The sequence below is a fragment of the Sphaerodactylus townsendi genome, linkage group LG01, assembly GCF_021028975.2.
Source record: "Sphaerodactylus townsendi isolate TG3544 linkage group LG01, MPM_Stown_v2.3, whole genome shotgun sequence".
Lineage (NCBI taxonomy): Eukaryota > Metazoa > Chordata > Lepidosauria > Squamata > Sphaerodactylidae > Sphaerodactylus > Sphaerodactylus townsendi.
In genome coordinates, this window is record NC_059425.1 from 94,853,468 (window position 1) to 95,134,094 (window position 280,627).

Consider the following 280,627-nt stretch of genomic DNA (forward strand, 5'->3'; position numbering starts at 1 on the left):
GGCCGGCCGCCAGGCAACTGATGCGCCCGCCCTGCTCCTTGCAGGGCGGGTTGAAGAAAGGCCCGGCGGCTCGGCCTGGCCGGCCGCGGGTGAGTGATGCGCCCGCCCTGCTCCTTGCAGGGTGGGTTGAAGAAAGGCACGGTGGCTCGGGGATGGGGAGGGCAGAGTTTGGCCAGTGTTTGCTTTCTGTGGGCAAATCTTTCTACCCTGGTGGCATGGGGATGGGGAGGGCAGAATTTGGCCAGTGTTTGCTTTCTGTGGGCAAATCTTTCTACCCTGGTGGCATGGGGATGGGGAGGGCAGAATTTGGCCAGTGTTTGCTTTCTGTGGGCAAATCTTTCTACCACCTGAAGGTGGCATTGGGATGGGGAGGGCAGAATTTGGCTTTGGCCAGTGCTTGGTTTCTGTGGGCAAATCTTTCTACCCTGGTGGGATGGGGATGGGGAGAGGCGATTTTGCTTAGTGCTTGGCTCCGTTTTGCAAAACTGTCTACCCAGGTGGCATTGGGGTGGAGTGGGGAGATTTTGCCCAGTGCCCCTGCTGCAGTACCGCCCACCCTGCTCTGGAAATTCCTTCACCCTGAACGCCCAGACCACGCCCTCGCCATGTTGTGCCCCACCCTGCTCCGTTTGGCACTACGCGACTGTTTGAATCCCACCACCATCGGAACCTGTTGTTAAAATTTTTGAATCCCACCACTGATACAAGGTCATTATAATATTAGCCATTGCATTTTCAGTTTGCCTTTTTCACTGCTGCAGAACACTGAGCTGACACTTCTGTTGAACTGTAACCCCACTGAACATCTTCACTGGTACTGCTGGCCTTTTGCTGTTCTAGTGGGGTAAAGTGGGTGCAGAAGCACATCATAGGACTTGCAGACAGACATGGGCAGGTGGCAGGAGCACATCAAGGGTTTGCTAATGAACATGTTGGCTGTGCTCTGCAGGGCTGAGCCAGTTCTTGCCCCTGAGGCAGTGATGTAGGTATAGATTTTTTATGAGGTGGGTTCGGGGGCGTGGCGACGCCTCCCCAAGCTCCGCCCTGGCCACAGTGCTTATAAAAGCAGCTCCCTGAGGACATGGACTGCAGACTTCCTTGCCGCCGCCCCCCACCCCCCACCGGCTGGGCTCCCAGCCGGCAGCCAGCAGTCCCTTCTTCCCTCCCCTCCAGGAAGAGGCATAGCTAAGGAAAATGGAGCCTGGTGCAAAATATGAGTGTTGTGTCCTGTACCTCCCCCCCTCCATGGGCAGCCACTGTGAAGCTGGAATCCACCCCCAAACAGCATCACTTTTAATGGTGTTTGAACTAGGGAGCCCAGATTCTCCTTTTAAATCCACCTTAAAGGGAGAATCTGGGGTCCCCAGTTTAAACAACATTGATGCTGTTTTGGGGTGGATTATCCCCCACCCTGAAACAGCATCACTGGGTTCTGGGAGGCCCTTTGCTGCTAATTGCCAAACCCCTGTGGCTGGACCTGTGTTCCTGGGAGCATGGTTGGTGAACTGATAACCATGTGAGCCTGTAGGGGTGGGTGTGCATTGGGGGATGGGTGTACCCATCATAGAGGAGGGGTAATAGCATCACCAAGAGTGGCTCACCATGGCTGCTTTTGCACGGCACAATAACACCGGGGTTGAGCTGTGATTATATATACCTGGGCTATTTTATCCTGGTTTCTGTGTACACACGGTTCCTCGCTTTTGCTCAGGAGCAGAGTTAATAATGCTCCAATTTGCTCCGCATGACCCGGGCTTCTCTATTTGCTTCAGAAGCATTTCTGAGCATGCCCAGTGTCTCGCATTCTAATTGGCTGTTGCTTTTGAATGGCAGCTTGAATGGACCTCAGGCAGGGAGGTCAGCCAACTGGGTAGAAACAATACACTTGGTCTGCCCCCGATTAGTGTTTTTGTGTATGTGCTGTGAGAATGGAAGAAATTGATCTGCATTTTTAATGGTTTAAAATAAGATTTTGCTGTCAGAGGGAGAAAACTAGTGAATAGGTCTGTTAATTGATTTAAAATAAAGCTTCTACTGAGTAAAATAGACCAAGTGATTGTTCTGATTGACTGTTACTTTTGACTGGCAGCTGCAAGCACCTGTGAGCTTGCCCGGTATCCCATGTTCTGATTGGCTGCTGTTTTTGAGTGGCAGCTTGAATGAACATCAGATGGGGAGATCAGCTGGCTGGGTGGTAAAAATAAACTGGTCCTGCTCCTGGTTGGTTTTTGCATGGCACAGGTACAAACAGCATCACACTGGGATTTTAAAAAAGAATCTCCAGACTGGTGATTTTTAAAAATCCCGAGCTAAGGTAAATATTTCAGGGGGACACCGGGGCAAACCCTGTGCAGCTTCGAGAGCCATGCAAAATTCCTGGCTGCATAAGGGATATTTTCCATGCTCACCCCGGGATATTTTGACTGTGTACAAACGTGTCCATGTCTGCCATCATGTGGTTGGTTGGTTCTCTCCTGTCCATCATAGTTGCACCATTGCACACTTTGTGAAGTTTTATGGATGTGCTGGCATGATTGCTGTCATCAACAGTGCAACCGTGGTCTGTGCTGCCCAGCTATGGGACAGTCTGCCCAGTCCTTGGGCTGTGTGGTTTACCTTTAGCTAACTCTATAATGGCCCTTTTGTTGCTGAGGTGTCCCAGCCTGTTCGCTCCATCATGGTGGTCCTCAGGATTTACTAACAGTAGCTTTTTATAAGCATCTTCTCTGTGTTTGAGCTGAACATCTCAGATATCTTTCACTGCTCTCATTACAGCTCATAATATCCTTTTCTTTTCCCTTCAGAGACTCTCACCATTGTCCCTTGTTGTCTAATCCTTCCAAGAGCCCTTTCCCTCTATTTTTCTATCTTTAGCTAAATTTTCATTTGCTTTTGTTTCCACTTCTTTGAAATCTAGAGGAGATAATACTCCAACTACAGGAAATAATCTCTCCAGCAACTCCTGAGATTTGTGTTAATAATTCTAAGTAGTAGATCACAGAAGGTGCGTAGAAAATCTACATAATGTCACAAAAACATAAAAAAGAAAAAGAACAGTAATACATGAGACTTAACTACCGGTAGTTCCTATCTCTTATATACAGAGGTGTAGCACCAAGGGTAAGGGAGGGACACACGCCCCTGCTGAGGTGTGGCGGGGCGTTCCAGGGCAGGGCAGAGGACGCACCAGTGCACCGGGCGCTTTTCCCCCTTACTACGTCTCTGCTTATATATATAAAGATATGGGATACTGGGACCTTTTTGCTAAATATCATACAAATAAAATAATTCACATCCAAATTAAATACCATTGGAATTTTGGATAACCCCTTAGTTACCAGTTGTCCAGGTTTCCTAGATAATCTGAATTGTTTGACTGTTGGCCATTCTAGTTGTCTAAAGCATCTGGATTAATTCTGGGTACTTGAATAGCGAGATCATGAATGCTTCCTTGGTGAAGGGCCTGTCCCTGTAGCACATAAGGATGAGGTGGAGCTCCTGAAAAGATGCCTCTGCTTTTAACAATTTCAGTTTGTTTTCCAGTATTCCATACTTCAGCAAGATGATCATAGATTCAACTCCAGGTTTTCTGAGGTGATTCAGATGATATTTCTAGACTCATCTCAATCTGGATTCTGACTTCTTTTCACAACTAAAAAGGTCTTGGTCACTTTAGCGAGCTGACTTTGCCAAGAGAGGGACTGGAAGAATAATTCCCTGTTGATTCTTCTGGACTTCTCAGCATCTTTTGATACCATCAACCATGGTATCCTTTTTAACCATCTAATGAGAGTAGAACTAGGAAATTCTGTTCTGCAGTAGTTTCAACCATTCCTAGAAGGCAGACTCCAGAAGTGGTGCTAGCAGACTGCTACTTGTCTCCAAGATCTTTGTCTTGTGTGTTTCTGCAAGGTAGAAAATCTAAATAAATTCCCTGGAGAAGTCATCTGGGTGTGAATTGTATGCACATAATGTAAGAAGCTGGCACAGTATGCAAATAATATCCACCTCTATCTCTCTGTGTCAAAAGATCTAAAGGAGGCTGTAATTATGCTGAGTAAGTACCTGCAGGCACTGATGGGTTGATAGAGAGTAGAGAAGTTCGGATCCAGGCTAATGTTGTTGACTGGCAGGATATGCATCCTGTGTTTGATGGACATGTGTTGTTCTTTTGGATCTGGTGTTGACAATGGCCAAAAGTGACTTTTCACACCTGATGCTGAGGTGACCAGTGTTGTTACCCACTGCCAGGGCAACTAGAAAATGATTTCAGAGTGATTTCAGCTTTGGCAGCAGTGAGAGAATGCAGAGGCAGGCTGCCTTTAGAGCAGAGATTCTTTATTGTGATTTCAAGCTATTTCCAGGCCAGACTGCACTCTACAGAGTGAAACGCAGCCCTTTTTATACACTTCTTCACCAATCAGAGGGGAAAGGGGCAGTCCCCATCCCCATAGTATAAACAACTGTAGTTGTGCCCGCGGAGTCACCGTAAAGACGAGACGAGATGCGGAGATATCATCTGGTGGAGAGAGCCAGCAGCGGGAGCGCGGGGTCCGTGATCCTGGCAACTCTGCCGCGTGCTAGTTCCTGGCACCTTTTATTAGGGTTTCTCTGGGGGCGGGCAAAGGGGTGGATCGGCGGGAGAGCGGGAGATCATCAGGTGATGCATGATCTCATCGGGCTGGTACGTGCAGGAGGAAGCGTCCGTGTCTGGGCCTAATCCACACCTGGGGGCAAGGGCCCCATTATCCCTTTGTCTGGGACACCTGGTGGCTGTGAGCCAGGTAGTTCATGACCTGTGACTCACCGGGGGGGGGGGATGGGGGAGCGGGTGCGACCAGAAGGCCGTAGTTGGGCCGGCATGCCAAGCACTCTGCCTACGGTTCTGCTGGGTCAGCAGCTCATCCCTACAACAACCTTCCACATAATACAGAAACAATCTAAAACAAAGAAAAGGAAGACAGTCCTTTGCTTCTGCTGATGGGATTAAGTCACAGAAGAAAGGCTGCACCTTCTCTTGCCTGAGGCTTGCGCCTTGAGATTCTGTCAAAGGAAGATTCAAATAATCCAATGAATCTTGAGATCCTAGAAGTGGAAAATTCAATAGTCCAATGGTCTTGAGATCCTCTTCAGTAAAAGTTCGAATAATCCAATAGGAAAAGTAGGATGCTGTCTCCAACAGCCATGGCACACCTTAATCCTATCACTTGGAAGTACAAAAAGTCGTTTGCTTATGTTGATGGGTTCACTTGATTGTAGAAGGGTGTTGCCTTGTTTTGCATTTTCTAGCTTACTTCCTGGAAACTTAATATCAGCTAAAATAGAAACTAATGTAACCCTAAGGAACTTTTTCTATTAATACAGCAAAAAGAATTTTTTAAATTGATTCTCTCTCTTTCTTTCTCCAAAGAATTTCTTACTCTTGTAACAAAATACTCAGCTCCTATATGGGGAGATAGTAACACTAGTAATACATTTAATACACAGAGAGAGAGAGAGATTATATATGAATATGGATTTTTGGGGTTCATACATGTTAATATAAGAATCTCATACATCAGGGGTCCCCAAACTACGGCCCAGGGGCCAAATGTGGCCCCCTGAAGGCATTTATCCGGCCCGCCAGGCATGGCGGCAATGGCTCCATTCATGTGCAGTGGGGGCTCGAGGGAGAGGAGGAACTGGCCCCAACAGCCATTGATATGGGGCGCGGGTCTGGCGGCACAGGAGGGTTTCCCACTGGGTTGTTGTGCTTGCAGTCGCTTGTCTGCCTTCAGGCCCCCCACAACCCGAGAATGGGGCTACCTGCTCCCCACTTTGCCAACAAGGCCAGCTGAAAAGCGAAACGCGGGGTGATCCCCACCCCACCCTGTGGCGGACCGGGCTGGTAGGCGGCGAACGGGTCTGCGTGGCTTTGACTGTTGGGTCTGCTGGAGGGAAAACAGAGCTCTGGATATACCCGTGGCCTTCGGGGTCTGCCAGATCGGCTCCCTTGGGCTCCTGGGCTCCTTTCTCCCCCACCAGCCTATCAACAAGGCAATCCCCACAGGTCTGCTCTTTTTCTGCAATGACCTGGAGTTGCTAAGCTTTCTAAACATTGCTTTGATCACAGAGCAGGAGACATATTTGTGGATACCCTACCTCTATGTAAGAGAGTAGCCAACCTCTAGGGGAGGAAGCCTGGAGATGTCCCAGAATCTCGCAGCTGACCTCCAGGTGACAGAGATCAATTCCTGGAGAAAAATGACTACTTTGGACGGGTGTTAAGGCTCCCCACCCCTGTAAAACCCCTGCCCTTTCTCAGTGATTGCACCCCAAAATCTCCATGAATTTCTTTCTGGACCCAGAGTTAGAAACCTTACATGTGGCAACGCTTCTGCTCCACCCTTCCACTCTCGGCTACTCCATGTTTAAATATTGCTTCCCCAGGGCTTTCTTGTTCCGGCCACTCACTCCCATTGGCATCAGCCAGGCTTGAAGCCAGCGAAATCAGCTTGCTGGCTGCTAGGGAGGAAAGAACCCAGGAAGATACCTGATCCTGGGTTAGATGGAATGCTTCATTGGGAAAGTTCTGCTTTTTTTTACAGGGGAAGGTATTCCACAGCCTCCCCAACAATATTTTGAGCCCACCCTGTACTTGACATACTTTGGTCACTGTTCTAAAAATAGACCATGACAGAAAGGCTGAAAGGTGAAATCAAACATTTTACAATCATTTGTGCATAGGAATTTGTTCATAGTTTTTTTTTAGTCTGGCCCTCCAACAGTCTGAGGGACAGTAAACTGGCCCCCTGTTTAAAAAGTTTGGGGACCCCTGTCATACATTCTTCTATGTGTTAAAGAGAACATATAGCTTTACTAACAATCTAAACATAGCAGAAAAATCTAATTCTTCCAATTTTCATGGGTAACAGTGTGACATGTTCTTATAAATCAGCCAAGAGGGACCTATGCAACCTTTTAAATTATTGGGGAACAGGACTGTTTTATATTAAAAATTTCTTCTCAGTTGTTCCCTCAGTTACAAGGTACAGCTGAGTTAGTTGGCGCACTGTCTTGGGGTAAGCTTTTTGGTGACCAGGAAGAACATGGAGCTCACTGAAGCAAGAGTTCTACAAAAACAACACAAAATTTTAGTTTGTCATATTTGTTTATTTAGAATGGTTTACCCCACTCTCCTGCCAGTAGGGATTCATGGGACATAAGCTTTTTACTGTTGCACTAAGATTACAGAATGTTATCCCTTCCCCATGAGGCATATTTGGCAGTGACCCTGTTAATTTTGCATAGCCTGGTGAAAACCCTGGGGTCATGTCCATTCTGCTGAACAGTGATTGTTTCTACCAGAGGAAGCAGCCTCTTGCATCCGGGGAAGGTCTATGCACTGGGGAAAACAGTTCACTATTAGTTGACAAATGCATAGGATCTAATGCATTTTATTTAGGACAGTTTTTAATTTGATTTGCTAAGTTTTATCCTCACACTCCTAACTCTGCTGCTGTGCATGATTCTGCTGTTTTAATGGGCTGTTTTGTTGGTTTGTTTTAAAACATAGAACATAAGAACAAGCCAGCTGGATCAGACCAGAGTCCATCTAGTCCAGCTCTCTGCTACTCGCAGTGGCCCACCAGGTGCCTTTGGGAGCTCACGTGCAGGATGTGAAAGCAATGGCCTTCTGGGGCTGTTGCTCCTGAGCACCTGGACTGTTAAGGCATTTGCAATCTCAGATCAAAGAGGATCAAGATTGGTAGCCATAGATCGACTTCTCCTCCATAAATATGTCCAAGCCCCTTTTAAAGCTATCCAGGTTGATGGCAGCATATTCCAAACACCAATCACACATTGCGTGAAGAAGTGTTTCCTTTTATTAGTCCTAATTCTTCCCCCCAGCATTTTCAATGTATGCCCCCTGGTTCTAGTATTGTGAGAAAGAGAGAAAAATTTCTCTCTGTCAACATTTTCTACCCCATGCATAATTTTATAGACTTCAATCATATCGCCCCTCAGACGTCTCCTCTCCAAACTAAAGAGTCCCAAACGCTGCAGCCTCTCCTCATAAGGAAGGTGCTCCAGTCCCTCAATCATCCTCGTTGCCCTTCTCTGCACTTTTTCTATCTCTTCAATATCCTTTTTGAGATGTGGCGACCAGAACTGAACGCAGTACTCCAAGTGCGGTCGCACCACTGCTTTATATAAGGGCATGACAATCTTTGCAGTTTTATTCTCAATTCCTTTCCTAATTATCCCCAGCATAGAGTTTGCCTTTTTCCCAGCTGCCATGCATTGAGTTGACATTCCCATGGAACTATCAACTAAGACGCCCAAATCCCTTTCCTGGTCTGTGACTGATAGCACTGACCCCTGTAGCGTGTATGTGAAGTTTGGATTTTTTGCCCCTATGTGCATCACTTTACATTTTGCTACATTGAACTGCATTTGCCATTTCTTAGCTCACTCACCTAATTTATCAAGGTCCGCTTGGAGCTCTTCGCAATCCTTTGCGGTTTTCACCACACTACATAATTTGGTATCATCTGCAAACTTGGCCACCATGCTACCCACCCCTACTTCCAGTTTTCGTTACTACCAAGCTGCATTTTAACATTACTCTTCAGGTTGAAGCTGCTGTGTTCTGAGTCAGAACTTTAGTCTACCAAGATGAGTATTGTCTACTATAGCTGCCACAGGCTTTCTGGAGTCTAGTGACCTGACATCATGCAAAGCAGATGCTCTACCACTGAATAGTGGCCCCACCCTTTATTGTTATTCTGTTGAGTTGTAACATTTTTAATATCAATTGGGATTTTTTTAAAAAAAATGTCTGACTTATATTCTAAATGGATACTATGGCAAAAGTTCTGTGTAAGTAAAACTGAAGACCATGTCTGCATGGAGGGTTTTACTGGAATTCACATGTATGTCTGACCCCACCATTGCCCTGGTTCAGGGGCATATCTGCCATGGGGACATAGGAAGTCAAATGTTTCCGGCCGCCCCCATTTGGTCACATGAGGGGGTGCAAAAATTTCAGGTTTGTTTGTGTGTTTTTGGATTTTTAGTGTTTTTTTTTCACTTTGTGGCCTGCAGGGGGAGCTGTTTTTAGGCTAGCAACACCAACATTTCAGGGATTTTTCCGGGAGACTCTCCAGATGATACCACCCAGGTTTGGTGAGGTTTGGTTCAGGGGTTCAAAGTTATGGGCTCCCAAAGGGGTTGCACCATCCCCCATTGTTTCCAATGGGAGTTGAAAGGAGATGTGGGCTACACCTTTGAGGGTCCATAACTTTGGACCCCCTGAAACAAACTTCACCAAACTTGGAAGTTATCATCAGGACATTATCCTAAAGATACCCTGACATTTTGGTGCCATTAGCTTAACAATTGCACCCTGACAGCAGGCACCCCCCAAATTTCTCCAGATTCTCCTGTTAAATCAACCCCCTTCGGCATGGATTTAAAGGGAGAATGTGAGGTCCACAGTTTAAACATTGCAAGTGATGCTGTTTCAGGGTGAGGGAGAATGTTGTTTTAACTAAGGACCCCAGATTATCCCTTTAAGGTGGATTTAAAAGAAGAATCTGGACTCCCTAGTTTAAACACCATTGAAAGTGCTGCTGCTTGGGGGTGGATTTTACTGGAGGTGTTTTGTGGGAGATGATGCTGACATTTGTTTTGTAAATGTTTTGCTGGGGTTGATTTGTGAGAGATTTACATGCTTAATACCCACTTGCACTGGCTTGGAGCTGTTTCTCAGGCTAACAACCTACCTCATAGGGTTGGTGTGAGGACAAAATTAGGAAAGAGAGTTGGTGGGGAGAGAGCAATGTATGTTTTGCTGGGGGTGGGAGGTGTTTTGTGAGCTGGTGCAAAAAATCATTGTTTAATTGTGGTGGGGGAGGGTGGCCGCCCATGGGGGGATGCACCAAACTCAGGTTTTGTCCCCAGGCTCCAGTTTGCCTGGATGCGTCTCTGCCACGACTGGCCAAACTAAATTTCCTCTCATCCTGCACTGGAGACAAAAATAGTAATGACTGTTTGCCAAGTACTTGCTGCTTTTGCAAGGCAGATTATCAATATATGGTCAGCTTGTTTAGCTGTGGCATAAAGCCACACAAAGAGATAATCTTTACCAGTAGCAGGGGCATGGGGGCTAGTTGTTGCTGTTGAAAATGAGACCCCCCAGCTACCTTTACATTGTATCTAATTATAGGTGATAACAGTCTCAATAACCTGGCACAGTTTACGAAGAATAATGTGGTAAAGATCACAGCTACTGTGCATCATCCCTTCTGTATCCTTGCTGTCTCTTGCTGTATGGCATAATGAACTTGAGTCAAGGAATAGATCAAGCACATCCTAAATCTCACTGATTTCCTCTCATAGGTAATTTTTCCCCTTTAGAACTCTCTGTTGATAAAGCACAAATATTGTTCTATGCTATTGCCACATGGAGGCAACATTGGGCTTTCTTAAACTATGGATGATATGTATTTTAATTTTTTATGATGTTCTTAGATATTGTGATTGGCTTCCCAAAGGTAAAGATTTGCCAAGTCCACATATGGAAGGATTGGTAGGCATATAGAAAATACTTTATTGTGGACTCAACTCATGTGGCACCTAGATTCTGGAAGCCCCTCCCTCAGAGATTTACTGTGTAATCCTAAATACACTTACTGAGAATAAGATCAACTGAATATACCTGAATAGATCAGTTTAGAATTGCTTTTTTAGGGCTGTCCATTCCAAGTTGAGAAATTCCTAAAGATTTGATGGTGGTGAATTTGTTGGACTCCTTAGGTGTGCTCTACTAAGAAGAACTTCTCATGTATTCAGTGATGGCACCTGAACTGGTAAGTGGCTGCTAGTCTTCTTAGAAGCTTACCTCCTGCTGCAGGGTTTCTCCCAGCTTTTACAGAAGTGAGTGCTCTCTCTCTCCCAGCTGTATTCAACAAACTGTCCCTACTGTCATATCGCTAGATTTCTGCTATCTTTCATTGGCTCCTCCTGCATCTTGAGTATCCTTCTTTCCAGATAGGGTTACCAACAGGCCTAAAGAAAAATGCCCTGTCTCTTTAATTGAAACTTAATGTGTGGCAATGGGTAGTTGAAACTTTTCATCACATGATTAATAGTATCACCTGGTAAATAAGACCCCATTAAGCTAATCAATATTTCTATCCTCTAAGGGTGGAGCTGAGATTTTTGCTGCAGTGGTAAAAATAAACTCTCAAGCCAGCTTTGTTCAATCATCGACTATTAGGGTCTGCTACAAGGGAAGTCAGTCCACCTTTTGAAGCTGCCATTCCCACTAGGTCAGGGGTCTGCAACCTGTGGCTTTCCACATGTTCATGGACTACAAATCCCATCAGCCCCTGCCAGCATGGCCAATTGGGACGCCATTTATAATGTATGTACTGGGTATCTGTTCAATCGGTGCTGTACTTGATAAAAACTTGCATTTGTGTATTTATAATGCTATGCATAAGATAAGACATTCTACATATTTGTGAACATAGAAGTTTTGTGACACTTAATACAAATCTAAAAAGTGGTTCTCTTATAGTTATATAATTGTATAAGATAGACAGTTTTGTGTGTGTATGTGTGAGTGTATATATACATATTAATTTATGCATAGATGTTTATGTTTCATTTGCTTTAAAATTGTTACACTATTTATAGTTTTAATAACTTTGATTATCTATGAGGTTACATATTACCAAAACAAACACAAACAATTTGATGTAATTTAAGTTGTTTATTGCATCCATGTGGAGCAGAATGATTGTATGTACAGACTTTTAATATACCGTACCTTTGAATAACAGAAGATAGATATTTACATTGTTATTATTGCCAACTTATATACGATTTATGTTGTTATGGTAGCTTGGAGTTCAGTTGTAATTCCAAGATCTATTTGGAGGCGATATTCCTAAAAGGAAAGTATTCTTCCCATATGGAAATTTCCCTGTGAGGCTGGAGTTGGGCTGAAAGATGTAGATTTGCTGTTCCCTTTTCCAGCCTCATAAAGGCAGCTTTCCTATGAAGTCAATGAACTGTGCTGTTTCTAGCCTTCAAAACCCTAAGCATGGCTGTTTAATCCTCATAGCTCTGAAATTCACGTGAGCAGTTCTGTGGGGCTGATTGCCTGTAGCACTCCTATCAAGGAAGCATGAAGGGCAATATATTTATTTATTTATTTATTTATATTCGTTCCACTTTTATACCGCCCTCCCCCAAGGGGCTCAGGGCGGTTTACATCATAATATAAACAAGCGGATGAACAGAATAAAATATTAAAATTCATATCAGTTAAAATGCAGCGTTCCAAATCCAAATGCATCAATGAATGGGTGTGGGTGGGGTAAAGAAATTGCTGCTCACTAGCCCCCAATGCCATGTCTGTTTAATATGGCTAAAGCAGGGACTGGCATTTCTGAAAGTTCCCATAGTCAAAAGTTTGACAGTTTTAAAGAGACACTGTGTTTTGATGGGTTGGTTGGGGAAGGATGAAGAACTGCCTACAAAAACTTGATCCTTAGCTCAGCACCTGTAAAAGGAAATCTCCTCAAAGTACTGTTGTATGTGGGATGGGTAGAAAGAGGTTGATTCCCCACGGTCAATTAATTGCATGATACTCATGTGAAATATCAAGGTTTCAGCAAGAACTCCCCACTGCTTGAGAGCCGAACAGGGATTCATCCCGTTTCTGGTGCACGTTCTCCCCCTTTTCCCACGTGCTGACAGAATCTGCTTGCAAGTACAACTTTTCCTCTTAGCATGCTTTTGATTCAGTTTCGAAGGGAGGAACAGGGTCCAATCTGTCTTTAAAATTCCCACCGTGGAGAATGACGCAAGTTTAGCAACCAGTCAGCTCTTGGTGTGCGCTGAGCAATATGTACACAGCCTCTTCTGGGTTTAGATTTTGCTGTTGGTCTCGGCGAGAGACATTAGCATAGGAGAATGAAAAACGGCTTAAATGATTAACCATTCACCCTTCCAAACAAGCAAAAATCTGCTTAAGCGCCTAAACGCTTAAAAGTTCATCCTTGCAAACAGGCAAACCTCAGGTTGCAAAGAGCAGGGAAAAATTTCCTGTGCCAAAAAGGTCCCGCCCCAACACGGCATGCCAGCCAATCAGGAGAGACCCGCAAAGGAGATCGTGTGGTAGTGGGGATTGCTACATTTCTGGAATCCGAGATAGGCCTTCATGTCTTTGCTGAATACATGCTGTGGTGGGGAGGTGGAAACCCTGATGAAAAGGCGTGGTTTCTTTACAAACTTGGTTTGATCTAGATAGAATTTCCCTGTGGGGAATAGACCAGAGACAGCTCCTCATCCTTGAAATGTCCCAATTTGGCACTTTGCAGACTATTTTGAAATTTGCTCCAAGCACTCCTGAGGAACAGTGTGTGAGGAAGCTTTCTATGTATGTACAGCAATCCATGATGCTTAAAGCAGTTTTGGATACAGGAGCAGATATGCGAGGAGGTTTTCCATGCACTGGGTTTAAAGCCAGATGGGAAGATAAAAATCAAAGCATATGACATGCAGTTAAAAGAACAATTAGTTACCCATGTGGAAGTTACCATAGGGGACTGGACTGCAACTATACCTGTGCTAGTACATCAGGGGAATAACCTAGCATTTCTGGTAGGAACGGATGTTTGGTTTAAGATGAAAGAGGCACAGGGTCATGTTTGCCAGCTCCCAGTAGTTACCAGAAGCAAAAGTAGAGAGATTGGAAAGTAACAGTTGTTTACTGAGAAGAAGAAAATCCCCCTACAACACCATCAGAAAGAACAGAGAGGGAGTGTAGAAGAAAAAGGCTTGCACTTGACAGCTGCAGATCGGTCTGTCAGGGAAATAAACCAGATAGAGAGATCTGCAATAGACTCGGGAGCCTTAGGAATGTATTAAAAACATCTTCAGACCTGCAAGGATGCCGTGAGGCTGTAATGCCAGAATTGCTCAACTTAAATTAGGAGATAGTACAATCCATTGGTCAAATTATTTGTTATACAGGAAATTTATTCCAAAAAAGAGGACTGAGTCAGAGTCAGTGAAGCAATTAATAGCTCCCAAACCTCTTAGAAGGGAGGTTTCAAAACTAGCACATCAGGCCAGTGATGGGATTCAAATAATTTAACAACTGGTTGTTTACAAGCACTATTTTAACAACCGGTTCTGCCGAAGTGGTGCGAACCTGCTGAATCCCACCACTGCATCAGGCCCTTTCAGAAGCCAGGACTAGGCAACTCTATTTGGGGTGTTCCCAGCTTAGAGTGGCTGAGGCCGTTTCCGCATGAATGTGGAAACGGCCGGGTCGGCGTTTCCCCCTGCTCCAGCGGCGCAGGGCAGGGGGGCGTGTCCCCAGGCCTCAGCGACGCGCTGGAGACCTGGGGACAAGGTAAGTGCAGGGTGGGGGAGGCGTCCCGAAGCCGCTGCTGTTCGCTTGGCAGCGGCTTCGAGGCGGCGTTTCCCCAATAAGAGCGCTTCCAAGCGCTCTGGGGAAACGCCGGCTTTGCGGCGGTCGGGCGGCGCGAGGGCGGCGCAGCTGCGATACAGCTGCGCCCCCTGTGCGAATGGCGGCCTGGAGACAGCGTTTTTGCCGTCTCCAGGCCGCCATTAAATGCCCGTGCGGAAACGGCCTTAGGGAGCTGACTAACCCCCGTTATGTCCCTGGGAAGACCTTTTCCTGTGTTTGTATAATAGGTGCACTGCTGTATCTCTGGAGGCCGCACACAGCAGCAGCTCACCAATGACTGAATGTTGTGTTGCTGTGCATTTGGGTTGTCTCAACGTAGCTCCAAGATACGCCCACATTACACCTAGTCTACATGCTCAGCACTTGCATTATCCCCACCAGCAGGATAGCACTGGCCCAAGTCAAGGAAGACACAAAAGGAATAAAACACCCTTCTTGAAAAAAGGAAGTTTACAAGGATGTGGTGAACAGAAAAGAGTAAAAGTTTTGGCAAACAAATAATGTAAACGGAATGAGAATTTGAGGATCAGATTGCTAAAAACGTAAATAGAAACAGTAACCATTTCTTCAAATGTATCAGGAGCAGGAAGCAACCTAAGGAGAGGGTTCAGCTGGTTGCTGGATCACGAAAGAGGACTGCTGAAGGAAGAGGGGAAGAGGGGTGGCAAAGAAACGTCAAGAATTATGTGTGTGTGTTTTCCCCATGGAAAATTCATTTTATTTATTTAGTACATTTTTATCTCACCTTCTACCCAAAATGCTCAGGGTAACATATATCCCTCTTCTTTCCTCTGTAGTCACACAAATCCATCCAGAGTTTTCTTTCTTCTAGGGGCTCTCTTGATTCCCACTTTTGATTCTCACTCCATTTTCTTTTTACATTGTCCATCTGACAGCCTATCTCCATGGACAATCTCTTTCACCTTCTACCAGGTCTTTCTTTGCTGTGGCAAATATTGGCTCACAAAGCATATAACAAATCAGAATCTGTCAGCAACGGCCCAGTTGCTGCTCTTCCCACTGCAAAGATATTTGCACAGTTAATTTCCCCTTCCCTTGCTCACCAGCTTCCTCTCTGCCTTCCCTTGTAACATCTTAATTCTTGACCTCAAGGAAACACAGGAATGACAGAACAATAAAATCAGCAATCTATTATATGAATTTATTCTGACACCGTGATTTGTAATCAGTACTCTTTAAATTCTTTTCCATTTGGCTTCCAGAGCTCTGGAAACCCTCAGACTTGCTCTTGGTCTGGCTGCGTTCTCAGCTCGTCCTTTCTTTCATCCTTCAAAGCTCGCTCAAGAAACATAAAGAAAGGCTCCTGGCCCTTCTCCCTCTTCCAGCTACCAACAAGGAGATAAATAAAAGGATTGATAGAGCTAGCCATGCAATAGAATATCAAAAAAATAGAATAAAATTGGACATGATACATCAATGTCATAGAAAAAACAATCCAACCAATAATATCTGTAGCTGGCCGCATTATAAGATACAGAACAACAATAGCAAAAATGGTAACGTCAAGCCTCGCTGGAAGGTTTTCCTCCGGGTGTCTTTTCATTCTGATAAAAATGGCCAAAGTGGAAAAGGCCATGGTGGGAGTAAATATTATAAAGACCACAATGTTGTAGAATATTTCTGCACTTTCACAAGGAACACCGGCAGTGTCTGAAGCGAAAAGGTATCTGTATTCACAAAAAAAGTGCTCTATTACTGATAGCAAAACAGACATGGTCCAAAGAAAGGCACATATAACTGGTGTTGGACACTTTTGTCGATGAGTTTGATACCAAACTGGGGAAAAGACAATCAGACACCTTTCAGAACTCATAGTGGTTAAAAAGTAGAGATTGGTTTCATGTCCAAATAAAAACATCATTACCATTACTTGTCTCATACGACTACTGATTAAAAAGGGGAAGAAGTATTCAAGACAACTAAAAAATAAATGTAGCATTTCAATAAAATCAGCAACTGCTAAATTTGCAGCGTACGCAATGAACTTTGTCTTCTTGATGGTGCAGCAGAGAAGCCAGAAGATAATTCCATTTCCAATAACTCCCAAAAGGCTGACTAGGAAACATATGGCTGAAACAGTTGAAAAATCCCCATTGAAAGTTTTCATCGATGTCAACTTCAGTTCTTCATTGTAGTTCTTGTCTGCATCAGCAGTGTGTAAAAACAAGAGGCTTGTCGGCAGCATAGTGACAGTAGCAAAGTGTTGCTTTAATTATTCTCCTCCTGCTAAAGTCAAATACAGTTGGTTAGTGGTTGAAGTGTCAGACTAGGATCTGGGAAACCCTGGTTCAAATCCCCACTCTGCCATGGACACTTGCTGGGTGATCTTGAGCCAGAGGTGTATCTGGAGCCAAGGGACAAAACCTGAGTCTGGCGCCCTCCCCCCCCCCCCATATGGGCTGCCACCCTCCACCACCATGACTAAACAATGATTTTTTGCACCAGCTCACAAAACACCTCCCACCCCCAGCATAACATACATGGCTCTCTCCCCACCAACTCTATTTCCTAATTTTGTCCTCGTACCAACCCTACGAGGTAGGTTGTTAGCCTGAGAAACAGCTCCAAGCCAGTGCAAGTGGGTGTTAAGCATGTAAATCTCTCACAAATCAACCCAAGCATAACATTTACCAAACAAATGTCAGCATCATCTCTCACAAAACACCTCCAGTGGAAACCACCCCAAAGCAGCAGCACTTTCAATGGTGTTTAAACTAGGGAGTCCAGATTCTTTTTTAAAATCCACCTTAAAGGGAGAATCTGGGGTCCCCAGTTAAAACAACATTGAAAATGATGCTGTTTGGCGGTGGATTCTCCCCCACCCTGAAACAGCATTACTTGCAATGTTTAAACTGTGGACCTCACATTCTCCCTTTATGCTGAAGGGGGTGGATTTAAAAGGAGAATCAGGGGAAATTTGGAATGTGCCTGCTATTAGAGGTGCCATTGTTAATCTAGCAGCACTAAAATTTCAGGGTATCTTTAGGAGACTCTCCTGATGATACCACCCAGGTTTGGTGAAATTTAGATCAGGGGGTCCAAAGTTATGGACCCTCAAAGGTGGAGCCCCCATCTCCTATTAGCTCCCATTGGAAACAATGGGGGATGGGGCACACCTTTTGGGAGTCCATAACTTTGGACCCCCTGAACCAAACCTTACCTAACTTGGGTGGTATCATCAGGAGAGTCTCCTGAAAAATCCCTGAAATTGTGGTGCTGCTAACCTAAAAACTGCCCCCCCCCCCCGCAGGCCGAAAACTTAAAAACACTAAAAAATACAAAACACACATAAACGAACCTGAAATTTTTGCACCCTCCACTAAGGGGCACCTTGAGACATGGGGTACCCCATGTCCCCTAGGCAAATATGCCACTGTCTTGAGCCAGTCACATACACGCAACTCTGACCATGGCTAGTATTTGGATGGGAGACCTCCAAGGAATACCAAGGGTGTAATGAAGAGGCAGGCAATGGCAACCTACCTCAGAACATCTGTTACATTGAAAACCCTATGGGGATACCATCAATCAGCTGTGATTTGACTGTCGCTCTCCCCACCCACCCCTCGCAAAAAAGGAGCTGAAATCTATCGAATACAGTTGAGAAAATTTTAAATGTCTGTTAAACATCTACCTGAAGGCATTGGGAGAGGTTGTCCGAGGATTTGTACCCTCTAAGGCCCAGGTCAAATGAGTCTAAGCTGGTCAAATGAGTCTAAGCTGGTCAAATGAGTCTGTGAGAGTCTTGAATAGGTGGCTAGAGAAGGCAATAGGATGGATGAAGACCAATAAACTAAAGCTCAAACTAAACAAGACTGAGTTGCTGTTGGCCAATCAAGAAACTGCGATCCACACATGTTCTAATCCCATCAAAGTGGAAGCATGCAGGAAGCAGAACACTGATTCAGAACTCAGGCAATTAGTTTGATTTTTGACTCTTTTTTAACCTAGAAGCTATTTTTCTGCTACCTAAAGACTTGTAGCTGTTAGTCAGTGTTAATGCTACTATTTTTTTATTTCTAGTATTAGCATTAGCTGTTAGCAAGCTGTTAGCAAGTTATAAGCAAGCGGAAATATGGGAGGAAAGGAGCCCCTTTGGCATGGACTTAAAGGAAACTAGTCTGCTACTAGTTTGTTTTTTTTACCTGATGAGTGATGAAGCTCCTGTGAGCAGAGGAGAGAACAGCAGAATTTGCTTGGGCCACAAGACGTCTCTTCGACTCCTGAGCAGCCCTGGCATAGGGGGTTGATGGCAGCAGCCCCCAACAGCAACCGGCTGAGGCACTCGGGCAGCAATTCCAGGGTTTTCCCAAGCTGTGAGATGCCCCTTCAACTCAACTCCTGAGGAGCCCTGGAATGGGGTGGGGGTCGGTGGCAGCACCCCCTCAACAGCAACAGCATTTGACTGAGGCACCCAGGCAGGGCCCGGCTGGGCGAGACTGCATGTGGCAAATTTCCATGTGACAGCATTCGGGCCCATGGGGGCGGCGACAGCTATGACTCACCAGCAGTGTGAGTGCTGGGGGGGGGGCATCTATCTGTCACTGGCAGCCCCCAGATGGGAATGGGGGCCAGAAGCAGGGGCTACCACAAAATGCAAAGGACCATCATGCTTGGAACTATTGTGCTGGAACTATCATGCACAGAACTGTCTTGCCTGACAGCTGCGGCAAGAACATGGCAGCAGACAACCACACCCCAAGGAGAACAGAGTTCAGCGTTACTATGTTGACTGTGGGGGAGGGTTGGGGTTGGTGCTTACAGCTGTTACACACTTTGATTGCATTAGCATGTTTAATTGTTTGTATTGTTAGATAGTAATGCTGTTATATTCTTAGTCGTTTTAGTGTTAGGGTAGTATGTTTATGTATTAAGTAAGTTTATTGTAAAGCACAGGGGTTGCCTTTGAAAATGGTCCAGAAACTTAAATTGGTCCAAAACATAACAGCTAGGTGGACAAGGATCATACCATCCAATTGCTGAAAATCTTCACTAGCTGCCTTTCAAAGTGCTGGTTCTCATCAACAGATTGGGGCCATGGCGTTTGAAAGGCTATCTCCTCTTGAACTGTCCATCTTTCCAGTTCTGCCTCCCAAGTCCTGCTTCCTGCACTGCTGCCTTCAGAAGTGAGGTGCATGGTGACAACAGGCAGGGCATTTTATGGGATTGCACAGAACATCCTCTCTCATGGCGTTCACTGAGTCCTACTTTACTATGAGGAGTCAAGCCAAAACATATCTTTTTACCCAGGGTTTTATTTAGCAACTTTATTTTTCCAAATGTTATGTGGTCTCCATCTGGTTTTGGTCTATTTTATATTATTGGTAAGTCCCTGGACAGTTTTTAATGACTTGTTTTAATACTTGCATTTAATGGCTTATGTGGTTGTAGTTTTTAAATTTACTATATGTTTATTTGTAAGCCACCTCAAGGAGCCCATGGAGAGGTGGAGAAAAACTGCCAGGAACAAGCTTAAAAAACACACTAAGAGGGATGCCATATTCTGATTCTGGACTTTGGTACCAATAGAAGTGTTCTGTGTGACCAAGTCCTCGTTCCCCACATTAGTATGCATAGCAGCCAGCTAACCTTTCCTGCAGCCTTGAGAATCCTTATTTGAATCACAGTAGCCACAGCCCTAGAAAACAGTCACACCCCTGGAAACAGCACATCTGTCCTCTAGCTCACAAAAGATATGCTAACTCCAACCAGCCCTAACACAATCAGTTTCCTGTATTCTATTCTTACCTTGCCTACCACTCCCTTCCCTGTTACCAGGAACCATTCAACTTTAATCTGAATTGGAATTCCCCCGAGTTGTAATCTCATAAATTCCAACCTAAATCTTGTCAAAAGCTGGATGCTGTCTGGCTTTGACTCATCAAGCCTTTGTTCATCATATTGTTTTCTCCTGAGAATTGAAACTTTCCACTTTTCTGGACTGCCTTTGGTTCAGTTGCACTGTTTCCAGACATCTCTCCCTTCTTCTCTCCATCCAGACTAGCAGAGGTGTACTTTACTGCCCATGGGGACATGGGACATCCCATGTCCCTGGACGCACACCATTTCATCATGTAATGCACCATTCACTAGCTGAGTTGTTTGCTGCAGCTGCAGGCCAGCTCCCTCCCCCCCCCCAGAGGTGGGAGAGGGCAGGGGCAAGCCTGCAGGGAGGTGGACGGTGGGGTTTGGCAGTGGGTGGCCCAGGTGGGCACTGGGCCGGCAGGCCGGTCCAAGAGACCAGGAGCTGGCCTGCCACCACAGCGCCAGTCTAAGTTACCCCCAAGACTTTCCCTCCAATCCCTGCCCCTGATCCCTGCCCTTCCTGCTGTCTCCCCTAAATGGAGTGGGGGGAGAAGGGTCGGGGGCACGGAGAGCCGGTCATGCCCGCAGGTGCCCTTTTGGTCTGGTACGCCACTGCAGAATAGGCATTGGGGTCTTCATTCCTGGACCTTTCTCCTCTAGACCAAGTAAATACCATCCTTCCCGCAACAAACCTCCACTATTCCAAATCTATCCCCCTCTTTCTAAATGTTAGGCTTCTTCAAAATTCCTTCTTCTGTGTGTATTTTGCAACTTGTGTGTGTAAGTTCATTATTTTACTTTTCCAATAAAATTGTTAACAACTTCTAAATTCTGGCCTCCTGCAGTTTCCTAAGGAGAAAGACTGCCATAAACTCTGGTGGAAGGGCTCACAGCCTATGCCTCTCACATTCAGAAGTCTGTCCCTAGCTAATTCCTCATCTAAATGGGACAGATAATCCCTCTAATTCAAGTAACAGCAGGACCTGTATCCAATCAGGAGGCCAAAATAAGTCCATTCTGTTGGAATCTACAGGGAAATATCCAGTGTAGTTACAAAGTAGTCATCTGACTGTGGTGAGAAGTCCAAAGGTTCCTGAAATTGGATGTCAAGGCATTTAGGATGTGGTCTCTGAGTTGCTGAAATCCCATTTTCAGACTTAGAAAACCTTCATATAAGCAGTGGAGAGTGAAACATGAAAACTTGCCTTACCATGTTAGAATTGAGTTTCTGACAGATATATGCTGTTCTCTATATTTGTCTATTTCTTCCCCTCCCCACGTCCACCATGCTTATGTAACACATGGAATGGAGAATCTCATTACCTCACAGCAATTGTGTGGTGAAGCTCACTGTGATATCATTTGGTGTCCATTTCAATGCAGCTGCTGTCTAGAATTTGGGTTGGAAACCAGCAGTGGGATTCAAATAATTTGACAACTGTTTGTTTACAAGCACCATTTTAACAACCGGTTCTGCCGAAGCGGTGCAAACCTGCTGAATCCCACCATTATTGGAAACTCCCTTGAATGCTGTCTACTAGTGGAAAGAGGGCTTCACATGAAGCCATTGTATCCACGGGCAGGCCATTTTTTGACAGTACTTGGAATGAATTGCCAAGTCTCACGGGCCGTGGTTCTTCAGGATCAAAGAATATCTTGATGTAAGAGAGATCCGAAGCACTGCTGAGTAATGGTTACAGTGCCAGACTAGCAACTGTTTCAAAGGATGATTGGTGACCTTTTTCTAAACTGTGGAGGGCTGCAATGAGAATTCAAATGGAATAATGCCAAGTACTACACTGTCGTCTTTGGATAATTTCAAAACACATAATAACAGATAATTTCATAACACACACACACATATATATTATACAGCCTGTTGTCTTTCGATAATTAAATAACACAATATGCTTATTTCACACAGAAATTAATATTGGCTAACTAAGCACATTGATATATCAGAATCTGTCTACAGTGGCCCAGTTGCTGCTCTTCCCACTGCAAAGATATTTGCACAGTAAATTTCCCCTTCCTTTGCTCACCAGCTTCCTCTCTGCCTTCCCTTCTAACATCTGAATTCTTGACCTCAAGGTAACACAGGAATGACAGAACAATAAAATCAGCTATCTATCATATGAATTTATTCTGACACCGTGATTTGTAATCAGTACTCTTTAAATTCTTTTCCATTTGGCTTCCAGAGCTCTGGAAACCCTCAGGCTTGCTCTTGGTCTGGCTGTGTTCTCAGCTCGTCCTTTCTTTCATCCCTCAAAGCTCTCTCAAGAAACATACAGAAAGGCTCCTGGCCCTTCTTCCTCTTCCAGCTACCACCAACAAGGAGATAAATAAAAGGATCGATAGAGCTAGCCATGCAATAGAATATCAAAGAAAGAAAATAAACTTGGACATGATAATTGAATTGCATGGAAAAAACAATCCAACCAATAATATCTGTAGCTGGCCGCATTATAAGATACAGAACAACCATAGCAAAAATGGTGACGTCAAGCCTCGCTGGAAGGTTTTCCTCCGGGTGTCTTTTCATTCTGATAAAAATGGCCAAAGTGGAAAAGGCCATGGTGGGAGTAAATATTATAAAGACCACAATGTTGTGGAATATTGTTGCAGCTTTACAAGGAAAAGTGCCAAGGTTCAAAGCTAAAATGTATCTGTAGGTGCACAAAAAGTGGTCTAATACTGATAGCAAAACAGACACGGTCCAGAGAAGGGCACATATAACTGCTGTTGGACACTTTCGTCGATGAGTTTGATACCAGACTGGGGAATAGACAGTCAGACACCTTTCAGTACTCATAGCGGTTAAAAAGTAGAGATTGGTTTCATGTCCAAATAAAAACATTATTGCCATTACTTGTCTCCTATGAATATTGATTAAAAAAGGGTAGAAGTATTCAACAAAACTAATAAATAAACGTAGCATTGCAAAAAGATCAGCAATTGCTAAATTCGTAACATATATGTTAAATTTCGTCTTTTTGATGATGCAGCAGAGAAGCCAGAAGACAATTCCGTTTCCAATAACTCCCAAAAGGCTGGTTAGGAGACATATGGCTGAAACAGTTGAAAAATCCAGGTTGATAGCTCTGATTGACTTGAACTTCAGTTCTTCATTGTAGTTCTTGTCTGCATCAGCAGTGTGTAAAAACAAGAGGCTTGTCGGCAGCATAGTGACAGTAGCAAAGTGTTGCTTTAATTATTCTCCTCCTGCTAAAGTCAAATACAGTTGGTTAGTGGTTGAAGTGTCAGACTAGGATCTGGGAAACCCTGGTTCAAATCCCCACTCTGCCATGGACACTTGCTGGGTAATCCTGAGCCAGTCACATACACGCAGCTCTTACCATGGCTAGTATTTGGCTGAGAGACCTCCAAGGAATACCAAGGGTGTAATGCAGGGGCAGGCAATGGAAACCCACCTCAGAACATCTCTTACATTGAAACTCCTATGAAAATACCATCAATCAGCTGTGATTTGTCAGTCTCTCTCCCCATCCCCACCCCACAAAAAAGGTGTTGAAATATATCAAATACAGTTAAGGAAGTTTTCACTGTCAGTTAAACATCTACATGAAGGCATTGGGAGACATTGTCCAAGGATTTGGACCAGAGGTGGGATTCAACTGGTCACACCGATTCTACCGAACTGATAGCTAACCGGTTGAATCCCACCCTGGCACCACCCTGGCAGGCCTTGTTCTGAGGGTTCCTCATGGCCCAGATAACTCCTCAACTGTGGGTCTCCTACATGAATTGCATTCTGCTGGCAGGCAAGCTGAGGAGTCTAGAGAAACTACAAAGCCAGCAGCTCTTCCAGCCTGTTTAGTGGGAAGGCCGCATCTGGCTGGGAGCAGGGGGCAGAGGTGTGCATTGCCGCCGAGGCCAGGTGAACTGGGACCCGCCTGAGCCTTCAGCACTCTGAGGGGAGCACTGTGCTTGGCAAGTCCTCCTGGAGGGTGGTGAGAAAGCGCTTCTGAGAACAAAGGCCAACTTGGCTGGGGGCAGCTTCCCCGATGGGTGGGCCCGGTGTGGCTGGGGCAAGCAGCTGGAGAGCCTGCTTGCCTGCCTACCAGAACTGACAGAAGGGCTCTGCATGGCCCCAGGCAGAGCAAAAGCGTGGCCAATGTACCTGGTCCAGGACAGGTCTGGCAGGAGTTGAAGGGGCCACTGAGGCTCTGCTCCTGTTCCACTGCACCAGGTGCAGCCCCTGGTTTAAGGCTTGTAGAGGGCTTCGGGCCGGGAATGGCTATTGCCTTGCAGGAGTGGCTACTGAGAGCAAACCTGTCACCTGCTGGGGGCTCTCTTGCCCCACCCGCCCAGAAAGGGAAGGTGGTGACTTTGGGAGGGCTGCTGGGAGGGGGCTGATCAGCCACAGATCAGGCCACATGTGTGGCGCAGCCTGCCGAGATGGGCAGGCCTCCCCCAAAGACCGCACTGCCGGCCCAGAGGCACGCAGAGAGGCCTGATCGGCTGCCGGCTGGCCCTTTTTGGCCCTCCCCAAAGCCACCGCCTTCCCTCACCTCCCCCTGCCCAACATCGGAAAGGGAGGCCGGGGGCACAGCAGTCAGGTACATGGGCAGTGGGGGGTGCACAGCGGAGGGCCCTGAACCAGTTGTTGCTCTGTCTTACTACTGATTTGTAGTAGGCCCTAAATAGCTGGGTCAAAAGGGTTTGTGGGAGTCTTGAATGTGTGTCTGGAGAAGGTAAAAGGTGGATGAAGACCAATAAACTGAAGCTCAACCCAAACAAGACAGAGTTGCTGTTGGTCAATCAAGAAACTGCTCAGGAGCTGTTGAGTCAGCCTGTACTGGAGGGGTTTTTACTTGAGGGGCTACTTGATTCCAGCTTATCTTTTAGTTACTATACCAGCCGTTGCCATTCCTTGAAAAACAAAAAAAATCTAAGGTGATCTATGCATGTTCTAATCTCATCCAAGTAAGATTATTGTAAAGGGGGTTGCCTTTGAAAAGTGTCCAGAAACTTCAGTTGGTCCAAAATATAACAGCTAGGTGGACAAGGATCATATCACTCCATTACTGAAAATCTTCACTAGCTGCTTTTCCAAATTCAAAGTGCTGATTCTTATCAACAGATTGGAGCTAGATTGGTTCAACAGATTGGGGCCATGGCATTTGGAAGGTTTTCTCCTCCTGAATTGTCCATCTTTCCAGTTCTGCCTCCCAAGTCCTTATCCCTGCACTGCTGCCTTCCAGGAGCATACTGCCTATAGGGACGTGGGATAACCATGTCCCCAGACATATGCCTTTCAGTCATCGAGTGCCGGCCAGGTCCGCAAGCCCAGCCAGGTCCCCATGCTGAGCACTGGCCAGCTCCCTGTGCCCGGCCTCTCCCACAGTTCGGCGACCCAGCCAGTGCCCGGCAGCTCCCCTTTTTCTGGGCCACTCCTCGTCAGCGCTCAAGGCCAGGCCCAGCCTCATGACCAGGAGGCCTCTCCCCCCGCCCCCCCAGGAGTCTGATTGGTGTGCAAGGTCGGGCCCTGCCACATAGCCGGAAGTCCCCTGCAGAGGGGGTGCTCTGGGCTACTTCTGTCCCCAGCTAGCCACCAGAGCCACTGCAGTAAGAGGAGCGGGGGCAGAGGGTGCTTGACCAGGAGTTTCCTCCCGGAAGCTGTTTTCCCTCAATACACCTCTGCTGCCTTCCGAAGTAAGGTGGGTGACAACAGGCAGAGCATTTTATGTGGTTGCACAGAGCATCCTCTCTTATGATGTTCACTGGGTTCCTGCTTTACTATGAGGATTTGAGCCAAAACATATCTTTTAACTCAGGGTTTTACTTAGTGGCCTAATTTTTCTAAATGTTATATGATCTGCATATAGTTTTGGTCTATTTTATATTATTTGTAAGTCCCTAATCCTATCACACGCTTCCTGCCCTGCTACTGGGAACCATTCAACCTTACTCTGAATTGGAATTCCCAAGAGTTGTAATCTCAAAAATTGCAACCTAAATCTAGTCGAAAGCTGGATGCTATCTGGCTTTGACTCATCAAGCTCTCATCCATTGCATTGTTTTCTCCTGAGAATCCTTTGGCCCTTTCTGCAAAAACGCCATCCCCAGGGAGCCATTCGCACAGGCGGCACTGCCAAAACGCAGCAGCGCTGACCTGGCTCCCCTCCCCCTCCCCCAGGGCGGCTTGAGGCCGCCTCCAAAAACCTCCCTCCTGGAGGGAGGTTTTTGGAACAACAGCGCATTCCCGGCGGCGCGGTGCAAACGGCACTGCCGGGAATGCACTGTTTTCCCCGTCCCTCTCCCACTCACCTCGTCACCTTTGTCACCCTGCTGGCCTCCGAAGACCCTCCCTCGCTGTCCTCCGACCCCTGGAGGTCGGAGGGCAGCGTGGGCGGGTCTATGGAGGCCAGCAGGGCGACGAAGGCGACGAGGTGAGTGGGAGAGGGACAGGGAAGAGGCGGCTCCGTGCGGAGCCGCCTCTCCTGCACCGGCCTCTGTGGGGGCCGCTCACACGCTTCTGTGCAAACGGCCCCCACCCCTGCACCGGCAGAATTCCTGCCGGTGCAAGGGCATCCGCATGGCCGGTGCGGAAAGGGCCCTTTGTGTATGAAGAATAGCTCTCTTAGGATCATTGGATGGTCAAAATTTCCTATATCTACCCTGCCCAAACAGCAGTGCTTTGCCCAGAGTTTTCTGGACTGCCTTTGGTTCAGTTACGCTGTTTGTCAGACATCTTGGAGTCTGCATCCCTGGACCTTCTCCTCTAGACCAAGTAAATATCATCCTTCCCGCAACAAACCTCCACTATTCCAAATCTATCCCCCTCTTTCTAAATGTTAGGCTTCTTCAAAATTCTTTCTTCTGTGTGTATTTTGCCACTTGTGTGTGTAAGTTCATTATTTTACTTTTCCAATAAAATTGTTAACAACTTCTAAAATTCTGGCCTCCTGCAGTTTCCTAAGGAGAAAGACTGCCATAAACTCTGGTGGAAGGGCTCACAGCCTATGCCTCTCACATTCAGAAGTCTGTCCCTAGCTAATTCCTCATCTAAATGGGGACAGATGATCCCTCTAATTCAAGTAACAGCAGGACCTGTATCCAATCAGGAAGCCAAAATAAGTCCATTCTGTTGGAATCCACAGGGAAATATCCAGTGTAGTTACAAAGTGGAAGTCATCTGACTGTTGGTGAGAAGTCCAAAGGTGCTTCACCGAAAGAAGTGATGATGGATGTCATACATTTCAGGATGTGGCCTCACCGTTGAGTTGCTGAAATCCCATTTTCCAGACTTAGAAAACCTTCATATAAGCAGTGGAGAGTATAGAAACAGGAAACTTGCCTACCATGTTAGGAGTTGAGTTTCCTGACAGATATATGCTGCTTCTCTATGATTTCTGTACTATTTCTTTCCTCTCCCCACGTCCACTATGCTTATGAAACACATGGAATGGAGAATTTCATTACCTCACAGCAATTGTGTGGTGACGCTCATTGTGATATCATTCGATATCCATTTCAGTGCACCTGCTGTCTAGGATTTGGGTTGGAAACTCCCTTGAATGCTGTCTACTTGTGGAAAGAGGGCTTCACATGAAGCCGTTGTATCCACGGGCAGGCCATTTTTTGACAGTACTTGGAATGAATTGCCAAGTCTCACGGGCAGTGGTTCTTCAGGATCAAAGAATATCTTGATGTAAGAGAGATCCGAAGCACTGCTGAGTAATGGTTACCGTGCCAGACTAGCAACTGTTTCAAAGGACGATTGGTGACCTTTTTCTAAACTGTGGAGGGCTGCAATGAGAATTAAAATGGAATAATGCCCAGTACTACACTGTCGTCTTTGGATAATTTCATAACACATAATAACAGATAATTTCATAACACACACACATATATATATTATACAGCCTTTGGGTACCATGCTTGACTGATGGATCATCAACAAAAGAGTAATCACACTTCTGCAGATTCCCAAGTTCCAGGATTTGTGCTTGAAACCTGTCTGGAAGCCTTTAACATTGTTGGAGGTGGCTGATTAGCACTTGTGTGAGTGTAAAGTGCTGTCAAGTCACTGCAGACTTATGGTGACCCCAGCAAGGGGCTTTGGAGGCAAGTTAGAAGTAGAAGTGATTTGCCATTGCCTTTGTCTGCAGAATCTTCCTTGGTGGTCTCCCTTCTGAGATCTGGCCAGATCAGACTATACAGTGCCACCTTCCCTCCCGCAAAGCATTTAGGGAAGCAGAAAATTAATGGGAAAATTAGATTGTGTATATTTATTGATTTATAAAGTTTGTTTTTTAAAAAATAACTTTGCGGGTAGACATGTGGCCCCGTCTCGCTCAGGTTACGTAACCCCAGTAATTGATATAAAACACCAGACAACATTTTGTGTGGATAAGAAAATTGGCCATAGCCGAAGCATTTATTGACTAAAAGCATTAGGAAAGCTAATGGCACAGCATGGAGAGATGATCCAAACCTCTGGGCTGCCCCCCAGAGTCATCCGATTCCTCCAGCCCGCCTGCTGGAGGAATATGCCGCAGCGGAAAGATGAGAGTGAGGTATTCCAGACTGGCGAAGTGCCCATGACATTCAAAAGTGTAGTCCCCATCTTCTATTAGCTCCCATTGGAAACAATTGGGGATGGGGCACCCCCTTTGGGAGTCCATAACTTTGGAATCCCTGAACCAAACCTTACCAAACCTGGATGATAGCATCAGGAGAGTCTCCCGAAACATCCCTGAAATTTTGGTGCTGCTAGCCTAAAAACTGTGCCCCCTGCAGGCCAACAACGGAAAACCCACTAAAATACCAAAAAACCCACAAATGAACCGTGCATTTTTGGTGCCCACCACAAGGGGGTGCCCTGGGCAACTGCCCACTTTGCCCAGTGGGCTTTATGCCCCTGCACTTAGGCCACTGCCAGTTGCTCCCCCTGTGTTTTTTTGCAGGTGGGGGGACGTGCTCCTCGTGCTCCATGGACCAGCCCCGATGGTGGCCTCCCCAATCCTTGATGCCTAACCCCAGCAACCACACACATACCAAGTAGCCCCAAATCACAAGGTCCAGGAAGGCTTGACGAGGCTGCCAAGCCCAGGTCTCTCCCCCCACCGTACCAACAATGCGCCGATGAGAAGCTCCAACGATGCTCTCCTGTCCTGCACACATGCCATCTGGAAGCAAAGTGGGCCCGGACCATGAGGCAGGGCCTTAAATAGGTCCTGCCTGGCCCACTCTGATGACATGCCCTCCCGCATGTTGCAAGAGCACATCCGCCAATCGGGGGACTGGGACTTGAAGCCTCCCGACCCTCACACATGCGCAAGCCAGGTCCAAAGCTGCCCCATTTGCCCACAACCGGGCAGATGGCCTTCACTGGTGCCTCACTCCCCCCCCCCCAATAGTGGCCGCGTCTCAGATGCAGCCGCACTTTTTATTAATTTCACAGTATATTTAACAGATATAAAAAAAGATACTTTGCTTGTTCTGTTTCTGCTTCAGTTTTCAGCAGAATCTTATATATTCTTCCAATCAAATGTTTTTTTCTGTGCTGTAATCTCTTTCTCAAAATCTGATGATTCCCGTTGTGTTCCTCAGTGCGGTATTAGTTATCTTTTGAGTCTGGATGTTATCTGATAATACATCATTGTATTTTTCTACACTCCTCATCATTTAATTTCCCCTTGCTTATTGATAATTTCCTTAAAAAGTATAATGTCATTCTTTTTCAAAAATTCTGTATCATAATAAACTTCTACAGGAGATTTTAATTGTGAGGTCAGGAGCTAAGTCTTAAATATTTTTTTTCCAGATTTCAAATAATCCTTTTTTAAAATTATACTAGCGGGTCCCGGCCACGTGTTGCTGTGGCAATTGTCCTTCTCATCACAGTCCGCAACCCACACAGATGTCCATGCAGGTTCAGTGTTCCCCAGCATAGCCTTTTGGGAGCAGCAGTGGCGTAGTGGCTAAGAGCAGGTGCACTCTGATCTGGAGGAACCAGGTTTGATTCCCAGCTCTTCAGCTTGAGTTGTGGAGGCTTATCTGGGGAATTCAGATTAGCCCACAGGTGTAGCTACCATGGGGACATCCGGGGACAAGCGCCCCGGGCGCCACCTTGTGGTGGGCACAAAAAATGCAGGTTCGTTTGTGGCTTTCTGTATTTTTTACTGTATTTTTTCAATTTTGGCCTGCAGGGGGCGCTGCTTTTAGGCTAGTGGCACCAAAATTTCAGGCTATCGTCAGGTGACTCTCCTGATGAAACCAGCCAAGTTTGGTGAAGGTTGGTTCAGGGTGTCCAAAGTTATAGACCCAAAGGGGGTGACCCATCCTCCATTGTTTCCAATGGGAGCTAATAGTAGATGGAGCTATCATTTTGAGGGTCCATAACTTTGGACCCTCTGAATCAAACTTCACTAAACCTAGGTGGTATCATAAGGATAGTCTCCTGCTGATACCACCCAGGTTTGGTGAAGGTTGGTTCAGGGGGTCCAAAGTTATGGACCCCCAAAGGGGGTGCTCCATTTCCCATTGTTTCCAATGGGAGGTAAATGGTAGATGGGGCTACCCTTTTGAATGGTAGCAAAACTCAGATTTTGTCCCGGGCTCCATTTTCCCTAGCTACGCCATCATTAGCCTGTCCACTCCCACACACACCAGCTGTGTGACCTTGGGCTAGTCACAGCTTTTCGGAGCTCTCTCAGCCCCACCCACCTCACAGGGTGTTTGTTGTGAGGGGGGAAGGGCAAGGAGATTGTAAGCCCCTTTGAGTCTCCTACAGGAGAGAAAGGGGGGATATAAATCCAAACTTCTTCTTCTTCTTCTACTACTGCTGCTGCTGCTGCTACTACTACTACTACTACTACTACTACTACTACTACTACTTTTGGCGTGGTCAAATGGAATCCCTCTTTCCCTTTTCAATTCACATTATTACCGTGTTTCCCTGAATATAAGACAGTGTCTTATATTAATTTTTGCTCCCAAAGATGCGCTATGTCTTATTTTCAGGGGATGTCTTATTTTTCTGTGTTCTGTTCGTCGGGCATGCTTCCAAACAAAAACTTTGCTATGTCTTACTTTCGGGGGATGCCTTATATTTCGCACTTCAGCAAAACCTCTACTATGTCTTATTTTTCGGGGATGTCTTATATTCAGGGAAACAGGGTATATGGTGCTGTCTTGGTTTTTAGTATAAGGTAACCCTTTCCATTCCACAACGGAACTGTCCAGAGTGCGAATCCCGCTGTCCATGAGGCTGGTTGACATGTACAATCCTGGCTTGGGTAAGGCAGAACTGGGGCAAGGAGGCTATCCCAGTCAGGCAGCAGAGGCAGGGTAGTGAGGCGCTCAGATTGAGGCCAGCTCCCTGGGTTTTTAAAGGGCCATGTGCAAAAAAAGCGGAGCCAGTAGTGTTGGTTCACCCCCACCCCGCGGATTTTCTTAGAAGAAAAAGGCAAACTCCAGCTTGCTTTTAGTAAAAGAGAGCTGTGGCTAATATGGGTGAGGAAGTGGGCAAGTGGTGGTTGGATGTGAGGGAGGGCAGAGTGAGGTGTGTGAGGATGAAGTGGATGTGTATGAGAGTATGTGTGTTGTGTGGTAGTATTGGGTGAGGCACAGTGAAAGTTACCTGCATGTGTGTTTAGGGGGGAACCCCTCCTGATGTCTTACAGGGCAAAGTGTGTATGTGTTTCACTTCCACTCATATTACCTAACAGTGTTACCTATTTACTGTTTTCACTGCTCATCTCTGCCCATCTACACGAACATTCTAAGCCCTCATCCCACGCCCTCAGGCCACAGACAGGCTGCACGAACATTCTAAGGGGGACAGTTAAACAGAGCCAGCTTCATGGCCTGGTGCACCAGGAAAAAGACATTTTACCTGGCTCAGGTATGGACTTTTGGCAATTTGAAGGTCTGATTACCTGCCCGCAACAGGGAGGGATGTCATGTGAAAATTTGGGGGCGATCTGTCCAGCTGTTTAGGGCAAGACCAACAAACAAATGGTTAGCTTTTTATATATATAGATGAGGGTCTTTTTTATTGGCACTTTCTTTTGGTCGGGTTTTTCCTGCCATAGCTATCTATGTATGCCTGATGTTAGGTCTGCAGTTTCTAATTTTACAAGAGGCAACTTTGGGTCATTTTGTTGGCATTTCAGTGCTTTCTTCTTTTCTCTGTGTTCTACCTGCTGTTCCCAAATACAAAGCACACATGTTGAGGTTTGCCTGCATAGTGTTTCCAGCGTTTCCCAAGAGAATGCCAAAAACATTAGATGGGCACAGCCAATAATAAACAAAATAAGCATCTGTCCAGATATGTTGTTGGCCTGGATTTGGGAAAATATCTCATTCCATTTCCTCTTATGCTTGGATGCTTTATGCGTGTTCGTTTGGCAGCCAAAGACACTCTGCAAATCATTGATAACAGAATATAAATCCAACAGTGAACACTGGTGAAGTAAAGGCAGATGAAGCGGAAGCATGGAGGAAATTGTTTTCCCTAGATGTCTTTTTCAGCTTTCAATGGACCTACAATTTAAAGGGGATCATTTCCTTCATTATTGAATTTGCCTAAAAGAAAATGTGTTAAAACTGTGCTGGTGGCAAACTGGTAAGTAGTACCAGATCTATTCCTTCAATTTATTTATTTCTCCTCTAGGAATGCTGTCTCCTGCCCTCCCCCCATCCCTTCTTTTTCTTTTCCCTTATCTGTTTCTGTATCCTCTTCTTTGCATGTGTACCATTCTTACTCATTCTCTTTGTGTGTCCTTAAATACAAGTTCTTTTTGTGAAGTCTGTGAGAACAGTGCACATAGTTCTTCCAAGCAGGAGTAGGAAAGGGAATTATACAATCAGGATACTTGCATTAAAACTTTCAGATTCTTCCACTTTGGCATCTGTGGCTGGGGTATAAACTTGAATGATGGTCATGTTGAATGATGGTCATGTTGCTTTTGATGAAGTCTGACTGGTATTATTCAGTCAGACTTCACATTGCATCTCCTGATTACTTGTGCTACATCTTGCCTCTTTATTAGAGCAACTCTTCTGTGTTTGTCATTTCCAGGGTAAGTTTCTGTCTGAAAATACCTTAATCCAGACCACTTTAGTTCACTCATTTCAAGGACTGCAATATTTAAACATCCCATTTCTCATTTCCAGTTTCAAATTTACCTTGATTCATACTTTCCACATCCAGTGTTCCAGTATGATGAACAGTTGTGGACTTTCCTTTTGCATCAATTGAATCCAGCCATGAAAGCCTCCGACAATACAAATACTCTTTCCTCTTAATAATGGTTTCCAATACATCTTTATTCCCCAGACTAGTTTAACCAGATCCTTTTCTGCCAAATGCATATAAACAGTTACAAACTGCATATATTTACATATATGTCACCCACACTACTGCAAGAAACACTAGTGTAACCTAACAGCAGCTGTTGAAGTGACCTTCAGATGATGAATGCTCATGCTGGATAAAATGTTGTTAGTCTTTCAAGTGTCAGTGGATGTCGGGGCTGTAGTGATTAAAATGTCAGACTAGACTGCCTTCTGCCATGGAGGCTATCTGGGTGACCTTGAGGCAGTCTTGCTCAGCTAATCAACCTCACAGGGTTATTGTGAAGGTAAAATGGAAGAAAGGACAACAACGTAAGCCACTCTGGGTCACTACTAGGGAGAAAGGTGAGGTGTACATGAAGTAAAAATAAATTATATAGCAGCTGTATCTGCCATCTAACATGTACAACTGCCCATAATGCTCACATTACAGGCACATTCCTATTCCTTTCTTGGTTTCCCACTGAGTGTGTTAGGCTGAAATGTTTTCTTATTTGGCTGAATTACTCCTCCAGGGAAAAGGAGGGAAACTATATTGACATATTCTTCCTTTTTAGGGACCAATGAGGGTCCCTGTGCAGTGCTGCTTGTACTCCCTGCCATATCATCTTTTCTTTTTCTTCCGTATTATTCCATTTGTTTCCGTCTTCAGAAGATATTGCCAACAGATTAGATCTAGTTCTGCAAGTGGAGGATTGCTTGGGGTATTATCCCAAAGGATGCAATGGACACAGTGAGAGCCAGAAGTGGGAGGAGAATTTTATCACTGTGAAGCATTTTTTTTACAAGGGAAGAGATTTTTTTTTAAGTATTCATAGGTTGCAGAATTTGTGTGCTTTTTTACAATAAGCCAGTAAAACGTTGTTAGTAAAACCCTGAATATTTAAAAAACACAGTCTGAAGTCAACCATAGAAAGGATAATGTGGTTCCTTTGGTCACTACTACCATTCCTTGAATAACTAATAATTCTAGAGGTAATACATGATGAGCAGCACCATATAGAGATACATACATTTATCAGATGTCTGGACTTGCTCTGGATGCAGTGGTGGGATTCAAATAATTTAACAACCGGTTCCAGTGGTGGAGTTCAAATAATTTAACAACAATAACAACAACAATAATTTACAAGCACCATTTTAACAACCGGTTCTGCAGAAGTGGTGCGAACCTGCTGAATCCTGCCACTGCCTGGATGTTTTGTTATGCTACTCTCAAGGGGACTTGAAGATGGATAAAACAGTGCAAATAGGGGGCATATCAGTATTGGCAGCTTTCAAATGACTAGAGTGGGCTATGCTTATTTCTTTAAATATTCAGACACCTCTCTGTATGCTGGCTATTCAGAGTTAATAAACACTAGCAGGGACTGAAAGAAAAACAAAAACAGTTCAAAACAAAAAAATTCCACAGTTTGTTGTCCACAATGGAAAGGAGAATGAGTTTTCTGCAAATAATTCAGGATGATGTTTAGGTATCAACTACGAACCATTCTTGAAAAACCTTCACATCTAAATGGGGCACAAAGCACATTGTTCAAAACTCACAATTGCTGAATTGAACAAGAATTTTCCCTGTGGTAGTATAAACTTTTGAAATCAGAACTCCTACGTACCCAAAGTTCTGACTTTCAAATATATTTGGAATGTCCCTCAGCCATTCAAATATACAAGGGACAATGCACACATCTGGGAGTAATGGTTTCTAGGCAGGGGATGGAAATAGAGTGTGGTATATGTGAGACTAGTTCTGTCCAAGACCTTTAGGTCAGTGGACTGTTAAAGAAAAATCAGCTAATGCAAACATGTATGATGTTCATCACCTCAAAGACTACAGCAACACGAAATGTTTATTTGCTTTTGTGAATGGACCATGATATCTTAAAGAGCACATATATAGCAATGAAAGTAAAACAGTGTGTGATAACAGTACATTCAAAATGCTAAGGAGCACCACACTATATGTACTATTATTACTGTGAATTAGCTGCAATAAGTACTGACTTTCTTTTGCATTAAGGATTATGTAGTTTTTCAAAAGTTACATTTTGTGAGATTGAGCAAGAATTCAGCAGCTGTTTTGATTATAATCAGAGATGAGACCTAGCTACAACATTTCATCTTCAACTTTGCACTCTTCTAGTGAAGCGCTTTTGAGTCAGGATACAATACTGGATTCCTGTCACGCCTGATTCATATATTTTACACGATATGCAGTAAGTTCTTTGTATATAGTGTAACTGTTATGTGCTCTGTTCTGCTATGGTTTTGTAATGAATGAATATAGATCACATTTTACAGCATGTATTGTATATGTTCTAATATTTAAATATATATCACTTCTATTGTGCATGTATTATTGTGGGGCGAGAATTTCTTTCTAGCCCAGCTCAGTTACGGTTTAAAAGATGGGTGAAAAAAGAATACCCAAGACTCAGGTTTTAAGAGAAAATTTTTTTTACTGTGTATATCCAATATCTATCACAGGGTGCGCTCTCTCTCGTTCTCTGTCTCTGTCTCTGTCTCTGTCTCTCTCTCTCTCTCTGAAAGAGTCACACCCAACCAGACAAAAGACCGTCTCTTCTTATACCGTCAAAAATGCACACGTCATGATTTCCTTACATACATACCCTTCACCTTAAAAATCAAATTTGCTAGTTTGACCTTTTTAACACAAAGCTGGAATTTTCCTCTGCTCTTTGGCTTGTTTGTCCCTTCAATAGATAAGGCAATAAAACTAATTAAGAACATAAGAACTAGCCTGCTGGATCAGACCAGAGTCCATCAAGTCCAGCACTCTGCTACTCGCAGTGGCCCACCAGGTGCCTTTGGGAGCTCACGTGCAGGTTGTGAAAGCAATGGCCTTCTGATTTCAATCAAGACAACCTGTTTCCAACATTCCTGAAGGGGACTATGTCCAAAGAGAAACTTCTCCAGGATAACATGATTTCACATACATCTTATTTACTGAAAAGATTAAAATGATTGTAACAATTATTTATGATATGTGGTTTCCCTAGAATACATTCTAAGCATACCTTTCATATATTTCACTATCATTTCAGAGTTCATTAAAATATAGAAAAACACATTTTAATTATCTCATCAGATTTATCTCTCTTCTAACTTTTGACATCTTCATTTCTGTGTTAATTAACTTAGTCCCTCTTATCTAGCTGAGGATGCCTTTAGGTCTATAAGACACGCTCTATCTCACGTCTTTAGTCCTGTACCGGGATGTTATAAATTCCTTAGTGATATGATAAGATCTTCCCTGCTTTGTAACCTGCTGACCAGTTACTTTTACTACTGAGAGAGAGACTCCTTGATTTTCAGTTTATATAGATCCCTTATTCTTTTATATCAAATATAATATTCATGCCTGTTTTCCTGTTCCAATGTTATCATATGAAGCTGTTTGTAATAGCATGTACAGTGTGGTGCTCATTAGACACCACAGGCAGAACTTTTATATGCAATCGTTTGTAAGGCTGTCTTAACATGCAGCAGAACATGGAGGAAGGGTTCTGGGGTGAGAGAATGGAGTGCATCACTTTTGAAGGCAGGTGGAAGATGATCACATTTGTTATTGTTCCCAGAGATGTTTAGAACATTCCTTGCAATATAAAACTATCATCAATGGTACAAGGGTTCTAACCACACTTCTGCCACTGTTCTTTACTTTTTGGAAGCTTTTAGAGGGCTTCCTAAAATCAGGGAACACACAAAAATAGTATCTTCAGTCTCAAGTGCTATAGTTAATTCTATCAGCTCAGAACCTTTGACCTCATTTTGTGGGTATATGTTGACCAAACTTCAGTGGAGTAGAGTCACTCAAGCAGCTCTAAATCATCCTTTATTGAGGATGTAAGTGCATGTGAAGCACCCCTTAACTACCCTGAGTGTGTGTGTGTGTGTGTGTGTGTGTGTGTGTGTGTGTGTGTGTGTGTGTGTGTGTGTGTGTGTGTGTGTGTGTGTGTGTGTGTGTGTGTGTGTGTGTGTGTGTGTGTGTGTGTGTGTGTGTGTGTGTGTGTGTGTGTGTGTGTGTGTGTGTGTGTGTGTGTGTGTGTGTGTGTGTGTGTATTCCAGTCTATTACAGAAATAGGAAAGCTTTGTATTCTGGTGTGTAATGTATGTTGCCACTGTTTGGAAGTAAGGAAGGGCTTAATGAGCTGTGGCTTCCTAAATATAATGATCAGACCATCACTGGTACTGGGGGAACTTGGGTATGCTCACAGGAGCTCTTTCCCTGGATTCTGTTCCTTTTACAAATTCCCAATGGCACTCCAAATTTAGAGACCAGGCTTCTACTAGCAGTATCTTCCAGACAAATTGAGATAATCCCTATGGAATCATGGCATGCATACTGCGGTCTTAAATTTCTTACATTGAAAAGCTCACAAAGTACAGAAATTATTCAACTGGAAACTGAACAAACTGTCCTTTTTTGGCCTGAACAGTCAGGATATATTTGTCAACCATTGGAACTTGAGGAGTTTTGTCCACACCCTAAAAGACCATGAGGGGAAAAAGATCAAAACTATTTGCATGATAGAGCTCTTCACATGTTCTTCATTTCTACAGCACATATTGTCTCAATAAATTAGATGATGTTTGCTATAATACTCAAATGTTTAGTAAACATAAGATACATGAAAATATATTTCATTGGTATATTTTATGGGATGAACTGGTCACTGCACCACACCTGCCTATGTCTCACACTGTCTCCCCATAGTGAGCAGGAACATTATACAAGAGTGTACAGTGTTGACATTCCTAAGCATAATTGGACATAATAGTATGGCAATACGGAAAATATTAACTGTTTTATATATAGAAAGAGGGAACACTAGGACCTTTTCCTCACATGGTATGTCAAGTCCTTTAAAACTTCAGACTTTCTCAGTTCTCCACACATGCCTTGGCTGCTTTTGCTACAGGCTTTGGTTTATTGTAGTGTTACTTCCACCACACACCCCTTTTTTTGCTTTTGGCTGCACTTTTCTGTTGAAGTTTTTTCTCAGCAGAGTTCATGCTGCTGCATTGTTAGTGGGGAATTTCTCAATTTGCAGCTTTTTTGTGCCTCCAATTTCCAAGCAACACCTTACATCACAATTTTCACCAGCAAATCCCTCCACCTCTTTCCTGTCCTCTTCCTTGGATGGTATGTTTTTGAAGGACACACATTGTCCACTATTATAAATCTCCTTTCTTTAACTTCCAGGTTTTAAAATCACTCTTCAATATGTTGTCCAATTTTGCAGGGGAGAAGGTTCTTGGGTTTCTCCGAGAAACTGCAAAAAGCAGTTTGCTTGTTGGAGGGGGGAGTGAGACTGTAAATAATGTACTATAAGGAATGACAGGATTGTCCAGGATTGAAGGTCCATTGAAAATAATGGGATCCATGAGTGCCAACTGACTTGCACTGGCTCGACTGAAATATATAACACGAAAAACGTTTCAACAAAAATGTTGATTTTCACTAAAGGTCTCTAGGGCCAGAGACCTTGCTCCGTGTTAGGGGAATAGTATCTGTGGTGATTGAGATTCATTCTTAATGCAATGTAACTGCTTAAAAAGACAAATCAATGCTGCTAAAAGATATATGTAACCAGCCAGCTATATGTAACCACTGCCATCTGGGGCATTATTTCCTTGATCTTTACTTTATGGCTTCATATGCTTTCTATATAACTAGGCTTCCCTTGACACTCTGGTCCTATAAGAAAAAGGGTTACATCCATTATCTTGTGGGGCAGGAAGTCAGGTGGCTCTATCTTACTATCTGCTGCTGACCTTGGGGTGTCTCAGCTCCAGGAACTGTTTTTCACAACTTCTTGGGAAAGCAAGAGGGACAACTTGCAATGCGGATAAAGGGGATGGCAAAGGCCAGGTTTGTCAAAACTGGCTTTGCCAACCTTTGGTGCTTCAATGCTTCATCAATAAATGCTACTGATTAATAGAGTCTGTTTATTGACATAAGGTTCTGAGGCCTAACATTCTGGGACTGAAGTGACGATTGCTAAGCACAGAGTCAGTGCTCTGGGACTGGAATGACAGGTTACGGAGTAGAATGACAGTCTTTGGGAATGGCAGTAATGCTCTGGGACTGAAATGACAGCACGCACACACACACACACAAAGTGGAATGATGACCTCTGAGAGCAGTAGAAGTGTTCTGGAACTGGAATGACATCCCCAAGAACTCTCATGTGACTCATAAGGGCCATCATTCCACTCAGGACACTGTCGATTCTGTCCTAGACAATTTCTGCTATCCCCATGGCTGTCATTCCACTTGGGGGGCTGTCATTGCAACCCCAGAGAACTGATTCTATTCCTAAGAGCCATAATTCACCCCTTGGGTTTTTTATTTCTGTTCTTTAATATTTCTGCTAATCCAAGTGGCTGTTGTTTTACTCTGCAACCTGAATAGGTGGTTTGCCATTGCCGCCCTCTGTATCACAACCCCGGTATCCTTGGCGATCTCCCATCCAAATACTGGCTAGGGTCAGGGCTGAAGTATGTGACTGGTGCGACATCACTCAGCAAGCTTCCATGGCATGAATGGAGGTTTGAACCTGGTTTTCCTAGGTCCTAGTTCTACACTTTAACCACTACACTTTACTGGCTCTTATAAGTTCCTGAAAAGGCACTGTTTCCCTTCAGTCGTACCTGTGGTTTATCAATTCCCTCCTTTCAATGGTGCTCTTAGACCAACGTTGCTTCTAGAGATTTTGCTCCAATTTGGTATCTAAATCCACAAAATAATATCCCCTAATAGTCCACTTTCTGAATTTTTCCTGCTTTCATGCAGTTGTTTCCAAATATTACTTAATGTGATTTTTTAAAGATCATGGTGAAAACATCTTTGCACACTATATGCATGAGAGGAGTACATTTTTTGCCAGTCCCACCCACACCAGCTCCATTTGACTTGCCTTAGTTCTCATGGCAGCTATCTCCCATCTCTCATAATGGAAAAGGCTAAAAACATTTTTTAAATTAAAACTGAGGATTCAGATGAGCTAATAGATCATAGGAATGGGTTCCTATGACATCATTGCATTATAGTAATCAAGCAACTTTCAAATTGCTTTAAAAAAGCCCCATGATGGTGGGGGAAAAGGTGGCTGCTGTTTCAGGTAGGGGAGAGCAGCAGGGAGAGCACCTGAGAGCACCTGTTTCAGGTGGGGGAGAGCAGCAGGGAGAGCACCTGAGAGCAGCAGTGACGTAGGAAGTTAAAAGCTTGTGTATCTAATCTGGAGGAACCGGGTTTGATTCCCAGCTCTGTCACCTGAGCTGTGGAGGCTTATCTGGGGAATTCAGATTAGCCTGTACACTCCCACACATGCCAGCTGGGTGACCTTGGGCTAGTCACAGCTTCTCGGAGCTCTCTCAGCCCCACCTACCTCACAGGGTGTTTGTTGTGAGGGGGGAGGGCAAGGTGATTGTAAGCCCCTTTGAGTCTCCTGCAGGAGAGAAAGGGGGGATATAAATCCAAACTCCTCCTCCTCCTCCTCCTCCTCTTCTTTTTCTTTTTCTTCTTCTTCTTCTTCGTCACCAGGGTGGAGGCATTTTTCCTGCATTCCTCTTGGAAGGAAGAAGGGACACACTAGATCAGTGATGGCAAACCTTTTCAAGACCGAGTGCCCAAATTGCAACCTGAAACCCACTTATTTATTGTAAAGTGCCAACATGGTAATTTAACCTGAATACTGAGGTTTTAGTTTAGAAAAAACAGTTGGCTCCAAGTCGTGTGTTACTCAGAAGTAAGCTTGGTGAAACAGGGACATAGGTATAAATTTTTTATGGGTGGGGGGGTTCGGGGGAGAGGCCACACCCACACCCACTCTGGGGGCATGGCCCCTCCTTCCCAAGCCCCACCCCCACATCAGTGCTTAAAAAATCAGCTCTCCGAGGCCAGGGACAGCAGACTCCCCTGCCCCGCCACCCCCTCTGGCTGGGCTCCCAGCCAGCAGCTGGCAGTCCCTTCTGCCCTCCCTCCGGGCAGAGGCGTAGCTAGGGAAAATGGAGCCCAGTGCAAAATCTGAGTTTTGCACGCACCCCCAATGGGCAGCCGCTGTGATGCTGGAATCTACCCCCAAACAGCATCATTTTCAATGGTGTTTAAACTAGGGAGCCCAGATTCTCCTTTTAAATCCACCTTAAATCCCCCACCTGAAACAGCATCACTTTCAATGTTTAAACTGGGGACCTCACATTCTCCCTTTAAATCCATGCCAAAGGGGGTGGATTTAAAAGGAGAATCTGGGGAAATTTGGGGGGGGGTGCCTGCTATCAAACGTCCAATTGTTAAGCTAGCAGCACCAAACTTTCAGGGTATCTTTAGAAGACTCTCCTGATGATACCACCCAGGTTTGGTGAAATTTGGTTCAGGGGGTCCAAAGTTATGAACCCTCAAAGGTGTAGCCCCCATCTCCTATTAGCTCCCATTGGAAATTATGTGGGATGGGGCACACCCTTTGGGAGTCCATAACTTCGGACCACCTGAAATTGGGGGGGGGGGTGTGCCTGCTATCAGAGGTCCAATTGTTAAGCTAGCAGCACCAAACTTTCAGGGTATCTTTAGAAGACTCTCCTGATGATATCACCCAGGGTTAGTGAAGTTTGGTTCAGGGGGTCCAAAGTTATGAACCCTCAAAGGTGTAGCCCCCATCTCCTATTAGCTCCCATTGGAAACTATGTGGGATGGGGCACACCCTTTGGGAGTCCATAACTTCGGACCACCTGAACCAAACCTCACCAAACCAAGATGGTTTCATCAGGACAGTCTCCCAACAAATGCCTGAATTTGTGGTGCTGCTAGCCTAAAAACTGTGACCCCTGAAAAAACACTTTAAAATACCAAAAAAATCACAAACGGCGGGCAGCGCTTCTGACACGTAATAGTGGGGGATTAAACCTGGCAACCCCCCCTTACTTACGTCATTGTGGTGAAGCAACCATGCAATGCTTCAAACAGGTGAATCACGACCCTAGAAGGGTTTACTCAGAAGCAAGCCCCATTGCCAGCAACTGAGCTTACTCCCAGGTAAAGGATCGTGCTTTAGTTCTTCTCGTGAAAATCAGTGGGGAATGGAACTTGTATGCTAAATCACCTGCAAACTATAACTCACTTGGCAGCTGGTTAAGGAATATAATTTCCAAATATGAAAAAAAGTTTTGTCCATCATAATCTTATTCAGTTTATTCCACAGAAGATTATTGGAGATCGAATCAAAAGCTCCTTTAAATCAAGTAAGGCAGAGAATTGTTTCTTCCCACTGACATTGCTGTATTTCCATTCCAAATATGCAAGAATAATAAAATGGTCAAGTGGAAATCTCTCAGGACAAAGATCAATCCACTTTGGGCCCAAAATGATTTGACCATTTAACCAGGAAGAGAGCTTATCAAGTAGGCATCTCACATGCAGTTTACATGCAATAGACAGGAGACTTACTGGATGATAGTTCTCAGGTTTCTTGAAGTAAAATTTTATCAAAACAACTAGAAAGCTCAGGAAATCTCAATTCCTAGCTTTTTTTCTTCCATGAAGCTATATTCTAGGACAGAATTTTTAAAGCTAGAGACCTATTGCTTTTTGTTAGTAAATCAGCCTTTATTAGCTTATCCATGGATCCATCATGATGAAAGAAATACTATTGTTTGTGTTATATTTAGGAGAGCAAGCTGAGGATAACACTTGAGGAGTCATGCTTTTTAAAAATCATTTTAGCTTTCTTCTGACAAAGATTTGTTGATTATATTTATGTAAATCACAAACATGAGAGATTTGATGTTGATATATTTTATGATTGTTGAGGCAGGATTTTTAAATTTATTTTTTGCTGTCAAATCACATTTGATGTATGGGGACCTCTTGTGGAGTTTTCAAGGCAAGATATGTTCAGAAGTGGTTTGTCATTGCCTGCCTTTGCAGAATTAATCTCATAACTGGTTTAGAGAATGCTCTACACACAAATCCATTGTGAATTTATGTATTTCATGTGTACAATATCACATTGTTACTAGCTTCAATCTTATGCTTTTTCCAGATTTATTATTCTTTTTACACAGCAGGGAGAATTGTTATAGACACAAGTATCCTGACGACAGAAAGAAGTTCCAGAATGTCCAGTAACACTGGGAATACATCAAGGACAATTGTGGCACAAATACAGAATGGGACTGACAGAGATGAGTACATCCCCACAATCTTGACATATGTTTCCATTCCAGTTGTGATTTTGGGGCTAATTGGCAATGGGGCTGTTTTCCAGATACTCTGCTGCAGGGTAAAAAGGACAAATTATACTGTATATGTACTGAACTTGGCCATTGCTGATTTTATTGTACTCTTCTGTAACATTTCATTTTCTGCTTTCAGTTTAATAATTTGGAAAACCTTTGATTTTGAAAGGTTCCTCTTTGTTGTACTTGATATCCTGTGGTTTTTTGGATACAACTACAGTTTTTTTCTGTTGACAGCCATTAGTGTTGAGAGGTGTCTTGGTGTTTTCTACCCCTTCTGGTATCATTCTAATCGTCCAGAGCATCTCTCAGCCATACTCTGTACTGTTCTATGGGTTATCTCCTGTTTGGTGACTGTAGTAGAATATTTCACCTGTTGGTCAGAATTTGAAAGGTACCAAAACCAATGTTATACAAAGTATATTGCTGCTAGTATATTCCTTGTTACCATTTTCCTGATCTTTACTCCAGTCATGGTCCTTTGTAGTTTGATCATGTTTGTTAAAGTACAGAGACGTTCACAGCCATCATCAGCACGCTTGTACCTCACCATTGCTGTCACCATTGTAATATTCCTAATCTTTGCTTTGCCTGGAAGGTTTGCCTACCTGGTAGGGTACTGGCATCCAGAAGTGAAATTGATATGGAATGTTGTTCAGGTTTCTTTTTTCCTCAACATAGTTAACAGCACTCTCAATCCTTTTGTTTACTTTTTTGTTGGAAGGCAGAAAAAACCAAGATTCCATGAGCCCCTCTCTGTAGTGTTTCAGAGATCCTGGAATGATCACATGAACACCACGGAGGAAGCCTGAAAATATCTGGGAAGTCCTCGTGTTTCACTGAGGGAAGGCTTATAGATAAATGTCTGATGGAAAGATACTTTAAATTGTTCAGCTATGAGCTTCAGAATTCCATTTTTGGGACAAGTTGCTAGTGTTCTTTCAAAATTTTGTCCACTGGGTTCCATTTATCATGTTTTAATTTTTTTTGTTTCGTTAATCTTTTTTTTGTTTAAAAAGAGGATGGGGGTACCAAACACTTACATAACTACAAACTCTAGAAGTCTGCACCAAACTCTATTACTACCATCCTCACACACACAATACTCTAGAAACTAGCAAGTCTTGATCTTTTGGAAATCATCTTAAATAAACATCAAAACAACAACTGTTGGTACTGAAAAATCACCACTAAATTCCCCCCGAGGGGGATGGGGGCTTTCCAGTGTTTTGCACTGAGTGTCGCATGTATGACTATCTGCCACTAGGGCAGAAGTCGTGGGTGTGCCCTCGCTGCAATGAGTTCCTGGCACTCAAGGAACATGTGCGTTCTCTTGAAGCCAAGGTGGCAGACCTGGAGAAGCTGAGAGAGGCAGAGAGGGCAACACACGAGGCTTTCGGGGACCTAGCAGCCAGGTCCCACTCCCAAGGTGACATCTCTTCAGATGTCATGGAGAATGAGAGTCTGGGTGACGGAGGGTGCCAGTCTGAGGTGGTGGAAGATGCTCCCTTAGATGGGACCCCTTCCTTAGCTGGTGGTCAGATATCCTCTCGCACTGAGGATACCCCTCGGGGAGGTGGGGGGCTCCTTGTAGTGGGTGATTCGATCATTAGGAATATAGAGAGTTGGGTTTCAGTGACAGGCGCGATGACACCCAAGATGGTGACTTCTGCCTGCCTGGTGCGAAGGTTAGCGGATGTCACTTCGCCTAGATAGGCTGTTAGACAAAGTGCTGGGGTGGGAGTCAGCAGTTGTGGTCCACCTTGGTACCAATGACATTGTTAAATGTAGCCGGCAGGTTCTGGAAGCCAAATTTAGGCTGCTAGGAAAAACGTTCAACTCCAGGACCCCCCAAGGTGGCATTCAGTCCGAAATGCGTACCCGTTCCACGCCGCAGGGAGAGCTAGGCAAGCGGAGATACAGTGGTCTCAAATGCGTGGGATGAGAAGGTGGTGTAAGGCAGAGGGTTTCAGCTTTGTCAGGAACTGGGGGAACCTTTGGGATAAGGCAGGCTCTGTGCAAATAAAAGGGACGGGCTTCATCTTTAACCAAAGAGGGAACCAGGCTTGCTGGCCAACGCTAAAAAAAGGTGGGGCAGAACAAAGCTTTTAAACTGGATCCTGTGGGGAAAGCTTCGACATGGTGAGCTGAGGTGACTTCGGGTTCGGAATACAGAGTCCATGGGGATGCAGACACAGAGAGAGGTTTTTTTCTAAATCAACCACATACAAGCCGTAGTGGAGCATAGCAATGTGATAAGTGATAAAGTGTTCACAAAAGCGCTAGGAGGGCAAAAACACATAAAATCCCAGGTAATAAGGACAGAGACAGAGTATACAAGTGTCTCTATGCTAATAGTAGAAGCTATTCGACCTAAAAATGCGGGAGAGCTAGAGTACCAGAGTTTTGAAGGAGGACATTGATATAGTGGGCATCACAGAGACATGGTGGAATGAGGAGAACCAGTGGGATGCTGTTATCCCAGGTTACCAGGTCTTCCTTACAGGAAGGATAGTTAGACAGGGCGTATTGGGGTGGGTGGCTCCCTACATCAAAGAGAGCATAGTGTCACATAAAATAGACAATGCAGGGGGGGAGCTGATCTCCTTCACAGAAGCACTGTGGATATCAAATTGGCCACCAGGGGTGAAGCAAAGTTTAACATTAGGAATATATTATCGTCCCCCCTGACCAAAGTGCACAAGAGGACTTCTGAGATGGAAACAGAAATTAGAGAGGCCAACAAAAGCAAAATGTCGTGGGTAATGGGCGCATTTTAACTATCCCTCAACATAAACTGGAAAAATGCATGTTCAGTAATCAGTAGTAAGGAGAGAACATTCCCTGGATATGCTAAATGACTGTGGCTTAGGAGCAGATGGTTGTAGAACCAACCAGGGGAGATGCGGATCCTAGATCTAATTCTATGTGGGGACCCAGGACCTGGTGCGGGAAGTCAGTGTTGTTGAGCCAATAGGGAACAGCTGCACCACCAATGCTAAGTCATCAGATTCAGTATCTCTGCATGCTAACAAGTGACAGGCACTACTAATGTAGTTAAGCATTTGCCTTCAGAAAGGGAAATTTCTCAAAGATGAGGGGGATAGTGCGCAGGAAGCTGAAAGGGAAAATCAAGAGCGTCAACACTGGCCAAGGTGCGTGGAGGTTATTAAAACGCACAGTCTGAAAAGATCAGCTGGAATAAAGTTCCTCAGGTTAGAAAGGCAGCCCAGTCCAAAAGAAAGCCACCATGGTTAACAAGGGAGGTTGAGGTAATTATTAGGAAAAAAAAAGGATGTCTTTTAGGAAAATGGAAGTCCAACTTTAACTGATGTAGAATACCAGAGAGTCAACAAATGGTGGCAAAAGAGAAGCAAGTTAGCTGTAAGGGAGGCAAAAAAGGATTATGAGGAACGCAGATGGCTGCGTAAACATCAAGACTAGCAACAAACAGTTCTTCAAGTACATCAAAAGCTTAGGGAAGCCAGCTAGGGAAGCCGGTAGGTCCGTTAGGATTCTCATGAAGGGAACAAAAGGTGCGCTAAAAGGTGACAGGGAGATTGCAGGAGAAGCTGAATGAATTCTCCTTTTTGCATCTGTCTTCACCCAAGAGGAGGTGAGGAACATTCCCGTGCACCTGGAACCAAAGCTTCTTAGGGAGGTGAATCCGAGAACTAGCTAAGTTAGTGGTAGACAAGGAAGAAAGTTCTGGCAGCCATTGATAAACTAAATGCTACCAAATCCCCTGGCTCCAGATTGCATCTCATCCAAGAGTTCTTAAAGAGCCCAAGCACATGAAATTGCTGATGTTCTCACATTAATCATGCAACTTATCCCTGAAATCAGGCTCCATCCCTGAAGACTGGAAGATGGCCAATGTCACACCAATCTTTAAGAAAGGGTCTAGGGGGGGACCCGAAATTACAGGCCAGTCAGTTTGACATCTGTTCCTGGTAAATTAGTAGTAATCTATCATTAAAGATAAAAATTATTAAACATGTAGAAAAGCAAGACCTGCTGAGGAAGAGTCAGCATGGCTTTTGTAGAGGCAAGTCCCTGTCTTCACAAACTTACTAGAGTTCTTTGAGGGTGTAAACAGACATGATGGATAAGGGGGAACCAGTGGACATTTACCCACTTGGATTTCCAAAAGAGCTTTTTTGACAAAGTTCCTCACCAGAGACTGTTGAGAAAACTCAGCAATGAAGGAATAAGAGGGGAAGTCCCTCCCATGGATTAAAACTGGTTGAGGAACAGGAAACAAAGGGTGGGTATAAATGGGAAGTTCTCACAATGGAGAGATGTAGGGAGTGGTGTCCCCAAGGCGATCCCCGCTTTGGGACCAGTGCTCTTTAACTTATTCATAAAATGACCTGGAAGTAGGGGTGGGTAGTGTGGTGGCCAAGTTTGCAGATGATACCACTATGTAGGGTGGTAAGAACCACAAAGGATCATAAGAGCTCCAAGCGACCTTGATAAATTAGGTGAGTGGGCTAAGAAAATGGCAAATGCAGTTCAATGTAGCGAAATGTAAAAGTGATGCACCGAGGGGCAAAAAAATCCAAACTTCACATAACATCGCTTGCACAGGGGTCAGTGCTATCAGCTCACAGACCAGGAAAGGGATTTGGGCTGCCTTAGTTGATAGTTCCATGGGAATGTCAACTCAATGCAATACGGCAGCTGTGAAAGCAAAAGGCAAACTCTATGCTGGGGATAATTAGAAAGGAATTGGAGAATAAAACTGCAAAGATTGTCATGCCCTTATATAAAGACATGCAAGCGACCAAGCACTTGAGTACTGTGTTCAGTTCTGGTCAGCCACATCTCAAAAAAAAGGATATCAAGAGATAGAAAAAAGTGCAGAGAAGGGCAACGCAGGGATGATTGAGCTGGATTGGGAGCACCTTCCTTATGAGGAGAGGCTGCAGCGCTTTGGGACCTCTTTAGTTTGGAGAGGGAGACGCCTGAGGGGGGATATGATTGAAGTCTACAAAATTATGCATGGGGTAGAAAATGTTGACAGAGAGAAATTTTTCTCTCTTTCTCACAATACTACCACCCGCGGGCATTCATTGAAAATGCTGCGGGAAGAATTAGGACTAATAAAAGGAAACACTTCTTCAATGCCAACGTGTGATTGGTGTTTGGAATATGCTGCCACAGGAGGTGGTGATGGCCACTAACCTGGATAGCTTTAAAAAGGGCTTGGACAGATTTATGGAGGAGAAGTCAATCTATGGCTACCAATCTTGATCCTCCTTGATCTCAGATTGCTAATGCCTTAGCAGACCAGGTGCTCAGGAGCAGCAGCAGCAGAAGGCCATTGCTTTCACATCCTGCATGTGAGCTCCCAAAGGCACCTGGTGGGCCACTGCGAGTAGCAGAATGCTGGACTAGATGGACTCTGGTCTGATCCAGCAGGCTAGTTCTTATGTTCTTATGTTCTTGGGCAGAGTAAAATAATATTTGCCAAATAAGAAAAAAAGGATTAAATACTGGCAGCTAGCCAGCTGGGCAATACTACAGAAACAAGGTGAAGATGCTAGTTGTGTGTGAAAGTAACTTTAAAGCAAGAAACCCTGAACAGCTCATTATTGTTGACCACTTTGACCTCCCACTCACTCCCCCATCCAGATGTGGTTTTGCAGAACAGAACATTCCCTGGAAAACTTTCCAATGGGCATCTGTTACTATAACATGGTGTAGAGGGGCGAAATGGAAGGTTTCAGCTGTGAGTGAGAAACAAAAGAAATCTCACATTCAGTTATCAGCAAGCAGGCCGTCTGAAAGTGGGGTTTCTTTGTTCTTAACATTATGGAGCTGATCTTGTTAGCTGATTAAAATTAATCTAATGAAGGTTGGAGTTCTCCACACTGCTCTGTGGATTCTTCCCATGAGGCCCTGATATGGACAGCTTCATGATCTCAGGTAGTTTTTCTGGGTTACCAAGATCTTAGTTTGAACTGATAATTCCTTCTGGCATAACCTCTGAGTGCCTAAGAATCTCTGCACCTGATAGACAAGCATTATTACTATAATGTCTTTGTTGTACAATTCTCCCTTGGCTTCTCACCTTTTAATCTCTGCACCAGTCATATTAGACAAGAAATCTGTTTTTTTAATGTAAAGAATTAAATTATTCCCCTGATTTAGTATTTATTTGTTTTAAGAATGTATATCCTGCTTTCAATCAAACAGTTCTTGAGGCAATGTATTGTTGAAGGCTTCCACAGAATCACAAGGGTGTTGTGGGTTTTCTGGGTTTTCTGAGGATCCTCTGAAGATGCCAGCCACAGATGCAGGAGAAACATCAGGAGAAAATGCTACTGGAACACAGCCATACAGCCTGGAAAACCCACAACGTCCTAGTTCTTGGGGCAGCTTGCAATTAAAATGAAATCCAAACCACAATAAAAATAAGCATTATCATCAAAATCTTGAAAAATCTACAACAGCAGGAAACTCTATTAAAAATTAGAAAGCCAGCAATGCAAGAAACAAGAGGGATTATATTAATAGCTCTAGACATACAATCAAAAGCAAATATAGAACCAAATTGTACATGGCTCAACATCTGATAAATAACTGAGAGGAAATTTTCCACACGGAGGATGCCACAACTGAGAAGGTCCTGTTCCTAATATTGACCTGTCTATACTCTTTTCCACAAAAAGATGACAGTGAATGTGTATATTAATACGCCAAGCACTAGGACCCCCACAGAGCATTCTAGTACAAAGTTCGAGGAAATGGCGGATTAATATACACATTTACTGACATCTTTTTGTGGAAAAGTGTATACAGCAATATCTTGGAACCTTATTTGATAAGTGGGCACATATAAGAACAGGTAGTTCTTCAGATATCCTGAAAGCACTCATACCTTTATGTTGCTTATAACCTTCTGAATATATATCTCTGGAGGTGAGCACTTCATGGATCTGATGAAGTAAGCTCTAACCCACAAAACTGTCTGCTGGAATAAATTTTGATAGAGTTCAAAGTGCCACTGGTCTTTGGTTTAATTTGTTGTCTCTTTTTATGCTGGGGTGAGTTTTTAATACTGTCTTTTAGTTAATATCTTTTGTCGTTTTGCTTTTATTATTTTTATTTTGTAAACTGCCTTACACAAATGCCTTACACAAATACCTGAAGAGGTAGTATTAAAATTTATAAATAGTTTCTGAGTAACAATGTACAGATCGTGAAACTGTAATTTTGAAGTGAGATTATTTCAAAATAAATAAGTATATACTGGTAATCATAATTTTGATTAATTTTTATTTAGTTGATTTTGATTTCAGATATTTTCAATATGATAAGTAGCCTCTTCAGATAATTCTGGATATCTTTGAGGTGTTCACCATTAGATAATGGGCGGCCCAGTCGGGGGGAGGGGGGGGACTTGGAAAATTGGTTCAGATGTGTGCTGATATGGTTGCCCCCATCACCAAGGCAAGTGGCAAAGGGGGCAAAGAGGGTGGTGAGCAAGCAGTGCACAGCTTGGAAGCAACCAACCCATAAGTGTGCTGAGGCCTCAAAGCTGCACCAATCAAAACCTGATCATTGGGAAAAGGTAGGGGCATTCCTGGGGTGCGGAACCAACCATAGTTAGCTTCCACTGGGCTTTCAGCTTGGGAAAGCCCTCGGCATAGCCCAAGTCTGTTTTGGGCTATAGTGTGCTGTCAAGGAGCCAGGGTTTTTCTTTTTTTACATGCCACCTGGAAGAAAGCCCTCTGGAGGTGGTGTGGTTGCAGTGCTGTCTCCAGCTGCTGGAGCCTTCAGATTGGGCTGTAAATCACTGAGCATTCCAGTTACATTATCATCAAGTCTGATTCACCAGTTTTCATGAACTAGAAGAAAGCTTGGAAGATTAGCCTGGTCACAGGAAAACTTCATAGCTAAACAGGTTTAAACAATAACAACAAAACCAAGCAGGACAACGAATATTCTAAATTCTGGAAGATACCCTGGACAAAGGTATGTATAGAATAGGGCCGTGATGGCGAACCTATGGCACGGGTGCCCAAGGCGGCACTCAGAGCCATCTCTGTTGGCACTCATGCCATCATCTCCCCCTCCCCCTTCCTCCCTCGCCCAGCCAGAGGCAGCTGCCAGCAGATGCGTTAGGAGTCACGCTGCACAGGTTGGCCATGCACAAGGCTCTCTGCCGGTTGGCGCTGAGCTTCAGAGAGGTCCTCTTGAGTCGACCTGATTTGCTGTAAGTACCATCTACCGCCCCACAAGTACCCCCCTCCCCCACAAAGCTTGAGAGACTGGAGGCTGGCACGCTTTTCTTGGCGTGTAACTTTTGGGACCAAACTAAAACTTTGGGGGTAGGATTAAAAAGCAGCAGTCCGGGTGAGGGGCTTCCATTGGGAGGAGTGAGTCTGCTAAGAGCAGGGCAGGCGCAGTGGTGGGTTTCAGGCAGTCGCCCCAATTGGAGTGAATTGTTTGTTAAGGGCCTCCCCTCCCCTGGGAGAGAGAATGATGGGGCTTTTAGTGCCTGGGAGCCCAGGGTGGGGAGGAGAGAACTTGCAAGGTCCCTAAACTCACAACGCCAATCCAGTTCCCACAGGATCTAAGCAAAAGTACAAAAGACAAAAGGCACTTCACACCAGTAAGTTAATTGAGCCAGGCTCCCCTGACCTAATCCTGGCAGGAAAGGGAGAGGAGCATCCCTTACCACCCCTGAGCATCTCATCCCCACCCCCCCTTGTCAGATTAGGGCCATTCTGACAGAGGCAAATGTGGGACAGAGAGGTCCATTTCACAATATTCTCCATGCTTTTACTACTACTGTTCCTAAGTTCCATTTTTTGTGGGAAGTCAAGTGCTGTGATGACATGGGAAAGAAAAACCGCAGACCAGATGGCTGCGCCACAAACTTAGCGTTCCTGAAGTTATCACACCCCCCTCAAGCATCAAACATTCTTGCTTAGGATTGCCTTCCTTGATTGCCTTCCTTTTTTACTTTTATTTTGTGGTGGTGGGGTTATTGGGTTTCAGAAAGCGAAAGTTTTACTTCCCTCTCCCCCCCCACCCCCCCCCCTTCCTCTGCCAGGCCCCCAGTGTGATGACAGTGTAATTATTTCAGGGAGATTATTAGCATTAAACTTCAGACTTAGTTTTGGGGAAGCAGTGTAGGTAACCATGTTAAGCGCTGTTAAACCCCACTGATTTTCGTGGCAAGAACTGGGAGTAAGCTTGGTTGCTGGCAATGGGGCTTGCTTCTGAGTAAACCTCCTAGGGTTGTGATTCACCCATTTGAAGCGTTGCACGGTTGCTTCAAAGCAAAGCCACTGACTACCACCAAGCTTACTCCCAAGTAACACACACCTTGGAGCCAACCTTTTTTCCAAACTAAAACCTCAGTATTCAGGTTAAATTGCCGTGTTGGCACTTCGCAATAAATAAGTGAGTTTTGGGTTGCAGTTTGGGCACTCAGTCTCGAAAAGGTTTGCCATCACTGGAATAGGGTCTGGAATCAGGAAGAAAAATGGTAATGAAATTGGCTGATTATGAACAGAAGAACGATTTCTAGTATTTGCGAGGATGGAAGTCAAACAAAGGTTCAGCAAGGGGAACAACCTAGGTCTGGAGGATGTGAATGTTGGCTGCACAACTTGATGGTGGAGCGTGGTGGGGTGTCTCTTTGCCTCCACCTGTTCTCTACATGTACATTTGTTGTAAATATATGTACCTACCTCCGTTTCTCCAAGTGGTGAAAAATCCCAGAGGCAGTTTTGTTTCATTTAGGAGTTCCTGAACAAAAACATCAGCCCTCCCAAGACAATCATCCATATGAGCAACCATCCTTGCAAAGTTCTTAGTTCTGACATAGCAAAAGCTGAAACATGAAGTTACTCTTGGCATGTCTGAAGAGTATTCATGCTCCTCCCTTCCAGAAGCTTTAAGGGTTCTGTTGAATATTCCCCTTCCCTTTAAAAATGCATTTAAATTTCCAGTTTTAAAGGCACAATTCCTTTGGGAAGTAGGAAGTACAGGGATGGGGAATAGGTGGTCAAATACTCTGGGGTAAAAAATAGGAACAGACATCAATGTCTGAGCCCTTTGGGGATAGGGCGGTATACTAAATTTAATAAATAATAATAATAATAATAATAATAATAATAATAATAATAATAATAATAATAATAATAATAATAATAATAAAATAATAAAATAATAATAATAATGTAAGGAAGACAATAAACATTGGGAAACCAAATGGATGAGATATACTCATATTTACCCCTGAGCAGAATTGTATCACAGACTTCTGGTAAGGAGCACCTAGTATGGATGGTTTCCTCATCCAAAAGAAACCATGGGAAACACTTAGGAAACAAACACTGCCTCTGGGATTTTTCACCACTTGGGGAAATGGAGGCAGGTACATATATTTACAACAAATGTACATGTAGAGAACAGGTGGAGGCAAAGAGACACTCCTAAAAGACTGCAGAGCTGCTACTACAGAGTACATCCTTAGAGAGATCCTTGACCCCTCTGTTCAGTTCACAGCTCTTTAACTTTCACTTATCTGCCAAATTTGGGAAGATGGCTTAATTGGGCAATAGATCCCATTCCTGAGAATTTAATCCCTAGCAGGCTAGGGAAAATGGAAGTTTGGATTGTATTTACAATGAATCCAATGGATATCGTTATGAAATTATATAAAAGCTCTGAGAATACAATGTAGCAAAAAGCTGACCAGATTTGCCTCCAAAAAGGGCAAGTACTACTGTAGCAGCTCAAGCTAGTTAAAAGTACTACCAGCCATAGCTAATACCTGGATATTCAATGGTAACTTGAGAAGCCAATTTTCACTCTCAAACAATGAACCACTTCCATAAAAGGGAGTGTGACCCTATCAAAGACAAACACACCTCCCAGAACTGGAGTCACAGGATTTTCAAAAGAGGCTATCATACCTCAAGCAGAAGAAAACAATAGGTTTTCATTCAGAATGGGGGCAGAGGCTTTGCTGAGGGAAATTCTGGTAGGCTATTGCCCTAAGCTCCACTCACTCCTGGAATGGAACATAGGATGAAACTAGGAGCCCCTGTGCCTCCCCACGGACACTGAAGCACTTGCTTGGTCCTATGGCAGCAGAACTAATTCTCCTCCTTGCTGGCCTCATTACACTTAGGCTACTGAGGAGGAACATGGATACTATGATGTACCTTTACTGAAACTTTTGCCCTCATTAAAGAGAAGCTGTTAGCAATGGACTATCAACAACTGCAGAGCTTGGCAAATAAATCTTGTTCACCAACAAATATGTCAATTCCTTTCACGCAGGGATACCCAGCCTATTATATTACAGCGCTCACAAATCCCATACACAGGAGAGCCTATATGCTGGCGAGATTTAACATCATGCCATCTCTGCTACATAGAGGAAGACTTAAAGGTCTTCCAAGCGATAAGAGGTTCTGTACCTATAGCATAGGACAACTGGATTCCATCCCACACATTCTCCTGAACTGCTTATTATACCAAGAACTCCGATCCAGCCTGTTATCCCAAGCTATAGACCCTATGATTGATTATACCGAATCAGATAAAGTAGTTATGCTTTTAAATTGTCAGGATTTCCCACTGTTGCCTTATAGTGCCAAAGTTTTTGTCAGAAGTTTGTAAACTGAATGTATGACAAACGCGAAGTTTTTTACTATTCACTTTTTAACTGGAACTGTATTTTTATACTATTGTGTATATGCCAATAAAGGCTTATTGAATTGGATTCTATGATGTTCAGTTTTGCCCTGTGCTGGCCCAGGCATGGTGCCGCTAATAAGGAGGATGGGTACAACACTCGCTGGCTTTGTCCTTCCCAGCATGGCTGTGATGTTGCCAGAGAGGAGGAGCATGGCATTACATTTATTCCTTTTTGCCCACCTCAAGGTGGCCCATTTGGTCAGTAGCAGGATGGGCACAGAGCATCTTCTTTCACTCTGTGCCAGCTTAGGTGTGTTGTGTCTTGAGACCACAAGCTTGGCAATGCCTGCATTTGACCCACTGGCTTGCCCAAGGTGCAGCGAGTAAGGAGGAACATTGTGGCACTTCCTTTTCCCTATCTGGCTCTGTGGCACTTCATGAGCTAAGGGAGGTATGGTTGAAGGAAGGGATGTGGACCTTTTCCAGGCTTATTTTTGGCCTCTGCCCTGACATCTACCAGGATGCTCAACAGCACCTGCATCCCACATCCCAGGGAAAAGAGTGAAATCAATGCATAATGATGTCACAGTGAGGTTAACCACACCTCATTACTGTGATGTAATGAGGTTCTCATATTCCGTTTGTTACATAAGACAATATTAGCACAATATTACATCTTTTCAGGATTCATCTTATGTGAAGAGCAGAAGCAAGGACAGAAGCATAGTAATGGTAGGATTGATTTCTCTAAAATATTCAGATGGTCATATTCATTTGGTTAAATATACTTGGCTGGATCCATAATTGATGGCTGGATCCATAAGAAATAAGTTTCTTTCAGTTCCCTCTTCCCACCTCCCCATGACATTCTTTGGGGTTCCCTATCCACTAGGAGCAGCATTTAGTAGGCTGCAGCAGGACTGGGAAAGCAGGGAAGTTCCTGTCTGCTATTGAAAATTTAAGTCTGCATTCCAACTATTAAGATTATAAAAGCCACAACATGATTTGTGTATATAACAGACATTGTGTGTACTTGCCCTAGCAGATATTTCTGGCTATAAGTGTTCTTCCTATCAGTCACTTCCCTTCAACATGGTAAGGCTGGCATGCTGGTTTTTTGCTGTATTTTTGTGTATTTCAGTTCTATAAAGCAGTGATCAGTATCTCAGTATCACAATTCACTGCTATGCAACAGCAGCCATTGCATGACTCGCCTTGGGCACACACTACCATGCAATTTGCACAATGCACTCAATGGTTACCAGATGACTTAATGTCATGCAACTTGCCCAGGCCCAATGACTAAGCTTTCTCACAACTTGTGTAACTTGTTCACCACACAACTCACCTCAGCAATGAGCTGCCACACAACTTTTGCAACTTGACTGGACTTTTCCCAGGGACCAGCTGGCAGAGTGAGGAAAAGAGGGAAAATGGGAGCCAGTATGGTGGTGTGGTCAGACTGGGATCTAGGAGGCCCAGTTCAAATTCCTACTCTGCTATGGAAGCTTGTTGGGTGACCTGGGATTAATCACTCTCTCTTCCTCAGCCTGATTTACTTTACAGGGTTTCTTATAAGCAGAGGCATAGCTAGGGAAAATGGATCCCAAGGCAAAATCTGAGTTTTCCACCCCACCCCTCCATACAGGTGGCCTCCTCCTCCCCGATGATGGTGGGAGAAATGGGGTGGTTAGGGGTTAGGGAGGGTAGGGATTGGAGAAAGTGGCAAGGAATTGCTAGGGATGGGGGAGATGAGAAGGGATGGCTAGGGAGGGGTTGGAGAGGGGGTCAAGGGGTGGGGGAAATGGGAAGGGGTGGGGAGGGGTGGCTAGGGGTTGGAGAGGGTGTCAAGGGGTGGCTAGGGGTGGGGGAAAATGTCATGGGGTGGATAGGGGTGGGGGGAAATGGCAAGGGTTGGGGGTGGCTCTTGCCAGGCCCTCTGCGCCCCAGGGAGATTGAAGGGGGGTGGGAAGGGGCTAGCTCCCACCAGGGTCAGAGAGAGCTTCCCCACCTCCACTCACCCCGAAGCTCCCTGTGCCACGAGGCAGGGAAGCTCTCGCCAGGCTCTCAGCAGCCCAGTGAGCTTTGGGGTGAGCAGAAATGGGGAAGCTCTCGCCAAGCCCAGTGGGAGCTGCCCCACCCCACCCCCCTTCAAGCTTCCCAGGCCGCAGGAGGCCTGGAGAAAGTGCCCCCCATTGCAACTCAAGCCAGGCTGCGGAGAATCCGGTGAGAGCTTCCCCACCTCGCCCCCCTTCAAACTCCTCAGACCGCAGAATGCCCAGAGAAAGCGCCCCCCCATCCCAACTCAAGCTGGGCTGCCGAGAATCTGGCTCAAGCTTCTCTGCCCCACAGCACCCCCACCCTGCGCCCCACTTACCTTAGGTGGCGGCGGTCCTGGGCAGCCTACTGAGGCCTGGCAGGGCAGGACCAAGGGGAGCCAGCCGGTGGCCCCGCCAGGCTGCTCCTTCACACTGCGGACGCTCCACCCTGTGAAGGAGCAGCCTGGAGGGCCAGGCCAGGCCGAAGGGGGAAGGAGGAGGGGTGTGGGGGCAAATAAGAAAAAAAGATTACTGAACGTGACTGAATGTCGGCCCACCCAGGGCAAAAGTCCCCATATATCCCTGTGGAAGCTCCTTCTCTGTTTATAAAGTGGAGAGACCCCAGTGGAGAAAACAGCAGAGTATAAATGAAGTAAATAAATAAAGCAGAAGATAGGGGAGCAGATAAAAGTCAAGTTGGGGGGTGGTGGGAAGGAGAAAAAGAAGCAGGGAAAGCTGAGAGAATATGGAGGTTCCCTGGAAGAGGGAAAGAGGAAATAATGTAAGGAAGAATGTATGTGGGAAGGTGAGGTGACCCCCCACAAGTCCATGTGGGTTTCCCGCTTGCCATTCTAAATTTCATGCTGGCTAACAAAGTTTCCTCATCTACTTCTCAAAGCAGGTAGACTGTTTTGATACCCAATAGCTGCAGATAGGAGGACATTGGTATACGATGCAGAATCAGCATGAAAACTATCTGTATTTAAGGAACTTGTATGTTTTAAAATGTTTTCCTGCATGTAGCTACATTTGGTGCCTACCGTTTCCCTGAAAGATGAACTGTAGAGCCGAAAAACGTCGTCTGGGACTCTTTTCTGTAAGTCTTTGTTAGTTTTTTGCAGACATTTGGTGTACAACCACAGCTTATTTCCATAGTGAGAAAATGGGTACTACTATATTCTTTAATCAAGATGCCTCTGGAACTGAGCACAGTGCACCAGAATTTACTGTAGAGACTATGAAAGTCTACATCAGAGTTTTCCAGTGCCAGCCTTCCTTTTCTCCACTGAGCAAAGCCTGCCCACCTGGTTACAGAGAACTTTTAGGCAACTTGTCAGGCACAGAAGTTAATTCACAGCCATCTCATCCAAAGCTTATGAAATTCTGTTATCATTGTCATCCCTGGCAGTTAACCCTTTGAAAGCTTTCCTAAATATATTAGAACATTCCAACACCACAATGACAACTATGTTTGATTTTGATAGGAAAAGAAGAACTAAAGAATCCACTGATAGCCTCATCATGGGACAGTTTTTCCACACTCTTCACAGGATTAAGAAAAATGATACCGAACTGGAGTTGTGGTCAATCAACAAATCTGATTTCTACAGGGAATTTCGGACAGTTGCCAACATAGGCATGCCATTCTGCATTTTAGGATTAATTGGGAATGGAATTCTCTTCTGGCTTATCTGCTGCACCATCAAGAAGTCAAGATTCACTGTATATTTTGCAAACGTAGCAGCTGGTGATTTTATTATACTCCTCCACTATTTTGTTGCCTACCTTCTAATTTTTTTGCCAGCTCGCTCTCATTTTTACAGGCATCTAGTAAAACTCATATCATTACTATTTGGATCTGATGGCAATGTCTATTTTTTAACTGTGATCAGTGCTGAAAGGTATATCATGGTCATTTCCCCAGCCTGGCCTCAACCTCACCGGCCGAAGCATCTCACAGCCATTCTAGTTGTCAGCCTTTGGACCTTGTCCTGCCTACTGACAACAATAGAATATTTTCTTTGCCATCCAAAATACTTGCCATCCCACATCATTGGATTTTTATACTGTCATACTGCAATAGTACTCCAATATATCATCGACAACATAGTATTTCTTCCTGTATTGCTCTTTTGCATCCTGGGTCTTTTCATCAAAATACAAAAAAGGCCACCACAAAACGTTATAGCAAGGCTTGATATCAGCATTATGGCCGTAGTTTTTCTGCATTTTACACTCTGTACAATTCTTAATTTAACTGTTTTTGCTAATTATTTGGTTGCATTTATGCCTAGCTCAAAATACCGTAGAGCTTCTCTGATACTTGACTGTGTGGACAGCGTTGTCAATCCTTTTGTATTCCTTTTTGTTGGCTACTGGAAGAAGAAGGGCCAGGTGGCCTTTCATGTGCTTATTGAGAGAAGTTTTGAGGAAGAATCTAACAGTAGCCTGGAAACACAACCAGACCAAGAGCAGGCCTGAATGTGTCTGGACACCCAGATGCCAATTAGAAAGGCAACACTAAAAAAAGAAAAAAAGAATCAACTACAAATTGTAGCTTCAGAATAAATGTATATTACCGGTTACTTCATTTCACTGTTCATTCCTGTGTTGCCCTTGGGGGAAGAATTAAGGTGTTGGTAAGATGAACTGAGGCACAGCTGATAGAAGAGGTGTGAACATGTGAGGTTTGCATAGATCTTTGCATGTGGGGACAGCAGTGATTGGACCACTGCAGATAGAGGCTGACAAGTTGATGTATTTAATAAGGAAGGACCTACAAGTGGGATGAAGGGAACCTCCAGGAAAAAACAAATCTCCCTCTTAGGAGGAGGGCACCTCATGGCCAGGCAGCATTTGTGCCCTGAGGCAGACCAAAGGGAATTCTCCTCCCACCTCCACCTTTGGGGATGATGAGGACCCTCCGGGAGTTACCTCGTACATAGATTATGGAGGCAGATTCTTGATGAGCACCTGTCAACCTGTTCTCCCTTCCAAGACCAGAGGAAGATGAGGGTAGCAGAATCATTGTTCAAAGAGGGAGAAAAGGAAAAAGAAGTGGTCACCAACCAGATATTCAGCAGTTGGTTGGCAGGATACACAGTATTTATGGAGGTGATTCAGTTAGCTTACCCTAACTGCAGTTGGCACCTCACCAACCACTTGGCTTCATACTTGCACCCTAGGAGGAGACATGTCAGCCACTGAATATGAGGCATTTTGTAAGCATGCATGTCATCAGTGGAACCTCATCAGTGATAAGCTTTGGTTGGTGTTGCTGGGCCTCACATCAGAGGAAAGTTTGAACCAGCCAGGGTAGCCTGTTGGGGGTCCACGATGGACTTGTCCCACAGAATCTGCTGAAAGTTTAACAACGTAAAAGGCAGACATTAAATATAAGTTCAAACAAATTGCGAGTTCTTTGGCCCTTACCCCGGATAGTCCCACCTGCCCAATCTCAATAGTTAGCTGCCCTTTTGAAACAACCTGTCTCTAACGCAGCAGGGGGCCCCCTCACGTGATCTAGTGGGGGGCACTCGGGGTCAATTGACAGACCACTAATTTGGGTAACAACACCACAAGAGTCAAAGAACTAATGGACAATGGGACTCTGAAGCAATTTAATCAGGACTGTTCTTTCTCGAGGAATTTTGTATGGAGAATAGAATCCAAAAAAGTCTAGCTTTCACACCAAAAGAAAACTATTTCAGACATCATGAGTACAGAGAGGCATCAACATGTTTAATTCTCAACATGGCCCCATCTGTGGATATTTTTATCTGGACAGTGGAGTCATGGACAGGGTTATAGAAGGTTCCTCATGTTCTTTCTACAAACCTGAGAAAGCCATAGGTTTGCAGAAAAAATTGAAATCTAAAAATAAACACTGGAGGATTAACCCCCCTAAAAATAATAAGTGCATTTAGCTTTAAGAAATGAATGCCTCAGTTTGCTTTACCAGAACAGTTTGTACCATCTACAGGGACGGAGATGTGTGTTAAATGACCCCAGCTGCAATGGCGGGGGGAGGGTGCAAAATTGCCCCCCTCCTCCCCCACGCTGACCTGGAAGAGCTGGGTCGGCATGAGGGAGGCCCCTAAAGACAGAGCCAGCCTGCTGCCACAGCGTCTGTCCGAGCCGACTCCTTCCCTCCCCAGGACCTCAGAGGCGGGGCTCGGGGGTGGCTCAGATGGGCACACGGCAGCAGGCCAGCTTCTGGGCCACCCGCCCACCGCTGTTGCCCTGCTCCTCACCTCCCTGCAGAGCCTGGGGAGGGCAGGAGGTGGCCTGAAGGGTGGTGATGGGGGCGCCTGGAGCAGGTGTTGTCCCCGGATACCATTTCCCCCCAATATGCCTCTGATTCCAGCCTTGATTTTTGTCAGTAACAGCCAGAACGAGAGGGCAGGGCCCTTTCCATCGCTGCTTTGCCATTTGAGAGCAGATTCATTGGGATCATCAGCCCGACCAGCAACCACCAGATGACTTCTTCAATGCAATCTGTATGACTCATTCATGCCCTTCTGCTTGCTGCTATTCAGTAGAAGTGATCCCCCTCCCAAACACCAGTATGAGTAGTGGTTTGACTAGGATATGGAAGATTCAGATTCTGATATGGGAGCTCCCTAGATAACCTTGGGCCAGACACCCACTCTGCCTAACCAGCTTCACAGGGTTGTAAAATACAATGTAGGAGAAATATATAAACTACTTTGGGTCCCCATTAAGAAGAAACATGGGGTATAAATGAAGTAAATATATAATAAATATAGCTAAAGAATAAGGAAGCAGATAAATGAAATGTTAGTTGGCTGGGAAAAGAAGGAAGAAAGGAGAGGAGAGGAAATATTGACGCTACCAGGAAAACAGAAAAAGGAAATAGTATGGGGTAGGGGATACAAGGTCCCCCCCCCCCCAAAAAAAAAACCTTGCACGTTCCACTACGCAACTGGACAAATGGATGACACTGTACAGTGGCTGGAGGAAAAGCTGAAGTCACAAGACACAAGATAAAGAGACAAGATAAAGAGAGAAGGAGGGAAGGACAGGGGTGATGCTATGGGGAGTTTCAGGGAAGGAAAAGAGGAAACAGTAGAGAAGGAGAAGACAAGATGTCCCCATGCACATTCTTCTGGATGCCCCATTTGCCTTTTACTAAACTTATGATCCTCAGAACTAGACCAGGCACAAGTGATTGGGGGAAAGCTTGTGTGGCCAACATAATTTCATGTAGCACTGATTTATTTACAAGCATGGGAAAACATGGCTACACCAGCCCTTACACAATGCTTGAAAAGCAGGGGAGAAATAGGAAGGAATAAGGATACCCACTGCTAGAAAATCAGCATAAGAAGCAAGCACACTGTTTCCTGTTACCACACCGCTCCAGTATAGAGATCTACTTGGTATTGTATGTCAATTCGCAGTATTCTATCAAATTCTTTGCTACAGAGAGGCCCACAGCCCCCTCCTTGGCAACTGCTCCCTCCTGATTTACCCCTGCCTGACTTACCTTCAACAGAAAGAACTGTAGGGTAAAAAGGAACTATTTGTTTACTGATTTATTCAATTTCTAAGCCACCCTTCCCCAAGGGTACAGGGCAGCTTACAGCGATTAATAAAACATATCCAATAAAATCAAAAAACTAATTCCAATAAAACCTTGGCACCTCTTAAAATTTGAGGGAACCATCCCCCACACTGCTCAATCATGCTGAGGTGGGTAAAGGAAGGAACAGCTCTGTCTTACGGGCCTTGCAAAATTGAAATAAATCTCACAGGGCCCTGATCTCACTCAGCAGAGCATTCCACCAGGCAGGGGATAGGACTGAGTAAGCCCCGGTCAAGGACAGCCAGACAAATTGGGGACTAGGGACCACCAGTAAGTTGTTTGCTGAGTGCAAGGCTCTTGTGGGAATGCTTGGGAAGAGGCAGTCTCATAGGTATGACGGTCCCAGAGCACGAAGGAATGTGAAGTTTAGTACCAGTACCTTGAACCTGGCAGAACACTGGTTGGATATGTTCTCGCCAAGGAGTCCCTATGAAATAGAAATACAAGAATATTTTAATTTTCTTTGAGTATTGTTTATTAGGGGAAGGGAGGGAGAATACAGCAGGAACATTTTCAGGTGTGGTTTTCAGCAGTTCTTTTATAATGCACAACTTGAAGAGCCTCCTAGTAGAAAAGCCAGGAAAGACCAGGAGGCTACAATGCCGCAAATTCTGAAAGGAGAAAAAAACCCCATTACAAATGCATCAGCCTCAAGAGCCAACATTCTTAGTCCTCTCCTATCTTGGCTCTTGGAATAATATAAAAATGTTACACTCCTCCTTTCCTCATTTTTCCTTTTGAATAAACCACAGGCAATTATTTTACCCCACCATGATTACAATTTGACAGGTGGAAAGAGACAAGTCCAGCCTTCCTGCTGGCCACCCCCAGCTCAGTCACCTTCTCTATGCCTTGAATTTTATGCACCAGCTGCCCTCTTATCTAAGCAGCGACTGTTCTCCCACACTGAGGTAACATTTTACAGCACTAAGAGCCTGGCAGCAGGAAAAACCAAATATTTTGATAACAAAAGAGAGGACATCGGCACAAAAGCACATTTATATAGTTGTTTGTGTGTATGCTTCTGTGTATAAATGCCACTAGAACAGACAAAATGAAGAGGAAGAAGAAGAAAGTTGAATTTATATCCCCCCTTTCTCTCCTGTAGGAGACTCAAAGGGGCTTACAATCTCCTTGCCCTCCCCCCCTCACAACAAACACCCTGTGAAGTGGGTGGGGATGAGAGAGCTCCGTAGAGCTGTGACTAGCCCAAGGTCACCCAGCTGGCGTGTGTGGGAGTGTACAGGCTAATCTGAATTCCCCAGATAAGCCTCCACAGCTCAAGCAGCAGAGCTGGGAATCAAACCCGGTTCCTCCAGATTAGAGTACATCTGCTCTTAACCACTACGCCACTGCTGCTCCCTGAAGACCCCTAAAGATGATTGGTCATCCTTCAATTTGACTTTAAAAGCTGGCATAAACTTGAAAGTTCGCCTTTCAGGTCCACAGCACGCACTTGTACAGCAATGCTGCTTCAACATTGTGGGAATGTGCAGCTGGGCATTTCTCACTGAAATTATAACAGTGCATATTCTGGCCCTCTCCCATGAAAGAAACGACACTAGAGAACAACCATTTCTGATCCAAGAAAAGCTACTCCTATGTTAATACAACATATCCTTAGAATTCAGCAGCAATTAAAAGCAGTAAATTGACACAAAAGATACTACAATGATGTGTTTGGGAAGAGGACGCTGCAGTGCTGTTAACAGGCATCTAGTGGAAGGCTTGAGGTCAAACCATTTTGCAGATGATCAACACTGAGTTGAGAATATGCAAAGCCCTCCCCCTTTCATTTACATGATATATAAAGCTGGCTGATATATGGTAGTTAGTGTTAACTTTGTTAATACAAACAATGACTGCAGGCAACCAATGGTTAAAAGAAAATCTGGAAGAGGAGGGCAGAAACTTTAGTGTGTGCACTCACTGCATGTTCCCAATTGTCCAAACTATGGTTTGGAAGTTCAAAACGTGTTACCTGGACAGGGATTAAGTCAGGGAAGGGCAGGAACCCTAACTTTTCAAAACTCTTGTTAATAAAACTGTAATATAAAGTCATCTTCACTTACTGAAGGATGCAGTTTACTTGTGCTGAATGCCTCCAGTGGTGATAAAGAGAAATCTCCAGGTTGGGATGAGTTTTATACTGCTTCAGAACCAACCTGACACTGTAATAATAAGTGATTATATTTTTTAAGAATGCAGACCACATTCAGCCAAATATAGTTTCAGACAGTCAATAAGCAGGGAAGCTGGAATCCCATAAAGTGATGGTGCTTAATTTCTGCCCATGCCAATGGTCCTCTCAACAGACCAGGCCCCTCGTCTACATGGCTAATATGGATTACCAGCTTCATTCATAGTTGATGGGTTGGTGGGAAAAAAATTGCTGTTACGGCAGAAATCAGTGGATATAAGAAGCAGGACAAGAGCAACATGCACATTCTTAGCATGGTGTAATGATTAAGAGCGCTGGACTTTCCTCTGGAGAACCAGGGTTGATTCCCTGTTCCTCCACATGAATGGTAGACTCTTATCTGGTGAACTAGATTGGTTTCCCTGCTCCTACACATGAAGCCTGCTGGCTAGTTACACACAAAGACCTTGGGCTAGTCACAGTTCTCTCAGAACTCTCTCAGCCCCACCTGTCACAAAGGTGTCTGTTGTGGGAAGAGGAAGTGAAGGAGTTTATAAACATCTTTGAGACTCCTTACAGGAGAGAAAGGCAGAATATAAATCCCAATTCTTCTTCAAACCAACAGCCATCCCTTCTCCACAACAGGAAGTCTCTTCCAAACTCCCAGTCAACCCTGGGCTATGGATGGTACTTACTCAGGCACCAGTTCTCAGGTCCTTTGAGTAGAGACAAGCTGGTCTAAAGCAACAACTTCTTATTTGCAAGAAGAGCAACTCTTACAACCATCAACTTTTGCTAATAAGCAAGAACTAGAAACTGAAACCTAGGGTTCCACCCAGTAGGACCAAACCCCCAGATATAATCTGAATCACACACAAATCCTGCTGTCACAGGTCTCAGTCAAAACACAAGGAACAGTTGCGTGGTGCCTTCTCCTCATGCTGTTCTGCCCATACTGCATTCTCACCAACCAAGGCAGCAAAGAAAAAAAAAAAGAGGAGAGCGGGCAGTTTATGTTTTCTGCTTCCAAGGTGCTTCCATACCCCTTGATTTCAAGAGGGAAAAGTTTGCTGTTCCCCAACTGGTTGAGAATTAAGAAAGCCTTCCAGCCATTTCCAAATCCAACCCTGTCCATAAATCAAGAGTAAAAAAACTGTACTGTTAGTCTTTTCTCCCGTAACCAAGGAAAACAGAAGCCCTGAGAATGGGGAGGGGCAGATTCTGCATGTTTTCCACACAGTCTTATGATAGTCTCCCTAGCTTCTACGCTTTACAGCAACAGCCTCAGAGATCAACCAGACAGACCACCAAGAATTCCAGAATTCACCCCACCCCCACCCACATTTTAGGTAGTATGTACATGACACCACAGTTTGGACTGAGACCACAGTGTGGGAAAAGGTGTTAATTCCTCCCACCCAAGCCATTTTCCCAATCAGAAATGGCCTTGCACATCAGATATTGGTGCAACTAGCAATTCCATGGAAGCTATTTTAAGTTGGCTATCTTGGCATCATCCCAAGAAGGACTTTTATCCAAACAGGGTCCCACACACAGTGACCACTGTAAAGGGGAATGAATGCTCTGGAGCTGCCAGCATCACATCTCTCAGCTGCAGTGAACTGTTTGTTCTAATCCTTCTCAAAATCCCCTGGGTGTGCATTTTGACAGGGAAAGACAGACATAAACTGAGAGAGCTTTGGTATTCCCTTCTCACAGGGAGTGCCCACAAATCAAGAAAAAAATGACGCCATCAGACACGAAGCGCTGGTCATTTATAATTCCACCAGGAAACATCTGCACAGACTCTGCAAAACGTCCACAAGATCCATGGCTACGATGCAGCCCCATTTGTTGATTTGCATGGAATGCCTCAATACCAGATATATAACCTGTTGAAAGCAGAAAAACTGCGAGCAAGGTGCAAGAATTAGGAGAGGGATTACATACTCTTTAAATGTATTGGAGAACAAGAGAAACTGGTTCTTTCTCAGCTGCTGCACATCAAATCTGCAGTAGATTCTTAACTCCTGATAGATCTGCTCTGTAGTCACGCCAGGCCACTCCCGAACATTAGCTATCAGCAGTGGGGGGCGGTTTGTACAGTCATCCATGCCAGACAAGGTCTGAGGAAAAAGTTAAGCAAAGCCTTCAGTTACTAAGCATGGTGTGCGTGTGTGTGTGCGTGTGCATAACAGGGTGGAACTGATTTAAATTACAATTTAAATCACTAGTCAGAAAGACTTGGTTTAAATCACGATTTTTCACTAGCATAACCTTAGCATTTACAACCAGATGAAGGTTTCATTTTTTGAAAAATAATTTTTCAGATTAGTTTTACAGTTTTACATCAAAATTACTAATTTGGTTTTATTATTAGAAATACATAGATAAATATGAAATTTCTGCAAGGTGAACTAACTCCAGCTTAAGTTTATTCATTCATATTTGGACAACTTTTCTACTGTACTTTATTGAAAGGAGAAAAATAATCATTACTTTAATAACAATTCAAATATTTTTATTTAACCAAAAGAAAGAATATGTATTCTTGAATTTGCTTAAACACTCATGTTTGTTAACTAATGAGTTTAAACAAAATATCTTTTTAAAAACTTGGACTATGAGCCAGGTCTACACATGAAAAACTTAAAATACTGTCCTCTGTATCTTAATCATCTTCATTTCCTTGTTTGCTCATAATCTGGGAAAGAAAAACAAGCTATCTTGCTTTATCAGTTCCCAAATGATTTCTCAGTTTGGAATGAGTCCAAAGGAAGAGAATATTCTTTCTATGCCAGCAAAAGAAGCTACTGCTGTTAAAAGTGAAATCATTACTTTAACAATCTCTAAATCCCAATGCTTAATAAGTTACCTCTACCAGCTCACCGGTGTAACTTTCTTTAAGACATCATCAACAAACATATATTTCTTGAATGGTTGTCCTTCACCTTTATTATAGTTGGCATCACAGATGGATGATTCCTGGATACCCATTCATAGCTAACTCCACTTCTTCAACACTAATGTTTGACCCTGGTACTGGATATTGACAATATTTGCAAAAAAATGAGCTGGAGATCGTGCTTATCCCATTCTTTTTTTTTTAATGCTTGTAATTTAATTCTGCCATTGAGGAGTTCTGTTTTAAGTTTTTACTCAGTTGCTTCCAAATTTCAAAAGCATCAGCAATAAACCAGCTATTTTTTTCTGTATTTTGTTTAAAGCTTCAAAAATGGGTTTCAGGATTCTTGGCATATCTCTTTTCTCTTTTCTTGGCATATCAACATTTCTCTTAAGTCCAATGTTGAATATCTTGGTCATAAGTTATCAGTGGCATCTATTTTCTCTCAATTTTGTTCACAAACTGACATCAGAATAGGTCAATTCTTGATATACTGCTCAAAACAGTCCACTATGGAATTCCATTTATCATCTTGTGGGAGCATTAGCTTGGTTCTACCCATTTCCTTCAGAGCTGCTGCTGCTGCAAAATGATTGTTATGGAAGTATTTAGCCATTTCAACAACATTTTTCTTTAATTCTGGGACACTGAAGTCTTTGGCTAGGAGGTGCAGCAAATGACCACTGCAACTCTTATGTTATTAGCTTCGTATTTTCTTCATGCTCTTCTAAATTTCTTCTCACCTTTGTAGCATTGTCTGTGATTAAACTGCATACTAGATATTTGAATTTTTGTTCACATTTTATTATAGTTTTTGCTGCTACTTCTTGTAGGCATTCTGCTGTATGTGAATTTTTTACTTATCAATTGTTTCTGCAAGACAGACATTCTCTTCTACTATTGTTATACAAGTATATACAACAGGATCATTGTGGACATTACTTCAGCCATTAGGACGTAAGTTAACAATTTAACCCTCTAGATCTGTTGCATTTTGCTCCATTTTTCTGTCATACACTTTATTCAGCAGGTTTCCTGCAACATCTGCTCTGGTGGATTGTATCCTGGTCTCAAATCACTGAACCATATTAATAAAGTGTGGATTTTCCATCAGAAGGAAAGAAGAGTTTGTCACACAAAGACACTGGGCAATTTTTCATCATTTACCTTTTTGTCTAATCTATTGGTTTTTATCACAAACTTATCAAAGGCGGTTATGGTCAGATTTTTTCTTTCTTTTAGGTGATATACTGTGGCTGTGATGTATTTGATGTGACTGAAACATATCCTGCACATATAAGTCTGAAACTGTAGAACAGTAGGATGGTGATCTTGCGGGAGGATAGTCTGAAGACCCCTTAAGGTTGATTCCCCTAAACAAAAAAGTGAATGCTGTTATTTTATTATTGATACCATTTCAGCTTCTTTAGTGTGACACTATATTCACTGCCACTCTGTACTGTCCCAAAAAGGAATATTTGCTTGTTCCAGCTCTTTATTTATTCCTAACAACTGTATAAATGACAGTAACTTGCAATAATAACAAATGTATTTTTGCTCCAATGTGACAATTTCTCAAGGTAGCCTCTAAGAAATATGATGAAATCAAAACGTTTACCAACCTGAAAATCCCGTCTCTTCAAACATATTCATTTTTTTATCTTCATCAAAGCACTTCTCATGATGTCGTTTGGCTAAGAGGCCTTGCATTTCTTTGTTGCAGTGTTTGTACTTTGCCTGCATGGCTGCCTTCCCCATAGCTAGAGGGACTTCATCATAATATGCCCAAACTGGGCCTTTTTCATGGCCTGCTGACACTTTGGGGTTTCTGCTCCAAGGAGGCAATAATATGATAACCCTTCGGCTACACACACAAAGACCCCAGACTAGTGGAGTATTTGGCTCAAAAGGATTCACTTTCATTTTTACTGCTTCTCCCTCCCTCCACGCTCTGAGCTCCTTGTGCAGATCTATAAACTTTGCACTTAAGAGGTAAGGAGTTGATTCTGTGTACATAGATTTGCAAAGGAACAATGAAGTTAATGTCCTTCTCCCAAGTCTGCATGTTTATTTTATTTTTGCTGTGAAGCAGCATGTTATCTCTGCAGTCACAAATTCAGTTTTGAGAACGGCAGAACCAAACATCTGGGATAATATCTTCCAGACAGAAAAACTGCCCAAAACAATCTTATAGAAACCGCTGGAAGAGCATGACATTGTGAATGGATTAATGGAATTCATTTACCAAAAAAATTAAACATTGCACAAATATACAACCTCATGCTACATACATAATCTTTATTTCATGATGAATAACTTTTGGTCTATAATGTATCTTAAATAGAAAACTATATTTAAATAGGTTTTTCTAAAAAAATTCATTTAAAAATCCCATTTGAATAAAAAATAGTCAATTTAAATTTTAAGCATTCATTTTAATTTTTTTCTAAAAAAGAAATTATTGATTTTTATCTAGCCTGGTGCATAACTCCTCGTTGAACCATGCTGGTATTAAGAGAGCATTTAAAAATAAGTTGTTACAAACAATTTTTGCTTATTAATTACCCACCCACCCTTCCTGGACAAGTCAGGCTCAGAGAGGCTTATGTCATAAAATCACAATTAAACACATGCTTTAGAATTTAAAACCCTGTAGTAATATTTTAATAGCACAATAGAATACCAATTTGGGGGCCTGTCATATGGGATAAGATTGAAAAATGGATAACTGGATTCTAATTACAGGAAATAACTTCAAAGCTGGTTATAGGAAAGGGAGGGGAAAGGGGGAGGGAGAGGGAGAGGGAAGATGACAGCTGTTACTGTCCTCAGCCGCAGGCCTGGTAGAACAACTCAGTCTTGCAGGTTCTGCAACAGCAGTAAGTTCCGTGAGGCCTCGGTCTCCCTTGAAAAAGAGCTCTGCCAGGCCGGAATGCCAAGACTGTCTAAAGGATGATATGCCCTTACAAGTTGATGGGCCAGTTGTTGTCACTCTTAAAGACTTGGCTGTCTGCTGATTCTTCTTTATTTGAGACAATGCCTCATTTATCTTTTTGAGAAAGATGTTGGTCCTCCAAAAGGTACATCCTCTACTTTTTGACATGTGTCAATAGGTAATGCTGTACAGCGTAGCCATAAGTGTAAAACAATGTAAAACAATAGAAGTAGCCATAATCCTGGAAGAGGTATCAGCTGCATGTCGAGTGGCACTTATTTGCTGTTTTGATAGTCTTGTCACTTCCATTTGGAGTAGACATGTTATCCTCTGGAAGGGCTTCTATAGTAAGGCCTTAATTTTTCCCACAGAAACCATTCTGGCTTAAGTAGCCAATGAATACACCTTTCTCCCTTCCATGTCGACTGGGAAGCATGACAGCTTTATCTGCCCCTAGAGTGCCTCTCTTCTCCTATCAGAGATGATTGTCATGTTTTACTTTATAAAAGTTCTCCAAGCGATGAGAAGTCACAGTTTACTCCAGAGTTTTGCAGTCATATCTAAAAATCCTTCCAGGATAGGATAATCTGAATAAAGATCTTGTCCTTAGGACAATGTGATATGCTAGACATGTCAATTTCCAACAATCTGGCCATACACAACTGTTGTTCAGCGTACAATTTGAGATAGTCAGACAAAGAAGTAGAAGGTATGTAGAAGCTACGTAGGTTCAACACCCCGGGTTTAATATTTTTGGGAAGCAGGGTTTTTTCCTTGCTTTCCCACAGTATTGTGGTCCATGTGTGTTCCCCTCTGGATTTCTCCAGCTTTTTCCCAATCTTTATCAAACTCACTTTGAAAAGTTTGGGGAAAGACTGAAGTAAAACTTGGATGGCAGCTGTGTAGGTGGAGAAGTTCAGATTTTTTCACCTGCATGGCAGCCACCTTCCCTGTTCCCATAGTGACCATTTCCTACTCCAACCAAGGAGGCTTTTTTTCCTAAAAATCTTAACTTTCATATTGCTTTAATGATATTGTTATAATAGTATATCAAGAGCCAACTGATTCTGTGAATTGTCAGCTTTTTAAAAGGTAAATATCTACATCTAATGCAGACATTTAAGGGAACGGACATACTTCTATACAATAGCAGGAGCTGGGGACTTTAAAAAATGAAAGCTGGGAATGGGCAGAACCAATTACAATTATTGTTATTAATAGTATATTGATCTAATGATATGAACTGAAAAAATTGAAAAAAAACCAGAGGGTGGGGCTGACCAGTACTGAGAACTAGGGCAGGGAAACTCTACAGAAATCTGCCACATGGAAGCACTGTTACCACAGCACTATATCACCACCCACACTGGCAGCAGGGAACCACACAAGACGGTTCCTGAGTAAGTCAGCGGGAAAAGTATGATTTAAACCATTTTGTCTTAGGCACATGCTACTGCTGCCTTGCTGAAGATGAGGTATGGATCTGGGTACTGCCAAGATAGAAAGCATCTTAGGAACCTATCTATATACACCACTGAATAAATAAATAACATTGGAATAAAGGCGGGATATAAATGTAGTAATGCAATGAATGAAAATGTAAAAGTTAAAATCAAGAATAATGTTAGTTGTTTCTAGTGGCTACTGATTGCAGTCCAAGTGCCCTGGAAATCTAAATTTATGAAACAAGAAGCTCTGGACTGCAAAAAGCATATTGCGTCACCTTCACTCTTAAGATTCAGGAGAAAACTACTAAGGTTTCTGTGCTCCAAGATCTAAGCTATCCTGGTACTACTAGCATAGCTTTAAGGAAGCTATACTGAACACCAAGATACTATTGCATCTTTTATCAGGCACAAAATTCCACAAAAAGGTGGTGGGGGGAGGGGGTTGAATCCAAAATAGGAATGCATCTTTAATTGTAGAAAGCATTTCTAGCTATTAAGCTGACAGACACCAAACAGTGTAGTGACATGAAGAGAAACTTTTCAATGCTGTTGCCTTGGCCCTGATTAATCCAAGCCAAAGCCCCACAGTGCAACTCATAAAACTACTGTTGCATTCCTTTATCCTTCTCGCCCTTTGGAGAAAAGTCCATAGTCTCGTGCAAGGGACTAAGCCCTACCATTGTTAATCTGTGAAAATATGCTCATCAAACTCTCAACTCACAATTTTCTGAATACGAGCTCGGATAAGGTTCACTTGGTTCACATATGGAGCCAATACATCAAGGTACTGAGAAAAAGAGGAGGAAGTCCTTGCTGGATCACTACATTGAGAAAAATAAAAAGAGGTCTGAAGGGAATCATATAACAAGAACATTCCTGAGTTTCCCATTCAGTTAAATAGACGGGGAGAAGATTAAACACACATCAGTTTCTTTTTTCTGTAGTTTTATATTATTACTTCCTTTTAAATCCTTTACATCCTGACTTCCACCATCCTGAAGTGAAGGACAGACCCAGCTCTGCCAAGGACAGACCCAGCTCTGCCTGTAATTTTAAACTCCTGGAACCTTTGCTTTAAATTATTGCTGTGTAGGATTCTTGACCTTAGGATGCTTTAAACTGCTTTTTTCACATATATTCTTTTTGAGTTGCAGAGCACTTTTCAGGAGAGATATTCATCATGGAGCCCTAACATAGACCTTATGTCTATGTTATGCATCATATGCAAAGGCATGTTTGTGCATTCTTGTCTGTTTCCGTGTTTCCCCGAAAATAAGACCTACCCCGAAAATAAGACCTATCATGATTTTTCAGGATTTTTGGAGGAGGTTTAAAATATAAGCCCGACTCCAAAAATAAGCCCTACCGGTAGTTACAGATCAGGATGGTGTGATCCAGCAGAGTGCTCCCTGCCAATGAGCATGCAGCTTGCATCACACGTGACAGGGAAGCAACGGGGCTGTAGAGAGCCCGCCTAAATGTGAAGGTACCATATTTCCCCTAAAATAAGCCCTACCCTGAAAATAAGCCCTAATGCATCTTTTGTTGCAAAAATTAATATAAAACCCTGTCTTACTTTCGAAGAAACAAGGTTTTACCTAACTGTATTTTTAAAGTTGTTAGTATTTTGTCATATACTCTAGCAGTCTAGAGAACTGTTAGTGGGCCAACCCCTCCTGCCTTTCCTTCCCCCCTGGCCCCATGTCACTTTGTCCCTCCTCCTCCTGTTCCTGGGTGCCTGTTCCTCTTCCCAGACACATGCATTGCCACACAACAGTTAATAGTGCAGCCAGTGGTGGGATCCAAAAATTTTAGTAACAGGTTCCCATGGTGGTGGGATTCAAACTGTGGCGTAGCGCCAATGGGACTGGGTGGGGCGCCACTCCATGGGGGCTGATGGCTATTGGCATTCCGGGAGCACGGCATTTCTTGCCGGAGACTGTAGCTTGGTAACGACGCAGCAGCTGCGCCATACCGGGGATCCTTGGAAAGGAAATCGAATGCGCGCGAGGCGCAGCGCCGCCTATACGCACGCGCGTGCACCTAAACGTGCTGGAGCTGCTTCAGAAGGTTCCTGCGCGCTACTGCTGAGAGGAGGGGCGTAACTAAGGCAAAAATCACGTGGCAAAATCACCAATTAGTAACCCCCTCTCGGCACACACAAATAATTAGTAACCTACTCTCGAGAACCTGCTGGATCCCACCTCTGGGTGCAGCTGTCGCTGCCAGCAGTCATGACCCTCCCACAGGGGGCAGATGACACCTGCATATGCTCCTTCGCAGACAGCTGCGGACAGTACAGTGACTGTAATTATTCAGCAGTTGGGGAGAAGGGCGAGTGTGTAAGAGAGTAAGTGCCACATTCTGCTGTTTTGTTTTGAGGTTTTTTAAACCTGTTCTATGTAAGCCCTGCCCCCAAGCCGTGTGCATGACAATTGCCTGGAAATGAGTTGTTGCCACCATGGCTAGCCTTTTATATAATAGGATAGCAAAAGCACGAATTGTTAAAATTCTAAATAGCTTAAACTTTGACCAAAACTTAGTTTTCCCCCTTGAATGTCATATGTGTTTTTGGCATAAGGGTGACAATATTTTCACCTAGCACTACATAGGTACTGAACTGAATGACAACAGTATTGACTGCAAGGTATTTTTAAGCATTTGGCCATGTTAAGCATCATACACAGTTCCCACAGCCACACAAATTCACAATTTTGAGATCACATCACATTTATTCCAATCTCTTTGCAGACCACTTGGAGATGCTTCGCCGAGTAGAAGTGTTCCATGGAACACTGTTTGAGAAACGCTGCTTTAACTTGTAATTCAAAACATCTTTTTTCAATATTCTCATCTATTTTTAAAAAGTTGAAATTTTCAACCATTACTTACCAAGATATTCTACAAAGCAGTAAATGAGCTGTTTTCAGAAGAACTAAAAAAGAAATAAAACTTTAAGCATCATGCCTTCAGCAGTTTGACAGAAAGAAAAGAACCCCCCCACAAACAAATAATTGTGAAAATAGTGGAGGGGGGGGGGGGAAATCTCACAAAGGTTGCCTCTTTTTTACTGGATGTTCAGAAATTATGAGTTATTCTTAATCTTTCTGCTCCCAAAGCAACATAATTTATCTTTCATTCTTTCAAAAAAATTCTGAGTAACTATAAAGTGATATTGATATCTTTGCTGCCCAGATAGGTACTAGCTAGCTTAATAAACACTAAAGTGGTAAGAACTGTCAACTGAGCCCCATGACCAGTCTTCACATTCAAAAGATTTCTCATCTGCCATTCCATCTTTCCTTCTACAGTGGGAAGAACTGTTAATTTTCTAGTCTGCTTAAAACTGTTGAAATAAAAAACATCGCAGAGCACTTTTTAAATTCAGCCTTACAAGATGGAAACATACGTAGAGTGTCCCCCACACAGCAGAAAATGGACAGGGGATACAGGCTGTAAATGTATTATGTTTTAAGTATATATATTTTTCCTGAACGCATTAATCACGGATACTTATTTTTTTCTAACATCACTAAAAGATGCATGTCATATAAACATTTTCTGCAGGTTTCATGCTTAACAATAGAGAAAGACAGTAGTTCATGAATGTTACAGGCATGCAGAACTGAGGGGAAAAAATCCAGTTAACAGAATGAGCCACCTGTAGAATTCACAAACTTAATTAACAAAAGGCCTAAGAAAGGGGATGCGCCGGACTTCAGGAACCAGAAAATCACAGCAATACCTGATCCACAGAGAAAGGCATCATAGGCAGCCTCATGGGGAAACTTCTTGGTTGCTGAAAGCGTATCAACAAAATAGAAAAGGTAAAAATCTCTTGGGACAACCTATGGAAACCCTTTTTGATCAGCGACAGTTTGACAGCAGCTTGCCTCCCGTTCCTTTCTTTACAGCTGCCCATTTGGCATAATCTGACATAATGAGGGAATGGTTGTCAGGGCACCATTTTGGTTAGTTTGAATTTTAAGTATGCACACACCATACACACACGTGTGTGTGTCCGTGTGGTATGACTGTTTTAATCTATACAGTATGGTATTGTGGTTGTTAGCCACCCTGAACCCAGGCAGGGTAGAAACCTAATAATGGTAATATGATAAGAAGCCTAGAGATTGAGCACAGCCTGTACAAGGAAGATTTTTAAGGTAAAACCATTTGATATTCAGCTCCCAAATGTGAGATCATGTCCACCTGGCAGAATTGGTTCTGCAGTTTATGGGTAACAGCAGCAGCCAATGCACAAGTAGATACATTCCACACCCCAACTGGAGCTTCCCTATATTGATATCATTACTTTGAATTTGCAGATATCATACCCATGTTGTGGTTTGCTTATAACTTGCACAGGAACTATACCTTGTCTCAATAAAAGATAGAAACTCAAAGCTGAATTAATCTGCAGCCACTTCCTGATTTTCTGTGCAATTGAATGCTTTGCTGTGGTCCTAGTGCCTGCCCAGTTCAGTTCTCCCCCCAGTCCTGATTCTCTGGTAGCATTTAAAATGCTATTTTTAGCACCACTTATGTCAAAACCTGTATTCTGTGCACTATTAAGCTTGCTACTTTGATAAAAGAGCATTTTAGTGCTCTTGTCCTTTCACCTTTGATGCCCCCATCCAAAGACCATCTCCATCCAAAGACCATCTGCAGTACTTGCCTTTTTTAAATAACTGAGCCTGTCATTTTGTGCAGCTTGTCAGTTTCAAGCTGAAACAAAATGATGGTTGCAGTTACAAGGAAAAGGCAAGTACTGCAGATAGTCTTTGGATGCATTAAATGCTCTTTTATCAAAGTAGCAAGCTTAATAGTGTACAGAATAAAGGTTTTGACATAAGCAGTGCTTAAAATAGCTTTCTAAATGATACCAAGAATCGGGACACTTGAAACTGTGGGAGGATGCGATGTTCACTTCACACCACACATGACTGCATTTTTATCTTTCGTTGAGACAAGGTATAGTGGAGGGCAAGTGATTTAGCACATATGCACTAAAGGTGTGCAGTAAAGGCATCTACATGTATACATACTCTCTTCCAAAAGCTCAACATGGCTTAACCCACCATGAAATCAGCAAAGGAACAGTAATCATAAAACATACTCAGACAATTGGTCTGATCTTTATTTCTAAATCACTTTTGTGATAAGACAGTTACAGTTTGTTTTTCTGGGTACTATACCTCTTCACTGTACCAGTTTATGTGGCTACCCTCCTGTAACTAGACTTACCATATCTGAGGCAGTCACTTGCATGAAAAACCTCTGGACAAGAAGCATTTGTGGGATTCAAGTCACTGTGAAGAAAGGTATCCACTGTGAAATTCCTGTTCTTTACTGTCCATTTCTGTGACAAATCTATTTAATAGCAAAATGCTCCCCTGAAGATAATAATCTCAGTAAGTGACTTGCTGCTCTTTGTTCATACTCTTAAGTCTGTTCAGTAGTCTGAATAGCCCAGACTATGCAGAACTAAACAGGACTGGCCATAGTTAGTACTTGGATGGGTACCCAGGAAGATCAGGATTGCTATGCAAGGAGGGGCAATGGCAATTCACTTCTGAACATGCCTTGCCTTGAAAACCTCATGAGGAGTTTCCATAAGTAAGTTGCAACTTGGTGGCACTTTTTCTCTTTTTCTTTTTCTGGGAGGGTTTTATTGTGAGTTTTAAATGCTGGAAGCCCGATATTTTTGTACTGAATGATGCTTTTAATGGGTTTTAATATTTTGGTCATTGGAGCCTAAATTGTTTATTTTATAATTTGTATTTGTTTATGTGTCCTATTTGTTTCATTGTCATATATTATGTTGTACACAGCCCAGAGCCCTTTTGGGGGGTAGGACAGTAAATAAAATTAATAATAAATATAAGTAAGTAAGTAAGTGAGTAAGTAAGTAAGTCTATTCAGGTGAAGGGACCAGAGGGAGGGGATTGCTTCACTTTGCTTATTCTGCCTATGCACACAACTCTAAAAACTGGACAGAACATACATACGCATTCAGATGACAGGAATTATTTAAGTTTGTCTTTTGGAAGCTTTACCTTCCAATTAATGTAGAAAGCAATGATGCTTCTATTAAGGATGGGGAACTAGCTTTCTTTTTAAAAGGAAAGCCTATACAGAAATAAAACAAAACATTTGTAGGTCTCACCTGCACAGCAATTCAAACACCTCTAAGAGATTAGAAGCATGAGGAAACTCACATTCCTGTTTAAAAAGAAAACATACTAGGAGGTTCATGGATTTCCAAAAAGCTGAAGAACTAATAAATGAAGAAGAAAAAGCTAGACATAAATCACATCTGTTTAAAGCTTCCAATACCAATACAAATTTACTCATTTGTCCTTTCACCTTTGATGCCCCCATCCTTATTCTTCTAAAGAAGAAGCAGAATTACTACATACTATTTTTTTACAGTTTCAGAGGGCATCCATATTGGTCTGCGGTGGAACAGTTGGATTCAAGTCCAGGAGCACCTTGGAGTTATAAAGTTATAAGCTTTTCAGAGTCAAGAAGAGTTTTCTTCTGGATTACTCGCCTCTGAAAATGCCTGAATATCATCTTCTGAGTTTTGAAAATACTGTGAAGTCTGCATAAGAAGCCCAGTTTTCCTACACCTCAGCTGGTACCATATGGGGTGTGGTAACATACAAAGCAACCCTCACAAATAGGTCAAGGCTGTCATTTGTGAGTGAAGCCTCAAAAGTCTTCCTTGTTGACTCTGATCTGAAGAACAAGGGTGCCTGGCTTATACAGTACACCAAGTGGAATTCAAGCAGCTTCAACAATAAGTCCTGAAGCATAAAGGGAGTACACTAGTACAAGAATGCCAAGCCAATTGTAGAGAACTTCGTCAATTTTGTGGTATATTTTCTACTACCTTAAAACTCCTGCTGTGAACTTGACAGCATCACAATCAGAATTCCAACTCTGTTATAACTTCCTGACCAGCAGTTTGCTGAAGAAGCCTTACCTACACATGGCAAAACCCCAGTCTGGCAGAGTCATAAAACCAACTATAAAGAAGGTAATGGAAAAATCACTAATCTGTAAGGCATTTATCCTCTTCTGAGAAGATGAATGACAGAAAAGAGAACAAAGTAATTAATTGTTGCTGATTGAATTAATGGGGGGAAGTGTTACTTGGTTTTTGACAACTTAAGCAGTGGCTCTCAAGTCACTAGACAGAGGTCTTTCCTAGCCCTAATCCATGAGATTTCAGAAAGTGAATTTAGGACTTTATGCAGATGATCAATAGTCTCTCTAACTGTGGTAGAGAACTGCGTGGAAGTTCCCTATCTCTGTGTGGAATTGAGCTGCCTGCGGGAGCTCCCCCTTTCTGCGGCTGCCCAAACTGCATGGCACCAATACAGTGTCTGTTTGGCTGCCCAGCTTACAGGTAATATTGCAGATGATTAATCTATTCTCCCATTTAGTTGTGAGCTTTTCTCTTGACATGAAAAGGGAGTGATAGCTTTGTGGACTAAATGAAAGTAGAAAATGAGAGTTACCTTCCAGATGGCTTTTGCTACATTCTTGGTATCTATTACAATAGGAAACAGGATGTGTATGTTCTTTTTAAACTCCTCATAGTCTTCTGAAAATATAAGGAAGGGGAGGGGAGTCAATGCTTGCTTGCCACTGGGCAGGCACTGGAAATATAACAGATCTTTAAGGAGAGATAATGAGCAATTATCACCACACCAACATTAAGTCATTTTTACTTGGTTTCTACTACTCAGCATCTGTGCAGAGAACTCTGCTTAGAATATTACAATGGGAAGAGCCAGTCAAGAGATAGGGCAGTGGTGGCGAACCTATGGCATGGGTGCCAGAGGTGGTACTCAGAGCCCTCTCTGTGGGCATGCACAAATAGAGTCCCCCCCCCACACACACACACACACATCTAGGCTGGCCTGGGCCACTGGGCTCGATTATTGGCATTACACCTAAGACCTGGTTTTGGGGAAGCAGTGTAGGTAACCCTGTTAAGCCCCACTGATTTTCATGCGAAGAACTAAAGCACAATCCTTTACCTGGGAGTAAGCTCAGTTGCTGGCAATGGGGCTTGCTTCTGAGTAAACCCTCCTAGGGTCGTGATTCACCCGTCGGAAGAGTTGCATGGTTGCTTCAGAGCAAAGCCACCGACTACCACCAAGCTTACTCCCAAGTAACGCACGCCTCGGAGCCAACTGTTTTTTCTGAACTAAAACCTCAGTATTCAGGTTAAATTGCCGGGTTGGCACTTTGCGATAAATAAGTGGGTTTTGGGTTGCAGTTTGGGCACTCGGTCTCGAAAAGGTTCGCCATCACTGAGATAGGGGAAGTAACAGCATATCCGGTGACTAGGGCTGAAAGGCATTACCAGGAAGAGGATTGTAAAATTTGTCATGTAGATGCAGAAGATCCATCAGCATATTGTGTCCCACCAATGGCTAAAAAGAGAAACAAAGAACACTGTCAAGCACATCACAGTAGAACAATGGTAAATAAAAGTAGGCTCCTTTAAGAGAAGGAACAACTCATTTTGCAGTCATGACAAAACATGGGCCTTCCAGTGATCAGGGTTGTTCCTGGGCTGAAAGCAGCAAGATACTTTGACAAAGCGGGTTCTTCTCCCAAAGCACACAGCATAGCACAACCTCCCCTTGTAAAAGCACAGCAACAGGAACTATAAAATAGTTCAAATGTGTAAGGAAGCAAAAAGTATAGAATTCACAGGCCTGTGCTAGTTCTGGATGCTTGAGGGGGATTGCTTATCTTCAAGAAAACCAAACCAAGCCAAACAGCATGCGCACAAAAAGCTTCTGAACTGGAGGAGGCGCACTGCTTAGTTTCTCATGTGTCAGTTTCCTAAACGCAGAACACAATCCATCATAAAATCCTTAGTGCATTCCACTGCAGTGACATGAACACATAAATCATTAGATTATAAGACATTTGCATTAATTCTGCATCACAGTGAGAAAAGTCCTGGCAGAGAGTCAGAAATTCATTAATCCCCCCCCCCCAAGGGTGCGGCTCCATGAATTTTCTTTCCCGGGGAAAATGGGTCCAAATGGCTCTTTGAGTGTAAAAGGTTCCCGACCCCTGTTCTAGGCAGTCTTTCAAGTATGTTGGTCCCAAACAGTGTATGGTTCTGAAGGTTAAGACCAGCACCTTAAATTGTGCACAGAAATAAATTGGAAGCCAGTGTACGTGGCTCAAGACTGGAGTGATACGACCATTTAGATCTTGCATGTGGAGAGTCACAATGCTATTTAAAGAACCAGTTTGAGAAACTCATGCTGCTAATTACTAGCATTCATTTTAACCCCTCTCTTGGAAAGCCTAAGACAAAAAAAATATTATTACAGATGATTCCAGGCTCTGGGGTTTACCTTTTTTGCCTCCACAAGTGTCTGGAAAAGGTTGGTAAAACCCCTTGCAGAGAGAAGAATTCGCTCTTTTTGGCAAGCGTCATAAAAAGTGTTTTCTAGCAACCAGCGACCTCGAGGACTTATCTTCTTCACCATTATCTGAAACAAATCAGTATTAAAATTCAAACAGGTGGGAGGAAGAGGTTTGCGCCCCATGTATATAAATTTATTTTAAAAATAAAAATGGATAAAAGATTTGGCAGTAGCTGCAAATGTTAACATTATCAATTAAAATAATTAGAAAAACAAACTAATGCATAAAAACAGGTCTATTTAGATACGTTGACACTGATATATGCTAAGAGGCAGGCTAGTAACATTCGTGTTCTTATCAGGCTAAAATAGTCAATTTTACTCTACCACCAGTGGCCCAAAGGTTTTGATTTTAGCCTCTAGGGAAATATGAATATAAATTCCTTTCATTCACTCCTGCCAAAGGTTTAGCACAAGTCACAAAGATCCAAATATGGAAACCTGCATTGTGGAATAGGCAAGAAGTATGTGCACTAATTTCTCTCCCAGTTCTCAGACCCCTGGTACCACCTCTAGATGCCACAGCTTTAACTCACTTCTTGATTTCCCAAAGGGACTGTCCAAATATCTTGGAGAGCTTTTCTTAAAACCAGCTGTATCTCAAACATCTGGAAACCTACCAGGAAAAAATAAGACTGTGAAAAAGCTGTGCAAGATACAGTTACACAGTACTTCAGCAAATGTGACTTTTTTCGGAGCAGAAGGAGTTTTCACTCAGGCGTTTTTGGCTGTCAAGTCCCAGCTGACTTATGGAAACCTGTTTATGGGTTGTTCATTCAAGGAATTAGGGGATGTGAAATGGAGGGGTGGAAAAGGAATACATTTCCTACCATATATGTCATGCAGAACCATAGACTCTCCCTCTTCTGCAGATGAAACCCAGAATGTTACTTTATCAATAACTTCTTTCAGTCTGTCTTTATCCGTGACACTAGTGAGAATACAGTAAGAAAAAAGCAGAGAACATCATTCCAAGTGAATCCCAGTCCAACCCACAAGACCACTGCTCCTCTTTATGAGACCCTGCTTAGGAAATCATTGGCATCATATGGGAAGGTTTCTCATGAATATATTTCAGCTACTGCCCTCAATTTGCAGCAACTGGGCTGATACCTTCCATCTTTCAGAAACTGCTAGAATTCATAAGTACTAACTGCAAGCACCTTTGCCAATAACCAAAGCCACCCGCACTAGTATCTGCAACAGAATCTCTTCATGGTGTTCCTTCCTGACCTTTGCATTTTTCTGGACTTTGTTAGCAGAAATGGGAGACACCAGAGCAGCAACCTAGCCAAGGAGGAGGGAAACACGCAAAAAGACTGAACAATGATTGTCTCTTGCATTTCTTCCGGGGCAGAATTGCTTCTCTTTAGAAACTCTGTAAGACATTTTTTTAAAAGTCACTTGCCCTAGTTCTTGCTCTTTTAAGCCTTCTATCGCCACTATGCTTTGGGTACAACACAAAAGTGGGCCACAAAATCTGTGGAAATGGGTCCCAGGCTTCTGCAGTTGTATTGATTTGCGTGTGCTCTTTCGTTTTTCATGGATCACCATACCAAGTAAACTTGAACTTGTGGGTCACCATAATAAAAATGGAAGTCACTGTTCCAGAGAATTCAAAGTGGTGTGAAGAGGGACCCAGCATAAAAGAGGAAGTGAAAGACTGAGAGGATCTTTAAGCTGTTTGTTCATTCCTGACTAGGTTGGGTCTGGGCAAAAAGATATTCTCAGAAGTCTCCCAATTGTTTCCATAACACACACAACCCAGGGAAAAAAGCTGATGTTAATACAAAAAATAGCAATATATAGAAATAGTTTTACCTACGGACAGCCCAATCACCAGAAAGAAGATCTTGTTGAAGTTTATTTTCTTGTGCTTCATTTACGTATGGGATCCCAGCCTTAAGAAACTGAAAAGAGGGTACAATTACACAGAATAGGGCCTCTATGCCAACTCTTATGAAAACCAGAGTCACCTTTGCTGTATTTTTTCCATTAGACCACAGCAATGTTTACTCTGTAAGGACAGTACTTCATTTCAGTCAGCCAGAACTTCAAAAGATTCTCCAATAGCTGCTATTGCTCAGCAGAGCAACAGAAAAACAATCATATACGGGAACAATTTTCAGTTATTTCATAACTCACACACAAATCTTTTAAACATAGAGAAATGCCTCAACTTTTGAGACGCTTCCTTTTGGGAACTCTGTAAGACATTACTAAAAGTTCACTTGCCCCACTATCTGCTCTTTAAGCCTGCTATCACCACAGTTCCACAATTCATATCTCAAAGATGCTCCTGCTTTGAGGGAACCACTTCTTGGGCTTGTCAGCAAAACAAGTAAACCCTATGTTGGAAATGAAGAGGACAACCCAATATCTTTTTTCTTTTAAGAACAGTGGGACAATAAATAGCTAGATCCAAAATTGCAGGCTCAGTGGCTATAAGTAGAAAATTTTGACTGGAAGTTAAAAACCATCAGCAATCAAACTATTAGAGTGACAGGAGGCCTGTACAACAACAGAGTTTCTACTCCACATCTCTTGGCCATGGTCCAAAGCCTCTTTTCCTCCACATCAGGGTAAAGCTCTCTAGGAGTACTTAGCTGGAGAGGCTTTGCTTCCTCACCTGGGCTACGTCTACTCTCTTCCTTGTTCTCTCCACCTGATACCCAGCAAATAGGTTCTCTCCTTTCTACTTCCATGTGCTATTCAACGCCCTCCTCCCCAAATACCTCAGAAATCAACAACAGATTAGTGCTGCTCACACTATCCTGGCCATGCTTTCTAGTACAGTGGTACCTCAGTTATTGTTGACTTCGGTTTTCATCGGTTTCAGTTTTCGTCGACTTTTTCTGGGCAAAATTTGTCTTGGTTTTCATCGATTGCCTCGGTTTTCGTCCTTAAACCCAGAAAAAGTTTGCCCAGAAAAAGTCCACAAACACCAAAACCGATGAAAAGTCCACAAAAACCGAAACTGCCTTATTTGGGCAGTGACACCCCCTGATGTCACTGCCCAAATAAGGAGCTCCCTCTGCCTCCCAGCTGGGCTTCCTCAAACCCCAGTCAGTGGAGAGGCAGAGGGAGCTCCTTATTTGGGCAGTAACTCCCCCTGATGTCACTGCCCAAATAAGGAGCTCCCTCTGCCTCCCTGCTGGGGTTTGAGGAAGCCAATTAATCCCTTCCTGGCAATTTTTGGAGTGCCTCGAATGGATTGATTGAATTTACATTGATTCCTATGGGAAATGGTGCCTCAGTTTTCGTCGATTTTGGTTTTCGTCGATTTCTTTCGGATGAATTATCGACGAAAACCGAGGTACCACTGTAATTTGTTGTTTCCAGTGAGATTGAAATGCTCTTTTAAAAAGAGACATCCTGAAGTATCTAGTAACTGTTGTTTCAGGGAGGGACTCCTTCAGAAGGGTTTATATGCAAACCAGCATTGTTAATGCACAGCCATACTTTAATTAAAAACAAAAGACAAGAGAGTCAGGTTTTATCACTGAACATACCTTGCTATTAGTGTAACTAAGGAATATTATGGGATTCCATCCATGTCTAGTCACAGGACAGTAGGACCAGCAGCTAGGAAAATTCCCAGGTGATAACTAACATATTTCAATTACCTTTCCACACATTTTAATTTGTAAATACATTTTCAGATACCCTTGAACATATATCATTTTAGGAGCACGTACCAGCAAAAAATAATGGATCTTGTGTCCAAGTTCTCCCCTACTTAACTAAAAACAAAATTTACTTATAACAAGAGATATACCTTGTTGAAGTCAAAACCATAGTGAGCCAGGAACTTAATACTAAATGCTTGGAAAGAGAATTCAGAATCCATTTGCCCAAATGTTGCAGGGAAGAGGAAAAAGTTATATGAATGTGCCATATACCTGCAACAAAAGACAGAAAACCTAAGGTCACATTGCATCCAGTGTGCATAATGTAAATATAAGCATTGCTAAGAAAAAATACTTTACTTACTTGTTTGAATTTTCACTAGAAAATATTGACAATCCTGAAAGAAATGTTTTCAAAATATCAGGCTTACACATATACACACAATATTCTTGGGTACTTATTCATTTCTAGTCTCCACATGCATTTATTCTAAAGTTATTTGAGCAGACTGTTAAAGATGCCACATATCTCTCTACCTATTTGCTGAAACTTTTTAGGGGCAAATCATTTGCTCTGAGGGCCAGATATGACACAGATGTGACTTGGATGGGCCAGGGCAGGGTCGGGGGGCTGCCTTGGTTGTCGAGCCCACAGCAGGCTTACCAGCCCAGATTGAAATTAGGGTGGGGGTGGCTACCTTGCCTGTCAAGCCTGCAGTGGGCTCACAAGCCAAAAATTGCAGGAGGTGGTGGTGGTGATTGGAACTGAGGTGGTGATTGCCTCAGCACACTCACAGCAGGCTCGCCAGTCCAGATCAGCGTGGGGGCTGGTAGTCGGCATGGGGGGCGGGGTGGCTGCCTTAGATGGCGAGCTCACAGTGGACTCGCCTGTCCACCATGGCACTGGGGGGGGGGGGATGTTGTCTGACCAGTGAGTCTGCAACAGCCTTTCCAGCACAGATTTGCACTGGGCGAGGTGGTTGCCTCAGCTGGTGCACCCACAGTAGGCTCGCTAGCTCAGATCAGCACTGGGGAGGTGTAGCTGCCTCAGCTGATGAGCTCACAGCAGGCTCAGAATTGCACTGAGGAAGGTGGTCGGCACTGGGAAGGAGTAGCTGCCTCTGTTTGCAAGCCCACAGCAGCCTTGCCAGACCACATCAGAACTGGGGGATATGGTGAGCGGGGGATGGCTGACTCAGCTGATGAGCTTGCAGCAGTTTCACTAGCCCAGATCAGCAAGGGGCAGAGAGTGGCTCACCAGTGGGCTCACCAGGCCAGATCGGGAGCACGGGGGCAGGGGTACATGCCAGACCCAATCATGAGTGAGATGGCTTCCTGAACTGATACCTGTGCAGGAGGCTTGCCAGGTCAGATCAGGAGAGGAGTTTTGTGGGTGTTTGTGTAACCCCTAAGTTAAGAATGGGATGACCCAGAAAGGGGTGAAGTCTGAAAGAAGCAGAAGGCTGCAGAACTCATGAGGTTGGAGGAAACAAGGCTACCAGGCTGGGACCTGGATATATTATTATAAGCTCTTAACACCTTGTTTAAGGTAACTGCAATGTTGTTAGGAACTAGTGGAAAGGGAGTTTTTATTTTTGCTATATTGTAAATGTTAGAATTTATTGTTTCAGCATTTTTGTGTATGTAATTGGTGAGAGTTCTTTTGGGGACCTTCATCATCTTGAATCCAGTTCACCAAGCCTCTGGAGTCTTCATGAGCCACCCACTTGCAGGAAGAAATGGACTTGGCATTATCAGACTGTAATTAGAAGGACTTGGAATGAAACTTGAACAGGACCTTGAAGTGTTATGTTAAATGTTAATGTTTCATAAGTGTTATATGTTAAGGAAAAGTAAACCATTTTGTTTAAAATTTAGTTGTTGCAAACTCCTTCCAAGTTCTGCCCTACAGAACTCACAAGCTGAGGTTACACTTGGACTGGTGTGCCTCAGTGAGGTGGCTTGCTGGATTGATGAGCTCGCCAGATCAGGAACGTGGTGGGTGAGGGCCTAGTCTGAGGAGCCCACAGAGGGCTCACCAGGCCAGTTGGGGAGTGGTGGAAGGGTTGTGCCAGATGGTTTGTGAACCTGATAAGCCTTCTCAAGGGGCTGGATCTGGCCCCTGGGCTGTATGTTTAACCCCCTTGCTTTAAATACATTTTACTTAGAGTTTAAAAGTGTTTCTAGATTAGAGTTTAAAAGTGTTTCTAGAAAAATGTTTCTCCTAGTACAACACACTATGCTACCCCCATAAAGCTGAGGGAGCAGGTGAATAGTTGTTTTCGTGTTTTTCATGTTGACCATTTCCACTCCCACCTCCCAAAATCAGTGAGGCATATCTGTTCCCAAGTATGGAAACAGTCTCTCTCTCATGAATGCCAGAAAAGTGCTGGGAAAAAAGAATAGCCTTAAAACAGAAGCGCTGTTATGAAAAAAAAAAATCTGGATGCCACACAACAATTCAGTGCATTTATTTTGTTTGTTACCACCAACCTGGACCTTCAGCTCTTGCACTGAATTAGAGGACATAGCAACAGGAGTTCACTCTGTTCCTTTCCTGTCATGTACCTGTCCTCATCTTATACCTGTGCCCCAGGATTTCAGCTTGTCTGATAACAGCAACAAAAATTGCTCACCAAGCTGACACACTGTAAATTGCTGCACGCTCCGTCTGGCTTTCTGATACCACTTGCCAGGATAATCATAGAGACTAAAGGGGAGAAAGACAATAATCCATATTGTTCTGGGTGTGGTATATTTCTCCATACTAGTCCTTTGACTAAATAAACTGACAATTTATTAGGTATACCTGTGCTGTCCACCTGGTAGAAGTGCTGAGTGCAAACCTGTGAATTCCATATCAAAGCCTGCAAAACATAAGCGACAAGGGAAAAAAATCTTCTCTGCATTTTTACCACCACAGCTATGAAACCAGTGTCATCAAACAGACTGCACATTCTGTTGGTTTTGTTCTAGTGCAGGGGTCTGCAACCCGTGGCTCCGGAGCCGCATGCGGCTCTTTCGTCGTTGTACTGCAGCTCCGCAGACTTGGGACCTGAATAGCCCATGAAAGGGCGAAGCAAAATAAAATGGGAGAAGGGAATAAAAGGCATTGGAGACAAAGAGCCTCCAAGCCTAGTCCCATTTTGTTTCTGTTTTATACGCGATGCTTTCCCTCTTTCCTTCGGCCCCGCATAATGGTGTCTATGGGAACCCGAAGTGCGCACTTGCGTGGAACTCTTGTTATTCAATGTCATTGCACAGAGAGGGTTTGGGTGGGTGGAAGTGATGTTTTTGCCGCCTTCCCTCCTGGCAGGGATGAAGCTGGTGAGCTGGAACGTGAACGGGCTCTGGGCCGGACCGGGGCCTACGGTGGCTCTTGGAGGCATTGGACGCAGGTGTGGTCTGCTTGCAGGAGACCAAAATCACCCGTGAGTCCTGGCGGGTGAGCATGCAGGGGAGAAGCCATAGGAGGCAGGGTCAAGCGTTCACACGTGCAAGAGAGCAGGGGATAGGAGAGGAGGATGGCCTGCACCTAGGGTTGCCAAGTCCAGCTGGGAAATTCCTGGAGATTTAAGAGTGGAGTCTAGGGAGGAGAAGAGCATCAACGGGGTATAACAGCATAGAGTCCACTCTTCAAATCAGACCTTTATTTTCCTGGATCCTGATCTTCAGGGGAATGGGTTCTATAGTCTGATGAGTTGCAATTCCATGTGGTCCCCAGGCCCTACCTGGAGGTTGCCAACCACAGCATGTCAGGTTGCATGTTGTGGGTTTTTCCATTGTGAGTGCCCCTTTTAGGGTTACCAACCACCTGGAGGAACAAAACTCTCCTGCCTGCTTAATAGCACTTCATAGATTTCATAAGCAACACACTATAACTGTTTATACAAAGCGTAAAGCTTAAAAAAACAATATATACAGTGTTATCTTCATTTTAAATGTCAAAAAGTATTTGCAGCTCCAAGTGTTTTCTTTTCTGTGGTAAACGGGTCCAAATGGCTCCTTGGGTGTTAAAGGTTGCCGACCCCTGTGCTAGTGTAACTATGTGATTCCATTTGCAACTTTTCCCCCTTCTCCCAAGGTGTTCAGGGTGGCACACGCGGTTTTCCTGCCTTCCATAAATTCCATTTTATTCTCAGAACAAGCCTGCGAGGTAGGCAAGAATGAAATCAAGCATGACTGGTGACAGTGAGCTATACAGTTCCATGGGAACAGCCTGACAGTTCAACCACGTTACCAGAAGGAAAAAATCCAGAAACTTTAGTTTGGTGACTGTGTGAGACAACTGCAAGCACTGCGGTCTCCCACGTTTCCCGGACCAACTAAACGTCCATTAAATTGTGCAGTGAAGCCAAACTACCAAGGGCGGAAGCTGAAATAAGTGAAGCTCACTTATGGGTAAATGTTCACAGGACTGAGCTGTACGACCTGTGGTGTAGTTATTCGGTCCCCCCTTCTGCTCTTTCCTCCCTGCCCTTGTCGCTAAAACGAGGCCCGCCCGGCCTAGCTCTTCAATCCTTTCCGCCTGGCTCTGAGAGGAGTCGCTTCCATGGCTGATCTTCCCTCCCAACCCTCTGGGCCTGCCTCACCGACAAAATCGCAGCCACAAATGAGCTTTCGCAACGTCGGCAGCATCTCCTCAAACTCGGCAGCACCGACATCCATCCTTTCTGCCCCTCTCTTAACCCTGCAACACGCGCTGTTATTCCCGCCCCATTTTTTTTAAAGACACAGGCGGTCTTGCAACTGAGGGAGGACCCAACACGGCAGTGAAACTCCTCTCGCCTCCCCTCAGCCTTTAAAGGGATTATCTCAATTTGTGTCTCGTTCACCCTGACGGAATTGTAATACTGTCTGGTTACATTTTATTATTACGACTTCAGTACCGTTTAAATAGCTTCAGGGCAGGGCATACAAACGTTCAGTCAGTTATTAGAACAGCATGGCAAGAAAAGCTTCACCTGTTGAATTTCCAACATGCAGTTGGTGCACAGATGGGGATCGTGCCAAAAATGGGGGGGGGGGGAACAACTGTACAAAACAATTGTATTCATTTGCTAATGTTCTAATACCTCAGAACGTGGAACCAAATTCAGATAACTTCAGTGGAACTTATTTGATGCCCCTTCTGCTTTTACCCTGTTCCAAAAAGAACACATGTGTTCCAGCCATGGGGCTGGCTTAGTTAAGTATTCTAGTCTAATGGATCTATTGCCAGCAATCATAAAAATGCAGGACAAAGCAAACAAGAAGAGATCAGAAAGGAGTATGGGAAAGGGGAATCTTATTTCCCTTGCTTATTTCCTCTTTCCCTTTCCTGAAAATCCCCATAGCCCTTTTCTGCTTCCTCTCTTTTTTACCAGTCGACATACTTTTATTTCCCACCCCCACCTTCAAATTTTCCTCCTTCCTGCCCCCTGGCAGCCTCTCTCCAGAATGTCTGGCCCAGCTGGAGAGAGTGTGTGATGCTGGCTAGATTGGGTCCAATTGTAGCAGAGAACATGTAAATAGTTGCAAGGGCATCTTATTTTCCCTCCATATGCAATTTCCTTGCTCTCGTCCTGGCAATCCCCTCCCTTCTCATTCATCAGCAAACCAAGCTTTTACCTGCCCCTGCCCATTTTCAAGTGTATTTTCACTTACTGCATATATATCCCATCTTTCTCCAGAATGGAGAACCAAAACATCATTCTTCCCTATCCTCATAACCCTGAGAGGTAGGTTAGATCGAGACTGTGTGACTGGCCCAAAGTCACCCCAGAGAGCACAGTGAGAATTCAAACCTGGTTCTTACAGATCCTAATCTGATACTCTAGTCACAAGCAAGCAAGCAAGCCTTGTGTAGTAGTTAAGAGCAATGGACTCTAATCTGAAGAACCAGGTTCAATTCTCCACTCCTTCATATGAAGCCTGCTGGCTGTTCTTGGGCCAGTCACAGTTCTCTCAGTCCACACAGAAGAGGGCAATGGCAAACCACCTCTGAATGTCTCTTGACTTGAAAACCCTATAGGGTTGTCATAAATCAGCTGTGACATAATGGCACTTTCTACCACACAGCCACTGCACCTCACTGGCTTTTGTGGGATGGCGGCTGTTTAACAGTAGGAAGCAGCTATGCTTAGTAAATCATAAAAGGCCTTCAGTAGCAAGTTGCATATGAACTGCTGCTTGCGCACAGTCAAAATGGCCTTGGAGAGGGCCTTGTCCCTTCCCCACCTTTGACTGACAGAAATCAAGACTGAAGGCAGCAATAGTGTTGTGGCTGCAAGCAATGGTATTCATTTTTTAAAGCTAAAGGTGCTATTTAAATAATGGGGGTTAACTCCAATACCCCCCCCCCCCCAAAAAAAAAAACCCTGGGCCTTTTCTCAACACATAAGCCTCTCTAATTTACCATATCTACCGGGATAGAATCCAATAGCAGTAACCAGAAGTGACTCAAACAAGCAGTACAGGTCTGAGTTCCAACTTCAGCCTCCAAGACTAAATGCAGCACAAGTAATTTTGATGACCTTATGATTGTACACTAATACAACCCAGCTTAGTCCTGACCATCATCTTGCAAAATTTCGTATTGTTCTGGATAGTACTTTGCAAACACAGTAGCAGCAAAGAACACTGCTTGCTAAAGCATAAGTGATCGACTATATAACAGTTGTGAAATAATCACCTAGAGTCATTTTCCCTTATACTTCATCTGCTCCATGACTGCTTGGTACACCAAGGGAACTTGGAGTAACAAAATGGTAAGCTATGATAGCTGGAAGCTTAAAAGCTCACAGATCGAGGCTATTGCCTGAGAAGATACCAAAGTCAGCAGGAATATCCACCATGTTGTTCTGAAATCCAACTAGCCCCATGATGAGGCTTCAGGTGCAGGCAGACTTGAAGAAAATTTCTGTTTTTAAAAAACTATCAACATCAGATTGTCTATTAGATTTTTATTTAACCAGGAATGCTTCAATAGTCTGTTTCTCAACATGTTCTCACAAGTTTTAAACTTATTTATAAATTCTTCGCAGCTCTTCCAGTACAACGCCACCTTCACTCACAGCATTTTGAAAGCTCTGGACCTGTTTTGTTTAGAAAAACAGAAAGGAATGAAGCCATTGGTTATTATCATTTATACCAACATTAACACCATACAGAATATTTCAAACTCTCCCATTTATTGTCTCAATCCTTTGACAGATTTTCCCCTGCCCTTTTAAAATAACGTTGTTATGTCTCATATCAAAAGCTTGTGCTGACATTTTGTATCACACAGACATCATTTTGAGACAATTCACTGAGCAGGACTGCATGTTGGCAGCTGAAGCATTTAACACTACAACCCTACTACTGCTCAGTGTTTGCAAGTAAACAGTTATCCAGTCAGATCAGTTATGAGAGTTTTATTTACAGGAAAAAACAACAACAGCAACTAGAGTTTGGTTTACTAAAACTTCTAAAATGATCCACTTGCCGAATCACTATGTTTTTCCCACGGAATTACAGCTCGGAAGTCCACAAAGTTGATTCCTGCTTCAAGACAACGTTGAGCTAGCACGCGCCCAACATTCGTACATGCTGTTACACCTGTTGTACGATGAAGGTGCTTCTTGATGGCCCACTCTCGGGTGGAAGCAGAGACTACAATTTGACCACTGCAATGCTCAACATAGGCCTCCACATGGTTCTGTGTTTGTTCAAGTCTCAACCTAGATTCCAAAGCAAGAAAATGTCATGATTTTATTTTACTAATTAGTGACGTTTTTCTAATTACCAGTAACCTTACATTTCCACAGTGAAGCAAGTGCTCAGCACTGAGTCCTTCCCTCTTACAGCTGAGATGGCCCATTTCACATTTTCTCATATCTGGAGAGGCAATGTAGCGTAATGAATAAGGTGTTCTAGGATTGAGGTTCCAATCTCTGATCAACCACGAAGCTCAATGGGTGACCTTAGGAGAATTATAATCCCTGTGTCTAACCTATGTCACAAAATCATTGTAAAGATAAAATGGAGGGAGCGGAAATCCATGAACCTAGCCCTGAGCTCCTTGGAGGAAGAGCAAGATGAAAATAAAGTCACCTCCAGCCTTTACTACAGAAACAACTGCCATGCTTCATCCAGTGGTACTCACCAAGGAAATCATAAAACCTCTAACCACACAGCTCAATGCACGGCTGTTGTGCTAAGTACACGGTACCTTGGCAGGCTCCTGCTTCTAAACAGAGGCACTTCTGCACCTTTCTTCAGGGGATCAAACAACTCCCTCTCTCCCTACTCCCCTGCCTGATGTAGGAGGAGCACTGCACATGAACGCTCCTGTAAGAGCTAGCAGCTGCATGCCTGAAAGCTAATGCAGAACTGAAGTCTGTGGCACTTGCATGCAAAGTAACTATGGAGAAGCTCATAATACTGGGGCTTCGTCAACAGGAGCAAAGCATGTACATGAAAAAGACCAGATTATTGGTGCAGTTTTATGCAGGCAGTCAACACAAAGACAGCAAAAGGGAAATGATGGTGAAGCAGAATGAGAACATCAGTATTAAATATAAGCCTGGAAATAAGAGGATTTTTTAAACATGACTATATGCTGCAGATCAGGAGACAAAAGTAGTTTTGTGCTTTATGACAAGAGGTTTTTATGATAATGTTACAAGATTTTTTTAGACTGCTATCCTTTTTTGTTAAAAAAACCCACCTGTGCCAATAGTTGTGTGTTGGCCATGTTGTTTTCCAGCCTCTCTCCTTCCTTGCTAGAGCCAACTGCTCCAAGTTACGAGGATTTCGGTTAGTAAAATCAGGAGCAACAATTTCATTTTCTGTTGTATTCACTTCATCCTTAACAGAAGGTATGGAACTGGGAACTGCAGAACTGAACTGGGTACCTACAGAAGAAAAATAGAAAAACTACTTTATTTAAGAGATGTTGAAAATAACTTCGTTCACAGGCAACTTAAAGCATTTCAGAATATAATACCATTCTAGTATACAGCTTAAATTACAGACACAATTCGGCAAAAATGTAGCTCTCTCTACTAACAAATGCAGATATAAAATAATTGATAGTCTACTGCTGAATGTGGAGCAGACAGACAATTGCAAGTGTTTTCCACAGGAACACTGCCACCGAAAACTTATATGAGAAAATGCATCATGTTTATCCTATTGAACTCAAATGGACTGTGTCTGAGTAGCATGTTTTAAGATTGTCTGCTAATACAATCATACTTATAGTCTTTAACTACAGTATTCTTTATTGCTGAGACATATACAATGTGTCCCTATTTACCACAAAAAAGTACTATTTTTATTACACATTGTAATGTGTCCTTATTTACATTACCAGAAAAAAAGTAAGTAAGCACATTGGTCCACAGCACAACCCAAAACAAAAGCCATTTTAACACTTTTTATTAAGACCACCTTAGGTAAATCATTTTTTGTCTTCTGGAGAAATTTTTAAAATGGCATTTCAAGTTCTAGTGCTATGTAGAGATTAAAGTGTGGAAGCAGAATTTGGAATACACAGGTTTAAATCCCTACTTGCCAGAAAACTAGCTGAGTGACCGAAGTTTTCAACATATAATTTACCTCTGAGGTTTATTGTATGATGGAAGAGGAAACAACCATGTACAGCTGGTTTATTCATATTTGTGAGATGAAGGATATGCTACCCCTGGGTAGGTATGCAGTTCAGCCCTCTGCATGCTTACTCAGAAGCAAGCCCCTCTGAGTTTAATGGGATTTACTCTCAAGGGTACACAGAACAGCATTATTAATGGGAAAACAAATTTTACAAGAAGATATGTACAGATGGGCCCAAGGGTCACAAGAACAGTAATTATAAACCGTTTCATCAGCCAAACAATTCACTACTCGACCATTCCAGTCATTTTCAGAAGCCCTGCTGTCTAAAATGGGATTTTCTTAAGTGTGACACCAGAACTTTGGAAGACTTGTCTCTCTCTTGTTGTCTTTCACCAGTGGGTGAAGATTCTTTTTGTTTTGTTTAGCATATCCCAATATTTATTATTGACCCTTCTCCCTAGTTTTGGTTTTATGTCTGTTTATATATTCAGTTATTTTGAACATACTTTATTTTAATGTATTGTCAAAGGCTTTCATGGCTGGAATCACTGGGGTGCTGTGTGGTTTCTGGGCTGTATGACCGTGTTCTAGCAGCATTCTCTCCTGACGTTTTGCCTGCATCTGTGGCTGGCATCTTCAGAGGATCCTCTAGCCCAATACTTCATTTTAGCTGTTGTTTTAGAAAACAAAGAAGAGTTTGGATTTTTACCCCCCTTTTCTCAACCCAACTAAAGACGAAAGGCAGCTTACATAATGTGGTTAAAAGCCCCGTTAAAACATACAATCCTAAAAACATAAACATTAAAAAACACTATAAAAATATCCTTTAAAAACAGTCAATAAAAACATCATTAAAAATCCCCATCCCACCCTTCAGCTGGGATCGATGCAGGGGGTCCTGGAGGTCACACATTGAAGACCTGGGTAAAGAGGAAGGTTTTAAACAGCGCTGAAATCCATAAAGTGTAGGCGTCTGACGAATTTCTGCAGGGAGGCTGTTCCACAGCTTGGGCCTACCACAGAAAAAGCCCTCCCGCCACACCTCGGCAGCAGAAGGGATCACCACTTGATCTCTGTGCATGGGCTGGCTCATATGGGCGTAGGCACTCCTTTAGGTAGGTGGGACCCAAGCAGTGGTGGGATTCAGCAGGTTTGCACCACTTCAGCAGAACCAGTTGTTAAAATGATGCTTGTAAACAACTAGTTGTTAAATTATTTGAATCCCACCACTGGACCCAAGCCATTTAGGGCTTTAAATATTATTGTCAAATATGATTGGGCTGTGCCGTTTATGTAAAAGAGAAAGGAATCAAACCTGGTTCTCCAGATGAGAGTCCACCTGCTCTTAGCCGCTACACCACTCTAGCTGTCAATCATGGTAGATAAAAAATCAATGATTTTTAAAATTTATATTGGTTTTTTAAATAAAATGCCTTTTGAGGAAAATCTATGTAAATATATCTTCTGTTTAAGCCACTTTATAGTGCAAAGGTGGCTCATGATGACATAAAAATTAGGGTTTTTTATTATGTAGCATGAGGGTGTAAATTCATGAAATGTTTAAATTTTGTGGTTAATGGATTATGTTAATCCATTCACAATGTCATGCTCTTCTGGAGGTTTCTGTAAGATTATTTTGGGCAATTTTTCTATCTTAGAAGATACTATCACAGATGCTTGGTTTTGCAGTTGTTGAAACTGAATTTGTATCTGCAGAGATAACATGTCTCTTCTTCATGGAAAAGATGTTAAAAAATAAACAGAGTCCTGAAAAAGACCTAATCCCCATTGTTCCTTTGCAAATCTATGTACATAGAATCAACCCCTTAACTCTTGGGCACTACACTTAGTTGCACAAAAGTGTCCCTGATCTTCCCAACCCAATAAGGAAAACCAAAGCACAGCTTCTGTTAATTATATGTCTAGGTTGTATTGGGTTTTCCAGGCTGTGTGGCCGTGGTCTGGTGTATCTTGTTCCTAACGTTGCGCCTGCATCTGTGGCTGGCATTTTCAGAGGTGTATCACAGAGGGAAGTCTGTTACACACTGTGTCCAGTGAGAAGGGAATGTTTTAGTGGGATATAAATTTTCATGTCCCGGGGGGTGGGGGGGGAACCAATCAGTAAATGTTTAGGTGGAACTTGCTATGCAGATGTGTGGTTGATAGTATAGTATTGCAGGTGGGGGTTTTCAGTCCAGGGAGTGATTCACATTAGCATTATTCACATTATGCCTTCAAAAATACATAGTACGGCTTATGTTTGCAGAAACATACTTAAAATCAGTGTGGTAGAACCAAAGTAAGTCAGTTAGGCAGTGAGAAGCTTGAGATGGTCTAACAGATAGCAATATTTCAAACTGCAGGCGGAGAATCACATTTTGGAATGCTCACTAATGTTAACATAATGCTGCAAACAGAATACACACTTCACACGCACAGAGAACAGATAGACGTTGGCACCGTGCTACACGATCTATAGATTTAAAAAAAAAATACAAAAAACATTCAGTTGAAATACAAACGACAGTCTGAAGCAGTTCCATCCAATTTATCACAAAGTCCATGCACCTCGTTCTCCTGCATGTGTGGACCAAGGCTTGCTTTAAAATGAATTCCTCATAAGTGAATCACGAGCCTGCTAAATCCCACCACTGCTCATAAGTGAATCAAGCTAGTTCTCAAGGCAAAGTGTTCAGGAGGACACAGCTATAAGAAGCAGAACCTCCCAATTTCTTGTACGGGATTCACTTCCCCAGTTTCCTCTGAGTTTCTTATAAACTTTGAGCGCTTCTACGGGCAACTCACACTCCCAGGGGTCTGTACCTTGACCAGCTTTCCGGAATCCCCAAGGTATAATTCGCAGTTGCAAAGCCGATCTTCTCAGTGCCATCCTACCAGGATGGTGATGGCCAACAAACGCACCGCAACTAAGAGACGCTAAGTAGAACCATCTTTACGAAGGGAACAAAATTATTTGATGTCGTCACCATTTAAGTTTCTACGCCGATCACAAAAGAAAGAAAATAGAATTTTAGCCCTGAACAAAAATGGCGCCACCTAAATTGGCAGCGTGTATACCGCTATTTCTGATTGGTCACTTCAAGTAGGTCCGTCTTCTTTCATTTTAGCAACGTCCTATCCAGCCAACAGCGACTCCGGAATAATGTGAGGCTCGCTGAGATTTCAGTCATATCCGGCGCAGTCTTTTATTGTCACAGCTCCCCCTATTTTGTTGGGTGGGTCACTGGTATCCTCCAGCCCCAGAGCGGGAGAAAAACCACGCTCCGCTTATTTCTTTTTTTAGGAGTTGAAGTCCACAACGATCTAACGTGCAGTAAAAAGCTGAAAAGCGCACAAACCACTTCTTTTCAAGAAGCCACAAGTTGTTTGGGTTGCTGATGCCCCCCCCGCCCCCCGGGGGAAGCTGTTCAAAGGTCACGCAATAGCAACTGAGGCGAGAAAACGAAAATGTGGGTGTCACTTTAGAACACTGGAGGGGGCGGAGAAGAAATTGCTGAGATTTATCAGATTCCGGCGGTTCCCCTCACTCTGGAGAAGCCACGCCCCCTCACTGTCAATCGTTTTCTAGAATCGCCGAGAACGCATGTAACTGTCACTTCCAGCTTCTGGCTGGCCTCGCTTGTTGCCGTGCAACGGGGACGACGTTCTCATTTGTTTAACGCACGACCTATCAGCGTCCAAAACTGAACCGACCGAGTTGTTACGAGTCTCGGAATTGGTTGCTTTCCTTCTACCACAGCTACTTCCATTGGCTGTTTCCATTCTTCTGTTTCCTCCTTGAGCCAGACGCCATTTTGACAGCCGGGATTACCCAGAAAGCATCGCGTGGTGAGAGAGCTGAGCGGAGGACGCACGTTGCTCCTTCGGTCTCTTTGTAGGAAAAGATGGCGGCGCTGGAGGGGCCCTTGGCGGTCCTCGGAGACCGGGGCACCGGGGAGACCGTTCGCTCCCAGAACGGTAAAGAAAAGGACTCTTCTTGTGTTTTCATTCATCTATCCCGTTTTCTGGAGATTTAACGGTCGCGCTGTTGCCTCTTATTCGTCCCTCGTGTGAGGCCAGTTGGGGCGCGCACACGTGACAAAGCGGGGCGGCTTTTCTGGTCATGCCTGACTCCGGAGTAGGCGGGCGTGTGAAGGGCGGGGTGCCGAGTGGCAGAGTGATGCCCCCCCCCTTGGTTCAGCAGGGTAAAAGCTGCAGTTTCGTCAGGCGAAACGGTGACCCAACCTTACCAGATCCTATGTGATCCTACTGCTCTCCTGTAACACAGCTAGATTTTATCTACGTGCAGCAGGAGATAGTCTTGTAATGGGCTTATCAGGGTGTTCGCCTGTTCACTATCCTTCAAATAACTAATCGTTCACCGTAACTCGTTTGCTGCGTTCACATATGAACACACATAGTCACGTAGGAGACTAAGGATTTCTTAGTCTCCTGATCTAGCAGGGTCATATTTTGCAGTCTGTGAGTACTAGTTATAATCCACGTGACAAAGAAGTTCATGCTTTCAAGATTTTGCTTATACTGTATACGTATATTAAGTTTCTTTGTCCTCATGTTCACACCTTTGCAGTACTTGGTAATCCACGACCATAAACAGAATAAACACACAGCACTCCTGGTGAGCTTTAATAAAAAGTGTTTGCTGAGTGACTGAGGTGGTGAAGTTGTTGCAACTGTTAATCTGGATCTGTTTTTTTTTTGTAGCTTGAAAGATTGTTATTTCATTAGCAACTTTAAGAATAATTTCATAAGCGTTTATATATACATTATGTGGACTAGTGTGAGCAAAACATCAATAACTTCCATTTATTATGCTTATTGAAATTGTAAAATTGGTTTTTATATAGTGGTTTTTACTGGTAATAGTTATTTAAAATAATTTATTTTTACTTATTTTGTTTACAACAGGCAATTTTCATCCCAGTCAGGGCCATAAACAATTAGAATAATAAAAAATACTTCCTAATTGTGTTAAAATAGTTAAAATATGTATATAAAACCAAAATATATAAGACAACAAAAGCCTAAAGCAGGAATGAAGGATCACTGAGGGAGCACCTTTTGGTAGAAGACAATGATAGACGAAGAGGAGTAATAATTCTATTAACAAATTGTTTAATTAATGCGTTGTATCGGTGTACATAGATAGTGCCTCTGACCTCAAAGATTATTTAGAATCTGTGTCCAAACACGAGATGCATCATTCCCATTCTACTACCATTTATATATGTTACACATTAAGTGGTTATGCTTATGGGATACAGGAAAGCTTGTCAGAGTCTGAAGGGGAAGATTGGTGATATCTTCTTCCTATATGAACTGGCAGTACAATCTTACATTTCACACATGTCACTGACTTGGGTTCACATAGTTCTTCACTGTAGCCACTGTATATCTGACAAAGAATGATTTGATTGAACTTGTATGCCTATGAGATGCCTTAGTTATGAAATTGAGTGTGAACCATAAAATAGCTATATGTGTAGATTCAGCTCATGTGATCTACCCATTGTGAAAAAAGGATGGATGGACTGCATGAAGGGCCTGGCGCATAGGTTTACAATACAGATAGTGCATAACCTAAAAACTTGTTCGTTTTCACTTGTGTGATACAACCTACATGTTGAGAACAAGATCATGGTAAACAAAGCACTTTCAGTCTTGAATTTGGGGATCTTCCCAGAACTGTTTTGCTTTCTTTAACTGTTTTGAATTACTGTATTGTGAAGAAATTGTATTTTTCCTTAACTGAAACAGTTATGGCTGCTGCTTCCATTGCCAACATTGTAAAGAGTTCCCTTGGTCCAGTCGGTTTGGATAAAATGTTGGTGGATGACATTGGTGTAAGTAAACATTATTTCCTATGAGAAGGGATTAGAGGAACAAATGCTGTGCAGTCAGTTGATAAATATTCCAAATGAAAATTTATTGATTTTTTTTCTATAAAGATGTGTAACCTTTGCACGACACCTCACACCATTTGACTGTGAGATATATAGTAACTTTATCATCTTTAGTATTCTTAAGGTTTTAATATATTGGTTTTTTATATGGTACACATTTTTGTAAACAGAAGCCAATGGCTTTCTTGCATCTACATGAAGAATTCTGATGTATTAAATAAATTCTGTTTATTGTAAGCAAATAATTTGCATAAAAATTATTGTCAACAGAATAAAAGCATTCATTAACAGCAGTGTTGATGTTTGCAGTAGGCATGTCAAGCTGAGAAACCATCCTCAGCGGACTTGCAAATACAAACATTATCTACATGTCCAGAAGAAAGAATTACTGGCCTGGTCACATCAAATTTGTGAATAAGAAAGAAACAATGACAAGGCTATAGCAGCAAATCCCTTCCTATGCTCCTCATAAATTGTCTTCATTCTGTTTAATGAGGTTTACTCCTATTAAGGTGTGTAGGATAGCTGTATTAGCTATTCAAATGGTTCAGGGATGTGAATGGACAAATAAAACACAGTAAAATGAATATCTATGAATTATTACAGAAGTTTATTAAGAAAAGCAATGCATCCTTACCCAAAAAGCACTTGTCATGCAGCCATCTAACTAATAGTGTTTGCATAACTCTTTGTCAGTGTTTTTTTTTATTCAGATTATTATATTTCATGACCAAAGTTAAGTGAGCATAAATAATTCTTATACCATGTTTGGATAACTAGGATGTGACCATTACAAATGATGGTGCAACCATTCTGAAGTTGCTGGAGGTAGAGCATCCTGCTGCAAAAGTTTTGTGTGAACTAGCAGATCTACAAGACAAAGAAGTCGGCGATGGGACCACCTCTGTGGTATGTATGGATATTCAACTCAAAGATTTTGACAGAAAGTCATTCTTCCATACTGTTGACATTTTGTAAGTTTGAAATCTATTCTGCATTCAGGTTTTTCCATAGTATTTTTTTAAAAAACCAAAATTGGCTTTTACTGGCTTGAAGGTTTTAATACGCAGTAATTCTAATATCACAGCCAAAAACATAAGGGAATCTGTATCATGGAATTTATAATTTTTTGTGTGAAATCATTGACACAAACTAATGATAATTAAAATAGCCATCAAATGACTTCTTGTGATTGAGTATTTATGTTAGTGAACTGTGTGCTTTTAATTACGATTACTTGGATGTAAGCCCCATAGACCACAATCTGAATGGCCCAGGCTAGCTTGATCTCATCAGATCTCAGAAGCTAAGCAGGGTCAGCTGTAGTTAATACTTGGATGGGAGATCCCTAAGGAATACCAGGGTTGTTATGCAGAGGAAGGCAATGACAAACCACTTCTGTTACTCTCTTGCTTTGTAATAATTACTGGGTTGCCATTAAGTTGGCTGTGACTTAATGGCACTTTATAGACACAGTTCCCACACATTTCAATATATCTTTCTTCCAATTGACTTGTTAAGGACAGCAATTTTGGACATGAATGGGAATTCAATGGCACCAGTTTGTGCATGGGTACTTTCAGCAGGGAGTTTCTAACAGTCTGTGCATGGAAATTGTTCTACCGCCCAGTCTGTTTCTGGAGTACCTACATTCCTGGAAAGATAATTTCTGAAACTGCAAGCATAGGAACAGCCTTAGTAAGATTGAACTTGCCCCTTCCCCTCAGTGAAAATGAGCTTTTGGAAGGAGGAGTGGTTCACACCCCCTTCTTCATCCAAGCCCCCCAATTCACATGTCTATTTTATGGGTCCCATGTCCCTGGGAATGATCTTTCAACAGTTGGAATGGACTGTAGGATCAAAGAAGCATGCAGGAAAACTTACAGAGATAGGACAAAGGTCAAGATATTGTCACTAACAATTACATAGATGAGAACTCAGTATTTTTGGTGGAGTGTGACCTTGTTGCCATTTAGAATATTATTTTCATGATTAAAACTACAAGCAAACCCTTCCCGTTTGACTACCATCTGTTTGCACAACAAAATGGGTGGCTATGCTTATGGGATAAAAAAAAAGCCTGCCAAAGTCTGTAGAGGAAGAATGATACTGTCTTCTTCTTATGTGCAGTGGCAGAACATGTTCTTGGGAAACAATTCAGACTGAAAGAGAATGTGCAGCTACAGTGTGCTTTGTAGTGATATCGTGCAATTAATTCTTGCAAACTGTTGTAGAGTAAACTGATGGGTGGAGCCATTTCAGAGGATAGGTATGTTGGTCTGCAGTAAAGTAGCTAGATTCAAGTCCAGTTAGCTCCTTATAGACTAACTAGAATTTCAGGGTTTAAGCTTTCAAGAGTCAGAGCTCCCTGTGCCAGGTACTTGTGACAGGATATATCAGATTGAGGTTGAGAAAGAACACTTCTGTTTTTTATTATCATAATGCATATGTGCATAACAAATGTGTATACTATCCCAATTATGAATCATTCATAAAACTGTTTTTGTCTTGAGTAAACAATGACTTACAGTCCAGTCGCAGGGAGGGGGCTGAAGAGGGTTGTGAAGACAGCAGGGCCTTATGCCAGTGGAAATGCTCTCCCTGGGCACCTACATTGGTGGAGGGGCAAATCCATTAGTGGGTGGGCACTGTGGCCTTCCAGGACACCCTGATGTGGTGTTGTGCCACATCAGCACCCCCGCTGGTGTAGCTGGAGGTGGAGCCAATGTTAGTTGGGTTCCATCCTGGCATTGCCTCCAGGAACACAGTGGAAAGGTGGTGTAAACCCACTGTGCCCAGTGGAGGACTTTTCAGTGACTGGGAGGGTTTTTTGTTTTTTGCCTCCCAGCTCTGCTAAAAAGCCCTCTGGAGGTGGAAGAGTGGTATGGCAGCAGCCCTGGACTCTGGATTGGGCTGCCTGAGAGCCAGCTTGGTGTAGTGGTTAAAGTGTCAGATTAGAGTCTGGGAAGCCCAGGTTCAAATCTGCCATGGAAACTTGCAGTGTGACCTTGGGCCAGTCACACACATTCAGCCTTAATCCTGGCAACTGTTTCAGTTGGAGACCTCCAGGGAATACCAGGGTTGTGGTAAAGAGGCAGCCAATGGCAAACCATCTCTAAAGTGTGTTGCCTTTAAAAACCTACAGGGTCACCATGATTCAGTTGTAACCTGATGGCAAAAAAGGAGGAAAAAAGCATCTACAGAGGTGCACCTGTACATTAACACAGGAATAATGTGTTAATGGCCACTCTTCCCTGTCAGCTTCAGCAGTAAACAACAAAGTATAACATGTGAGAAGCCTATGTTCCTCTCCAACAAGTGCATGAAAACAAAATGGGAAGAAGGGCCAACACTCCTTCCATTTATCCAGAAGCAGCAGCAGCAGCATTTTTTAAAGTACTTGCTTGAGAACCTGGTGGCTGCACCAGCTGTCAAAGCAATAAAACATCTCTAGGATCCACCCCTCACCTTCTGTCGACTTCTGCCTTCCTCAGTTTTCTATCTGGAAGATTTTCTCTCTGAGAGCATTCTATCTGAAAAGCTCTTTGAGCCAGTCTTTGTTCCTTCGAAATCCCAGTGCTGGACCTGTGATTTACTGTAGGAACTGGACCAAATAGAGGACAGGGACTGTGGTTAGAAGACCTAGTTTGACCTAAGGATTCTCACATCTCTCTAGTAAGTTATAAATACTAAAATTGTATGCAAATTAACTGGTATTAACACTTTATTTCCCCTTAACTGAAATGGCCATCTGATTCTCATTGGTGATTTGACTTGTGCTTTGCTTGACCGTGCATCTTTTATGACAGGTAATTATTGCTGCAGAACTGTTGAAAAACGCAGATGAATTGGTGAAGCAAAAAATTCATCCCACTTCCGTCATTAGTGGGTATCGTCTTGCTTGCAAGTAAGAAATGCTTGTATGTACTGGAGTGTAATTTTAGCCTTACCTGAGAATTTAAAATGGAGAGCAATACAACTTTTTCCATTGATAATATGGTGGTAAAATACTAATGATAGTCCACTTAATTATTTTTTCAGCCCTTGCATCATTTACAAAAGTGTGAAATGCTGTCTTTAATAATAATATTTGAATAACTTCTATAAATGGGCAAATTGTTGTCTTTGTTGCACTATTAGAATGAAATTTTAACTATTCTGAGAAGTTATTTTTCTGTTAAATAGGGAAGCAGTTCGTTACATCAATGAAAACCTTGTTATTAACTCAGATGAGCTGGGAAGGGAGTGTCTAATTAATGCAGCTAAAACTTCTATGTCTTCCAAAATCATTGGAGTGTATCCTTTCAGTTCACAATGTAAAGCTGGAATGTGGTATGTATGGAACCTAAAATCCAGACAGAAAAAGATGGCCCTTGGCAGCATGCAAGGATGGCAATGAATGAAGTGAAGGTTTATAGGGCTTGTGCCTTCATGCTGTTTCATATGGCCTGATTTTTTTAGCTGTTTGGCTGTGTACATGGGGAGTCTGGAAATTATTTTGCATTTTGTCTTCCCAGTATGGGGTCCAGAGAGAGATCATCCCTTTTTTGTGTCCGCAAGCTTTTTCTCGGTATGCGTAGTCTCCTGTTCCTTTTCTAGGTATGCGTAGTCTCCTGTTCCTTTGTTTCTGGCTGCTTTTGTGACCCATTCAAGGTATAGGCAAGTCACTACTGGGGGTACAAGGTGGGAGCTTTGATTATGGAGGCAGAAGGATCTTCTGAAAATTTCCCCCTTAAGGGCTTCAGCAGACTGATTTTCCTTCACCTCTTCGTAAATGGATGGTAATTAACTCTCATCATTTTGTCCCCTTCGGAGAATTTTCAGGGCATTTTCAGTGTTTTCCCCTTTGTTTTTCAAGTCATATCTTTCTGTATGCCTATGAAGTCTTCTGAGTTTACAGAAAACCCTACCTTTGTCTATCATTATCCTCCCTAGCTTTTCAATTTGTTGTAGATGTGATATTTGAATTAATGGAGAATGACTTTTTAGAGAACTTGCATCTGTAAAATGGCATAAGCCTTTTTTTGTCAAAAGGTTGTTTAACTGATTTATTAACCTACTTTAATAAGGTATGCTGTAAAATTTCATGAACTCTTGATACAACTGTCCATATTTGCCTTAATAGCCTTCTTACAGTGACAGTGATTTCTTTGCCAACATGGTAGTGGATGCTGCTCTAGCAGTTAAATATACAGATCAAAAGGGGCAAGCACATTATCCCATCAACTCCATCAATGTTTTGAAGGCACATGGCCGCAGCCAGAAAGAGAGCATTCTTGTAAATGGCTATGCATTGAACTGTGTTGTGGGATCCCAAGGTAAGGCTAAAATCTTCCGGTTTTGGGGGGGTAGGATGTGGCTGGAACTCACTTTCTGAAATTTGTCATGTTTTGTACAATATCATGTAACTACAGTATAAATCATCCTGTAAATTCTAGTTGAAATTTGTCACATAAAGGATTTTGGGTGTGTTTCTTTTTTAGGCATGACCAAAAGAGTAGTTAATGCAAAGATTGCATGTCTTGACTTCAGCCTGCAAAAGACTAAAATGAAGCTTGGTGTTCAGGTGGTTATTACAGACCCTGAGAAACTGGACCAGATCAGACAGAGGTATGCTGTGTAGATTTTAAAAAAACTTGTAGAATATGTAGTTCTACAAGTAGTTCAGGATATGTAGTAGAATATGTATGTCATATATACCATATATACTCATGTATAAGTTGAGTTTTTCAGCACATTTTTTGTGCTGAAAAAGCCCCCCTCAACTTATACATGAGTCAGGTGTATTTTAAAAAATATTTTGGGGTTTTTATTTTGTCGGCTGCCAGGGAAGCTAGCGGCACCAAAATTTCACGGCATCATCAGGTGACACTCCTGATGATACCAGCCAAATTTGGTAAAGTTTGGTTCAGGGGGTCCAAAGTTATGGACCCCCAAAGGGGGTGCCCCATCCCCCATTGTTTCCAATGGTAGCTAATTGTAGATGGGGCTACATTTTGAGGCTCCATAACTTTGGACCCCTTGAACCAAACTTCATTAAACCTGGGTGGTATCATCAGGATAATCTCTTGCTGATACCAGCCAGATTTGGTGATGTTTGGATCCCCAAAGTTATGGATCCCCAAAATGGAAGCTAATCGTAGATGGGGCTACCCTTTTGAGGGTCCATAACTTTGGACCCCCTGAACCAAACGTCACCAAACCTGGGTGGTATCATCAGGAGGGTCTCCTAAAGATACTCTGAAATGTTGGTACTGCTAACATAAACATTCCTCCCCTGACAGGTGTGAATGTTCCTTCTGAAATGACACCTGCCATGTGCAATTTTAAAAAATATGTACGCTAAAAATAAACTATTCTTTTAAAAAGCAGGGTAGTTTTGAGTCACAGTGAACAGGCATGTTCATTCTAGTTTTTATTGTAAAATCCATTGTTTAAAACCCTTTTTTACAAAAAAGCTAAAGTTTTTGTACTTTTAAAGTTATTGTTGGTACCATATTGTTCTTGTTGACCCTCTTTTCCACTTACAGAGCTAGTTTACTGTTTCTCTTTGAAATAAATATTCAAAAACGTTTAGCCTATTGATGCCTCAATTAATGTAATTTTATTGGTATCTATTTTTATTTTTGAAATTTATCAGTAGCTGCTGCATTTCCCACCCTCGACTTATACACAAGTCAGTAAGTTTTCCCACTTTTTTGTGGAAAAATTAGGTGCCTCGACTTATATGTGGGTCAACTTATACACCAGTATATACGGTAATTACAAATTAGGCATTTATAATCTTAGTCTGATTTTTTTCATTAAATGGTAAAGTTATTGCAGTAAAAATAATCACTCAAGGCCCAGCAATGTTTTGTGGCCAAAAGTTGAGGACTATTTGCAGCATCAGTTTCTCCTGGGTTCTTAAAGTTCAAGAATTTCTGAGTATCTGCACTTGGTAGTGCAGCCCCATCCATTCTCTGTTCTCCACAATCTGTAAGGACATATTGCTATACCTTGGGAGTGGGTTCCTGAGCCTCCTTTCCTACAGGGGAGTTGACAGCAGTATATATCGTATGTACAGAAACAAGATGGGTTTGGTGCCAGATTTGTACTTTATTGAACAAGTGTACGTGTATAGAAATGGCTGGGAAGTGGAACATAGCTGAAGATCTGGACCAGTATTTAGAGCTGGTCATATAAGACAGTGGTTATGGTGTGCAAAGCTGTCTTTTGGAGAAGTTTGTGTTACCATTACTGATCTTCTCATTCAGGTGCCTTTATAATCTTCCAAGAAATTCCCTAGAGCAGAGTTTGAGGTATCCCTCTGAATTCTTCACAGGTTTGAGATGCAACTTTTATGTCTTTGAGTACAATGGGAGTATAACATCTCAGAAGGTTGACTAGTGTGCCCCAATCTGCTAATTTCTCAGCATCTTTTCTTTATAACTTTACCGCTGATCTGGATTCAAATTTAGTTGGTCTTAACTAACTCATACATGTTATCTCACGCAGAGAGGCTGACATCACTAAAGAGAGAATTCAGAAAATTCTGGCTACAGGCGTCAATGTTGTCCTGACCACTGGTGGCATTGATGACATGTGTCTGAAGTACTTTGTGGATGCTGGTGCCATGGCAGTGCGCAGAGTTCTGAAAAGAGATCTTAAACGCATTGCTAAGGCTGCTGGAGGTAAGTGCAGTTCAGGATATGGAAATTTGCATTTTAAATCTAATCCATAGTTAATAGAAAATTAAAATATGTAGAATAGTCCTACTAGTCACAGTTGGGTTGTGAATCCAAGTATTAGTTTGGGGCCTCTTGGTGTAATTAGAGGAAGCCCTTTTCTATAGTAAAAGCCTTGTTTTTGTCTTTACAAGCCACAATATGTTCTACTCTGGCAAACCTGGAAGGTGAAGAAACATTTGAAGCATCAATGCTGGGGCAGGCAGAAGAGGTGGTTCAAGAGAGAATTTGTGATGATGAATTGATCTTAATCAAGAAGTAAGAACTTTTAAACTTTCCACATAAAATTTAATTTTGCTTAACTTTGTGAAGTAGTTTCCCATTTAATTGCTGCCACATTGTTTTAGTAGTGTGAGCAGTTATACGCGTGGGGTAAATTATCCTCAGTCATCCATAAGTGATAAGTTGAGACAGGGAATGTCTCATCTTTACTGATGGCCCTGGACATTTACATCAAGTTTTTACTAGCTTCATGAATATTTGGTAGCTCAAGTAAATATAACTAGTAATGCAAGATAAATGTTTATTAAAATGCATGCAGAGAACAGTTTGTTATACTTTTCTTACAGTACTAAGGCACGAACATCAGCCTCCATTATATTACGAGGAGCAAATGACTTCATGTGTGATGAGATGGAGCGATCTCTGCATGATGCTCTCTGTGTTGTCAAAAGAGTATTAGAGTCAAAGTCCGTGGTACCAGGAGGTGGAGCTGTTGAAGCAGCACTTTCTATTTATCTAGAAAATTATGCAACCAGCATGGTAAGTGATTTGATTAAAGTTAATACAGAAAAACTTTTGCATGTCACCTTGGTTTTGCCAGTTCTTGAGAACCAGCTGTATTGCTAAATGCAATTGACATCATATATAGAAAGGAATCACACGAGACAGTAGAATGTTAGTGTACTCAACACCAAAAAACCCCCAATCATTTGGTTGGATCCATCACAAGGATCATGGATCTTCCCCACTTTCTGCTTCCCTCACCAGTCTTTTCTGGCGGTACCTTTTTTTATTCCTGGGCTTCTCAAGACTCTTTCATGAAGGACATTTCATTCCCATTACCTTCTCCACTGCATTTTGTTGGTCCTGCAACCTGATAATAAACTTTCCCCCGGTTGGAAAGGACTACTGCAAATGATAGGAATTTCTGCAACCCTTAGTGCTTTCTGCTGACAAATGACTGGAATCCAGATTGGTGTTCGTAAAACAGTTCTTGTACTCTACAAATACAGGTTTAAAGCACTAAAATGTTAAAATGAGTTTTTCTTTTTTAATTTAGGGATCACGTGAACAGCTTGCTATTGCAGAATTTGCAAGATCTCTCCTAGTAATTCCAAATACTTTAGCAGTCAATGCTGCCCAAGATGCTATAGATCTTGTTGCAAAACTCAGGGCATTTCATAATGAAGCTCAAGTTAATCCTGAACGGAAAAATCTGAAATGGTAGGTACCTCTGAAAAAAGCAATGACCCATGAAAGGGGTTGATGGCAGAATCAATGGCAGATAGCTATTAAACACTCACTTGAGTTTTAATGCTACAGGCATTTTGCTTTTATCTACTGTGGAAACTTTCAAAGTAGGTCTTATATGAATTAGGCATAAGGTCATTTTGAAATTGATATATCAACTTCACAATTGTTCATGTTTTAATAGGATTGGCCTTGATTTAATCAATGGGAAGCCACGTGATAATAAACAAGCTGGTGTATTTGAGCCTACTGTGGTCAAAACAAAGAGTTTGAAGTTTGCAACAGAAGCAGCAATTACTATTCTGCGAATTGACGACCTTATTAAGTTGTACCCTGAAAGTAAAAATGATAAAGGTGGCTGTTATGAAGATGCTGTTCACTCTGGAGCAATTGAAGATTAAGTGGATTTTTTTGTTTAACTGTGTACCTGTAAAATTCCTTCTAGTCTGGTATGTTAATAAAACAAGCTGTTAAAGTCCTGTCTGCTCACAGAAAATGAGTAACTAATTAATAAACGAATTATACTGCATTTGTCAGTGTCGTCCTATATCATGAAGCCTAAGACTGGGGGAATGAGCACATAGCGAAACCACACACACATACACACCGGTTTTCTGTGTGTACAGCAGGGATCTGAAGGAAGAAGGCAAGTTCATGCAGCTCTTAGTGCATATAGATGGGGACTACTCATCTCTTATGTTCTGTGCAGCAGTAAAGGCGATAAGTAGTAATTGAAGACACGGTTGCTATACTAAATTAATGTTTGTAGGCACTTCCATAGCAATTCCATGAATCCCGTCATGAAGATTTGTGTACCTTGCTGTGGGAAGGAGGGACTGAGGGAATAGCCTGTAGTAGGGGACCAGGCAATAATTTTGATGTTCAAATATGTTAAATAAAACTTGGTGAAGTCCAGAGTTTTGAGTAAAATACAGGTTGTGATATTCACATTACTACAAAAATGAGGAAAGGTTCCCATTATCTTTCTACACACATAGCTATACCCATCCCTCCTCCTATGCACAAAGCAGCAACTCCACGCTTTTTGCCTGTTCGTTCCAGAACATGCACCAGAGTAACAAGGATGCGACATCCAGATGCTCCCAGAGGATGACCAAGGGCAACAGCCCCACCTTCGATGTTAACCTGCCAAAAACAGAGAGAAATGGGCAATTACAAAAGAAAGCACGTAGCTTTTTTATTTGCCTCTGTTATTGTGCTTATAGCTATTGTGTATGACAGACATAAGTATATACAGTTCTGCTCATCTTTCTTCCCAGATAGCTTCTTTTAACTCCACTTAAAAGATTTTGTCTGGTATTCTAAGTACTGTTCATTTTTATAGAGCAGCCCTGTTGTAGTTTTTTCCCAGTAAAGTCAGCAGACTTATGGTGACCTCTTGGTATTTTCAAGGCAGGAGACATTTACAGTTTTTTGGCCTCTACAGCACAGCCCTGGCATTTCTTGGAGGATTGACCAGTGCCGATTCTGCTTAGCTTCCAAGATATGATGAGATCAGGCTGGGCTGGGCTGTCAAGACATACTGTAATAGGGATTTAAAAATACAGTCTTGACCACAGTGCTTGATTACCTAGTACTTGCTGAAAGGAGGCAGAGGCTCAATAATGCAGGTGGCCTATGCTTAGTTCAGCATTTTCCTGAAAGCAATCTACATAAGATTCTGTCCAGTTATCCCATCTCTATTTAAAAACAAATAAGGCTTGCTTTCACTAAGCAAATACTGAACCTCAGCTGGGATTTTCATATCGGGCACTGAGTAGTTTGTACTTCTACCCTTCCTGCCCACTTTTCATTTTCAGCCTGAAATATTTGGGTTAGCAGTTATCAGGACACTGTTCTTAGTGAGGTTACTTTAAGGACTTTGGACATTAATCTCCAGGCCTTTTACTAATGTACAAACTTATTTGAACTCCTTCCTGGCTACTGGACAAACATCAAACATATAATCCATTAACTTTAGTTGATTCTGGTATTTCTGACTCTGATCTTTCATTACCGTGGTGACATACCTTCTCCGGGTTCAGTTTTAGCTCTCTTGTAATTGCTACAGCTAGTGAAGCAAAGGCTTCATTAATTTCAAATGCGTCTACTTGGTCCATTGTCCAACCTGCTTTTTCAACCTGGAAGACAAAATAAAGAGACTCAAACTTGGACTAGAAAGATTACACATGCTATTCAAATTATGTGGTAGCATAGATTGCGGGTGTGTAAATTAAGTCTAAAGACCAAACACAACAGAATACTACATTTTGTTTGGCCCACAAGGAGATAAAAGAGCTCACTGGGGGACCATGGCACTGGGGGAAGTGTGCATGGCAGAAGAGTTGTGTTGGTTCACTTTCCCTCCTCAGGATGTATGTGTGTTTAAGCTACAACTGTGGGAAAGGCATTTCATTCTTTGCAACAGCTTGAGGCACAAACTGCTGAGGCTAATTTTATGAGTTCACAGGATAAGGGGAATAACCCCTTTTACCCAACACAGTGGCCTTAGTCCATCTGTTTTCAGGTCCAAGATCACCCTGGACGTTCCACTTCTGTAACTTCAGCATCCTATGTCCCTTAGACATGAAGTTGCAAAATACTGACGTAGAAGCAATCGTCATTGAATTCAGTGGGAGTTACATCTAGTAAGCATTCACAGGACTGCACTGTAAACATATCTATTTAAGGGCCATGATTTCGTGTTGATGGGAGTATTCTGCATCATGACTATCTCAAAATGTTGATCAAACAGATTTCTTGCCTTTCGGTATGGGGCTGTGGGTATTTTCTCACACATTGCTTAAACAGTCTTTGAGCCTTTCACAGAAGCTGTTCATGCTCGTGCCCCAATTAATGCAGACTAGAAAAACAAACATTTGTAAGGCAAACAAGAGAGCTCTGGAGCTTAGGTTTTATGTTTGCACTGACTCAAGCAAAAGCCAACCTTCCAATAATCCTTTTCTCTTTTACCTATTAACATGTTTTAATTATGTAAATAACAATGACTGAATAGAGTGTCCTGGTTCCTACTAGTCAAGATGTTTATGAACTATAGGACCAGCAGTTCAAAGACCTTTATTGGGCATTAAAACATAGCAGAACTAAGTAATCCAAATACAGTTTTACAAGATAAAACAGGTACTCCTGTTTCAAAAATGCATACATCAGAGCGAAAGAGGAGACCAGGAAATCATTTCGTAATAGTGAGCAAGAATTTGGCCACTATGTCCAGTTGCTTGGGATTCTCTGTATTCAGAAGATAGTTCAATTTAAGATTAAAAAGGCTTGGATGGACCAGTAAGGGATCCCCTAAAAACAGGTTTGGTCTAAAATCGTTAAATTTTGGACAAACTAATAAAATGTGCTCCAAAGACTCCTCAGAGGTTTGACAGTATTCACAGGTACGCTTTTGCTGTGAAGGTACCGTGAATCTCTCTGGGGAAAAGGTTAGTGGAAATGTGTTGGTTCTCGCTCTGGTCAATAGCCACCTCAGCTTAGGGTCAGACAAGATGTTTAAATATGCAGCTGTCTTGCATTTCCCGGGCATGATGTTAAAATGGAGGGGAGAGAACAAGCTCCTTGCTTTACTAACTAGATGTTGGTTTTCCTGATCGAATAGCCGTACCTTGATACAACGTTGTATCTCGCTAGGAGAAAGCATAAGGAGCTGGTCCCAAGAAAGACCCAGGGAGGAAATCTTTGATTTGATATGAGCCCACCAGGTAGAAGATTGAAGTTCGTGGAGGGTGCAATAAATGAGACTATTAGGGTTGTTAAGGAAACATAACCGGATCCAAAATTTAAGGACCAGCAGTTATTTTTATAGAATAAGCAAATATGAGCAGTGCTTGATTTCCATTATTCCTAGAATTCAAATTTTCTTAGTTTAGTTTTCGTTTGCATTAATATACACTACCCACTACCCTGTTTATTTCCATCTAAATCAGTAGAGTTCAAGCGGGACTCATCTATAGCTGTGGAATATGCTCAGGCAAACATGAATGTAAGTTTAATTAAGTCCCACACTTTCCAGGCTTATTGATAAAATTGACACACTAGACCCTCTTCAATTTCTTTCACAAATTAGAAGACTTGCAAGCAATTATATTCATATTTCATGGATATCCAGTCAAACCAGGGGATGGTATAGCATCAAGTTCCATTAGCAAACAGTACATACTGCCTATTTTTAATAAAAGTTTTGTTTTCTAGGTTAACTACTCTAAAAAGACAAACACTTTGTTCCAACTATGTTACTTACAGCTTTCTTTATGGCTGGGGCAGGTGCCATCCCCATTACAGAAGGGTCTATGCCAACTTGAGCCCAAGACACAATCTGTGCCAAAGGTATGAGGCCGCGTCTAAGTGCTTCGGCTTTTTTCATTAGAATTACAGCTGCAGCACCATCATTAACACCTGAAGACAGAAATAATTTTTCCATTAGAAAAACACGTTAGAAAACAGTATTCATACTGGGTTGGACCCCATGGAACTTTTCTGCTGGGCAAATTCATCAAAAGCAGCCTTGATGTTAAGTCAACTTGACTGTATCCCATATTACATCTCTACTTAAACAAAAAATAGCACAGGAGATGTTTCAGCAACACCTCCCCTTGACCTTCAATCAAATATCACATCTCTAATTTGAACAGTAATTACATGATCAAATACTTCTGATTGTTGTAGACAACACTGAGCAGAAATGAATGATCAGCATTTGATCTTACAGTAACCGTTGTGCAATATCTTACACAAAAGGCACTTTGTTAAGTAAAGCTGTGGCTAATTAAATGGCGGGGTCCAATACACCATAAATAATGCCTGTCCTTTCTCTTCTGCAATGCTTCCTTTGGCAGGAGAAGACTATTCTGAGAAAGATGGTTCAGAGAAATTTCTCTGGGAAATGCAGACTTTGAGCAGGGATTTGGAGGGAAAATAGGGAGATGCAAAATTGTTTTAACTCTTCAATTGTTGCTAATCTATACTTCATTTCTCAATCCAACTCTTTACCTTTGTCCTGTCTGTGTTACATAAAAATATTTCTGAAAACAAATCTATCAGGGAAGTTCTAGCAATGCTCGCCTAAACTCATTGACTTCTGTGGTCTTAGAAGGGTATAACTGATTGGGATTGCTCTGTGAGAGGTTTTGCAAAAGGTAACTTTGAAATAGACCTGTAGTTTTAGGCAGGTCCTGGGATCAGAACATTCTTCCTAATGCAGAAGATCTGTAGTGTCTATCAGACAGATTTTTGAAACAAGATATGATGGATAGTATTTACAAAACCATATTCAAAACCAGCTATTCTGAATTTTTTTTGTGCGACACCTTGTACAACAATTTGTGAAGTGATTAGTTGACCCTGTTTCCACTTTTGGAAACAGAATTTGGATTTACTGGCTGTTCTGGGTTTTCCAGATCTGGTGGTTTTAGTTCCTAATGGTTTGCCTGCATCTATGGCTAGTCTCTTCAGAGACATCTCCCCATTAGAGGTGTTTTTCTTTGGCATAGTTTCTCTCTGCTCTACACTGTGCCACAGAGAGAAACACAGCACCAAGAAGGCCCAATACAGTGAATAGACAGTACCTTACGTCACCAAAATTCATGAATTCTCATATGAGGCTAATCTGCTCTTTAACTTTTCCCCCTCTTAGTAACAATATTAAAAATAATATATATCAGTATTGTTCCTTGATAGAGGATCTGCCAGGTTGCGATCAGGCTCCAATGGTGGGACTGAAAGGTTCCAAAAAATGTGGGTAATATGTTAGTTCATTCCGACGTTCTCGAAAAAAACCAACATGTCAGTCAGATCAGAGGACATTTTTGATGTGGACACTGCGTTGCTCACCCTTTAACGAGTGCAAGGAGTTCAGCCTTTCATCTGTGAATTCTAAAATGTTTCGTCATCTTTCAAACTATAATACAAACATGCCATATATGTTCTTGTATGCCCATGCATTCTTCGTTATGTGGGAAGTACAACATGCAGGATCAAGACACTCATGATGGAGCATGTCTCACGGGTACACCACCAGATCAGGGAAACACCAATGGTTTACCACTTCATCAATTATCAACACCCATCAGAGTCCCTGTGGTTCTTTGTATTAGCAGTGGTGACTACCTCAATGAAACAGTGCTTTGATATTCACAAAAGATTGTTGTAAATTGAATTGTTTTTTTATTAATCATTTGAATTCAGCAGATCCTTTTAGGCTGAACCAAAACTTGGACCTATCCCCTTTATAGATGCAGACTCAGAGTATAGAGAGTTCATCAGTCATTACTCAACCCAAGCTTACTTAAATTAACAGAGCAACACTTGTTACAAGAACTAGAGCAGGCAAACACTGTGCTCCTGTGATAATTATAATATGTGATTTATCTATTATGTTTCATGTTCATGGGTCAGAATTATGTTACTTAATAAACTGAGATAGTTCTCATGTCTGTTTTGTAGAAAGTCTAAGAAATTCACATTGAGCATTTTGTCACGGTTTATGAAGAAAGTTTAAAATCTGTAAGTGTACTTAAACATGTTTATGAGTCAGAATTACTTACTGAACTGAGACTGTTCTCATGCTGCTTTTTGAAGAAAGCCTATGAAATACACAGTGAGCATTTTGCCATTCTTTAAGAAGCCTATAATTTATAAATGTATTGAAACAGTATTTTATAATACTTTTAGGATTTTTCAAGGTTTATTTACTTATATTTTATATAATTTGTTTTAGCATTCAATATACTTCCAAGTTCTTGAAGAGTATGACAGCCAAATTTATATTGGTAACTTGGCAGCTTGAGGGACATTTGGAAGTGTTTTATTCTTTACATTGTTATTACATGAAAGAGGTTTGTTACACTTCTAAGTGATGTTTAGCTGCAGCTATTTTCTTTGCTGAATTGTAGCCAGTGTGAGATGTTTGCATTTTTCCCACTCAGATTGTCAGTCAGCACCAAGGTGTCTTAAAGCATGTGGGAATCTTTTGGTACTGTTTCTTTAAATGTTTAGTGCCAGAGACAAGAATATGTTTGCCCAGAACTCCATTCATTCTGAATATTGTTTATAATATATCTCACACTAGTGTGGGCTGAATAACTGTTTATTTCGTATACTAACTATGGTTTGTATTTGTTTCATATATACAGTCGATTGACTGGGACTACTATTGATCTGTACCTCCCCCACAGTGGTTGTGATCACTTCAGAAAGAAACACATCTTACCATGACATGCCTCTGAAATTGAAATGTTAGGAGCTAAAACCACCAGACCACTGGCCACACAGCCTGGAAAACCCACAACAGTCAGTTGATTTCAGCTGTGAAGTCTTCAATAAAACAATTTAGATTCACTTCTAGTGCAGCACTGCAGCATGAAGTGTAAAACAGCTCTTCCTTGAGGTAGAGATGCTTCTACACCCAAAAGGATGTTTCTGCATCCAACCCAGTAGAGATTTTTGAATGTGAGGAATATAGGAAACTGGTTATTTTCAACATTATCTAAACATTATTTAAAGGTCATTATATTATGACTGGTCTAAAGGTCTGTGTACAGGTTACTCTGAAAACTCTCATACTTTCCAATAATCTGTATTAGTGTCAGGGGGATGCTATCTAGTTGATTGAGAGGCATTCCCAGAACCATGAGCCAGCTTAAAATAACACATTGCTGTTGTTATTGAGATATATGTAACTAGCCTGCTATATGTAACCACTGCCATCTGCGCATGCTTCCTTTGATCTTTGCTGTATGGCTTCACGTGCTGGTAGATAACTAGGCTTCCCCTGGTCCTCTCGTCCCTTGGGAGCAATGTTGCTTTTGTTATCTCATGGAGCGGGAATTCAGGTGGCTTTCTCTCATTATCTGCTTGTGACCTTGGAGCACCTTAGCTCCAAAGATTATTTTTCACAAATTCTTGGAAAACTGGGAGGGGAGCTTGCTTCGGGGATAAAGGGGACTGTGAATGCCAGCTTCAGCAGAACTGGCTTTCCAAGTGTGGTGCTTCGATACCTGCTCAATAAATGCTACGGATCATACTCCAGAGTCTGTTTGTTGGTTTAAGGGTCTGAGATCTAACAATTAGCCAGGGACAATCCCTATTTTCTAGTCAAGTCACAGGCAAGTCGCATACTTCATATATTTCACATTTCTCACTTTTTCTGTTTAAAGCCAACAAAACATAAACTCTTGAAAACGATGCCTTCATGCATCCTTTTTTTCAAAACTGTTCACAAACAAACCTGAAGCATTTCCTGCAGTCACAGTTCCTGTTCCATCCGTCACAAAGTAAGGCTTTAGCTTTGCCATCGATTCAATATTACTACCATGGCGGGGGTGCTCGTCTGCCTTAACTTCAACAGGACCTGCAAGATAAGGCAGTGAGTTATATTACAGTAGTCACTACATTTAAATGAAGAATAAAGATATACATGTGTAAAAGGTTTTTTTTAAGCAGGGAAAGGTTTATCAGCTCTATTTACTGGTGTTTTGAGTCTTTAGCTTATTCCTCAGTCCCAGAACATACAGGGCTTTTAGGGAGGAATGAAAGAAGTGCCAGTATGATGCAAGAGATACAGTCCTGGAATTGGACAGAACCTACCTGACCTTTAATCCCTGCAAAGCTCACATTTTGAAACTTTCTCTGCCATGTCAAGAAATACAGTTTTTCTCTGCCAACTCTTGAAATACAGTTAGCCAAGGTGGATGAGATTAAAACTCCCATGTCCACATGAAGGGCACACATTTGAGGATTTCCCTACTCATTTTAATGAAATATTTACAAAAGTAAAACCACTTCACTGATATAAAAACGTAAGAAGAGCCCTCCTAGATCAGATGAGTAGTCCATCTTGTCTTACACATCAGACAACCAGTTTATTTGGAAATTCAGCAACATATCAGAGGCCAAGGCCTTCCTCTGATGTCGCCTCCTGGTACTAGTAGTCTGGGGTTTGCTGCCTTTGAATGTGGAGGCTTCCTTTTGTTACCATTTCGAGTAGTTATTGATAGACCTGTCATTCATGAATCTTTCTAATCCCCTTTTATTGCTGGGTCTATGGCCATCACAACATTCTCTGGCAGTGAATTTCATATTTTAATCATTTGCTGTGTAAAGAAGTATTTCCTTTTGTCTGACCCAAGTTTTATTTTCAGTCGCTTTCCTAATAATTAGCAACCCAGAGTGCACCTTTGTTACAGCTGCAGCACACCTGGGTTACACTTCCATGGAGGTATCCGCTATGACCCCAGGTGCCCTTTCCCTTTGAGTCTCAGCAAGTTCAGACAATATCAGCATTTAGTTAAAGCTGGTGGATTTTTTGTTCTCGTGTGTATCGCCTTACATTAAGCTCATGCAGGGATTGTGTGTGTCTACAAGAGCATACTAGGGGTCTGATCTATGGCCAATATATTTGGATTCCGCAATATTCTTTTCCACCAAAAGATCTAAGTAGAATTCTAAATCCATCCAAAACTGCTGCCTAGACCTTATATTTAGTTCAATGCTCTGCAGTGGTCCTAGTGCCTGCCTTGTTCTGACTCTCCCCACCCCTGCTAGGAAGGGGAGGGAGGTAGGACGATCTTGTGTGTCAGACTGAGGAGCAGCAGTGGTGTAGGAGGTTAAGAGCTCGTGTATCTAATCTGGAGGAACCGGGTTTGATTCTCTGCTCTGTCGCCTGAGCTGTGGAGGCTTATCTGGGGAATTTAGATTAGCCTGTACACTCCCACACACACCACCTGGGTGACCTTGGGCTAGTCACAGCTTCTCGGAGCTCTCTCAGCCCCACCTATCTCACAGGGTGTTTGTTGTGAGGGGGGAAGGGCAAGGAGGTTGTAAGCCCCTTTGAGTCTCCTACAGGAGAGAAGAGGGGGATATAAATCCAAACTCTTCTTAACTCAGCCCAACACGCAGGATTGCCACCCCTCCCTTGCTTCCTCAGCACAGCTGGTCCAAACACCAAGCTGGGCACACCAGGACAGCAGCAGCAAGCCACTCACTCAACAGACGTGGCAACAAACTCCCCGTTCCCCTTTCACCTCCGCAAACAACAAGCTGAGCCCCCCCCCCCGCCAATTCACTGCTCGCTCGTCCATCTTCTCATAGTCCTTAAGTATTATTTTCTACTGCAGAAGCATAAGCTTCCATTGCATCACTACTGACCGCTCACCTATTTTTGTGGAAAAGGGTGTAACTGTGCTGGAACAAGAACTTCTTAAAGTTAACCCATGAATCCTTCTGAAGCATAACATTAACCTTTCCCCCACTTTTTATCTGAACTATTTAAAAACATTTTTGAGACACAGAAAAATCATTTATTTTTTCTCCAGCTCACTGCTAACCAACTTGTTATGCCTTTTTATCAAGTCCCAATACAGAATGAGAAAATGAAGCAAAGAACCATGTGCATACACACAACACACACCTTTCCTGGAAGGAACAAGAACAGAGACAATCTCTTTCTCAAAATAGCCAGCCTTCTGGGCATTTTCAGCCTTGTTCTGTGAAATTACAGCCTGCTGGTCTTGCTCTTCTCGACTGACTTTCCATTGCTTGGCCACGTTTTCAGCTGAAACAGAAAATAAAGGAAGCTCTCATATGCTTGTCAGGGTTTGGTTGGAATTGTGATACCAGCAAATTTTGCATTAAATGTTCAAAATCTCAGAAAAGCATTATAAAGCATTGTGATACCTGCAAAATATGCATTAAATGAACCAAAATCTCAATAAAGGACTATAGGGTTGTATTTCTAATATTTAGTTATTACTCCCTCTGATTTTGTTGCTTACATGTATGTTTAGTCACGGGTAAGTACAAACAAATCTACTTCTCTTAAGGTAGTTGAACACAAATCAATGTAATACACTTTCCACCTATTTTTCTTGCCATTTTGAAGACTCCTGTGGCTTACCAGTTACACCCATGTGGTAGCGGTAAAAAGCATCTGTCAAACCATCTAGGATAATACTGTCCTGCAAAGCGGTATCTCCCATCTTCACACCATTGCGCATATGAACTATGTGGGGTGTCTGAAAATGAGGAACGTTGACACATTTAGAAATTTAAAATGAAAAGGTTTGAGACTGGGTGGGAATAAAAACCATGCTTGCCCAGCCCTTCATCACAACGTCAATCTTCTATTAATGAGGTGTACAAGAAAGAAACTCTGCTATACCAGAATCACCCACTCCCTGACATGAACTAGTTCTAGGCCAATAGCAGTGGTTTTAACAAGCAGAGAGGGGTCTAATATTTTAAACTACGGCTGGAACTAGACAAAAGTGCCGCCAAGAGCTGAAAGGGGCCTTGTTCCCTATGAGGTGTCCACTCATCCACTATAATCTTTTTCACAATTTTGTGTTTCAAAAACTCACAAAACTTGTTTCACACAGATGACAGCGGGGCATTACAATAAAGCCTGTATCAGCACCTGCACTCATCTACATAACCAAATCCTAGCAATGACAACTGAACAGCTACCGTGGTACTTTTTCCTTTTATGGATTATATTTAGCAGGCATCTCATCAGAATGAAACTTCTCCTTTTTTTCTTCTTCTTCTTCAAAGGACTGTTGGAATGGGGCAAGTTGCCAACCATTAATGTAAATATACTTTTAGAAATTAAATAAAATATTAATTGAAAAAAATTATGCCACTCTGCATAATAGTCACTTGCAAGAGTTTGGTTTGATTTGCTTTTTTAAAGTAAGCGTTAGTGGAAAAAAATGAAAACAAAATAACAATGCAAATGGAGTAGCAGTGCAGTCCTAAACAGAGTTACACTCTTCTAAGCCCACTGACTTCAACTGACTTAGAAAGGTTTAACTCTGCTTAGGATGGTAGCGCAGGTAGTACACAGTCTCCTGATAGAAGAGCACATTTCCAGGAGCAACACTGAAATATTACCGAGCTATTTTTGGCTCTTTACAGCATGTAACATCTGCTTCACAGTTGCTCGGTAAAGCACTATGTGCTTCTGAGTCTGAGCCCCCAAAACAATTTTAGAATGCTAAGCGACTAAAACTGTCGTATCTTCATTTGAAGATGGTGCATCTGCCATGAAATGCTTCATAAAAGGCTGCAGTTACTACACTTCTCCTGCCTGCCTGCACTACTCCCCACACCCTTCTCCCTTAGCCTGCTGTAATCACTTGCTGGGAAACTGGGTCAAGGGTGAAATCTAAATATGATAAATAAATAGATAGATATGTAAAACGTGCAGAGGCTGGGTCCTACCCAAGCATCTTGGAGCATTTCAGGACACCCTCTAGATAAGGATCTGTCAAACTCTGACTGAAACATGTGAAGCAAGGAGGAGTCCCTCTGCATTCCTCATTACTTGCTTAACTTCTCCCACACATTAAAAGTATACGATCTATTGTCTACTCAGATTGGCAGCAGCTCTCCAGGCTCTAACGCAGAGGCCTTTCACATCAGTAACTACTTGATCCTTTTAACTGGAGAGATCAGGGAATGGATCTGGGACCTACTCTGCATACAAAGCAGATGCTCTCACTGAACCACAGGCCCTCCTGCAGTGCCTGTGTAGAGTTGGCTCAAATCTTTCACACTCAATCTCTTATTAAAGAATTGAAGTCTGAGGTCTGATTGACTGTCATGAGTAACACTGTTGTCTTACCTTGCTCATGCTTTCCATGCCTCCAGCCACCACAATACTGGACTCTCCTGTCATAATGGACTGAGCTCCCAGGCATACAGCTTTCAGACCTGAACCACATATCATTTGGCAGCTCCAAGCTGGTACCTCATATGGAATCCCCGCCCCAACACTGGCTTGTCGAGCAGGATTCTGACCAGCACCTGCAGAGAAACGCAGAACTCAAAATATGAAGATGCTCTACTGATATCTGTTTAACTTTCCCCCCTGCACCACCCCAAACAAAGACAAAGATACTATTTCGTTACAACGTAATCAACTATCCAGTTTTGCTGTTACATTAATAACCAATTAATAACCAGTTTTGCTTTTAAGTTAATAATCAATCAATACCCAGCTACCAGTTAATAACCTGTTATTAGTTAATAACCAATAATCATAGATTTGTAAAGTTTATGCTTATTATGTTGCTTAATGCCACACTTCTATATCTTCATGTTTGGGTTGCTTAAATTATCTTTACTTTGGGGTGTTGTGTGGTTTCCAGGCTGTATGGCCATGTTCTAGTAGCATTTTCTCCTGACATTTTGCCTGCATCTGTGGCTGGCATCTTCAGAGGATCTTTACTTTTTTGTCTTGGGTTGAACCTCCTGAACTGGCATATTCTCGCCATCACCTCATCTGTGGATAACTTTTCTATTACATTCAATTAGTGAGATAATCGGCATCTACTATGAGTCAAAGCAAAAAATTACATTGCTTTCTGCCATTCCTTTCCCCAGGAATTACATGTCAGAAATTACATTTCTGCCATTCCTTTCCCCAGGAATTACATTTCCCCAGGAATTACATGTTAGAACATTCGTATATTCTTTTCCATGATATTTTATAGCCAGTTAAATGAAAAGCCTTTGTTCAAATTTAGTCTGGAGGCAGCTTTCATTATGGCATTACACTTGGCCATCTCAGGACTTCCCAAAGCAGGTAAATGTTTACTGAAGGTACCGGTAGGTGGATAGTTTGGGTGGGACAATGTTGTAGGAATGAAGGGATAAACTGATTGAATCTGGGAGCAGCAAAGTATATAAGGGAAGAAATATGCAGCTGGTGGCATGGCAGGAAACACTGTTATGAAATGCACAGGCATAAAGTTAGGCTTGAGGGAATAGGAGGAAAGGGTAATTTTCTGCTCTGTTGAGACAGAACAAAAAAGTAGATATAAAAACATTGAGAAGTGGGTAATTTAGGTTTAAATTTTTCCAGGTAAGAAAGTCACTTCTGACAAAGCAGTTATAATTAAGAGTTTTTCTTTCATAAATACCATAATGAGATGACGACATTTCCATGGATACCACAATCTAAAAGTTTCCTACGTAGGTTATTTTTAGGGTCACACCTTGCTTATTAAATTATCACCCTATAATTAAATTTGATAAATTAAAAGATAGATCTTCTAGCATATTCTCAACATGTATTCAGAAAATATTTCCCAATAAATTAATTAAATTTATAAATAGGGTTGACTCCTATCAGGCTGTAACCTGGAATTCTTCAATGAAACAGGACCACCGTCGCATCTTTCTCCTGGTCCTGTCATCTGTCTCTTTCCTATTTGTTGTACCATATTTGAAATCCTAATTTTTACAGAAGAACATGGATAACAGGACTTTACAAAAACCCAACATGAGGAGCCAGAGTTGCTTCATCTGCTGCTATGTTAAAGATGTTAAAATTTGCAGTTCAAGTTACTAGCTTGTAGTATACATTTTTAGATGGGCTAAGAAAAGATTGAACTGCACAATGACAGAACCTCAATGGCTGTGACTGATGACATAAATGTATGTTCTATCAATTACAACTATTTCTAGAGAACAGATTTAAAGAGGGTCCAGAATAAAACCTGGGATTGGATGTAAAGATATACCTGCAGTCAAGACTTGTCCAAATATAACCTCAGATACCTCTTCAGGCTTGATGTTTGCCCTCTTCAAAGTTTCCTTAACAGCTATGGAACCAAGCTCATGGGCATGAAAGGTAGACAATGCACCATTGAAGGATCCTAAATAAAACATTTTAAATTAGAGACAGACACATACCCATTTGACTATTTTCTCGAGAAGCATTTTCTGAAAGTATAGAAGAACTAGATCTTGAAACACATACATAAAGTAAATCCTGAATAGATACTATAAATTCAAGTGACATAGTTTGAATTCTTTTGTAATAAAATCTTTCCTGAGACAACCAACGCTGAGAGGCCTCCGATGGTTTCACTTGAGCCAGCCCAATCGGAGCAAGAATGCCTCGTTAGTAATGCCCACTAGGCAATCATAGCGCAGCTCCACACAGTGGTTCTACAGTCTCAGTCCAATCACCGCAGGAACAACATAGGGGAGGGAGGAGCCCCCTATCATCCCATTGATAATGGGGAGGCGGGGAGAGGAGAACATACAGTGCAATTCTGGGCCGGGGAATCGGGAAAATGGAATAATCTCACAGAAGTTCATGGGATTGTTCTTGAGTAAGGCACTTCAAGACTGAAGCATTTAACTCTGCTGAAAGCGTAAGAGCCTTTACAGCTGGACTTAGATCTTGGGGGTCTCAAGTAATTGCTTTTGTAAAGCTTCCACACTTTGTAGACGAAAGACATGTTACTTGGAAACATATACCGCAAGAAATCAAGCAAACGACCAAAAGTTATTTTTCTTAGATTGCTTTTTTTTTTGTTTAATGGTTTCAACCATTAAAGGCGAATATATCTGTGCAATGGTTTTTAATTCTTCTATCATAAAAAACGTCATTATTATTCTTCAGGCAGTTGTGGCTTCAGGCATTAGCAGCAGCATCTCCAGGCATGCCTTAGTGCGGTGCTGAAGTCGAGACACTGGCCCTAGGCGGTAACGCTCCTCCAACACTCCCAACTTGCCCTCTTTTCCCCTCTCCTTTTTCAGCCATGATCAGAATAAGCATTAATATAACCCCAGATTTATAAGCTGGTAAAGGGACGGGTGGCGAATTCAGGTACTTGAATGCATGCATGTATGATTCGATGCAATCATTGCAATCGCTTAATCCGCCTGCTCTGAATAGCGCATAGCAATCCAGTCATCATCGTCATCATCAAGATCACGCGCTCTTCCACTTACCCACCGGGGTCCGTGCAGCAGAGACGAGTACAACTGCTTCCCCGTCGCTGCTCATGATGACCGCTCACGCGCCGTTTAGTTCTGCTGCAACCACTCCGCGCCTCAGGGTCTCCGGGTCTCAAAGCTTCGCTTCGTCTCACGCCCACTGCTAGGAACTCGCGCTCCCATTGGCTATAGCGAACTACTCCCTCCCGCCCGCGCCCCTTCATTACCAAGATCTCGTGAACGGGCTCGTGACAAGCGAGAGCCCGCGGATTGGCTGATTGAACGAAGGGTTGAGGGTCGCGGTCAGAATTCTTGTAAGATGTTTGTTAAAAACATGTTTGCAATACCGGTACGCGTGGAAAGGCTCATTGACGACAAGGGCGCATTAACCATTCTTATGTATTATTCTTTGATCTTCATCTAAGGAGCCCGAGATGGCATTCGAGAGGTGGTTTCTCATTTTACCATCATAACAAAGTTATCATCCAAGCAGAAAGTCCATTGACCAGGCTGCTGTTTGCTTTGGGGCCAGTTGCCAGAAAAACAAGTGCAAGGCTGTTTTTTGTTACCCTCAGGGTTAATTTTTTAAAAGTGAATTCCTAACCTCACAAGATAGATTTTGTGTAGGGCTCCATCCCTAGACTCACCAAAAACCACTAATTTTTGTTGTTGTGCTCCAGCTCTTGATTCGAAAGCTGAATCTTCATGTACTGCCTAGAGAGCAGCGTTTTTTATTTCAGTAATTGACAACCTTGCTTCACAAGATCAACCTGAGTGAGGGTGATTGTTCAAAGGGCAAGCAGTAACATAGGATAATCTTTTCAGAGTTGAAGGCAGTTTGAAAGACGGATTGCTATTTTTCATGTGACACTCTTGACATTCTTCTCCAATTGTGCCAACAGTGGGACAAGAAGAAATACAGTTACATAGAATCAGGAGCTAAACATCTTTAAAGCTACTTTCAACTCTTATGCCCACCAATTGTGCCTGATGTAATGAACTGTAACTCATGAAAGCTCATTGAGATAAATGCTGTTTGTCTTTAGGTGCCACTGGACTTTAGATTTTACACAAGGCTACATTTTAAATTAAAATAAAAGAGCCCTTTACATAATCAGTATTTTCTACCATGTAGAGATCAGTGTATTAGCTTAATAAAACATGATCATGTTTGCATTCTCGTTTTTTATGACCTACATTGCTGAAATATATTTTGTGAGGTCATGGTCTTCTAACCAATTTCTTACTTGTCTGGCTGCTTTGGCAGTTGCTTAGTTCCCATTCAAGAATGCAGCATATGAAGCCTTGATATATGTTCAGTTGTAGAACTTTAAAAAAATGTTTTTATCTTAAAAATATGTATGCTGTCTTTCAGGCCTGCTTGAGTAGCTCACAACAATGAAACAAAACCAATAAATAAAAAATCAGGGGGAAAAAACTAACATAATAAAATCAGTCAATAAAACAGCCAATCGAATAAAATAAGTAAAACATATATTAGAAATGCTAACCGAAAAGCTACTGTTCTTTAAAAGAGAGGACTTAAAACCACATGAAATAAATACAGTAGTCTAAAATGATATTAAAAGACCAATGCTAGTAGATCAGTGGTTTCCAGCCTATAGGGCATGAAGTAATTGCAAGGGGTCTATAAATCCATCCATCTTAGACAAGTTCTTACCTCCTTGCCTCTTCTCCCCACCCTTGACTCCGTGGCAGCCATGTCCCCTTCTGGGTCAGCCAGCTAGTGTGCTTCAGTATGGCTATGCCTCTCCATTTGAATCCATCTACTCTGAGCCCCCATCCAGGCAGGTGGCATTGGGCCATCCTCAGCTGGAAGCTTCCAAGTGTGAACTGGCCCAGACAGGGCTGCTTCCCTACTCATGATAAGTACTGCTTCTTATGATAGGCTTGGGTGGGGGCATGTTTATATTTTGCTATTAAGGAGCACTTGGGTGTTAGGTGTAAAAACGTTAAGGCAATTCTCTGTGCCTTTCTTGATGGCCTTTCACTTTCTATAGACATAACTACAGTAATCAGATGCCTTCTTATATGCTCAGGAGATACAAGTTTTCTTACTTACATTTTGTAGACCCACAGTCACCCACACTATTCATTTAGGAATTTCAGCTACAATTGAACAGCAGCCTCCTCCAGTTATAAACTATAACATGATGAACTCCATCCAGAAATGGCTAGAATTGGCTGCAAATATAATTGGAAGATTCTCTTCACTGTTGTTATCCTTATGTTCCCAGTCAAGTTGGGCCAGGGCTGGGGGGAATGCTGTAGTAAGGTCCCAGTCTCAGTGACAGAAGTATACTTTAGTGTCTAAGGTTTATATATTTCCTTCAATTTCTAGGAATCAATATTATTTGCCAATACTATGACCGCACGATCAGTCTCTTTAGATATCCTGTCTTCCATACTTAATATTCCCAGATTACCCTTTGAACATATTTGTGTAAGGGTTGTCTTTGTATCTTTTGGCCTTGAATCTGTCTGTTACTGATTTTCCCTGTATTTCAATAGCTATTGCATAGTGCTGGCCTTTAACCTAGCATCTGATTATCAGCTCTGGCTAAACAAATTCCTGGAGAAGTGGGAGTATGAGAAAAATGCTTTCGTTTTTATAGAGGCTTAATTGGATGCTATTTACCAGGTGAGCTTATTAACCTCCACGCAATAAAAAGCTGCTGCCGCCTACTTCCATATATTAAGCTTTAATTGAGGGGGCAGAACATTTTTTTTGTCAACCCTACTAGCAATCCTACTAGTTTCCTTCCTCCAGAATTGTGCATTATACCTCATTACTTGAACTGCTGTTTGCATCCTAAATTAGGCCTTTGTGAGACTAAGGAAGCTATCCTAAGCAGGTCAATTTGAACACGTAAGGAACACGTAAGAAGGAGTAGGAGGAGTAGGAGTAGTAGTAGTTTGGATTTATATCCCCCCTTTCTCTCCTGCAGGAGACTCAAAGGGGCTTACAATCTCCTTGCCCTTCCCCCCTCACAACAAACACCCTGTGAGGTAGGTGGCGGGGCCTGAGGAAGCTGTGGACTAGCTCCTAAGGTCACCCAGCTGGCATGTGTGGGAGTGTACAGGCTAATCTGAATTCCCCAGATAAGCCTCCACAGCTCAGGCGGCAGAGCTGGGAATCAAACCCGGTTCCTCCAGATTAGATACATGAGCTCTTAACCTCCTACGCCACTGCTGCTCCAACCAGTTTACAACATGGGTATGGGGAGGGCAATTTTCTTCCAGCTGTCCTGATTTATTTTTCTTAAGATCTGTTCCACAATTTGTGTCATGTCCATATTGTTGCACACCTGCCATCTAGTGATGACCTAGTTTATCTTTTTACTCCTCTCAATCTTTTAGATATAACACTGCAAATGGAGCAGAGAGGTTTTGTTCTGTACTAAGACCAAAATCATGTATGCATTTTAAGTGCTTAAATTATGATTCATGAATCTTCAACCACTTCAATTAATGCGCATATCTACAATTCTCAGTCTGCACTTTCCCCACTTTAAGCATCACTGCATTTCTACCATCCAGTGTGGGAGAAGACATTTTTACCTACCTACCCCATATTTCTACCTCAGACTGGACTGCAATTAAACCATGATAGTGTGGAACAGGTAAATTTCTACCCTGCCTCACTGCCATCTCCTTAAATACTCCACCTGTCCCATATTTAGTGTCTGGTTAAACTGACAAACTTGGGGAAAATCTTGTCAGTTTTTTATCCTTTTTTAAAAATGTGAGTATTACTGAACACTGGTGCACATAGCCCCTCCAAGGGGGAAACACTGCAGGAAACGCTCCTCATAGCACTTGGTGACAAGAGAAAAGAGCTAGTGAGCGGTGAAACTGAAAGGCTTTTCTTCAACCATGCTTCTTCACCTAAAGAGCAGAGAAAGGGGAGGAAGGAATTTCTTTCTTTGAAATTCAGGTACCTCTCATTTTTGAACAGGAAAGAGAATGGCTTTTTAAAAAGACATTCTCAAATGCTCAATTCTATGAAAAAATAGACTAAAAAGTGCTTTAAATACAATATATTTGTCCCAGATGCCACAAATACAAGAATGAAATGTAGTTGTAAACCCACTTTCCCCCAATGGCGATCAATTGATTATAAAATTTAATTCAGGTGCCTAAAAATTGCACTGATTTCAAATATTAACACCAACAACCAGAGAGGTTTAAAAGTACTTCAAGTAGTCTATATGGAATGTGTGAATAGCATTCATTAGAACAAATTCTTCTAAAGGCCCTCAGTTGCGTGCCTTATTCTGTGTCAAATCTAATTAGTTTCAGTAGTGCACAAAATATTTAGTTTCATGCATGTTCCTCAGGGAAATAATGTGACTTGAACTGTTGTCTAAAAGGGTCTGGCACATTGTTGTCTTGCACACTGGCCATTCTGCGAGGCATCGGAGGATTTCTCTGACAATAAAACTAATTAAGGCTTCAGTCCCATGCCTACTTGTTTGTAAGTAGGGTTACCAATAGGCTGGAGAAACACAGCCTGTTCCTTTAATAGAGGATCAATGTGTGGAAATGGACAACTGAAGATTTCATGGCATGGAGGAAACTAACCACCTGCTAACATCATATTAAGCCTCTATTAAAAGGAGAGGGGTTTTTTTCAGGCAGTTGGCAATCTTACTTGTACATGAACTGCAGCGAATGCAGTGGGATTTACTGACGTTCAAAGACTTACAAGATTCACTTAGAATACTGTATTCAGAGAAGTCCAGATAGCACTTTTGTTGTTAGTGGTCTAGTGCCAGGTTAAAAAAAATGTATTTTCTTTTGTTTGGGGCTGATTTGTGCTTTATGTTATGGATTATTATCATGTTGTTATTTTCTCACAGAGTTTAGTGTGGCACACTGTTTGAAGCTACCTTAAAAAAATTGATACTCCAGTTAATTTAGAATATAGTTGCAAAGCTGCTGACTGCAATGAAATAATATCACTGTCTGATAATTTATTTCCAAATATAACTTGGCAGGTTGATCCTTAACTTTAAAGAACCAGGTTATAAATTAATAATTTCATATTTTATTATAAGCCACTTGGATAATTTGGGGGGAATGGGGTAGATTTTAATGAGATTGCTTGATTACAATGAATGGCCATAAGTTGGCATGTTCTAGATCCAAAGAACCTGTAATGACTTGCTGATTCTTCAGCAAAACCCATAACAATAATACTTTATAGAATCTACTATCATCTGCTTATAACCTTGGAGATATATTTTTCATCTTGTATTTGATAAGGGTCGTTGATTCAGTTCTGAATGAGCTGGACATGTTTGCAATCAGCTTATGTTTCGTAAAATGCTCTAACACTTACAATGTATTTAAATTCCAATGTAAAAATGTTCACTTCCTATATCCTACACTAAATTCTATGGGATGATTCTCAAATATGATTACTGCTTTCCTAGATTGGACCAGTTTGTTTCCAAGAGAATGACACCTCTGGAAAGATCCCAGTTCAAATCACCATTGACCGTGAAACTGATTTGGGTGAATTTGAGCCAGTTGCACACGCTAGCATACTTCATAGGACTTTCAGGAGAATAAAATGGAGCAGGGAGAACCACATAAATCACTCTGGGTCACCATTATGTGGCTAATCAATGCAATTAAGCCTGTGTTGACTAAACTGAAAACATGTTTATCCATCCTGAACCGAATGGGTTTTTTTACTGTTGAGTTCCTGCAACAAGTTTAATTGATACATGTTCCCAACTTTGCCCTCACTCTTTAGTCCTGTAAAATTAGCTAGACTGGGTGGTTAGGTTTAATTTACTGCAGGCTACCTAGCTTGCAGTCCCAGGAATATTTCTTTGAGAAAACCCGTGATTTTGTTATCTGCTTTCGAATAGTTTTTGGTCAGGATCAGCCTTTTAACAGAAGCAAAACATTGATCCACACACTACCTAACACATAGCAATGTTACGCAGTTGTATACGCTCACAAACACTGGTTTTAAAACACGGAGTCCAATCAGGTTGCCAGCGGCGGATTGGGAAACTGCTGGAGATTTTGGGGGTGGAGACTGGAGAGGGAGGGGTTGATACCTCAACATGGTAAATGCCATAGAGTCCACTCTGCAATTAGCGGCCATTTCCTCCAGGGTAATTGATGTATGTAGCTTGAAGATCAGGAGAAGTGGGAGGTCTCCAGGACTCACCTGGATGTTGGCAAGCCAGTCTGGCAGAAATCGAACATGATATTAAAATTTAATCCTGCTGTTCAGTTAACTCTTTGCATTTTAAACCTTCAGAGCAGCTGCTGGGACAGAGCGAGCTTAAATCTGCTTTTTCGTCCCTCTACAGTAGCCTTGTTATCTAATCTCCTTCCGCTCAGCTTCGCCTCACTCCTGCAGGTGGTTAGAACACAGGATGCCAAATCCTTGCGCCATTCCCTCCTTGCCATAACACTTCGCGGCTGCGTAACTGGGCTGACGCGGGATTTCTGTATTTCGGATGTTTTATTTTTATCCCCCACCCTCCCCGCAGTTGCCGTGTTGAAAGATTTGTTTCTCCCTTCTCTTCTACGTGTGTAAACAGCGGGTTTTCTCGCGGTCGGGGAAGCATTTCAGCCACTGAAAGAATACGAACGGTGGGGGTCGAAAAGTCGTCGTAAGAAGAAGTCCCGGCACCGAGCAAGTGCTGCTGCAGCTACCGCAGAGGAAGTTGGACGCTGGCTGGGCCGGTGAGTGTGCGAAGGGAAGAAGGGAGCGCGCGCGAGTTTGCTCTGCCGAGGGTGGGGTTAGAGGAAGAGGAGTGGGGGGAGAGGCCGTTTGAGCGCGAGGCGGCGGTTGGCTGCGCGCGCGGCCGCTGCTTTCTCACTCGGACGAGGCGGGAGGCGACGAAGGGGCGAGGCGGCTCTTCATTTCCTTCTCCGGCGCCATTTTGTAGCGCAACGAACCAGTGAATAAAGAGCGGCCGAGAACCGACCGTGACAGCAACGGTCGCCTCTGGGCCGGGGATTGCTGGCTTGGTTTCATTGATGCGACAGAAACCCCCCCGGCTGGGAGACGTTCAGAGTGCGGAGGAGACGCAGCTTCGGCGCCGCCCCGGGCGGGAGGTGAGTAGCGGCCTCCTCACGCGTGGGCCGCGGTACCTCCGTTGCCAGGAAGCCCAAAGGCCCGCCGATAGTGAACCGTGAGGGGCTAGAGATGGATGCACAGGCCGCCTGTTTACCAGGCGTCGGAGGTCGGCCCTAATTGGCGCTCTGGGAAGGCTTCATGCCGTGCAAGTCGCAGCACTTCCGTGCCCCGTCCGCGCGCATCCCTTCTTAGGATCTCCCCTCTCTTTTTGTTGAGCTCTTCTCTTGGAGGTTTATTTTACTCAAACGATCTCTTTTGCCGGCCTTGTAAGTCAGAAGAAACACTTGTTTAGAAAAGCGTAGAATGAAGCCTTGCTGCATCCTCCGGGGGGGGGGGGGGCACATTCCCTGGACATCGCTAAAGCGGATTTTGAAAAGTAGGCTTTTCAGCTACAGATTCTATAAAAACTGAGTGGCATTCTGTATTGCTACGATATTGGAATGATTAATTTCAATTCGGTAATCCATTTTATGCACTTAGGGCGGTTGAAGCCGTGAGTTACAACCTGATCCATACTTAACGAAGAACACAACAGTACATAAACGGGCGTAGGACCGAGCTACATGTAACATAGAAGGTCAGGTAGCAAGGAATTTAGCCAAGTGCCAAAAATGCCAAGATATATCCCATATTTGTCCCAAGTGGAAACCCAAAGCTCCTTTGTTTAAGGCAAACTAAAGCTCTGTCCTCTAAATCTCCAAAAGTAAGGCCTAATACAATAGAGTATTTCAAATGGCATACTCTGAAAACTGTCATATTTAGGTAAAACTGTTTTTGCTCAATTAAGCTGCTTCATGTGCACCCATGCATTACAATTTAACTGAAATATGTGCAATATCAAGTGAATAGGTTAAGCATTTAACTATTTCTGTTTCATTACAGTTTTTGGTTAGCATAATGCTCAAGCACAGTTTGAGCTGCACAAGTAAAAATACATTCTTATGGTGCAGTTTAATGTGTGCTATAGCTCTCCATATAGTAAAACGTTCATCCATGAGGCTGAAGTGTACGATGTGTGGCCACAGATTATTCCACGTAGGTCTTCTGTGCACACTATGTCACATAGGCCCCTTCCGCCCATGCAGAATAATGCACTTTTAATCCACTGTCACAATTCTTTGCCTGTGGAGTTTGCTATTCCACACAGTAAAATCCAGCTGCAAAGTGGATTGAAAGTGCATTATTCTGCTTGTGCGGAAGGGGCCATAGAAACATGAGTCCATCTATTCACACTTCTAGTGATACCTATTAATGGTTCAAACCAGACTCATAGTTATACATAGTCCTGTATAATGCGTTGTTTGTGGAACTCTTAGGTGTTCACACTTTACTCATGATTACCAGTCTGTCTATTTCAGTTCTTTGAAGGTAAAAGCTCTGTTCAGATAAAGATTGGGGGAGGGGGCGCACATCCTTACTGTGTACTAAAAATCAGTCTGGTTTCGTGGCAGCACAGTTATATCATTTAATCACCCAGCTCATTGTACTGTGCATTGAAATTTGTTGACCCTTGGAAAAACTGACATATATTACATCAAAATGTTTAAGTTCTGTTGGGATGCCTGGGTGCACAGGAAGCTGTTTAACCACATAGAATAATGTATCTACACGTTACAATTTGCACAGCAAGCTAAAAGATGTTATATGGTGCTTGCAGTTGTACATCCAATTAGTCTAATCTTATCTTGACAAACGTAGCATAGTACACATTTAATAAAATAGTGTAATTTTCCCCACTTCTCTCCTTTGATAGCTTAGCATTTATGAAGTTATTCATAATATGTCTGTGCAGACTGTTGCTTTTGCATTGGCATCTGTTGTCACATCAAGTGACATTGAAAATGTAAGGCTTTGAGCATTCATATACTGAAAGCAAATTAGAACAGATGTTGAAGATTTGCAAGCAGAGAAACTGGGTTGAGTAAAGTTGCTAGCACTGTAAACAAAATTATTTATATTTACTTTATCACCTATTTTAAAGCAAAATTATAGTTTGATTAATTTTGAAAGGTTTTGATTCTTGAAGTATCATTTATATGTTAAAATATGAAGACACAATAGTTGAACCTGATTTTGAGAGTAATAAGTAAAATTCCTGAGTTGTCATAATGCTGATACATAAAGTATTTGTAAGGTTTCACTATGTTGTAAATCTATAGAGGTACCCAAAAGCTTAGATTTCACTCTTGCTCTTTATTGTAGCATAATTTGACAAATTCTTTTGATCATTTCTGGTCTTTATAATTTAAGTAAAACTTTATTCTGTTTGGTGAACAGATCTAAAATATATTAAATATTCTATTTCTATGATCAAAGAGGATCTGAATGTAGCTGTCAAATAAGTTCATTTCTGTCATGTTATTGACACAAATTGGGGGAGAAGTACAGATAAGCCAGTGTTTTAAGTTTAGTGGATACTCTAGCAGGAACAAGATAGAACAGATGTCTGTGATGTCATAGCAAGATAAGTGATAACCATATTTCTAGTAAGGGCCCTAAGCTATGTAGGAACAAAATAATATGTGCTGGGGATGTTAAGGTCTGTATTCTGAAGAAAAGTGTGAAAAATCGGTTGTTGACAAAATCCGGGCTTTCCCTGGGACTACAATGTAAAAATAAAAAGCCAGACAACTTAAGTGGAATTTAACTTGAGTGTTTTTATAGTGGTTTTTTACATGCCTGGTCCGCTGAATCCTTAAGGCTCAATGGCAAGAGTGGCCAATATAATAAAAATTAATAATTATCTGGTTCCATTGATATATTTTTTCAGAAATAAATTCAATTGAATTAAGTAAATGGGATGTTACCTTAACATTTTATTGCATTACAAAAATGCTGACTAAACAACTAAGAACCACATTACCTTAGTGTTTGTTGCTTTCCCCCCCAGAATTCACAATGACTAATGAAGAACCACTTCCAAAAAAGGTAAGCTTGAAATTTTTTACCCTGTTTTATTTTTAAAGTAACAAGTAGAGGGCTAAAAATTGATTACTTTTGTTTTATAGGTTCGCCTCAGTGAAACAGACTTCAAAGTTCTGCCTAGGGAGGAATTGATCTTAAGGTACAATAATTTTCTTTGTATGCATAGTGCATGTTCAATGTTACATTTTGAATAATTTCTGTCTTCATAACATCTAGAAACAAAATTTTTAATTAGTGGAAAGGCCTCATAGCGTTCTAAAACTGAGACAGTAGGTAGGCAAAAATGATCTTTACTCTGCTCATTGAGGTAGAGACTAATAGCCCCATTGAGGGGGAGGGAATCTGCTCTTGGGAGTGGTGAGGAGGCCACACTAGCAGGTTTACTCTCCGTAGGGCAGTCCTTGGGGCATTTGGCCACTGCCCCCAAGTGCATGAACATGATGTAGGATTCTGCAACAATTTTCCTGCACCACCACTGGCGCAGCAAAGGCATGGCTGATGGAGGAACTGACTGTAGTCGGCTCCCTCCTGGTCATTTGCCACTATATGCTAGTGGCAAGCATTTCAGACCTAAGCCAGCAAAAACAGTGTCTTAAGTCTGAAAAGGCTGCTGGGGGCAGGGAGACCTGTTCTCTTTCCAGGCCTCCCCACGCTGATGGGAAGCCCCTCTGGGAGCCGCAGCCAGGCACCTGGCCTGTGGATGGAGCTGCCCATCATTTATTTGGAATGCAGAAAATAATGTGAAAGGCTTAGACTAAGGAAGTTTAGAATATAAAATGTCAATGTTTGCCATCTGTCTAGAAAGCCCCCCTCCAATTGCTGTGCCTCTCTGTTTCTAATAAGTACAGATTATACATTTTCATTCTTTGCTTATTTCTGATGCTTGAAATCTGCTTTAAGTTGTATATGGGAGCTGTCTAGGATTCAGTACCTTATTGGAACAACATCAGTATAGTGACAGATTTCACTTAGGGAAGCCCAAATTCAAATTTTTACTCAGTTACTAAATTTACTTGTTTATCTTAAACCGTTTAATTTCTCCTTCTAAATTACTGTGTACAGTTGGTTGTAATGATACAGTGGAATAACTTCATAGACTGCTCTGAGCATCTTTGTAGATGGACTAGATAAATATGATAAACTAAGTTGGATAAATGGTTATAGTAATGTTAATCTAAGTGCATAATTAATGCTAATTTGCATAGAAAGTATAATGATTTATTGGAAGCAATTTAGTTAAAGTTGGTAGAGTGAATGTATGTGTTTCAGTAGTCTCATATTGTGGTTTTGCCTTTATCATTTTACATTTGAAAAATTTTAATCCTTCATTAGGTGGAAACAATATGAAGCATATGTTCAAGCTCTGGAAGGCAAATATACAGACCTTAACTGTAAGTTGGGACAGAACTTTTACATAAACATTTGAGGAATACTTTGAGAAACAGAAGTTATCTATAAAGTGGTTTCTGGAAGTCAGCAGTTGGACTGTTCATAAGTATGTTCCAGAAGTGATTTATAAGTAGTCTACACATCAATTACAGTGCCATCCAAGTAATGTTTTACCTTTCTGAGTCAGTTGACTTCAAGGGTGTAACTCTGCTTAGGATGGTTCTTTTTTTAATTTTAATTTACCTTAAATGGAAAGAAACAAATGTACTACAAAATAGAACAGTGGTGGCAAGATAAATATCTGTAAAAAGATTTCCAGATATCTAAAAATATGTCAGTGCACAATATCCATTCATGTGTCATGCATTCAGATGTTGATAAGGTCCTCAATCTGTTGGGTTGCTGGAGGTGGGTGTTTATCACCCCAGTGTTGTAACACAAGTCTTTTAGCAGCAGTAAGGGGCACAGAAAGTCTGTTTTTGTTGACTATCAGTTAATGTTTAAGAGACAGGCAAATAGTTTAAATGTACATAAGCATCCTCAAAGATCAGTGAATATTCTAATATAATGTTGATACGAGTACTTACTTTCTCCCCAAAAGACCAAACAACTGAGCAGACCTAAAGCATATGTTTTAAGAGATTTGTCTCGTATATTATAGTGTCAGAAGTTAGACACTCAACGTAGTCCTTTCCTAGAAAGGTACTGTGGTGTCCTTTATATTCTGAAGGATGGCAATGTATGAATAAGTTGGTGAAGGGACCAGAATGTTATCTTCTGCAGGGATGGGGAGGAATGTTGATGATATTGCCAGGTCAGTTGTTCAGCACACTGAAGCTGACAGTCACTTCCCTGTGTAGTTCAAACTACATTGTCATAAGCAGTATATGCTTATTTTACTTAAAGGCATTTGTACATGTATTTCTTAATACTGGTGTGGCTTGCGTTTAAAGTTATGGGTTATCCCAGCCTTCCTTCTTCCTGTCTCCCCCTCTTTCCCGTCACAACTTTTTTGATCATCTGTTGGGTTACTATGGCAACCCACAATGGTAGCTGCATCTTTGCAAGATGGTCTTGTGAGTTAATTATTCCATTTGGATTGCTTAAGGAAGTTGAATGCTGTTGTCCCTCAGGGCTTGGCCACTGTATTAGCATCTCACTTGCTGGTCAGTTCTTTGCGAATAGCACTGTTCTGTTTCTCCAGGCCCCTTCCCCCTCATTTCTCTGCTGTGCTATTTCACTTAGGAATTAGGCAGAAACTGCTATTTCCTGCCCTACAAAAGAAAAGGTTAGTACAGTCGTGAAATGACAACTTGGGATCTGAGCTTGACTGTCTCATATTCCTTGAAGAATTTTAGATCATTTCCATTTGGGTGATCCAAGTCCCGGCATTTCATATTTGAGAACATTGATCTGGTGGCTGAAGTTTGTCGGAATATCCACCTAGCTTGGACGCTCTGGCTGCATTTCACATTGTTCTAGTATTCATGACTGCGAGCTAAACTTCAGAATAACTTACCACGTAATGGATCCATTACTTGCCTTTACAAACAACGGGAGATTTCTGACATTGACCCTGTTGATTGCAATACCCATCTATATTAATGAAGCAGACATCCTTGAAGGCTTTGCCAGTTTAGTTTTTTTAAAGTCCAAAAATTCTTGTGTTCATGTAAAGATGAAGTTTCTGCCCTCTTCAATTTTCAGTTTTGTTTGTAGACTGGCTTTTATATTTGTTCCATTTTATTCACCATTGGTCATCAAACGTGGATTTGCTTCAATTATATGAACGCATTCCAACAAACCTTCATATTATAAATTACAGTGGAACCTCGGTTTTCATTGCCTGTGGTTTTCATCAGTTTCGGTTTTCATCAATTTTTTTAGTGAAAAATTTGTCTCGGTTGTCATCGATTTGCAGTAAGGTGCATGGGTTTGTGGAGAAAAATCACCCGGACAAAGCTGTTGCAGGCTGTGTCTTACCCCATTTCAGACAAATCTTAAAGAGGCATCAGAAACAGACCTCTTTGGACAGTTTTCTGATGCAACATTGGTCCACTGGCTCTGAAGCTGGTCCTAGTGTTATTGTTTGTTACTGTTTTCAGCATTAAACACTATGTTTATTCACCAAAAATGTGTTTTTGGTATGTTTTTTGGAGTGCCTAGAATGGATTAATTGGATTTACATTGATTCCTATGGAAAAGTTTGCCTCGGTTTTCATCGGTTTCGGTTTTCATCGATTCTTTTTGGACAGATTACCAACGAAAACTGAGGTTCCAATGTACTAATGAAAAATGGGTGGCTACACTGCTCTGTCTCCTTGTGATTTCAGTTATTTGAGCTCTTTAGAATACACTCAAAATTATCCCTCTGGAGATACCAGTTCAATAAACACTTGCCTGCCAGCCTTGGGATTAATACTGTGAACAACACTTGTGGACTAATGGATAGTACAGGTAACCATGTGAGGCCTCTAGAGTATAGTTAGCAGGCGAGTTTCCTAAACAGTTCAGTTTTGAGTTTGTTTTTTAATTGGTGTGAACCTGCTGACTGAATTTGAAATGAAAAGGTTTAGATTTTTTCTGCTTGCAAGGGCTAAATATTTATTCCCTAATGTTAACAAAGGATTTTCTTTCTACTGTTGTAGCAATGGTAGTGGTGACAAAAATAGATTTATGACACTTTAAAAACTACCAGATTTAATACAGAACAAAACCTTTAAGTAAAAGAATTCACTTTGTCTGATTTCACAGTACCTTCAACTAATCCTCTCCCCAACAGACAATTTATAACATGCGTTATCAAACAGAAATAATGAAATTGCAAAACGTAATGCAATAGTTATATAAGTAAGAGAACAGAAAAGCAGCTACAGATGGCTCCGCTTTCACTAAAACAGGCCAACAATTGTGACCAAAGTATTCTGTACACGTACATGTATGCCTACATAACCTCCTAAGCAAATACTACTTTTAACTGGGTTCATGCCTCGGACCTAACAACACATTTAGAACCTGTTACACAAGTAGCCTGATTTATTAGGTTCTAGCAGTTTTTCTACTGCAAGAGTCAACCACTGAGCATAAAAACACCAACAATAGCTGCTTCTGGAAATCCACAATGTTCTAAAGGTCTAATGAGATAAGAGAATCTGGCATACTGTGAAACTCCATTTTCACTGCTACCTTTCAAGTCACAACATGCATGGCAGCAGGAGGAAGAATATATCACAGCCACTAACACAGGAGTCACTTTTTGTGTACGGGAAATAATATCCCCTTGGCAGAGACAGGTTACTCTTTTAATGCTGTCATGTTCACCCAGCTTTTCTGTTTCTCTCTCCCATTCCCATGAATGGCTTGAACCAATTTAAAAAAGGAAGATTGGGAAAAGTTTTGATCAACTTAGTATTGCCTCTTCTTGTTCAGAAAAAGCAGAATATTTAACATCTTGAAAGGCTTATGCTAATAACCTTTTTCCATTTAAAATTAGCTAATGATGTAACTGGATTGAGAGAATCTGAAGAAAAGTTGAAGCAACAGCAGCAAGAATCTGCTCGAAGGGAAAATATCCTGGTGATGCGTCTAGCAACGAAGGAACAAGAAATGCAAGAGTGTACCGTAAGTGAAATTGTTTAAATGGTTGGAGAGCAAAATGTTTGCATTGACACTTGTTTACTCAAGTGGATTTGATAAATACAAAAAGTGAGCTTGATTGCCTAGCTGTGGATTATATTGGAAAGAAGGACTGAAGTATCATTGCGTTTCTTTGCCCCTTTGCATATTGGCAGTGGTTAGGCAGGTGTTTCCAACTGTATCTCTTTTTATTCTCAGTGTAATAGGATTTCAGATTGCCAGGTCTTAGCCGAGGATATATTATCTGTATGAATTTTGTCCCCTTGTGCGAGAGAGAGAGAACTTTATTGTCATTGTGCACGCAATTATATTAAAGTATAGAAAATATTGAGAATGAAGTTTCTCTTGTCAAGTCGAACTTTCCTGCCTCTTCCCTTCCACTGCACCCTGCTGCTTAGAAAGCACTGCCCTTAGGATTCTGGAAACTTCCAGGATCAGCATAGGAGGATAGTACCTGTTCTTACATGAACCAAGGTTCTTTTGTAATTGTGAAATTTACTATTTACATAGCACTCTCACTACTTAACATTGTCTCAACAATACAAAAACCGTACAGTGTGTGACTATTACCATATTGGAGGATTAAGCTATGGGACAAAGATGAGTTTGTTTGAAGCTCTTTAGTGAATTTGTGACAGCATTGATATTTGAACATAAGGTCTCCTGGTCCACTGGTCAATCACTTGGCCATTATATTAGATCTTAGTTGGAATTTTCTATCTAATTACTTTAAGATAATCTGAACAATATCTTAATTCAGTGATGGAGCAAACAAAAGTGTTGCACTGTTCCGTAGGGGATACTTAGTGATTATACTTCAGATTCGTTTTTATTGGGGGGGGGGGTGTTCAGTCCTTTTCAGAAAACCCCCAATTGTAACACCTTTAAATGTAGCGTAGGACTTTCAGATTAAGCAATTTAAGGGCACATGCAACATTATTAAGACAGGCAATAATTTTTCTTTCATTTTATGTAGAATCAGATCCAGTACCTCAAGCAAGTCCAGCAACCGAGTGTCGCTCAACTGAGATCAACAATGGTGGATCCAGCCATCAACTTATTTTTCCTAAAAATGAAAGGTGAACTGGAACAGACTAAAGACAAACTGGAACAAGCCCAAAATGAACTGAGTGCCTGGAAATTTACACCTGATAGGTAAACAAAACATACTCCCCAGTCAAGACTTCCCTGACAGAGAATGCTTTGGTGGGACAACCACGTACTCGTTTCCACACCAAGACTCAGACGTTTTGAGCCAAAAGCCACATTCTTACACTGTCCAGCTTGTAATGCTTTATGTAAACTTACCAGATGAACCTTGTGTTTCAGCTTTTTTTCTCCCCCCTTGATTCAGAGGCCTGACAGCGTCGGACTATTCTGAAGAAGTGGCCACCTCAAAAGTGTCCTTTCTAGAACATGTAGACATTTTCAAAGTGGTTCTATTTGAAGAAAATAGAGAGAGAAGCAGAAGTCTTAAAGTCTGCGGCACACTGTGTCTACAGACAGATTGGAGGAGAACCTAGAGATTTTAAATCATGAATTGATCATGTCAAATTCAAGTAAAACCTAAAAGTGGAATATGCCTCGCTCTTAACACTAAACCTAGTGACTTAGAGACTGATTAAGTCAGTTCTGCCATTAAGACTGTGGACTTCCTCCTTGTTCACTGAACTGCTGGGTCAAAACTCAATGAGGTGAATTTTGCTTAACGATATTTGGTAATCAGCTTTGGATAGTTATGAAAACATGCAAACAGTCAGCATTGGTTTTCTTAGGATTTGGGCTCCATAGGACGTCAGTGAACCTTGTTATGGTTTTTAATAACAACTTGTTCTGTGGATGGCTGGCAATATGTGAATTCATAAATTTAGTGCTGTATGAACGTTTAGTTGCAGTTTAATTGCATCTTTTTACATTGTTAAATCAGACATGTTCATGCTTGATCACAACTAGCATATATATTTTTTTAAAGTTGTGATTATTTTACTTCCATTTACAATTTTGTCCTGAGGAAGAATATGCAGACTATCCAAAGTGCATTACTGGCAGTTCCTGTCAGTGCTGGTATGTGGCTTTCTGCACTTTTATATCACATGTGCCTTGAAAATAGTTATAATGCATAGTGCAGGGGATACTGCCAGTTCTACTGCTGTATGTGAAGTTTTTGGGGGATGAATTTAAAAGCATGAACAGCAGGCTAAATCTTGTCCTGTTTTCTTAAAGATATGCTGTGGAAGCTAATTGTAAGCACCTTACTGGTTGGCATCAGTTCAGAAGATTCGATGCCTGCTGATGTCTCTTGCTTTTTTGTCCCAAGTTATTTCCAAAAAGTAGTATTGTGAGACACTTAGGGTGGAGAGAACTGACATTGTTTAGACCGCCATAACACTTGTGTATTCTTAACTCATTTAGATGGGGTTTAGTAAGAAAATGCAACACTTTCATTGGAGATAAAATTTCAGGACAAAAATGGCTAACTTGCTTGTTCCTGCATTCTAAATACAGTATTCATTACATCTGATTTATATTTAAGATACTTTGAAGTAAACTTTAGCTTTGCTTTAGATCATCATTGCAGCATGAAATGTGGTGGTATGTGAATCCTTTTATCTATTAGTTGATATACTTCGAAAGAAAACGTTACATAATTCATAAAAATCATTGTCTGAAAACTACTTTGGTATGATGGTGTAGAAGAATAAAGATCTAGCATCAAACAGAGGTAAGACTTTCACAGTAAAAACAAAACAAAATCTGTCTTGGTATGTTGCAACTGACTTTGTAAACCTTGCTGAATGTGTTGTTCAAAAGTCATTCTTAGGTCTGTGTTCCTTGTGGTTTGTCATACAGATTATTTGTAAAATCCAAGTTAAGCAAATGATTTCATGTTCGAATATGAAATGGCAACTTAAAATATGTTTAGGTTCTTAACAAGGTGTTTATCTGAGAGTTGCTTTTACCATGGTTACTTGAAATGAGTCTGATATGCATAGCATATCTCCACTTAATTGGTGTGAAATTGCATTGCCTTAGATTTATTTGCTTTGAATTGCACAGTTGAATTGGCTATGTCTTCGAAGAACCCAGACATAAGTCTTTAATGGTTACCCTTTCAAGGTATATTTCCCTTAAGGAGTTTGCTTTCTGAATTCATTGCCGCAGCACTTGTGACTGTTCCACACTATTAAAGAGACTATAGAGTGTCATAAGGTAAAATTATGGTGTTTACGTAACACTTTTTATGGGTTGATACCTATGCCAATCTGTTCTCAAAACCCTACTCTATTTCAAAAATTCAAATTCTTGTATTTCATTGCCCTCGGTGACAAATCTCTTGAGTACAGTAGGGGGGAAATATTGAATTTCATTGTTACTGTAAAGGCATAATACGTAGTATTTAACAGTGATTTTAACAGAACTAGTAAGGTTAATTACTTAACAGTAAACATTTTTATCTAAATACACTTTGTTTTGTTAAATTGGTAGCATTTACACAGCAGTATGGCATCACAGCTCTGAGTCTTACTATAGCTTAGTTATTGTTCTTGCCTTTATCATCTGTTTAATCCTAAAACAATAGTAGTAGTTTTTTGGTGATTAAGTGTGACAGACATTTGGTAAGTTTGAAACTGATTGCGTTATAAGCAACCAAATGGTTGTGTAGAACGTAGTTGTAATAAATGTTGAGCTGTATGAACAGAGCAGGGCTTTCCTCCTATCCCTGCAAAGTTGCATCTGCAAATCAGGGATTTTAAATAGCGGAATTGGAGGTGGCAAGAGAAACTGCAGTAGGAAGGGAAATGGCAAAAATCAGGGCCCTCCCCCCCTTTTCTGCCTGTGCAAGGGAACCATTGCATCCAAATCTAAGAATTAAAATTTTCAGAGAAACTCTCAGGGGCCACTGACCAATATCCAAATAATAGTACAACTAGTTCTGAGCTCAAATGTTTTTTTACTTAGAGATCTGCCTGGTATGATACATGGCGATTCAAAAGAAGTTTATTCCTTGTTTTGGGTTCTAGCTGTGGAAAAAAATCACCGGGCTTACACAAGCCACTTCTGTAAGCCTAGTCAACTTGTTTGGATGCCAGCCACAAGTTTCAAGTGCTAACGGGAGCTTTCTAACCATTTTCTACACAGTTATCTGGCCCATACTGAAAAAACAAGTGTATGCCACAATGGGTAACAAATGCTCTTGTGTATTTTATATGTACATGTTGAGACCCCACAATTTGCAGTGGGTTCTATGTTCCTGCAGCAAAATAGATGTGCATTTGTCATGCATTATGGTGTATAGTTTGCTTTCATATATTAAAGTGCCACCCTTAGAAAAACTGCTTTCACACAATAGCCTGTCACTTGCATGCAATTAAAAAAATCAGGTGTTCTATGCACAACAAATTAATTGTTAATGATTGCAACTCGTTATAGAAATGCTGTGTGGAATCCATCTGTGCTGACATTGGAGTGGTGAAACCATTATCTGACGTTACAATTTTTGATAGGTATTCATGCGTTTGCACGAAACAAGGATTTCACAAGTATAATTATATTGCTTTGATTATATGGGTTTTATATGATTTAAGCTTCAAGAATCTAGTAATATAACATAGGTAAAATAAACGGTTGCTCCCCTTATAAACAACAACTTCTTGAAGGAATAATGTTAAGAAAGCAGAGTAATGGTAAAAAAGCAGGAAATTGGTCAGATATTGCCCAGTACTCAGTCTTGTTCTGATATATTTTTTTGACAATCAAAATTTGTCTCAAACTTTGAATAGTGCAGTTTTAATTTGCCCTAATAGTAATGTCTAATTAAATTATGAAACTGAACATGCTTTTGTTACTTTAGCGAAATGAGGATATTGCATTTTTAAGCTATAAAGGAGGTGGAACATTCGAATGTAATTTTATCTCCCGGCTAGCCCACTATATTAAGAAGTATTTGAATGCACAAAGTTGCCATCATACCATTGGTACATCTAACCTGGCATTGTCTAATCTGACTGGCAGCAGGTTTCCAGCATTTCAGGTGGAGGTTTTCCCAACATTCCTGCTTGAACTGTAATTGGAAGTGCTAGGGATTGAATCTGGTATCTTCAGTATGGAAAACAAACTCTACAACTTTCATCTTTTGTTAATGCCAAGTCTCATAATGTTTGAAACTGTAGTTTTGAAACATGAAATAGTTATGCGTGTATAATTAGCTTGGCAAAATTGAAAAATACATTACCGTGAATTTTGAGCAGCTTTTTTATCCTTGGCCTGAACAAATTATATGAACCAAACCACACATGAATACTTGCAAAGTCTGTATATGGCTCTAAGTGGTTGTAACATTTATGCAAAGACAACCAGTTATTACAGTAATTAGAAATGGTGCACTGATTAGGAATTATTTGTACACTAACAGTGTACAAGACCATAGTCTTAACACACTCTTGTTTAATGGTCCTTTGCCAATTGTACTGCAGTGCCCCCAACTATTCCTGGTAAGTCTTAAGGTGTCATGCATTTGCATGTATACAGTGACCACTCTTCCCTGACTCCCATGTGTGATACTACTCTTGCTGGTAGTAGCCTTCATCAGGGGCAGGTTGAAGAGAATTTAGCTGCTGGGTGCATATATAGATGTAAGACAGATTACAGTGTATCAGTGTACATAAGTACAGACTTGCAGGTGTATGCAAGTGCAGACAGATTATAATGTATCAAACAGACAAGATGTATTGCAACATGCTTGTATACAGTCAGTGCACATTGTGAATCTTGGGTTGGGAGATAAATAGTTAAGGAAGGCTACAATACAGTTAGGAGCCTCTGCTAAGATGGCTGGGTTACATGCACAACCTTCTTTTCCTATTGGTACTCCATACTTACCTTCCTAAATTTTTTCCCTTCCTGTCCTGATGATGTTCAGGTATACAAGTGAGTATTGTGAAACTAGTAAAGCACCTTCATGCATTATAATATTAAAATCATGGAATTATGCATACATTATGCATACATTTTGCTAGTCATAATTAAGATTCTGGGTATACAGCTGAAGTTGGTTTTATGAGTGCAGGCAAGTCAGAGAATGCAATTGTATCCAAACAGTCTTTTCCTGACCCCCTTTTTCTGGGAGGACAACAGTCTATCCTAAGAAAATTATTAAATATTAAAATTCCAGTGGTCAACTGATCTTAATTAACACTTTGGTCACTTAAATATTCGGCAGAAACACTTGCCTGTCAGTTTCATTGAATGAGGATGGAAAATCTTGTGGGAGAATTACCGTAAAACTTGCAGAAATGAAGTTTCCAGTGAGTGCTTTTAACAAGGGAGATGAGAGAATTTTTGTCTTCTTTTTGTGATGGATGGCTCTTTCCTTTACAGCCAAACAGGCAAAAAGTTAATGGCGAAGTGCCGAATGCTTATCCAGGAGAATCAAGAGCTTGGAAGGCAGCTGTCCCAAGGACGTATTGCACAACTTGAGGCAGAGTTGGCTTTACAGAAGAAATATAGTGAGGAGCTTAAAAGCAGTCAGGATGGTAAGGGATTTTTAAAAAGACAATAGAAAATTGCCTTGTATTTGTGTAGGCTTTATTAACTCATGTCATTATACCAGTATTAACCATTCCTGTGCAAGCACTGTGGAGTAGAAAGATGTAGCTCATGTACACTAATGTCTTAAATAAGAAGTACAAAATAATTATACACTGCTTTCAGAATATTTGTTTCTTAATGAGATCATTTATAGTTTGCTTTTAATATTTAAAGTAAAATGGCTAATATCCAAAAGGAAGATTCCTTTTAGGTAGTGCCCTGTGTCCTTAACTCTCTCACTTCATAGTTGCTTTGCACCTCTGCATTTAAAACCAGTTCTGTTCTGTTTGGTTTTTGTATTGCTTTCTCAGTGTTCTTTAAATTATAAAATACTCCAGGCAAGTTATGGGAAAAACTTGAAATGAATAAAAGTAAAAATCAAAACAGTAACTCAAAGCAGTCAGTACCATTCAAATGATTGTTAAAATCCCAGATGCAGAAACAATCTGGTTCTCTTCTGGAACAGATGTGTTCAAGAATTCTAGTGACGAACCCGTACCTATGCCAGTCATGGCTTCTGATGGAGGGTACCATAGTTAGGTTCTACAACCGAAAATTTTGAGTTTAAACCTTTATTGGATTACTTTAGCTGTATTGCCACTGTTAATTCTCAATCTTTAAGATCTACCCCCAGCTTTTTAGAACTGTAGACCACAAGTTTTTAACTGCTGAAAATGTGTATTTATAGCTAGTTTTGTGATAAATGATATTGACATGTTTTTAAATATATGGACTACTTGTGCATCCAAGGGTGCTTTGTATTTGCTATAAGTACAGCACTTTCCATTGCTATACTGCAAAAGGCTTTTGAAACAGTGTTTTTGCAAAAGCAGATTGTGATACAGAATATGCCTGCTTTTGGAATGAGGAACAATATATAAAAATGGTACTGAAGCAAGAAAACTTTTGGGTGACTGAAGCAGTTCCCAGGAGCCTGACCACTATTTAGTTTGTAAATTTTGCTGTGTTCCAGTTCTGTTTATATTCTAAAAAGCCATTTACACTACCTAAAAGGAGACTTCCAAAATTAAAGTGAGTATTGCACTTGTGCTTGCATACGTGTGTTGCCTTTGGGTTAATATAGTTGCATGATTTGCAGTAGAGACATCCAGGCATTTGATAAAATGTTGTTTGCATTCAAGCTGCTTATATTCTACAGCTCATAAATTTTTCTTTACCACCACAGCATAGAGAGGAATCTTGGTTTGTTTCATGGTTACTTAGAAAACTTTTAATCAGAAATTGTTCTTTGAACAATTTTATTGTTTCTGACCCTATACAGGATTGTTGGTATTTAAGTAAAAGTCCTCATAATCTGATAGAATTTCCTTACATGTCAATTGCAAAAACATTGAACAACTCTGTTATTTTGAATTGAAAATATCTCCCAGGTGTGTATGTGACCATAATTCAGAAGGATATTACCTAAAATCTGCCAAAGAAGCCTATATTTTTTCATTGGTATTGAACAGAAGTGAAAACCCATGTTAATTGGGGGTGGGGGGAATTAAAATGTTGGAGAGCCCAGACAGATGTGTTTTAATAAGTGAGAGGTTTTTCTTACTGAAAATATATAGTATGAAGATTTTATGCAAGGTAGTCTGTCTCCAGCATTAAATAACAGTATGTTGTCTATGCAGTAGATACATACAATGTATTGTCAGACTATTTCTGTATAAATAACACATTTAAGTTTTACATACATTTTTTCTTATTTTTTTAACATTCGTTCCTACTTCTCAGATAACATAAATTAAGATACATGGTGCAGAAGTTTGTAGAACTTTTTAGTATTGGGTATATTTGCAGTTTTGCATATAGAAAATTAAGGCATTTACGGCCCAATCCAGAGTGTGGACACCAAAGGGAGTTGTCAAGGGGGCGGGGCCCTACACTGGTGGATTTGCCCTCTCTGGGGCACTTAACCTGGTGGAGGGGCAAATCTGCTGGTGGTCCTTCACAACAGCCTGATACGACACAAAGCGCTATCAGCACCCTTGTGTCCCCAGCAGCATGGTGGGAGTGTTCCAGAGGCGTTCCCGGGGCTGGAACTGACCTTAGTCAGTTTCCACCCTCACTTTTCCTCCCAGAATGCTGGTGCCTGGGTGGCTTTTGGGTGGCTTAAGCCCAATGGAGGGCTTTTCAACAATGGGGAGCAGGTTTGTTTTTTTAAAATATGACTCCTCATGCTGCCGAGAAGCCCTCTTGAGGTGATAAGATGGTGCCACAAAGGCACTATCCCTGACCACCCCAGGGCTCCAAATTGTGCCACTATTCTTAAATATTATTTGACATTTTTAGCAGTGTTATTGACAGTAAGGATTGCCTGTGGGTTTTATTGTATTAAACAAGACTCCCTTCTCCTACAATTTACAAAATATAATTTCATTTAAAACATCCCAATTACATCGTATCCAGTTAGCAACCATTTGAAATACATTAACATTAACTTTTAAAAGTGCCAAAATCAAGTAAAATAAAACAGATTGCACATGCGTCCACAGCATTTACAACCAGAAAGCACTAGGGTTAACCATATCAGATAAATGTGCTTTCAAAGTAGTCTGCATCAGATTATTTGAAGGGCAGTGGATATGCTGCAAAGAGAACCTGTAAGGGTTGGAAATCCAGAACCTGTGCAATTTCCAAGAAGGCTCTGGTCATGTTATTTATCTGCCAAATCTTTGAATGTAGTAGACATAAAGTAGTATTTCTCTACATGCTCTTGGCATGTAGGCAGATTTATAGTGTAGCAGAAACACCATGAGTTGCTTCTCTGAAGGTAGTAGTACAGTGATTAAGAGCACCTGCACAGTCCTGTGTTTCTTGTACTGAAGCAGAGGATTCCTGCTCTGAAAAGACTTGGCATATAAATCAATAGATTGTGCTGTTCATATGTCATACAGATATTCTCAATTTACGTACCTTATTCAATACATGAGGGTATTTTTGCAGAAGTGATAAATGCATTATAAATTAGAATAGCATACAGTTTAAAGGTACATAACCATAATTGATGAGGAAGAGACATATAACCATGCAAATCCTGGAGATTTTTTAAAGCAATAGTATTATGTTTTCAGACATAATTGTAACAGGGAGAAATATTTTCTTGGGCCCTGTACTAATTGCAAAATTCAGACCCAGGTACAAAATTCCTTACATGTGGATTTGCAGAGACCCTTCCAATGAATATAATCATTTTGCTTGGCTGTAGTATTTTTGTTGTTGCATTGAGTTTTGTTATTCTTTTTGTTTAGGTACATTCAATCTACTCAGTTACTAATTGTGGCAGGACTCTTCAAGGGAAATAAAAATTATGAATTTGCTTAAGAATCATAGGTGTGAGTGAGGGACATATACCTTATACAAAATTCAAGAATGTTGTTATGTAGAGGTTGGGTGACCATGTGATACAGATGTGAGCTATTAAGTGTGTGCTCCAAATATGTTTTTTTCTATATAGAACTGAATGATTTCATCATCCAGCTTGATGAAGAAGTAGAAGGTATGCAGAGTACCATTCTAGTCCTACAGCAGCAGCTGAAGGAGACTCGCCAGCAGCTGGTTCAGTGTCAGCAGCAGTCCCAAACCTCAGCCCCAGGTACCAGCAGGACTCCGAATTCTGAACCTACAGATCAGGGAGATGTCATGGGCAAAGACTGCAGTCGTCTGGCTAATGGACCAAGCAATGGCAGCTCTTCCCATCAGAGGACATCTGGGCCTGGTTTTTATAGAGAGGGCAGTGGAACAGAGGATGATTTCCCACCCTCACCAAGCAATGGTAATAAGCTTTCCAACCACTCTGAAGATAGAACTGGCAGAGGATCTGGTAGCTATATAAATCACTCAATGCACGGTACGAGAGTGTAGACTCTCCCTTTGGTGGTGAGATTCCTCTTGTTCACTGGTCAGGCAGCACAGACTCCAATCATGGTCCTCTGGGAAGGAAAAAAATGATCAGATGTGAAAGGTAACAGAACTGCGGGGTCTCGTCATGTTCAGAATGGTTTGGACTCAAATGTAAATGTACAGGGTTCAGTTTTGTAACACTTTTCTGCAACATTTTTATATAGTGTCATTAAAATTGGGAGAAGAAACTGTCCAGAACTGTTCAAATTAGTGCATATATGTCACAATTCTGCCTTTGTGGTTTTTTTGCTTCAATACCTCTGCCACTTCTGAAATTTTAACAATTACGTTGAATGTTGCTAAAAGGATGTTTGTGTAGGCTCAAAGTATTTTTTGAGTTAATGTGAAGTTGAAAATGGAATTTATTTCCAGGTATAACAAAATGATGTCTGTACAAATTTGTGTATACCTAGAATTTGTACTGTGTAAGGGCATTCCTTACTCATACTGTTATAACACTCTAAAGGTTGCCATATAGCATCGTTGTGGGTCCTTGACTGCCATCATTTGCTAGTACAGTAGTTCCATAACTAGAGGCACTAGGTAGAAGGAGGTCTACTGTAGTGGTTTGTGAACTCAGGTTTGCCACATCACATCTGTCATTGTTCCCTCTTTAGTTGTGAATGTTTAAGAATTTTGTGTGCATAGTTACTCGGTTTAAGAACTGTTGTATCCTGTTAATGCATATTGCTCTGTGACTCCAATATTATCTTACCTGTACTGACCAAACCTAAATAAAGATTTTTAATAATGTAATTTAGTCCCCATGAATTTTTCCTATGAGTATACTTAATCTGAGTTTTCCTTTACTGCCTATATTGGTATCTTCATTGTAATTAGAAAAGGCAATATAGAAGTCTGTGTAAAGATAAGTCTTATGGTAAACTTATCAGTAAATAAAAGCTGCTTCTCTTATTGAGGGGGATTCTGATCAGAACCTTGTCAACCGGTGAAATGTATCTTGTACAGTAGCCTACTTCATTTATATCCCCCATTTCTCTCCAGTGGGTACTCAAAGCAGCTTCTTTTGTTCTATCCATTTTATCCTCACAACACTGTGAGATAGGTTAGGCTGAGAGTGCATGAGTGGTCCAAGATCATCCAGCAAGCTTCCATGGCAGATTGGGGATTCAAACCTGAAGATCTCAACCCATGTGTAGAAAACTACTGTTGTAGATGGTGTACAAATAATTTAGTTAGATTGATTAGTTTATTTATTAAAGCTCAGGATGAGTTTGGATGATCTTCCAGATTACAGGTGATTAACTTCCATGTAGCCATTATCTTCTGCCTATAGTACATCATATCTGGTAAGGGTGCAGCCTGATTTTCCATAACTGAAAGTCATAGTTATACCCTCAATTGTAGATGTTGAGTGAAAAGGCATTTAGGCAAAAAAAAAAATTTCCATGGCAGAATTTTTGGGTGCAACTTTAGTTCATAACTAACATATAATTTCTTTGAATGGTTTGCCAAGAGCTGCTGCAAGTGGTCAAAAGGAATTTTATTTCCAAAGCGCTTTCAGGTCCATTCTACACATGCAGAATAATCCACTTTCAATGTACTTTGCAGCTGGATTTTACTGTGCAGAATAGCAAAATTCACTTATAATGGATTCTGCATATGTGAAAGGGGCTAAAGTTCTACAAGTGAAACTGCCATATTTCACTCTTAGAGTATTAAAGCAAGCTGTGTCCATAAATTTATAGAGTCTTGCTGAGCCTCAAGGCAGACAGTGAAATCAGATGTCATAAGGTACTTAAATGAACAATGCAATACTACTTGAATTACAGAACTGGAAAACAATTTGGGCTTTCCTGACTTTATAGCTGTGTTGCAAGCATCCACATGGCTTACTGTGCACTTTTCTGGTTTGGTCAAAAATTGTGAACTTTTGCACTATGAAGGGAATTTTGGATCCATCAAAATCACAGTTTTGGTAAACCATGATGAAGAGTCAGAAGGGTTGGGATAGGATTAAGTTTATTTTTAAGTATTCTAAGTGTTAAATGTTCTTGACCTAAAATGAAATCTGAATCAAAAGGTTTTTAAATGGAACTTAATGGCCTTTATGAACATGCGCTTGTAAAGAAAATTATAGAGAAAACAATGCAGAGTTATCTTGTTCTTACGATTTGATAAAAAGTCTGGGATTGACAAGTTGCTTCAGGTGTGCTCTATTGATACCTGTGTGAACTTCTTTATTCCTGTTTTGTACTAATCACTATCTGATCTTTATATAAAAATGCACTCTTCTGACATGATCCTGTGCATGAGCATTGGTGTAGTGGTTAACAGCAGTGGACTGTAGTCTGGAGAACTGGATATGATTCCGCACTCCTTTGATTCCACATTCCTTCACATGAGTGATGGACTCTAATCTGGTGAACTGGATTTGTTCCCTTGCCCCTACACATGAAGCCTGCAGGGTGACCTTGGGTTCTCTCTCAGAACTCAGCCTCACCTTAGAAGGTGTTTATTTTAGGGAGAGAAGAGTTTTTAGCCACTTTGAGATGCCTTGTGGTAGCAAAAAGCAGGATTTAAATCCAGCTCTTCATTGTGTGAAGAGCTGTAAACTTTGTGTAAACTAACCATACTTACACTTTTGTCTAGCAGCTCTAGGTTCATCCATGTTATATGCTATATTACTTAGAATGGCTTTGTTAGGAACTTTCAAAAGAAAACTGAGCATGTAAATTCTACTAGTTGTCATTCTAAAAGGCAAGCTTCCTGTTCTTCCCTTGGTTGGGCTGTATTGTTTTAAGCTTGTGAATGTGTGGATGAACATCTACCCTCTAATCAAGTAGTGCTTAGGCACCCTTTCTAAATGTTGAGCTCTTCTCTCTGTTGACTTTGGGTTTCAACCTGCAATTTAAATTTCCTCGTGGTAATTTCCCATAGCTTTGCAGTAAACAAATTCCTTAGATGGGGCTCTACTTGTCATTAACAGAATAAATGTGTCTGAGAGCCATCACTGCAGACTGCAGGTAGGGTCTCAACAAATGCTCCACCAAACATTTGCATACCAGGAAGAAGGATTCAAGTCTAGGCTTCTGGCCGGAATTCTCATTTGTTTATAGAAATACTATTTTCCTAACAAACTCTTGCCTTGTATGAACCACATGCTTGCAGACTAAAATAATACAATTGATATCATGTGTTATTCTGTGATAGCTAGAACCAGGTTTCATAAGGGTACTTAGCATTCAAACCCAATTTATCTTGCCAAAATATTTTTTATTTCTTCTAAGGGAAAGGGGTATTACTTTTACCTTTGAGTCCCTTTTCTGCTGATTCTTTTCCCTACTAGATCTGACTTCAAGCTTCACCCTAAACCCTACCATAATACATTAACAAGCACTTGAATCTACAATTCTGTGTATTAGCACAGGATTAATGCTGTTCCAGACCATGGTGTGTGTGTCTGGGTGTTGTGTAAAGTTAACACTTGAATATAAAAATTGGTATTTTCTATCAATAGTGCTCTTTAACCTATTCATAAATGACCTGGAAGTAGGGGTGGGTAGCGTGGTGGCCAAGTTTGCAGATGATACCGAATTATGTAGTGTGGTGAGAACCACAAAGGATTGTGAAGAGCTTCAAGCAGACCTTGGTAAATTAGGTGAGTGGGCTAAGAAATGGCAAATGCAGTTCAATGTAGCAAAATGCAAAGTGATAAATGTAGGGGCAAAAAATCCAAACTTCACATACAAGCTACAAGGGTCAGTGCTATCAGTCATAGACCAGGAAAGGGATTTGGGCGTCTTAGTTGATAGTTCCATGGGAATGTCAACTCAAGGCATGGCAGCTGTGAAAAAGGCAAACTCTATGCTGGGGATAATTAGGAAAGGAATTGATAATAAAACTGCAAAGATTGTCATGTCCTTATATAAAGCAGTGGTGCGACTGCACTTGGAGTACTGTGTCCAGTTCTGGTCGCCGCATCTCAAAAAGGATATTGAGGAGATAGAAAAAGTGCAGAGAAGGGCAACAAGGATGATTGAGGGACTGGAACACCTTCCCTATGAGGAGAGGCTGCAGCGTTTGGGACTCTTTAGTTTGGAGAGGAGACGGCTGAGGGGGATATGATTGAAGTCTATAAAATTATGCATGGAGTAGAAAATGTTGACAGAGAGAAAATTTTCTCTTTCTCACAATACTAGAACCAGGGGGCATTCATTGAAAATGCTGGGGGGAAGAATTAGGACTAATAAAAGGAAACATTTCTTCACGCAACGTGTGATTGGTGTTTGGAATATGCTGCCACAGGAGGGGATAGCTTTAAAAGGGGCTTGGACAGATTTATGGAGAAGTCTATGGCTATCAATCTTTATCCTCTTTGATCTGAGCTTGCAAATGCCTTAACAGACCAGGTGATCGGGAGCAACAGCCGCAGAAGGCCATTGCTTTCACATCCTGCATGTGAGCTCCCAAAAGCACCTGGTGGGCCACTGCGAGTAGCAGAGAGCTGGACTAGATGGACTCTGGTCTGATCCAGCTGGCTTGTTCTTATGTTCTTAATACACACCTAATTGTTTAAGGTGATTTGTGGCACATATGCAAGTAATTCTTACAGCAGCACTGTTTTGGAGAGTCTGGCAGGAGAGTCAGGAAATACTGGAGGGCTGCTGAACTGCACTAAACCCAGAAATGCTGTGCACCGACCACTTGAAGGTCAGGTTGTTAAACTATTTGGAAAAAAATGGTGAAATTGGAATTGCTTGCCATTGCAGTTTGGAATGTGAAAATGAATTGCTGAATTCATGAAATGGTGAATATTTTTTTAATGCTTAGGTTATTCACACACCCTCCCCCACTACTGAATTATGGGCTGCTTGTATGAATCAAAATTTGCATATGCTCGTTTTGAGTAATTCAAGCAAAATTAGTAAGATGCTGTTCAGGGCACTAAGGCCTACACACAAGTACATAATAGCCATCAGTGGAGATCTGATTTAGTACCCTTGTTCCTGCAATGTCACCAGACATTATTAATGCTCTTAGGACTCTCAGGATGCTGAGATCTGCTTCTAGTTCCAAGATCTGTGCCTTCGGCACTTATAGGTACACATAGCAGTCATTCATGAATATTTCAAATAAAGAGCAAAACAGATATGGGAAACCGACATATATTCAGTCACAGAAAGATGCAGTTTTTAAGTGACTGTTAAATTGGCATGCATGGGACACTGAACGGTCGTAACATTACTTCAGTTCAACAAATCTTCATCTTTTAAAAATTAAACTGGTGCTGCTCCCACAGGTCGCGAGAACCCCCCACCCCGTCTCCACACACAATACCCCACATCAGGGCTTCATCCTTTATTTCTCATGTGCTGGCTCCATTTCCGAAGAAGGTAGGCAGGCTGCAGATATGCAATAAACAAAAGCTACGGAAAGTAAGTCTATGACGGAGCCCACAAATGACCAAAAGTCTTTTTGCGAGTATAAATTAGGGTCAACATTTCCTCCACAGAGAGATGCGCTAGGGTGAAAACGCTTCATGCGCTCAATGTGTCGGCCTTGAATGTTCCCTCTCGCCGCTTTCCGACGACGACTCGCCCTGTTTTATTACTGGCTGACAGCAATCAGTCCTCCCCGCCCCCGGGGCGTCGGCGGAGAACGAAGGGAAAGGTTGGGCCACGCAGGCGCTTTGCTGACTAGGGAAAAGGCCGCCTGCGAGAAGGCAGCGCGAGTGGCTGCTTGGTGTGAGCCTGGGTTCGGGCTTCATCTGGCTGCGTCAGGCGACCTCGCTTCGTCTCCTTCTTTTCCCTCCGGCTGCCGGCGCCGTCATGCTCTGCCGGCTGGTCTGCCGCGCCAGGTGAGGGCTTGGCCGGGGCTAGACCTTTAGCGTTGCTGGCCAAGGGCAGCGTGTGGGCCTGCCGAGAAGACAACAGAGGCGGAGCACGGGAGGGGGAAGGCGGGAGATTAGAAACTGCGGAAGGCAGGAGGAGTCAGTTGTGTGGACCCCGACTCGGCAGCATCAGGAATTTAAATCTGAATGTTTTCGGGGGAGTCTGTTGGCAATATGGTACAAAAGACAGGTAACGGTGCTGGCTCCTGAGGAAAGATCCAGAAGTATCCTTCTTGGAATCAATTATGTATTTTTACCTAACCCTTGTCTCATGCTTTGACCGTGATCCGGGGAGGTTGTGGAAACTGTGAACAATTACTGGGACGCAGTTCTGGGACAGATAAAGTTTGCAAACGGAAACTTAATCCTGACAGAATGGGAGTGCTACTGGTGTATGTGGGGAGTCTGTCCTAGGAACTCTCCTGTTCTGGAAGGGGTAGCACTCTCACTAAAGGAGCAGGTGTGTGTGTGTGGGGGGGGGGGGCTGCTGGACCCAGGCCTCCTGTTGAAAAAGTGGAGGCCGTTTACCAACTTTGGCTTGTTAGCCAGCTGCAGCCCTTCCTTGGACATTAAAGATCTTTTAGCTGTGATGCCTGCTGTAGTAACAGCTACATTAGAGTACTGTGATGCACTCTATGCATGGTAGCTCCTGAACACAATCCAGAAGCTGTGGTTGGTATAGAATTGTGTGGCCTGAATATTGACTGGAGTGGGTCATAGCCATCACATCACCGCAGTCTTGGTCCATCTACACTGGTTCTCAGTTTACTTTTGGACTCAATTCAAGGGGCTGGTATTGATCTTTAAAGCTCTACACATCTTTGGGCCAGCATAGTTTATGGACTACCTTCTTCCATATGGGCCTACTCATCCACTCTGATGATCTTCAGAGGCCCTGCTTGTGGTGACCTTGCCATCCAAGGCTAGGTAGGTGGCAACCTGAGAAAGGTGTCAGAACTTTGAGACTTTCTCTAGGGTGACTTGTCTGCCTCCTCCTGTTGTTGTCTTCTACTAGAAAGTGAAGAGTTTTCGGCTTTGGCGTACTTCCATTCACTGTTATTGGTCCTCCTTCCTGACCATGTTGTTATGTGTGTTTATATGTTTTAAATGAAGTTTAAATGTTTTATATGTGCTGTATTTTAAATGCCGTTTTAATGTCTAGAATATTTTAATGTTTTGATATTTGCTGCCTTGGAGACTTCATTTGGGTGGAAAGGTGTAGAAATGTTTTAAGTAAGTAAATACCGTTCCACAATTGATAGCCATGGTTCCCGCGTGCCTGGGATTAAGGAGAACTCTCTTTTCATTTCATAAACTACCGTAGTATTATTTTGTAGCTTTGTAGCAAGGTTCTGATCAGCAGCTTTTTTTTTTTACTCTTCGTCAAGAATATTTCATTTTCTGGGGAAGATGGCAGAGGTGAGTGAGAACATGTAATTGCTTTGGAAAGTGTATATGATTATGAGTAATAAGTATATACCAGTCATTCAGTTAGGTCACTTGAATTTCCTGCAGCTGGTAATTGCATAAATGTACCTGGACATGGAGAAAGTCAGCTGTAGCTATTTTATGACGACTCCAAAATACATGTAAACAACTGAATTTTTAAAATGTTCTAAACCAGGGGTAGGGAACCTTTAACACTCAAAGAGCCATTTGGACCCGTTTTCCATGGGAAAAGAAAACACTTGGAGCCACAAATAATTTTTGATATTTAAAATAAAGATAATACTGTATATATTGGTTTTTTTTAACCTTTACTCCGCTCATTCTGAGAAGTGCATGGATGCGTCCGCCCTGCTGCCTGCAGAGCGGGTAAGGATGGGGCCAGCGGCTCAGCCTCGCCGGCCGCCGGGAAAAGCGCCCACCCCGCTCCAACGGGGCAGGCGAGAGGGGAAGCCCGCAGTGCGGCCCAGCCGGCCACGGGCAGTTGGTGCGCCCGCCCTGCTGCCTGCAGGGCGGGCAAGGATGGGGCCAGTGGCTTGGCTCGTGGAGCCGCAGTGCAAGGGCAGAAGAGCCGCAGGTTCCCTACCCCTGTTCTAAACCATCTCTTGTGTGGGGACTGGCAGTGTCAGAAACTAATTACGTATGATCCTTGATGGTCTGTGTTTTGTTTTAAAACTGTGCCAAAGTAGGATTCTATCTAAGTTTAAGAGAACTTAATGTATATTATTCAAAAATGTCTTCCACATGTTGACTTTCTTGGCAAACTGATGTAAGGAAGAGATGTGTCTGCAGGAGAAAGTTGTTATACACACTTACTTTGCTGTTCTAAAAAATAGTTTCCAGTTGTTGGATATTTGTAGGACTCCTGGTTTCTGCTGTAGCACCCAGATTTATGGACAGTTCTTCTTACGGACAATATAGCGGCATGCAGATAGTTGGTATTTTAAAACTGTTTGTTTTGTGGATTTTCACCAGAAGTGTGTGTGGATTTTGTGGATTTTCACCAGAAGTGTGTGTAACTATTTTTAATCACAGTTTTTGCTTTGGTTTATGCTACCCCTTCTTTCTTGTACCACATTGCCTCCTACAGTTCATTGCTAGCAGTGACTCATAAGCAAAATTTATATAACCCACCAGGAATTCTAGAACTGTTATGTAGACATGTGAGCAAATTTAAAACTAATAGGGATCTATCTGTAACTTTAATTAGTGTTCCATTATCATGCTTACTTATATTTGAAAGTATGGCATCTTTGATTCTTCCACTAGATAATGTTGTTCTGGATGTATGATAACGTATTAGTATTATTAATAGCAATAATGTGGATGACTACCAGTATCTCTAGTTGAAAGTTCAAGATGTGGATATGGGAGACTTGTGAGTATAGCTGTGTCACTGCTTCAATTCAGTGGAAATAAACAGTGATGTTGTTCTGGTTGTCACTGCCTGTTTGACCATGATAATAAGCATTGCCATGTAATAATCAAATGTTCTGTTTTTTTAAATTCTGTTTTAGAAATGGCACTAAACTGGTGGCACCTCTTGGGTGCCTGGCTTCCAGGCAAAAACACATGCTTCCTGACTTGCCTTATGATTATGGTGCACTGGTGCCCCACATTAGTGCAGAAATCATGCAACTACACCACAGCAAACATCATGCTACGTACGTGAATAATTTGAATGTCGCAGAAGAAAAATACAAAGAGGCCTTGGCAAAAGGTATGGATAGCCCTATATAAGTAAGTATGTGTGTTGCCTTCTTGTTTTTCATTAGAGGTGCTGCTTCATGTCTGTCATTGTGTGACTACCCTGTCTCTAGTGGTAAGTCTGGAATTCATGTGGGGTGGGGATCACCACCACTTTCTGTATTTGTGAAGTTCCCAGCAACCATACAGCGGAGGCAGGGCTTGCACCTTAAGCTCCTGAGCATAATTTCAGGTTGTAATTAAATGGTCATGAAGAAGAACTAAGAACTATAAAAGTGTCGGTGGGGGGGGGGGGAATACATTTTTTCTTATCAACAAACAAGTTTTGATAATTACCTTTATTAGTATATTGGAATAACTGATGTACCACAATTGTAACTTGACACTTCCCTGGTTAAATTACAGTAACAACTGCTCCTACTAAACAGATGAGGCTCAGAACAGGCATCCCCTCTCACTTTGTAGAGTTCATAAAAGTGCATTGTGTTAACCCTTGTGATTACAGAACATTCAATGTGCGAAGATACCTTAAAATTAGGTTAAATACTATAATGGTGACTCCTGACCAAATATAACATGTTTTAATTTTATCTTTCTGCAATCATGCACTGAGATTATAAATTAAATGGAAAGTTTGAGGAACTATGCAAGACAAATTTTAAACTTGTAACTTTCCTCACTTTTAAAGAGTTGTGCATTTCTGTTAATTCAGCAAAGTATGCACACGTAGGCTAGCCTGATCTGATCAGATTTCAGAAGCTAAGCAAGGTCGACCCTGGCAAGTATTTGGATGGGAGACCTCCAAGGAATACCAGGGTCGTGATATGTAGGAAGGCACTGCCAAACCACCTCTGAACAACTCTTCCCCTGACAACCCCACCCGGGGTCCCCATACGTCAGATGAGTTGATAGCAAAAAATAAAAAAAATTGCAAAGCCCTATAAGGAGTTGTATGACTGAAAAACATGAAAGCTGCATGCATGAGTTCGGATATAATTTTAGAAATCTACAAGGTGTAGAAAAAGTTTGCAACTTGAGACTCTAAGGTCTATATGTAGTGATGGAGCTCAAGGTGCACATAGTGCCTTTGCCGTACTTTTTGCCAGCTTCAACTGTTTTTGGATAGGTGGGATCTGGCCCAGGTTAGTCATGCTCTGATCACATCTTGATTGGGTTTCATGCGATGTTCATGCAATGCGAGCTGCCTTTTGAAGACCATTCAGAGGCTTCATTTGGTAGAAAATGCTGCAGCATGACCTTCAATGAGCATTAGCTAGTGGGACCGTATTTGTCAAATAACTGCCTGTTTGCTCTCTGAGTACAACTCCCAGTGCTGGAGGTTTAAAGGCCTTTTAAAGCCCTCAAGAGTCTGGAACATAAATCACATACAAACATGTGCATCATATTAAGATCATCCACAAAAGTCCTGCTCTTTGTATCACCTTTGGCAGTCACATGGGTAGTTACCTGAAACAGGGTCTTTTCTGTAATATCACTTTGATTATGGAATGCTTCTCACACATACATGTAGCCTCTGCAGGAAACTGAAAACCCAGAGCTGTCCTCATGGTGCCAAGATGGAGAGGAGAGAAAAGTGTGGAGTCAACCAGAAAGGAAGTTAGAGGAAAATACCAGGATCTCACCAGGAATTGATTGCTGCAACTGTGTAATACTTATGGCTATCCTTGGGCCTGCTCTGGAAACTCCCATCTGGTGCAAAATGCTGCAATACAGGTCCTCACTGTGGAACTCCATGGCAGATGCATATCCAACCAGTGCTCTGCCAGCTCCATGAGCTCCAAGTGGAGTACTGAATCAGGTCAGGGCTTTTGTACTTACCCTCAAAGCCCTAATGGTCTGGGGGCATTGTATCTATGGGACCATCTCTCCCGCTATGTCCCTTGAAGGACACTGCGATCAGCAAATAGCAATATGCTGGTGGTCCCTGGCCTGAAAGATATCTGGCTAGCCTCAGTCAGGGCCAGAGCGTTTTCATCCCTGTTGCTAACCTGGTGGAACACTCTGTCCAATTAGACCAGGGCCCTGTGGGATTTGATGCTGTTCCTCCGGGCCTGTAAGATGGAGCAGTTCCACCAGCCTTACAGTTGAGGCTGCTTCATTTTTACCATCTGAAAGCTTCCATCCCCACATCATTCTGTAAGACATCTGCTGAGACAAAAACTCAAGAACAGTCACAAGCATAATTTTCTTCAGAATGCTAATCGAATTTGCTGCTGTGGAGATTGTAGGATCTTTTCCTTGGGAAGCATTCCTAATACAGGATGTCCATTCTTGGGTTGATAGTTAGACAAGGATTCCAATTATAATTAGTTTTATCTGCAGCTTCCTGTGTATTTCAGAAGAGCTTATTTGGACCTTGACAAATCTTCAAGTCAACTGCATGTGAAAAATGGGTGAATTTAGCTGTCTAGGATAGCCATTTAGAAGGCAGTTTGCCTTTTTGCCTTGTTTATTGTAGTTCCAGTGTCCCAGGCAAGCTATGCAGAGGGAAAAAAGAGAAAGGAAAACTGTTAATGTTTCTCCAAGAACTTAATGATTAAACAGACATAGCAATGCTCTCTTGTCTGGCAGCTGCCAGATAAGCAAACAGCTTCACTTCTGGGGAATGTCCCATGCCTGCATTCCAAATGCTGCTGGGAGATATGTAGTCTCATATGAGGGTTGCATTCAAGTTACATGAAGAGAAAATTAACAATCAATAACTGTGCAATACTAAGGAGCTTGGTGTGTTTTGAGCTAAACTATGTTCCACTTTTCATCAGGGAAAATTCAGTTATGGTATGTAAGCCGCCTTGAGTTGCTAGAGATAAGGCAGGATATAAATAAATAAATGTGTTTGGGCTTTTGACAATCTGATGAGACTGTTTTGAATAATAAAAGTCTCATTTCTAAGACCGTTTCTGCATGGCCAGCTGAGCAGGGGTGCATCGGCTTAGTTTATGCCGATGCACCCCCGGTACCTTTGCATAGGCTGCGCCACTCCCAAATGGCTCTTACCTTCTGCTGCCTTCCGTCGTGTTATGGAAGCCAGGGGACACACCTCTGTGACCAGAGTGATGGCTCTGGGGTTGGAGACCAGAAGGCATGTCCCCTGGCCTCCACAAAGTGATGGAAGGCGGCAGAAGGTAAGAGTCGTTTGGGAGGGCCATGGGAAAAACGCCGTTTTCCACCTGGTTCCGTTCGCTCAGCACCAAATGGAAGCCAGCATTTTTCAAAAACCTCGCTCCCCAAGCAAGGTTCAAAAACACAATTTCATGCGGGAGAGAGAGCACTGTTGCATTGATTTGGCAGCGCCGCCTGTGCAAAGGTTCCGCCCCAAAACGGCGTTTAACCAATTTTGGCCTGTGCAGAAACAGCTTGAATCCAAAAGACAAGCAAGTTTGAGCCATTCCAGTTATATCCACTTCAGAATAAAAGGAACTCATAAGGCACATGGATGGAATAGTTAGGCCAACTGCCCCAGTTCCAAAAAGCCTAATTGTAGCCCAGTGAATTATTTTGTATTGGCTGCTAACAATTCAACAGATTTAGTGTCCTTTCTGCTTCAGTGAACCCTTTTCCATCATCCGCTGTGATCTCCATGTTAAGCTTTCCTTCTATATTTGCTGATTTCCTAGACCCATTTAAATCTGGCTTCAGGCTGGGATTTGAAACAAAGACTGCTTTGGTTACCTTGGCTGATGATTTCTACCGAGAGCTAGACAGGGGAATGTGACCCTCTAGTTCCAATAGATTTCTCAGCTGCCTTCGATACTATCAACTGAAGTGTCCTACTGAGCCACCTCTCTGCACTGGGACTGAGGGGCACAGGTGGCTGCAGTGGTTTGGAGTGTTTTAGTCATCTTCAGTTGGTGCACCAGCTGTGCCCAGTTCTGAATCACTCAGATCTAGCCACAGTGATTCATAGCTTGGTTACATCTAGACTGGACTATTCCACTGCAGTCTATTTGGGACTACCCTTGAAGAGCATTTGGAGGCTGCAGCTATCACAGAGCCCTGTGGCTAGACTGCTGGCTAGGGCCAGCTATTGGAAGCATGTGACCTGATATTACAGCGGTATGCTAGCTACTGATCCATTCCCTTTCCAGTTCAAAGTGTTTTGACCTTTCCTACATGTGTTGGAATGGAAATTAAGGTCACCTGGAAAGGACCTCCTGACTGTCCTGTCAATCAAACAAGCTCTTTTGGTGGGCCTTTTCAGTGGCAGCTTCACAATTACAGAACAACAAGTGAGGACCTGTGAAACTCGGAGGAGGGGGAACATATCAAACCCCCCCCCCCCCATTGCTGGGCCTGGCAAGGCTACCTCCTCCTGCCAGCAAAATCAGATCACGTTAGGTGCCTGACAGTGTCCCTACATGCTCTGCCAGGTCCAACTCCATGAGGAAGAAAGGAAGCTAATGAATGTTTTAAATAATTAAATAGCATATGAGGTAAGGGTTGGCCATGCAAGCACCACCTTTGCTGTGTCCTCCATTTCTCTGGTGGCTGTCTCTTCTATAGCAGCTATTTTTGGGGTACCCATTTTGCTGCTTCGCCCATCATACTGTGTCAGAATTTCAAATGTACCCACAAGCTCAAAAATGTTGGGACCACTGGCGTAGTTCTTCAGACTATGGAAGGAGATGTTGCTGAGAGTGAACATCTCTTGTGCATTGTGCTCTGAAATGTCACAGCAAGAACATGCCCCCACAATACTTCAGAATGAAACCGAAATCTGTGGACCTATGCTGAAGCGATTAGTTCAGGAAAGCCCTGCAGAAAATGTTAGATGTTTCCCTAAGCTAGTCTCTGTTTTGAGAAACAAGGGGATGTTTGGAGGATTCATATATGTTTATACGTCACCATCAGGTGCGTGATCTCTTATAAGCAGCAGTCAGTTTACTTGACAATAGTACTGTTAACTACTGCTCCATGGCAGATTAAAAACAACTTTATGCTGGGACTTAGCCACTCATCATTTTCATTTCCAGGTGATGTCACAGCTCAGGTATCTCTTCAGCCAGCTCTGAAGTTCAATGGTGGAGGTCACATCAACCACTCTATCTTCTGGACAAACCTTTCTCCAGATGGTGGAGGGGAGCCGAAAGGTTTGTAGCGACTGATGCTTACAAAGAAGAAGAGAATCACCCTAAACTGTAAAAGAAGAAAAATGTATAGTTACCCTCACCCAGCCAGCACAAATGTCTGCATGTAAATTACTGATGCAGTGCAAAAGCTGGTTGTTCAAAAATAATAAACTGTTAATAATATAGCTGGGGGGCAGGTAGTAATGTAACAGCTTGCTCCCAAGCTTCACACTCCCAAGCCTTGCACCAATAAATGTGCAGTCTTCTGCTATTCTTGTAATTCTCTGAATTGGGATAACTATTGAGTTGTAATATTACCTCACGATATTCTATGGTACTTTTAACATTAGGAATGAAGATTAAAGAAAAATCAAGTTACAATTTCTGGGCAAAGTCAACTGATTTCCATAGCTATTGTTCAGAGCAGTGTGAACTGAAACATTTCAAGAATTGTATTCATAGTTAATGCAGATATCTTCCTGTAGATCCCTTAACCGTAGCTTGGAGATCACCAGTGGGTGCAAAATTCTGCTAAATTCTTTTCCCTTCAATCTTCCATTGCACAGTCACAATGTTATACCAATACTGACCAAAGTTCATACTTTTACAGTGCAATCCAGATGCGGAGGAGCTGCGCTGTGGCTGGAGATGGCCCGGCGAAGGTGGCACTGCACTGCCACCAAAGGGCTCCGGGTGGCACAAGTAGGAGGGAGATCCAGAATCCTTCCTGCCACCTGAAGAGGCCTGCAACAGGCACCCTCTCGGCCTGATTATATAACACCCGGCAGGGAATCCACTCACTCTTTTTTTCCCACTTTTTCACTTCAGGAGTTGAGATGACTCAAAAATACGGTAGCATGAAGCAGGTAGCCACTTTCCCTCGGCCCTGTTACCACACGCCAGAAGGTGAAGGGGTGCCTGTTGACTTTTCTTTTTCTTTTCAGACACTCCCCACACTAGGTACACTAAAATAAATATACTGAGGCAGAAGTAAACTTAATCAAGAACACAGATTTATTTGACAGGTAGAGAAGATGGTAAAGGAGTGGATATTTAAACTTGAAGATGGATAGCAGAATCAAACAAGGCAAGAGACAAGAGAAATATATTTACACTAATTACATAAGAGAGCTTGGCACAGAGACTTATAATTTTGGTTTCTTTAGCATATCACTTAAGATTACTTAGTTCAGTTTAGCTTAAATGTTGTATCATAAGATGTTTTACTGAATTTACGGTTCCTTTGCATAGATGTTCTGGCTTATAGCTATTCACTTACAGGGTCCTAACACAGACTGGGTACATTTACTCAGTACTCACACACACAGCCTTTAAGGTAAAAGCCTTAAAACAAAACATAAACTCTTACTGGGGTAAATTTAAAGCGAATCACTACACCCCAGACAAACTGATATACTAGAACTCTTTTCTCTCTAGGAGCTTATCCTGATTTATTAAGCCTTCACCTGGCCCCTCACTAAACTCCACCATTATACAGTGTCTGTGTATGTCTGTTTGAACTCAGCATTCAGGCTGATACCCATAGAATCATTCAGTCTCTCTGAGCTGATCTACTCCCCTTGGAGTTTAGTTTTCTCTCGGTTATGACAGACAGCACTCAGCAGCTGTCAACAGTAGGAACAATTCCAACCAAAAGCCCTCTAGAATGTCTGTGACAGGGAAAGATCCTCTTCCCTCTGCATCACGCACTGTTACTTGCCCAATCAGAGTGCGGGAGGCCCCAGTCAGATGGCTTCTCTGTTTCTACGTCTTTCCTGCTCCACTCTGAAGGAAAACAGCAATTTTGCTTTGTCAGAATTGCATTTTAAAACTATATTTTCCTTTCAGTACAACATAATCTCCATCCAGGAAACAGACTTACACACTGTTTTCATGGTGTAAGTCTGATGGCTGCACCAGGGGCGTTCCCAGCATGAAGGCCCAATGGAAGCCAACTACATTCGATTCCACCCCTGGGAATGCTTCCAGAATGCCCCCAGCTGCGCTGGCATCCAGGAGAACGACAATACTGCTCTGGGGGCCAGGCTTTCTTATAGGTCTGGTGGTGCCTGCCCGTCTCCCAATTTGCCCTCCCTGCCAGCATGAATGCCACTTACGCCAGCAAGGTGGGCACATGCGCCAGCTCCTATAGCCGCTTGGCCCCCCATCAGGATTAGGCTGTCGAAAAGCTAAAAGTTCGTTATTTAATCTTGGTTAGACATTAACAGTGATAGTGGTACTGACACATTGCCTAAGAATGGCTGGCAGTCAGTAAAGGGTGGGGAAACAAATGATTCTCCAGCCTGTTCCATTATATTGTTCATGGTTAAGAGTTCACTAGGCTTCCTGTGTTCATGGGGGTTCTTTAGAGTACTAAATGGAACATTATTGTGCTGCTTTTGGGTGTGTGTGTTAATTATGGTCTTTTTTGAAGGGGAGTTAATGGAAGCCATTAAACGGGATTTTGGCTCCTTTGCAACCTTTAAAGAGAAATTGACTGCTGTATCAGTTGGTGTTCAAGGCTCAGGATGGGGATGGCTCGGTTTTAATAAAGAACATGGTCGATTGCAGGTAGCTGCCTGTTCCAATCAAGACCCTCTTCAAGGAACCACTGGTAAGTTTCTCTGCCTGGAACTTGACTACAATTGGAAGGTGCTATGTTTGCTGTGTAATAGGTAGAGAGTTCTTGCTGAAGCAGTTACTAGATAATCATTAGTTCTGTTTCTTTTAGGGTTTCTAGGCTCTGATGTGAAGTGATTTGTTACTTTCATTTAAAATATCTTCAGACCCATGGAAAAATTCTATGCCATTTTCAGTGATAATCTGAAAAAATGGAAAGCACTCATTTATTGTTCTTTACATTGTTCTTAACAACTGATAGGGTTTATCATTGGTTTCTTTTGATTTCTTATTTAATTTTTTCTTTATGAGCTCTACATGAATTCTGATTAATGTGGCATCTTCTCAATTAGTGGAGGAGCTGGTTTGTAAAAGAATGGTTTTATTGTATAGATTATGTTATTTTAGTCAAAAGTAGTGACTCATAACTCAATCTAGATGGGGTGTGGCATGGATCATGGGAGTGGTGTGGGCCCACGTTGTTGTGTGTGCCCACCCCGCCAGCATAAGGGGAATATGCCAGCAGGGAGAGCAAACGTCCCAGTGGGTGGGCACTGTGGAGCGATGTGGTGCCCAAACCCTCAAGGACCTGCCACTTGGAAGCTGCACCAGTGTTCAGGAGCATGCTGGTGCAGCGGGGGGCAGGCTGGGGTATTCCTGGAGGTGGACCCAACTTTAATCAGCTTCCACCAGTGCGCCCCTGGTGCAGCCCTAGTTATTTGTTCCAGTGGAGCTTTTCTGAGCAGCAGCAGGAGCTTTTCTCTCCAATGCTGGCTGCACCACCCAGAGTTACATTGGAGGTCACCACAAAGTCTCCCCACATCTGGATTGGCCTGCCCAACACATTTCTGGAGGTTAGGTTCATCAATGGCCATTAGCCATCATAACTATCTAAACCTCCATATTCAAAAGATGGCTGGTGAGTAGCAAGTGAAGACTGTTAGCCTCATGTCCTTCTGGGCCTCCTGGAAGGTTTTGTCTGGCTGCTGTGGGAACCAGGATGCTAGATTAATTGAACCTCTTGACTGATTAAACAGGGCTACCATTGAACACAGTTCTAGAGGGATTCCTTCTGCCTGTCTCCTCCCCGCACCCGTCATTTTGTCAGTCATAGGAAAGAGCCTTAAAGACCCAAAAGCCTCACCCCTATTACTGTTAATTTTCTCAGTCCCCTGGCTTTTGATGGAGACCCTTCTGCCCCACTTTCAGATACTTGTGCCAGCTATAAAAGACAAAAACATCTGAGATTTATAAGAAGTTGATTGTGCATCTAGTGTCCTCTTCTGCCCTTCTGCATCACCTTGGACTACAAACAGTACTCCTTGTTACAATATAGTAGTCTAAAAAAACTGAGTTTTTTTGGCTGGGGGATAACAAATTCTGCTGTGTTTACAGGAATACTGTATAAGTCTCTGAATTAGCTGAAGCTCCTAGGTTTCTTAGTAATAACTGTAGAAATGGAACTGAAATTAAAAAAACGAATGCTCTTCAGGCACTGAAATATTGTTAACTAAATTAGATGTCTGCATTTTCCTCTTTTCTAGGTCTTGTTCCGTTGCTAGGGATTGACGTGTGGGAGCATGCCTATTATCTGCAGTATAAAAATGTTAGACCAGACTATCTTAAGGCTATCTGGAATGTGATCCACTGGGACAACGTATCGTCAAGATATGCTGCTTGCAAATAATAGGACAAGTGATGCTGCTCAGAAAAAATTTTTTGCAGTAATGTGTGACCATTGAATTGCTAATTGCTACATTGATGAAAATCTTCTAGCACATCAAACACAAAAATTGTTCACAGTCAAGCTAAATATTTGCCTGGAAGTTGGTGAGATTAGGTGTTAATCTGCTAATTTTCGGTTTAAAGATAAAATATTTTTTATGCAGTGTTCTGAAATAAAGCAGTTCTTAAATTTCAGTAAGGGATTATGGCTCAAGTTTTCCTCAGTTGTGTGTCAGCTATGATTAGGCATTCAAGTCTTTTCCCTGTAGTACAAAGAAGAAAACTAGGTGTACCAACTTCAGAAGCAAACTGCAAGGAACAGTGGTAGTACCTGTAGTACTTGTGTAAACTAGGTTTCCTGAAAAACTGACTTTTCTGTCTGGAAGAGCATGGCTAGCAGAATTTAAACAGGTAATATATTGTAGTCTTCTTAATGGTAAGCTTTTGGCAAACACCTGCTTATCATAACTACATTTATACTGTAGGGTAGAGCTGCTTAAAGATAAGGGGCTATTTTTCATGAAATTGCTGCTGAAGTGAGGAAATATCCTTTACCAGTAGATGTTAGGTCATGAAGCTGAAGAGATCCATTGTACAAAATTTATAGGATATTTTTGGTTTGAAATAAAGAATATTTAATGTCTGTTTCAGTTCTTGCGTTATTAAAAAAGACTAATCCATTCATTGTGACTTCTTCATGATACTATTATAATGGTTGGTTGAAAAATAAAACTTGGTATGGTCTGGTTGGCAAATATATGGAATTTCTGCTGAGCTTGTTGTGGCTGTCTATGCATATGTATATTTACTGTATAGGTTAGTATAAATTGTGTTAGGGCTACCTTCTCAATCTATAATTCCTTTCCTTAGTTGCTAATCTTTGCTTCCCTCTCACCAAATAATGTGCAGAAGAGCATGTGTGCAAATGGCCGAATAAATTATTTGAATGAATGGCTCTTAATTAAAGGCCATGGATAAAGGAGACCATTTGGTAGTTCCAACTATGGTCTACCACTACTGCCAGTGTTATTAATCCAAAGTATAGTCAATGTGAACGTTATGGATGGTTTTCTCAGCATTCTTATCAGTTAAATTGCAGTGTCTGCATAGGCTTCTTCTCCTGCCTTCATATAGAGAACCACAGGGCAGAGTTCATCTTTTGTACTATCATGTGCCTCTGTGGTTTATCTAAAGGTCACAGGAAAAAGTGTGAAGGCAGTATAATATGGCAAATACATTTTTGTGAAAATAAATGGAGTTTGAGTCCAAGGGTAGATTGCTTTGATCTTTGAAAGTTCATCTGTATTACCTCCTCCTTTAAAGGTTCCCAAATACACATTTGTTAAAAGTTGCTGATTTTACAGCACAACTACAATCTGGGCTTTTAAACATCAGCACTCGAACAGCAAGGTGGTAAAATAGTGCTGCCTTGAGTTCTGTGCTTAAGGAACAGTGCAAGGTGAGAAGTAAAAGGGCGGCCTGTTCTAACAATTTGCTTTCCAAAGTGGCTGCTGGAATGCAACCCTGGAAAAGTCGCCCGTGTTAATAGCTTGGGAGCTAGTTCTGTACTTCCGTTATTTGTATTTGTAATTCAGTTTATACCCCGTCCTATCCCGAAGGGCTCAGTGCAGCTAACACCATAATAAAACAATATACATTGTAACAAAGTAAATACTAATAACATACGTAAAAACAAATAAGAATGAAATTTCAGATGGCGACTTAAGCACCCCAAGCCTAACAATTTGCTAATAACAGTAGCACTACATTAATACATACCAGTACTAAATCCATACTATCAATACATCAATAATAAATCAGTATATTAACAACAATCCATCAACATATCAAATATCAATACATATACAATATCGATTAACAATATATCAATGCATTTGCAACCATAAGTTCACAATGTATCAATACATTAACCTATACCAATGAACTAACAGTAAACTAAAACTACACTAAACTAGAACTGCAAAAATACAACCTAACAATACTACCTGGTTACTCCAGAAGGAGCTGGCTACACTTCTCTCACACTCCCTAGCACTCCACAAAAGGAAGTTACTACAAAGTAGCTATAGTCGCTAGCAATATACAAAAAGGAAACTAACAATATACAAGCAGAAAACTAACTACTCCTAGCAGTAACTACCTTAGGCAACAGCAAAGAAGGGGTGATGGTACAAAAGCCCAGGTCTTTTAAAAAATATTATTATTATTATGTAAACAAAGTATACAAGAATATATAAAAAAGAAACTTAACAGGTATTACTGCCATATACAAAAGTTAATGGCAAAGTTTATATACATATTCAATTGATGTACTATAGTCAAAAATTAAAAAGAAAGATGAAAAGATAAGTAGACAGAAGGAAAAAGGAAGATAAAAGAAGCAGAAAAGAAATGAAGAGTTGTGACTATGACTTCCCAAAACCTCCATTATTATAATTAATATTTATTTACTACCAATATTAGAGTAATTTATCCTGAACAAATTGAAACCAATTTTCCCATTGTTGTTGATAATCTTGATCAATTTTATAATCAGTTTCATTTGAGATTTTTGGATATTTAGCCAATTCTAATACTTTTAAACACCATTCGGATTTAGATGGGCTCTGTTTAAATTTCCAGTATTTAGCCCAAACTATTCTCGCAGCGACTGCCATATATTGACATAAGAACTAGCCTGCTGGATCAGACCAGTCCATCTAGTCCAGCACTCTGCTACTTGCAGTGGCCTACCAGGTGCCTTTGGGAGCTCACATGCAGGATGTGAAAGCAATGGCCTTCTGCAGCTGCTGCTTCCGAGCCCCTGGTCTGCTAAGGCATTTGCAATTTCAAGGATCAAGAGGATCAAGATTGGTAGCCATAGATGGACTTCTCCTCCATAAATCTGTCCAAGCCCTTTTTAAAGCAATCCAGATTAGTGGCCATCACCACCTCCTGTGGCAGCATATTCCAAACACCGATCACACGTTGCGTGAAGAAGTGTTTCCTTTTATTAGTACTTATTCTTCCCCCCATCGTTTTCAATGTATGCCCCCTGGTTCTAGTATTGTGAGAAACAGAGAAAAATTTCTCTCTGTCAACATTTTCTACTCCATGCATAATTTTATAGACTTTAATCATATCCCTCCTCAGACGTCTCCTCTCCAAACTAAAGAGTTCCAAACGCTGCGCAGCCCTCTTTACTCCTAAGGAAGGTGCCTGCTAACTCTTCAATCATCCTCACCATTGCCGCCCTTCTCTGCACTTCTATCTCTCTTCAGCCATCCTTTTTGTAGATGTGGGCTACCAGAACTGAGCATTAGTAGCTCTAAGTGCGGTCGCACCACTGCTTTATATAAGGGCCTGACAATCCTTGCAGTTTTATTATCAACTCCTTTCCTAATTATCCCCAGCATAGAGTTTGCCTTTTTCACAGCTGCCATGCATTGAGTTGACATTCCCATGGAACTATCAACTAAGATGCCCAAATCCCTTTTCTGGTCTGTGACTGATAGCACTGATCCTTGTAGCGTGTATGTGAAGTTTGGATTTTTTGCCCCTACATTTATCACTTTGCACTTTGCTACACTGAACTGCATTTGCCATTTCTTAGCCCCACCTCACCTAATTTCTTAATCAAGGGGTCCGGCAGGAGCTCTTATGAAATCCTTTGTGTCAATTTCTACCTCAACCCTTGCCATTTCAATTTGGTATCATCTGGCAACTTCTTGGCCAAATTCTCATGCTACCCAATTTTACTTCTTCAGGTCATTTATGAATAGGTTAAAGAGCACTGGTTCCAAAATGGATCCTTGGGAAACACCACTCCCTACATCTCTCCATTGTGAGAACTTCCCATTTATACCCACCCTTTGTTTCCTCATTTATACCCTCAAATAATATTTGAGATTTGGATAACTTGATATCAATCATACCCAATAAAAATCTTTCCGGTTTTAGTGCTATTTTGATTTTCAAAATGTTATTAATCTCAGAACCTATCATTTTCCAAATTTTTTTAATTTCAGTACATAACCACAATTGATGGATGAATGTGCCTGTTTGCCCATATCTAAAAGAAGGCCCAGAAAGCCCAGATCTAAAAGAAGGCTGTTGTTTCCTCTCCCTCAACCAGTCCATTGGGGGTTTCTGCCACCAATCCCCATTTCTTAGTTCTTTGCCCCCTGGTCTGTTGAAGATCACAGTCACATCCAGTGTAAAGCTGGAGACATGTTAAATCCATAATGTTGCATTTTGAATTGTCCACCCTTCCACTCACCGCCGCACAAAACCACTACAAAAGTAGTCCTTGTAAAAAAGAAATTTTCCGTCTAATTTAACTAAACTTGAGGTTTGAAAGGGAAAAATAGCCAGAGCTTCTCTTTAGAGAACTGCTCCGGGTGCCGTATTGAATCACAGTCATCTCAGACCTCAGGAAACAGGCCAAGGAATGGTTGTAGACTGAAGTTTTTTGCCCCTTATTGAGGTTTTTTTTGCCCCAGTAAACAAGAGAGGCTTGTTCTACCCCCATCTCCTGCATTCCTCTTAAGTCCCCATTTGCAGAATGATTTACATTAAGTGTATCTCTAGTTTGTCCAACAGGTGGTGCTTCTGTCCCATTCTTAGAAATTTCATTTGGCTTAATGAACAGCTTTACTAATCAACGCTGGGTAGCCTAAGGATATTCTTTCCCTGCTTTTTTCTCTAGCCGTTTTGAACATTGCCAGCAGTATCATCTTTCTTTTTGTTTGTTTGGCAAGACAACAGTGCATGATTTTTCTACATACCATTTGCTTTAACTGCTTGATAATAAGGAACAGTCTACAGGGGGGATCTGGCTGCATATAAACTTTCTGATTATTGACACAGAAAAAAAAGGTTGAACAACAGATGTTGTAGCCAATTGATTCATTAGGTTAACTTATGTGCAGCTATTGCTCTTCAGTTCCTTGGGAAACTACATTCTGTCTGATAAGCTTATTTTGTAGTGCGTTTTTGTCTACCCGTTCCCTAAAGAAGCCGAGCCCCCCAAGGGCTGTACCCCAGTGATGCTTAAGGTAGTGCTGGGACCAGGGCTTTTGCCAAAGAATGAACTGTGTCCCCAAGTAGTTTGGTTTGAATTTTTTTTTATTTATTAGTTTTAGAATATATTAAAGTCTGAAAGTTGGCAGTAGCTTTGCATAGCAAATTAAAAATACAATTATTTTAGGCTTTTAAACATTATTTAAAGATGGCTGTTGAGTATGTTTTTTGAATCAGTTTTTTCCACTGTAAATTTAACACTGTAAATAAAATCTACATTGTCTCAGATCTTATCTCAAAAATCACAGATGCAGATCAAACAAGAGGCTTTAGCCCAAGGGATTTCTGTCCTAGCAAAAATTGTGCAGATGAACGATGTATGGACCGTCTCCAGTAGATGGAGATAATTACTTACTTTAGCCTTCCAGTGCAGAGTCTCAAAATAGGAGTGAGTTTGCTGCATAAACACTTCAAATAATTTGGCAGAGATGATACCTAGCAAATGTTCTGTTTTATGCCAACACTATACTGTGTGCTGTTAAAAGTAGTAACAGAAGCTTCCCATACCTGTGTAGAATGAACCATATCCATTAGCGGTGGGGCCAGAATGAAGAATGGTGCAAGGAGTGTGAAAAGGGCAGCAGAGGATGGGGGGCCAATGGAGATGCTGGGGAAGAAGCAGTTGTCTGTCCGTAGTAATGAGTTGTTTTGTAGGGAGGTGGGTTGGGCTTGTAATTATCCCAAGGTCAGATACACAGGCAAGGTATTATTTTTCTCTGAGAGAACCTTCAGTAATGCTTTTTATTCATCAGAAAATATGAGAGATGTTGCCAAAACGTAGGGTTTGCCAATGAACAAATGTGTACCCTAATCTGATTTTACTTGTTAATATTCCTTATATTCAAAAGCAACAGCCTGATACCCAGTTCTCAAGGATTTACTTTATGCTACTGTTGTGTGTTCTTTAAAAATCAGCATCTGGTTTTTTTTTAATATGTAGAATGTGTCCTTATGGTGAAAACTTTCATTGTACTGAAAGCTGCTATGGTCCCTGTCATGTGAGATCGTTAACGCACTTTTGCTCCTGAAGGCGAATGGATTTTTTAAAGGTTTTGCATACCTTAAGAATAAAACCCTATCCTTCCCCAATTAATGAAGCTTTAATCCAAATTTTCCAAAGCCTGTTTTAATTCAGGTTTTTTTTAATCGTTGCTGTTCATTTATTCTTTATATTTATAACCCTCCCTCCCCCGAAGGGCTTATTGTCGTCAAGCTTTATTTTTTAGGCATGGGAAACCTTTTTTAAAAAAATTGGTTTGTCTCCAGGAGCCAAAGAAAGTTTAAAGCAGTGGTTCTCAACCTTCCTAATGACCCTTTAATACAGTTCCTCATGTTGTGGTGACCCCCAACCCTAACATTTATCCATTTTACAGATGGAGAACACTGATGCAGAGAGTCTTAGGTGACCTCTGTGAAAGGGTGGTTCGACCCCCAAAGGGGTCCCGACCCCCAGGTTGAGAACCACTGGTTTAAAGAACCATATGAATGGGACCTGTGTCAGACTGGAAAGCTCCTCTGGCATTTTTATGGATTTGCTAATTTCTATATGCAGGGATTGCCGTTTAACATGGGAGAGTATTCAAATGCCCAACCACCCACATCTTCAGTCAAAAACAAATGTAAGGGGTGTTGCATGTGCGCGCGGGTGCACACTGAAGTCACAACTGACTTATGACAGCCTTGTAGAGTTTTCAAGTCAAGAGACATTCAGTGGTGGTTTGCCATTGCCTGCCTCTGCATGGGCTGAGAGAATTCTGAAGGCACTGTGACTGACCCAGAGTCACCTAACAGGCTTCATGTGGAGGAGTTGGCTATCAAACATGATTCTCTAGATTACAGTCCGCTGCTCTTAACAACTACACCACACTTGCTCTCAGGAAATGGGCATCCATGTGATTTTCCTAACATGCAACTTCATTTGAATTTTTCTTAATTTTGGTATAGCTCTTAAATTGCATACAGACTTCTTCCTTGTGCAATAACAGACTGTCTTTTCTTATTGTGATAGCTTTTTAATAAAATCTATACTAAACTCCTTTTCAGCCAGTCATGTAACCTTTGATGTGTCAGCATCCACCCACCACCTCTCATCCTTTTGGTTTCTCCTACATAGCAAAATTTAGGTTGTAAGTTCTTCAGCAGTAGCAGTGGTGTAGTGGTTAAGAGCAGGTGTACTCTAATCTGGAGGAACCGGGTTCGATTCCCCGCTCTGCCGCCTGAGCTGCAGAGGCTTATCTGGGGAATTCAGATTAGCTTGTACACTCCCACACATGCCAGCTGGGTGACCTTGGGCTAGTCGCAGTTCTTCTGAGCTCTCTCAGCCCCACCTACATCACAGGGTGTTTGTTGTGAGGGGGGAACGGAAAGGAGTTTGTAAGCCCCTTTGAGTCTCCTATAGGAGAGAAAGGGGGGATATAAATCCAACTCTTCTTCTTCAAGTCAGGGACTTTCCCCCAGTATACTGTAATATTTCATGCAGATTGATGCCACTAGATTAAAAAAATGCTCAGATCCAGCACATCATTTATGTGAGCAGATAGGGTTCCACTTGTAGAGTGCAACTTGATCTCCTCTCTCCCTGAAATACCCCCAGCAAACTGTTCCCAGAAAAGATAAGAACATCTGCAACATCTGTGAATCAGACCTTTTGTTAAGAAAAATCTGTACATACCGACTGCAAGGTGGTAAAGGTGGCTCAGAACCATAGTAGATAGTAGGAAATGTAAAACATTTGAATGACCATTGAATGACCTATTATATGAGATACTTATTGTTTTTTAAACTAAGCTTACTGAAAGCCGAATGTAATAAGTGTGGACTGCACAACTAGCAGTAGTTTATGTTATAACAAACCTATATTTATTTGGGGATTCTGAAGAAGTTACCAGCCTCAAAGTTGGGCCTGGAGTTTTCCTGATATTGTAACTGATCTCCAGTCCGTAAAGATCAGTTCTTCTGGAGAACATGGCAGCTGCAGAAGGTAGATACCATAGCATCTCATAGCATAGCATCTCTCTCTGCTCTGTCCAAATACTGCCCCCAAATCTCTAGGAACTTCTTAAGCTAGCGCTGGCAAGCATATACTACATGGCTTTTCAAACAAAGAAAGTAGGATTCAGGGTGGCTAACTATATAATAGGGAAAACATTAATATCCAAGTACAAGCAAGCTAAAAACCAGTGTAATGATAGTTTAAAACCAATGTCAAAACACTAATGGAATACCCCTCTAAAAAAATCAGACTTAGGGCCTTTCCCCACTATTCCCTCGGCCGCCGTCACTGGGCGCAATTCCCAGCGCGCGGCATCCCTGGCGCACGCCCGGGCATCCCCACGACCCCGTGCTCTGCGCGGGGTCATCAAAAGGCATCAAAAGGCGCTCTGCACGGGGTCATCAAAAGGCACCCTTTGCAAGAGCGCCAGGGATGCCTCGCGCTGAGGGGGTGCGACAGCGGCAGCGTCGGGGCGGCTGCACTGTCGCCGCCCCTCTCATGGGGAGTGCCGGGGGACCCCACGCTACTCTCCTCAAGTCACGCGGGGCTTAAGGTAAGTGGGGAAAGGCCCTCAAGCAGATTATGCATGGACCAAAAACAGCGGTGTGAAAACGATGTAAAAGGGTTTACACCGTTTTCACACTGCTGTTTTTGGCTCATGTGGAACCTGTCTGAGGCAGTTTTCTGAAATTCAACAGTAGTGGAAGCCTAACGAACTCAGGAAAATCATTTTAACTTTTCCAGTTCTATTTTTTATTCCATCGTAGTCTTATGCTCTGCACTGTTTCTCGTGAGAGAAATATAAAACACAAGGTAGACTGACAAAGGGCTTATCATATGGTAATCACCAAATCACTGAATAGCTGCAGTACAAAACAATTATTAACATTTTAAGTGATTTAAATGTAATTCTTGTGACTGGCTAGTATCTCATGTAGGCCACTCATGAGGTTATTGTTTTGAGGCCTGAGGGAGTTTTTTTGCTGTCAAATCCCCTCTGACCTATGGTGACCCCATAGGGTTTTCAAGGCAAGAGATGCTCAGAGTTAGTTTGCCATTGCCTGTCCCCACATCATGCGCATGGTGATCCTTGGAGGTCTCCCATGCAAATCCTTGCAAAGGTCGAGGCTGAGTGTGTATGACTGGCTGAAGGTCGCCCAGCAAGTTTCTGTGGCCGAGTTGGGATTCGAACCCGAGATAACATATTTTTCAGCGAGATCATGGTAGACTGGATAGATGTGGCCTCTCTATCAATAAGTGGTCTTATGTTGTATAGCTAACTAATGAACCTTTGAATACTAGCCTCAGAATGCAATTTTTAAATGTGTTCATTTCCAAATCATAGCTGCTGAAGGTAGGTCATGACTTAAAAATCCAAAATATAGCATATATCTCAAATAAAATCCTACATGCAGTTATTTAGGAGTAATTCCTAATCTCATTTACTTCTGAGTAGATCTGCTTAGGTCTTCTTAATTTACACCTTTTCCCTTGACAATAGATTTGGCTGCAATTGAAAGTACTTGTATCTTCAAAACTGGTCTGTTTCAGGACCTGAAAATTTGGACCTCTTTAAGGTCAGCTGGATGGGTTTGATTAGTTTTGGCCTACAAATGGAAATCAGTTGTCTGTGTTCAGTTTTCTCAGACAGTGCTATATCTGGCTAAATTGTGAGAAACCAGAGACAATCTCAGTTTCACGAACAGCAATGACCCAAAGCAATTATTATAATCCATGTCAAACTAACTTCATTTCTTCTCTAGAATGAAATAATTTAAAGGGAAGAAATACAATGCTATTGTTTAGGAAAGGCCATTGCTTGTCTCCGCATCATGCCCATGGTATTCCTTGGAGATCTCCCATGAAAATACTTGAAAGGGTTGAGGCTGAGACTGTATACATGTCTTAGAACAATTAAAGTAAAAAGGCTTGGGGAAAAGAGAGAGAATTTAAAGATCTAAAGTCTTTATGATAAATCTGAAGTTTTTTAGAACAAAAATTTTTGTAGGGAAAAATAATCTTTTGCATAATCAGTTTACAGTGACCAAAATGGCATGTGTTGTATATATGTTGTCCCTATGCCTAATAAAGGGAATGAATGAATGAATGTATATATGTTGTCAGGACCCCATATGTCTTTACTTAAGTGTGACATTCTCGGCAACTATATCACATTTTCCATAGTCAAGTGGAATCTAAGAAAGGTTGATATAAGATTGTCACAAGACTCATATGTCAGCCAGTGAGATAGTTGACTTTTTTTCTCTGACAATCTGCTCAGACCTTCTATCAGAACACTAGACAGACAGACAGAGACAGACAGACAGACAGATAGACAGACAAATGGATATTCCTTTTTCTGGTTTTATGCTGCACTATTGCGTAGGTATTTAAAACAGTTCACAATTTAAAAATCCACAATTTAAAAAATATATAATATATCAGATAAAATAGCAATTACAATACAAGTAGAAATTTCACCATACAACCACCTACTAAAGCAAATGACCAGAGAATTATCCAAGGCCTTCCTTAAACCCAACAACTGTTCTTTCAAAAATAACTGTTTCACATTCTTAAGACAATTAGGGCATGCATGGGAAAGAATGTTCCTTCATGCTGCATAAACTGAGCCCCCTTGAACCCCGTTGTATATCAAATGCTGCTCCAACCCCTTTTGGCACAACTGGCTCCAGTTTCCTTCACAGAGGGAGAGATGGCAGGTCTGTTGCCTGAAGTGTCCAAAGTCTTTGAATCTTGTGAGAGCACTCTCTCTTGGGAACTTTTCATGAATCTTCTAGGGGCTGCATGATAGCTGCCAGTGAGCTATCTGTTAGAGACCAACGTCACAGACAATAAAATGGAGGGGAAGCTTTGGTTCCTAGAAAGTAAGGCCCACTGAGATTTTTCCCACTGACCTTTATGGCCAGTCTGCCCCTGGTTGAAAGGTGCTATGGGGAGGGAGAAAAACATGAAAAAAACCTTCATTCTGCTGATGGTTGGTTGGATAGAAGCCATAGATCTTTGGGTCCAATTACATCAGTGTGCTTTCCTATGAAGATAACTCGTTATGTTCTTTTGAATCCTCATTTTCTGTTCCCAGATCTTTTGAAAGGATACAGGTAAAACTAAACAAGCTCACCAAGAAGAAAAACAACAGCAACTTCAACAAACATTATGTTAATGGTTGCTGAGTCTGTATATATGCTCACTGTGCACTCACTGCACTCTAAGAGCCAGCGTGATGTAATGGTTAAGAGCAGGTACACTCTAATCTGGAGAACCAGGTTTGATTCCACACTCTTCCACTTGAGTTGTGGAGGCTTATCGGGTGAACCAGATTAGCTTGTGCACTTCAACATATGCCAGCTGGGTGAGCTTGGGCCAGTCACAGTTCTTTGGAGCTCTCTCAGCCTCACCTACCTCACAGTGAGTTTGTTGGGGGTGGGGGGAAGGGAACGAAGATTGTAAGCCCTTTGGGGGTCTTTACAGGAGAGAAAGGGGGGATATATATCCAAACTCCTCCTCATCCTTCTTCCAATAACATTAAATAGGTGAAATATTTTTATGAATCAAAATTATAATTGCTATCTTGGAATCCTAATGGAAAGCTGAGAGATTTAGGAGCATATATGGATGCTTCTGCAAACATGACATAAACCGGTCTGGGCTCCATCAGATCAATTTCAGCCAGTGTTTAATAATGTATGATACTGGTGGAAGGAGTCTTTTCTACACATTTTGGAATATCTGTGGGAAAGACAGTTCATTACTTCATGCTCTTTGTTTGGCTTGTGTAAGTAATTTATTTTGTTTCTGTGAAGTAAGCCATAGTAACTGTCTGAAAATACACTAGCTTCCACGAGCCAACTTGGAGCTGAACACTTATTAGCGTGGCAGACTGGAAAGTCAGTAATGAATGCCAAAGGCATCCAGCATATACCATCATATCTTCCTACAGTCTACCTATAAATACCAAACTTGTTGAAATTCCTGGAGATGGCCAAACATGTGTCATTTAACAAAGCAGGGAACAGAATAAATGCAAACACCTTTGCTTGTTAATACTGGGAAAGTTTGGCTTGTATGAGAACAGCAGCATAATATGGTAGAATTTCACTTCTGATCCACTGATCCATTTAGACTGTTTGTGGGCATGCAGAAGGATTTTTCATCCACTCTCTCCCATCCCTTTCAATACCAACTCTTGTGCAGTATGCTCTAAATCACTTTCAATTAATTACTCCAATAGCCATAAGACAGAACTATCCCATACAAGACCATTGCAAACCCCCATTTTGGGATATAGTGTCATAGCTGGTTGCCCTTCACAGATGACAAGTAGGAATTTGCACATCCAAGTCATATTGGATCAGTGTTTCTCACTTTCTTTGTGATGATCTCTGGGGAAGAACTACTTGGGGAGAGACTAGGGTTTGCAACTCCATGTTGGGAAATTACTGGTGAGTTGGGGGGAGTGTAAGCTGAGGAAGGTGGAGTCTGGAGGGGGGAGGGACTTCAGCAGGAATGTGATACCATAGAGTCCACCTTTAGAAGCTGGTGTTTACTCCAGGAGAACTACTCTTTCCAGTCCAGAGACCAGTTGTAATCCTAACACTCCAACCCCAATCTGGAAGTTAGCTACCCTAGAGAGCTTGTACCATCTGCTGATTAGTAGATCTGCTGTATTTCTGTGGTTTGTTGGTATTGTATTCTTGTATTTTAAGTCACTTTGTGTCCATACTCAGTGGAGAAAAGCAGAATAAAAGTATCCAAATGAACACATATATAAATTACAGTCAATATGTATGTCTGTCATTCTAATTTATCTGGCTTCTCAGGCCCCACCTGCACCTACCAGTCGCTGTAGGAGCTGCTGGCAGTGGAGTAGCGGGGGTGACCTTCATTCCCTGCCTTTTTTTCTCTGCACAAAAGACTGTGGGAGAAGGACCAGTGATCTTCTGTGCCCAGTCAGGACAGAGTACAAGTCCACAGATGCAGCCAGGTGGAAATCAGTAGGTTACCAGCTGGGAAGAAGCACGCACACATGCCACCTGACAGACTATTGTGAGGGGACTGCTGATGCATGAATTACGAGGAAATATAAATGTGGAGCCTAGAAAGGCAGGGTGATAGAAAATGCAGGGAATCAAAGGCGGTGCAGGGAATTTGAAGCACTTCCTATCTCAAAACTTGCAGATTGAATGCACAAAAAATCAGAAACTAGGTCAGCATGCATATTAGGCCTATGTTGGAATAAAGACGACTCAACATGCTTGGACTCTGTGAGTTGTGACATTTCTCTTTGCATTAGAATCAGCTTCCATGTGTTATCTTCTTACTGAAAAAGGGGCCTTTCATTGTCTAAAAGTAACCTAGGAGTTCCTTACAGTCAGATCCCTCCTGCCCTTCTTGTGCCTGTTTCTCATTTTGTAAGAGACAGGGCATCTCTGTGGGCTTCCCATGCAAGCCTAGGTCTGCCTACGCAATCTTACTTAAACTTGCACATCCAGCAGAAGGGGATGCTTGTAGGAAGAGTTTAATGTGGCTCTGGCCTACTGGAATGCCCTTTCAAATGAGATACAAATCTTACAGACTCTACATGACCATCATCTGCATTGGGTTCCACATGTCTTGGCATTTTAAAGCTGGGTAGTTTCCATCTCAGACTCCCCAAAGTCTAATTTAGTTTCATGTAAACATGCATTGCTTGGCTGCGCTTTTGTAGAATAGATACATGCACAATCTTCAAGTCTTGAGACCTTAGTTGTTGTTTTTCAATCCTGTAAAGCCCGAATATTGTTATTTTTGCTGGGACTATTTGCTTCAGGATTAAAATGCTATAATATAATTTCCTTTAATCCTTTGCTTGTTTAAAGATCAATTGGGTCATGAAAGCTAGTAACATTAGCAGATAATTTTTACCTTTGAAGATACATATAGCATGGGAAGGTTGCCTGGATTCATACTGTGAACACAGAAGGAATTATCTCCTATTTGGACCAAGTTAAGTTCTACCTAGTCTCTTTAATGAATTTAATGCATTTTCTTTAAAGAGGAAACATCTGCTATAAGTATTGCTTTTTCCTTGACAGGTTCTAAATAGACTCTCTGTGATAAATACATTTTCCATGTGATTTTGATTTAAATACAAAGAATGGTAGCTTTGTGGCCAAAATACTTTTTCATATGTGTGTTTATGTATGTTTTAAAAGGCATCAAGAAAGAGAAAGAGAGAGAGAGAGAGAGAGAAAGAAAAAGAAAGAAAGAAAGAAAGAAAGAAAGAAAGAAAGAAAGAAAGAAAGAAAGAAAGAAAGAAAGAAAGAAAGAAAGAAAGAAAGAAAGAAAGAAAGAAAGAAAGAAAGAAAGAAAGAAAGAAAGAATTGAATTGTGTGAGAGGCTGAATCATAACTGTGGAAAACAGACTAATCGTAACAACTAAAAAAGTCTTTGGTCACTGTTGAACAAGTGTGTATGTTTACTTTAGAACTGTTTACATTTTTGTCAACGTTTTTCAAACTGCATTAGAGAACACCTAAAGTTTGATCTTGGAATCAGAGTCAACAACAACAACCCTTCGGGGGAGGGCGGTTTATAAATATAACAATCAATCAATCAATCAATCAATCAATCAATCAATCAATCAATCAATCAATCAATCAATCAATCAATAAAAACCTTTATTAGGCATTTAAAATAGGCTCTAGAGCATTACCAGACATTTATGAAGTACAAATCAAGAGTACATTCAAAATGCAGACAGAAAGACTATATAGCAGTATACATTACTTAGAAAGTTCTGCCACTTTCAGAGTCCTTGGTAAGGCAGGTTATTGACCTTGATAAGAGACACTTATAGTGGCTGTCAGGATCCATCTGCACATTACCAAGTTCTGTTTGTTGGGGAACAAACTAAAGACTTTCAATCACACAAAGGGAATTTGATGCCTCCTACATACAAGCCTTTTCTTTTGCACAGGAAGAAGCACAGGAAGAAGCAGCGTTACTTCCCCGCCCCCCTGCATCTTTAAACTGCCCAGTGGAGCCACTGTTGGCTTTGTTGCAACATGATTTTTACAACACAGCCAATTACTGCTCTATGATGCACTGTGCAAACTGTGTGTATAGGGTGGTAGTGATAAGGGAGGCTTCAGCTGCTTCTCCCTCTGTGCTGTAGTTGGACCCATGAAGTTCCCAGTCAAACCTTAAAGAAATATGTGCAAGGAATCTCCACAGACTCAGCTGACAGAATTATATAGATGAGTGGTTCTCAACCTTCCTAATGCCACGACCCTTTAATACAGGTGTGGAGATGGACTAGAATGTATAAAATTTGTAGTTAATCAAGAAACATGGAAGTTGCCTGAACCAAGGATTTGAAGAATCAAAATGGTTCTCTGTATAGAGACCAGCAGGCCTGCATGTTAGCAGCTTCTCAGTGAAGATGCAGGCAAGTACAGATAAACATCTTTAAGGTCTTGTAACTACAGGTTACTATGTGACAGAAGCCATACAAATTTATAATCTTGTTTTTCTGGGTTAGAACCAGCAATAGGGGATAGCTAAATCAATGTGATTAATTAAATAAGGAAAAAGTGTTTTTCTATATAGTTGAACGAACACAGAAATGATAATGAGAGATTCACATGTATTTGTATTTCACTATAATTCTATTGTCTTAGAATCGAAGGTATAGTTGTTGTTAGAATCAATATTTGTAAATCATGTTTTAACATTTCAAACTGGGGAGACAGGGAAGGTTTATGATCCTAAGGAATGTCAGAATGCTGCATAGCTTAAGGACATATCTCTCTCTGGGAGAAAACTAAGAAAAACGGGTTTTTCTTGGAGACAGCAGGCTAGTTTTATGGCAGTCCTTTGCATATGGGTAGAGCTAACAGCATGCAGCGTTTGAGTAACAGAAGGAATGTGAATACGTAGAATAAGAGGCTGTCTTCATGTGACAAGGAGACAGATCTATCCAATGAGATTTTTAAGGTACATGCTTGTAGCACATGAAAGAGGTATGGATTATAATATGTAAATCTTATGATGATGATTGTATGACGTCTGTATTCTGTATCTATAAAGACTGGGGTCTTTCATATGGAGGGTGTGTCTCTCACTCGAGAGCCACCTGGAAGGGGGCGTGTCTCTCACTTGAGAGCACCAAGGCGTGCCTCTCCCTTGGGAGAGTTCACCTTCTGTAACTTTCTAAGCATAAGCATAAGCATAAGCATTTTATTGTCATTGTGCACGCACAACGAAATTTACAGCAGCATTCCTCAATGCACACAATTTCAGACTCATACATAATCCTCACTTCCCCCTTCTTCCACCCATCCCTACACAGCCCCAAATACATCAATATGAAGCAGAGGAGTTTAGCATAGCCACAGCTCTAGAGTAGAAGCTGTCTCTAAGCCTCTTTGTCCTAGTTCTGAGGGCCCTGTATCGTCTGCCAGATGGTAACAGTTTAAAAAGAGAGTGTGCTGGATGAGACGGGTCCCTCAGAATATTTTGGGCTTTATTTAGGCTTCGGGAATTATAGATTTCTTCCAAGGAGGGAAGAGGGCAGCCGATAATCCTTTGTGCAGTAGTGATCACCCTTTGGAGCGCCTTCCTATTCGCCACTGTGCAACTGGAGAACCATACACAGATGCAGTAGGCTAGGACACTCTCTATAGCACAGCGGTAAAAGGACACCAGAAGTTTTCCATCCAGTTGTTGCTTCCTTAAAAGTCTCAGAAAGTACAGTCTTTGCTGGGCTTTCTTAACCACCGCGGCAGCCTGTACGCCCCAGGTCAAGTCCTCTTTAATCATAACGCCCAGAAATTTAAAACTAGCCACCCGCTCCACTTGATCTCCATTTATAGTCAAGGGATGAATTTCTGAGCTATTCCTTCTATAGTCCACTATGAGCTCCTTTGTCTTGTTAGTGTTAAGAACCAGGTTATTTTCCCTGCACCATGAGAGCAGTCGGTCCACTTCATTCCGATAGGCAGACTCATCCCCTCCAGAGATGAGCCCCACCACCGTTGTGTCATCAGCAAATTTGATAATGGTGTTACTATGATAGACAGGAGTGCAGTCATATGTATAAAGGGTGAACAGTAAAGGACTCAACACACAGCCCTGTGGCGTTCCCATATTTAGAGTAAGAACTGAGGAAACCCGATTTCCCAGTCTAACCCTCTGGGAACGTCCAGACAAGAAGTCCCTAATCCACAAACAGATTGAATGTGAGAGTCCAAGATCCACAAATTTGGTCACCAGTCTTTGTGGCGAGATTGTATTAAATGGCGGAACTAAAGTCCGCGAAAGAGCATTCGCACATAATTCCCCTGATGTTCCAGATGCGTCAAAGCAGTGTGGAGGCTAATGGCAATGGCGTCCTCCGTAGATCTATTAGTCCGATATGCGAACTGATGTTTATCAAATGTATCTGGAAGGCAAGAACTAATATGCCTATGGACCAGTTTTTCAAAACACTTCATGATGGTGGGGGTGAGTGCCACTGGTCTATAATCCTGAAGATTGTCAGCAGGAAATCTCTTTGGTAGTGGAACAATGGTGGAAGCTTTCAAACAAGATGGGATGGTGGACTGGGATAAAGATCGATTAAAGATCCCAGTAAAAACACCAGCCAGTTGGTTAGCGCATTCCTTTAACACCCGACCGGGAATACCATCCGGTCCAGCAGCCTTCCTTGGATTCACAGCCCTCAAAACTTGCCTCACCTCATGTTCCTCCACAGTGAGGTGTGAGCTGCAATCACCTAGTGGCTGTGTGTCATCTCCTTCTGATAGACCTGTTTCAAAGCGGGCAAAAAAGTGATTTAGCTCCTCTGCCAGAGAAGAATCCCCATCTACAGAAATGCCATTGGTTGGTTTATGATTGGTAATTTGTTGAATCCCCTGCCACACCTGCCTCATGTTGTTATTATTAAAATAATCCTCAATTTTTCTCTTATAACTCATCTTGGCTTGTCGAATACCTCTCTTGAGACTGGCTCTCGCCACACTATATTTTGCCTCATCACCAGATCTGAAAGCAATATTCCTGTCATGCAAAAGTCGCTGAACCTCCTTTGTCATCCAGGGTTTATGGTTGGAGTAAATCCGGATGCGCTTATCCACAGTAAGAGTGTCTGTGCAGTAGGTGATATAACTCAGAACAGCAGTGGTATATTCCTCCAGATCTGGGTGGTAGAAAACATCCCAATTTGTTGTCTCAAAACAATCTTGAAGTAATTTAGAGGCATCATCAGGCCAGGATTTTACAGTCTTCATTTCAGGCAGCACCCGCCTCCCAAGTGGAATATATGCTGGTGCCAGAAACAGTGACAAATGGTCTGACTGACCCAAGTGTGGTAATTGTATCACCTTGTAGGCATCCTTGATGTTGGTATACACTTTATCCAATGTATTGGCTCCTCTCGTAGGGCACTTAACATGCTGGTAGAGTTTAGGGAGCACTGTTTTTAAATTAGTATGATTAAAGTCTCCTCCTATAATGAGCACAGCATCAGGATGCTTTTTCTGCTGGTATTCAACAATGTTATACAGAGAGCTCAAAGCTATGGCAGCATTAGCATCAGGTGGAATGTATACCGCAATGATGATAACCACACTAAACTCCCGTGGCAGATATATGGGTCTGCATCTAATAGTCATACTTTCCAAATCCTTTGAGCAGTGACCCCCTGTGATGCTTGCATTGGTGCACCAGCTCTTGTTCACATAGAGACTTAATCCCCCTCCTTTCTGCTTGCCAGAATCTATACTGCTTCTGTCCTGCCGGAAAGAAGTGAACCCAGATAGCTCAACTGCTGCATCGGGAATGTGTGAGTGAAGCCAGGTTTCTGTAATTAATAAAACACAGCTGTTCTTGCCAAACCTGCTCTTCACAGTCTGTAGCCTTAATTCATCCATTTTGTTGATAAGAGATCGTGCATTAGTAAGAAAAATGCTTGGAAGTGCAGACTTGAAACGACACCTTCCCAGCTTAGTAAAAACACCAGCCCGGCCCCCTCTCTTCCTCCTTCTATCCCGCCTTCGTCTCAACCTCCTACCAGGAATTGTAATCCAGGGTTCCCCCGGGGTCCTAGCTGCCTCTGCCGGTATATTGTGAAGACGTATGAAATCTTCCGTAATAGCCATTTCACATTTCAGTCCAATTTGTATTAAGACTTGCCGACTATAAAAACTCCTTGCTCCATGTAGCATGTTTAAGAAGCACAAAACACAGCCCAAAACACAAAACACAAAACATCCACACTACATCGAGGGAAAGCAACCAGCCGCAGCAATTTCCTGCGCAGCCATCCCTTCCTGGGGACCGGGGACCGGGAAGCTAAAACCTAATGGCTTGAGTTGAAGAGTTGAGACGTTACCGAGGGGGGGTTGAGACGTTACCGAGGTCTTGAGGGAACCTCCGATGAAACCGGGACTCGCTTGCCGCTCCTCAGTTTGAAACTCCTGCGCCTCCCGGCTACGATGACTCACGGCTCTGTGGAGCGCTGCGCCCTCCCAAGTTTTGGAAAATGGAGAAGGCCGCCGTCTCTCCCAAGCGCGCCTGCCATCTCGCCACAACCCAACCCACAGATGAGCCTTGGCTTTTTTACTCGAGTTTAGAAGCCTTCCAGTTTAGAAGCTCCAGTTTCGAGCCCCAAAGAGGAGAACGGCAAACTCCGGCTCTCCGCCGCTTACGGAGCGTCTTCCCCCACCGGAAACCCCACCGGAAGTCCTAAATTCTGTGTCTATAAAATTGGGTCCTTTGTATGAAGGGGGTGTGCCTCTTACCCTTAAGGGGACACCCTGGTCAGATACTTATGCTGTCCAGTAAATTTATCTTCTGTTTCAAAACTGCTTCTTGGGTGTTTTCTAACTTTAAGTTTTTCTTAAACTAATTCAGCTGTGTAGGACCAGAGACGCGGTCCTGGCCCCACACAGGTCCTCATGTTGCGGTGACCCCCAACCCTAACATTTATCCATTTTACAGATGGAGAACACTGATGCAGAGAGTCTTAGGCGACCCCTGTGAAAGGGTCATTCGACCCCCAAAGGGGTCCCGACCCACAGGTTGAGAACCGCTGATATTAATGCACCAAGAAAAGCTGAATGGCCTATTGGCTGAACCCTGTAATGTTCTGTCGGGATGACTTTAGTAATGAATTATGATCCTGCTAGGGCACAGCCAGAAATTTTTTGGGCAAGTCAAAGAGCATGCTTTATAGGGGAACTGGGAGGTATGGAGCTCAACTCTGTGGGTCTACTTTGAAGTAGCATCAATTCCCTGCCTACCATAAAAATTGCTACATCAAGTTAAGTAAAAGAAACAGTTCAGTAAAAACAAACAACTGCATTTTCCCTCCTTTCTCTGACCTTCATTGTGAATTTATTTGATGGACAAAAGTAACAGACTAGTAATTAGTAGGATCAGCTTTTTGCTGTATCCATCTTGCCAGTTTGACCATCCTCTTAAAAACAAACAAACCTGAATCTATCATTGAATTCTGCTTCTAAATCTGATGCCAGTGATTATCACTGAAATGCCCCAAGCTGCACTGTCTTTCTGATTCACCGCCTGTGCTTTTTGAGAAAGGGGAACAAGGAGAGTTTTAGCAGCTTCCAGGATATTTTCCATAAGCAGATGTATAACTGGGAACATATCCTATACGGTTAGTAGAGTTTTTAAAAAGTCCTTTAAGGCATTCTTTTCCATTTCCTCATCTATAGTAGCTTCTCCTCTGCTCAACCCCCACCCTAATTTTTAAAAAAGGATGGTAAATTCAAGCCATAGTGAAGAACAGCATCATTCTCTAGCTAGACCCCTTTGTATGTTTACAACTGAAGTCCCCTTCTTCATTGTTTAGTCTCCGGCTGTTACTTATGGAATTCTGGAACAATTGAAGGAATTATAAAATATGCTTGCCACTTTTCCCTCAACATGTCTGAATGGCTTGCCTGAACCACAAAATGCTTGAGACATTTTCCAGTTGCTGCTTCATGAAGAGGTTTGTGGCTTTTCTCAGCTGTTCCAGAGAAAAGGCAAGACACAAATATTCACATTCATTCATATGTTTCCAGCGCACAATATGCTTTGCAATGCATCTTTAGGCCTCACAGAAAGTCATTACCATGAGTATTCTCCCTGTAGCATTTGCTTTGAGGATGTATTACATTGCAGAGTAAAGCAATAGAATCATAGAATGGTCCAATAAATGGTCCTTTGGACAGCTAACCATAAGCTCAAGCTCCCTATATTCAAAACGTCATTGTCTTGCTGGTAGCCGTTTTGTTGTCGTACAGGATCTTCTTTGTAGTTGTCTCCAACTGCTTCCTAATAGCCGAATATAGACAGAAAATTATTAAGTAACAGCTTGCCACAATGGAACAATGTGAGATGCCAGTTGCCTTATCACAAACAGATGATCAAACTAACTGAAGCTAAGCTCTCTCCACCTGTTCACCTTTAACCTCCTACCATACACTTCTAGCAGGGAGGTATGCAGTAAAAATGACCACCCTGGGTAATACTTTGTCAAAAGATGAGGAGAATTTTAAAGTGCTTGTATCCCCATATTTCATTTTAGATACAATTCTCCTTACCATTTGGCATCTGTGAGTGGTTACAATAAATACAAGAGTGGGATATAGTATGTCCCAAAAAATCAAGACAACCTACTATACCCCTATGGCTTTAAATGTGCACACTAAAGTGTAAGGTGCTAATTTAAGGAAGTGCTATATGAATAATGTGCTCCAAGGAATAAATAAATTTAAAACATACATATATGAAACATGCAAAAGACTCCAAGACAAACCAACAAATATATAAAGATGATGTGAGGGGGCAGGCTTTGGAATCTCTACCAATCTTCCCCTTCAGAAATCTGCATTAAGCCAGAATTTAAGTGCAGTTTTATTAAAGAACAAAAGTAATATAAGGTACACACGCAGTTTGGTAAAAAAAAAAAAACCCACCAAAACCCACACAGAGTTTCAAGGAGCCTAGGATTTAGACAGAAGTGAAAGATATGTTTGTAATAGTAGAGGTTGTTGTGGGAAGTATGATATTTACCAGTTCTGGGAGAAGAAGGTCCAAGGAAGCAGGATCCAACACCCGCGCTAGGAGCAGAAAGAGTGACAATGTCGGGCACAGTGGAACCAAACCAAAGGCAGCTCAGGGTCCCAAAGGCCAGGGGGCCTCATTTGGAAGGACTAGAAACAGGAAAATGTAACCCTCTGGCAATGCTAAGAAAGGCAATCTCCCTGGACAAAGCAAGGTTCTGTTCTCAGGAGAGGACAATACTTTGGAAAATGGGTGGAATTAATCAGAGCCAGGGAGAGTCTAGTTTTTGTTAAAGTTTTAGAGCTATTTAGAGCTATTGAATTTACAACTCAGGACATTCCAATTCAAAGTAAGGTTTGATGATTCTTCAGTAGTAGGACAGAAAAGTTATGGTTAGATTGGCTTGGGAAGAAAAGAATGAGGGAAGCTGATTATGTCAGACCTGCTAGGCTTGTACATATCATTTGTTAGGATGAGGATAGACATAGCTTCCCAAGTCAGGGCTTTTGTTATCCAGAATGAAATGGAAATGCCTTCAGGAAAGGCATTGTTCACTGCTATGCATACTTGATTAGGGAGTGGGGTAGAGAGGAATGTGGCAAGCAGAACCCTATCTAAGTCCAGAATTAATGCTTGGCATCTATCTTATTCTGAACTGTCACTGGCATAATGCCCATTGGGCAAGGTGGGCAGCTGCCCAGGGCATCACCTTGTGGGGGGCATCAAAATGCTGGGTTCGTTTTTGGGTATTTTAGTGGTTTTCCATTTTTGGCCTGCAGGGGGCGCAGTTTTTAGGCTAGCGGCACCAAAATTTCAGCGTATCATCAGAAGACTGTCCTTATGCTGCCCCCCAAGTTTGGTGAGGTTTGGTTTAGGGAGTCCAAAGTTATGGACTCCCAAAGGGGGTGCCCCTATCCCCCATTGTTTCCAATGGGAGCTAATAGGAGATGGGGGCTACAGTTTTGAGGGTCCATAACTTTGGGCCCCCTGAACCAAACTGCACCAAACTTGGGGGGTATCATTAGGGCAGTCTCCTGATGAGACCCTGAAAGTTTTGAGACTGTGCCTTCAGAAATGTGCCCCCCACAACCTGCAACCCCCATTGACAGCAATGCAGAAAATTCAATGCAGAACAAAGATTCTTGGGCAAATTTCTAGGATGTTCCTGCAGGGGGTGCATTTTTGGATGTATCGGCACCAAAATTTCAGGGTATCATCTGGAGATGATGGCACCCCCAAGGTTTGGTGCAGTTTGGTTCCGGGGGGCCAAAGTTATGGACCCTCAAAACTGTAGCCCCCATCTCCTATTAGCTCCCATTGGAAACAATGGGGGATGGGGCACCCCCTTTGGGAGTCCATAACTTTGGACTCCTTGAACCAAACCTCACCAAACTTGGGGAGTAGCATAAGGACAGTCTCCTGATGACATGCTGAAATTTGATACTGATATGTCTAAAAATGCACCCCCTGCAGGCACCAATGTCCTGGTGCAAAAAAAATTTGGTCGTGGTGGAGTGGCCGCCCATGGGGGGGGGGCATCCAACTCAGGTTTTGCCCAGGGCTACAGTTTGCCCAGGGCTGCCTCATTACGCCTCTGTGAACTGTCTATGATACTGAGATGACTTGTAGGGCAAATCTCAGAAAGAAATGCCCCCCTGTCTTGCCATGGGCTTGCATCCCAACACTACTACCATCATTCAAGATAATCTTATCATTGTGCTCAACTAAGTGGGAAGCCTTCCCCTGGTACAAAGAGCTTTCCTCCTGCAGTGGAAGAAACCATTCCTCCCAACATTCCTTCTCCATTTCCCTTTCATCCTTCCTTTCTACAATGGAGGAGTGGTTAACAGGGTGTTTGTTGTGAGTGGGGAAGGGCAAGGAGATTGCAAGCCCCTTTGAGGCTCCTACAGGAGAGAAAGGGGGGATATTAATCCAAACTCCTCCTCCTCTTCTTCCGCTTCTTCCTCTTCTTCTTCTTCTTCCTCTTCTTCTGATAAAAAACAGTTATACACAGCAAACAAGATCAATATGCTGGATTTTGTATTACATCACACATCGGACACTTCACTGTGTGATGTGTCGACGAATAATGCATGCAGAGCCAAGTAGGGTGGCCTTTTGCAGCTGACATATTATTATCATCATCATCATCATCATCATTATATTTATTTATTTAATTAATTAATTTAATGTACCGCCCAATCCCCAAAGGGCTCTGGGAAGTCCCAGAGATATGGTGATTTTGTCAGCGCCAATTGTTTTTAAGTGCCATCCAAGGTCTTTAGGCACTGCACCCAGTGTGCCGATCACCACTGGGACCACCTTTACTGGTTTGTGCCGGAGTCTTTGTAGTTCAATCCTTAAATCCTCGTATTGTGTAAGTTTTTCCAATTGCTTCTAATCAATTCTGCTGTCACCAGGAATTGCAACATCAACTATCCACACTTTCTTTTTTTCCACAATCGTGAGGTCAGGAGTATTGTGTTCCAAAACCTTGTCAGTCTGAATTCGGAAGTCCCAGAGTAGTTTTACGTGTTCATTTTCAGTGACCTTTTCAGGTTTGTGATTCCACCAGTTCTTTGTCACAGGCAGATGGTAGTTGTGGCCCAAGTTCCAGTGAATCAAAGAAATATTAAAGAAGAAAATTAAATATTTAGGAATTATAATTTCTACTAGAAAAGATAAGATGTATAAGTATAATTATGAAAATAGATGGAAAAAATTCAAAATTAGATAAAAAGTTGGGAAGTAAAAACCTTATCTATAACGGGGAAGATAAAAGCAGTAAAGATGTGTTTATTACCTAAAATCGCTTATCTATTTAGAACATTACCAATGGAAATTGCTAAAAAACAATTTGAGGATTGGGACAGGAAAATAAAAACATGGGTATTTAATAAAAAAAATGCTAGAGTGATGAATAAAATAGTATACATGCCAAATGATCTTCTAGGCTGGGGAATACCGAAAACCCAGGAATATTTTGAGGCATTCCAGATAAAGAGCTTACTTGATATTAATGAAGATAATACCTCAAAATGGTTGAAATTTGAAAATGAAGTAAATAAAGGAATAGGTAATTATGGTATTTACATAAATGATTGTAAAAATGTAAAACATAGAGTAATAGGCCCAAGAAAAGTGAATATGGACATATGGGAAAAAATGGAGAAGTAAATGGATGCCCTGGCATTCTGGATGAGAGCCCCAGTGGCAAAGCATTGACTAATGAGTATAGAAGGTGAAAAAATTATAAGAAAATTGAAAGAAAAGGAATACATAAAAATTTATCTGACTTAGTTCATGGAAGAGGAGAAATTATACCATTACATAACCTAATAGAATTGGGAGGGAGAGAGAATTGGCTGGCAATAAGAGGGGTTATGTAGAGGGAAAAAAAAAAATTAAGGAAATTTAGAATAAAAGGTGACTGTATAATGAATCAATGGTTAAGACTCCATGAACGCTATTGAAAAGAGGAAGATCATAGGATCAGATCTACAAGTACATGGTAGAGGATAAAAGAATTTATGATAAAGAGCGTTGAAACAAAAATGGGAAAAAAGATAATTTTTTTAGAAGAAGAAAAATAGAAAAGAATAATGGACAGCATGAAGAAGGTAAAAGATTAGAAAAAATATGTGGAACTAGAAAGAAAGATTTACTACTTAAATGGTATAGAACCCACAATACAACTAGCCTATATATGAAGTTAAAGGACTAAGCCCCAAAATGTTGGCATTGTGGAGAGAAAAAGAGACATATTATTATATACATATGTGGATTAGAGATGCCAAAGTGAGTGAAAAAAGTTTTGGGAGAATATTTTGGAAATATGTGAGGAACTATTGGTAAAAGTAAAATTGATGTAAATAAAAGATTTGATATTAATTGTGGAGATAATATAGAGGGATATCAGAGTGAATAGAAGTTTGGAACCAATGCTTATAAAATAATGAATTAAGAGCAGCACCGCACTTGAGTGTTAGGTGTGGGCTGGAAAGATAATAAAAAATGGACAGTTTCAAAATGGTTGGAATATATTTGGGAACAAATACAGTTAGAGATATTTGAGAGACTGACAAAAGACATTTTATGGAAAGAAAAAATAGAAGATACCATGAAGATATGGACAGTGTATGAAAAATGGATCGAAGAAGCCGGATTTAACGAAGAGCCATGGAGTAAGAGAATAAGAAGAATGAATCTCCTACTGCTTGCATGAAATAACCAATAGAAAGAAGGGGGGAGGGGGGAGAAAATGGAAAAAATGTATAGATGGAATAAAGATATTAAATGTAACAAATGTACAAATACTCTATACAATAAAAATTATTATAAAAAAAGTTCCAGTGAATCATCTGAGCAACAGTATTATGCCTCTGCTTGTAGTCCGTCTGCACGAACTTCTTGCACGAGATTATTATCATTATCATCATTATCATTATCATTATTAACTATCTGTCCTGGCCTGCCAGGTTCACAGAGAGTCAGGTTACAACTGATAGCAGGCACAGATGTGAGAGAGGAAAAAAGCAGCCTTAGTTGAATCCAGAGGAGCAGGTCCAGGAAGAGGCACTCCAGGGTCAAAGGTAGGTCAGCTCAGGTACTCTAGCCTAAGCCTGTCTGTGAGCAGGTGTAGCAGAAGGCTGTCAGGCTTTCAGCAAGGTTGCCTCTGCAACTTCCACTTCCCAGAGCTGCCTCTTATACCTCTGTGCTGTGGCTCACTCTTGATCCTGAGCTGACTCACAGCATTCTCTGTATTGCCTTAGCTTAGGGCTTCCAAGCGTGGACTGAACCTTTTAGAGTGCAGTTCCTGCGGGTACACATTCTCAGCTACCTCACAGGCTCAGGTGAGCTAGGTGGACTGCTAGGTTGGATTTCAGTGGCTGGAGGTGCTTCTGCCAACCCTGCACCTCCAACTCTTGACTTAGGCCAGCTCGGTCTGCATCATGTGGGGACTCCAGCTGTGATTGAGACCCAGTTGACTGGGGCTCCAGCACAGCAGACTCATCCTGCCAGTGCTCCTCATCAGAGGACTCTTGACTGGCTGACTCTGAGCCCACGACACTAGCCATATTATCCATCAAATTGTTGACATAACTGTTGGCGGGCAAGGAGGAAGTAAAATGAAGAAGAATGGCTTAGTGTGTATAGCCATAATATTATCATTTCTTTTACTAATTACAAAAAAGTCTCATTGAAACTTATTGGAATGTCTTATGGGCAATTTTTTATTAAAGAAATCAAAACTCACTCTGGAACCAAACATCAGCTTCTATAGCAGTTTTTCTAATGTCTCATCCATCTTCCTTTCCCATTTGTTGACCTGGATTTCTACTTGTCACCCAATTTGTTTCTCATTGTGGAATGCTAGCCAGCACATTTTTATTTGGCAATGAATTTTCAACACGGCCTCCAGCTTCAGCTGAGATGAAAGCGTTAAAACTAACCCTCTAAATTCTAAATCAAGTTACAATAAGATTGTAGAAAAGATTTGCTAATATTATTACTTCTCATTCTACATTGTTTTTTCAAATTTGTTCAGTATTACTGATAATTAATGCAGATCATTCTGATGTGTTTGTATATCACTATTCTCTTTGCTGTGTTCTTTTTCCTTTCTCTAGTCTCTTGTTTTGTTGTTATGTTTTGTTAAAAAACCCAATAAATTATGTACCCAAAAATTAACCTGAACCCTCTAACCAGGGTCTCTCACTTCAGTTTCCATATTTTTCATGGGACAGTTTTTCTCTTAATTTTCAACCCTGAGTTTTATAGTTTTTGCCTTTTTGTTCTGATGCTATCACCCAGATTACAGGCAGTATGCTATATACATTGCAGTGACTTGTGCAAAACAATCCTCTCATATTTACTCAGAAGTAAGGCCTACTTTGCTTGCTTAAGATGACTCTAAAAGGGAGTTTACAATTCCTCATGAGCAGTAACAACATAGGAAGTTTGGGTCTCCATGACTTCTTATAGGCTTTCCAGTTGCATTTTTAAACTTCTAGCATAAAAGAGGGTGCTGGATCAGATGAACCATCAATTTCATCTAGCAAATCTCTTATTAGTTTCTCAGGGCATCAGAAACTGAGTGCTTATGACTCACAATCTTACACAATAGATTCACACTGTTGTATCACCAAAGTGTGCTTAAAGTGTTCCACTGGGATCCAGGAGACTCAGGTCCAAATACCTTCTTTGCTATGATACTCACTGATGTTGGAAGAAGAGGGATGAGAACCATATATGCTACCAAGAGAAGGAAAGATAGGTGCTAATAAATACTTGATTGGGCTTTTCTGCACTCTCATTTTCCTTTCTTGTAAGTTCCTGTTTCTTCAGTTCTTTTTATGTTCCTCATATGTTTTGCTCTCACTAGGGGTTGATTCAATATTAACCTGGTTTATGACCAGCATGTCTCCCTGCAAATTTAAACTGCACGTTTTTATGCTAAACCGGTGTAATAGCAAATCAACCACTAGAGGATGCAAAACATGTGCATAAGAGACTCCACATCAAGAGACAGAAACTTACAAGAGGCAAAAATGGGAATGCAGAAAAGTACATTCCCTTTCCTGACTTCTCTCTTTTTATGGAGCAATACTAACTTTCAGGAGTAGCAGCATTTGTGCCCAAAATTTCTTTGTCTTCTTTTCATCTGCTTACAGCTATGCCCAATATACATTTGTCAGTTTTTCTCTTCAGACTGAGAGAATGGTTAACTGAAGCTTTCTCACAATAAGTGAGCATGGAGCATTTAAGTGCTGCTAAGTAAGGGTATTTTCACCATCTGTGTCTATTCATATGAAACAGACACTTCAAATCTTGAATCACTCTTCATTGCGACTTTGAAGTTTATCTGCTTAAGATGCTTGGAGTACAATTGGATCTTCCGGTAGTAACTGAATCAGACTTATCACTGAGCCAGCTCCAGGGAAGTACGAATCCTAAAAATCTTTCCATCCATGAGGCATAAAGCAGTTCTTGGTTCAATCAGGTTCATAATAGGAACATTATGCCTGTATTGGCCAGAATGCCTTTTCACATTTCCAATGTCTCTCCTTCACATTCTCTTTCATGTGAATGATGATCAAACACGAGCATAAATAGCTCCAGAGAGGCTGAAAGGAAAGTTATGCCATGCACGTGAAAACTCTCAAAGTGTGTTGCATATGCATCAAAGGTGAGGAAAGGAGTGACAACATTCTGGTAATCTGGTTAAAAGAGTGGAGGAGGAACATAGTTTGAAACATTATGTCTCTCTCAAGAATTTATTTCTCCAGCACAACTACTTAGCACATTGGTACTCTTTCCTGCTTTCCTTAGACATCCCTGCTTCCCACCCTTAAATATGCTGTGCCGACAATGATCAGTTGAACCCCTTCACGTTGGCTAACACTGGCTCTCTAGTTAGCATGCATAGTTTTCAAACATGAAGTACAAATCACTGCAGAGTTTCTTGCATGCACTTTGTGTATACATTTGGTTTGCATATGGATGAGAAAGCAAATAAGAGTTATTTGTGCAAAGGCACATTTCTGACAAGGTAGATATGAACTGAAAGCTTGATGGAAGCAACTTTAAGCACTAAAACGCCTAATGACTATGTATCATGGAGCCCATCAGAGCACAGGCTTTGCATACAACAGTCTGTAGGTTCAAATACTAGGTTCCATTTGGGAATTAAAGCATCTCCAGTTAAGGGATCTATGGCAGCAGGCAAGGTAAAAGACCTTTCTGTGCCTGAGACCCTGGAGAGCCACTGCCAGTCAACACTGGTGAGCTGGAAGACCAGTGGTTTGACTGAAGCTGCTTCATATTGCTTGTGTGTTGATTTGGGTTTATTGGATCATGGGTTGCATTTTACCACTCTTCTCAGCTAAGTACAATGGCATACAGTTCCTTCTGCAGGGTGGCCTTTCCATTTGCCCAGGAGAGAGCAGTGATTTCTGCTGATTGCCCTCTTCCACTGCCAATCCTCACTTTTTCACCCGATGCTGTTCCTGAGGGTCCAAATCAGATATGGGGTTTAGTGGACTACAGTAGGAGGGGAAACAACAACGTTCTTCTTTGTGGCATCCTCAGAGGGTTGGATTTATTTATTTATTTATTTATTTATTTATTTGTTTGTTTGTTTGTTTGTTTGTTTGTATGTTTGTTTGTTCCATTTATACCCCACCCTACACCAAAGTCACAGGGTGGCTTACATAATGGGGTTAAAACCCAGTTCAAATATTACAATCCTAAAAACATAAAAACAATAAACATTAAAAACCACCATAAAACATCCTTTAAAAACAGTCAATAAAAACATCATTTAAAAAAACCACCCCTTCCTCTCCCCACCCTTCAGCTGGCATCGATGCCAGGGGGACCCTGGGGGTCACACATTGAAAGCCTGGGTAAAGGGGAAGGTTTTAACCGGGCGTTGAAATCCATAGTGTCAGTGTCTGGTGATTTTCTGCAGGAAGGCTGTTCCACAGCTTGGGGCCTGCCACAGGAAAAGCCCTGCCACGTGCCCCCTTCCACCGCACATCGGCAACAGAAGGGATCACCAAGAGGGCCTCCCCACTTGATCTCAGTGCACGGGTCAGCTCATAAGGTAAGTGGGACCCAAGCCATTTAGGGCTTTTAATATAATTGTCAATACCTTGAATTGGGCCGGATAGTGAATGGGGAGCCAGTGCAGTTCTTTCAAGGTTAGCATTATATGAGCCTTCGGGGAGGGCGGTATATAAATATAAATATAAAAATAAATACATAAAATAAAACCGGACAGGTTGACCCATCAACAGCCTAGCTGCTGCATTTTGCACCAGCTTTTGGGCCATCATCAAGGGAGGCCACATGTAAAATGCATTGCAGTAATCATGATGGGATGTTACCAGGGCATGCAGTACTGTGGCCAGGTCTTTTTTGTCTAGATAAGGGTGAAGCTGGTGAACTAGCTGGAGCTGCTGATCGGCACTCCTGACCACTGCGGCTATTTATAATTCCAAGGACAGAGCAGAATCCAAGAACACCCCCAGATCTCACACCCAGTCCTTCAGGGGCAACACCACTCCATCCAGCACCGGATGCCCTCTGATCTCCTGGACTTGGAGACCCACTATCCACAGCACCTCCATTTTATCTGGATTCAGCCTCAGTTTGTTGGTCCTCATTCAGTTCAACACTGCTTCCTGGCAAATATCCAGCACCTGCAGGGTCTCACCTGACTCAGCTGGAATTGAGAGGTAGAGCTGGGTGTCATCTGCACCCAGCTCCAAGCCCCCTGATGACCTCCCTCAGAGGCTTCATATAGATATTAAAAAGCAGAGGGGAAAGCACTGAACCCTGGGGAACCCCACATGACACTATTTTCCAGGCATGGATCATCCTACTCTTAGCTTAGGAGTTACATACTAGCCTATGCTTTGTCTAGCAATGATTATGATTTTAAGGATTTTGATGACTATTTTAAGATGAATTCCTTTCCTAAATTCAATTACTTCAGGCATTCATCTCCCAGCGCAGCTGGAAGAAAGTGCCCTAGAGAGACAGAACATAGCAAGGAAAGATGTGGAACAGTTTTGATTCTTTCATTCATGCTCTCCTTTTGCTTTTTAAAAACTCCACCTCCCTTGTATACATCATGTGCACACAGAAGGCGGCAAGCACATTTCAAATAATGTCCTTTGGCCCTCAGTAATGCTTGGGAACTGCCCAGAGTGACGAGCCCCTTCTCTCCATCTAATTCCGTCTACAATGGATCTAGAACTGTGGATTATTGTATATATGACAAATACACTTTTGGGATGGGGAATACCGAAAATGCAGGAATATTTTGAGGCATTCTAGATAAAAAGTTTAATGGATTTAAAAGACGATAATATAGAGAAATGGATAAAGTTTGAAAATGAAGTAAATGAAGGAATAGGTGGATATGGAATTTATACAAATGACTATAAAAAAGTAAAACAAAAAGTAATAGGTCCAAGAAAGGTTAATACGGAAATATGGGAGAAATGGAGGAGTAAATGGATGCCTGGCATCCTGGACAGTGCACCAGTTGCAAGCACAATCGGAAAAGAGGGACGCAAAGCTATTAAAAATTTAAAAGAAAAAGGAATACAGAAAGTGGCTGATTTAGTTAAAGGAGGGGAAGTTATTCCATTACAAAATGTTATAGAAATTGGAGGGGAGGAGAATTGGTTGGTATTAAGAAGGATTTGGGAAAGATTAAAGAATTTTAGAATAAAAGGTGAATGTATAATGGCACAATGGTTGAAAAGCCATGAAAAATCCAAAGGAAAGATATTGGGATCATATAAATACATGATGGAAGACAAGGGATTTATGATGAGAATGTTGAAACAAAAATGGGAGAAAGAAAAACTCTTTGATAACGAAAAAACAGAAAGAATTATAGACAGTATGAGTAAGATAAAGATAAAAAATATGTAGAACTAGAGAGAAAGGTAATACTTAAATGGTATAGAACAGGGGTAGGGAACCGGCGGCTCTCCATATGTTCAGGAACTACAATTCCCATCAGCCCCTACCAGCATGGCCAATTGGCCATGCTGACAGAGGCTGATGGGAATTATAGTTCCTGAACATATGGAGAGCCGCAGGTTCCCTACCCCTGGTATAGAACCTCAATACAGCTAGCCTATAGGATTAAGGGACTATGCCCAAGATGCTGGCATTGTGGTGAACTGGGAGCATACTACACCCACATGTGGATAGAATGTAAGGAGGTAAAAAAGTTTTGGGAAATTTTTTGAAGTATATAGAAAAATTAGTAAAAGTTAAAATTGATTTAAATAATGATTTATTAACGGCAGATATAATTGAAGAAAAAAGGTGAATAGAAGTTATGGACCAATGTACAAAATTATGATTAGAGCCGCACATGCGGTGATTGCATTGGGATGGAAAGACAAAAAGAAATGGACAATCTCAAAATGGTTAGGATATGTATGGGAACAAATACAGCTAGAAATTTTTGAGATGGTGACAAAAATATGTTATGGCAAGAAAAATTAAGAGACATTATGAAGATATGGTCAACTTTTGAGAACTGGATGAGAGAAGCCGGATTTAACAAAGAATTATGGGAGAAAAGAATACGAAGAATGAACTTTCTGCTGCTTGCTTGAATAAACGAGAAAGAAGAAGGGGGGAGGGAGAAAAAGGGATAAATGTATAGTTTGATTAAATGCATTGTATGTATCTGTTACATAATTATACTATACAATAAAAATTATTTAAAAAATAGAACTGTGGATTATTTAGGTAATTGGTGAGTTGGTTCATGAGATGAGATTTGCAGGAACAAAGCTACAGCTGTTGAGGCAATGCCAGCTCTCAGTACCAAGGCTCCTGAATACATGGAATTGCCTTATACCTGAATCAAACCATTGGTCCATCAAGGCCAGTATTGTCTACTCAGACTGGTGACAGCTCTCCAGAGGCTCAGGCAGAGGTCTCTCATAGCACCTATAATTTTTTTCTTCAATCATTTTAGCTGGATATGCCAGGGATGGAACCTGGGCCCTTCTCCATGCCAAACAGATACTGTACAATTGAGCTACACCCCTTCCCAACTTCTCTGTCTTTCTCATTCTTACTCAGGCTGCTCTGAGTCTTTACACATTGCAAATAGTGTCCAGATTTTGCTTTCGTACGTTAAAAACATCTTGCTTAACACAAAATCATGCATTCAGATAAGACCATTCTTCATTAGGGATCCAGCATTTCCAGTTGAATGTGAATTCAACTCTCCTTTGCCACCAAACAAGTCGGTTGGGAATATGAAGCATATTGTTTTGGCAGCAGCCTAACTATTTCCAGTCCTGTCTAATAATTCCAATTGCCCTTTGGAAGTATTGCTCTTAGCTCTCCCTTGCATTTTCAATCTTCCATTTTGTAAGCAGAGTGCAGAGCAGACAGTTTATTAAGTACTTAAACTACCAGTAAATGCTGCCCCCTATCAAACCAGAGTCAATGAATGAAACAGGAGTACAGACTGTTCCTACTGCGTTAGAATTTCAAGTGAAATGTTTGATTTGTCTAGTTCGCTGCCTACTCTCTCTACACCAAATTCTGTGTATGTGATGATGAGAATTCTGTGTATGTGATGATGAAAGGCAATGTAACTAGCTGTCCATTTACCTGACCTTCAGACCATCAATCAGGACCTCACAGTAATTATTCAAAGTACATAGAATCTGGTCACCCTATCATGCAAAAACCATACAAAGACTATATTGGCATCCCCTGCTCCTTAGTCTAACGTGATCTAATTTGGACTGTCAGAATCATAGCCCTAGACCTTCCTCTCAATGAGTAACTAAAACAGTCTCCAACAAAGCTCCTTCCTCTCCAGAGACTTCCTGCTCTTTCCTCCTTCTCACTCACCTTTGGGCAACTGGGGAGTGTTCCCCATAGCTCATCTAACTCATTTCCTGTCCTCCAAGGTTGGAGGAAAATAACCAATTGTTTGGAACTCAAAAAGAAATAATAGAGAAATATATGAAACAAACATCTGGCCGTTTAATAGGAGTCAAAATCTGTCCCCAAATTGCACTTGAGCTCATACTCTGCCCACTCTATTTTTGTATGTGTCGTGAAGTGCAGTGGTCAACCATGCTCAGTTCTGCTTCACTTTTATCCTCATGAGAAATGTTTGCCTGCCCAGGATCACCACTGCCTTATGAGCTGAAAAGTCCCATTTCTTACCCAAGCGATGCACCATTACCTCTTCACATCACTTCTGCTTCGGATTTATTTTTTGGATTATTTACTGTCTGGATGTTCTGGCAGTTGTGCTTTGAGAACTGGACCTTTTCCTGGAACCTGCATGGTTCAACAGACCAGCTCTACATCACATCCCAGCTATACCTCTCTGGCTACTGGTCACCTTCCTCTTGTGAAAGACTGCATACAGTATATGGGCATTTGGAATATGCTGTCTTTAATGTAGCATTCTAATGTTGGATACGGTTACTATATGCTGATATTATCATGACTGCTTTTGTTGGCTAACTATTTCCCCCAATTACATTTATTCCTGATTTCACTCAATTTGGTTTCTCAGTATTTTGTCCAAGCTTGTAAAGACATTTTCATAGCCATTTGTATGTAACATTGCTCATGCTGAGCACGTTAAACCAGAAATAAAATCTGAGGCATCTGTTCCTTTAGCCTAGGAGTGAGAAACAGCAGCAGCAGGATTTCCTTTCTTAGGTTCAAGCTGCCCTGGTGTAACTTTGCATCCAACTGGAAAGTGTACCACTTTGACACAGTCTAGGGTACATACATCTTCCTGACTACACATGGTTATAATCTCTGTTTTAAACTCACAACCAAGCCATCAAGGGCCTAATCACAACACTTTCAGCCTTTAAAAACAAGCCATTGCTTTTTTAATAAGGAAAACAAAAGCAATACAGTGATAGGCCATCTGCACAAATAAGAAGCACAACCAAGAACACTACAGTGGCCCTTTAAATATTAATTTAGCCATGTAGAAAAACATGTTAAAATACCCCAAATAGATAAATAACTGGCGGTGCTATTTTCACTTATGAAAAAATTATTCCCACATGGCAAGAGTAACATAAAGGGTGACAAGTTAACACATGTTTGTTAAACTCCGTCACTTCTTTTTTGAAATGTCAAGTACAGAGAAAACATGTCAAGGGGGAGTGTTTTTGGGGGGAGGTGGAGGGAGTTGTGGGGGCCATTTCTATTCTTAGTTGTCAAAACACCATATCCAGAATCAGGGAAGAAATGGCATGAACAATGATTACATGAAGTTGAGCATGCCAAAGGTATGAGACTAGCTTCATGGTTCCAATGAAAGCATCAGAACTCAGTGCTGAAATTTTTAGCAAGACACATAATCTGACAGAGTGCTTAATTCACTGATTTCAGTTAGTTTAAACTTGACTTTCGCTTTTTTGGATTGTGGTACGTATGTTCAGCTTTTGAGTTTTGTGTTAGTTCTTAGACTTTCAACTATTGACTCAGGATAGACAGTTGAAAGTGGAATGTAACAATTCCCCTTACTTCTGAATTACTATTTTTTTTTAAATCCCTTGAGTATTCAGCTTCACTGGGTATGCTCCCCATTACTTCCACATCAATATGAACCTTTGGAAAATGCTATTCCATTTGCCCCAAAGCCTGCTCCATTTTCCCCAACACCACAGATTTTTCCCAGGAGAAACTGTTATATTGAACAGTTTAAAACAACTTTTCTTGGGACACCAATTTCACATACAAAAAAAGTTAAAATAATCAAATGGGTAGTAAATCCAAATTATGGAGGATCATAGCTGAAAGGGGATTTACAAGCCCACTAGTCCTGGCTTGAGGCAGACTCTCCGTAATTGAAGATAAGCCTAGGATCTTCTCCTGAAAGCCTCCGATAAAGGGGATACCACAGCTGGTCTTGGCACTTTTCAATGGCAATCACTTTCTTGTAGTTTAATGGCATCACTTCAAGAATGTAGCAAACAACCTGATTCATTCAGAAAAATCCTGCACACCAGAGAAGAGATGGTCCAATACTGACTACATGGAGCATTTGTCCCAAGTGCAAGACCTCCAAGGGAGAGCAAAGATGCCAGGTTTTCAGGTACATCTACACTACAAACCCACACTAGCTTTTGTTAAAGGAGTGTAACTGTCATGACTTCTGCCCAAAGAATCCTGGGAACGAGGTTTGGTGAAGGTTAGATTTCTGTCAGAGATCTGTAGTATCCCCCACAGAATCATAATGTATAAATTTCCCTAAGGAAAAGATACTGTTTATTAACGGTTGCAGTATATGGTCCAGATATTCCTTCATTTGAGAGGAAAGAAAAAATGGCAGGTTTGTTGACACAGAAGGAGTCTGGAAGTGATCAAGGTTTCCCCTGTTATCCATATTAGAGCACTGGGATTTGTTAGGAAACCAAATGCAAAACACATTTCATAAAGCATGGCATTAAAAAAGCAGTCACTGGCTGTTTTTGCACGGTCAAAATATGAGCACGGAAAATATCCCTGTGCAGCCAGGAATTCTGCATGGTTCCCAAAGCTGCACAGGGTCTGCTCCGGTATCACCACTCAATATTTACTTTAGCCCGGGATTTTTTAAAATTGCCAGTTTGGAGGTTCTTTTTTAAAATTCCGGTGTGATCCTGCTTGTGCCTGTAGCTTGCAAAAACCAATCAGGAGCAGGACCGGTTTATATTTCCTGCCCAGCAGCCTGATCTCCCCGCCTGATGTTCATTCAAGCTGCCACTCAAAAACAACAGCCAATCAGAACAATCACTTGGTATATTTTCCTCAGTACGAGCTTTATTTTAAATCAGTTAGCAGGCCTATTCACTAGTTTTCTGCCTCTGACAGCAAAATATAACTTTAAACCATTAAATTTCTTCTATTCTCACAGCACATACATATATAAAAGCACCAATCGGGAGCAGATCAAGTTTATTTTTCATGCCCCCCCACCTGACGTTCATTCAAGCTGCCACTCAAAAACAACAGCCAATGCAGGACACTGGGCATGCTCAGACATGCTTCTGAGTAAATACAGAAATCCAGCTCATGCGAAGCAAACTGGAGCATTTCCTACTGGGCCTAAGTCTGCTTCTGGGCAGAAATGGGGAGCCGTGCAAAGGGAGAAACTGGAATAAAAAAGCCCAGGTATATATGATCCCAGTTCAACCCCGGTATAATTGTACCATGCAAAAACAGCCACTGTAAATATTGACCCTATCCACACAGACACTTTACAACATTTTGGGACAGGAAATAAAATGTTTCCTTCAAGGAGGTGTGCATTGTTTTTTCCCCAAAAGGTTTTTTTTGCAGCATCAAAATGTTTTAAATATATTCCCATTTCTAGCAATTCTTCTGGCTGTAACTTTTTTTAAAGGCTTCATTTGTCTGCTATCCCTTTAAGACACCATTTTGTGAGTTCACTCCTTGCCTGCAGAAGCCCCTTGCCCTGTTTTTGGAGCATTTCAGAGCATTTTTGAAATTTTGGGGGGGCTTAATCATCACAGCATTGACCTCAGAAGTCTCAGGAAACTGCAGCATGAGGCTGTGAAGCATAAAGCACTGATTTGTCCACACACTGGGGGGGGGGGAGCAAAGAATAAGATCTGTGATCCTTTAACAAGCAGATAACTGGCTCCAACTAACCAAAGTTCAGGCATCTTCTGTCCATTTCTGCATCTCTGTGTGCCTACCAGATGGTACAAATAAAGCATTTCCTCCTTTCACTTGAAGGGCTGGGAGGGAGCTCTGTTTACTTCTAATGTTTCTGCTCCTTTCTACCTGCCCAACCTCTCATTCTGTATATTTTAACAAAACAGTTTGCGATGGGCCCCCATACCTTCTTTAACTGTTCAGGCAGGGAAACCATGTGTGTCAGATTTTTCCTGCCTTTTCCCCGTCAGATATGGTAGAGTATTGGTATGAAAGCACTTTTGCTCAGCCATGTAACTGACCCAGAAGATGATGGATGCCCACTGACTTAAAACCATTCCAGGCAAACCTGGCATAAGGCACACAGAATAAGAATGCAGAGGCAGATTCTAACTTAAACAAATTAACAGGTTTATTAACAGAGAGGAAATGAGAAAGGGAGATAAATAATTTGGAGATAAGGAATGGTTGAGCCAAATAAGTAAAGAGAAATATATATACACTAGAGCTTGGCACAGAAATTCAGTATTGGTTTCTCTGGCACAGACTTGGTAATACTTATTCAGTTTCAGTTCTGAGTTACAGTTCAGCTTAGATGGTATGTAACATTTCTTATATGGCACAGTTCTTAAAACTTAAGATGTTCTGGCTAATAGCTTGTTCACACACACAGGGTTTTAACAGGCTTGGTACATATACTCTGTATACTCAGTCAGACCTCATATTAAGAAAAACCCTAAACTAAAACATAAAACACTCTACTGTGAAAACAAAAAGCAAAACACTCTACTGTGAAAACAAAAAGCATAAAACACTCTACTGTGAAAACAAAAAGCAAACCAATAACTGGTAAGTTGGAATTCTTCTATCACTAGAAGATATTATTCACTAGAAGATATTATATTGTCCTTCAGCTTGACCCCTTTAAAGACCCTTCCACCAGTTCTCCCAATCTGTGTATAATTGCTTTCCCAACAGCTCACAGGTTGATAATTAGTAGACAATCACACACTTTAACTGAACTACTCCCCTCAGAGAAGTTATGTTTTAAACCTTACTTAAGAGATGATGGTTTTTACACCAGGAACTCTAAAGACCCAAAGCCTCTTCAAATGTTCTGTCAGGGAGTTAACCTCCTTTCCCTCTGCATCATCTAGCCATCCGGTCAATCAGAGTGCAGAATGCCCAGCGAATCAGGTGGCTTCTCCTGTTCCTTGACCTTTATACCTCACTCTGAAAGTAAATAGCGCTTTGCACCAGCAATTTTATAAACACACATTTCTCTTCAGTCGGTCACACAGGTCATTTCTGGTGTTGACAAATTACCATTGTTTGGGCCAGATCTTGATTAGTGAACTTCTGACTGCATACCTTTATGTCATGACAGTTTGTAATCCTGGAATGTAACATGAGTGTAAATCATAAATGGTTGGTTTGGTCTGAACAGCAAACCATGGTTTAATCCTATATTTGAATCAAGGCTGATCTTATATACTGTCTCTGCTGTTTTGGCATGGGCTTGCTTTCTATGCTTCTTCCAGATCCTCATCACTGTACTGGATTCTGACCTGGATCCCAATCCTACTGTGCATTCTGTGCCCCTCATATGCTTGGCTGCCAACAACCCAGCACTGACAGACCTTGCCAATGCCACTGTGCACACGTTAGCGAAAATCAAACCAGATGGTAATCTACTTTAGACAGATGCTCTAGTATAAATATGATTGAGACAGCCACTTCCTTTTGAAGTGGCTACTCTTGTGGTTAATACCCACGTGTGGAACACAAGTTAAAAAATCAGATCTCCTGGCCTGACTTTCCTTGTGGTCTGGAGAGCATTCTCCTGGGTGGGGCTCAGATGGTTGCGAATGAAGCCAGCCAGATTTCTAAAGAGTATTTACTCATAAATCTTTTACTTGGCTCTTTTCCGCTCATCATGTTTTACTAGTTACCCCCATGCTTAGTATATTCATGAATCTTTTCAGTGAACAGAAACTGTCAGCACATCTTAGAGAGGGTTCTTGCCAAAACAATCCAAGACTCAATCCCTCAGAAACTGCTTTTTAAAAACCAAGTCCTTGATTTCCCATTTGAACATGAAACATGCTGCTGAATTAATTTTTTGCAGAAAAGTTTTGCCATGTCTATGGACTTGGGGAAGAGGGGAACAGGAAGACACTCCAAAGAACCTGGTTCATTTTAAGCATATTCTTTTTGAGAGATAGAATAGAATAGAATAGAATAGAATCTTTATTGGCCAAGTGTGATTGGACACACAAGGAATTTGTCTCCGGTGCATATGCTCTCAGTGTACATAAAAGAAAATACTGAAATGAATAATGATATTCATTAAATATCATTAATGATTAAAATACTGATAATGAATGAAACCAGCTTTGTCTCACATTCTGTAGTTGGGGGATATGATTTTCAACCCTAATATTTTGGCAAAGGCATGAGATTTTTGTTGAATTACATGATTATACAATACAAATTTTGATGCAAATTGCTAATGCAAAATCAAATTTGTTGAAGAATTCACTCTCAGAAGCTTTCATGACTTAAAATTTCAAACAAATTCCAGAGTCCACATTTCAGAGGGTAGCTGAGTTGGTCTGCAGTAGATTCAAATCCAGTAGCATTTTAGAGACCCACAAGGACTCTGAAACTTAGAGACCTCTATAAGCCTTCAAGAGTCAAAGTTCTCTTCATCAGATACCAGGTTCAGCCTACATGCTGTTAACCTACACTCAGCATGCTTTTCAAAATCATGCTATTTTCCCCTTAGTCCATGTCTAAAATGTCAGATATAAGTTATACTGTGCAGTCAATGTTCTTCATTGCTTATTGCACATTTGACTGACATTGTCTCTTTATTCCTATCATCCTTGTCACTTACGTATTTTTTATTTCCATCTGTCCATGTGTTTGGGGTTCTGTCAAAGTAACTGAGCTGAACTTATCCCTAATCAATTGGCTATTTTCATCCATTAGTAAGATCCCTATCATGATGATGAGTGCAAAATGTACGGAGGGCAGACTTACCGTATATACTTGAGTATAAGCCGACGTGAATATAAGTCAAGGCACTTAATTTTACCACAAAAAACTGGGAAACTTATTGACTCAAGTATATGTCTAGGGTAGGAAATGCAGCAGCTACTGGTAAATTTCAAAAATAAAATAGATACCAATAAAATTCATGAAGGTATCTCACTGGTTGTAAGAAAAGTTGACTAAAAGCAATCTTCATGATCAGAGGACGAACAGGATGAAGACAAGAAGGGAGACTGCCTGGCTGCTTCATGACAAAAGCTGTGAGTACCCACAAGGCCTCCCTCAAAAATGGCTCACTAGAATTTTAAAAATGTCATTAAGCAAGACAGTTTTTAAAGGAAGCAGATACTGTTTGCTCGTACCACCTTGTGAATAGTGTATGCTTTTATCCTTGCATGTTCAGGGACATATTTTATTCAAAGGTAAGATTTAGCCATTAGGAAGATCTACAGTGTCTCTTTGTCTCCTACTACACTTGCTAAATAGCACGGAGGGTATTTCTGTCCTTAGAACTGTAAGACCCTCTCTTTTCAGCTTTAATTTGTACTGCTTTACAGAGAGGAATTTGCACAAAAACTCAGCTTGAGCTGATTTACTGGTAACAAAGTCTTTAAATGCTACAAGTGCAATGGAATCTCTCTCCAAGAGGATGCCATGCCTGTCAGAACACAAATTTCAAGGGCACAGAGTAATACCTAACATGGCATTCAGAGCCAATGGAGCAATTCTAATTGCAAAGACTGTGGCTTTATCAAAGGTGGAGGATTTACAAGCCTAGCTTTACATAAAAACACAAAAGGGAATGGTGAATTTAATACTCAAAACAGGATGCAGGCAAAATGCTTCTGCCACAGCTGGTGTGATCTCCTTTCTTGGTGTGCCACAGCTCTGGCGGCCATCTTGGAATTACCATATATACTCAAGTATAAGCTGAGGGGGGCTTTTTCAGCATTAAAATGTGCTGAAAAAGTCAACTTATACTCAAGTATATACGGTATAAGCTGCAAGTCCCTTTCATATTTTACTAACTACTTCCCATGTTTAGTATGTTCATCAGTCTTTTACAATGACTAGAAACTGTTAAGGATCCAACATGGTATAGTGGTTGAATCTGAGAGGATACATCCGGTGACAGGTTCATGCAGTTGAGTGATCGATATTGCACGTATATAATGAATTTATTGCATGTGGGCACTTTAATATGATGGCACTGATGAAGAATCGAAAACGCCTTTTAGCGCATAGCGTTCTGCTTGTTATTAGTGCAAATTAAGCGGCTTTGCTTGTTATCTGTGCAAATTAAGCAGCTTGTGCTGTGTTGTTGAACACATTCACAAGAAGTTGCGGGTTGCTATCTAGTGCTTATTAAGCGAATTGATACTGCTTCGTTGAATACACATACTTGAAGTCGTGGCCCGGATCACGCAGAAGATTTCTAGTTGAGGAGTTTGCTGTGGCCGGTGCAGTTTGTACCGCCGGATCTAATACACTCCAGCTTAGCCATGGCTGTGATCATCTAAGAAAATTTACTGCGAAGAAGCTTGCCTACTCCTTTCCTTTCGTCAGGATTTAGTTCCATCTACCAGCGACTCTTTGCATTGGTTTCCATTCAGCTACTCCTGTTTGCGCACGTCATTCAGAAAAAGTTTTCGCACTTATGAATGGACTGAGCGTGATAAGCATTGATTACATGATAAGTACCGTGGTTTTTTTATATTAGCTTGTATGTGTATATATATTTAGTATTGATCACCATAAATAGTATTTACTTCACTTCCTTGAGTTTTTTGGCAAGTTTTTGTTTTGGGGAGAGGCTCCCTGACTTGTGTTTAGTATTTTCGGATTCCCTTACTTGCCTTTCATTTGCTATTGCTTACAAAATCTCCAAGGAATGCCAGGAGCATGGTGCAGAGGTGGGCAGTGGCAAACCATCTCTGAATGTCTCTTGCCTAGAAAACCGAACTAAATTTTCATGTCAGCTGTGACTTGATGACCAAAAAAAGGAAAATGGGAAAAAACAAAAATAAATGGTCAGCATCAAACATGATCCCAATCAATGAGGGCCAAACAGATTTTATCTTCACTCCTATAGCCCTGTCTCTTCTGCAATCCTTTACCCCAACTCTCCTCAAGATGATATTTGCCCTGTTTGTATTTTTCTGGGCTTGTACTATTTGCAAAATTGGTGGTGGTGGTGGGTGATCTTTGGAAATAACTTCAGACAACCAGAAGCAAATGGCAATTCCCTAAAATTTGCTATGTAATACCTGGGGCCATATTAGGTAGGGTAGTCCTCTGTGCAAGCACTGAGTCATTACTAACCCATAATGTGATGTCACATCATGACGTTTACTAGGGAGACTATGTTAATGGGGTTGCTTACTGTTGCCTACCACAGTCATCTACACCTACCTGCAGCAAGTTGGGTATTTGTTTTGCTGCTTTAAGCAGGATAGAAGGTTGAAACTGACTTCTGTTTGGATCAAACGGGTCATGACCAGAGCTTTGACTCAGTTTTGCTGTTACCAAAATGGTAGAGTCTGTCTCTTTTTGAATGGGGAATAAGTTGGTTTGTAAGAGTGGGTAACCATGGATCTTTGCCACCAGAGTTTACGGAGGTTGTTTGCTGTTGAAATAAAAAATAACGTTTAACAATTTTTATTGGAAAATTAAAATTATAAAATTATAAAATTATACATATTCAGTGCTAAAACACAAACACAGAGAGGATGTAAAAACCTAGGATTTATAAAATGCTGACAGGATATGTTTGGAATAGAGCAGGTTGTTGCACGAAGGGGTGATAGCTACCTTTCTTGTAAAGGAGTGGGTCCAGAAGTAGAGTCCAATGTTTGCATTGGAGTCCCAGGAGACGGGGTGAAGAGCAGCACTGGGCACAGTGCTACTAGACCAGAGGTCCATCCAGAAAACCATGAGCCAAGTCTGCAGAGCGGGCAACCCACTTACAGGAAAATTTAGCTCTCTAGCAATGTTAAGAGAGCTAATCTTTCTTAAACAAAGTTATTGTCCTCTGGGAGAGGACAATGGAATGGATGATGATTGATGACTCAAAGACAGGGAGTGTCCAGCAGTCGATTAGATTTTGGGTGAGGTGATGAAATCACAACTCCAGAGTTATTCCAATTCAAAGTGAGGTGGTGGTTCCCAGGAATAAGGCAGGAAAAGGGAGTAATAGGATTAGATAGGAAAGAATAGCTGTTAATAAACTTTGATTGTATCAGGCAACTAGTAGCACCTAAAAGACTGATGTGATTTTCAGGGTATAAGCTTTCAAGAGTGAAAGCTCACTTCTTTTTATAATTGATTAAGAGATTAGCAGGCCATTCAAAGGAAATTATAAAGGATTAGTTTTCTGTGATCTCCCACCAAGTTAACTTGACAGTGGTTTTAGTTTGAATAATTGGTGACACTTTAGATGAGAACAATGGGATCTAGAACTTTGAACTAAATAAGGATTCTTTTTATTGGTCTCTCTGGCAGGCTTGTTCTCAATTATGATTAGTAGAAATAGCAAGCAGGTCTTTGGCTACATAAAGCTTCTTTGTCTTCTTCAAAAAAATGCTGAATTGCCATACATTGTCTGGCTATCTCTTTTTTCCTGTCTTTCTGGCATCTAAAAATTGATTCATATATACTGTAAACTGCACAAAGAACACACAAAGAACAGCACGATTATGCTCATCTATTTCTCTCTCACCTCCACATATTGCTGTAATGTCTAAATGGTAAGCATATGTATATATTCCCATGTTCCCAATAGACATGATCACTTGAACACATAAACATGATTTTGAGCGTTTTGGATTAATGCTATATGAGCAAATGTGTACATCTTGATGTGCATGTACCATTTAGCCACAAAACTAAGAAGAAATATTCAGCATACATAGTCTATTGTTTGTATGAACAGTAAGAGTTAGGATTGATTCATTCATTGCCAACAATGGTGAAGGAACATCTTCCCTATGAGTTTCTTCCCAAGTTTTATCCTATGGTAACATCTGGATTCAGGAATCATGCAGAAAGTGTCAATGACAGGATTCCTTAACATGCAATCATGCAACTGAGACATGATGACTAAGGAAGTAAGAGTCAGAAAGTTTTATCGTAAAGCAGACAGCGTAGATTAGGGTAATTCACTTTAAAAAATCGCTATTGGGTTCAGGTATATTTCAGCCAAAAAAAATCAGTATTCCTGATCTAAGTACAAGTAGGTATTTGGATGTGGCTTTTATTCATGAGTTCAGAGGTTTTTTGGTTCCAGTATAGCCTATGGACAATCTATCCAGGTACTTCTTAAACTGGACATACCAAAATTACAACACCGCTGTAATTACAGCACCTCTAGTTCAAGGAGTCCAATTCCATGGGCTTCCAAAGAAGGTGCCCCATCCATCCATTGTTTCCAAAGGGGAAAACAGCGCCCCCTCCAGGACAAAAGCAAAGAGGCAAGCCTGAAGAAACCACAAGTTAATGCTTCCCATGCCAACAATCAACACAAACCAAACAGAACCAAAATGGAACCCAGGAATCCCACTGGAAACACAAACCAATGTGGGAAGCCCAACTGAACTATTGTAAAACAGCAGAACATGCTCAAATGAAAGGGAGCATTTTTTACAAGCACAACAGAGCCAATGGCAATCCATTGGCAAACCTTCATTTAATTACTTTCCTAAGAAGTCATCAGAAAGTGGGAAGGAGGGGTTTTTGTATGCACTCTGATCTTCCTCTCTCAGTAGTCTCCACACCATCCCTGCCTCAGAGAAGGAGCCTTCGGTGTTGCAGGTGCCCTTCATCAGTTTTCCCACCCTTACAAAGAAGAATGTTACAAGTGCAGATTAGCTTCATTATTTATGGTGCTCCTGTGAGTTCTGCTGGTTTACATCAAAAGGTTTGATCCACAGATCCCTAACTTTATCCCTATCATCTCTTGTTCCAGCAAGATAAAGAACAGCTTTGGTGCAGCTGTATTACTGTCAGCAGGCAAGGTTGGTTTGGGGTGGCTGATGACGGAGTGAGCATCACCTCCAACATCCCCCTGTTCCACACAGCTGCTAGGGTTCAACTGAGGTGTTTCAGTGCAGATGGATTCAGAATGCAATTGGGGTGGGGGTGAGAAGCTACTGCCAATCAAATTTGCTGCTTTTTGGGACATTTTAGTTTTGGGAAGAATGCTTCACCCCAACTTCCCAGCACAGATTGAGAGGATGCAAGCACAAGCAAGTGCTCTTTTCACCCACCCTCAAAGTCCACAACTAGGCTGTTGAACAGTGTCTTTGAGGAAGTTCACTTTGAGGAAGACCAACTGTGCAACTGCCCAAGAGAGCAGGCATGAGCGATGAAGGCTGACAATTTCGCTCACACGGAAGAAAACAAGCTCACTTGCCATACTCATCAGAGAGTGCAAGAGGTACTTCTGGGCCATGGCAGACAGGAATAGTCAGACCATTTCTTTCATGGCTCAGTAGCTTAGTGGACTGGGAATATTCAATTCACAAAAGTCACCCCTGCAGCCACTGTATCCTATCTTGTCTGCTCACACTTCCAGAAGGGCTGAATGCTCACCAATGAGCTCCAAAGTAATCTCAGCAGTTGCCAGGAAGGTGGTGGTGGGGATTGCTGCCAGAAGGGGGAGGTGGGAGGAGAACAGCAGTGGAATTGCTCAACCCCTCCTCAGCTCATAGCAATGTGGTGGTGTAACCTCAGCTTGTGGGTTCTGTGGGGCAGTACTTGGAAGGAGTTGCAAAGAACCAAATTTAAACAAAACAGTTTACTTCTCTTTACAAATAACATTAAACATCAACATTTAACATTACAATTCAAGGTCCTGTTCAGGTTGCATTTCAAGTCCTTCTAGTTACAGTTTACTGATACTGCCAAGTCCAATTCTTCTTTGCAAGTGGGTTGGCTCCTGAAGACTCCAAGGGCTTGATGAACAGGATGCAACATGATGAAGGTTTCCAGGAGAACTCTCACCCATTACAACCACAAAAAGAAACCCTGAAACAATGAACTCCAACATTTACAACATAGCAAAAACAAACAACTACCTTCCCAGTAGTTCCCAATAATACTGCAGTTTACCTTAACAAGGTGTTAAGGGCTTATAGAAATCAAGGTCCAAGTCTGGTAGCCTTGTCTTCTCCAAAGAGCTCTGGAGCCTTTCTGCTGCTCTGAGTCTCCACCCCCTTACTGGTTCAACCCATTCTGGGCATGGGGGTTACAGTGGCTTTTGGGAGCCCTGTAATTTCTTAATTTATTTTTGTAATTTTGTGGGGGGAATGGGATATTAGAAGGTAATATGCTTTACTCATCTCTCATGTGTTTTGTGCAACATTCACTCTTTCCCTCTTATCCTGAAAGAAGTCCCATTCTTATCGGAACTTCATAAGCCCCTGTTTTGATTTGATGTTCTGGACATACTAGATACCATGACTAACAACATCCCTTCAGTGGCAGACAACCATGAGATTGTTGTTTATTGATGACATTAAAGGATCTGAAGATTTTTCTCTGAAAACTCTGAAATGTCCATAAAAATTCACCCTATTAAACACCCTTTTAAAAGATTTAATAAGACTGTGTTCCAGATAAAATGTTTAATGATTCATCTGTTTTGAGATGTAAGACTTCAACATTTGAGTAATGAGCAATAATTGCACAGGGCAACTGATCAACATTCAGTAGATGTGGTGAGATTATGGTCCAATGTGGGTTTTTTTCCAGCTGAAAGGTTGAGATGCTGCCAGTGAAAAGTAGAGATTTGTGATGTCAGTCCTCTGGAATATCACAGTGTTATGATCCATGGCAAAAAAATATTCTTCTTCATGTGGCCATAAAAAGAAAGCTCAAACAGCCACCAATATTGGGACAATTTCTGTAAAACTATGCAACATCCAGAGCTCTACGGTACATACATAGGGACTGCATGCAAAAGATCTAAGAGGTTGATATTGCTATTCTGATTTTCTTGGAAGTGTACCTCATGACTAAGCCTTTTCCCCAAAGTGATTCACCTTCATTTTAAAAAAATTCCTGAATGTTAGCCATGAGAGCCCAAGCAAAAGTAGGACTGCAATATTCTCACCAACTGATCCTGCCTGTCTCCTTAAAACTCCTGGAGGTCCTGAGAAAGTGTGCAGCCAGGGCACCTCTCCTCATGTTCCTCCATTAGTGCCCTCACCCACAGTCTTCTCCTCCCTGGAGCAGCCAGATTAACTCCAGCAACTTCTCACAATAGATGGTTGATGACTGTGGATGCTCTTTGTTTTGAGGAAGGGAGGATATGAGGTACCGTATCTCTGTATTCTCCCACGTGTGCCAAGACGTATAAGGACTCAGGATCTCTAAACAAGAACCTGGCAACTCTAGAAAGAAGACATTTAATGATATGGTGTCAGAGGGTAGCTGTGTTGGTCTGTAGTCGGACAGTCAGAGTTGAGTCCAGCAGCACCTTAGAGACCCACAAGGTTGTCAGGACATAAGGTTTCAAGAGTCAAATCTCCCTTTGTCAGACATGATGATATGGTCTCACTCTCTTTCTCTTTATGTAATATAATCTTTCTCAGTAACTATTCACCAAAAATTCAAGTCATATGCGACCGACCTCTGAAAAGAAAAGCTCAGTTACTGACTGATTCTCTGTACATTTCAATGAAACCTTCTCAAGTACTAATGAAATTAAAGGAAAATAGAAGGAAATCTTGATGGAATTGGTACATTGTGTAATACCCTGTTTCCCTGAAAATAAGACATACCCTGAAAATAAGATATGGTAGAGGTTTTGCTGAAGTGCTAAATATAAAGCATCCCCCGAAAGTATGACGTAGCAATGTTTTTGTTTGGAATCATGCCCGTTGACCAGCGCATGCAGCTGTGGAGCGGAAAAATAAGACATCCCCTGAAAGAAGACATAGCGCATCTTTGGGAGCAAAAATTAATATAAGACACTGTCTTATTTTCGGGAAAACAAGGTAGTAAGCATAGTTTCAGTGCATTGATGGATCTACCTGTACTATTTGTATCTTTAGAAGTGTTTGTTGGTGTCTATAGTGTGCTAAATTATCAGGTACAAATGAAATCTGGCATATTCCTATAGCTTTCACGCTAATTATTTTATTGTCTGTTGCATAGAACTTGTAAGTACAGGTGGGAAACAGGCTCTTTAAAAAAAATGATAGTAAAAGTCAGATTTTCCTGACTTGAAAAAGGAAATGGTATAGTCATTTTGGAATAAGAGCAAAATTCTCTGAACACACAGACACATCAGGCAAGGATAATGGAAAACCTCTAAAAAGCAAAATATTTTTTCTGAAAAAGAAATTAAGGTAATTGCAAATACAGGCATACTTATATTTTTCACATGTCAGTTATTGTCTTGCTACAAATCTATATACATGAACACATGTTGTCCTTCTAGAAAAGAAAAAATAGCATAAGACTCAATTAAAAAAAGAGAATAAAGAATAGATGTTTGATCATGAAAGTTTTGCTCTCTTACTGTCAGTTACCTGGTCATTTATTATATGTATACTTTTTGGGGAGGAAGAAGAAGAAGACTTTATTTACAGTCAATGACCAGATATATTACAAAACTCCAAAATATCTACAACAAAACAAGAATGCAGATTTCTCTCCCGTATTCCAGCACTATCCATCTCTATATCTTTATACTTTGTAAAACACACCACACAGCATAAGAATACTAAACAAAATAAAATATCTAAGGGGGATACCATATTCAGATCATTTTTTCTTTTTCATAATGAATAGACAGAATTTTGCTACCCATTTAGTAATATTCTCCTTCTTAACTTGTAATAGTTTTTGACAACAAACTTTATCAGAACAATATGTCATTTTGTGTAGTAGATGTGACAGGCATTTTTTCTTTGCCTCCTCATAAAGGGGACACTGTAATAATTTTTGGGGAGGAGGGGGAACAGAGATCTCAGAGTGCATTTATACCTTGAAGGTACAGCCACAACTTCTATTCTTTTGAAATTTAACTTCCACATATATTTTGCTATATATGTGGAGCTTTTCTCAGATTTATAGAAACATCTGTCTTGTCTGTTCATGGTTCCGGATTTAAGTACACAGAGACAAGCTACATTGCAAATTACATGTGGGGACATCTCATTTAACCCTCCCCCACGATTTCTCTTTTCCCTTCCCTGGCAGCCCCCATAACATCTCCCCTTTTCCTGCTTCCTTCTCTCTCCCTCTTCCATCAGCCAACCTACATTTACCTACACCCGTTTCTTCAGATTTCCTTCCTTCTGTTCTGTTGGCAGCCTCTCCTGAAGAAAATTCTGGCTCAGTTATGCAGTGCTGGTTGAGCTATGGAAAACCTGCAAGAACTTGCAGGGGGGACCTCACTTTCCCCTATATATCCCACCCCACACTATTTTCTGTTTCACTTCTCCTGGCAGCCCTCATAACCTCACTGTTCCCTGCTTCCTTCTTTCCTTCCTACTCACCAACCAACCTGCCTATTATCCTCCTCCATCTTCAGGTATTTTTGTGCTTTATTTATATCCTGCTTTTCTCCCCAGTGGGACCCAAAACAGCTTTCATCATTCTCCTCACCTCCATTCTATCCTCCAACATCCCAGTGAGGTAGGTTAGATTGAGAATGTGTGACCGGCCCAAATTCACCCAATGAACTTCTACAACAGAGTGGAGATCAGAACCTGGGTCTCCCAGATCCTAATATGAAATTCTAACCACTAGGCAACACTGGTTTCATGAGGTGGCTTCTATTGAACACTAGAAAGAAGCTACAGCTTCAGTAAGTCAAACAAGGTAGTATCGTCTGGTGGTTGCTGCCAATCCTGGTCCCAATGAGTTTTCCCTCAAAAGTCAAAACAGTCCTGTAAAGGGCCTTGACACTTCCTACTGCTTTTTACTGTCAGAAACTAGGGCTTGAAGGCTGGTATTACTATTGTGGGCTCTTGAGGGGGGTGGATTTAAAGAAAAATCTGCCCAGTGTGTTCATGACCCAGTCTCTGGATTTTAGTATCCACAGATGAACTGATGTTGAGAATTAAATACATTAATTCTGAGAAATTCAAGTTTAACAAATCTTGTTTGTTTAAATTGCAGAAGAGCTGACAACTTCCAGATAACAAATAACTAGGATGAATCATATAACTTGCCAGAATCAGGAATGGGGTGTGTCTGTGTAATAGGATCTGTTAACATTTTTAGGAGTTTTTAAGGTAATTCGTAAGAGAAGTTCTCTTGTCAGTGTAGATAGGGTTGCCAATTATGTTCCTAAAGCAGGAGAGTGCTTTCTGTCATGACAAATTGTTGGTTGGGTCACATTGTAGAGGCTGATTCTGAGGTAGTTATCTGGCCAAGGGGGCCCCAAGGATACTGAAAACCTGTAGAAGCATTGGCTGCTTCAGACTTACCAATGCAACTAAAATTTCTCTTCTTCTTACTCTCTCCTGCCTCTGCCTTAATTACCTTTTGAACCTGCTGGGCTGGGAGTCTGATTGCTTTAGTACTGCTATTGGCAGCTCAGCATCATTCTCAGCTCATAAGTGTTTACATTCAGGGAAACGCCAGCTGTTAATGTAGCTAATAAAAATGGAGATGTAGCTATATGTGCTCCATATCTCTCGAAAAGCCCTCAACAGTAATAATGTTCAGCTGAGGGGACTGAGTTATTTTACTTATTTCAGTTTACTTCTACAAAGTTAAAATCTATGCCTGTTATGCATGGAGCACTTTCCATGACATAGTGGGATTTCAGTGGGGTCTCCTTGTGTTTCCTTGTTTACTTGCAAGGAGGTGTCCTCTGCCTGCTGTGCAGCTTGCTTGCCCTCACTTTGGGGTTGCTCCCCATTGATCGCAAGATTGGCAGCTTTTTTTAAAAAAAGTCCTTTCAATTTTAGATTGATATTTTTTATGGTGTGGCCTCCCTCCCTTCTTCTGCTGCTGCTGCTGCAGTGCAGAAGAACTTAGAAGGGAGGTGGGGCAGGCATGACTGTTAATTGGGACTGGAGGAGGAGGCCATGACTGGTCAAACCCCTGTTCCTCCCCCCAAGAAAGCATGGGAACCTGAAGGGTGGGAAAAGGGGGACAGAAGAAGAGCACATCTGCAATGAAAACTTACCACAAAGGGAACAAACCCTCACTGTGTGGCAGAGCACAGGTGTATAATCGGCCTATGTATCTTGGATAATTTACAACCTGCATAACAGCTTGTATAGGTCAAAACCTAAGTGATAAATCAAACAAATAATAAAATAAACAACTAAGGGTTTTTTTCATAGCTTCTCTTCAGGATATTATGATGATCAGCTGAATCTCATTCCTGCAAAGCAGGAAATACAGGAGAGCCTTGGTATTTTCTGAAGAAGCCCCCGGTGATGAATTCATCAGGCAAAAGATTCAGCCATTCTCCTTGAGAGCCTCGAGAGGCATTTCCTCTTATGATCATGAGGATACTTGTCAAGAAGGGCAGGCATATCATTGTAACATAATAGTTTAGTAATATTCCTCTCCTGCATCACTTTGGGAGATTGTTGATTTCCGACATTCATGTAGGTCTGTTTTTCTTTGCAGTTATGTAGGCTTCCCCCATAATATTTGTGCACTCCTCTTGCAGAGCATATTGACTCAGGATTCTCTTTAATGCTTCTCAACGTATGTCTGTGCCATCTACATTTCCTGTGATAAGGTTCTGAACAACTCCAACCTGATTTGGTACAAGCATCTAATTGTCCTTTTGACAGGGGCGTACCTAGGCAAACTGGCGCCCGGGGACAAAACCTGAGTTTGCCCCCCCCCCCCCGCCCGGCGTATGGGCAGCCACCTTCCCCCACCATGACCAAACAATGATTTTTTTGTACCAGCTCACAAAACACCTCCCACTCCCATCAAAACATACATGGCTCTCTCCCCACCAACTCTTTTCCTAATTTCCTAGTCACAACAACCCTATGAGGTAGGTTGTTAGCCTGAGAAACAACTCCAAGCCAGTCCAAGTGGGTATTAAGCATGTAAATCTCTCACAAATCACCCCCAGCAAAACATTTACCAAACAAATGTCAGCATCATCTCTCACAAAACACCTCCAGTGGAATCCACCCCCAAACAGCATCACTTTCAATGGTATTTAAACTAGGGAGCTCAGATTCTTCTTTTAAATCTACCTTAAAGGAAGAATCTGGGGTCCCCGGTTAAAACAAAATTGAAAGTGATGCTGTTTGGGGGTAGATTCTCCCCCACTCTGAAACAGCATCACTTTTGAGGGTTGGAGATTCAGATGAAACAAATAGCAGATTCGGCTGGAATCTGAGCAAATTTGGGCATATTTGGACAAAAATTGTCCAATTATGTCCTGCCCAAATATGAACAAATGCGAATGCAAGGTATTTGGGTTTTTGGGGGGTATTTTTGGTATTTTTTCAGCCTGCAGGGAGCACATTTTTAAAGCTAGCGGCACCATGATTTCAGGGCATCATCCAGAGACTGCCCTGATGATACCACCAGAGTTTGGAGATGTTTGGTTCAAGGGCAGCAAAGTTATGGACTCCCAAATGGAATGCCCCCATCCCCATTGTTTTCAAGGGGAGCTAACCAGAGATGGGGGCTACCCATTTGAGGGACCATAACTTTGGTCCCCCTGAACATAACTTCACCACACTTGGGTGGCATCATGAGAATAGTTAACAGATGATACCCTGAAATTTTGGTGTCACTAGCTTTAAAAATACATCCCTTCCAGGCACCCCAAGAAATTTGCCCAAGATTCTTTGTTTTGCAGTGACTTTGCTCCATTGTAGCTAATGAAGAATTTCTGAGGCAGGCTGCACATATGCTTTTGATATGGATAGTTCAGATAGATCCGGCTTATGAATGCTAACAGCTTCCTTGTGAGCGTGAGGGCCACCATGTGCTTTGGATGCCCATCCAGGCTTTTAAAATCTCACCAGGCAAAAGTACTGGAGCTATTAGTGAAAATTGTCAATTTCTTCTTGATTGTGGGGTGCTTCCTAGACTTTTGAAGAAGGCAGTTATTAGACCTCTGCTCAACAACCTGGCAAGGGATGGCCAATTACATGCTAGTCTCCAAGTTAGCTTTTCTAGGATGATAGAGGCTGTGGTGGTATCAGAGCCTTAACTAGCTGATGTTGTGACTGTGGCAGGAATATAAAATTGTACCCTCTTTATTTAATAGAAGTTACTTTGGTAAAAAGGTAAATACATAATAACAAGAAAGAACAATGTTTATTATAGTAATGAGACCAGCAAATACAAACTACTAATGCATAAGTGAGAATTTAACTTACAATTTAAAATGTAGAAAATCATGTACAACCATGTTTTACAATGGCACGTATGGCGCTTTCAATGACAATAATATTAAACAAGTTGTTTAAAAGAATGTAAAGCCTACTTACTACCAGACAACCAGGACCATTAGCACAAGCTGCCTAGCACTGATGATCTGAACAATGTTAACCATTTGTTATTCAAACTTTCTCTGATGCCACAAAGCAACCAATCACTATACTTGAAAAGAGCAGGAGGAACCAGGGAGCAGGCAATGCAGAACCAGGTATATACAGAATACCACACAAACTTTAAAATTTGCAGCACTTGGTTGCAGGGGTAGCTGGTGCCCAGTGGGGCTGGTAAGGCAGATGGCAGCAAATGGTGGACAGACCCAGAGCAAATTAATGCTGATTTTGACCAATTTCTCCGTGGCTTATCTGGGGAGCATACCTGCTGCGGGGCATCTCACCCTGCTTGTAATTCCCCTCTGCTGCCTGGCTCTTTCCTTTGCTCGAGTCTGGGCTGGTGAGGGAAGCCCTGAATGGTTTCCCACAAGCACGGGGCTTTCCCATAAGCACTGTTTAAGCACCGCAAGCTCTTCCGTAGTCTCTTTCATGCATGCGCAGGGAGCCTCCATTTCCTGTGTTCAGATTGGCTGAATCTTGCCCCATTCCCCCCACTCACTTTCACTATTTTATTTTTAAATGACTCTGACCACAAAACAGGTGCCCTCGCTCCCCTGTCCTTGCATGTGCGAGGGAATCGCCATCCTATACACCCCCTCCATCCAAAATCTAAATCTAAATTTCTTGCGTGTGCGAGAGAATAGCCGCCCTCCCAGTTGTGGCGCCTGCACACATCGCTTTTCTGCCCAAGGCTTCTCCCTCCTTTCTAAAAACCGAGGTTTCTCCCATTTTTTTTCACTGCAAGGGGGGGGGGGGCGAGGGCGCCATTTCTCAGTGCCTGTCCATTAGTGTGATGGGCCAGAACTGTGAGGTGAGAAAACTGACCCCGTTTTTGCAATGGAGGAGTTTTGCATGCCGGTGGAAGCCTCCGGAGCAACAAAGGGGCATTTCAAAAGAACCTCAACCTTTGCGGTTCAGGAAATTCACTGAACAAAGACACTCAAAGGGGCTTACAAACTCCTTTCCCTTCCCCCCTCACAACAAACATCCTGGTTGCCTTTTCCCTTTGTAAGGAATGGAACAGACAAATTGCTTGGTTACCAACATTGTTTGGATACTTATTTACAAACTGTGTAAATCCTTTCTGAAGAAACTTTCCCCACTTTTTGAAGTGTGTAGTGATAAGGATTTACATGAAGAAGTCTCCTGATATGTTTGGTCAAAAACATCTCTTTCTCACAAGCAGCTGTTTCTAAGCATCCCTCTGTATCTTTGGCCCTGAAGTCCTTTATGGTTCCCTATCCCAAGAAGAACCTGTTTGTCTTCTGGAATTCATAAACTCCTTTCAAGTCAACACTTTACATTCCCTATGGGAAAACTTTGCATAGTTTCAGTTGCAGCTTTCTGGTCACTGGAAAAGATCTCAAAACCTCAAATTTGTTCTCTGGAATAGATTTGAATGATTATTTATTATATTCAGGAATACTTCATAAACAATGCAATGGTATTTATCCTGACACCATTGAAGAATAAGAATAAGAAGATGAAGAAGAGTTGGATTTATATCCCCCCTTCCTCTCCTGTAAGGAGACTCAAAGGGGCTTACAAACTCCTTTCCCTTCCCCCCCTCACAACAAACACCCTGTGAGGTAGGTGGGGCTGAGAGAGCTCAGAAGAACTGTGACTAGCCAAAGATCACACAGCTGGCATGTGTGGGAGTGCACAGGCTAATCTGAATTCCCCAGATAAGCCTCCACAGCTCAGGTGGCAGAGCGGGGAATCAAACCCGGTTCCTCCAGATTAGAGTACATCTGCTCTTAACCATTATGCCACTGCTTGAGATAACTTAGACGGTGGTTCTGGGTTAAATCCCACGAGATTGGCAAAAGACTTCTTTTAGTTGGTCCAGTCTCATCATTATCATATCTGTTGCTCAGAAGGCAAGTTTAGAATTTTTTACCATGTCCTCCAGTATTTATTTGTTTGTTTGTTTATTTTGTTGTCAGGACTACAACTCCCAGCATGCACCAGCTCCTGCCTTTTTCCAACAAGAGCGGGAAAACAAACCAAGAAGCTACATCCCACTGGAGCTTTATGGCTAAAGCTGATTGGTTGTTGCTGAGTTCAGAAATAAAATAAATACTGGAACTGAGGACATGAATCCTCAGTTCCAGCACCCTGTATGGCAACGCAAATCAATAAAGTTCTTTTCTTTAAGTTAACTGCGTTTAAGTGTGTTCAGCCTTACATTGTTTAATGTATAGGCCGCCCTTCCCCGAAGGGCTCACATCCCATGGAAAAGTCATTCAGTTCATTTTTTAAAAAATTGTTAGCGATTTATTTGGATTATATTTTAAATGGATGCCAGTTTGCAAAATGTTTCCTTAAGATGTGTCGTCTTCCTCTTCCTCTTCCTCTTCCTCTTCCTCCTCCTCCTCCATAGCTGGGCCATGTAAATGTTTATCACATTTGGATTTATGCTGTGTAACGTCTGCCAGCTCATACAGAATGCCACCTTTAGTAGATACTGCAGGAGCTCCATTATTTTTATTTTTGTCTGGGAGGTCAATCAGAGTTTTAACCTTATCGTCCTTAAAAGCTCTGGTTATGATAATATTACACTGAGCATATAAGCTGTCTTTCAACATCAATAGTTGTTTTGGAGACCTAGGTGATTTAAATGAGAGCAAGACTCTGCTGTAGTTTTTTTACTAGAGGGAGCCATATATAAGAATCAAGCTCAGTATCTTTTATACTGCAGTTTAATAATCTGCTAAGTGAATTCCTAATTGTGTTATAATTTGTCCATCTATTGTAATTTAACTTGGTATTTCTAATGAAAATGGCCACGTGTTCTCTGAAAAGCTGTAATATGTTGAGAATTGTAGACAGCATTTTTTAGAACACATGCATCCTTGGTAGTATCATGAGTTGTCAGTTGTTCATGATACAGTTTAGAAAAATTATCTAGTTTATTAGACAAAGTAGCAATATTCCTTGATAACAATTCAAATGTCTTGGCAATTAGCACATCCTGTTAAGAAAGAAGATCATGGAACAAGGGTAAGTTTGTAGGAGGACTGTTCTAAGGAATGATTTAATCTGGCTGTTGTGTCAGTAGTTCACTAGTGAAAGCTTGCTAGCACTCACAGAGGAATCTGCACAGGTGTTAGAATCAAGCAGTGTTAATGGTGTTTTAGGAATCGGATTTAAAGGGGCCGAAGATTCAGAATCCAGATCAAGAATTGAACATTTATTAGCATGTGCAAAACAGTCCCAATCATTTTCAACACGGATCCATCTTGGTTTGTTTGCACATTTTCTGTTGGGAAGTCTGGGAGTTTACTGAACAGCGGCGTTTCCTTGACCCCCATCTCTATTGGGAGTGCCATTTAGATAATGAAATCTAGATGGTAAGTTCAACAATCTAATTAAATTGAACATCTTATCAGAAGAAAAATATCCATGCTGTGTAATTAAAAAGCATGTAGTAACGCAAGTGGCAAGTTAAATGTAGTACAAAATCAGATAACTCAAAAAGCTGAAGGTCACCATTTAACCTTAAAGAACTGTTAATATGCTGCTGGCTAAAAATGTGCTAGTAGCACTAAGAAGCAATCTCTTAATAAAGTTTTTAAGTTAAAAAGTTAAAAGACTGGAGCAATCTTACGAAGTTGCTACACCAGCACCATCTTTTTTGAGAGCCAAATATACATGTACCCTACTCAAATGTTCTTCGTCATCATGGCCTTCGAAAGGGTATGCAGTAGCCATTGAGTTCCATCCTGGAATTAACTGCCAAACACAGGTTTGGCGGACAGAAACTCCCAGGTCCTGTCTGTATATTTCCAGTGTCTTTAGCAGAGGGCCTTTCCCCACTCCCATCGGTCCCCTCTATGCTGCGCGTTGCTCTCAGCGCGCAGCATCCCAGGCGCTGCGCGGGGCCATCAAAAGGCGCCGTTTAGAAGAGTGCCTGGGATGCTGTGCGCTGAGGGGCACGACAGCAGCAGCTTCGGGGCGGCTGCGCTGTCGCCGCCCCTCTCAGTGGGGAGTGCCGGGGGACCCCGCGCTACTCTCCTCGAGTAGCGCGGGGCTTAAGGGAAGTGGGGAAAGGCCCAGAGTTACTCCTTTGCCCTTCGCACACAGTATTTGAAGGGAATGATTTTTTTCTTAGTATTTCAAACAGTCTTAGTTGTAAAAATATCTGAAAAGAATTTGTGACTATCTAGCTACTTTCTGGAATTCTTCCAGGGAAAACAATGGAATCATATGGCTGGCTGAGAAGAATCTTGGGTCTCCCTTTCCATCTTCCCATTCTGTTGCCAAGTCTGGAATCATGAAATTTGACATGTGAATAAAGCTTGAGAGAATTGTTCAGTGCAGTTCTACCATCATAGCACACAGGATATCATTTAGTAAAAGTCTTCATTTTAGCTGGTGAATTGATTTTAGCTGGTGATTTATACATACAGCCTCATCAGATGAACCCATCTGCTATGCATACATCTTGCCATAAAGAGCATTTCCTTCCAGACACACTGATATTCCATACTCCATGGGAAGAACAGATGACATGAAGGAGACTTTCTCTTGAGGGGAATGCTGGCTGCTCTTCTCAGGTGGACAAATTCAGGATGTGAAAAGGATTTTTTTGTTATGGAAAAAAATGAGGAGCTTTGGAACAACAACTAGAACATGTAAATGGTTCTGACTCAGATCAGTTTTTAAAGAAATGGATACAATGTATAGGCATCTTAGTTGATAGTTCCATGGGAATGTCAACTCAATGCATGGCAGCTGTGAAAAAGGCAAACTCTATGCTGGAGTTAATTAGGAAAGGAATCGATAATAAAACGGCAAAGATTGTCATGTCCTTATATAAAGCAGTGGTGCGACCGCACTTGGAGTACTGTGTTCAGTTCTGGTCGCTACATCTCAAAAAGGATATTGAGGAGATAGAAAAAGTGCAGAGAAGGGCAATGAGGATGATTGAGGGACTGGAGCACCTCCCTTATGAGGAGAGGCTGTAACGTTTGGGACTCTTTAGTTTGGAGACGAGACATCTGAGGGGGGATATGATTGAAGTCTATAAAATTATACATGGGATAGAAAATGTTGACAGAGAGAAATTTTTCTCTCTTTCTCACAATACTAGAACCAGGGGGCATACATTGAAAATGCTGGGGGGAAGAATAAGGACTAATAAAAGGAAACACTTCTTCACGCAACGTGTGATTGGTGTTTGGAATATGCTGCCACAGGAGGTGGTGATGGCCAATAACCTGGATAGCTTTAAAAAAGGCTTGGACAGATTTATGGAGGAGAAGTCGATCTCTGGCTACCAATCTTGATCCTTCTTGATCTGAGGTTGCAAATGCCTTAGCAGACCAGGTGCTCGGGAGCAGCAGCAGCAGCAGTAGAAGGCCATTGCTTTCACCTCCTGCATGTGAGCTCCCAAAGGCATCTGGTGGGCCACTGCGAGTAGCAGAGTGCTGGACTAGATGGACTCTGGTCTGATCCAGCAGGCTCTTTCTTATGTTCTTATGTTTTTAAGTAAAGGGCCAACATATGTATTTGAAACAAATACACACTTTTGAGTACATGTTGGGGAATCTTTGTGCCTTTGAGTATTACTGTCACTTGGGGGGGGGGGGGCTTCACACAATAAACACAGTTTTGCATGTTTGCTGTTCTTCATCAAGTAACATATTTAATGAAGAACATTTTTGTGTAAGAACCTGTCATACCAAGTGTCCACCTAACAAAATAACAGCTACTCAAATGCTCTTAGATGCTCACAAGCAAGATACTAATCTTCCTCGAATGACTGATCTCAGCATCTGGTATTTAGGAAGTTCCATTCTGCTATGACAACTAACAGTGGCCTGGCCCTGATTCATCAGATTCAGGTACCTTCCCATTTGATCTTAAACTTCACAATACATTTTCTTCAAAACATATAAACGCAACCATGATAGATCAGAGCTCATGAAACTCCACTGGAAGGGAGGGGGTGAGCCAGCCTCAGCTAAAGAAGGGGGAGGAATCCCCCCTCCCAAAACAGGGGGTTTCATGCTCTGGACAAGAACATCAGTTTAGACAGTTTTTTATTTGATTTTAAGTTAGGGTTTGGGGCCAGCATTCAGAAGAAAGCTTGTTTTAGAGAGAAAATGAACATTCTGTTAATGGTCTGATATCCCTAACTTGTATGTACAGGTTCTGCAGGCAGGAGTTCTGTGTATTAAAAGAGTAATCTTGAACATGGAGTAGATCCTGATTGTTATGGAAATAGGTTCCAGTGAAATCTGATCAGCTCAGGTAACCTGCCTGGAGAAAGGGCAATTAAATCTCCCCTCAGGGTTTATTTAGATTAATGGAGGCTCAGCTACAAAGAGATTACTATCATTGAGGAAAACTTGTAACATATGGGAGTGAAGTTGAGAGTCAGTCTCACTTTATATACTGAAGCATTTCCACACAAGATCCTTACCTTGTTAAATACTTTATTTTTTGTTAAATAAACATTTGTTCATCTCCATCTGTGTCTTCTCTGTCTAGTTAAATATCTACGAAAAAGCAATTTCTATTTCCCTCATAAATAATTACAGCCTTGGTCGAGCAGGTTTCCAAATAAGGGATGCTTTAGGGAGCACATAGCTTACATTCTACCAGCTCTTTAATCAAAGCTTGTGTCCCCCCCTTTTACCTCACTGAGGCAGTTTGGGTTGCAAATATCCATAGGAGTGCACATCTAGACATTCTTCAGTGCAGTTGTCTCAGAATCCTCCCCCCTTTCCCTTCCGTGAATATGTCTATTCCTTTCTAAAGTCTAATCCCAGAATGTATTCTTGCTGTTTGGTTTTTAAAGTGATTTTCTTCAAATTAAAAAGGGGGCTTAACTAAATGGAATGGAACTTAATGTCAGAAATCTCATGAGAAAAAATGACATTGTTGTTGGCCAAGTATATCTATTGATAATGTTGCTCAGAGTTCTTGTTCCTTGACATGCTTATAGTGAATTCTAAGTGTCAGTTATCTCTTCAGTTACATTTTTTTTACTTATGTCCTACTATGGGTTCTACTCCACAGATTATTTGAACTCCAACTACTTTGCTTTGGTGATTCATTGTCTGCATGTACAGTTGTTTTGCAGTATAGCTGCTGTTGTTTTCCTGTGGCTGATGCATTGTTCAGAAAGAATGCAGAGTTTTCTTTGGAAAAAAGTAAAATGTTAAAAATGACAACTGCTTAGGAGAAGAGAAATCGTCATGGTGATTTCTGGAACCATTTAATTTCTTACAGATTCCCTAGGGATACATGGAAGGACAGTCATAGAGTCATAAAGCTGGAAGGAACTTAAAATATAATACTTCCATCTACCCTGGCTCCAGTCAAAAGCCACATTTACCTCATGTTTTAACTCCCTTGAAGACCAGCCCTTGTGACACCAAATATAATTTTCCATAAGGGAAATAAAAGGCAGAGCACAATACCCCATGCATTACTTACTGCAAGGAACATGAATGATTAGATATTTAACAATGAATGGCCACTGGTGAAGGGTACTGTTTAGAGCACTAAGGGAACCTGCAGTATGGACTCAGAGCAATGAATACTTTCCCCTTCTTCAGCAAGCCATGATTCTGGGGGTTGATTTGAAAAGCTGGATTGTTTTTGGCTTGGGTGGGGTTAGATTTGACTGGATCTTGCAGTGAAATAGAAATGAGAATGTTCCTTGGCAGTAGAAGGCAGTAAGGAGGATAAGCTGTTATTTTCCTTTATTCCTGTTGCTGAGTTTTTAAAGTAGGAGAGAAAAAATGTGACTCAGATCGTGAATTTTTTTTTTTTTGGCACAGATAACCTCAGTTTTAAGAAAGAAATCTATTTTTTTTAAAAAAACACCCAAAGATTTCTGGATGGTGAATTTTAGAATATCAAAACAGTGTGAACATGTGTTCGACTTGTGGTGAGGGAAGAATATAATATTTACTGTGAAAACAGTATTTGCGTGCGTCAACAAATTCTGCTGGCTCATTCCTTATGAAAATACTCTGTCTTTTGGCTAATATATAAATAGTATAATATATAAAGCATGCTTGAGTCCTAAGCAATCAGTCTAGAGAAATTAGATATTGAAAGGCGAAAATCGCAGTCAACAAGAAAGTGTCAAATTCCTTACTGGAACTGGCTTCCTCCTTTCCATTCTTTTAATGAGACTAGTATTACATCTATGGGACATGTTGGAGTCTGAAACCATTAGAGGCCTTTAAGGTCCAAAAGGGCTGGGAGTTTTCTTAAATGTGTATTTAGCAGCTTCCTACTAACTACTGCATATTTTAAAATCTTTGCATGCACTTACAGTGCAGTCCTAAAGCTGGTCTGTAAACTCTTTACAGTGGCAACTGAGCCCTGTGCTACTATAACACATAGATATGGCAGTGCAACACCTTGCTGCTGCTTTGCTAATATAAACCAGGCATTAGTGCACAGTCATAGAAACCAGAAAATAGCAAAACTAGGTGTGTGCTAGGACAGGAGGATGGCCTAATCAATACCTTGGCTCCCTCCCCCCATATACCACCCCTGGTACTAGTACAACATTGTGCTGTTAAAAATTCCACTCATTGAGACTTCATCCAATCACAACTGCCTGAAGCCCTAACTAGATAAATCCCACCCAGATGATAGGCTGCAGCATGTATCTGGCCTCCTGTCATGCACACATAAGAACATACAAAGGATGGACTTTATTGTTGAGAATCACAGAGAAAGGTCATGTCATGTTTGTGCTCAATGTCACCTTAGGGAGCAGGGGCAACCATGTTATACAGCTAAAGAGTACCGTCTCTTTAATTTGAAATGGTAGTTCCTACTTTAGGCTTGGGCTCCCAGACCCCCTGCTTGGGGAGTGGGGGAGAATCCCCTTCTTTGCCCCTCCCCCAAGTACCAAACACGGAATAAAAATGGCTTTGCTCAAATACCAAATTATTCCCATGTCACTGGTGATGTGAGAACATCACTTCTGGTGCATGCTGGAAGTGATGCTGCTGTATTCCCAGCAACAGAGGTATAGGCCTCAGTTTGCTGCTGGTAAGCTTCCCCATATCCTGCTGATTGCCAGGGGGTACCTGGCAACCCTAGTTTGGAACCTGTACGCTGGCCTCATCTCACTGAGGGAGCAACTTTGTCTATTGGTGCTCCCTGCTGCCAGGTCCTCTTAGTCTCCAGGTCCAGGTCTATCCTTTCCTTGAGAAACCCTGCTCATCCCATGAACAGGCTGTAAGCAAGTAAATCTTCCCCTGACCTTCCCTTGCCAGCCTCTTTTTATTGCTGTCCTTTCTTCCCTCTCTCTTCCTTTTTGTTTGTCCAGAATTTCAGGAGAGTTTGGGTCACCTTTGAGCCAATCCAAAGCAGGTAATTAGAGTTTAGTCAACTTTAGTCAAATTAGAGTTTAGTCAACACATCAACCATTCTCCCGCGGTGTGTATAGGCCTCATTTGAATTACCCCAATCAGTATCAAATGGCAACTCACTTCCATAAGTGGGGTGCCCTGTCATGTCTGGAATATGAGGGAGAAAGACAAGAGGAAGCTATATGGTACTGCAACCTGAACTGTAGGCGTTGCACACCCATAATTCTCTGGCACTTGTAGCCCCTCCCCACAGGCCAGTTAGTTCAGCACTGGTTGGCTCATGGGTGAGGGGAGATGGAGCAGTGGAGAAGTGATTGGTCGTCTCTGCTCTTTTTCAGAAAGGTGAAAGATGTCATGATCCAGATAGGGTACTCACTTGCAATTACAAGTTTTAGCACTCCAGGCATATTTATCAAAGAAGTAATTTTTTTTCTTAGAGAAACTAATGGATGTCCCAGAGAGATCTGTCATGGAACTGAGACTAGCAGCCAGAAATCTTCCATTCTATCACCCTAACAAGAAAAAATTTTTTTTAATATTCTGTATGACTAAAAATGGCAGCAGTGGCGAAGTGGTTAAGAGCAGGTGTACTCTAATCTGGAGGAACCAGGTTTGATTCCCCGCTCTCCTGCCTGAGCTGTGGAGGCTTATCTGGGGAATTCAGATTAGCCTGTACACTCCAACACATGCCAGCTGGGTGACCTTGGGCTAGTCACAGTTCTTCTGAGCTCTTTCATCCCCACCTACCTCACAGGGTGTTTGTTGTGAGGGGGGAAGGGCAAGGAGTTTGTAAGCCCCTTTGAGTCTTCTTACAGGAGAGAAAGGGGGGATATAAATCCAACTCTTCTTCTTCTTCTTCTTCTTCTTCTTCTTCTTCTTCTTCTTCTTCTTCTTCTTCTTCTTCTTCTTCTATGGTGTCAGGATAAATACCATTGCATTGTTTATGAAGTATTCCTGAATATAATAAATAATCATTCAAATTTATTCCAAAGCACAAATTTGAGGTTTTGAGATCTTTTCCAGTGACCAGAAAGCTGCAACTGAAACTATGCAAAGTTTTCCTATAGGGAATGTAAAGTGCTGACTTGAAAGGAGTTTATGAATTCCAGAAGACAAACGGGTTCTTCTTGGGATAGGGAACCATATAAGGACTTCAGGGGCCAAAGATACAGAGGGAAGCTTAGAAACAGCTGCTTGTGAGAAAGAGATGTTTTTGACCAAACATATCAGGAGACTTCTTCATGTAAATCCTTATCACTACACTCTTCAAAATTGGGGAAAGTTTCTTCAGAAGGGATTTACACAGTTTGTAAATAAGTATCCAAACAATGTTGGTAACTAAGCAATTTGGCTGTACCATTCCTTACAAAGGGAAAAGGCAGCCATGGAGCATCAGGATAGTTGTTCATAAATAACAAGACATAGCATGTTTGGCAAAATAGGTCTTCATCCGCTTTTATGTACTTTATCTCAGCATGATCACACTCCTCTCTCAAAAAGCAGAGATGGCAGAGGAAAAGTATATGATATTGAGGAGAAAAAGATGTTTGAGTGAGATTTCAGAGGTAACATTTTATATTTTGTTTGTTTCAAAAACCAATTAATCACCAATTAATCACCAAATGAACATATGGAAACAGTACACACATTAACCTATCTATTGTTCACAAAATGCAATGTATACTGATCCAGCTGAAAGTCCACTGGGTAACTAACTACTGTACTTGCTGTTGTAATGAATATATTCTGATATTCCTTATGATCTCTCTGTGAAGAATATTTGAATACTTCATGGAGGTTTTACAGAAGACAATTTTATTTTTTTATCAGTTGCAGTATGTCTTTCAGTCAACAACACAAGCCTTTATTGGCATGTATGTCTTTCAGTCATTCTTAAACCTGCTAATCTGGCTATGTTCTTACATCTGAATTTTGAGAACTCATGCTCTTCTGATTTTCTTTTTAGTTTAATGAATTTGTTTCATTAAAAATTATTATTATTATTATTATTATTATTATTACAAAACTATTATGAAATACCAGCAATAAAATGCAATAATATATTAAAAACTCATAGTTCTTAAGCTTCTACCCTATTACCTCCCCAAAGAGCTGATATTGAACTATGCTGAGGGAAACTATCAAGGGCAGGAAAAAAGGATGCAATTAATTAACTGGAAAAGCAAGAAAAGTGTTAAGGTAATTGTTTCAAGGACAGTAGGTAGCAGAAGCCTCAATAGGATTTTGACAGGTCCTGCAGTCGTGTGTAAGTAAAGGGGGGGGGGGAGAGAGTGGAAATTCCATAAATAAGATCTTTTAAAAGGCAGAAAAGCAGCATGTAAAAAACCAACAGATTGATCATAGAGTTTTCTGAACAGTCTGAACAATCCTAACAACTGAAGAATAAATGGCCCTTGTCTCAAGTAAAAGTCTTAAACATGATGCTTCTAGCTTTAGATGCGGCCCTGAGCTCAGTTTCACTGCAGTAGGAGCTGCATCAGATGTACAAATGAGAGGCTGTTTCCTGTAATGGTGCCCAGGATCTGGGACTCCCCATCCAGGGTGATTTGCCTGGCCTCGTCTCCATTCATTTATTTTTAAACATAGGTCATGTTGTCCCTTTGGAGCAGGGGGCACATCTCTATCAGTTCTGAGATTTGCTTTTTTACTGCTGGGAATTAATGAATTGGGTTTTTTAAAGTAAATAACTATCAATAGTCAATAATTGAGGATCTCTGAAGAGTGAGAGAGGTGGAAATCTTTAATTGATGTTCAGATATGTATAGTATGTCTATCTATCCCTCTTGCAAATGGGTCTATCTGAAATATGTGTCTTTTACAGAGTGTCTGTTTAAAGAAACAGAAGAGTAACCCTTCCTCCCCTGCTATTCCTTTCCACCTCAGACCAGCTGGAATATGCTCCGGCATGAAGCATTCTAGAAGCATTTTGGTTATTTACAACTTGTTTTACCAAAAATGCAAACACTTCTCTATATTGCATTCAGCTATGCTGATTGCTTGCTCAAACACTCATTATCTCAAACTCTTAAATACTAACAAAAACATCGTAACATTTGCAGCTGCATTATGTCAGTATAAACCAGCCTGCGTTAGATACAATAAACTGATCACTGTATTTTCATAAAGTTTCTGACATGCTTATTATGGCAGTATCCTCTTTTAACACCAGTCGAGATTGCTCACCTTAGGAATTGGTTTGTGCTTCTCATGGTCAGAAATAGCACTGGGGGCATAATTAATTTTAAAAGACTTTTCTGTTATTTGAGAGGAAGAGGGTTCATAAGCTCATGTTTCACATTCTCTGTTCTTTGCCCAGAGATGGTCAGTTGAAATTTTTGCCAAGCCAGAAGATGGTTCTTGGATACCTAATGATGTAAATGGCTTTTTAATTACTTTCAAGATCCCTAAACTATGTGCCATAATTATTATAACTTTTTTTGTTTATATAATTAATCACAATTACAAGACATATCATAATTATATCTCTCTCATAGCTATTTGCCCATTCACCTAGCAAGTGGGCCCCAGACCATTGTCTCTTGACCATACCTCACTCTGCCCTAAGTTACTTGATGACATTAAGATAGCACTTGGAAACACAACACTAATTTATCAAAGGCAAGAGAGGCCAGACTTCAAAGGCTGTTTTGACTATCCCAGCAGCAGCATCAACTCCTTGGCCTTCAGATAGCGTTCAGTTCCTCCTCATCCAAATACATGATATCATATCCCCAAATGCAGCTGTAAGCAACACTGAGTCAAAAATTCACAAAGCAGCCAATCCCATCACCAGCTGCATGTTAAATGCAGACTTGTCAATGTATATTCCATCCCCCCCTCCCCCCCAAAAAAACAAGAATGCAAAGCAAAGTCTTCCAGAAACAAAACCTGGACAAGTGTTTGCAAAGGGAAACTACCACATGTCACCGAAAAACAATGTTCCAGGGCCAAAGACTATAGCAATGTCCAATATGCATCAGCTCCTACCTTCCTGTAAGTGGCTGGACTCCTCCCATGCAATAGGGTGCAAGTGGTGGTACAGGGAACAAGAACTGATAGGACAGCAACACTCTGCTCCACATAAAAGGGTGCTTCTCAGAGGCTTTGGGATTCCATTTTGTGTGCCAAAGCATGGATGGAAAGGCAGCTGGCAATTTGGACTTTTCCAGTGGCCTAAAAATATGCCCAACTGAACAAAGAAGAAGAAGAAGAATTTGGATTTATATCCCCCTTTCTCTCCTGCAGGAGACTCAAAGGGGCTTACAATCTCCTTGCCCTTCCCCCCTCACAACAAACACCCTGTGAGGTAGGTGGGGCTGAGAAGCTGTGACTAGCCCAAGGTCACCCAGCTGGCATGTGTGGGAGTGTACAGGCTAATCTGAATTCCCCAGATAAGCCTCCACAGCTCAGGCGGCAGAGCTGGGAATCAAACTTGGTTCCTCCAGATTAGAAACACAAGCTCTTAACCTCCTACGCCACTGCTGCAAATGGAGTCACAAATCTCCATTTGTTTATCCTAAGGTGGGAAAATCACTGCTCTGAGCTGACCTTTGCTTGTTCTAATTTACAGCCAGCACTGATCTAATCAGCACTCTAATCTGCCTTGGAATAGATCTGGCACTTCCTCCCTCCCTATTCCTCATGTCATGTAAATGATTACCCAAGGGAGGACCAACTCTGCACTCAGCCAATCCTCTCTTCTCAGTCCAGTCCTGGGAAGTGACAAGCCTCTGTGTCAATGGATATTTGCCTTGGAGACATGAACTCACTGGTCCTTCCCCCTGGACTTTAAATAAAAATTCCCATGCTATAAAATCAGCATCTTAAAGGGGTAAAAACGATCTTTTAAAGGACACTGCCTTCAAAAGGCAAAACTTGATTTCTATTGGCAACACTGAGTCAGCATCTGCTCAACTCTTGCCTTGAACACTTCTCGGTATGGTTGTCATGAGTTGATTGCAACTTGATGGCACATTTTGGCACTAACCTGGATAGCCCAGGCCAGGCAGTTTCATCAGAAATTTGAAATGAAACAGGATCAGCCTTTGTTAGTACTTGGATGGGAAACCACCAGAGAAGTCGAGGGTTGCTATGCAGAGGCAGGCAAAACACCTCTGAATATTTCTTGCCTTGAAAACTCTGTGGGATTCATCATAAATCAGTTGTCACTTGACAGCAAAAGAAGGGGGAGAAAAATAATTTCAGCTTCTGTTAAATTTTTTAAAAGAACAAAATCTGAAAATACATGAAAAGTCCGAAACTTCCCTATACACCCAGAATTTGACATGTCAGTTCCCCATGCATCTCTTGGGCACTGTTTCTTTAGACAGTTTTATGTTCTATCCTCATGGGATGTATTGCCTTGCAGTTGTGATGGATTCACACATTATTTATCTACGAAGTTAGCAGACCTTCTTTAGAGGGTCCTGTTTTCTGATCCAGCTGGGCACTAAAGCTGAAAGATATTTTACCTTATAAAATTCCAACACAGATTATACTTCTGTGAAGGAAATCATGTCATGTATTTAACCATCCATGCATGGAAGGCATATGGAGCTTCCCATGTTCCCATGATCTGTATGGTGGAACCATTATGCAGGGAGGTAAGGTGGAGGGAAAAGGGAGAAGAAGATGAAATTCTTTTCCTCAGTAGAGCAACATTTGCAAAAGAAATAGAAATTGTTTCACTCCTTGTCCTTCACTCCAGTCATCCATGCCCCTGGAAATGAAACATAGAATGAAGGAAAACTCCCCATGTTGTGCACAGAGTGGTACAATACATGGTGTTGTGGTACTTATATAATGTGTGATGGGTGAATAGATAGGTAATTTACAGCAAGAAAATGCAGTGCCCAGATTCAAGCAAGCTGCATTCAGTGTAGATCGTGCATCTCTCCTCGCCCACAATAATATTATCACAAATTATAATCAAACACAGTGCTTCAGTATATAACTTTTGTACACTGTACAGGCACTCTACCTACTGTATTTTTCTTTTTAATTATGCATTATTATTCCCATCACCCTCCCCTCCCTAGCCACTCTCTGAAGGTCAACAAGGCCTCAAGAAAGGCTGGAGAGAGATTCTCCAGACTTTGCACTACTAGTAGTTTTCTAGATTGTAGGGTCACTCCAGAATAGACCACCAGAGTTAATGAACTTTTATACTGATGTGTATTTCATCTTCTTGTAGCACTGTAGCCTTTACAAGAAATTTCTGGTAAATGTCTTGAGTGTTGCAATCCAAGACTTATACTCTTAAATTTTATTTAACTTTAAAAAGCAAATTTTAACATAACTCTTTGGTTAGTAAGTGCAAGAAAAATATTGATGGGTTTCTTTGCCATCTGTGTCAATCGTTGGATTTTCTTGGAGTTGGAGAGGAGTCAGATGGTTTGCTTCTGCCAAGCAGTTTGGAAGTTCCAAACATGGAAGTGATGAACATGTCACAAATATTTGCTGAGTGGCCAGAAGTTTGTTGTTTAAATGACCATAGGGATTGTATCTAAGATTTTCCATCACAAGGCGTATTATTGGCTGCTTCTTCCTTGGTTCTCATTCTAGATCTTCTTCTGCAAATAAACATTATTTTTTATCCTGAATGTATAACTAACTATCACAATGTAACTATGATGCCAATTCTATCAAATACAATCTTCTCGTAACTGCACATGGTAGGGTTTTAAATTGTATTCCAGTAAATCCCAAGAATCATCTATTATTGACCTTCTAACTGAGGAAGAAACCTCTCTGAAAGATAGGTTGTTGGACATTGCCAGTCATTTTCCTGCAATGTTCAACCTTAGGGGAATGCTGGGAACATTCTAGATCACATACTCAGTTCCATGGTGTGATAGTGAGATCAAAAAGATCGATCCAGTTACTAGTATGCCCATCAATATGTGCACAGGTTATTCCAGGTACAGTATGCTCTGCAACCCAAGGGAATTGTGCAGGTTCTGTCTCCTGTAGAAGTATTAATGCATAAAAGTATTTCCTGAAGCTAAAACATTTGAGGTGGATGACCCTTTATTCTTACGTTATGGACGGAAAATGAAAGTGAGGCCATGGCTCACTTAAATCCAGGTGTTCAATCCTAGGACTCTCTCAAGTTCAAGTCCATAGTCTGACCCCTGTTTCAGCCAAGAATTATGTCATTTGTCCATGGAATGCTAGAGTTTACACAACAGCAGACTTGTTCACCTTTAAAGCTTTATGAACTTACTTTTCCTTTTATGGGAAACAATTATATTGAACTGTGCTCATTTTAGTCTTCTGCTTCTAAACATGTACCAACCTGTTACGCGATGGTAACATTGTGCTCTCATTGGCGGAGAATGGCGCAAAGGAAAATTATGAGAAAGTAAGATATAATAAAGCTTAAACAACTATGAGAATCCCCACACCCTAATGGTTGCCATGTACTAACTATTCAAGATGTGTGAAATGCTATTTTAATGAAGTGCTGAGTGAAAAGTGCACCATACGTACATGATATAGACAAATACATCTGACCTCCATATGAGAAAACCCAATGACAAAAGAACATGCAATTCTTAAACAATGTCAGTGCTAAATTCACAGACTATCCCTACGTAAATATGCCACTGAGGGCGAGAATCAGTCTATATAGTGTCCACATGTATCTGCCATGAAATCTCCCACCAGGTTGGTAACCACTCTAGATTCCCTTCCTGCTGTATGAAAAAATCTAAGTTGAGTGCAATTCTTTTTAGAGCATTGAAACCTGATAAGAGGGAACTGCCCACACTGCTACATAGCACATTGTTTGCTTCAAATAATATTTCTTCTGGGCTGACTCCCAGTGGTGGGATTCAAATAATTTAACAACTGGTTGTTTACAAGCACCATTTTAACAACCGGTTCTGCTGAAGTGGTGCGAACCTGCTGAATCCCACCACTGGCTGGCTCCCTTGGGCTTCTCATTGCAGGATTTCAATGCTCTAAAAAGAATTGTACTCAACATGGATTTCTTTCACACACTGGGAAAAGAATCTAGATTGGTTGCCAACCTGTGGGGAGATTTCATGGGAGATACATATGGACACTATATAGACTAATTCTCTCCCTCAGTGACGTTTTCATATAGGAATAGTCTGTGAATTTAGCATTGAAATCATTTAAGAATCACATGTTTTCTCATATGTAGGTCATATATATGTGTCCATATCACGTACATATGGTGCACTTTTCCCTCAGTACATTATTAAAATAGCACTTTACACACTTTGAATAGTTTGTACATGGTAGCCATTAGGGTGTGGGGATTCTTGTAGTTGTTGGAGAAGTGGTGCAGCCTTTTCTCTGTGAATCAAACTACATATTATGTGGAACATCTGTGACTGATAAGAAATACATATTTTTCATTTTTTAAGACAATATGGCGACAATGTTAATAATGAACACATAGTGATATGGATCAAGTTGGGAAAAGGAGACAGATGAAAACTCAGATGAAAGGAAGGATTGGGCCAGTATCTGATTTGCATCTGTATTGGAGCTGCTCTGCTGAACTCTTTGCCTGGTTTCCCCCAGCAGCTGAGGTCTCCCACTGGAATAATCCTGGCTGCTCCTTGAAAAATATATTTGGATGAAGAACTCAGTTTTTTTACTGCAAGTATACTGTAATAATTGTGGTCTGGGTGATTATATGGGCAATGTTTATACTTCAGTTTTTCAAACTGTATCTGAAAGGGAAACATGGGTGCTGGGAATAGTGTGGAAGAATCATATTTCTTTGTTTTCTTTTTTGCAAACCTGCTGCTAGCGAATGCACTTTTTAAAGAACTCTGAAAATACATTTCACAAGGTGGAAGAATACATGTTTGGCTTCTCTTCCTTTGGTTTCCATCAAAGCTTGTGGGTTCTTTGCATGGCATTCACTCGGCTCAAACAGAATTCACACATGTGAAAGCATAGTAGTACTTCTCCCATTCTTGCCATGTACAAAAAGGTGCTTATTCTGGGTTTTTCAAGTCATTGATGGCCAGTGGTGTACCACCACAAAACGGCCTTCAGGGCCCCCAGCCAAACTCCCCCCCCCCACTGCCATGCTGCTGCACTCAGAGGGCAAGTGAGCAAACAAGTGGTGCAGCCTTCCTCCCAGCTTCCTCCCCTGCTTACCGAAAGTTTACAACGCACAATTCTAAAACAATGTCAATGCTACCAGGCCTCACCTGCTGTGTCTCCCTCCCTCCTGGCTTCCTCCCCAGCTTACCAAAAGTTTACGACACATGATTTTTAAATGATGTCAATGCTACCAGGCCTTGCCTGCTGTGCCCCATTAGGTCTCATCTGTTGTGCTCAGAGTGCCTCTGGCTCATTCCAAGGCATGCAGGGTGTGCAGGCGAGGAAGCAAGCAATCAGTGCAATCTTCCTCCCTACTTCTGGTAAGCTGGGGTGGAAGTGGGAGGAGGGGAGGTTGTGCTGCTTGCTTGTTTGCCCTCCTGACATGCCTTAGAGGGACTCCAAGGTACGTTGGGTGGGCAAGCAAGCAAGTGGCATAGCCAGCCTCCCTCCCTCCCAGCTTCCTCCCTGGCTTCCTCCCCAGCTTATTGGAAGGTGAGCATGCTGGAAGCACACCCCAGGGAGGCTTTTTTGTGGGAGGGGGAGTTTGGTAGGGGGGCAGCATGGAGTTCAGCTGAGGGGTGGGTGCAGGAGAGAGAGGGCCCCAAAATGTGTCCCCATATGACCCAGGCAGATGGCTCCTAAGTCAAATGACCTTCCTACCCCCTAGATAGGACACTGTTCATGTCCATGTAAGAAGTTTTCAGTTGAATTGTGATTCCAGACTTAAAGAGGGAAGCCTCTATTGCAGGGGTAGGGAACCTGCGGCTCTCCAGATGTTCAGGAACTACAATTCCCATCAGCCCCTACCAGCATGGCCAATTGGCCATGCTGACAGAGGCTGATGGGAATTGTAGTTCCTGAACATCTGGAGAGCCGCAGGTTCCCTACCCCTGCTCTATTGTTTCATCAAATCTGTGCATATTACCAAATAAATTATCTTATATCTTACCTCCATTTTATCCTCACAACAACTCTGCAAGGTACATTAGGCAGAGAGAGAGAGAGAGAGAGAGAGAGAGAGAGAGAGAGAGACTGGCTCAAGGTCACCCACCAAGCTTCCATGGTGTGACTAGAGATTTGAACCCAGGTCTCCCAGGTACTAGTCCAACACTTTTAACCACTGCACCACACTGGCTCAAATTATAGAAATTAGAAGTAAAAATGAGAAAACAATAATCCTGTCGATCCTTGACCACTTGATGGGCTGCTGTCCAGCTGCTGAACATGTGATGGGCTATGATGAGTGAATGGGAGGTAGAAGCTGGGAAAAAACAACTTTGGACCAACCCTGTTGCGATCTGAATTGTGATCTTTGTGATTACGTTTTCCCCAATGATATGCAATCCCCTCTAACTCTGTGGTGGAGCTCCTTCTTTTGCTTTTCCTCCATGTAGGGAGTGAGGATTAGAGAGACTAATTTTACAATTAACTTCAATCCCTGCTCAGGCTGTCAATGAAGGCTCAAAATGTCTGGCCATGTCAGCTCTTGGTCTCTCTATGCCAGAACTGCCTCCTTATGAATGTGTATTAGTCTTTCCACAAGAATGTTGTTCATTTGAATCAGAGGGAAGAAAGCTTGAAAGTTAAATCAAAACAAAATACTGGACTGGAAAAACAAGAAACCTACATCGTCTTGAAATGGCAAGGCCACGAATTGTGTTTCACACACTGTAGAGAAAGTGCTGACTAGCCACCTCTCAAATGTGGGTCAGGATTCTGGTGAGCACACAAAACTCAGAGGCAAAAAATTTTTTAGAGTAAAATATTTCAAAGGTTTTAAATTTAAAATATTTTAAATATTTTAAAGAATAAAATATTTTAAACTCAGAGGCAAAAAATTTTTTAGAGTAAAATATTTTAAAAATTTAAATAAATTTTTAGAGTAAAATATTTTAGAGTAAAATATTTAGAGTAAAAATTTTTAAATGAGTGCAACACATGCTCAATAAACAAAATAACAGAAAAAATAGCTAAAGATGAAAATAACAACATAAAACATTGGTAGCACAGCTTCAAAACAAAAAGCAAACAAAGCGAGAGATGACGAAGTATTGCTGATAAGAACTGGACAGCAGAGTCTAACAGTTTCGAAGATAGCAGGCTGAAAAACAAAAAGCTATGCTCAGACGAGAGAGTAAGAAGAATAAGAGTAGAAGTGCTTCTTTGAATGTTGAAGAGCGATTATACAAAACTACTGGTCAGGTGGCATAAACAGACCAATCACACTCTAATTAACAAAGCAGTTTGGTGCAAAGTCATTGTTGCTATCAGGTGCAAATACTTGAAAGGGGTTGTTGAAGTCCTAACCATTAAGGAAATAATCTACAGCTGGGGTGTAACCTTTTAGCTAAAGCAGTTACAAATAAGTTGGGAGAAAATTTAAGCAGAAAAGGCAATTTCTCCACACACGTATTTTCATTTAGAACCCCATAGAAATGCCATAACCTTCAGCTTACCCCAGAAGACAAAAGTTGGACACAGTTCACACTTTTCTTTTCTTTGAAATGACAAAGCATGAGGAAATTACAGTAAGGCAATGTATAGGTTTGACTGATTTTTTATATTACCACTCATGCAGAAATTGTTCTGAGGCTCAGAATTTGTAACACAAACCACATGTCTTTTTAGCAGTTCCAGATGAAAGGGAGCGATGCACTCTCCAAGTACAGCACCAAAGCTCGTTTTGCTACATCATATTAGTTTGGTACTAGAATCCACACATGCATATGGCATGAAGCAGTTTCCATGTACAAAGGATAATGGCCATAATAACAACCTCAAGGCTAGCACATATATGGCAATAAGAGGGCCACCAGGAGACAGAAAAGGCTAGGGGAGAAAAGTTTTGCTAATTTTAATTGTTCTTGTGTTATTAGATGAGTTGCGGCCATTTACATTAAGTGTAATGGCCAAGAAAAGACTGTTCATGTATTCCGGTTCCCTCGTGAACGTTAAATATTTCACCTGACTTAGAAACATGATGGAGGTACTGCTTCCCATTCAAGCAACACACTTACATCGGCAGCAGTCCTACTAACTGTGAGTATCTGAAAGAAGACAAGTCTGGGAAAGACCTCAAGGAGAGAGCGCAATACCCAGTTTGAAGGAAAGGGCACCTCCTGAGAAAACTAGGAGCAGTCAGTTCATCCAGCTGGACTTCTGCACCTTTTGTTAGATGGCCTTAGTTGATGTAAATGCAGAGTTGCTGAAAACCAGCTTTGTATAGCCACTCCATGGGTCATCAGCAAAGGTTCTTTGCACTGCTGGACTTTTGCTTCAGTCTTCATCCCAATCTTCTCCTTTCCCCCTGTGACCCTGTGGACAGGTGCGGTCAAGCCACAAGCCAATTCCTCAGAAGGTGCTCATTTCTCAAGTCTATGTCATAATTATCTGGGATCTCAGACACAAGTGAACAATTGCATAGCTCCCAGACCTCAGAACACAAGTTAGAGTCTTGACTTCACCATATGACATTGAAAGGACTTGAATTTTGCTTACTGCAATTCTTCACATACATTCTGATTATATAATTACAATAAATGATCCATTCTGTGTATGTATTATTTATATAGAAGAAGAAGAAGAGTTTGGATTTATATTCCCCCTTTCTCTCCTGTAGGAGACTCAAAGGGGCTTACAATCTCCTTGCCCTTCCCCCCTCACAACAGACACCCTGTGAGGTGGGTGGGGCTGAGAGAGCTCCAAAAAGCTGTGACTAGCCCAAGGTCACCCAGCTGGCATGTGTGGGAGTGCATAGGCTAATCTGAATTCCCCAGATAAGCCTCCACAACTCAAGCGGCAGAGCTGGGAATCAAACCCGGTTCCTCCAGATCAAAGTGCGCCTGCTCTTAGCCACTATGACACTGCTGGAGAGTGATGTTATCTTTCCAAGCTGGCAACTGTGAAGATACACTGGAGATCCATTGTATGGACACAACCCCCACCCTCTGCAAAAGGAACTGCTGTACTCACTGTCTCTTCAGCAGTTTCTCATGAGATATACAATCATAGTATTTCAGTTACAAGATTAGTCCAGTAGACTTACTTTTAAAACTCATTGGAAGATCCCTTCCTAGGAAAATCATCTGCAAGGCAATAGATACATATATTCTGAGGAATGATCACCAAGAGGTTCATTTGACTATGCCTTGTTGAAATTAATGGATTGAGCTCCTGTTCAGCTCCTGATTATCTTAATGGCGTTTGGACAGAAGAATTTCCTGTTGAATTGTGCTTGTAGAGGCTTATACTGAAATTGACTCAGTTGACTGAATATAACCGGGGGTCAGATCAAGTCCTTGGGTTTCCTCCCCCCTCCCCAACATAATAACATTAACTGTGGATAAAAAAATAGTTTCAATTAGGGAGTTGACGCATCTCTGAGGAAATCAGACATGTGATCTGGGATGTCAGCACCACAGTCTTCATGCATGTATCCTTGACACTGCTGGAACAATTTATTCCTTTTTGTGAAACATGCACTATAGAGAAGAATGTTGACATAAAAGTAGTGGTATTGTGTTTAAGAGAGCCAGCATGGTATACTGGTTAAGAGTGGTGGACTCTAATCTGGAGAACGGGTTCAATTCCCCATTGCTCCACATGGAGTCTGCTGGGTGATCTTGGGCCAAACACAGTTCTCTCAGAATTCTCTCAGCCCTTGCTGAGGCAGGCAATGGCAAACCACCTCAGAATGTCTCTTGCCTTAAAAACCCTGCTGTGACTTTATGGCACACACTGATATTGTTTTTAAATGTGCAAAAGGAAAAATCATTTTGTATATTTAGTTTGAAGCAATGAGATTTTACCCCTCCCCTATTAAAGCCTAAAGATCCTGTAGAAGGATATACTAGACCAGTGGTTCTCAACCTGGGGGTCGGGACCCCTTTGGGGGTCGAATGACCCTTTCACAGGGGTCACCTAATACTCTCTGCATCAGTGTTCTCCATCTGTAAAATGGATAAATGTTAGGGTTGGGGGTCACCACAACATGAGGAACTGTATTAAAGGGTCACAGCATTAGGAAGGTTGAGAACCACTGTACTAGACAGTACTGTATATACAAGGATAAAGGCAACAAGGGAATAAAGACAGTGTGATATCATCATGGTTTAAAAGGTTAGGTTAGGATTGGGGTTAAAAAGGTTGGCTAGGACATACCTATTGTAAGAACACAATGGAAGAGGGAAAAACATTGAGGGGGCTGCTCCTGTTAGGAGACACAGCACAACCACTGAAACAATTCCACAAGCACTCCACAAGAAGGCGTTAATTCAATGTTGCTGATCCTTATTTTAGTTTATAATTTCATTACAAAGTGCCACTCAGATCCTGTATTTACTGAATGCTTGTAGGGAAGGAGCGGTGATAACAGAACATTATTTTACATTTAAATTACAAAACAAAAGCAATTTTTGCTGAACAGGTAAGGTAGCTTCCTTAGCAATGAGTAGCTGGGCTGGCCCTGCAGGAACCCTTGGGCTGACTGGGTATTTCAACAGTATGTATGGTCATTAATTTGGAATTTGTCTGCTTGTTTTTACACATGGATCTACTCTCATATGCATCTGGTGATGAGTTTACTCCCAAGAATGTGAAGTAATTTCTGGCTTCTAGATTGAGGACAGGCACTCTTGCTTTTTAACTCCTTGTTCCTTTTGGCTGCAGGACATGACATAAAGGAACTTATTTTAGTAACTGGAAAGGCTCTGGGACACACACTGTCTGATCTGCTGGATATTCTTAAAAGGTCAGTCTGGGACATATATCACTTGGAGTTTAATTGTTAGTTTTGGAAGTGGATTTCTCTTATTCCAAACATTAGAGCATTCTTCCAATATGTATCATCTGAGATAGAATGGGCAGGACAGAACTTTGATAACATCATAATGATGTGTCTTCTTGATGAAGACACAGAGCTGTTTTAGAAATATTTTTTTCCTTTTTCTGCAGTGGGTTTTTCATTATATAGTCTTGCTTTATTCACAGTCTGGCAGTCATCACAGATAAACAGTTGTTTGCCCCTCTGTTCAAGCTGTGGGCTTTCTCCAATGTGGTCAATATCTGATGTGTTTATTTAGAAAATGTGTGTGTTTCCTCTCCTGAGACCTGCCTGAGGAGGTTCACAATGTTAAAACAGCACAGTAAAACCTTTAAAATGACAAAGTAAGAATTATAAGTTCCCAAAAAAGCCATGTGCTTTCTCCAATCAGGACTGTAGCCAGCCTTCCTAGGCACTTAATTCCAGGTGGGGCTTCAAAGGAAAAAATGGAAAAATCAGTGGTTTCCTCAAGTCAGAAACATCTAGAATCCTGTTACTAAGCCAGTATCCATGTACAGTTTTGTGCCTGTCGTTAACAATAGAAAGGTGAGAAAATGCAACTATTTTAAAGTTCAGCTTTAGATTAAGTTCAGTTTTTTTCATAATTAAAAAAAATACTTCCCTTAAATTCTCCAAGGCTGATTCTGCACAGGCAACACTAATGGGTTAAATGAACCCATGTTGTCTGTGCTGCCATTTGCATGGTGGGTGCAGGGGCCAGCCGGGATTGCTGGGATTCCATCATTCCATGGTGCAGTTTGCATGGGCAACACTGTGTTTCCCTGTGAACTGCGCACCCGAGAATCCTCCCACCTGAGAATTCCCACCCACTTACCAGCACAACATGGTGGCCGCCTAGAGAATCTACTTTAATGGCAAGCTGCCTTCCACATGAGGATTGGAAAAGTCTAATGGTGGCCACCTGGGGAATCCACCTTAATGGTGGAAGGAAGGGGGGATAGAACACTTCCTGCTTGCTGTAGTTTATACAGGCAAACAGGAAGCAAATGAAACCTGGGTTGAAGAAAAAAATTGCTAATTTAGCGACTTTCATTTAACCTGGGTTCAGTTAAATATAATGTGTTAGAAGTACTTGGGGCATGAATTCTGCAGGAACTTCTCCCCCATAATGCTTTTAAAAAGTGCCTGAACCCATTATATTTGGACTGTGCAGAATCACCCTATGTTTCTCTTCACCTTCTTGAATACTCATGTTATGATCACAATCATCACAAATAAAGGGAAATCTTTTTCAGTATAATTATGACAGGATTCATAGCAATTTTGAAAAACTCCACCTTATATGAATGGGTTGGTCAGCAGGTTCAGGCATGGTGGATCAGGCAGGTGGAGATTATAGTACTGGAATTGTTGAGCTGTGACAAAAAGTATTTTCAGCTAAACATGTGCCTATTCTAGAAACAAATTCTCATTCTTTAAAGGGGAGCCATCAAGTCACCAAAACATTCTTAGGTGAAGGAACTCTGTGCTTCAAATAGTGTAGAGCACCTAATGGTTTCAAACTCTGGTTTCACCCCAGCCTATGATCCCTTATCTTGTGTTCAGAAATGGACACATTCAGCTGACCCTAAAAGCAGAACATAAGACTATAAAGTGGGACTGAAACAAGAATGAGACTGACGTCTGCCAACATCTCTGTTATTTTATGGAAGCCAAAAGAATTGAAATCTGATGGAAAAGTGGTTTGGACATCAATTTCACATTTCCACAGAGCCTTGGGGCTATGTTGTAAAGTGCACAGATGGGATAGTTTGATCTTGATAGGCCTAATTTATAGCTAAGGCAAGAATGAGAAAGACAGAAATGGGGAAAATGATTTTCAGAATATGAGAATGATTTTCCATTTGCAAGTCCTAGGCTGCTTCCACATGAGGATTGGAAAAGTCACCCCCTCCCCCCGAAAACAGGAGTGAGCATTGTTGATACTGACAGAGTAGGCGGCTTATCAGCGGAAAGGTGCATTACCAGAGTAAGATAAGCGCTGTTGTAGACGACTTGGCACGGCAGAAGAATAACTCCACACCACACAGTAGCTTCACTTCAAAGAAGGATTTTACTTTTAGGTGCAAGCTATATACAGTGAAACCAAGGAACAAACCGGCAGCATGCCTCGCAGTAAACAAGAAACCCTAATGGACACTGTACACTGATAGTGCTCTGATTATATACAATCACTGACGAATCACTGTGAAGGTCACTGCACTGGATCAGACTGGTTTGGTTCAGTTGAATCAGGCTTTGCCAACTGATCCTGGATGACAGGTGCTGTCATTCAGATCACCATGATCTGCGCACAAGATGCACACCATATTTATTTTGCTTCCCTGACAGATACATATGGGAACAGCATTCACACTCCCAGCCCTGTAACACTTGCTGGTGTCACCACCACTTCCCCTTACTCTTCACCATGTTTTGATGTACCAAGGTCCCCTGGCAATTCTCCCTCCCCTACCACTGGACTGTGAGCCACAGCAAACTGTTAAATTTTTAAAGTCCTTAAACAAAGGGGCAGGGATGGTGGGGTTGGAGCTCAACACCATCATTTTGAATGCAGAACTGAGCTCTACCCACACGTATAGTAGAAGAGAGTTTGGATTTATATCCCCCCTTTCTCTCCTGTAGGAGACTCAAAGGGGCTTACAATCTCCTTGCCCTTCCCCCCTCACAACAAACACCCTGTGAGGTGGGTGGGGCTGAGAGAGCTCCGTAGAGCTGTGACTAGCCCAAGGTTACCCAGCTGGCATGTGTGGGAGTGTACAGGCTAATCTGAATTCCCCAGATAAGCCTCCACAACTCAAGCGGCAGAGCTGGGAATCAAACCCGGTTCCTTCAGATCAGAGTGCACCTGCTCTTAGCCACTGCTCTTAGCCACTACGCCATTGCTGCTCCTACTTGGAATGAGCACAGTGTTGTGTTGATGCAAAACAAAAACAGTCACCTTGCTGCAGTTAGGGGGGAAAGATGGAACAAATAGTTTGAAAGAAAGCTCATCCAGTGCTCACCAGTTATCAAAGGGTCTTCTGATGCAGTGTGCTTTTGGGGTTGTGGAAAACGCCATCAAGCTGAAGATGCCCCTTTCTGGGGCAGCCTGCTGTTGATCCTCCTGAGTTGCAGGAGTGGATTCAGCAGATCGTGCAAGGGTGGGATGCAATCCTTCATGCTCTCCAAAAGGCCAAAGACAGCCATAAAAAACAGGCCAACAAACACAGACAACCATGTGGGGGACATGGTGCATCTCTCCACTAAAAACTTGAGTGGGATATTGGGATATAGGAAACCAGGACAGAAATATTGGAGTCCTTTCCAGGGGGTGCACCAGACCAATGAGGTTACTGTGCAATTGGACCTGCCAAAAATTTTACATAAAATTTATCCTGTTTTCCATTTCAGCCTGCTCAAGAAGGCCGTTCCTCTAGATTCCTGGCACCCGACTACGGGCCTTTCCCCACTCGCTTCCATCCCCTCTATGCCGCTCGCTGCTCTCAGTGTGCGGCATCCCAGGCGCGCGCCCAGGCGTCCCCATGACCCCGCGCTCTGTGCGGGGTCATCAAAAGGCGCCGTTCAGAAGAGCGTCTGGGATGCCGCGCGCTGAGGGGCGCGACAGCAGCAGCTTCGGGGCGGCTGCGCTGTCGCCGCCCCTCTCAGTGGGGAGTGCCGAGGGACCCCGCGCTACTCTCCTCGAGGAGCGCGGGGCTTAAGGTAAGTGGGGAAAGGGCCTATAATTGATGCTGACCTCCCCCGATTCTGATTGATGCTGAACCACATAATGAAATTCGGGAGGTGCTGGACTCTCGCATCTATCGCAAATGCTTGCAATATTTGGTTGTGTGGACTCATTTTCCCACTGGTCAGAATGAGTGGGTTAATGCCGATCATTTTAGAGCCCTCAGATTGATTAAAGTCTTCCATAGGGCTTACCCCGATCGCCCTGGGGGGTGTCTTAAGGGGAGCGGAAGTGTCAGGCCTGGCTTTGAAGGGGGAGGTGTGCAGTTGCTTTTGCTTTTGCAGGTGCTTGACTATCTAACGGTCTGGCCTTGAGTGTCTACTGCTGGGATGGGCCTCAAGTCTGACTTTCTCTTTGCTGTACTGTTTTCATGTGGAGGTGGGGTAGTGGGGGTCATATTATCAATTGCTTGGTGCCTTTTTGAAGGAATCATCTTCTTCCTTGTTCTCTGAAGTCTGCCAATAAAATTTGGAAGCAATCGAGTGTTTATTGGGTCCTGATCCAGGGGATTTACACAAAGGTGGTTTGCCATTTCTTGCTACTGTGTAGCAACTCTAGACCTCTTGGTTGTCTCCCATCTGAGTACTAACCAAGGCAGATCCTTCTTAGCTAGTGAGATCTGACAAGATAGGGCTATTTTTTTATCTTTTAAAAAAATCTTTTATAGTAGTATAAAATAGTATAGTAGTATAAAATCCACCACCACTATCCTGACCCAGCAAATGGATTTGCATGTGCAGCCTATCCTTAGATGAACAAAGAAGCAGATATGCAACTAATGCAGTGTGTGTAATTCTTCAGACTAATCCAGCAGCTAGGGTTCAGCATATGGACCCTTTAAAGAAATCTGGAATCCTACTTATCTGCTCCTCAATGGGAAACTTGAACTGGAAAAGCTGCATTTAGTCTCCCTCTTTCTCCCCCTTGCCAAACATCATGATTCTTGTTTCCTTTATAAGGCAGCGTCTTCAGTCTTGGCAGCTGCATTCACTCAGTACTGGATTGGGGCCTGTGTTTTCAACACAGAGCAAGGGGTCCACTTTGGAGCAGTGTGATCTGAGACCATTTTGCTTCAGTAAAGTGAACAAGCATTCAATAATAACTATTTTCGCCAAAATCCACAGCACAAGAAAAGCTTAGAACACAAGATATAAACTGCAGGCTACAGTGAACACACAGTGATGATATCCGTACTCATTGGCTATGGCCTTCACTTGAATCACTAGATGCAGCCCTTGTAGCTCCAGGGACAAGAAAGGTCATGAAGGAAAAGGCCTGACAGGCCCAAGTGAACCAAGGAATAATCAAAGTGTAGCTTTTTTCCTTATATTTTATCTGAAGCCAGCCTATTCAGTAAACAAGTCCAAGAATAAAATGTGCTTAGATTAGAGACCTTTATGAAACTGACTTAATTTTTCCCCAGGTTTCTCTGTCCAGAGCTATTTCTGAACCAAGTAGGCTTGTCGACCCAGGACCCCTTTCTGGCCCAGATCAGTCACGTTTAAAAGACAGAAAGAAAATTTCCAAAGACTTAGGTTTCAAAGGGAGTATTTTTACTGTTCATATTTAGTCTCTGTACAGGGTGCTCTAGGCAAGAGTCACAGTTTACCAGACACAGATCTCGGTTCTTATACTTTCAAAATGTATATATCATGATTTTCTTACGTACATACCATCCACCATAAAATCAATTTTTGCTAGTCTAACAGTAGGTCAGGCAATAAAACTATTTTCAACCTTTCAATCAAGTTAACCAATTTCCAACATTCCTGAAGAGGGCTATGGTCCAAAGTAATCTCTTCTAGGATTAAATTATTTCACATACATCTTATTCACATACATCTAAAAACAGTTAAAATTTATTTTATTTATTTTATTTATTTTTTAGACTTGTATACCGCCCAACCCCTAAAGGACTCTGGGTGGTGAACAACACAAGATTCAGTATAAAAGCATAAAACAAATATAATTCAACCACTAAATACATAAGTTAAAAACAGCAATTCTTACATAATACAACAGTGTAATGCAACGATGCCCACTAAATCCCTCTTAAACCCTCCCAGGAGGGGAGAGAAGAAAAGGGTCGGTCCTACAGATGGTAATGGACCCTATACGCAAGATGAGGGGGGGCACTTTCAGCGGCTGGACACTACAAAAGCCCGGGCATGGAACAACTCCTCGATCTTGCAAGCTCCCAAGCAAGTGAACTTCGCCAAGGTCCCAAGCGAGGGCTCTGATACGGACAGCTAGGAGGAAGAGTGTTCCCACCCAGGCAGGGAGACCAGGGCTGTAAAGGTCCTGGGTCCTCTAGTGTGGGAGGCCACTTTGCCCAGCATCATGGAGGGGCCAGGGACTGTCAGCAAGTTGGCCTCCGCTGAGCGCAGAGGCCTAGTAGGGACATATGTAAAATGATTACAGCCATTCTTATAATCTGTGATTGAAATAGAATACATGTTATATATACTTTTCATACATTTCACTGTCATTTCAGAGTTCATTAAAATATAGAAAAACACATTTTAATTATCTCATTAGATTTTACCTGTCTTCTAACCTTTAAACGTTTGTATTTGACATCTGTATTTATTAACTTTCTCTATTTAGCTGAAGATATATTTTGAACTCTGAGAGATTCTGTTTTTAGTCCTTAGTCCTGTTCCAGGATTCCTTAGTGATATAAGAGCTTCCTACTTTGTACCTTTGCTGACTTAGTTTTTACTACTGAGAGAAAGACTCCTTGATTTTCAGTTTATATAGATCCCTTATTCTTTTATATCACATATAATATTCAGACTATTTTCTGTTCCCATAGACTGACCCTAGCTCATGAAGGGAACATGAGAGGTGAAGCAGACAATCTCTGTAAGACTATGCTATAAGGAAGTAACTTTTGCCAGGTATAAGGAAACTAACCTTTGCTAACTATTAGTGTCAGCATAATTATGTTTTAGTCCTGCCTAATTATAGTTTTAAAAATTGTTTAAAACAATTGGCAACCCTGTTGATTCTGAAAGAGAAACTGTCTCTTACCCCTAAGGTGAGATAAATGTTATTTCCATTGTGCACAACATTTCTTTAAATAAACAACTCTCTTTGTACCCTTTTCTTCATTGAATTAGTAAGGCCCAGATCAAATTCTCTACCTGGTGTTAAAAGTCTTGACACTACTGTGGGCATTTTTCTCATGCAAATGTTCCCTAAACCACATGGGGGAAAGCGACAGCCCCAAAGAATTCATGTCCTTTGGTCTGTTACAATGTCACTGCTATTAAGACTCTCTTACCACCTATTTGTGAAGATTCCATTCATTTTATCAAGGAATTATAATGAGTAAAAGTCCTCCCACCATAGTATAGACTGGCTTTTGTGTAATGTTCTTTCCCTGTATTATTTTAATGCTCTCAGAAAGCAAGCCAGTGAAGAACCAAATGACCTTCCTTGTCATGAGGGCATTAGGTGGCCTGATTCCTCTTTCCCAGGATCACCACAAACTATAACTGAATTCACTACTTCCTCCCTCTAAAGATACAATTCTGGATGTAGGAGTGGAAGGAACCTGTCAATCTCATTCTCTTTCCTGATCTGTGTCTTTGGATCCCCTTTAGTGGTGGGCATTTGGTAAACCAAAACGTAACCCCTTCCTCCCAAAATACCTTGTTGGTATTTTCCATTTTTTCCACCCCCCAAAATTGGCAAAAAAAGGTAGCAAGCAACTCAGATCTCAAGAAATGCTGATTCCCCGCCCCCAGCTTTTTTCAGACCCATTTGGCCTGCCACCTTAAATAAAAGAAAATCCTCTCCCATCTCACTCCCTCCCTTATCTGCAACCTGACTAGGTCCACATTCAACTGCAAGCTCCCCCATCAGGGTGTTAGATCTCCCTCAAATGCTAGGATGGATATGTAGAAACAGAGAAAGGGAAAACAGCCCCCCCCCATGTCCATTTCCATCTCAGAAGAGGAACCAGAAGCTCCTCCTGCCCTTTAATAGTATTTATGGGGTCATATGGGCAAATGGCATGCTTTTAAGTTAAGTTCCCCAGTTCATACATAGGACAGTGGATCAAGTGGGCACTTATGTTCTACCTCTTCTCACAGATAATGTCTAGTTTGCAGTCAGAGTTGAAAAGTCGCACAAACAAAATGCATCACACTATGCCCTAACCAATAGATGATGACAGCCCTATAACCACAATGCACACTAAACTCATCAACATAATACATGTTGCTTTAGAAGGAAAAAATACAAACCCAGCCTTGAGTATGAGTGCTGTATAATGCAGCTTTCTCATAACAAATTCATAGGGGAATGGCATTCTGAATCTTCTGTAACTACAGTACATTCACAGCATTAAAACACTTTGTCTAGAGAAGCCCAGGTGGCAAAATGGTTCTTGGGAGATATTTTCTGAAGAAGTTTGTTGGAGCAATATTACCAGAGTATCCAGAGGGTCCTTCAGGATGGGTTACAGACTTCATTAAAAGTGAGCCATATTGGCTAAGTTATTCATTGTCAATTTACTGGAAATGATAGGATTGCCTTTATGCATCTGGCCAATTCCAGAGGGTTTGAGAATATCTCAATGTCTTGTTTGTTGTTTTATACTCTTATGGACCCATCCCAGTTTACAGTACATTCCCAGCACTGTTGAGCATTCCTTCTCTTTCCAATGTAACATTCTACAGCCAGATGACTGAATGGCTTGACTGCACTCGAGAGCATAGAGAGTGAGGAGCATGTTAAAGCTTTCAGTGTTGCTTAGATCTTGACAATAATAAGGCATGCTCATTTAACTAGTACTGTGGATGTTTTGTGCATTGGTAGGTCATATTATTCCAACTGAGTCGCTTAGGAGAGAGTAGAGCTTTCAAAAATTTGCATCATTTTGCTGTTTCAAAGCACTGATCCAGCTTGAATAAAAATATAAGCATCTACTCTCTTAGAAAAGTGAATGGCAAAGCCAGGTTGGCATTGGAGCCAGGGCTCACCAGCTTCTCAAAAGAACTCCTTCTCTTGAGAGAGACTGGGATCTCTTCCAAAGATGACTACAGTGCTAGCACATTTCCCTTGAACAGCCACTGCTCAGTTGATATCTGAGTGTGCCTTTGCCCTTTTTTGTGGAGACTCTGGCCTCTGGTGTTTGTGAGGCACTTACCTTTTCTTCCTGTGCATAGCTGGAAAGACACGCCCACACTGCCCTCTGACCCATGGGGGTTGGAGGGCAGCATGGGCGTGTCTTTCCAGACATCCAGAGCTGCACAGGAAGGAAAGCTAAGTGCCTTGCAAACACCCTGGGTGACGCCGCACGGAGCTGCCACTGCGGGCAGCATCGGTGTTGGCGTCGGGACTGCCCACACGGGACTGTGCAAGCGGTCCCGATGCTCCACCGGCTTTATTTAAACCAGTGGGAAGCTGCTGATTTTTGAAAACCCTCTTCCTCCTCCAAGGATGGTCCACGGTAGAGCCGGACAGTTGAAGAGGTGGAGCTGTTTAGAAAGTTCTATGCTGCTGCAGCCGGGAAGCAACCTGGGAAAGGGCCATGGCTCAGAGGCAGAGCACCTGCTTGACATGCAAAGACCCCAGGATCTCCAGTTAAAAGGATCTGGTAGGAGGTGACGTGAAATACCTCTACCTGAGACTCTGGAGAACTGCTGCCAATCTGAGGAGACAATACTGATCTAGATGGACGTGTGGTCTGACTTAGTAGAAAGCAGATTCATATGGCCCTATGTCAAACCTCTTTCCTTGACTGGACAGCTGCTTGCCAAGGGTGGAAGAGCCCCCATTTCTTACCTAATACATTCAGAAAAACACCTCTGATCTATTTTTAATGAACAGGTTTTTGAACTTGATGTAAAATATTACACCATCCAACTCCCCAAAATAATTATATTGTTCTAACAAGCCATATTTACTATATTCCACTGTTCCTATATCCATACTTTAACTATAACCTGTCCCTGTAACCTATATACTACCTGCTCCTTATGTTCCTTCCCAGGCCACTCATAAGTCATTATTTCTTTCATATGGTTTGCTATAACTTATATTAGCTAGCAACAGACATATATAACTCTCTCCACTTCCTCTGATAAGATCAATGCCTATCAGCTTTCATCATTTTCTCTGGTTACAGATTTCCTTGCTTCAATTGCAAATGCTTTATAGTTAACAAAGATACAAGGTACAGTAATGTAATTGACAGAGCAGGAAGGGAACTGGCTGAAGGGTCAATTAAACCCGTAGTTTGATCACTATCAGTGACATGTCTATATATTAGGCAAGGCCTGTACATTAGGGCCTGACATCAGAAATCATCATATCCACTGGAGTCTGTTTTGGAAGTTTTAACAAGCACATCACTATCTTGATATATTGCTATCACTGCAGCATTAAGGTATGCTTGTAAGGGGAGCTTGGATTCATCTGCTACTTCTGGAGACTTGGAAGACAGAAGAAAGGAGTTAGTTTCTCCCTTTCTTTTCAGACATCATCGAATGATAGGTTACACCCCTGCTGCTATTCTAGAAACCTCCAGAGCAAGGGGGAAAGTTATGAACATATTTTTATTATTAACATCTGTGAAAATTTTAGAATATCATGTCATGTCTCCTGCTTGTCCTCCAAAATCACCCATGGGAAGTGATTTAATTCTGGATAATTCATTGGCCAGACTTTGGGGAGGGGGTCATTCTGCAAAAGAAAAGAGAGAGAGAGAGAGAGATTATCCTTGAAAATTACACTTGTGTAATAAATTTCTTTACAAAGTTCAGGCACAAAAATATAGATTAGAGAATGCAGAGTAACTACGATTCCCTCCCCCGTTTTCTTTTGCATTCTAATGATACTGTTTTGATAGTTTCTTTATTAATTGGTGCAGTTCTTATCACAGGAGAAAACAAGTGTTTTGTAATAATAAAATATGTTTTAAAATATGCAAATCATATAGAACAGCATCATTTATGTTTCCACGTGTTTTCAGATTTGCTTTTGTCAGTCTGGGACTCCTTAGATATGAGTGTCCCCTCTTGGGCCGTTTCTGCATGGCACAATTGTACTGGGTAACAATTGGTATCTTACAATCCGGGTCTATTTTATCCTGGTTTTTCCTTTCACATGGCTGCCCATTTCTGTGAAGGAATCGAGTGAAGACCGGGAGGAAATACTCCAGTTTGTTTTGCACATCCTTGGATCTTTTGTATTTACACTGCAACTGTATCTGCGCATGCGCAAACATCCCCAGTATCCCAAGTTCTGATTGTTGTTTTGGGGCAGCAGCAGGGGAAAACAAAGGCCCCCCTTTTCCAGTTCTGGATAGGGCCCAGCGCAGGCTTCAAAACGGCAAAGTCGCAGCAACAGTGATGCAGATATAGATTTTTATGGGGGAGTTTGGGGGGGTGAGGCCCCCAGGGGTGGGTGGGGGCATGACCACACCTCCTCAAGCCCCGCCCCACCTCAGTGCTTATAAAGGCAGCTCACAGAGGCAAGGGATGGCAGACTCCCCTGCCCCGCCTGCCCCGCCCCCCCATCAGCTGGGCTCCCAGCTGGCAGCCGGCAGTCCCTTCTCCCCCCCCCCGCCCCAGGCAGAGGGGTAGATAGGGAAAATGGAGCCTGGTGCAAAATCTGAGGTTTGCGGGGAAGCCCCCACCATGGACGGCTGCTGTGATGCTGGAATCCACCTCCAAACAGCATCACTTTCAATGGTGTTTAAATTAGATTCTCCTTTTAAATCCATCTTAAAGGGAGAATCTGGGGTCCCCAGTTAAAACAACATTGAAAGTTATGCTGTTTTGGGGTGGATTATCCCCCACCCTGAAACAGCATCACTTTCAGTGTTTAAACTGGGGACCTCAGATTCTCCTTTAAATCCATGCCGAAGGGGGTGGATTTAAAAAGATAATCTGGGGAAATTGGGGGGGGGGGTCTGCTGTCAGGGGTACAATTGTTAAGCTAGCAGCACCAAACTTTCAGGGTATCTTTAGGAGACTCTCCTGATGATACCACCCAGGTTTGGTGAAGTTTGGTTCAGGGGGTCCAAAGTTATGGACCTTCAAAGATGTAGCCCCCATCTTCTGTTAGCTCCCATTGGAAACAATGGGAGATGGGGCATCCCCTTTGGGAGTCCATAACTTTGGACCCCTTGAACCAAACTTACCAAACTTGGCTGGTATCATCAGAAGTGTCACCTGACGATAGCCTGAAATATATGCCACTAGCCTAAAAACGGCGCCCCCTGCAGGCAAAAACCAAAAAACACTTTAAAATACAAAAAACCCACAAACGGGGGGCGGAGCTTCAGACATGCAATGAGGGGGTTTGAACCCGAGAACCCCCCCTTACCTACATCCTTGGGCAGCAAAAAACAATGGGGCACAGCATCACATCACATTCCCACTCACGTTCTCATTTTTTTGTGGAAAATGAGAGACTCCTGCCCCCAATATGCCCACTAACATTTGGCCCAAAGTGCACATTCCCCTAGCTATGTTCTCTGAGCAACCAGTACATGCACAGAAAAGAAAACAGGAGCGTTTTGGGACCCCACTCCTGATTAACTCAGGCCAAATGGCACGCATTCGATACCATGAGCAGAAAACGTGCTTGGGGGAATGTTTCAGGAAGGGCAGGCTGCAACGGTTAGCCTCAGCAGAGTTGAAAACTGACGTGTCATCAGCTGTGGAGATGAGAGCGCAGGTGGCAGGGCAGGGAGATCAGGCATCTTGGTGGGAAAAATAAACTGGTTCTACTCCCATGGCATTCACACTGTAGTGGGCTCAACCCAGGATTTTGAAAAGAATCACCAAATTAGTTATTTTTGAAAATCCCGGGATGAGGGAAATATTGTGGGGCAAACTCACTTTACGACCAGGAACCGTGCAAACTTCTTGGGCAAACCGGTATATTTCCGTTGCTCAACCCGGGATATTTGGACCGTGTCAAAGCAACCTTGGATGCACATGTTAATGTAGCGAGGGGGGTTGTCTGCTTAGCAAAACTGAGTTCAGTACCATAAGAAATTCAGACTTGGTCAGGAGGCCAAACTCCTAGCAGAGTCAGAATGATCACAGCTGAAACACCAGACTAAAATGAATCCATCCCTTTCAGGAATCAACAGCCACATCAGCAGAAGAAAACAGAAAGTTCCAGTGGTTCTGTAGGTGGAGGTATTCTTGAAGGGTAGCTACTGGGCAGCGACAGTAGTCGAAAGAGACACTGGTGAAGGATCTGCCTGGCATTGCCACTTCAGCTAATCCTGGTAATTACTGCACAAAATAAGGCAATGGTAAACTGCTTCGGATAATCTCTTTTCTCAAAAACTCTATAATGAGAAAATCTAAAATGAAAAATGATAAAGTACTAGAGGACAGAGCCCCCAGGTCATATTGCCCTCAATCAGCTAATACAACATCCCCAAAACATTTAATTTCTTTACAAATCCACCATATATGAAAGGAACCCCCCTCCCCTTGCTGGCATTTCCAGCCTCTATTCAACATACCTTTACACATCTTTGCCATTTTTTTGGGTGGCAGATACCATCTATAAATCATTTTATAACAATTTAAGTTATAACATGCTGTGAACTTGAAATCTTTCTTCCACAATTTCTCCCATTGTTTCATTTGTATATTTCTACCAAGATTTCTACCCCATTTAATCATCACCAACTTAACAACCTCATCTTCTGTATCCCATTTCAATAACATCTGTATGTACATAAGTTATAGAGTCTTTAATTTGTGTGGTAATACTCATATTTTTACAGTCAGCTTTAAATGTTTCTAGAAGTTGATAATAATGGAACCAGTTTTTAACCATCTCTTTTGAACCATCCACAAATTTAAGTTCACATTTGTCATCTTGGAAATTCAGCAGCTCACTGTAAGTAGACCATTTGTCTTGCATATTTACTTCATTTCTAGCAATAGCTTCAATTGGATACAACCATAAAGGAGTTATCCTTGATACCATCCTCTTATATTTCGACCACACCTAGTGATTAGAAAAATCTTTATGCATTTTCCCCTTATCTTATTATAAATTGTAGAGGCATAGCCTCAAGGGGGGGTGCGCAACACACTGTGGATGTGGTGAGGGTGTGGTGGGGGTGTGGCAGGGGCATTCCGGGGTGTGGTGGGGACGTTCCAGGGTGGCATGGGGGCGTTTTGAAGAATTTTCTAGGGGAGGGACATTCACAACCTCTCCTTCCCAGTCTTTAAGACTGTCAGGAGCCAAAGTCAATGGGACTTCCCTCAGAATCTGGGAATACTCTGCCCCACCTCAAGGTCTCCTCTAAAAGAAGCTTGCTTGTGGCCTGATCAGGTCTAGTGAGGCTGGCTCTTTCCTCACTATCAGGTACTCTTCCTGAATGTGCCTTTCCTCTTTGAGTCATACTCGTCTAGGGCCAGGTCCCACCCTTCCTCCTTTGCTGTTGCCATCTTTTGGGCCTGGTTAAGGTGATGAAGTGAGCCTGGCTGAGGTAATGAAGTGCTGCTAGGCTACTACTCTGACTGGGCAAACTTCAATCAAATTGGTAAGTGCAGGGGTATCACGTCCAGAGGCATATTTAGAGTGGGTCATCCAGGGTGTGTGCCTTGGATGCCACTTGAAGGGGGTGCCCTTGGCCACCAGCCCCCTCCCCACCAAGAATTCCACCCTGCCCTGACTGGTCTGGCTATAAACTCCACAAGGACTTGGGAGGTGGAGCCCATACTTAAAACTGGTCAAATCCTGATTTATACTGCTGGCTCCGTCCCTGAAGTTTCATCTCCAAGTCAGGTGCACTTCAGAGACAGAACCAGCAGTCAATGGTCTTTGACTAGGCAAGAGTGCCAGTCTTCTGGGAGCCACCACCAATAATGAAGATTGTCAGACTAGAAGTCTGTGCAACACTAGCAGATTCTGAAGTCCCTGTTAAGATGCAGCCCCAGTTTAAGAATTTTACATGGTGGTTATAGGAACTGAGCTTTTGATGACATAGTAAAATGGACAGGGATGCCTGTTTGGGAGGTGAAAACCCTGACATAGTAGGGGTTGGTCTATTAATGGAATTTGATTACAGTTCTTACCCAGATGACTTGGATGTTTTGTTAAGACTGCCTCAGAGCATGAAGTTCAAACATGCATTGTAATTTTTTTCAATGTTTCCTGAGAACAAGATTACTTGGTGTGCATGTTATGTGTGGCTTGAACAAACATCAAGGGTTTGTTAAATATTTTTATGCTTATCAGAAAATTTTTGATTACAACATTTAAAAATTTGCTTCTGGAGGAACTGGTGCACAGAACGTCAATGAGAACCACACACATGGAGCTACAAGGAAAGCCCTAGATCCCCATCCACAAGTTTATTAAAAATGTATTGACTTCTGGGAGCTTAAAAAAGGTTTGCAAACATTACTGTAGTAGATATACATGGCAGAAATACTGATTGCTGAGCAACCACGAGTAACCCCATGGATTTTACTGGAGCTGGCAAGGATAGCAAATCATTCATCTCACTCCTTGATACAATTTATTGGGACTGGAAACCAAAGCATGCTCTGCTCTGGATTAAATGGTTTCAGGACTGAGTTTGGCTGTAATCCATGATTCTATGATTCTCTGTAGCTGTTCCACTGAGCAGTTTAAAGACCAAGGGTGTGCGTTAGGAAAATAACTAATCAAAATGTGAGTCAAACACACTCTGTTCATTAACCCTTGAAAGGTAATTAATCTGAATAAAATTTCTTCTGACTTTCATATTTGAATCAACTAGGCCAGATCTGGCTGCTTTTCTCATGAAGAAGTGATGTTTTTTTTTCAATTTCCTTTTCCCCATGCTGTCTTAAAGTTCTGTTTCCCAGAGGCGCTGGAGGGTAGAAGTGGGGCAGTGAGGAGGGAGAATGACTCAGTGGTTATATATCTGACAGGCATGCCATCTAACTAAAAACTCTTAGCTGCTGTTCATTCTGTACAGGGTCACCCCTAATTGAGATTATTTGTTTACAGGGAAGTGGAAACCCGACCTGGAGAAGCCCATACCCTGCAGAACTGTACCAGCCTAAAGTCAGATACCAGCATGGCTGAAGGCAGGATGGGGCCATTTCTGAGGGTGGAGCCAACCTTAGTCAGCTTTCACTGAGCTTTTGCCCCAGGAACTCCCTGGCACAAAAGTTGGACTTATCCCACCCCAAAGCGTGTCCATTTTGGAGGGCTTTCAGGAAATCAGGGGTTTCTCATTTTTCACCGCCTTCCTGCATTGCCTGGAAGCCCTCTGGAGGTGGTGCAGCAGCATGGCAACAGCATTGTCCCTAGCCACGGTGACCTCTGGATTGGGCTGTAAGACTTTTACCATCCACTAAAAGAAGCAAAGAAAGAATATGACACCAAACATTTCAAACAATCCCTGTAGTCCACCAATGTGTGCAACTTCTTTGTATGCAGAAGGTGTCAAGTTCAATTCACAGCATCTCCAGGGCAAAGGATCAAGTAATAGATGATGTCAAAGAAGTCTGCTTGAGACCCTGGAGAGCTGCTGCCAGTTAGAGAAGACTATCAGGTGTTCTTTGTGTGTGTAAAATGTTTTAGATAAAACTTTAGGTATAGATCTGCCATGAAAGCCGCTGTGTGAGTAGCTACTTCAAAGCAACCTTATGGAAGAAAGGAGGCATGAATGTATGTGCCGTTTAGTCTAGTGGTTAAAAGTGGTTGACTCTAATCTGGACTACTGGGTTTGATTCTTCACTCCTACCCACGAGTGGCTAACCTGGTGAACTGGGTTTTGTTTCTCCACTCTTACACTGTTGTTGTGCACCACCCTGAGCCTTTCAGGGGAGGGCGGTATATAAATTAAATATACTATGCTACTACAACACATGAAGTCTGTTGGGTTCCCTTGGGTTAGTCACAATTCTCTCAGAACTCTCTCAGTCCCATCTACCTCACAAGATGTCTGTTGTGTGGAAGGGAAGGAATTTGCAAGTCACTCTGAGACTTCTTAACAGTAGAGAAAAGTGGGGTATAAAAACCAACTCCTCTTCTTTGCTATGAATGTATAGTGTTTGATTATGGACAATTGAACACTTCTGGATGTGCCCAGAAGAGGGCACTAATACAAATTATAAAACACTTCAGTATGCTTATTAGAGTTAATTATGGAAACATTTTTTCCAGCAGTGATCTGCATAATCCCTTGATGATTACAAATATTTTATTGCATGAGATTATCGCTATTGTTTTTATTAAAATTATGTCATGTAACACAGTAATGGAAATGTAGCTGCCAAGACTGGTGGACTGCAGTTGAATACAAGGAAAGATGGTTATGATGGGTATATAGTAACAAGCTGTAACTGATAGCTGTGTGCTTAATTCTTAACTCTTCCTTTTCAGTGCTTAGGAGATTGCAAAGATTTGATACGGCCTCACACTTCCTCAGCAAAATGGCCTGCTTTATTATAGCCAGCGTGCTTCTTACACTTCCCTCCTCCACTGATTGCTGATGCTAATACTTGGAATAATCCCTATTAAAGAAATCATTCTGGTTGCCAATTATCATGAGGTAGAATCTCAATATTAGTATGACGGAAGGAAGTGTGGCAAGTGTGGCTTCTCCTGTCACTTTGCTTGGAAGTGGTGGAGTATCTGTCAAATCTCTCCCTGCTGCACAAGTACTGAAAGCAGAGGATAATCTTTCAAGTTGTTATCACTTTAACCCTGGCTTTATATTACACTAAAATTTCAAAGCTATGAGTGCCAGGAGCATGGAAACTGTTGGGTTCTAGAGCAAGTGTGGTGTAGTGGTTAAGAGCAAGTAGACTCTAATCTGGAGAATTGCGTTTGATTCCCCCTCCTCCTCCACATGAATGGCAGACTCTTATCTGATGAACAAGATTTGTTTCCCCACTCCTACACATACCTACTGAATGACCTTGGGCCAATCAAAGTTCTTTGAAACACTCTCAGCTCCACCTAGCTCACAAGGTGTCTATTGTGAGGAAAGGAAGGGAATGGAGTTTGTAAGCCTCTTTGAGACTCCTTACAGGGCGTAAAGGGGGGTACAAATCCAAACTCTTCTTCTCCTTTGTTCCATATCCACTGTATTCCACCACCCTTGCTGTCACCTCACACACGGGAAAGGACACAAAGTTTGAATTCTCAGATCAACTGACACCTGCCGCAGCTGCTTAAAACCTGGCCAGGAAATGATCTGACAATGACCAAGGAACTATAGAGATTCCACCAGAATTCTCAGAACATATATTCTCCAAACCAGAGTAGAAAAATAAATCAGAAGTGTATTGAACTGAATGTGAACTTTAGATACAATTAGGGAAAGAGCCAGCGTTAGACCACACAATAATGGAGAAATAAATAAATAAATGAGTTCTTGATAATCAAGCAATATCCTCCTGCTTGACCGAAGAAATATGATCTGAACATCCAATGTGGAACAGAACTCTGGCAGTCAAGTGCAGAACTTTCTTGAAGTTGCTTATGTGATACAACTGAGTACTAACAAGCAAAGCCATATTAGAATCTACAAGAGAACAACTCAGATTGGCTTCGTCAGAGGCTTGGTAAACAAAATGAACATGTGCTGGTAGTGCTTTTGTAATGCACTTTACAAAGGCGGATCTGATTAAGGCGGAGTTCACACGGACCAAAAACAGCGCCCCTGGACAAGTAAAAACACCGTTCCATGGGTACTGTTTTCATAGCTGCTGCCTCCGCATCGATGCAGCACTGTGCTCCCCTCCTCCACCAGGGACAGAAAAGCTGTTTCCCTGCCTTGCTCAATGAGTGAGGCTTTTGGGAAATAGCGTTTCCCAGCTGGTGCCATGCAAACTGCACTGGGTTGGAGGAACTGCTTTTCGGCACCTCCATTTCCCCCCACACTTACCTTCTTTCCCTGAAGGGCTCCGCAGCAATGGCGTAGCCCCCATGGAGTGGGGGGGGCGCAACACCCTGGGTGGAGCCACAACCGAGGCATGGCCAGGCCATGGAGGGGATGTGGAGGGCAGGCGGTGCCACGTTCAGGGACAGGGGCAGGCGGTGCCACACCAGGGGAGCAGGGTACGCGTGCACCCCAGGCACAATTTTCCCTTGCTCCACCTCTGCTCAGCAGGGATAAGGAAGCACCCCCACGCTGCCCTTCAACCCCCAAGGGAGAGAAGGTAAGTGTTGGGAAAGAAAATGGAGACCCCTCCATGTGGACTGTGGCTGCTCTGGGGCTGTTTGGACCTCAGCGTGTGAACGGCCCCAGGGCTCCACCAGTATCATATATGCTGGTGGGAAGCCGCTGCAGAGACCTGTGCAGAATCTGCCTAAATGTTGCAAACTGTGAGTTTCAACAAGCAAGAGCCACAAATCATTTAAGTCACAAATAATTAGTTTTGTTTTCCAAATGCAAGGTTTATTTCTATGTTTGACCACTACGAATAGATAACTGTTAATACAGAGGACACAGATGGACAGAATCCACATTGACAATCTTGAGAAAAATGAATCATGTGCAGCTGATTATCTTTAGTGATAGGGAAAGGCTTCCCAAAGGCAGGTGCTGAAACCAACTCCTATAATCATAACCATATGCTTCACTTCAAGAATCTTAAGTACTCTGCTGAAAAATCACTCTTTCTTTCACAATGGGGCTGCAAAGAATACTGTTTTCAACAAATTAATCAGCAGAACTCAGCTAGATCCAGTATTGTCCTCACCATGAGAAATTTTGGAAGAGTGGCCAATGTCCAGAACTTTGTGACCTTGGGCAATGGACTTGGAAAAACTCCTGTAAGCCATATGAGCTTGTGGGTGTCAGGCCAAAACTGAACAGAGTTGGCGTGGGTTACACCATAAGATTCCTTTCACTGCATTGTGATCATCATCATGGCAGTAAAAGAGTACTTTAGGAAGACTCATCTCTAGAGCTTATGAAAGGGCTGGATTGTTATGTTCTGGCACTGTTAGGGCTATCAGTCAGTATTTCAAAAATGGTGACCTTACTTGGCAGTGCCAGAAGAAAATGTAGATCAATGACTATGCAGGTAGTTCAAGGGTGAAATCTGGAGTATTACATCTCATGGTGGAACTCTGATGGAACGTGGTAGGTAGAAGGGTAGAATCTGGTTGAGTGTCACATGATGCCTGGCAAAAATCTGGAGGTTTCTAGATCTGCAGACTCTAATATGGTTATCTGATAGAATATTATTTTACTGCAGTCTTAAGGGCCTTCCCAAGTTTGAGGTTTCTCTGTAAGCTGAGGAATCTGAAAAACCTGTGCATAAAGTATGAGCACTTTTTTTAGAGCTGGCATCGTTATTTTTCTAAAATTGGCTACAGAGTAAACTGTCTGGACTGGAGGAACATGAATTCCATTTGCAGGAAGGTAAAGTATGGCATGACATTTCCTGCAGATTGCTCATATGCAAGACCTTGGTGGATGTAACACAGACATTAGGCCTAAGCTTTTTAAAAAGGGGAAACTAGTCACTGGAAATGGACATTTCCTTGAGATATGAAAAAAAAATCTGAAAAAGAAGTGAAAACTCAGTGAAGGAAAAAGAGGAAGATTAATATACCTTTAGTTTCCCCCTAGTTCATTGTGTTAGGAATGGAACAAGGCACTTGCAAATAAGGAATGGAAAATTTCATTTCTGCTAAAGTTGGAATGAAGTTGTATAATAAAATTTTTAAGCCATGACTATTTCCATTCTGCCAAAGGTATTTTTAAAATAACATTTCAGTCTCAACCATGTCCTTACTTCTCTGGCTAATGATTAAATGAAACATGGCTCAAATTATAACTATCTTAGGTCTTGTGTGCCTCCCTGGGTCTCCCTTGTACGTGCTCATATTTTAGTGCATGAGTGTAGAGTGTAGAGTGTAGAGTGTAGAGGTTGTGGGTTGTGGGTTGATTCACAATGATATTCAAGTGATTCCTTGTGGGTGGATTCTAATTACTTGAATTTCATAGAGGCCATTATTTCCTTCTTAAAGCATTGAGTCAGCTTAAAAAATATAGAAACTAAGGTTCCACTTTAGTTCAGATTGAACAAGTGGAGATTGTTATGGTTTAGGTTCCTTAGTCCAGTTTAAAAAAAATTGAATTGGTGCATCCATGGAGACATCAGCCTTCATTATCTTTGTAGGCTTTTCTTTGTCGTCTGTATGTCAAGTTCAAGGAACAATAACATGATAGAAGACACTCAAATTGGTAGCTCTATTGTGGTAGAACTCTGCTCCAAAGACTATCAAAGCATTTGGGTGAGTTTTCTTGTCTTACACATGTTCATAACTAGGTGACAAACATCACCGACAATACCACACACAGTAAAGTTATAAGGAGAAATCCCATGATGCAAGAAAATATTTTGCTAAAGCTTCCTGTGACTTTTTGTGCAAAGGGAAAACACCACATTATAACAGAGTGGATTCTGGCATTCAAGTCAGAGAGTTTTCAGGCTCAAGCATTTTATTTTACAAAGTTCTTCTGAGGTATTGTTTCAACAGTCCCCAGAAAATTCACACACACACTCCAAAGCATGTGTACAAAGCTCTACACTTTTTCTCCTGCTAGTCCTAGAATCTGGTGGAATTTTTCTCTAGTGCAATCAACAGCTGCCCATAGCTAAGTGCTCTCTCTTGTGGCTCCCATCTGGTGGAATGGTCTGCCTGAGGCGGTCAAGATGGCTCCCATGCTGCTGTCATTCCGCTGAATGTGTAAAACCTCATGCTTGAGCTACTATAGTCTGCTATACATGGCATGGCCCTTATAGATAACTCAGAAATGTCAATTAGTGTCAAATGTGGTGTCCCAGTGTGAATACATTGTATCGCTGCTGAAACAACTATGTGAACTGACCACTGGCTTCCCGAGATGTGTGAGCAATAAAGTTAAACGCAGCTGTGGATTCTACTGTCTGATGCTGACACTGTACTGAGTTGATTTCCACATTACAGAGTGCACAGGTTGGGTCCTGGTCCCCACCCTGTGTCCTGTGCAATAGTCATACAAACCATAGAGTTTCCATGGATTTCTAGAGATGACTCCTGTCAAGTCTAGCTTTCCCATGGATGGGACATCATGTTTTTGATCCAAAAGCAACTTTTTAAAATGTTCATTTATCTCTCACTGCCACTCCAAGAGGCATCGGGAAGAAAGGATTACAAACAGGATGTCTCCTTAAATAGCAAGAGACCTGGAAAACCCTGGCCAGCAGAGTGAGGACTGTGCTGTTCCGCTTGCTGAGGATAATATTAGCAGCTCCAGAGGGAAACTGAAACTTCTGAGTACCTAACATTCAGATCAACGCCTTTCAACCGTTAATCAACGCCTTTCAACTGTTAATCAGATACAAAAGGATCTTGCTGGAAAAACATCTGCCAAGGAAGAACTATATTTCTATTTTACGCAAACTCCATTTCAGTAAGGTAACTAAGACTGTTTCCAAAAATATCTTATCCTACCTAGAAGCCTCCTGTCATGGGTCAGCCAGGCCTTGAGAGCAGTGGGGATTCCTCAGAGGAAGAGGGGCTCTGTGTAGCCAGTCCAGAGCCAACAGAAGGCAGCTAGATACAGATAGAACTGTAGAGTCATGCCCCCAACCTGAGTCAGCTGACGAAAGACAGATGGACACTCCCAGCCCTCCAAAATCCCCTATACTTTTGGAGTGATGTAGGGAAAGGCTGAGAATGTGGCTGTTTCCTGGTCCAGTGTCAGCTGCCTGCTGACAACAACAATGAGCTACTGCAGGATCATGGATTAAGCATGAGGAGCAGGGCATAAAAGACTCCCATAGGATGCTGCAGGGCAAACACTGAAATCTTCCCATTCTTTTGACTGAAACTCTGATGCTCAACCTTGGACTGAACTATGCTGTTTGTCTGATTCTCCTCTGAAAACGTGATCTCTGCCTTGAATAACTCTGCCTCCATGCTGTTACTGCTTCCAAGAACCAAGCAGGCTGCTGTAACCTCATACTTAAAGCTGGCAGAGCAGTACACCTCCCTTCTCTTTATTTTGAAATGTTTCCAGGATCTTGAATAGTCCTCCTCCTCCTCCTCCTCTTCAGCAAATCAGGGACCATATGTATTATCTCACTTTTTCCTCTTTCCAAAATTGGAAATAAGATAAGATTTAATTTTGAATTCAGGTCTCTTGTGCTATAATTGGACCAGAATCTGTCCCCAAATAGGTTCAGGATTACCTCTGTTTTGCGAACAATTAGACCTATGTTTTGAAACCCTATTATGTGCATTCTTCACTGCTTTTCCTCATTGGGATTTATCTTCTGGATTATTCTCTGCCTGGATTATCAGACCCTATACATTGGGAACTGGACTTTTCCCAGATCTGTATGGCTCGGCATGAAGTGAAACTTCAATCAACATAAACACTATATTTACCTAGCATTCTTTGTATGATAGTCTTAGATATAATAGTCGCTATAAACAGAGCTTGAATTACTGCTTACTGAGATATGTAGTCTGTTAGATAGGAAAACAGACAGTGGAATGGATGAAATTTTGACCTGGGTCTAGATTTGTTTAGTAAGTGATGCATCAGTAATTAGTCTGTATCATAAATTTAGTTTTAAACATAAATTGTATTCAATGTATTGTCAAAGGCTTTAACGGCCAGATTCAACTGGTTGTGGTGGGTTTTCTGAGCTGGGGGCCATGGTCTGGTGGATCTTGTTCCTAATGTGTCGCCTGCATCTGTGGCTGGCATCTTCAGAGGTGTATCACAGAGGGAAATCTGTTACACACTGTGTCAGTGTGTTCCAACACAGTGTGTAACAGACTTCCCTCTGTGATACACCTCTGAAGATGCCAGCCACAGATGCAAGCGACACATTAGGAACAAGATCCACCAGAACATGGCCACACAGCTCAGAAAACCCACCACAACCAGATAAATTGTATTGCTTGAAACAATGCCTTTTCATACAGAATTGTTACAAACTATGCCTCTTGACCCAAAGCAGCCCCTGGGTCAGGCCAAGGGTGTGAAGTGCATCCCCTACACATGTAGAATTAGAACTTGAATTTCAGGTTAGAAATTGTTTGAGTCAGGCCAAGAATGTGTCAGATCAAGCATAGGAATTGCATCCCATACACATGTGGAATTGCAAATTGCATTCCAGGTTAGAGATTATTTGAGTCTAGTCTGTACACAATTCCAAGAAGGATTGTGAGCACAAAGCTAGCAACTGGTGAGAGACTCACCATTGGGGGCGGGGCTTGCAAGCAAAAGTGATGATGTCACTGTCAATGTGTTGATGATGACATCAATGCATTGGGTCACTGGCCGTGGACTACAATTTCCTCTAATTTTTCTCCTGTAACCCAGCTGAATGAAGAAAATCCCCTATCCCCAGCAGGAATTTGGCAACCATAATTTCTAATATGATGCAATAACTCTCTCAAGCAAGTAACTTTAATTTCATTTCTAAGATACAGAGTAGGAAGAAGGGAAGCAAAATTGTGACAGTCAAGACAGTGAGGCTGAACCATTCAAATGACAATAATACAGAACAATGTACTTGTGGAAATCCAATGAAAACATTCACAATTACACAATCCTAGTGTTCCATTGTATTTTATTAAGCTAACATACTATTAAAGTTATGTTTAATCCAAATTGTTCTCCCACAAACAACCCAGAGAAAAAAGATAGGTGAGAATTTGTCTCAAAATGGACCAAAAGGTGCTCTGGGCTAAATGGAGAAGGATTTTTGGAAGAAGGAGTCCCTAAACAGGTAAGGATGCTATGAAAAAAGACCACTTAGTTGTAAGCCTGACTGGCTCAAATGGAGAAAGACAGAAGCTTAGAGATAAAGGGTGGGGAAAAGAGAAAGAGACTGATAGGAAAAAGCATACTCTGCCTGTCTTGATGAGGAAGTCCAGTCTATTTAGGGTCGGCAATGATCGATCAGAACAGACTATGAGAATGAACAATGAAGGGCTTGGCATGCCCTTCTTGTACACAAGGGCTTAGCATGGTGCAAATAGGAGAAGCAGTGCAATCAGCCAAAACTGGTGCAGAATTAAGACCTGCAATAGTGTTTGGCCAAACCTTTGGGATCTGGTTGTTCACTGGTGAAATTTGGGTTGTACTGTAATTAATGCCACTCCACAATCTGTGACTCCACTGGTGCAAGGGCCATGATCTGATGAGGTAGGCTCTATACTAAAGGGGCTGATCCCTTAATTGTTTTTAATTAAGTTATTGTTTCACTAGAAGAAAAATCCCAGTCCCATGAATACTGCATACTGTTTGGAAATAGGGATGTAACCTTTTATTTAGATGCTTGCGGGACAAGTAACTTGAGGGTTTTCCTTCATTCTTCCCTTTGGCTATTCCATCAGATGGCTATCTAATAGGCATACATGATCAAGTAAATCAATGGAAAAATCCCAACTCATCTAGTAAAATTACATTCAGAATCAATGTGACTTACTTTTCCAATAGAAAGGCACCATGTATAATTACTCCTTCAGCATTTAACAAATCACCCAATTTCTTGTCAGTAGGTTAATGTTCAGGAGGTGAATGTTCATATGCCTCCAGGCTGTCTATACATAGCTAGATCACAAACTGTAAGATGAGTGAGGATGATATCAGCTTGTTGCAACTGGAGATGTGCCCCCCGGCAGCAGAAGTAGCAGCAGCTGCCAAATTTGTGAGTCCTTTCATTTACAGGTCTTGTTGGATTCCTGTGGACGTTTAATTGCCAGAAGGATCTGTGGGAGACAAATTTGAACAGGCATGATCCATGTCACCACTCCTATGGATTGCAGCAGACTCCTAACTGTCTTTATGGGCCACAGTTGTACTGAGCATTTAACACCACTGGCTTTAACATCAATCTGTTTTATTTATTATGATTATCATTGTCTTTATTAGCATTACTTTTTATAGAGAACAATTCATATGTGTGCAAGAGGGAGACCCCATATAGACCCCATATTGTTATGGGCATAGATCAGCATAAGGAAGATAAAATACAATTAATTAAAAGATAAGATTGTTGAAACCATAAATATATATCCAAAAGAATCTCCTACAAAAAATGGGAACACAAGAAAGGTATAGAAACATTAAGGAAAAGGGATAAGAATATCAATATTAAAAGGAAACAAAAAGCTTGAAAACTAAAAAGGGGCATGGACTACTGATGGAAATTAAAACAGAAAGTGCCAAAGGACAAAAGAAGGAAATTCAATAAGACAAAATAATGATGACTACTGAGGAGTTACACAACTTCAATACCAATAATAAAGACATTGAAACGGTTAAAGATTTTCTATTCCTTGGCTCTATCATCAGTCAAAAGGGAGACTGCAACCAAGAAATCAGAAGGAAATTTAGACTGGGGAGGGCAGCCACGAAAGAGCTAGAAAAGATTCTAAAATGTAAGGACATGTCACTGGTGACCCAGATCAAGATCAATCATACCCCAGTATTGGACAATGAAGAAAGCAAATAGAAAGAAAGAAGATTCATTTGAAACATGGTGTTGGAGGACAGTTTTATGTAAACCATGGACTGCCAAAAAGACAAATAAATGGGTTCTAGATCAAATCAAGCCCGAAGATCAGATGGACTGATTTTGTAAAGAAAGCCAAGGCCCTCAGTTTGTAAGACCTGAGCAAGGCTGTTAACAAACGAGCAACTTGGAGGACAATGATTTGTAGAGTCACCATAAATCAGAAGATATTTGTTGGCACCTTTTCTAAAAAAGTTATTTTTATTTATTTTATTTATTTTATTTAATTTGGTATACCGCCCCATCCCTGAAGGGCTCTACTTCCTACATTTGGTCCTACATTTTGTGTTCATCTAAGTAATCCTTAGTGACATTCATGCTGTTGATCAGCAGGAGTTTCATACATGCTCACCCAGTTCACACCTAGTCAACAGTTTGAGTCATGGTGTGTTCAACTCGTATGTTCAACTGTTTGAGCACATTTGCTGTAGAATTTGTGTCATCTCTACACTTCACTCGTTGAAAAGGAGTGGGATGCACTTGAATGCTTTATTAGATGTTCTTTTATTATATTTTCTTTAAAAAACTGTTAATATTTACTAAAACGATACAGGTTATTTCAGAAATATCAGTCAGTAGGTTTGAAGCTAACCCTTAGCCAAATTTTCTCAACAACTCCAGCAAACCTTATTGCTTTTTATGTTGAACTGAATGTTGGGTGTAACAGGAATGAAGACATGGCATCAAGCCATGTAGATGTTGGACTTGCAACATCATCACCAGAAAGTTGTTTAAACTGTGAGAACACTGTGTTATAATTCAAGCCCACTGAGATCAAATCTTGATCTCGGGAAGCTTATCTCAGCTGAAATCAATGAGCCCCATGTTAGTCACAAATAACTTCTGACTTTGATTTCAGAGGGAGAATTTTCATTGAATTGAGATTACATTGCATGGATTTCAGGGCATTAGGACAAACCTGTATATTCACTGACCCTGGTTGATTTTTAGAAGTAACAAGTGAGAACCTTCAAGGACTTGTGGGAGGCAACTCATCATCCCTCTCCTCCACTATTTCCTCATTTCCTTTCCTGAAAGCTCCATTAGCCTTTCCCCTTTTCCTGCTTCCTTTTTTCCTTCTAGTGTTGCCAACCTCTGGGTGGGGCCTAGAGATATTCTGTAATCACAATGGATCTCCCAACTACAGAGATCAGCTTGACCTTAGAACTGCCAGCTCCAGGTTGGGAGGTAGAACCTTGGGAGGGGAAGGTTGGGGAGGGAAGTAGTCTCAGCAGGGTAAAATGCTATAAGCTCCATCTTCCAAAGCAGCCATTGTTTCAAAGGGAACTGATCTGGACTAGGGATGAGCAACAATGATTGTTATTGGTAAATTTCAGGAAAAGCCTGTATGAATTGGCTTTATTTGGCAGTTACTGAAAATTTGGGGGTTAAAAAAACCTGAACCCAATTTTTTTCAGTTCTTAATTCCCCCCCCCCCCCCCCGTGTATGTGTGGGTGGGGCAGAATTACTCCAATCAATACTTTCTAAGCCATGGAGGGCTTAGAAAGTGTCAGCAGGGGCCCCTTTCACATGGCGGGCTAACCACGGTATAAAACCCGTGTTGGGGAGAACTTCGCACAGATCCCACTCTTAATGCCAGTACGCTCCGTGTTCCCCCAGCCCAGGTTTTGCAAGAATTGCACTATCAGCTATTCTTTCATTTAAATGTGGATTGTAGCAGTAGCCAAGCGAAAAGCTGTCCTGGGAAGCGAATTACTTGGACATACTTCCCTTTTTTCCCCAGGCCCTACCTCTCTGCTGTGTTGCTATGAAGGGGCACAGGGACGGCAGCATGGCTGCAGAGGTCCATGCCTGCCTGGTTTTGTAGCTGTGCAGTGGAGGGAGGTGAGTGGGGGGGGGGAGCACCTCCATGCAAAGGCGCAATGGTAACCCGCATTGTGTCTGCGGGGTCCGGTCACTGTCTGCATGGAGGCATGCGAACGCCCCAACAGCAACAGAGGTTGCTCAACCCCGACTGCAACCTACTGAACTTTGCCCATGTGGAAAGGGCCAGGGAGAGAGCTCCATGCTGTGCTGACCTTGCCCAGTATGGCAGAGAGTTCTCTCTACCTCCTCCACTGATGCTTCCCAAGCTCCAGAGAGCTTGGAAAGCATTAGCAGCATGGGGTGGGGGAGACCTTCATGATGCACTCAGCTTGCCTAGTGTGGCATGGAGTTCTCTTTACCTCCTCTGCCAATGCTTCCAAACCCCATGAGGGCTTGGAAAGCATTGGTAGGTGATAGTACTCCATGCCGCACTGAACTTATCCAATATGGCATGGAAGTCTCTCCTTCCATCCTCCTTCCACACTTTCCACAAATAACAGAAATCAGAATTAAATAAAACAATTATTCTCCAAATAATTTCAATAAGTTCTATTAAGGAAAAGGTGGAATGATGGGGTGGGTGAGAGGAGTAGAGTGAAAAGTGAAGTGCCACTCCACAAGTAGATCTGGCCCAGTGGCCAGCACCACAAAACTGGGCCATAGTTTTCCTTGGTGGAGGCTTCTGTATGGGGAAGCTGAAGACAGATAAATGTAGGTTGCTGTTGGATAGGAAGGAGAGAAAGAAGCAGGAAAAGTCTAAAGGCTAAGGGAGCTTGGAGGAAAAGGAAGAGGAAATAGTGAGGGAGGTGGAAATGAGATGACCCTGCGTGTCCTTGCCACTTTCTTCTTGTTTCATCCTAATATTGATTTTTATACAATAAGCTGACCCTCTAAGAAAAACCCAAGCTCACCCCATTTCAGAATCTCTTTTCAGTGGCATTTATTCTCAGTTTACTTTTTAGTGTACATAGAATTAATTTCCTTCAGCAACAAGAAATCATACCCTCCCTGGACTAATCTGGGGTTAAAGAGCTGGGTTTTCTTCAAGGATGTGACTTTGAAGCAAACTGGAGACTGGGCAGGTCTTCTCTGAGAAATGAACTACTGTCTATGTCATAGGTCATTTCCCCACTTACCTCGACCACACTTTGCTGCGCGCTACTCCCAGCGCGCGTCATTTCTGGCGCACTCCTGGGCTTCCCCACGACCCCGCTCAGTGTTTTGAGGAGCGGTGTTTTGAGGAGTGCCAGGAATGACGCGCGTTGAGGGGGCGCGACAGCGTCAGCGTCGGGGCGGCTGCATTGTCGCCGCCCCTGTAGTGGGGAGTGCTGGGGGACCCTGCGCTACTTGGGGAGAGTAGCGTGCAGCAGCAGGTAAGTGGGGAAACTACCATAATTTGAGGAACGTTTACCCTGTCCAAATGGTGAACATTATTTTGGTCTTTCAGTGGAAGGCTAAAAGGCAACTGGCCACTTATGCTGAATGCAACAGATTCAAACAGGATTACATTTCAAATGCACTGTGGAATGTTGACTCTTTGGAAAGGGTCCCATGCTGGCATATACCTCCAGCATAACTTTTCTGAAAATATTTTGGGCCCGAATCTTGTCTGATCTCAGAAATTAAGCAGGGTTGGCCCGGGGTAGTATTAGAAAGGGAGACCACAAAGGAATATCAGGGTTGTGACACAGAGGCAGGCAATGGCAAACTACCTCTGAATGTCTCTTCCCTTGCAAAACCTACGGCATTGCCAAAGGGCAGCTGTGAATTAATGGCAAAAAAGTTTGTCACACATTAATCCTCCCTAAGGCTATACAAAGATATCAGGAGATTGGTCCGAAATGTATTAATCCTTTTTGTGTTTATGAACAATGCAATGAGTTACAGTGGGTGATGGGTTCTGCTTTCAGATCAAATCCTTGCATGAAATTTGCTGAGGGTCAAAAAGAGTGGATGCTGAGGTATCTCTGACTGGATCTTAAAAATTACTGAAGTGCTGAAGTGAAATGCCCAGACTCAGATGATGCTGTGAGAGAAGATTAATCCTTTCACTCCTGCTTAGTTTCACTAATTGAAGCCAATCCTCCCGATGTTCTTAGCCTCCAAGCCAAATAAAAAGGCAAGCATCGGTCTTCATCCATCTTTTTTTTAATTTAATGGGCTTGAAACAATATGGGGGATAGATTAGTCTTGATTAGTAGGTATCAGAGTTATCCTCCGCCCTTTCTCCCTACACCTTGAAAAAGATCTGAACTGGGCTCCTCTGTAACTGATTTGCCTAGATCTCCCACATCTTGCCTGTTTTGACCCTAAGTGCATCTACACATGGTTCAACACTGCACTACTGTTGTACTTTAGCAACTGTGCTTCCTTGTGTAGACAAAAAAATCTCGTTCCCCATGATTGATGTAGCTCAATGATCGTGCACTTTCCAGCAGTGAGCAGATTCAGTCCTTCAGTGGTCTTGGGCAAGAAATGAAGCAAGATGCAAGGAGACAATCTCATCTAAGCAATAAGCTCCTTGGTGGAAAACTGGGAAAGAAATAGGAAAACTAGGAAAGAAATATAGCTGTTCCACTCAGCAAGAAAACTGGCTGCAATCCTGGTTCCACCTGGCAACCCTTTTTGTGTTTTTGGGTTTACACACTAAATGAGCTTTTTCCTTTCATGATAAACATTTATTTTATGATGTTTATTCTTAGCTTTCTTCCCATGGCACAAGCAGCAAGTGTATGTTGCCCCAATAACTGCAAACATGTACATTGCACCTCTTTCTAAGCAAAATAAAAAAGGGAACTTGAATATAGAGAAATATAAGGAAATAAGTATAAAAAAGAGAAAGACAAAACATGTCTTAATTTTCTTGTTCTTATTGCTTCTCATTTATTTTAAGAGCCAATTTATCTTTTTACAAGAAGTCACGTTATACAATTGTTACAAAAATGTAAACCCCCATCCCTTGTGTTACTCTATTTAAGAACAGCATCCAATAAAATATTTCATATACTGCTAATTCCAACTGGATATCCAAGCAATGTATATTTCTTACAATTTATATCTGTTCCAAGCACCTCTAAATTA

General features: G+C 41.9%; 8 protein-coding genes and 2 non-coding genes across 16 annotated transcripts; 7 read left to right on the forward strand and 3 right to left on the reverse strand.

Annotated features, from left to right (window-relative positions):
• The first annotated feature begins 9,922 nt into the window (after positions 1–9,922).
• Positions 9,923–45,124, forward strand: LOC125428126 (proto-oncogene Mas-like). 3 transcript variants are annotated; one of them, XM_048487791.1, is made up of 3 exons: positions 9,923–10,383; positions 10,735–10,853; positions 43,739–45,124. In XM_048487791.1, exon 3 carries the CDS (start codon positions 43,792–43,794, stop codon positions 44,722–44,724), a length of 933 nt encoding a protein of 310 aa, XP_048343748.1. In that variant the 5' UTR covers positions 9,923–10,383; positions 10,735–10,853; positions 43,739–43,791; the 3' UTR covers positions 44,725–45,124. The 3 variants fall into 3 exon arrangements, with proteins under 3 accessions (XP_048343748.1, XP_048343739.1, XP_048343759.1); XM_048487782.1 differs by having other exon boundaries at positions 9,923–10,853; XM_048487802.1 differs by lacking the exons at positions 9,923–10,383; positions 10,735–10,853 and adding an exon at positions 33,802–35,868 and having other exon boundaries at positions 43,717–45,124.
• Positions 45,125–57,756: 12,632 nt separating this feature from the next.
• LOC125439559 (proto-oncogene Mas-like) lies at positions 57,757–60,197 on the forward strand. The gene is made up of 2 exons (XM_048508658.1): positions 57,757–58,717; positions 59,106–60,197. The coding sequence occupies exon 2, from the start codon at positions 59,143–59,145 to the stop codon at positions 60,100–60,102; it is 960 nt and encodes a 319-aa protein (XP_048364615.1). The 5' UTR covers positions 57,757–58,717; positions 59,106–59,142; the 3' UTR covers positions 60,103–60,197.
• A 3,489-nt stretch (positions 60,198–63,686) lies between these two features.
• PNLDC1 (PARN like ribonuclease domain containing exonuclease 1) lies at positions 63,687–90,462 on the reverse strand. 4 transcript variants are annotated; one of them, XM_048487826.1, is made up of 19 exons: positions 90,349–90,462; positions 88,566–88,623; positions 88,393–88,466; positions 86,121–86,154; positions 85,906–86,029; positions 83,949–84,037; positions 82,958–83,058; positions 82,664–82,743; positions 82,056–82,193; positions 81,041–81,110; positions 80,187–80,272; positions 78,827–78,882; positions 77,905–77,969; positions 76,403–76,456; positions 75,550–75,592; positions 73,379–73,478; positions 67,320–67,495; positions 65,302–65,400; positions 63,687–63,840 (listed from the first exon to the last, which is right to left on the reverse strand). In XM_048487826.1, the coding sequence occupies exons 1-19, from the start codon at positions 90,422–90,424 to the stop codon at positions 63,768–63,770; spliced, it is 1,596 nt and encodes a 531-aa protein (XP_048343783.1). In that variant the 5' UTR covers positions 90,425–90,462; the 3' UTR covers positions 63,687–63,767. The 4 variants fall into 4 exon arrangements, with proteins under 4 accessions (XP_048343783.1, XP_048343792.1, XP_048343801.1 ...); XM_048487835.1 differs by lacking the exon at positions 88,393–88,466; XM_048487844.1 differs by lacking the exon at positions 65,302–65,400.
• A 2,223-nt stretch (positions 90,463–92,685) lies between these two features.
• On the reverse strand, positions 92,686–98,746 carry MRPL18 (mitochondrial ribosomal protein L18). 2 transcript variants are annotated; one of them, XM_048487893.1, is made up of 4 exons: positions 98,144–98,746; positions 94,449–94,635; positions 93,225–93,459; positions 92,686–92,832 (listed from the first exon to the last, which is right to left on the reverse strand). In XM_048487893.1, the coding sequence occupies exons 1-4, from the start codon at positions 98,226–98,228 to the stop codon at positions 92,761–92,763; spliced, it is 579 nt and encodes a 192-aa protein (XP_048343850.1). In that variant the 5' UTR covers positions 98,229–98,746; the 3' UTR covers positions 92,686–92,760. The 2 variants fall into 2 exon arrangements, with proteins under 2 accessions (XP_048343850.1, XP_048343858.1); XM_048487901.1 differs by having other exon boundaries at positions 98,162–98,725.
• A 413-nt stretch (positions 98,747–99,159) lies between these two features.
• Positions 99,160–110,991, forward strand: TCP1 (t-complex 1). Its single transcript, XM_048487868.1, has 12 exons — positions 99,160–99,316; positions 101,117–101,202; positions 102,043–102,171; positions 105,072–105,169; positions 105,448–105,558; positions 106,399–106,580; positions 106,746–106,872; positions 108,760–108,935; positions 109,124–109,247; positions 109,559–109,751; positions 110,272–110,435; positions 110,647–110,991. Exons 1-12 carry the CDS (start codon positions 99,244–99,246, stop codon positions 110,861–110,863), a joined length of 1,680 nt encoding a protein of 559 aa, XP_048343825.1. The 5' UTR covers positions 99,160–99,243; the 3' UTR covers positions 110,864–110,991.
• LOC125425664 lies at positions 100,562–100,696 on the forward strand. Its single transcript, XR_007243426.1, has one exon. It is a non-coding gene; the product is annotated as a small nucleolar RNA SNORA29 (small nucleolar RNA).
• On the forward strand, positions 103,274–103,409 carry LOC125425665. The gene has a single exon (XR_007243427.1). It is a non-coding gene; the product is annotated as a small nucleolar RNA SNORA29 (small nucleolar RNA).
• ACAT2 (acetyl-CoA acetyltransferase 2) lies at positions 109,499–126,384 on the reverse strand. Its single transcript, XM_048487881.1, has 9 exons — positions 126,231–126,384; positions 125,009–125,143; positions 123,106–123,287; positions 121,378–121,495; positions 120,892–121,035; positions 118,711–118,833; positions 114,727–114,881; positions 112,493–112,603; positions 109,499–111,608 (listed from the first exon to the last, which is right to left on the reverse strand). The coding sequence occupies exons 1-9, from the start codon at positions 126,283–126,285 to the stop codon at positions 111,441–111,443; spliced, it is 1,191 nt and encodes a 396-aa protein (XP_048343838.1). The 5' UTR covers positions 126,286–126,384; the 3' UTR covers positions 109,499–111,440.
• A 6,692-nt stretch (positions 126,385–133,076) lies between these two features.
• LOC125428178 (WT1 associated protein) lies at positions 133,077–152,553 on the forward strand. The gene is given in 10 exon segments (XM_048487909.1): positions 133,077–133,325; positions 136,238–136,275; positions 136,356–136,411; positions 137,605–137,663; positions 141,155–141,282; positions 142,274–142,452; positions 147,676–147,830; positions 151,352–151,729; positions 151,732–151,844; positions 151,846–152,553. Coding segments are annotated over 9 exon segments (1,188 nt in total). The 5' UTR covers positions 133,077–133,325; positions 136,238–136,245; the 3' UTR covers positions 151,936–152,553.
• Positions 152,554–157,432: 4,879 nt separating this feature from the next.
• SOD2 (superoxide dismutase 2) lies at positions 157,433–170,881 on the forward strand. Its single transcript, XM_048487920.1, has 5 exons — positions 157,433–157,618; positions 160,615–160,817; positions 165,799–165,915; positions 168,329–168,508; positions 170,058–170,881. Exons 1-5 carry the CDS (start codon positions 157,590–157,592, stop codon positions 170,198–170,200), a joined length of 672 nt encoding a protein of 223 aa, XP_048343877.1. The 5' UTR covers positions 157,433–157,589; the 3' UTR covers positions 170,201–170,881.
• Positions 170,882–280,627: the final 109,746 nt, after the last annotated feature.

What these genes read in the sequence shown, in the direction of transcription:
- PNLDC1 (XM_048487826.1), bottom strand. Translation starts at nt 90,424, where the DNA reads ATGGATGTCGGTGCTGCCGAGTTTGAGGAGATGCTGCCGACGTTGCGA. An exon ending in GGTGATTGGGCTGTCCGTAG is followed by an intron (nt 83,059 to 83,948) that starts GTAAAACTATTT and finishes TATTCTCACTAG; the next exon opens with TGTCACGGATAAAGACAGAC. An exon ending in TAGCAAAAGCCATCTGGAAG is followed by an intron (nt 78,883 to 80,186) that starts GTAACTCTCATT and finishes CTTTTTAAACAG; the next exon opens with GAATGTGAGTTTCCTCATGC.
- TCP1 (XM_048487868.1), top strand. Translation starts at nt 99,244, where the DNA reads ATGGCGGCGCTGGAGGGGCCCTTGGCGGTCCTCGGAGACCGGGGCACC. An exon ending in TGTTGGTGGATGACATTGGT is followed by an intron (nt 101,203 to 102,042) that starts GTAAGTAAACAT and finishes TTGGATAACTAG; the next exon opens with GATGTGACCATTACAAATGA. An exon ending in AAAATTATGCAACCAGCATG is followed by an intron (nt 109,752 to 110,271) that starts GTAAGTGATTTG and finishes TTTTTAATTTAG; the next exon opens with GGATCACGTGAACAGCTTGC.
- LOC125428126 (XM_048487782.1), top strand. Translation starts at nt 43,792, where the DNA reads ATGTCCAGTAACACTGGGAATACATCAAGGACAATTGTGGCACAAATA.
- MRPL18 (XM_048487893.1), bottom strand. Translation starts at nt 98,228, where the DNA reads ATGGCACTGAGAAGATCGGCTTTGCAACTGCGAATTATACCTTGGGGA. An exon ending in AGGTACAGACCCCTGGGAGT is followed by an intron (nt 94,636 to 98,143) that starts GTGAGTTGCCCG and finishes TTTCTTCTGTAG; the next exon opens with GTACCCAGTTCAGTTCTGCA. An exon ending in GGGAAAAACATAGTGATTCG is followed by an intron (nt 92,833 to 93,224) that starts GCAAGTGGATCA and finishes TAAACAAAACAG; the next exon opens with GTCCAGAGCTTTCAAAATGC.
- SOD2 (XM_048487920.1), top strand. Translation starts at nt 157,590, where the DNA reads ATGCTCTGCCGGCTGGTCTGCCGCGCCAG. An exon ending in CGGCTGGTCTGCCGCGCCAG is followed by an intron (nt 157,619 to 160,614) that starts GTGAGGGCTTGG and finishes ATTCTGTTTTAG; the next exon opens with AAATGGCACTAAACTGGTGG. An exon ending in CAAAGAGGCCTTGGCAAAAG is followed by an intron (nt 160,818 to 165,798) that starts GTATGGATAGCC and finishes TTTCATTTCCAG; the next exon opens with GTGATGTCACAGCTCAGGTA.
- LOC125439559 (XM_048508658.1), top strand. Translation starts at nt 59,143, where the DNA reads ATGGGACAGTTTTTCCACACTCTTCACAGGATTAAGAAAAATGATACC.
- ACAT2 (XM_048487881.1), bottom strand. Translation starts at nt 126,285, where the DNA reads ATGAGCAGCGACGGGGAAGCAGTTGTACTCGTCTCTGCTGCACGGACC. An exon ending in GACTGCAGGAAATGCTTCAG is followed by an intron (nt 114,882 to 118,710) that starts GTTTGTTTGTGA and finishes TTCTGTCTTCAG; the next exon opens with GTGTTAATGATGGTGCTGCA. An exon ending in TAAAACTGAACCCGGAGAAG is followed by an intron (nt 111,609 to 112,492) that starts GTATGTCACCAC and finishes TGTTTTTGGCAG; the next exon opens with GTTAACATCGAAGGTGGGGC.